Genomic DNA, 288,358 nt, shown 5'->3' on the forward strand with positions numbered 1-288,358 from the left:
AATGAGAAGGGCCAAGATGAGCAGAGAGCATGACAGGCGTGCAGGGCATGATACAACTCACAGTGAAAAGGGAAGCAAAGGAACAGCTTTGCTCGGAGGAAATTCACACATTGATTTCCAAATCCAGCAGTTTGCCAGTTAAACAAGCACAGGAAGAAAACTGACCATAAAAAGGCACATTTGGGAGCACCATGCAACTGTGCCTGTGGTTGCTAAATGTGCTTTGGAAATACACCTATGAAATACGATGAGTCAGTTAAAAGTTTATTCCAGAGGATTTGCATACTATGAAGAAACAGAAAACTGTGAATCCCTTAACCCCAGTTTTCTAAAGAAAAACATGAAAATACCAAGGGAAAACTATCTTTGCAAACATTTTTATTCACTTTCTGCTTTCAAATACTAGTTTTCAAATACCAAGATGCAGCCTCATAAAAAGTAATAGCCACAGAAATTGTTGCTGTTTTCATGTATCTGATGCAAAACAAGTAGTTTTGTGTAACACTTCAAATGTGAATTACTATCTTGTGTTTTGCACATAAGAGTACATAGAAGTACCCTTCAAATTTGCAAAATGGAAAACATCTATACTTTATCAGATGCATTGCCCAGCTTTATATATACAGGAACCTACAAGGTTGAAATTACTATAGCCTGAGACTGAAGGATCTTGTAGATGATTTATTATTGAAGTGAAAGTAACAATTAAAAAAAAAACCCAAAGAAAGCTCTACAAGGAACAGATCTTCTCTGCAAGAAGTCTCAAAATGCATTTCCTGCCTTAATGTTGACTTTCAGAGGCTACAAGTTTATACAACCATGTCTCACTAGTAATTGCCTTGCTGACCTTTGTCATGTGGGCTCAAATCCCATCGCACCTGACATTTTGTTTTGCTTAGAAGGGATCTGCAGCTCACTGAGGCTGCAGTCCCACTGGGACATGGCTCTCCCTTACAGTCCTTGCAAACAAGACAGCACATATGTCTGTTTTCCTGCTCTCTGGTTTCTGGCCACACAATAAAAAAAACACAAACCGTCATGGGAATGGAAAACTAAACTAACTAAAAAAAATCATAAAACCTCACTCTCTGAGTTCTATATACAACCTTTTAATCCATGACTCCAAATTAATTCTTGTTAATGTTTTGTAAAATGCTCTTTTAAACTCATTTACTGGAAGCTATGCACTCACTTATTAAAAGCTAGTAAAACTAGTTGTGTGAAGCCCCTGGCAAAATCAGTATTAAAAAAAAAAAAATCCCAGACTTGAACAAAAGAAGCAAAATACATTGTGACACTGACATCTCAAATTCATTACTACTCAGTGTCTGTTGAATAAAAAACTATTGGCTATAGAGGATGTGAAAAGCATAGGGTTTCAATAAAGAGGAGGTGTTGTATAATTCTTGAAATGAGAGCTGTGGTTGTATGAAGTCTTTAAAATCAGTTTTCTCTTTAGGTTAAGAGTTGCTGTATTTTTGGTAAGGCAGGACAGGATATGCTTGAATTTATACTTTAATAAATAAGAAGAAGTTCTACTGATATGAGTAGGATTAAACAGAGGGGAAACACAAAATAGACCTGCCATTACTGAGAAATACAAATAGCAAAAAGATCCTACATCTGTATGTGGAAATACATCAAATGGGATGGTACAGGAATAGCTCCCATGTCCAAAAGAATAAAAAATGTAGTTTAAGAAAATAATAATAACAATTAGAATGATATAAAGACTGAAGGAAGAGAGAGAAACAGAAGAATATACTTAAAGGCGTAATTCTTTATGCTGATCAGTCACATCCTGCATCCTATTTGAGGTGCAATAAAACAATAGCTGTTGTTGTATCCTGCTAAATTTGTTACAAGTTGTTCAAAGATGATGATAAAGCATGTCTGATAAACAACAGTGTGTGGGATTTCTTTGCTGGTGGTCCTGCACCCCCAACTCTTTCCTTAGAGGAGCTCAAGCATCCATGAGTAAAACTGCATCCCTGCTGGCTTGAGGAGCTGCTGCTAAGGTCTGATTCCTTGTTTATGGTTTTTCTGAACCATTGTAAAGCTCTGCTATTGTGGTTGTGATTTGTGTTGTTCCCAGAGTGATAAAAAGCAGTTTCAGAGTTTAAAGCCCTAGCTCCGTGCTGGGGTTAAACAAGCACTTAGCACTTGTTTGGTCTGTGAGATTATCATCAATGAAAACAGAAAATGAGCATAAGTTGAGTATGTTCTTAAGAGCTTTATGTAATCTGTATTTACATCTCTATTCATGTTGACTGAAGGCAATTTCTGATTATTTTTTATAAAACTGAGTATAATGGGAGTGTTTCATTGTGCTGCCTGGTGCAGAAAATATAACCAGAAAGACTCTAGTAGTGTCAAGTGTGGATCTGTCATATGTAGGAGATAAAAATTGTGAAATATGAGGATTTTTTGCCAACAACCCTTCCTCCACAATTTTCTCTTAGGAAATGAAAAAGGAATTATATGGGCATGATAGTTTAGGCATGACACTTTCTGAATTTTCAGTCAAAGCCTTTGGAATAGGGAAATATGTGGCACAAATGATGCTGTTGCCATTGGGCTCTGGGATTACACTCATGGCCCAGCAGTGATAGGAAGCTTTAAGTTCAATGAGGGTTACAAGAATCTACCACAGATTTTAAAACATCCCAAGCATTTGTATGAGCTTAGCTCTCATCAGGTTTCTGTCCTTCCAGTTTTCCAGTTTATTGAAACCTTGTGGGTTATTTCAGTTTGGGTCAGAAGAGAAGTGTCCTCCAGAAGTAATGTTACTCTGTGCCTTCATCTTGCAGGTGACATGTGTGAGGGTGACACACAAATCACACATGGTGTGTGTGGCTTCCCCATGGGAAGGATCTACCATGTTTCATTGCAGATTTAAACCCTACAACTGATAGACATCACAAAACCTCTTGCCATTTGATGCATCTTACATAAAAGGCTACTATGTACAGTCTGCCAGTCTGTGGCAGATGGCTTTCTGTACATAACACATAAACTTTGATGTCACTGAATTTCTGTAATTGCCATTTTATTTCTGCACAAATACACTGTCATCCATCCAATATTTTAAATGCACAAAGCACAATGTTCACCAAAGTAATGACTTTACACATATAAAGTGACCATCAGAAATACCTAGCAGCTGCACTCTGAGAGCACTGAGGGCATGTTTTGGAGGGCATGAGGGCAGAAGAACAGCAACCTCTTTTCTGAGGTTGCTGTTCTGCTGGTGGGTGGAGATGTTGCTAAGGGGACAAACAAGTGGCAGCAGCAAATGAACACCACAGAGGAGTTGGTGGAGCGAGGATGCCCCCGTGCAAATCCCGCTCTCCAGCCTGGCAGCACGGTACCTCAGCTCCCCACCGCTCCTACAGCAGCACAGACACACTTCTACGAGGAGCAGCAGGCAAATCCTTCAAGGGAAACACAACCACAAGCATTTTCCCAGCTATGGGTTAATTTTCAGCCCGAGACACAAAGCTAGTTCGGATTTCTGAATTTTCCCATCCTTGTTCACATCGCAGTGGTTGAGCAGGATCTGGCGGAACTTGTCCAGGTCCACCCCGCTAATGCTGGGCTGCATGCAAAGAGAAAAACAGTGCTGAGAGAGAAAATGGTTCTGGATTTCCCTAGCTTGTAAAGAAGCCCACCCTGCAGCAACTGGGAAATCCACCCAAGGAAGAGTGACCAAAAGGCTCCACATCAGCTCATATGTGGTGGGGAAGCAAACAAAAGATGGGGAATGGGTGCCCTGCAAAAGCAGAAGGGGCATGGCACTGTGAGTTGACTGTATAGAAATGCACCCTGACTTTTGTGCTCAGTCAAGACCATCAGTATCCGATCCATATAAAAGAAAACTTCAGAAAGTTGTGCAATGCAGATCCCTACTCTACCAGACCTGTGCCTTCACCTGGTTTCGTCTCTCAAATCTGCTGTGCAAGGACTAATGTGACATTTCTGTCAGCATACTCCTATTTTACAGACCAGTCAGCAATGTAAAAATACCTTCTGTGGATCAAGTTCATGTTGAAGACACATTTTACAAGCTACACAGTCTCTGTATGCTCCTAACACTGTACCGCCTGCTCTGCTTCCCACATTCTCAGGAGGGGATCAAATTCACATGCACAGCTTGTGGTGTCCAAGGGCAATGCTGATGAAGGCCCTTAGGCAAAGAACAACCTTCCCTCCTTTACACAGCACAAATCCAGCCTCCTACCTGTCCCCACACCCTTCCCTGCACACTACATGGCCGGAACACCCACATGCAGCCATCGGCACACAGCTGCCACTCTCTGCTCATTCCTGAATGGATGTGGCAGCACAGATATCCCTGTGCCAGATCACGTTGTGTGGAAATGCAGCAGCTCAGGCTTAGAGGAAGCAAAGAACAGATTCTGTTTTGGTCAAAAGCTCTGTCTTGGACTTCATCTGGAAACTCAAGATAATCCAATGAAGACAGACACTTCTCTCCATCAGAAGCTGAAGCAACACACCAGGTACAGTATTCTCAATTAGAGATACACCTCAAGTATTATTTTCAAGTGTAGGCCTGAGTACTAACGAACCATGAGGTCATTCTGGTGAGAACCACAACCACAGGGAAAAGAAAAGAAAGAAATTGTGATGACTCATCCATGACAACACATTTGTCATGCTGTAACATCTGCCTAATTCAAAGTACAAACTAGAATGGACCTTTTAAAAATAGAGGGAAGCTGCATGAATTTGTGAGGCAGAATTTCTGTGATATGGTGAAATGCTCTGCAGTATATATACTGAGGTGGTGACATTCCCTTCTGCTAAAGATCAAACTGAAATCTGACACTATGTTCTTACTAATCTCTCTGTGTATGTAGCATTCCAAAAGCACTGATCTTTAAGAAATACAGAATATTAGCAATCAGAGCCATGAAGATACCTTGACCAGTTCCATCATGTCTTTGACAAACCCATCCACTTCTGGGCCTTCAAGTGCTCCTGTTTTACTCTGAAAGAAGGAATAAACATCAAAACTCCACAGTGAGTCAAAACCACTACAATGTTTATTTACTGGTCAGTACCACCAAGCTCACCAAGCTTTATAGGATAAAGTTCACAGTATCATAAAACGGTTTGAATGGGAAGGGACATTAAAAATCATCCAGTTCCAACCATTCCACCATGGCCAGGAACACCTTCCACTAGTCCAGATTGCTCAAAGCCCCATCCAACCTGGCATTGAATACTTCTGGGGCTGGAAAATCCACAGTTTCTCTGGGCAAACCTGTTCCAGTGCTTCACTACCCTCACAGATGCAGGTCCTGAACTGCTAGAGACTGTGAGCACTAATGCCACCACCTCACAGTAAAGAATTTCTTCCTAATATCTAAGATCCCTTTGTTTTTCCCAAACCATCTCTTCCCACCAAATGGGAGCAATGTCTCCCACCACCATGAGGGAGTTGTGTGACTGTCAGAAGTGGCACTGAATTGTTGATGTTAAACAGCTATGTCTGTCCTGGGACAGACTCCCTAAATAACCATGGGTTCCGTATTGGAAGCGGGTTTATTTTTCAACTTGGTGGTGATGCAGGTCCTGAACTGCTAGAGACTGTGAGCACTAATGCCACCACCTCCTCTGCCTCCCTTGCATCTCCTGTAGGAAAACTGCTAATGCAGCAGCACTGGCCAGGGCGATGCAGAAAGCCAAAATGGGTCCTTGACACAAGACCTCTGAGCATTGCTCCCCTCTGTCCCTACTTCACCCCTCCCAGTCTGGCATCTGGGCTCATGGGCCATGGGCTTGGGAAGAGCTGCCACTCCTGAGTGACTCCAACAGCACCCAGCAGGAGGAAGAAGTCTCAGCCGCACATGCTAAATCTGTCATTTACAAACCACGAGGGAATGAACGGGCTCACGGAACTCACAACGTCATAGTGTGCAAAGATCTTCTCAAAATCTCTCCTCCTTTCTTCTGTGCTGCAAGCCTGCATACAGAGAGGACAAACAAATGAAAATTTAATGCAAAAATTTCAAGTTTGGGCCCAGGCCATCTTAGCTGAGAGAGACAGGCTCAATGTATCAATAATTAGTGTTACTTACATCCATTTTAAATTGTAGAAGGAAATTTTCCTGGAGCGCCAGAATCCTGAATGGAGAGATTTAAATTATGATCTTTTCACTTTATCACCTGCACACAAACTATTCTGAGCTCTCCTTGTTTGTAAAGCAAAGGGATGTTAGATTAAAGGCCTATAAAGGAGAAAATTGCCTGTGGGGTTATTTACAGAGAGCTGTTGTGGGAACACACTCCTTCCTCCCCTTCTGATGGGGCACAGAGGGTGCCCTTTGGATCACCACCGACATGCCTATTAGCACCAGTGCTTCTCCTGGAGCATTTCTGGTGGTCCTGCACAACAAAGGGTGTCAGCTTCCAAAGCAAGAGCTACCAGACAATCATCCCTCGTGACTGGATTGCTGTGCGGCATTAAAGAAAGAGTGATTTATGGCTTTCTCTTGGAGGGAGACTTGGTGGTTGTAAAACTAAAGGACAAAGTAATACTGGCCTGTGCACCAAGACTGGCAGAATTCCTCTCTTTTCATCTCCTAAAGCCTACCAAGCGCTGATAAACCCTTTTCTCTCTCCAACTGCTTTGCTAACGCTGAGGTTTTTAGAGCCCATGACACAGAGCATGCTGAGTTGTGTCTGCACATGGAGGGATTTGGAGAGTGAGAAATGTGCTCAGATTGGAGGAGAGCCTCAGATGGCCTGGCTCCTAATAGGGAACTGTATTTAAGAGAAAATTCTAACAGCACCCCCCTTTAGATATCTCCATCCTGCCTCTGATTCCTGCCATATATTTCATGGTCAAAGGGAACTGCTGTATGTGCTGCAGTTATTTGTGCTGGCATTTGTCGTGATACCAAGCAGAAACTAACAGTGGCAAACCAGCACCTCTCTCCCCTCATCCTTTAAACTGGTGTTTTAAGACTGTAGCTGCATATTTAAAGTCCTCTCCAATCAATGCACATAGTTTTACAGAGACAGGCATACACTCTATCAGTAGGCAATGAAAATCCTCCAAAAGCCTCTGAGGTATCAAGGACAGAAAAAAAACAGAGGCCCATGACTGAGTCCCCAGCTTCATTCAGAAGCATCTCACCTTGGCTCTCTAAATTCTTTCTTACTGCCACTGCCAAGCTCTTTTGTGGTGGTACTTTTATTAATCAAAATGCAGTAAAAATTCTTTGCAGCCCCTGCTGCACATACTGATGTAAAATAAATGCATGTCTGTGACCCTGTTGAAAGGATTTTCAGCCTTCTTTTGGAGAAACAGAGCCACTGGTTGCTCACACCTCCTGGGAAGTGTCTCAGAAGTAGCACTGATCATGCACATTGGTGTTGTACAGACAGATCCTGGCATTGGTCCTATCACTGGCTCTAGGTTCTCAGATTATTGCAATGGGGACCATGGGCTGGAGAGGTGGGATCAGAGCAGACTTAATTTGATAGGAGGTAGAATTCAACTGCATGTCCCTAGAGGGAGAACATCACCTTGCCTGGATCTACCACTGTGAGCTGAAACATCCCACCAACATTATTAAATCCTACCTTGCCAGGTCATTCAGGTCCAGCCGTCCATCTTTGTTTTTGTCAAAGATTTTCATCTATAAATCAAGAAGACAGAGATAAAACAGATGGGCCAGGAGGAGAACACACATGCAAAAAAAGCCAATATACATTTTGGTCTGCCCTGTGCGCTCCCCTCTGCCGGCTCAGGGTGCTTGCCCACACCCTGGGCACCGTGGCATCCTGTGCTAGCACCAAGTGCAAGGGTGGCACAAGGGAACAGCAAAACCCACCAGCTTTTTGGCAGCAACAACCCAAAGCAATCAAATACCAGCACTGCTCCCTTCCACCCTTACATGGGGATAAAGCAGGTCTGCAGCAAGCATCTTCAGAAACCAAATATTGACATTGCTTTGGCCCTTGAAAAAAAATGCCAAAAAGGGGGGAAACTTCCAAACACTTCCAGCTGGACTCCATCCTTACCTTTGACTCTTGCTGTGGCTACTGAGCAGCTGAGGTTAAAATGTCACCTTCTAATCAGCACTCAGGATTTTACACCAATAAAGCTGTGGGGCTTGCTTGGCTCAAGGCCTGCTGTTAGAACACACTAAGTCTAGGAAGAAGGTTCAGGCTGCCAACATCAAGAGGTTAATCTGTGTGAATTCAAAACTTACCTTTTTCTTTTCCTGAATAGCATCATTTTAATGAACCATCACCAAAAAATATTAATTTATTTGTTGTATTTGGTTCCGTATTTCTCTTCAAGGCACAAAAAAGGGTCTGTTACAAGGAAAGGGGTGGGGGGGATGTTTAATGAGTTGCAAACCTGAATAACTCATGGCTCAAAGTTCTAGAAAGTAGTGCTTATGCAGAGTAATCGGTTCACTACGGATCTTTTGTGTATTGCACAGCCGCTGGAGAAGGCCTGGACCAGTCCCTGTCTGACAAAGCTCAGAGGGACAGGAGTATACCCTATGACATAGCCTGAAGGTGTGGGAGCCAGCAGCATGTCCTGAGCACTTCCCAGCAGTGGAGCCAGGGCAGAGCCTAACACTTGTGTGAGAAAAGGCAGCATCTGGAGAGCTGCCATTTCTCAGGGAGACTTCGCCTGTTTTGTCAGTGCTGCCTCTTCCCTGCCCCTTGCTCAAGGGCAGCAAGCCCTTTATTGTACTACGTTTAGCTTGAGATTCTGCAACAGACTGTATACCATTAATTATTCTGAGTATTTTACACTACTGAGGTTTGGGTGGATTTTTTGAAGAGGCATTTGGTATGGGCTCACTTTTCCTCCCACTGAAAGACAGTATAAAAGTCCTATGAATGGTTGAAGGCCCATATTGAGATAATTGGAAAAATGACATCATGAGAGCTATGTGGGTGTTCAGTGGCACAAGGAAAGATATTTTCTCATTTAACTGGCCTCTGCCAAACATGTGCTCTGTGCAGAGCCACTAAATGACAGAGGAAAGACTTCTGAACTTTGCTTTGCCCCAGAGCTGGAGAAATGAATAAAGCTTCCAAGCCATCCTGAGGATTTCCCTCTGGTTGCATCAGTCCAAGTTGTCCCTTTCCAGCTGATCTAACTTCTTGCATGCTGCTTCCTGCCCTATTAGCTCTTCGAAAGCAATATGGCACTTTCCTCTGGTCTCTGCTGGAGCAGCAATGGGACAAGGCTGGAGGAAGGGATGGGAGCAAAAGTTGCCTTTGCTGGTGCCACCGAGGGGAGAAATGTCTTTGCAGTGACAGCCTCCCACTGCCATCAGAGAGATAAACCTGAGCCTTCAGTTCTTGGCTGATAAATGAGTTATTCTGCAGGTCATAGAAAATGATTAATGTTCTTTCTAGAAGTAAATAATCCCAAATAAGATTTCAAAAACCTCTCTACAAATAAAACATGAATACCTAACCTGGTTTTGTCTGTTGTTTGAGGAGAGAGAGAAGTATCCCTACTACTTCACTCGTGCACACTCTCCATCACAGGTGATTTTGCAACATGCAGCTTACATCGCTGCTCTAAAATATGCTGCCCAAAGGAAGCTTATGGAGACAACCCCTATTTAGATGGCCAGAGAAAGTACCAGCATGTGGGTGGTGGGAATACCAGAGTACTTGGGCTCTACAATAACTTCAGTCCTTTTGAAAATGTCACTCCAAATCCCTTGGTTTCGGCCACCAAGGAGTGTTAGTTACCCACATGGTCTGTAGGAACTCACCACAAAGCAGTACAGTATCCTTACCAAAACACACTAAAACTTACTGCCTTTAGCAGCCTTTGTACTTCACTTGGATTCTCCTACATGTTTCTGAGCTCCTGAAAGTGTATTTTATTTTCTCCCATTTCTGGTGCATCTCAGAATTACTCTTTTGAGACTAAAATTTGCTGCTTCAGCCTAGACTTCAAATTCAGATGTTTTTCCCTCTGTGATGCCTCAGAAAGGCAAACACAGAGCTTTTGGGAGAAGTTCAACTCCGTGATCACCATGCCCTGATCTCTATACAAGCACACTGATAAACACCATGGTGGCAGCTAATGGGACCAAGACAGACTGATGGTTTCTTGTCCAAGAGCCAGACTTGGGGCACAATTTTCATTTCACATAGGCTTGTCTGAGAAAAGTCTCAAGTTTCTTTTCCAGTGAAACATCTCCAGCCTCATGCCCTTTTCCAGGGAATAAATACATAAGCATCCCAGCACGGCTGTCCTTGCCTTGGGACTGCACGTGTCCCGCCTGCCCTGCGTCTGCTCTACTTTGTAGGTGCAGCATATTTTTTCATGGTTTCAGAAGTTACAAATAGCCAGAAGGCTGAAGGGTTCTGTGCATCCTTAATGAAACAGACTAGATTAGAGATGGTGGTTCAGATGTGAAAGGCTTTCTGCTTCATTATCAATTTTGTGAGTATATGGTTTTCAACCCTACCCATTTCTGAATCCTTTACAATATTCCTGCAGCAGTGCAGACCCCATTAAAACATATTTAATAGAGAGATAATAAACTTCTTAGTGGATTGCTTAGTGAAAGGAAACATCCTTCTCTTGCACCCTGTCTTTGAGCTTGATATTCAATTTTCAGCATTTCTACTTACAGCTAACCAACTCCCTTCCCTGACCTGCTTCACTCAGCTCTGCAAGAGATAACCTTTGTGCTTTCTATTTGTTTGATCTTTTTCTGCCACAGCTACCCTGAATACAATTTTCAAACATATGCAATATTTTGGTTGTCCATACCAGTCAACAGAAGGAAAATAAAAGTCTGGCTGGAAGAGCTAGGCCAAGCTAATTCTTGCCAATGACTAACACATGAAAGATGGAAAACACATAGGGAAGAAGGGCTAGTGTTCACTGAATTAGTTCAGGTACCACAGCTAATAAGATAGACCTAATCCTGTTATCTGGACAAGTGGAGTGCATGCATACCCACTACATGGCTGCATTACTCGGGGAACAGCCTGGGGAAATGTTTTTTAATTAAACTTTCAAGTTTCAAGCATGTGAGTGTTTGATCTGATCTGCTAATTGTGCGCATGAGTACACAAAGAATGACAGAGGGTACCAACGCCATGTGACAAAGCACACATCATGGGAGAAGAAGATAATTGAAATGGTTATGAGATTGTTTCTAATTTAAACTTTTGCCTTCACACACCATCTTGAGATGTTATATTTGATGGATTTTCAGTTTACACTCTCGAAAGGTATCTTTACGCTGCCAGGCTGATATGAAACATCTCAATGTGGTTAAGGACAAGGTCTGGCATGTTTAAATAGCACTCAGTTTTACTAAAAGCTTTGTTTCATCTAGCAGTACGCTTTATAAAATGACGCATTTCCTTTACTGTCAAGCTACCCCATATTTTAAAGTGTTTGCACAAATTAATTCACTGACATTTTAATGGTAGTGCACGAAGGGCACACCCTCTGTTTGTTTGAATGTACTCTGAGGCACTCTGAGGCAGACAGAGAATATGTAACAGCTTGGTTTGCAAATGAAAGTTGTTACCTCTCTGTTTTTTTAAAGTACAAAATCAAAACTGCCATCGGCTTTTAATTCAGTAAAGGAAATATCTCTGCTTTCCCAGTCCAGTGTTATAAAGGCCCCTGAAACACAATATGACAAACACACATTCATTGAAGAGCAATATAAGACTATAAATCTGAATTATTTTCCATGACAGAGATAAGGAAAGAAGTAAACAACCAAAATAAATAGATCTGTGATAAACAGATTCACTAAAACCTGCTTTTACATCTCTGGTTCTCTTTCTTCATGTGTAATAAAGTGGGACACTGAGAGAACCAGTTTTACTTGACCTCCTACTCCCACAAATGTATTTTAATATATATATTGTGGGCACATATGCCCAACAGCTGAAACAAAAGTTGGCCAGGGAGTACAGAGGTTACTGAGACTGTATAAAGACAGGCATCAGCCCAAATTGCAGGATTGCCTGTGTCCTCTTTCTTTAGGGAAGGACAGGGTCACAAAAGCATTTGCAGAGTGGCTGGAGGGCCCTGTGACCAGCAAGTTATCCTCAGGACAAAAGCTCAGTGCCCTGCTGTCCCAGGTTACAGTGTAAGATGTAACCCAAAGTATGTATTCTATTATCATCTTCACAAGCTGTTAGAGCAGGTGGGGCAGGGTTCGTTATCTCCTACTATGACTCATCCCTGATAATTCCCTCCATGGAGTTATCTCTGTTTAACGGGCCATCAAGAACCCACAGCGTGACTCATAAAATTACATCAACCCATTGTGAGATGCTCTGCCCAGGGGGAGGAACCAAGCATTCCCAACTGGACATAATCCGGTGTTTGGAACAGCACAAGCAGCCCTTACCTGCTGGATTCTTAGAGGACAAGAGCTGCCACTGGACCCTCAGGTGAAGACCAGACCCCTCTACAGGATCACCGCTTCAACAGAGCCACTTCATCTGGTCTGCTACCACCACCCTGACTAACAGGGTGTCAGGTTGTATCCTGACTCTGTCAGTGTTCTTGTACTATTGCATTTATTTTAATTTTCCTATTAAATTATAATTCTGACTTGCGAACTCCCACTGGTTTGTTTTCAAACTAGCACACCTGCCCAGCCAGATTGCCTGTGTCACATAGGCAAGTCCTTTAGCACAGGATTTCTAAGAGTGTTTTGATTCCCAAGAGACCTATGCATTATCTATTGGGGTTTTATAAATCCTGCAGGCTCCTGAGTTCTGTTGGTTTTGATCTTCAGAAATGAAGTTTGAGTTTAAATGGGATTTTCTGCTTCCCTTGGCTTATGCCACAGCAAGTGTGGTGCAAAACTGGAGGTGACAGCACCACTGACATTAAATTGAGAAGGGACAGAGGAGGCAGATTTGTGTTCATCAGCTGTGTGGGTCCTCTCAGCATCCTTAGAGAGTTGCTGGGGAGGGAGGCCAGCATGGACCACTACCAGGAGGAGAAAGGATGAGCAAAAACTGCTCTTTAGGAACCAGTCTTGTAGGTCACACTCCACTCTACTGTATTTCTAGAGCTTTGGGAAGTTTGCTCAGTGTGTTCACAAACATAACAAACTCAGTTTAGGCCTTTTTTCAATACAGTAAATGTGTCTATTATTACACCATTTCTTTGGTGGTCATAAGAGACTTTGTTAACAAAGATATGCTAGCTTGACTAGTAAGGTTAAGGGTCTAAATCACCTGAATTTTCTGTGCTCTGGCTTTTATTTACCTGCATAAGTACATTAGCATTAGCACTGAGCACAAATAGACTTTCACAGCCATGGAACTGACCACACTGAGACTCTGGCATCATCCTTGCAAAGGATCCCCTCAATGTGCAATAAAAGTAGTCCTCAATGCATACTTGTGGACATAGACCATTCTCAGGGAGAAGCCAACCTCTTTCCCTTTGCTTTGAAAAGGTGAGGAGCCCTCAGCTGCAGGCTTGTGTGCTCAGGGCACATAGCTCAGTGCCCAGGAGAATCTCTGCAAGTAAGCCCAGCAAAAACCTGGTGTCATTACAGCTGGGGAAAATACCTATTCTGACTTCTCTGGGGTTCATCCTCAGTCATCACCATCTACAAGCTTTCAAATGGTGTAGTTCATGACCAAGACTTGTTGAGTGATTAGTCACTGCACTTACATTATTGCCTCTCTAAAATATTAACCCATTGTGGGCAAAGATGGCATGCTGGCTGAGCAAGAACTATCCTTTACATTTTACTGAAATACAATAATGCAATAATACAATGATGATCAAAAGAGTTTTTTTATGCTCCATCTGACATTATCAACAGAAGACAATGCAAAAAGTGAATGTCAGTGTTGCATGTGTGACTGTTTCAGCAGAATATGTAACTTAAATTGCTGAAGTTTGACTCAGAAATGAGCTTGCCCTGCATGGTGCTTGTAGACATTGGGATTACAAACTAGAAGTAATATGCTGCTATCTGGGAAGCTGTGGATTATCAGAAACCATATCTTAAATCTAGTTCATATCCTGGCATTTACAATATTCTATTTAAGTACACAGCTGTGTGCATGCACAGGTAGGGAATCTGTCACTCATAAAAAAATGCTGTCAAATGCATATGTGAGATGGGTATTTCTGAGCTGAAATTTCACCAGGACCCAGAAACCTACTAAAAGCTTGACTTGAGGGGCTGCGGGGAGGTGGGGAGGGATTGGAAAAAGTTGTTCTACTGTCATCATCCACAGTGTTCTCATCATGAAGCATCAAGGGGGCTGGTCTTAATTTCTCCAACTTGTGTTAATTCAGGAAGGCAAAAAATTCTCACCATGCTATTTAAACCCTCCATCCATCTTCAGCTATGATCACTCTGTCTCCCAAAGCACACACTGCAGGCCCCCTGGGGCCTCTTCTCAGGAGGCTCAGAGCAATACCAGGCTTCACTTCAACCTCCAAGAGCTTGCTCCTTGCCAACAGCTCTTGATCGGGAACAGCTCTTCCCATGGGAAGGCAACAAACCTACAAGTTGTTTTCAAAGACTCAGAACTGAAAGTGGGAGCATGTAAATAATTATTAATACACACTTAATGACTATTAATGTATTAATGACAAACATGTACCTATGTACTATGTAGGCATGGAGGAAAAACCAAAAACAGTGCCTACAAAGGGGCTTCCTCAGCACAGCATTGTCACTTCAATTCCCCCATGAAGAGCCTTGAGAACTCAAATGTTCTTTTGTGATTTTCCCCAGTGGCTTTAGTGCTTTTTAAGATTTGATTTAGCAGACTCACAGAGCTTGTGCAATGCCGATGTGTTCACTACCTGTTTTCTTTACACGAGTTCATCACCTGTTCATCAAATCCCTGATCTCTATCAGTGTTCTCTGACGAAAGGATGTCAAGGTCACAAGGAAACAGAATAGTCTCTTAAGAAGCGGCTGCTAAGCAACCTGATAAAGTGATGTTCCTTTCCAGAGCTGACCAGTCTCTTCCAAAATAAATACTTTCTCCTTCTTCTGAACCTTTTTTTTCTTTTTTTTTTTAATGCAGTATAAGATCATTCATAGCAGCACAAGGGGCAAGAATTTAGCATGCCCTTATTGGTTGATATGATATCTGCTCACACTGCTCACAAACTGCAAATACCCAGCACAAAACCATAAACTGCTGCCTTTTATTTTTTTTCCTCAAGCCTGGGCTAGCTTCTTTAAAATGATAGTTTCTGCCTTTTCCCCTTTATCTCCAGAAGGCCCTAAGGTCCACTCAGGGTATCAGTAGCTGCTTAAGATGTGTGCAGCCAGCTGTGTATGTACAGAAAAAAGGGCAGAGATCTGTATATTCCTGTGGAGACAGATGGGTTTACAGCTCCTTGGGACACAGCTTATTTCAACTGAATAATAATTATATTGGCCCTTGAAAGCCCTGAGCTGGATAGATGGGCCACCCTGAGAGACCCTGTAGCTCTGTGCAGCAGAAACAGGTCCCGGTCCCAAGGACTTTGTGCTCTAAAAAGATAAAAGGGTGGGAGCAAAGCAATAGGGGAGAGAAATACAAGTATGTCCAACCTGCAGTAAAGGAATTGCTGCTGCTGGTTGCTAAAGATAAAACAGAAAGTCTGTTGTCAGGAAAAAAATGGATGGACCACTGACCCCTTTATTCTAAACAGTGGTGATGGTGGCAGAGTCCAGTGGCAGTGGGACTCTGCACTCCAGCAGCTCCTCACTCCATGTGGGAAGGAGAGAGAGAAAGCATAAGGCTGCCATTGCCCTGGGCCTTGACATCAAACCTGTGCTCCTTGAGTGACTTCTTCCTCTTCAATCCAGCCCTGCAAATGCAAGGCTGAATCTTTCTTCCCTCCTTGGAATTTTGCCTTCTTACTTCAGATAAGTTCATATGCAATCATTTGTGCAGTGTATCTGATGCTATAGGATACTGCCCATGTGGATAATTTGCTGTTACATACAGAATTCATATCCTCTATTTTATTCCAGGATATCACAGGATAAGATTATGCCTGTGGCAATTTCACACCCTGCCTTAGAGCTTTTGGGATCAGGTGTGTTTATAAACATCCTTGATCTTCAGCTTAGAGAAAAGAATAGCAAGGAAAAAATAATCATCTGCCATATCCTCATTTTCTAATAACCATTAACATCCCTGATTCTTTTGGCATTGCAGCTTGGCAAACCTTTGTCCTCAGGAGCCAGATTTGCATTTCAGATCATAGATTTCCCTAGATATACAAAGCATCCCTTTTCCCAGATCAAATCTTATCTTCTAACATAGAGATTAAACTGCCTCTCTGGAGATACAAAGCCATTCTACAAGAAATCATGGGAATAGAAACCAGACCTCCTGGCTCTCAGCCCTGGGCTGCATTGATACCTAGCTGCATTGGGGTAGTGGAATCACAGATATTTCTTGGGAAATTAAGGGGAAAGGAAAGGAGTTGGAGGAAATGAACCACTGTCTACAAGCTTCAGATCACCTATTCCCCAGCACCTGATCAGAGATTAAGCACCAGGGATGGAAACCTTAACAGAGAAGAATGAAAGATATTTGCTACCAGCAAATGCTACCAGAAAGATTTTTGTCCTAGCCATAACTTCTGGACTTTTATTGTTTTCAAGCTCTACCAGTTGGAAAATAATTTCTGCAGCTGGCATTCCTCTCTCTTCACCATCTTATAAATATGAAAAACAAAATATACACTCTTCTGAAACAGTACAGTTTCTTGCATTGGGTCACATTTCTAGGCACAGACACATCATGTATCCATAACATGGTATTGCAAAATATGTGGGCAGCTCCTTGCTTGCTTGCACACCAAGCTAGTTTTTAGGTACAAACACAGATTTTGTGCCAAGAAACAAGGCAGTCCCATCTGAAAACCGTTTAGAAAATTGCGGTGGTAGATGTGTGCTAGTGGAATCCAAATTATACCCTTGAGAATGACATCAGAAATGAGATTTTTTTTTCCTTATTTTCTTGTTTTTAGCTGTTTAGATAGAATAAGTTGCTCTGAAATCCAGGTGACTGATGCTAAACCCACATCAAATATTATGTTGTTGATTGCAATATAAAAGCTATATTGTCATAAGCCAGGCAGAGAACTGAAACTTTCAACCTCCCAGTCTTTCAGGGAAGCAGCAGGGAGTCAGTAAGGCTTTCTGGGTTTGCCGAGCAGAAAAGCCAGATACCTGCATGTCTTGGGAGCAAAAGGATTTGCTAGGAGGGAGAGATGGAGGAAGGAAGTGAATGAGCTGGAGATCTGGCTGAGGCTGAGCATATCCTGAAGAAGGATGCACCTCACCTGCATTTAAAGAGGTTTAGAGCTCAGCTTGCTTTGGTGTAAAGTTGAGCTTCTTTCTTATAGGAAACAGTTCAACTCTAAGCAAAAATATGCCTTCACAGCTGATGTCCAGTGCAAAGAACTGCTAGCAGCAGTGTGTGCTAAATCCCCCGAGGGATCTCTGACATACCTTTTGAGAGGGCTCTTATGGCCCTACAGACATTGACCCTAAAGGAGATTTTAGGCTGTACTCTGATCTACGCAACATTAATTCTATCTTTTCTTACCATAGTATCAGTATATTCTTCCAGCTTTACTTCAGCAACGATCTTGTTATGCTGCAAAAAGAGATCTCGCAGGAAATCCTGTAGCAAGAAAAGAGAGAAATTTTACTCTCTAGAGTAAATTCAAGAAATAACAGCAGGAAATTCAATTCGAATTCAGCAGGGTTACACAAATCTAGATTCACATTCCTGGTCAGTACTAGTGTCTTCAGTTTGACCAAGTTAAATTTTTTTAATCTGAAACATGTTTTTTCCATGGACTGCTTCCCCCTGCCTTGTCCCATGGCCCCAATTGTCTTGGTGGCACTCAGTGAGACCCACAAGCACTGCCTCACCTTGGGTTTGCACGTGTGCCTCTCCTAGCTAAACAGAGCCAAACCCATTGTGTTTTATTAATGGGATTTCTTCACAAACTCCAGTGAGTCCTAATAAACTCATTTAATAAGCAAAAGATAACATAAGTCCTGCAATACTTGCTAGTTGAGCTTAAATCAAAATATTTGCCATTCAGCAAAACCCTTAAGCATCCTCTTACATTTTTGCTGGGACATAGGCTGAAGCTACACACTGAGACATGGTGTGAAGCCCAGGGATGGACTTTCTGTGCTTGCTGGCTCAAAGTATTTGAGTTATGGTTTCTGAACAGGCTCTTGCCTCAATAGCCTGAGCTTTAATGAGAAATCAGTGTTCAGAAAATCTGCAGGTTCAGGAAGAGTTTCTGAAGAAATTCCATTAATAAAACACAATGGGTTTGGCTCTGTTTAGCTAGGAGAGGCACACGTGCAAACCCAAGGTGAGGCAGTGCTTGTGGGTCTCACTGAGTGCCACCAAGACAATTGGGGCCATGGGACAAGGCAGGGGGAAGCAGTCCATGGAGGGCAACAGCAAACCATCCTCCCTCCTGCAGGGCCCCTGAGACCATGCCAGAAGGCATGAGTCCTTAAACTCACTATGAGCAACCCAGAAATGCTGTTTGTCAACCACACAAAAAGGCAGCAAATTGGTAAAGGAAGGATGGAAGGGCTCCCATTGACATCAGTGAGCTGTAGGTCAAGCCCAGAGAGATTTGTTAGAATAACTTACTTTGAGTTCACCAGCTGAAATAAATCCACTGCTGTCAGCATCGTAACTGCGCCAGATCTGAACGGGGACAGATTGATGTGAGCACATAAATATTGCAGTTACTCATCTGCTCAGTGATAGATGGTAAAGATCCAAAGCAGAACTTCCATAATGAGCAAGTTGTTGCATTATCCAACATTTAATTAATTGTAGATGAAATAAAATAAACTTTTCACACAATAGCTCTTACTCACACTTGGATGCTGTACATGCTACATGCTGCTATCACATGTTTAATGCAGACACACTGTCTATAAAAGGAAGACAATACTAAGAAACTGCTTTGCATTTCTTACCTAATTTGTACATGCAGCTTCTTTTACTCCCCTGAGTCAAGGCCATACACAACTGGCCATTGATCTGCAGAAGCCCCCAGCTTGTATGTGAAATAAAAGTAACTGCATGCGGTCTTGGAAAAATTGAAATTCCATGTTGGGACACTTAGGGGCAGAGATCAGAGGAAGACTGGGCAAAGTTATACGGTCTTGTTGACCCAACTTATGGAGGTTTCCTCTCCATGCCCTGACAGTCTAATGTTTCAGGATAAAATGGTACTTAAAATGTGCCTGGTCTGCCCTCTTGGTTTATGCTGTAATGCAGCTGTGGAGCTGCAGGGGTGAATTGATGAGTGGGGAGGTTTTGTCTGTGGTGGCGTGACTGATAGGTGGCTGAGAGTGTTTATGAAATGTAATGAGCTCTCTGGGTACCCTTGGTCCAGCCCTAGGTACCAAACCTCTGTGTAAATAATGTAAAACCTTCTCTACTTGAACAGGTCGGAATGTGTTTTGCTTTCACAATACCCATCTATTTCCCAAGCTATGTTCTCCAGAGGGCAGAGGGATTGGTGTTGAAGAAGCTGGTGGTGTGCAAGGGGGAGGAGGCAATGTGCAGATACAGACCCGCATGAATTCCACGCTGTTGTCCAAGGGAGTTTCCCGTCGGAAAAGCAGTAGGAAGTTCTCGTCATCCGGCAAGATCATATTTGCAAGCTGGATAAAAAACATTTTAAAAAACCCCCACAACAAAAACCAGACACACACCATGAAAGTAAAGAACAGAAAAAACTTGGGTGGCTACTGACCCAGTATGTGAAATGTAAGTTTGGCTTGTCTCTCCCTTGGAAATAAATTCCGGACCAAAGGATCTGGCTAATGTAATACTCCATGAGTCACCTCCTCCACACCCAGGCTCTATCTTCCAGATCTCCCACGTCTGCTACAGGTCTTAATCATAGAATGGTTTGGGTTGGAAAGGACCTTTAAAAGTCATCCAGTCCAACCCCCTGCAATGGGCAGGCACACCTTCAACTAGATCAGGTTATTCAGAGCCCTGCCCAACCTGATCTTTGATGTTTCTAGGGATGAGGCATCAACCCTTCTGGGCAACCCCTTCCAGTCCTTCACCACCCTCATTAAAAAAAAGTCTTCCCTAACCTACTCTTAATCTACCCTCTTTCAGATTACCCCTTTTCCTATTCCTACAGACCCTATAAAAAGTCTGTTCTCGTTTTCCATCCTTCTATAAAAGAAATCCTGGGCTGGGGTTGGGCAGAGATACCTCCTGGATTTGCAAGCGTCCATCTGTGGTGACATCGTAGACAGTCATGAATTGCTCCTTCATCCTCTGAACTTCTTCTTCTGTGATGGTGCTCTACCATGGGGAAAACAACAAGTGCATGAAAATTGCTGAGGGCATGAGAAGACTCTCCTGGAGGAAATCTCTCCTCATGCACAGATAATCACCAGGATCATTACCCCCCCTTACAGTTGGGGGTAATGCCCATGGACACACCATTGTGGATGAATTTTTGGAAATAAGTCCTATGCATGTCTTTGTAGCTACTAAGCTTTCAGTTGGAAGACCAGTGTTTGGAAACCCCAAAATATTTCAGTGACACCTGCTTCTTTAGCCAACTGTTCCCATTATATCACCGGGGTTTGGTTTTGCTCAAGTGTGTGTTACAGCAGTTTCCATCCTGCTTGTTTTCAGCTTGTGCTTTTCAGGAAGATATCCTTATCCTTGAATGACATCTCTGCAGTTCATTAGATCAGCCTTGAAAGGTGTCAGTGGAGCTAGATTGTTGCTTACTATTGCCTGTCAGCTGATTTAAGATCTGGCACCAAGCCCTGTCAGTGTTCCTGGGTTAATAGCATAGAATTTCAAGCAATTGACATTCCCTTTGTATGTGCTCAACCCCGTAATCGATTTATACATAGTGAGGAGTTCTCTGGACTTGTCACGTTACGTGTTTTGACAGGCATCGCTGTGACAGGTGAAATACAATGCTTAGGTTCATCAGGCATGGTTTCTTTAGCAGCAGCCATGAGGGTACCCACTCTGACTGGACCACACAAAATATGATTTCCTTACCCTGTGAAAAGGCCTCTGGTCATATGAGCTTTGTAGCTGGGCTGGGAAGCTCACCTAGTTAATCTTTCCCAAGCAATTAAGTCCTACGTTACCCTCAGCACCCACACTGAGCAGGTCCTGGCTTCTTTCCCAGTTGTGTGGGAGGGGGCCCTCTCTGGGAGGGGAAGGAAGGAAGGAAGGGAGAAGGATAACCCACACTGGCTTGTGGCATACCTTTGTAGAAATTTTCACAAGACAATAAATTAACTTCTTCCCAACCCCTGAATAAAAGTCCTTCAAAGTTTTTGTCTTCTCTACAACCACATGGATTTAGGACTGCAGCTATTCCTTCCTGAGTCTTCTAACACAGCTTCTCATTTCCAGCTGCTGTTGAAGCTCCATTAGGTTGTACACTCCCTTCTTTATTACTATGACACAAGACCATGAGTGACTTTCCCAAATTTACTCAGTGCACTGCTCCATGCAGTGCAGCCCTTGGAGTGCATCCTTGCTGTGTAACACCAAGGGCTGGCAGCTCCTAGTTTGGGGATGAAACACCCAGCAGTGATCCCACAGGGATGCACCCAAGATGGCCAGCCCCAGGAGGAGGGGCTGAGCGGATCCCAGGGCATGGCTGCAGGATCTTGCTTTCCCATGGTGGCGTCCAGAAAGTCCTGTGGGCTCGGGTGTTGAGGGCACAGCACATCACTGACCACAGGCCTTGGTTTTCTTTCCCCTTGGCATTATAACTCATCCTCATGCTGTTTAAATTGCCTTCTGGCAGCACCTTGACTCTTTGAGACACCTCCTGGGATTTAGGCAAGCCTATCAGTTGCCAACTTCAATAGGCTTGCAAAGTACTCTGAAATGATCCTCCTCTGTGCCCAGTAGGAAGAGTTATTTCCAAAATGATAATCACAGCTGATATTTGAAAAGTGTGCTGTGCATTTCAAACTAGTCACTTGCTAAAACGCTTTCTGCTCAACTTGGTGTCAGCTATCAGCTACCACTTCATTGAGCTCTCTGTGGCAGGGACACTGTTATCTGCATAAAAATAGGACACCCTCCTTCTTTTTATAAACTGATTTAAACTATGGGATACGTCAAGTAAATGCCTGGAATACTTACAATATTTACACAGCTCCAAAATCTTTTAGTCCAAGGGATTTTTCAATTTGGACAATCTTTCTCTCTTCATAAATATTCTACTTATGAAACAAAACTGGTAATAGCTCCACCAAAAGCGAGCCTTTACTCACAAAGAAGAAAAGATACTGCACAAAACAGGCTTTCCGAAGATGCATGTTCAAGACAAAATTATTTGTATATTACAATTTTTTACACTAAAAATTATACACCTTGTGTATAATAACCACTAGGTTTCAAAGGGGGCTTTGAAAAAAAACCATAGTCCATCCCAGAACACTGAAAAAATAAATAGATCCAATAAGACATATTCCAAGCAGAAACTAAGGTTGGGAGACCTGGTTTTCAAGACTGACCTACTGGTGGTGCAAACAAATAGCTTGCTCTAATTGCCCTTCTATTCCACAGACATTTAAAAGGCTGGAAAAACCCCATAATCTATATGATCTGTTCCCCTTATCCAAGCAAGAACATGATCTGAAGACTCACTTCACCCCACCAGCAAAGATGCTGGTGCACAAAAAGTTGGGAGGGGACACAGCCAGGACAGCTGACCCCAGCTGGCCCAAAAGATACGCCACACCATGTAGAATGGTGCTCAGCATACAGAGCTGGGGGAAGAAGGAGGAAAGGAAGATATTTGGAGTGTGGTGTTTGTCCTCCCAAGTCAGCATGATGGAGCCCTGCTTTCCTGGAGATGGCTGAACACGTGCCTGCCCATGGGAAGTGGTGTATGAATTCTTTGTTTTGCCTTTGCTTGTGCCTGTGGGTTTTGCTTTACCTATTAAAATGTCTTTATCTCAACCCATGAGTTTTCTCACTTTACTCTTCTGATTCCCTCTCCCATTTCACTGGGGAGTGAGTGAGTGAGTGAGTGGCTGTGGAGGGTTGAGCTGTCTCTTGGGTTAAACCTGATGTAACAAATAGCAGCATACAAAAATGTGCCTCTTGACTCATAAGATGGGACAGGGGGAAACGGCTTTGCAGCAAGTAAACGTCTGCAGCTGAGCACTTCATTCTTTATCAGAGAATGCTGTCTTGATTGTGCTGCCTGTCTCAAGAAACAGATCTTTAACCAGTTTCAAAGGTTTGCAATGCTTTCCCTTTTGTGAGGGTTTAAGTGAGTGCTGTTGCATCCTTTCCAGTCACTGTCTGCACAGAGAAGCCTTTCTCATAATTCCTTGCTTTCCCTGGTGCATGCACCTCCCTGAGTTTGTGGATGCTGTGTGGTTTCCAAGGGCTGCTGCATGTTCTCACTGTACAGCCAGAAAAGAAATCTTTACTACTTACCATGAGGAGAAGGCCATGTCATTTTTATTCTCATAAAAGCACACAGTTTAAAATAACGCCATGACTTTGTTCACATATTTTTCAGGGCTAACAAGTAAATTTGAATGATGCTCTTCCACAGAGTTTTACAGAGAAAAGCTTCTGTGCTTCAAGTTGCCATAACAAATTAATTTTCTGCTTTCTCCTTTCCATGTCCAGTCTCCATCTTCCCTTTTGTGAAAACCCTTTAGAAGTATTTAGCATCACAAAGGTAATCTGTTTTTTAATAGGGTTTGTAATCACAGAAAGGGCACGATCACATATTTTTAAAATTTCTACAGCACTTAATTTCCTTGTCATGGCTGGTTATGATTGTTTGGAAACCTGGATGTAATCTGTTTTCTTTGTTAATCCATTCCTTTCTTATTGTTGCACTCTTTGCCTCATGCTGACTAATTAAGCATTTGCTCCTTAAGGGATTCATGTGCTTGGCAGAAGTTTGCCTTGATGAAAACAAACGATGAGTCACTTGGTTTGGGGGGCAAAAAGTGAATCTATGGAGCACTGCGGAGCCTTTCCTACTTAATGAAATTGGATCTCTCATTTAATTCCTGCTGGTCAAGACAATTCTGTAATAAATTGATTTATTTTTCCTTCTTGACATGATTTTAGAAGCAAGCCACTATATTGATTAGGGTATAAAAAAAGGTGAAACTACATTTAAGTGACTATTATACACTGTTTCTTGAAAAAAACTCAGAGAATTTTCTGAAAATGCTGGCTCGAGTACATATGTCTTCTAGTGTTTCAGCCAAATATGATAGAAAGGCCAAGGGTCCCACAGATATCGAGTTCCTACAAGATCTATGAAAATAAATTGTGTCTGCCAAGAAGAACAGTTGGAAAACAAAATCAACAACAATTATCATGTCAAAAGCCACACAGTACAGATATGAGGCCAGCAAGGACCACATGAGAGACATCAGTAATGTACACTTTGACTTTAGAACAAGAACCTTTCATTCTTGGGCCAAACATTTCTTCATTGTAAAAACTAATCTCATTAATGACTCTGTTACCCCCATGCAGTTGTAGTTTGGATTGCCTGCATAATTGTGGGACATCACCCTACAGCTCCGGGGCCAATTTCTCCTTTGGGCCAATCTTGCTCACTTCAGTGCTATCACTCGAGAATTCAGCCCTGTACTTTGGTTAGGATTTACTAACCAAACTCAGCACTCCTGCATGCTACAATAGATGAGCACTTATCCTGTCATCCCACATTGCGTTTTTGGTTCCTTTTTTAACCCTCATCAGCACAAACGTGGGAAAGCTTTTCTCACATAGTAGACACCAGCATCCAACAAAGGCTACTGCAGCCTTCCTTGTGCCACCATGGTTTTGTGGTTAGGCATTGGACAGGTTCTTTGTTCTGTCCTTTCTGCTAGGCTGAAAGATGTTTGATGTGCATTTGGGAGATGAAAACACATAGTGTATTTTTTACCATGGGAATGTTTAGTTTCCTTTAAGAAATACCTCGAGGCACTTCCATGCCTTAATGTGGAGGAACAGGGATAGGAACTCGCCAGGCTAATCAAGGCGGATGAAAGCCACACCTAAAGACATAACTCTATTTGGCAATAATCAGAATGAGAGAATGGTTTGGGTAGAAAGGAACCTTACAGATCATTCAGTTCCAACACCTTCCCCTACACCAGGTTGCTCAAATCCCCATCAAACATGGCTTTGAACACTTCCAGGGATGGGGCACCCACAGCTTCTTTGGGCACCCTGTTCCAGGGTCCCTCTCCACCCTGACAATAAAGAATACCTTCCTAATATTTAAATAGCCAGGATTTCCTGGGAGTTAGAATTCTGAAATATGCTAGATGTGGATGAAAGTTGATTGCTTTCTTCTAGGACTCTTCTTGCTGTTGACCTGCTGGTCACCAGTGACTTTACATCTCTTGGGGTGGTAAAGCACACGGGAAGTCTGCTTTGGATGGTTTTGAGGCTGGCTGATGTTTTGACCATTAAACTTTGTTCGACTAGCTGTTGCATTCCTGACTGTGCTAAATTATGCCCATTATTTAGATAGACAATACAGTGTATAAGGCAAGGAGGAAGTGCCAGAGTAACTGGAGGGTGCCTCTGTTCTTTGGAAGTAAAAAGCAAGGACAAATCCTTAATAGTTGCTCAGAGTGAGCTCCAGAGGATTAACTTCAGTCCCTTCCAGTCATAGCTATCCATGTGGTTTTCAGGCAGGAGGGATTATAACAATGCTAATACCTGTCTTGTCTGATCAAATTTATACTTCAACAATTTTTGTGGTCTCCTACACACTTACAGTTAGATGAAGGCAACCATGCTTTATCTGAAAGTTTTCTATCTAATTTGAGTATAATTTAAGCAGAGTGAAATACCTTCCTGAGAAAGCCGAATGGCAATGTGCATTTCTTTCTATATCTGCCCAGACATCATTGGTTTTATGGAAACTTTCAGTAATCCAACCCCAAAATTTATAGCCATTCATCTATAAAAATCTTATCTAATCCTTATGAGAATATACATAGAGCTTCCTTAAAATCACAGAAAAGAGAAAGCAAGGAAGATCCTTAATGATCTTGATGCAGAAAGAAAGATGTACAGGAATATAAGAGAGAAATGCAGGAGCTGCAGTTCCTGTTCTAATAAAATTCTTTGATGCTGAAAGAAACTGTCCTTTCCACTGAGATTTCACCTCAATATAATAAACTTTTAGAAAATGCAAGGGAAGAGGTGCCATAATGTAGAAGAAAGATGTTTATGAAAGAGCAGAAGAGAGCCCAGGCAGCTCATGGCAGCCATGCAGTAGCAGCCAGGAAGCTGGAGGCTCAAATGGTTAGAGAGAAGTCATAGGAGTGATAACAGAAGCAGGTGGATAATGCCAGCACCTTGCAATCATAATGCTGGTGTGAGGATGAATTACACACACCTGGAAACTGAAGGCATTTTCAATGGAATGGAATGGAATATTCCAGTTGGAAGGCACCTACAACAACCATCTAGTCCAACAGCTTTGGGGCTGGACAAAAGTTAAAGTGTGTTGTTAAGTTCATTGTCCAAATGCCTCCAGCAATCACCCATTGGAGGAGAAGGGACAGAAAGCAGCATCTGGGATTTAGTTGGTTTACTACAGGTCTACCTTTGTTGCAAAGTCTTCCCCCCACACTTGCTGATGGTTCAATAAAAGACAATGAATTGGCCTCCATCACTGGATGCTATTTCAAGTTTCTTTCCTCAGAGTTGTCAGGAAGAGCTGTGTCTCTCAGCTTCCTGACAGGCTCATTTTTGCATTCCTTTCCCAGCTGCTCCCATCCCCTGGCATTTAGTCTCAGCTGGGGATGTTGCAGTGTAGCTGGGAGGAAAAACAGAGCTGAAGGACCACAGTGGTCATTAAGAAAAATAACAGCTTAGGGAATGCAGGCTGAAAAAATATAATTATGAAGCCATTCTCTATTCAAGCAGAGACAACTTCCAGTGCTGATAACATTATTTATCACTTGTGTAGCACTTCAGACACAGTCACTAATTAATCCTTGTGACACATCTGTAAGTTATGCCAGTGTATTGCTGTCTCCCCCTTCTACTGTGCAAGGAAACAGAGACATTAAGAACCCAAAGGAGTAAAGGTCAGGATGAGTGGTACAGCAGAGAGATGCTCAGTCCCAGCTCATTGCTTCTATCACAGAGGACACTTTCCTTCTGGAGGATGGTAAAATCAATGCAGAGGGGACCCTTTACTCCTCCTGCTATAATCACAAGCCTGTACAATATAAATCATGTGAAAAAGATAAAAACAGCTCAGGATTGTTAGACAAACTCATTGTACAAAGGTAGTAGAGACCTTTGTTTAATCTGGTGCTAAAAGTGATCCCCATACCCAGAGGAGTTGGCAGAGGACTGCTCTCAGCCTCCCAGGACAAAGCTCCCCTTGGGTTTCTGCCACAAAGACAGACTGCTCTGCCTGCAGCCTGACATGTTATTATCCCTAATACTACCAGAGTGGAAATACTGCCAAAAATAGGCAAGAAGACTAGAAGGAAAAAACCAAAAGCACTTGACAGTCAGTCTGAGTACCCTGAAAGTTAGTGAGCACTGTCTTCCAGAATTAGCCTATTTCTTCTATTTAATAGGAGGAGAGAGAGTTGCTTCTTTCTCCATTCAATCTGTGTTAAGCTATTTCTTTTAATGGCAAAACTTAGATAGCAGAAGCAAAGGAGATGCAGATTGGATCGGGGTGCTGAATTAAGCTGGAGTCATCCAAGCAGGGACTTCTAACAAGCAATAAAACTCTTACTGATTTCTTAAAGCAGTAAGTTCATTACTAAAACACCCTCATTTTGTAAGTTCTGTGTCCTGGTAACTAAAACAGTGTAATGGAGTTCACACTGGTATCAGCAAGACCACAAAAACTGCTGTAACACACTGGGTTTGCAATCCAGGTGGTGTGATGCTGTCCCAGAGCATCATGTGAGGGGTACATAAGGGCAGCTATGGGCTAGAGCGGGGCTTGGAGTTTCTCCTGACTCACATGCTTAGGAAGCTGCCTGCAGCATGAGCTCCCTGGTGAAGCCTCGGTTTTATCACCATCAGCTCACTCCAGAGAGCCCCACTTGGAGGTCCCTTGCTTCAGCTACCCGCTGCAGCATTGACCTCTGCAGCCTGATTTTAAGTGTCTCCTTCAACATCTCATGTTTGCTGTCACTGAGTTTGTTTGAGCATGCTTTGTGTAGCTATTTCAATACCCCAAGACTAGCAGCTCCCAGTTTCATCTTTTGTTCCTCGGTAAATAATCATAAGCTTTCTGATTTCTCTTTAAATCAGCTTTTCTGTGTCCTTAAAGATTCTTATTGCTGAATCTTTTTTGATTTGTTTGAAGTCTTTTTACGTGCCTATCTGTTCATCTAACCATCCATGCTCTGAAAGACATTTCTGCAGAAACTGCCAATATTTCAATCCAAATTTACTTGCAAATTAAATAAAAATATGCTTGAAAAAATTACTCGTGTCTTCTATTTTTTTATTGTAGCCCTAAAGATCCAAGAATAGTAATTGGCTTGTAAGTACAGTTCTGATTTTACACTTGATACTCATGAATTTATGCCTTTTATCAGCAACCTTTTCTCTCTTTGTTAATTACTTTTTGCTTAAAGGAATTGCTTAATCTCTGATTTTTGGCACATCCTCTCCTTCCATTTGGAAGATGTTTCCTTCTTTTCCTATCTGGGCACACGCTGTGTAGAGAAAATATTAATATATTCTTTGTATATTATATTCTTTAAGTGCTGGCCTGAGGATTTCTCCTTCACTGATGGTGACATCATAAGCACTGTATGACTTGGAGCCAAGGAAACCAGCCCCTGTAAATTGTCATGCAACTTCTGGTTGTACTGAGATGCAGAGAGTGAGAGAGGGGAAGTGCTGCCAAAACCAGGAAAGGAAACCAGAGGAGAAACCCAGAAACGCTGGAGAGCCAGGTCTGGATCTTAGAAGCAACAGAATTGACTCTCGTTTGGCTTTTAGCCATTTGTGGCAACATAGACATAAGCCTTCTTCCTAAGCACCATTTAAAATTAATGACAGCATATTTGTTAAAAATTGACCTGGGAAACAAATCTATCATATTAACAAAACTAATGAGCACAGGCTTGGATAAATAAACCATGAACATTGCCCTCCTGCTCAGTCAGCCAGGCTGTGTGCCGGTGCTTTTTCACTTGTTTCTACTCAACAACAGTAAATGACTTTCTCTCCACGCTGCCAACCAGCCCCTTCAGCTGGTGCCAACTTCAATCTCACCCCGACAGCAGTTGTTGTGTTGGAAACAACTGATCAAACTGCTCAGGTGACAGCATTTGTTGTTGTACTTGCTTAAATGCCACCCTGTTGCCAAAAGAAAAGCTCTTTACCTCAGGATTGCTAAGACAGTCAGCAATCAGGGAACAACAAACACAAATTGTCTTTCAGCATAACTTTTTTGCCTGGACCTGATGCACAACTAACACAGCACAGTACTTACTTCTGGTCCCAGTTTCTCCAGGAGATGATGAAAAAAATCGTCAAGTTCCTTCCCTTCTATGTAACCATTGTCTAAATAAAAAGTAAATGTATTAATGATCAGGGGTAGTGCCCAAGTTCCAGGAACCATGTCATGGGCTGCATGTAGGTAGCCCAAGGCTTCACAGTCAGGATCTCAGCTGGGGCCCTGCCTGCCCACTCAGGGGAGCTCCATGTCCTACTCAATTTCATCTGTTCACTTCTCCGTGAGGGCTGGGCGCAGCTTCGGAGTTTTCCTTGCAGAAAACTTTTCAGAAACAAAAATAAATCCACAAACTGGGACCAAAAGAGAGAACAGCAGATGAAACAGGGAAGTGATGGAAAGGCAAAACTTTTGGGTGAAAAGGGGAATTTACAGCTGTGATATTCATAGTAAGGAGGAAGAGGGGGGCTCGAAAACACCTGCAGGACTTTGTGGGGGTGAAGCTTGGACACGTCGGCAAACACCCGGCAGCATCCCAGGCACCCATAGTGCACCCACCCGCAGCCAGTCCCGGACGGGCACCCAGCCCGGCGGACCCGCCTCCCCACTGCAAGGGCAGACCCCTGCACGGCACCCACCGGGACCGGCACCCACGCACCCCTCAGCCGGCTCCCCCCATGCCGTCCCCACTTGCCGTCGGCGTCGAAGCGCTGCCAGGCACCGAGGAAGGCGGCGGCGTCCAGGCGCCCCTCGGCGCCGCTCTCCATGGTGCTGCGGGCAGCCTCGCCCTCCCCCGGCGGCGCAGCCTCTGCCCGGCCCCGCTCCCGGCCCCGGCTTTCTGGGCGCCGGCCCCGCCCCGGGGCGGCCCCGCGGGGGTCGCGGGGGGAAGTCTCCCCCTTCCCGGGGCTCGTCCCACCGGCCTCCTGCCCGCCCGGAGCCCGCTCGGGCGTGCCTGGAGCGCGGTTGTGGCAGGACGGAGCTCAGCCGTCGAGGTGGGCTGGAGCAGCCCGACCCCGCAGCCCTTCCCGCTTCGGAAGAGCCGTGCGTCCCTTGCAGACGACCTTTAAAGTTTCAAACGTCCCCGAACGAAGGCAAAAGTGCTGGAGGGAAACGTGAGGCTTCAGAGAAGTGGTGGAGTTTAAGGGGGGGGGGGGGGGGGGGGGGGAAGGAATTTTCTAAATCTTGTGACTCTCCTCCTCAGTTTATGAAGGCAGAGCAGCAGCAGGCAGAGTTCTCTCACCTTCTCATTCCTCACAGCCCTCGGGAGGGCTTCCCTCACCAGAATGAAGAGCCGCAGGATGAAGATGGACAGAAACCTGCATCGTCTTCCTCCTGTAATATTAATCAAACAGAGAAACCGTAGAGTTCAAGGTCTCCGTGCTGATAGAACATCATATTCACGGGAGCAGTGCTTGGGATTAGATTTGATTTGAACGTCACCTGTGTATTCACCTGCAGTGATTTTGGGCACCTGGGGCCGGGCTGTGTGTCTCCATGTGTGCTCCCAGAATCATTATTGTCTCCTTTGAGACCCCCTACAGACAGTTTTTTCCAGGTTGCATTTGATTCAATATGTACATATTTCAATTTTATTCACTTACTATTTGCTTTAGAGAGGCTCTCAGAAGCAGCTAAAAAGGCTTAAAAAAATTATTTATTGTTTTCCTTGAGCAGGTTCCTATTTAATCTGAGGGGGAAAATACCCTGAAGAACTGACCTGTGTTTTACTCAGGAATTCTTTCAGGGAGATCACACAGCACTGTCCAGCTTTTCCAGTGTGCAAAGAAAAAGGAGATGCTGTAAAGCTGATGTGTTTAAACAGCAGCATGGGAGCACCTCAGTTCAGGGATTCCCTGGATAGAGCCTGGGCTCATATTTGGACCTCAGAAAAATTATCATCAAGATCTTAATGCAACAGCAAGGCCAAAAGTACCCCCTGACATTGCTCAGGTGTGGAACCTCAGCATGGGAGAGGAACTCATTAGGTAAGGACATGAAAATATCTAGATTTTTATGGGACACCTGCCCAAGTCCCTTGCAGGCAAGACCAGAGTCACTCCACAGATTTCTCTATCATCTGTCCTTGCCTCACCACCAAAAGTAATGCCTTGCCTTGGGGTGAGGGCTCCCCCATGGAACTCCTCCTGCACTCTCTTCTTCCCAGCATTTCCCACCATGGCTCCTTGGCAGTGGTGGCCTCCTGTGCCCCATGGGAGCTGCCTGACCTTCTGTGTGGGATGAGGTCATCTGGCACTGCTCCATGATATGAAGATCACTTTTTGGCCCTGTCTGTCTTCCCAGGACCCAGAACCCATCTGTCCCAGATCAGCAGCATCCTGATCCAGGTTTTTAGAAAAGAGATGTTCATCAGTTTCTATCATGGTTTGTAACCCAGCTCTGGAAACCACCACCATGGCTGATAACCAACAAGATCCCTTGGTAGTATGATCATGACACCTGGTTTCTTACTAAGAAACATTTTTAAGAAAACTAACTTAAGAGGAAACACTATCCATGTTTTGCAATATTTTGCAACAGGAAGCACCCGGCCATTTTGCAGCGATGGAGACAGTGAGATTTTATGGGATTGGATGCAAAGCTCAGGGCACTGAGAAGAGCTTCTCATAGCTGGTTCTCCCCATGCCCTCTCAGGAGAAAGAGCAGGCGAGAGGTGACACCTTATTTAAACTACCAGTATTTATTCAGCATCTCACACAACGCCAGTGAAACCAGGTGCCCAGGTTGGAGAGAAAAAAGGAGCTTAAAGGGCTCTCACAAGAGCTCATTGTTACCTGTGCATGAGGACGTGGATGATATGTGTCCATCCTTGTCATCCCATGTGGTTTCAGTGCTGGCAGAGAGAGGTTTTGATTTCACACAGCAGCAGAACATAGCTGCACAGGGGGGAAAAAGGAGCAGAGACAATAGATTCCTGTTTGTACCAGCTATGCCTTTGCTCCCCCCACAAAACCCTCTACTGAAATACCCTATGGATACAGAGGCCACCTCATCAAATGCACAGCTTAGCTGGTCTGCCCTGCCTCAAGTATTGCACAAAATGGATTTACGGTTCTTAGGGGTGGAATTGCAAAATTTAGCTCAAAGTGACTGGAACCAGGTAAATCCCAGCCTGCAGTGAGGATGTGGCCATCCTCACTGCTGTGTGCCTAAAATGTGTTCAGCTTCTCCAATTGCTTTAGGTGACTCAGTAAAGCCTGAGTGAGAAAAAAACCAAACTAAACAACAACCAGCTCAGAACAATTTTTATTCATCCAGTTGGACTTTCTGTGGAACACTGTAAATTTGAGGAGCATATTGAACTGTGGATCTGTTGACATCGGTATTAAAACAACACACTGAAGATAGCTGCTGTGTGTGCAGCTCATGTACCAAACTCAGCAACCACTCTGCCTTGGCTTATTTCCTTAGAGGAATAAATAAGAATTAAAGGTAGGCAGTATTTTAAAAAAGTAATAGACACTTTTGATTGAGGACTTTGGCTTCAGCTTTGCACTGTGCAGTAACACTCAAGGTCAAAGAGCTCAAATCTGTGTTTTGAAAAGCTTAAAAAGAAAAGCAAGTGTGTTCACCCTGACCACAGATGCACTTGGCTCTTAAATGAATGTGCTTCAGTAAGTGCCTTGAGGCTGGAAGCATTTGCACTACCATTACCTGGCCCTGCTGTGGGTCAAGGAAGCTGAGGACACCAGCAATGCTGTTTTATTTAACTGATATTGATAATCAATTAATAAATGGCAATTTTTGCCAAGTAAAGAGCAAAATAAGGAGCATGTGGCCAAACCCCAGGCTGGGCTAGCTTTGTAGAAAGGCTTAATCAGGCAATTGTACATGGGAAAGCATGGATAAAAGTGCAGATTGCTGATCTGGAAATGGAAATAAGGGGCAGCTGACAAATGCCTCATTCTTTGGGCCAGACTCAAAGTACTGATGTGAAATGAAACATTTGGGTTTCCATGGACAGACTAGAGAACAAAAAAACCAAACCCAACATTTGAATTTGTGGTATGACTTTGCTCCTCCCCTTTACAGAAGAAAATTACAAATACATGAAGACACAGATAAATGGAAATAATTTTCCTCATCAAATGGCTTCAGCTTCCCTCAGCTTTGCACTGACTGGAGACACTGAGGAAGACAACACTGGCACCATCAGCACTTCATCCAGGTGTTTCACAGGTGGTTTGGGTCCTGCATGGGTCCTGCAGAGAGCCCCAGCCTGGATCCTCATGTGCCCCATTTTCCCCAGACCCTGATGTGCACCAGGGCGGTGGGTGGCGGCTGTGCTGGCCGTGCTGCTGTGCACAGCTGGGGCTGCCGAGGGTGCAGATGATGCTCTTCTGCCCGGCACGAGGTCTGAGCATCCCAGCAAAGGAAAACGATGCAGAAGCAGTGAAAGGTAAACTGAAAGGAAATCAAAGTGGAAATAATACAGCCAGTGAAGCCCCCTACCATTCCTACCATTTCTTGGAAATCAAGTCAGAGATGAAGCTGTCTGTTGCAGAAAAGAAACAGACTCTTCTTTCCAACCCACCCTCAGATGGGTACAAGCTGCTTATTAGCAGCAGACCCCCACTTTCCAAAAAGGATGCCCTTCTCTTGCCCCTCCTTCCATCTTGCTCCCTCCCTCTGCCTGACAAATCCCGCATTCCTGTTCTGGGCTAGATCCTGGATCCGTCTTTCTGGCTTGGGTGGTGCAGAGTGTGTGGGTTCAGGGTGCAAAGAGGTGCAATGACAGTTCAGGTTGGGTACTGATGGATGTGGTGTGACACAAAGACTACCATCCCACAGATATTTCCATCCATAGATTCCCACCAAGGCCAAGTTTTTCCAGCCTTCCCAGCCAGCCCTCCAAGCTGTGAGGCTTCAGTCCTCTGTCATCTTCTTCATTTTGGACCAGCAATGGGATCCCTTGAGTGTTATAAGGAAGTAGCCAACCCCCTCCCACAAGGATTCCACTGAAATGAGGGATCAGGACTCAGGCCATCAGAAGGGATCTGAGATTTCCCAAAGGAAAGGCTGATATTTCCCCCAGCTGCATGCTGCTCAATGCTACCCAGGGACTGCAGTCTCAGTTACAGTTCATGACTTCCATTATTTCAGTCTTTGGCTAGAATTTAATGTTGTCCAAATAAAGCTCGGGCTGTGCAGCCTCCACAGCACTCTCCTCTACCCTCTGCTGGGTCTTACCCACCTAAGCAAATGGGAAGGGAAGGAGGCATTCCAGGAATGATGCTAAACAGAGATTACAGAGTTAACTCGACTCCTCCATTCAGTGAAACCAAATTGGATTTGCCAAGCTGGCAGCCCCTCTCCTGCCTTCCCTGCTGGTACCAATCTAATTAAATACTCTTTCTCCCACACAGGTTTTTTCTCCTCAGTTTAACTTACTGGAAAAGCAGAAAAAAACAGGCTCTGAAGGATTGGGTTTGGGGTCAGCTGGCAGAACTCATCACAAACTGCCAAAGCAGCATCAGCACAGAGGCATCAGAGCAAAGACCTCAACACATGGCTGGGAGGGACCATGGCACCATATCTGCTTTTCCATGCAGGCTTCCTGAACATGGGCACTTGGAATCTGCATCTAATAAAACCCTAGGAGAGCTGATGTAGAGTGGCTTTCTAACTGGGAAGAGACTCTATCTGCAGGAGCCTCTTCACTTTGCTGTGGGATACAGCATAAGAAATTAGGTCCTGTAACAACAGATCCCTTGTAATGGCACCTTCATCTTCTGTGCAGAGACTCACAGATTGTTTTCTCTCTGCTCAAAAACAGAGGGTCTCACTGTTCAGCTTCTTGATGAGCATCGTTGCTCTCACAGCGATTTCTCTTTGATACTTGGCATGAAGGGATTTTGCACTCCCAGGACAGTTGCAGTCCCTGCCCCTGCAGGATCTCCCTGATGCAGCAGGAGCAACCATGGGTGAGAGGGTTCAGGGAGGGGGAGAGCTGGCATCCTGGTCTAGGTTCCTGCCCAAGCAAGTGCCTCCTCCCAAGGACCACCTTGACCCTGGCTGCGTACTGATGGAGAACTGACAGCTCTGTCCCAGATTCAGAGGAAAAAAACATTTTATCAGGAGCTCAGCCATTGCCCTGCCTCAGTCTTTCTCTACCAGCTGGGATTTCTCCTCTCCTCATCACATGGGACCCTGGAACCTCCAGGGCACCTCACAATCCCAAGGGGCACTTGGATGCAACCCCCCACCAGGCTGCTTTCTATGAACTTGCCATCAGCTTTCACACTATTTGATTTGTTTCCCTGTCCTGCAGATCACCCTGAGGCCTCACTCCTGCATTTCTTCACCCATTCAGATGCCTGTTCCCAGGTCTCTGAACACATGAACTCTGTGCAGCTCTGGAAAACTGCCCTCCAGAACTGGAGAAATCTCAGTTTCAGGATGGGAAAAGAAGACTTCCACGGGCAATGATCAGAGGAACATTTTAAGCTGCCAGTCACTGGCAGTGCCTGCTGAAACAAGGTGCCATCATGGCCTGAGGAGCAAGGAGCACTGTCTGTTTGGTGAAGCTGTTTGCACTCAACTAAAAATTAATGCACCCCTCTCTGCCCTCAAGGGAAGACACCCCAGCTGCTGTGGGGCCCTGCCCTGCCTGTGGTCAGGAGGCTTTGGAAATGTTGGACACTAGTGGAGGATGGCTCAGGTGGCTCTAGAGGCACTTGCTATGGTGCTGGTGGGATGCTCCTGTTGAGAGGAGGCATGAGGAACTGCAGGAGGACAGGCACAGAGATGGATAGGAAAGCTGTGAAGGTGCCTGGCAGATCTTCCTATGATCCATTCTTTCCAGGATGGAGAGCTCCTACACCACAAGGAAAGAGAAGATTGGCACCATGTGTTTATGTTGTGATTTTCATCCTCTCAGTTTTCTTAGGATGGGAAAAGACCACTCTGCTTTCCAGGCCTGATCAGTAGGAGTAGGGCATTAAATGATAGTGTGTTACTTACTTTCACTGTTTGTTACAAGATCCTCTGGCTCCTGGCTCCCAGAGAAGCAAAGGACAGTGTTTGTACCTGAAACCTTCCCTAAGCTTCAGCACAAGCAGAGAATAATCTCCAGAGGTGGGATTCAGGCACAGCCCACCCAGTATTAGCATCCCTGGCCGTGGGGAAAGCATCACACCTCTCATGCCTTTCAAACAGGAGCAGAGCCTTCTGGTATTTTCCCAAAAATTATTCTCAGTACCTTTTTTTGTTTGCAATTGGAGAGAGAAATCATCTCCACATTAATCAATTAATAAGCAGTGGTGGTGAGAGCTCGTGCTGGTGGCAGCTCTCAGCTAAGTGTGTTGGGTTGTGCAGATTTGTGACTAATGGGCCACGTTAATTCCCAAATTGTCTCAGCCCGGATGGTTGGCTCTGGCAGAGAGGGAAGATTTAGGATGATTGCAGTTCCCATCTTAGGAAGCAGCTATTTACTGTTGTTACTGCACATCAGGGAATACTTTAAAAAGCTCAAAATCTATCATTCAGATTTTAACCTCCTTTAGCAGGGAGTGGAAAGTAGGTCCTGCAGCTGTGGTACAGAGCTGAGCTCACACTGGAGCCTGGCAGGCAGCCACAGCCCTTCTTCAGCACCTCTCAGAGGGGTATATCATGGGTGAAATTCCTTAATGGCAAAACCTGAAAACCAGATTTAAGAGCAGAAAAGAGCAGAGCAGCTCCCTCCAGGAGAGCTTTTTTGCCCCCTTTTCCTAAAGGTGGATCAGTTAGATGCAGCTCTGAACTGAGATGCTCATGGTCAGACCCCTCCTGTAGAGGGATTCCTTGTGGAATATAGGATACCCCAGGAGGGCTTGGGCATCCCAGGGCTGTTGCAGAAGTACCCCTGATGGGGCCCCAGGCTGAAGATAGGCTTGCAAGGCACCTGCTAGCCAGCAGCCTTGAACAGCCTTGGGAAAAGGTATACACTGGTCAGCTCCCCCGCTGCTTAGAGGCTTTCTCATGGGAAAGGGGCGTGAACTTTGGAAAAGGTATAACTTGGAGTAACTGAATAATAAAACTGGAGCATGATGCTCAAATCATATCGGTGTTCGTATCGTGACTCTGGCTGGATTCCCCTGCTCCTGGGACCCCCCCCTGCTACACCCTCCCAGGGCAGCATTTCTACCTGGGTGACCAGCGCTGCTGGTCCTTCCCTCTTGTTTGCTCATACAGTATGTACGTGTGCTTATGTGCATGGGGGGAAGCAGAGGGCCTTGCTGTCACCTCAGATGCTGCCACCCCTTCACTATCACCCCTAAATATGGTGAAGGCAACATGCAGCTGCTGTCTTGTCTGACACCAGTCATGGTCCAGGTACCAAAAGCCATAGTGTCAGGCATAACCCCAGCTGGAGCCTCTGAGCCCTTTCTGTGTGATCAGACGGCACAGCACAGCACTGTGGAGATGCCCTCAGCTGCAAGGGGAATGCCAGCAGCATGGCTGGGAGGCAGGCCATCTCTTCTCCCATGCCAAACTCTGCCAGCACAGCTGGAGGTGCTCAGGCAGCACCAGGGTGTGACAGGAAGGAACACAGGGTGTTGGTGGTACTCAAAGACACTGGATGCCCTGGGAGAACAAGTAGCAGCCCTTTCCTTCAGCAGTACCTCTACTGGGTCTCTGTTCAGTCTCCCAGGAACTCCAGGGATCCTTGCCACTGGCAGCCCACCAAAGCAGCTGAACATGGCTTCTGGGCTCTGTCCCTCACCCTCCCAGAGAAGCACATGGGCCAGGATAGGCAGGGATCACAGGAGGCCAACCACAGAGCAGCTCAGGCAGCAGGGGGAAACAAGAGAAATGAGGGTCCTGCCAGCTGCACACCTGCTTGGACGGCCTGCAGCTCATGGAAAAGCAGCACCCCTCCTGCTCTGCAAGGATCCCCCCAACCTCCCAACTTGGCTTGGCACCAGGGCACAGCAGCTGTTCCCTTCCTGAAACACACTGGCACCTACCCATGGCCTCTACGGGCCCAAGATACTGAAAATAAAAGTCATTATTCCTTAAATGCAGAAGACGTACAAGAAGGGTGCTCTGGATGCAACGTGAATTCTTTGCATTCGGGCTGATAGTGCTGGGTGTGCCAGGCAGAAAGAGAGTAAAGAAATGAAAACCATCACTCCTCCCCACACCCAAAGCCACGCACACACAAAGCCAAACCCCAGATCTTCAAGAGCTCTCACTAGCACTCCCTTAAAGTTGTTTCTCCACCACTCAGCCTGCCCACAACACACTGATGGCTGGAATAAAGACTGGAATGGCTTTCTGTAACTAATACGGAAAAACACTGATGTGCAATGAAATCCTTATACTCAGCAAACAAATGTTACAGCACTAAAGCTTTTCTTCTTAACAGCACAAACACATGCTTTGTCTACAGCTTTTGAGACATCCCTGTCTTTGGTTTTCCGATAGCAGGGTGATGGGCACACACTGCTGCCGTGGTTCCTCACAGCAGGACCAGAACAGTACCTCAGATGACTGATGAGGAGGACATCAAGCACAGGTAAAATTCTCAGCAACTAACTGCTCTGGAAGGTAGAGATTATATAAAATTTTTGTCTTAATTAATACCACAACCCTTGCTGTTAATTTTCTTAAATTCACAAAACCAATAATTAGAGCAACCCTTCTTGCATACTTACACTTCTCAGACAGTTGCCTTTTATAGGTCCTAGAGGAATAAAAATTGCAGTTTATTTATGAATAAATTAACTTTCATTTCTAATACAGGTATTTCAAGTTTTCCTTTGCAATTTGTCTTTTGTTCTTACTGATGCCAAATAAATCAAGAGTATCTATGTGAATAGGAAGACGCTGTCTCAATGATTTTAGATAAATGCATTATTTCCAGTCAGGGCAAACCCCAAGAAGAAACCCCCAGCCTTCAGGACCTCTTTCCCACCACCTTGTAGCTGACTTTTGAGATGTAAACCTCTACCAAGTGCTTCTAAGATGTTTTGTTTCGACTTAGCAGCCCTTTATAGGGCAACAGGAGAAGTGGATACAGCAGGCATGTGCACAGGGATCAGACAGAATGTTATCAGACGGGCATGTATCTGAGCACTTCTGTCCAGTCAAGAAGCCACAAAAGGGCCAGAAAAATTGCTCTTGGGAGAGAGTTACCAACCAATTTTAATCTGTCCTACTGGACCAAAACTGAGAATTTAGATAGCAGGTGTTTCTGGCTCACATGAAGGCTACTTTGGTGAAGATTCCAAGGGAGGAGAATAGTAAAGAGATCTTCCTTCAGCAGTTTTATGATGTGTATGTGTCCCGTTCAGCTGGAACAGGCATTTTACTAGAAGCAGAAAAATTATGCAGGTTTTGTCTTAACTGCACACTTTGCCTACCTGACCCAATGTCAGCATTCAAACAGCAGAGACCATCAGACCACAAACAGGGCTGTAAAAACAAAGACTAGTATTTCAGTTGTAAAATCATTTTTTTATTGTTACAAATATACATATGAATAAAATCCCTTCAACCTGTAATGTAAGTGGGTAGCTGTGAAATTTGCATCCCCTCCCTCAAAGCTGAAATATTTGTACAGATGTCGAACTATGTTTCTCATAGAATTACACATTGAAAGGAAGCTAATATGCAGACAGAACCGAGGAAGGCCTCCAGAAAACACCAATATTAATAAAATTTCAATTGCCCTCATTCCAATCAACTATATACATTAATATACGAATGTGGAAGCATACCATGGTTATACATAATCCAAATCCTTCTCTGTTGTGCTTTCTGACAGTACACAAATGTAAGCATTGGAGCTTTATGTACAGTGGGAGAACAGGAAGAAAGAAGCTCCCTATGGGAGAATGTAAAAACCATACCCAAGCATTTAATATATATAATCTATACAAATTATTTTATTAGTGTGCTCTTTTAATATAATTACAATGTGCAATTGCATACCGCAAGAATATATTTATATGTAAGTCACGTGCAGATCTGACACATTTACATTCAGCAGTACAACACATTACCTGCTGTACAGTGTATTAGTGTAAGACAGTGTCCAGTTAATTTGCTTTGCTTTCTAAATGCCCTAATGCAGGGCACTCTTTGTAGCTGCTTCAGAGAAGTTCAAGTAGAATACACGAAAGAATGGCTGGCTTTAGCCAAAGGCATGGAAAGGAATGTCTGCACTGTACAGACCAGAAATTAAGGACCGAATCAATGCCAGGTGTACTGTAAATCATGATTGGAAGATCAGGTTTTCTGCATGGAAATGTACCTGTGGTGAAAGAGCAGCTGACTAAAAGGGCTGTTGATTGCTGAAACCCGATTGTTATAAAAAGCTCTTGCGCTACAAAGCACTTGTACTGATTGCTAAACAAAAATAAAATCTTTATCTGCTTCTTCGCCAGAGTCACTGGACTTGCTTCCCTGATGGCCGTCTTTACTTAAGGACCTCTGCTTCAGTTCCTGGAACTCATGAGACTGCTGCCCAGGGCTTCTTTTTGCAGCTGCATAAAACAGAAATAGGTCTTACTAATGACTGCAGAAGAGAGAAGAAGACGACAAAAAAATAACAATAAAAAAGTCATTAATGCGCATGGGACCTACTCCTGACCTCACTGAATTAATTTGCACTAGTAGGAGTAGCATAGGTCCATTAATTCTTCAAGCCAGAAAAAGGTGAGAAGAGAGAGTGAGCAAGCTTTATTCCACTGTTGGTTGGCAAGCAGGCGAACTTGAAACATGACACTTAGTACTTCATTGTGGCATGGATAAACATTACGGTTAGAAATGGCCTGGAGATTTTCTTCTCATCACACCACTTCCAAACCAAAACAGCATGCTTTTTTCCAGCTGGGATGGATCTCAGGCAGTGCACTCCTGGCTGCTCAGGTGGATGTGCCTGCTGGGCACCCCCCAGACCAGTGATGCACATCTCAGGCAGGCCTGTCTCCCTAGCAGGACACATCTATGTTCTCCCTTTTGACTCAGCAGCTTTGATCACAACAGACACTCACCTCAGCATCCAAGTTACACAAACTGCTTCTCCCTGACCCTACACTGCCAGGTCCCAATGTCCTCTCTATCCCCTAACAGGAGGGACACCCATGGCTCTGAGCTCAACCATCTTTTCTTCCAGATGAGACCACGGGCTCTGCACCTTGCTATGGTCAGGAATGGGGAAAGCAGGAGGGCATACCCACTTCCCACAATCTAAATGCAAACATTTTGTTCACCCAGCACTCAGACATCTCCATAAAGCCAGGCCTTTCTCCAAACCTATAAGCTTCAAAATAAATTGGAAAAGAAGGTTGTAAACCTTGTTGAGATTCCTGATCTAATCAGTGGCCTACAACTGCTATGGCAACAAGATGGTTATACACATCAACCAGGGTGACCTTACCCAAGGACTGACAGCACTAGAAATCTCATACTTGCACTTAAAATGAAACTTTAAACACAGCGGCCCTTAAATGTGACCTTGTTGCAAGTCAACCTCATTCTACCCCCACAAAATTAAATGTTGCCATTACAAGACCTTTGCTCCACCATTTTGGGTAAGGATGGTCGGCTTTGGTTCACACTGATCCTTGTGCCTGACCACTTCTGTGAATCCCTCTCTAGACAAGACGCCAGGAGGTGCTGTGGCCATGCAGCACCACCTCTCCTTCCCCATGTACCACTCACCTGTAGCCTCACCACTGCAAGGGACAGCCTGCCCTGTCACCAGCACACAGCTGCAGCCAAGCAGCAGCCTGCCACTGACCATCTCTGTGGCCACTCCTAATTGTGGCAGGCTGTGTTAGAGACTGCCAGGAATGTGGGAAGTGCAGAGAGGGATCCCAAGGCAGCCAAATAGTTCTCCTGAGTCCAAAATACCTGTTTTCTCATTTGTGCTAGCCAAAATACATGAGGAAATGAGAGCCAGCAGCTACACACTCACTGCATTCTTATCCTGGCTTTGCAAGCTGGGAAACAGGAAGGGATTTTGAGAAAGGTTTTTAAAGCCATTTCATAGAATTGGAGAGGATGATGATGCTGGAATCCTGTAAAAAATATTCAGGCATTTCCACCTTCCAAAACACCACTGCTTTTCAAAGAAATAGGTGCCTGGAAATTTTTTGAGTCATCCTTGACACCAGTACCTGTCTTTGTCTGGCCTTCATTGGCTCTTCAAACAAAACCCAAAACACATCCTGCAGCAGCCATTTTAGTTTATGGCCTGATAAATATAGGCAAGTAGTTTGCCCCATAAATGACTGAAAGATGTATCAGGCATTTAAGTCCACATAGTGCAAGCAGGCTTCTGCCAGAAGAACTTACCCTTGCCTCAATGAAACCGTACACAGGTGACCTGCAGGATCCTGTCTATGGCAGGATCCCACCTTTCAAAACATACTTTATCAGAGAGGTATCTCAGAATGAACTAAAATATAATAATTTCATTATGATAGGGAGGGGAGATTCCCAGTTTGGATGGACTAAGTTTGATTCTACAATACGAAAAGGAAATCAGTTTATAAATTTTGGGCTGAGGAAGGGTTATGTGATGTCTTATAAATAGAAAAACTGTGGGTAAATGGAGTTGCATAAGATATTCAAACATACAATTAAAATACTTTAGAAAAAAGTAATTTTGAACAACTATTTAAACCAACCAGTTAAGAGATAAAGAGAAACATGTAAACATATACCATTTGAGAACAGGAGATTTATATTTTAAAAGCACATAAAGGAACCAAACATTTTTACAGCCTACTGAATGAGCTCACTGTAAGTCAAAGCTGCTCCTCAATGCAGCACCATGCTGGGCTTGGGTTCTTTAGGTGGTGATTTTGTTTGCTTTTGCAACTGAAAAGCAAAGTAACAATACATAATCCAATTTACCCAGTTCTCAAATGGTTTTGTGAGTGATGCACTGAAACTGGCACTAACAATATTCAAGCTGAAATGTATTTTGAAACACTGAAGTGCATGATCTTAGAAAGGATAGGTGTGCAAGCACAGCAAGCAGCAGCCAGACTACCTGCAGCGTGCCAGTGTTGCTGCACTGAGCAGTCACAGGTTGTAGTGAGTGCTCCTCTGCAGAGGGGCTGCTTGTGCTAGATGGGACTGGTCACTGAAGTTGCCACAAAGGAAAAATGCACACACGTCTTATCTGGAAATTTTTTCATGCCATGTAAATCCCATGGGGACAGAAAGATGATTAGAACCCCATGAGATTTTTACCTTTCTCATAATAACAAATGACAAACTCACACTCTTCTGTGGCTTCTTTGCTATTACCATTTATTAACAACTGTTGGTGCCAGTTATCAAGTACCATCTTGATGAAAAATGAAAACTTCTAACCAGAAGTTGGCTGTGCCATCCTCTGCCCAAGCACATTAGCTTCCTCTTCTGCACTGGTAGAATACTGCCCCGGAGTGGTTTTCACGCTGCCAGATGGTTTGGCACAGTCAAGTGCTGCCTCTCTTTTTTGACAATCTCCTGTTTGCTCTAGCAAGGAAAAGGATTCATTTATACTCCTAAGCTGTTCTGCAGGCCCATGTACATAAGGTAGTATGAAAAGTTTCACTTATCCAACCCATTTAATCAATTATTCAGAGGGCAGTAATCAGTATGCCAGTTGCTTGCTTAAATGTAGCACAGATATCTTGGGGTGTTGGTAACTGCAGCCTGATCTCACAGCTGCGCAGTGCAAAGAGGTGTATTTGCAGATTGTCCCATGAAGTACAGTTAAAGTCATCAACATAAAGCAACTTTATAATCAAATATCATCTAACATGTAGCTTTATTTCACAGGAGATATGATTTTTTTGCTAACTCAGACAGATTTGCAGTGATTTACCAGTTGCAGAAATGAATTGAACATGCTAGCCTGAAGTGAGGTAGAAAGCAAGGACAGAGGAATGGCTGAGCGAGGAAGTAGGACAGTAATGAATAAAAAAGAAAACATGAAAAGGAAAAAAAATAAAATGAACAGAATTTACTCTTTCCCAAATAATTTTATGCAAAGCACAGCAGCCCATTAAGAACCTGGCAAGTTAAACTATTGTCAATAAAATATGTAGAGTGCCATGTAGAACCAAACAGAAAATCCTGTGTTTGGCTAATTTGACTGGAGGTTTAAAGGGAGCAAGGAGTAAGAAAGCACAGTGCCTGACTCCTGTTGCTTTTGGCAACATGGATCATTCTGAATGATGGCAGTGGGCTTTGTAGGCAGCACAACTTCTCAGTCTTCACAACCCAGCCTTACATAGCTGCCTCGACTCGCTTGTCCCCCATTCTACTCTGTGAAAATCTGCTGTCAGAATGTGAAAGACACCGCTTTGTTTCACAGTTTAAGTGATGGGAACCACCTTACATGTCTTTCTTGAGGAGAGACCTCAAGGAAGGAAGACATCACCCCCAGACTTCAAATATCATCACTTGTGCCAGTTAACACCATGCTGAGCAACATTTCTGTAACTACTTCTCCACATATCCTGTGCTATCAGAGGATGCTTTAGCTCTTCTAAGAGCCAACTCAGGGCATGAAAATGCATCAGCAAAGGTAGAAATACAGTGCACACATGAAAATCAACAAAGAGAAGAGAGCAGCCTACTGTTGTGCATAAAAGATAAAAGGCACCAAGCCTTGCCCTGGCACACAGAGACTTATTGCCTGAGGAGGGGGAGGTGAACTCAGCCACATGCAGAGACCCCACAGAAAGGAAAACAGAGCAGTGGGCTGGCTGCAAGGAACCAAGTCATGGCTGCTTGCCTGAAAATGTGCTGAAACCACAGAGCTGCATTTCACATTATTGTGTGACCAGTATCAACCAGCATCTTAGTTCAGACCAAACGAACCATAAATATATACCTTAATTGTCCCTTAATTGTTCAGTTACAGTACTAATACCCAGGGATTAATTGTTCACTTGGTTTGGTCAAAGGAAGATGGGGGGAGGAGATGCTGAATAGGTGACCAGATACATTTTCCTCGTGCTTTTCACCTTTAAATGGCTAACGCTCTTCCCTTCCAAGTGAAAACAAATCAGGGGACAATGATGCATAAAATTTCACTAGAAGACACCAGTTATACAAACACTCCTACCTTCTTGAGAAAATGATCTGACTGAGGGGCTGCTCTGACCATCCTTTTCTTTATCAGAAGGAACTTTCTTCAGCACTGGAGGAAGCAGGGCAACTTTTGGGGAACTGGGGCCGGAGGGAGACTCTGGAGCATCCTCTGTGGAGTACCACAAACAAAAGGGTGAGAAGGAGAAATTGTATCTGCACTGAAGCTCACAGAAACAGTGCTGTTTATGATGGGCCAAACCTCAACACAATACACAAACAAGAAATAGCCAGAACCTGAGTCAGAAAAAGAAGGATTCAGGAATTTACATTATGACAAGAGAACAAGTTATATGGACCTCAGTCCAGGGGAAAGACTTTTAGCAGTCAAAGAGAATATCTCAATTGCAGCATTTTTCATGTGTGCTGTTATTGTAGTGCAAATAGAAAGCTGATGGGACCAAGGGATTTACCTGCAAGACATAGGTATGCAATTTGTAAAGAACAGCTGAAAAAAATTTGGATTTTTTTGGGAAATACTTGTTCTAGTTATATTTTTATTGTCCTGAAACATAATGAACTGATCACTTTAGATGTCCTGTTTCACAATTATAAGGCCTAAGAGTGAACCAGGGAAACAAATTACATAAGCCTTACAGAACTCTGTACTTCCACAAATGACTTCCCAGAGCAAAACACAAGGGCATCCATAAAGACTTGCTAAAAAGAAAAAAATACTTCTCTCTTCCGTATTGTAAGGAAATCTGGAACTGAAATTCAAATCCATAGTTTAAAACCATCTTGTTATCTTGATATCTTGTTTCTCTAAAAGGCTGGATATGGATAATGTAAGGCAAGTTGACTATAATCTTTACAGTCCTTACAGGAAGACCTTTTCAGTCTTACACTAGACAGCCCTCATTTGGATAGTAGGGAAGTAGGTTACTTAAACTGCTGCTAAGTTTGCTTCTCAAGGAGTTAACAGTGGCATATGTACACAACAGAGGAACTAGGAAGATACATTAAGCATTGACAGAAGAAAAAATGGAGCTCAGAGTATCACCTGTATTGCACAAAGAGTTAATTCAGTTGCATACTAGAAATTAATATAAATTTATCTCTGCTGAGGAGCCACCATGAAGAATCAATCATTTCACTTACAGCACAGGAAAGCAATGACCTTCCCAAATGCAATTTGGTACGAACAGATACAACAATTCTTCGACCTTCTCCATGCATTTGATACGCCTGTGAGGCCACTTGCTTGGGGAAGCTCAATATCAACACAAGGAGGAGCACAGTGACCAGCAAACACAGCTAGATATAGACTTTCAGTCTCTAACAATTTGGGGACATCTGAGCTGTGTTCCTTTGCACCCAGATTACTTAGCAAAAATTTGCTACCATTTGTGTGGCCATACTGTTGGAAACAACAGCAATGGCAAGAGCACAGAAAGGATGACTGCTTGGCTTTTTCATCATGTTGCCTGGGCATCCTTAGGCAGTGGGTTACTACAAGTACTAGGGCAGAAGTTAGACTGCAACAGAGCTGTGTTGCTTTTATTATTGGCCACAAAACTGGCTTATTATGGGTAAGTATTAATTACTCCCTTGTGTTAAACCCACAGTATGCTCTCTGGGCAGGAAATAGGAGCTGGCAGAAACACATGGCTCAGGTCCTTCTGATACCTCAGACTTTGACATAACACTGCCTGTTTTACAGATTAAGCACCACTAAATAACCCATGCTTTCCTGTTGCATTTATCTTCATGAGCACCTTACCCGACATCTCTCACTTTGATGACCATTTCTAAAATGGTCAACAAAATAAATGTAAATGCACCTAAAAACTTAAGGTGATTTTGTATGTGAACAACATTCTGCCCACGGGAGTGCAGAGACTAAGTAAGCTCAGGTTTCACATCAAGGGCAGGCAGAAGGCTGTAACATCCCTTTGACTCCTCATCCTTACCAGAAATTCCATCATTCTAAGGTCAACGGTGATTATGGGAAAGTCAAGAGGGCTGCAAGCTGTACTTTGGGAAGAGGGGGGTTGTGACACTGGCCTATTAAACAGCAGAAAGACAAATGCATGGGAGAGCTGCTGAAGCATTTCCCACTACTAGAAGCTTTAAGATGATATCTGGGTAGGAGGCAGTCCCGCAGGATTATAAAAGCACAGTTACAGTTCTTTTCAGTCAAAAGCAATAAGGAAAGAAACGAAGGCTAAACAAGGAAAAAGTAAGAGACAGTTGGTTTGTCCAAGTTATTAAGAATAACAGCACTCGCTTGAGGGGCTAAGAGCAGCCTGCCACAAAACACCAAGGACTTAAGAGCCAGGTGTTTGGAGAAAATACATTCATTTTTGTCAGTGCTACTAAAACTGAGCTTTGATGCTGAAGTGCTCACCTCTTCTGTGAAAGCAGGCTAACTTAAAACAGCTCTGCCACTGCCACTACTGCTTCTCACACTTTACTATTGAGGATCACAGATTAAAACATTCTATATTCAAATTAGGGCAAAAAGGGGTGGAAAAGAAAGATGTAAGTCAAGAGCAAGGCACTGAAGAACCTGTCCCTCTCCATTGAACTGCTGTTCCAGATGTGGCCGTGGGAGTCTCCTCCATAGCCCACACAAACAGCAACCAGAAGCACCCAGAGGTGGGGGTAACAACTGCCCAGAAGAGCTTCTCACCAGTACGAGAAGCAGAGCGTGGTTTCTGTGGCACTGTGGGTCGTCCTGCCAGGCTGGGCTTTGCTGACTGCAGCGGGGGTTTTGGACTAGTCGGTGTATTGGAAGAACTTCTTGCCTTTGCACCAGCTTCTGCCTTTGGTTCAGCTTTTGAGTTTTTTTCTGATGATGCTGAGTCGCCTTTATTCGATGAAAACCGACTCTCTGGAAGGGTCTGCTGTTGTTTAGGCACTGAAATAAAAAGACACATAAAATAAAGTCCGCTGCAACACAGAAGGCTCCATGCACAGGTATATTGGTGTGGAAAATACCACCACAAGCTAACACATGCACTGCTATGTGACTGTGTAAAAAGATCCCTAATGTCTTATTCAAAATCACTGCAAGCAAAGCATCTAAACCTGCTAATTTTGACACATGCTAAGCTTTGTGATTCAATTACCCAAGAGAGCAATTGCATGTCCCCCTTTTTAATGTATTTGGGATGATGGCTAGCTGGACCTTATTCCTCCATCATATTTCTAAGAGCAGATGGCACAGCCTACCTGCTGAGAAAACAGTGATGGATCAGTGGAAAAGGCAGCTCTTGACTGTTTTGTGTCCCTACAGACAAAAGGTTGGGTTTCCAAGATCAACAGAGAAATCCTGGCCCAGAAAATAAATCCCAAGTGTGTGACCAGCAGGCTAGATCTTTATATTTGTTGCTTTTAGCAAGCTCTAGAAGAGATTTTGAAACTTAGCCCAGATCAAAGTATTCATTATATAGTATTTTGATTTATCGAATAACACTGTATATGGATTACAGTTTCCACACATTAGTAATTTTACCAATGTGTTTTTTATCCCAAACAAAGACCAAGGTATTTAGAGATAAATTTACAGTGACTTCCAAGCAGTAAGTCTAGCTGTGCAAGCTGGTAGAAAGCCTGCTGGACTCCAGGTTGCTAACAAGCAAAAAGCCTGCCCTACTTTCCTACTCTGCAGCTTTCAGGAGGTTGAAGGCTTATATCTGGCAGTGTCAATGACAATCTTGGAACTTGTAAGTTAGCCTGGGACTTTCAGCAGTTAATCATCTTTAATCTCAGAACAAATTTCAGACTAATTGAAATGCAGACTGGTAGCCCTGGTACTTGGCAAAACCGAGTGTGTGCTCACAGATGCTGACTTGACCTACCTACCTGCTATTCCCATTCAGAAATCCGACTGAACACGGAAGTGCTGAGCACAGATATTCTAAAGGCAGTGGGAGGGAGGGGAGTGTTTATATAGCTTGTTGCAAGCCAATCTCCAGTATGTTTTTCCAGCCTATGTAGGTGTTTTCCAGCCCAGCTGGAGTTAAACTCTGGCAAACCAGACAGCTGTGTGGCACACAGAGATGAGTGTGAGTGCGTGACACGGAGAGTTTGTGTCTCCGTGCACAAAATACTTTCTTGCTGCAAGTGAAACAGCGGCACACCACCGCCTGCACCTGTGCGTGTGTGCACACAAAAAAAGCAGGCAACATCCACACACAAAGCAAGGAATAAAACCCCCAAAACTTATTCTCCTTCTACACCACTATCTGTAGTTCTCCTGTAACAATATTCAGCAATTTTCCATTAACTTTCTTTCTTGTCTTCCTAACCTCAGGCTTTCTAACATTATTAGAACACAGTAATTTAAAATAAATTAGCCCCAGCCAAAGACAAACTGTAGTTGCAACAATGAAAAGGAGCCTTGGGGAGCTCTCAAGCAAGAGTGGTAAAGAAACAATGCACAGCTGGAGGCCAAAAGGAAGGGGCAAGCACAGTGCAGTGAGGTGGGGGTGAAATGTGTCGTATACAGAGACAGAGACCGGAGAAAAGTTGAGGTCAGACACCCCCAGCTACTCCAATGCCCAAAGTGCAGACTATCCTTGCTCCTCAGACTTCAGTATGCTGTCATCAGGAGACACATACAGTCCATAAGGTCCTCCTCAAAAGACGAGCAGGCTTTAAAAGCACTGATTTATAGATTATGGCATGCTTTGAATATGCTTTTTAAAAAAGCTTTAGAAAGACATAAAACTTCAAAACTGATATTTGAAGTGCTCAGTCAAGATGGCCACATTTGGATTTTGATTTCAGCCTGTTTTTCTAGCCTTGCTTCTGTATGTTTTAGAAATCCTGTGTGCCAGGCTTGCAGGATACCACCACTGCTGAGAAATCAGACCTGGATTTCCTAGCTCAGACCACTCCTTTCATGTAGTAAACACAAACCACCAGAGCTGAATCTCTTCTGAAGCCATCACTGGCCAGTCCCAAAAGTATACAGGGAAACCAGTCTGTCAGCTTGTACTCAGGTGGCCGCAGTGTGGCACTGCCATGTCAGGGCCCAGGACTGCGGCTTGACAAGGACACGGAAAGACGAGGTGCAGAGGGAATTGGTGCTGTAAGGACTACAAGGCTGAACACCACTTTGTATACAATGGAGAGTTGCTTTGTGCACATGAGCAGTGTCCAGGGGCCTCCACAGCTTTGCAGACAGCCCTGGCTTCAATCAAACTGGGCAAATCCCGGGAAGAGCCAGCTGCCATTGACTGTGAGTCAGGACTGCTGACAGACTGACAGCACCACAGTCAGCTGAAAGTCAGGACTACTCAAGTTAGTGTGAGCAGACTTAAACCTTGAAAACTGGTCATATTTCCATCCTCAGATATATTGAGCACTTAGTCTTTTTTGTGCACAGACACTTCTGCTGGCTTTGCTGATCCCATTAAAAGCCAGCCTCCTTTCAAAGGCACCCCAGGCACCTGCACCAAGTACTTTCTCTTCTGTGCAACAAGAGTAAAAAGTGAGCCATAAACTCGGCCCTAGAGCTGACTTCATGAACAATGCCATCCATAGCACAAAAACTGAACTTGTTTCTAGTACTTTTCACATAGTGTAAGCTCCTATTTTGCTTAATCAATTGTAGACATTCAATCTGAAGAGGGAAGTGAGATTTTAGACATCAGGCATTTTGCATTTTCCAGAAAGTTTATACCAGGAAACTTATACTGTACCTGTACCACTTCCATCCAGTCGTTCTGAGCTCACTGTTGTGTCAAAAGACTCTCTGGGAGTTGTGTCATTCCCAAGTTTCTGGAAGAGTAAGAAAAGTTCTCATATTAGTAATATGTCTGCAATGAATACAACTCAGGGGTTCTGTAAAGAAAAACCCCCTAATTTGGGAGCCATGAGGCAGAGAAATCAGTGATAGCAAGAAATGGAGCATTCTCTCTCTTTGTTTCAGATCTTGGAGAGTTAAGTGGGAAGAAAACTACCCTGATTTGTAACTACCACTGCCACATGCCTATTAGAGCTGCAATGACACACTGCCTCCTATGTGATGGGTCTCCTAATGTACAGGAGTTGAAACTGTAGGTGCTAGCTGGAAGCAGCCTTTTCTCCAAAGATAGCTCTGCATCTAAAAACTTCTTGTTTGAAATAAAAACCTTTTTCTGAAGATCCAGATTTTGAGTATGACTGCTGAAGGGATCTTATGCTCTTCTACACAGAACAACAACTTCTTATTTTAGATAAAACTGCAACTACAGAAGTAGGAGTGCTCACATACTTACAGGATTCCTCTAGAAACCAACAGACCTTACTTACTGAAAAGTATTCAAAGCTACTCATCACAAGCACGCTGGATGTTCAGCACCTCAAAAGAAAGGGGACTTCTGGTTTATATGCTGATATTTTGCTTAAGTCTTCTATTGTCAAAAACAGGTTTCCTAACATCTTGGCCTCAAAAAAAAAAAAACCAACAGCAGAGACTTTTGTCATGTCATCGATAAGTGAGCTTGAAACCTGTGTATTCACCAGGAGAAGCTTAGATATGCAGCACTTGTAAAAAAACCAGCCTCCTTTTACTGCCTTACCTGCTAGCAAAGCTTAGGCAGAAGGACAAATGAGAGGATTCAAAAAAAGCACATAGAAGTAGGTGCAGGATATACTAAGAGAGAAAGCCTTATAAAGATAAGACTAGGGATAGAAGTGAGATTTTTTTGAAACTAAGGAAGTAGGGATAGACTTCTGCAGGCAAGCAGCTGCAACCTTGATCTTCATTTGCTATTTCAAGGCAGTTAGTATGGCCGATGACTTAAAGCAAATGATTTATTCTGATGACCACTGCATTTGGTTATATACCCACATGAAAGTCATGTTGACACGTTCAGGTCACTGTTACTACTGCTGCAACACCAACTCTGACTGTCCCATAGCATTCAGGAATCTCCACCACGTGCCACACAGTGTACAAACATGATCACTGCCCTTTGGGGGTTATGATCTGAAAGACTGCTAAGTATAGCATGTAGTTAAAAATGGGACAACAGGAAACATAGGAAGGGAGAAAATGGTTACAAGTAGCAGGAGTACATATCTATTACAGAAAAACTGATGCATTTAGAGTGAAAATAGTATTTCGAATACAAGCATAAAGAAATGATCCCTAAACACCCATGCTGGCCACGTGCCTTTCGCTGTGGTGGTAATACGATACAGGCATTTCAAGACAAGATGATTTTAGGGAGTGATGCAGAAGACGTTGTTGGCCTTACAGATTTCCTGATACCTCCACGTTGCTCATGTAATTTCTCAGCTCCTAAAACAAAGCCTCTCTTCAATACAACAAAGAGAATAGAGATGCTGAGTGTTTGCTATTCCTGTGTAAGACCTGGCAGGGTGTCTTGGGGTGACTTTATGATGTGTATCCCATATCACTGCCCTATGCCCAGAAATTAATTCTTGTGCCTTTCTATGCCTTTAAACTGAGCCTGAGAGGGGGAAGGAAAAACTGAGCAAAACTTTTTCAAAGCAGTTCGAAGCTTGTTCAAAGTCACATAGAGATAGTGACTTTTTTTTTTTTCCCCAGTCACCTTTTGGCCAGTTTTTCAGCTTCTTTTCTCTGGAGAGAGACTGAGAGTTGAACCTTTTTTTCTTTCCCTGGACTTTTGGATTTTCTCCCTTTTCTGCTGGACTGCTTCAATATCAGAGCACATCAGGAGGACTTTCCACCGGGCACAGAAGGCCTGGCCTTGGGCCAAGCTCCAGCTCTGAGGAGACCAAAGGGAGGACTCTAACACTTTCCCAGGTTTTTCCTCTACAGTGAAAGATTTTATTATTCAGCATTATTTTCCTTTTCCCATGTGTTTGTTAAATAAATGGTTCTTATCTCTATCACTTTCTTTCGAGGAAAATTTATTTTTCCTGAACCTGGTGGGGGAGGGGTGGTAGTGCCTTCTCTCAGAGGATATATTTCTAAATTTGACCAAACCAGAGCACAGGGTGATGCGGTCTCCCAGTCTCTCCTCTAAGAACAGGTGAACACCTGAAATGTCACACTGCATTAAGGAGGGTGCTATTAGAATAATCATTAAACTTCCTGTACTTTAAAACTATCCTGATACAATGAAGTGCTCTGGACAGATGCTCTCTAGAAATGCTGTGACTTGTAGGGCCAGAATATTTAGCTATGGTGTCCATATGGACAAAACAAAGTCACCTTCAAAGATAGCAGAAACCATTGGGCAGAAACTCAGTTTTTATTCCCATTTCTTGACTGCCACTGATATTTTGGCTAAATTCTCACCTTTTCACCTGCTAAAGTTACATGTTTCTCTATATGACTGTCTTGGCTATATATATTTTAAAGGGAATACCACTCTCCTTTTACTGGACTTTTCTTCTGTACCTCGGAAAAAAACGCCTTTTTTGCAACAATCTTTTCATGGAATGTAAATTCTCATGAACTTTCACTGAGAAACTAATTTTCTCATGTAAATACTGAAGATAGATGCATAACACTTAGCTACAGTAAATTACTTAGGAGAGCTGTACGACGGTACAAAACTAATTTCACTGTAATTCTCTCCTCCCTCTGTAGTTATGGGACTACTGGGGAAATGTGACCATGTACCGAGACATGTCCAAAAGCCAGTGCTGGCACCTATTAGTGCAGTACTTAAAAATGCAATTAGGATGTGTGCATGTTTGGCTACCTACTGTACACATATTACAAACAGCTTATGGCCCCCAGACAACACTAAACAATGGCTGCAAAAATTTACCCTGAAAAGTCGGATCAATGCAGGTAAATTCATCATGTAGATAAATAACACCCGGGCTGTATTTTTAATAGGAATTCATGCAAGGTTGGGAAACACTGCAGGGTTGGGTGTCATTGAGAAGGAATGAACAGGTTATGGATGACTGTTCCCTCATAGGCCTTGCTCCAGGTATTTAAGAATCCAGCGTGTAACACTAGATGGAGCTAAAAGATCGTTTTATGTGCGCCCTGAGGCAACACTGATCTGCAAGTACTTGACTCTACTATAAGTGCCAATTCCCACGTTGTATTCTAAGTAAAAGAAAACAAAAGCGCATTTACCATCTTTCCATCTACTCTGCACCTGCTCGTGACTTCTATCTGCAACATGACTGTGGTAGGGTATGAATGAAACAGTAAATTCCTTCTGGCTTTGTTTTCATGTAAAATAGCTCAGAATATAAGCAGCCATCTGTACCTTAAAGGAAAATAAAATCTTCTATCATACTGAAATTCTGATAAATTTGAAGATGTTACAGAACTTGGTATCATAATGATCCTAAACAATGTAGCAGTGGGATGCTGTCTTCTGCAGCTCAAGTGTCAGGATCCTGTATGATTTCCACACTCATGAGTATCATGAAAAAACCTAAATTATTTCATATTGTGATGGATGAAGCATGTGAAAAATGCTTTTGAAGAGCAGTTCAATTTTGTGTCCGCTGAGCAACATTAAGAATAGACAACTCAGTACTCTGCTGTGTAGGGATTCCTATTTCAGTTCAGTTTTCTTGTCACTCTTTAATATATAAAGACATAGTTTTGCATTCCACAAATATAAATTTGTACTAAAAATAAGATCAATAATATTATTTTCTAGTAATTTAAACCTGAAATAAGAGGACTCACCTTTCCAGCCAGTAAATAAGCTAAGTGTGATAAAAACCCCCTAAAACCTGGCAATAGGCAACAACTTTTCCTTTTGCTGAATGAAATTAAAGTTTTCAATTACTGTGATGAAAGCCGACCAGTTGAAGAGGACTTTTACTCTCCCCACTCAAAAAAAAATTACACATGCTAATAGTCTACCTTAGTCATGTTGTTCCAGATTTGACTCACTGTAGGTAACAAGTGTTAAGAACCCAAAGAGCACGAAGCACACACAATCATGCACTTGTAAAAATTCACATAATCTGGAATAGCTTGGTATTTTATAATTACAGGCAGGGCGTAATACTCTTATTTAAAATCATATGGCATTTTATTTGAAAACTTGCTGCTTTAAAGGTCAATGAGACTATTCATGGGCATTATCTAATACCAATGAGAAAGGTGGGAATTGGTCATTTCTTTAGAAAAATCGTTTTTGCACTGAGGATCCCTTTAATGATCCACAGAAGGCTGCATTCATTTGAATCTGCTTATGAGAAGAGTCTGGTGTCTGCAGGAATGGCTTACACATCATGGCAAGCACTGTAAGACTGTGAAGAAAGGGAAAAATGGACTTAGGCTGCCTTGCTTGGTCACAGCAAGACAACTTTGTACATGTTAAAGGAAGGAAAACAAAACAAAGTTTCATTGTAAGGTAACACCTTTTAAATTACAGGGGACAGTGGTGGGGAATGGAGAACCTCAGAGTGCCCTGCACATGGAAGAGGAAGAGAGCAGTGAAAAAAGGCTGATTCTTTGGTAGTTGTGAAATATGCCAATTGCAGCTGGCAGGAAACAGAGGATAATAAAGGGGAAGACCGATGGCAAATGGGCATCAGGCAAAATAGGCCGGCACAGAATGCTTTGGAGGAACACAAGGATATTCCACTCCGTACATTTGCAGAGTGAAGCAGAGCTCCTGCCCAGGATCAGCACTTCACAGAAGAGAAAAAGGGAACCTGGACAGACAATTGGAAATAATTTTTTTTTAACAGGTTATTTTCTTTCATTGTTAGTATTTGGAATATATAAATCAAAGGCATAAAAATAATTAGGTGTGGTACAAAAGGACAAAAAAATCAAAAATTGCAACAAGCAAAGTATATGCCAAATATCGTAAACAGTGAATGGTAGCCAGATTTGCTTCTCTGTATGGAATATATAATTTAATATACAGTAGAACTCTCCATCTGTCTACATCACTTTCTGAAAGAAAAGGGTACTGACAGCTACCACTGTAGTTAACCTTGCCACATACCTGAGGTACTGGTGTGCAAGGGGGCACACAGTGAGAAGCCTGTCCTAGTTTTACCTTTTCTGGAGCAATTCCAGCATGCACCGTGAACGAACCACACGCATCATATAGAGTGGAGATACTGGGCCGGGCTTATAAGTCAGCCCCAAATCATTCTGTGATATGTGCAAATAATTAGATGGTCTCTTCTGTGTTTGTGATGGTCTGACACCAAGTGCAAGGGCAGGCATCATCCCCTCCCCAAGGCTTAAGGGTGCAACTCCTGCTCCACATGTGCAGCCTGTGCCTTGGCCAGGCCGTTTGTGTTCAACCACCACAGCACAGAGCAATCCTGTCACAGGAACACCACGATCCCTGTTGGAAAGCAGGACTGATGTGTCAAGCCCCAGCCACCAATCCTTGCAGTCCCAACCCACCTCTCCTGAACACACATAGTTTTGCCCATTTTTTTTAACAACTCAAAAGAAATCACATTGCCTTCACCTTCTGAGCAGAGGCTGCTCTCTTCTCCTGCTTGGCTTTCATTTCTGCGAGAAGTCCACTGCCCATCACTTGCACACCATACCTCCGGCCTCCCTGGGGGCTGCCCTTGCTGTCACCCCTCTCAGCTTTTGCCACATCATCTGTCTGCACCTCTTCCAGTGAGTCTGGAGTCTTTAATTCCTCGGACCGCTCCGCACCACCGTTCTGCTCTGCAGACTTTGCCTCCTTCTTGCTTGCGTCTAAAGCTGGACTTTTTGCAGCAACCTTGGGCGAGGAGGGCTCCTCTGCCACCGACACAGTCTGGGGACGTTCTGATTTGGAGCCTCTCGATTTGATTAAGTTAAGGAAGCCACTCTTCCTCGAGTCCCTTTTCTTCTTCTCGTCACCTGCTTCACTGGGCTCACCGCTGTCTGAACTTTTAGTTGATGGTCTCCTAAAAAAGACACCAACATTTCAAACTTTTCTCCACGCCCCTCCTCCCTTTTTAAAATAGTACCAAACGACTTCTTGCAGACAAAGCCAGTCTTTTATATGACCCCTATGTTGACCTAGGCCCAATCATTACCTGGTGTCTCTATATTAAAAACTGGACGATTAGCATCGGTCATATCATCTTGAGGACTTCTGTGCTGCTTTGTGCAGTTGTTTATTTTGCACTGGGCATCCACCTGTTTCTAACACCAGACAGCTCTAACCAAGCTGACTATGCACATATATATTGGGTTTGCATGGCCAGGTTGTGGTAGCAGGGGGTCTACAGGAGTGGCTTCTGTGTGAGGAATCCTCCCGCTGAGCAGGAAGGAGCAGCAGAGAATGTGTGATGAACTGATCACAGCCACCATGCCCTGTCCCTCTGTGCCACTGGGGAGGAGAAGGTAGAGAAAATTGGGGGTGAAGTTGAGCCCTGAAAAGAGGGAGTGGTGGGGAGAAGTATTTTTAAGATTTGGTTTATTTCTCATTATCATACTCTGATTTGATCTGTAATATATTAAATTTTTTTTTCCCCAAGTTGAGTTTTGCCCATGACAGTAACTGGAAGACATCTCTCCCTGCCCTTATCTCAACTCACAAGCCTTTCATTATATTTTCTCTCCTCTGTCCAGCAGGAGGGGAGTGATAGAGCAGCTATGGTGGGCACAGGGTCAACGCACCACAACATACAATTTCACTCTGCTCCATTTCCAGAGTGCATTACCTGTGGTTTGTACCTGCCCATTAGTAAAAGGAGAAGAACTGATCTAGACACATGTTTAACACAGCTTTTGGGAGATCTTGTTCCTTAAGGGCCTTGCTTGAAATAGGAACTAGCTGGCACAGCCACTTTCTCTCAGTAAGGAATACAGAGGTCACTTTTATGGTGCAGATACTCATCCTCAAAAAAACCCAAAAAAAACCAAAACCAAAACAAACAAAAAAAAAACAAACCCAAAAGAATGAACAAGCAAAACCAATCCCTAAACAACCCACCTGCCACTAGGATTTTCTAGAGGCATCTTCTGAGCAGAGTACTCACACTTAAGGGCAAAGGTGAGCACATACACATTCTGCATAAAAGCATAAAAGCACCCAAACTGGATCTTTATTTGGGACTGGGTGTCCCAAATAAAAATCCTCAGCAAAGAGTACAGCCAGCGTGGGCAAACAAGGATGGTGCAAGTTCACAGGGACATCTGAAATGAGCAGCTAGCAGGCACCCAAGGGAAGCACAGGAGAATGTGAGCCCGTGAGCACCCTGAATTTAACCTGGCTAAGACATTTTTCAAGGCTACCATAATTTCATGCCTCCACATAGTATATCATACATAGCTTCACGTGTCACTACAGATATCTAAAACTCTCAGTGACTTTAAAATATTTGCTTTTCCTGACACAGCTATCTAGCAGTTAACACTTACTATTTTCTTCAATGGATGTCACATACAGCACAGAAAGGGTCATTCCAAGTTGCCTGGAAATCACCCTTCCTTTCTCATTTAGTTATGGAAATACCCTGTGTGCGCACGTGCACAAGCATGCAGGAATTCAAGAACATCTACATGCATGGCTCTGTAAGTATACAGCCAGCTACAAAGCAACTGTATAAGCTGTATAACCCTTGTATAAAGCTGAAGGAGACATATCTGGCAGGTTAATGTTTTGCTTAAACCTGGAATACTACAGATTGGTCAACCATGTCTTTAACATATTTCAAAACCAGCATAAATCTACTGTCATCTATGAAAACACTGTACCCGACAGCACTCCTCAGCAGAGAGGAACACCCATGTGTACAAGGAGCACTGGGGAGACTCTCAACCAATACAAAGCTCTGCTTCAGCTCTAACGAGCTTTGCTGAAGGGTAAAATGAAGTCAACGGAATTATAAAAGTACACACTAGTTATGAATCCCCCCCAACATGGTATAGTAAAGCAATTTATTTCCAAGTAGCCACTTTTAAGGGTAGGTAATCTAATTCACAATGTCTTGACTATTAAGGTATTTTCTGACTTTGACAACAGCAACTCTAGATACTGGGAAAAGGAGTCAAACACAGCTTGAAACTGCTGCTTGCCCAGCTATCAAGATGGATTTTTTTTTTTTTTAAATAACTCCTAAAAAACTTTTTAAACTTACTTTGAATCCATTTTTGTCACTTTCTTAGTGAAAAATTCATCCACACCTTCATCCACTCTCCCCATGAGGCCATTCTGATCTCCTTCTGGTGGTACTCCAGCAGACACCTGACAGAAGAAAAAACTCTCTCTGGTATATAATAATCTAAGCATGTTTGCTCCAGTGATAATAATTAAGAGTTAAGACATTATAAAAATTATGTGTGCCAACCACAACTCAGTGCAGACCACAGAATCACCACTGGAACTCCCCCTCTAGCCAGGCCAGCTGATTCATTATATCAAAAGCAAAGTAAACCAAAACACCAGTGACAAAATGGATGCTGCAATGCATGAGGCCAGGAATCAAATATCTTTGGCTTGAAAAAAATAGAGCACTAGGCCAGTTAGACAAGCAAAAGAAGCAGAAAAAATAAATCCTGATCAGGAGATGACCTGAAGAGAAAGTATTTTCAAAAGGCAGTTGTCTCACTACTTGGAGAAAAAGCTATGTTCTGAATTTTGGACTTAGAGATTTAGAAACAGAGCTCTGGCCGGCTAACAGAGCCTTTTATAATTCATTCAGTCTAGCACTTCCAAAAGCAGAGACTCTAAATACAGAATCAGGTGTTCCACTTTAGGAACCAAACCCAGACTTTTGCTCAATGTCTGAAAACAGCAAATCTGCTCCCCATCTTTGGTTTCAATGCCCTCATTTTGAATATGGGTGACCTCAGGCATATAAACCAGGCTGGCTTTGAAATACCTGCCAACCACAAAGGCCCTGTGAAGATTAGCTGGTGACTCTGCAGCCTCCTGAAGATGAAACAAGCAGTCTCCTGGGAGGATTTCTCATGTGGTCTAGCTCCTGTACATGGCTTTGATGTGGAAAAGCTCTATTACCAGTAAAGAGACTTCCTTCCATTTAAATGCCATATGGAAACCTTTTAGATGACTACAGAGGACTCCCCAAGACCCAACCCAGTTGTACTCTTGGTAGTACTAGGGACCAGGACACAATATAGCAGGGCTTGTAATTTGAAACAATTCCAATCAAGGAATCTCCTAGTTGCCACCATAACTCAAGAGTAATCCCAACTTCTCTTTTGATGTGGAATACAAACTCTTTTCTATGCTTCAATACTCTTAAAGGCTGCTGTTAATGTCAAACCCAGCCTCATTAAGTCAAGACAATGAACTTCATATGAACTAATGCTTTGACACAATCATGAAACTTTTTACTTTCCTGGCTGAACCCTGTTAGAAATCAAGTATTTATTTTTGTTATCAAAGATAATAGTTAATATTTTATTGATACCTGCTGTAGCAATCTAATACTGATGTGAAAGAAGCCCACCTGGTAATGACTGCTTTGTTGCCAGTCAAACTGGCAACAGATTTTCTATAAATAACAGTTCTATTCTAAATTAGCACAATGATTTATCAGATTTCCTACTACGCCACCTTTGGTAAGTTCTGTAGAGAACTTGTTTAGCTGGAATATCTGACACTAGGCAGGAGTGCACATGCCTTCATCTGGTTGGTCTCAGTCACAAACCCCTTATCACTCAACTGAAACACAAAATAAAAGCGAGTGTCGCACTTTAACAGAAATGAGAAACCACTTCATATTGATAGTGGAGTCCTCCAGATAGTAGGGATAAACATGTAAGTATCAAAAGTAAGAGCATCTCCTGAAGAGGAAATAATTCTGGGATCCAATGATCTACAGAAAATGAGATCTACCTCAAAAAAAAGAAAACAGCATCTGAAACAGCAGCAGGTTCCTAAAAATTAACTAAAGATGTACAGAAATGTTGAGGGTCTAATAAGGTCCTCAAGACACAGAATGTTCTTATAGCTGTTTATTGTAACACCTTTTATTACCAGCATTAACTGTAAGGCTGAGCTCTGGTTTATTTTTACCCTCCTGACTCTAAAAAAAGAAAAAAAAAAAAAAAAAGAAAAAAAGAAAAAAAAAGTGTTAAGGTTTCATTTGTTCTTTTTAATCTCTTTTTTAGCTTAAGTTTAAAAGCAAGCATGTTTCTTTGTTAAGGAAAAAACTGTCTTTGAAGCAGAAATAAATAAGATGAATCACTATCTCTTTCATGCATTAGAGATTAATCTCTTTTGCTATACTAAATCTTCACACATAAGAGGAGAACTCATGAGGTTAAGATCTCACAAAAATCTAAATGATAAACAACTGTTTTATTGTTTTGCTTCAAAGTTAAAGCTACTTGGGAGTGGGTGGTTTTGAATTTTTCTTTTTTTTCCTTCTTCTTTTCCCCCTCTCTGAATACTCATTTCAGTAGAAATTCTGACAAAACTATAAATTTTTCTTCTGCCTGCCCACTCAACCCAAGTTAAAAGTTTGTTTCTTTTTTTTCCTCCATCTTCTCCTTTCTTTTCTTACATTTTTCAGCTTATAAAGAACCAATCTGTTTTCCAGCAAAACCAGAGAAGTACAACTATGATCATCTGAGACTCCTTGAATTACTAAATACAAATAATGGGAGCAGCAAACAATCCAAAAGACCTGCTTTAAGCAGCAGAAAAGGTCAAGATTTTGCCTCTCACATTTCAAGTGCTTTTCCTAAGTACTGCTTTCTGTATTCTTGAAGTGGCAAAATCAGCAGCAAACTCTGCAAGCAATGTCATGGTCCACTCATGACTCTGACCTTCAAAATCTGGCTGTTTCATTTTCAGAAGCATCAAAACAAACATCTTAAGTCTTTCAAAAATTTGTTTGGACTCATTTTGGGGTCAGAACTAGTAAGGAACTAAATGGTTCATAAAAACAAGACAGGGACAAATGAGTTTAAGTAAAAAAAGCTCCTTTGAATTTCTGCAACTAAATAAACTCCCAATTTCCAAATAAATTCAATATGGATGAGCACATTCCCACAACACTGCACTATCACGGGAGGTAGGACTTCTCCTCCAGTAGGAGTAACCTTTTTGTTGCTGTTGAAGAAGACATTGTATGTCCTAGGTCCATGCCTGGTAGTGAAGCACTTGCCCCTCCCATACCCCCACTCCTTCCACCTCCCTATGCTGATGGCACAGGATGTGCTGAGTTTGGAAGCAACTGGGAAAACATGTGTGTTCTGCAGCAATGGAACTGGGAGAAATAAACACAGATGTGTTTTCAGTACATGGAGACAAATCCATTCTTCTGCTACCTCTAACCTTCCCTGTAAAGCACAAGGGAATGGAAAGTTGGCTTGAATATTCCCTTTGCTTCGATGTTTCTCCCTTTCCAAGTGGTACAAAAAGCATTCCACTGCCTGATATGATCTTTCCCCGTATTAGGGAAATTTTCAAGGATCCTCACAACTGAAAATCCTCAGGAAGCAGAAGAGGCCACAGGCATTTATTACGAGGCTGCCCAACTCAAGAGAAGCAACGTCTGCCCCTTGATAGGGCTACTTATCATATCAGCTGTGCTCTGTTGCTGTGAGATAACTCTGCAACTCCTCCAGATCTGTCCTTACATACCCCGAGGACACACCACCACAGAAATAAATCTTTACTGATGTGGTGTGCCAAGGAAATGGAACTGTGGGAACTCCACGCACGTATATTGAGTTCACACCAATGCCTTTCGTGAACAGACAGTGCTCTTCTGTTTTGCCTTTCTAAGGCAGGCTCCAGCATGAAAAGCAGATCTGTGACTATGCAGATTTGCTGGCCCAAACACCATCTTCAGTTTAGGAGCTGTGGGAATCTGGGTGTCAGAGAGTAGCTCCTCTGATTGCTGATAGAAATAAGAATTTATGCCAAGTTACCACATCTTAATGCAGGCAGAAAAAAGGATTAAGACTTAACAAATCCTTGCAACATAATTGAAAAGTCTCATGATATTTTCTGCATTTCCTGTGGAAGTTCCGAGTACCTCCAGAAACTGCTTCCATGAAAAAAACCCCACAAAATAAAAAGGATAGAACATATCATGGATTTAGGCTGTGTCAAACAAGACAAAAAGCTTGTAATAGGGATGGCACACTGAAAGACATGAATACCAGGAGAAAAATTAAGTAGTTGCTTATGGCTTTTACCCCTTCAATCATTGCCCTCATTACATTGCAAGACCTGACTCACAGCAAAAAGCAATCAACACACAACATTGCCAGCAATATTTTAATGTAGACTCACTGCTGCTTGACTGGGCTGCTGCTTTTTATTCCTTTTGGGCCTTAATTTTGTAAAGTGTTCCAGTTTCCTCCCTTCTTCTGATGGCAGCTCTGAAATAAATCCAGAAGTTCGTTTGTCTGGCCTGCTGGAAGGAAATGGTGGGTCTTCTATATGGATAGGTACTTCTTCCAGTGCTTTATCTAGATCAAATTCCATTTCTAAGAGAAATCAAAACTTTCTAATTAGATTTAACATGCAATTTAAAACAAAAGACAATGCCATTCCTCTTTTTGGTGGTAAATAATTATAAGCACATTCAGGGAACTTAGCCACAACATGTCTGTGAGCAGATAGCACTGTGAGCAACTATTTACTATCAAAGACATTAGCAAAGTCCCAAAACAAAGCAGCCAGTGTGGAGCAAAAATTCAATCCAGAGGGAAGGAGAATCACCTGTGCTTTTCAATCAAGAACCACCTAGAACCACCTCAGGCAAGCAAAGAAACAAAATGTATTTAAGAAATCCTCACTTACCAAAAGCTCTGGACACTGGCCGAAGCATTCTACTGTGGATGCTTTTCCTTTTTGATTTAGGAGTCATCTATCAACACAAAACAAAACAAAAAATTACTTTAGGGGACAAAAGAAATTAGAACAAATCAGTTTTTCAAGCCTATGAACCATTTCAAGATCTGATTTGATTTAACACCAGAAAGGAATGGGTTTTTTCCTCCCTCTCTCATACACTCAGAAGTTTTTCTAAATTGATAGTTTGTTCAACTGACTTTTAACAGAAGCAGGGAGGTAATTTATTTTTCCCACTAAAACTGCAGGCTGTACACAGGATGATTATTGAAATTGTCCAAACATTAACTCTTTGATCCTCAATTGTAAAAGAAAGTAGCTATTAAAATCTCATCTCTGCATTTGAGATCACAAGGGACCCATTTAAGACTTAATTACTTTGTGCAACCCTGCAAAGTTAATGACAATACCAGGAATAGCCTACCCCTTGCTCTGGCGTTTATTTTTGATACAAAATATACTTCCTCAGTTCATTTGTTAGTGGCACGTTACTGGGGATTTGTGCTTCTGGACACCACCACACAGCTCACCAACCTTCCCTAGGAAAATGAGCCTTGGAGAATACAGTCCTTCTTCAGAAAACAAAAACACCATGTCAGCGTTGGCAGTATCTATAGCAAACATATGACTTCCCTGGACTTCAGACACACTGAGAATAGCTGGAAAGTTCGGCATACATTCAACACAGCTACTGAATTATGAACAATTAGCCTTCTTATCTTCAAAATGCAAAAAAAAAGGAGCATGTTGCTTTAAGACCACAAATACCCAGACTTAAGACTCAGGTTTGCTCTTTTTGGAAAAAAGTTGTCTTTCTTTTCTTGCCTGAAGCCTTCTGAAAGTTCACATGGTGAGTAAGACAATTTTGCTACAGGAAATGGATGCATCACCAATTCCAAACCTCTTAACATAGCTCAGCATTGTCAGACTTTTTGTGTAAAAGCTGACCTGCAGGTTTTCTCAAGAGTTAATTTTAAATGGCTCAGCTTCTATAAAGATGCTATTCTTGAAGCCTAGTGACTGCATATCTAGTGGCTTCTGGAGTATCAGTCAGGAAGCTGTTATGGCTTGCAACTCATTAACAGAATAGTTAATCAAGTTTAGTAGTATCAATTTTATACCAGCCAGAAAAGACACAGTTGGCATTAACATTTCAGACAAATCATGAACTGTTTAAGGCAAACATCTGCTAGTTTTTATGTATGCAAAGTTCAGTGCACAGACCCACATGCACTGAATTCATATTCCCGAAGTAGTCACGAGGATCATTATGCCACTACTCACATGCTCAGGGTTATGACAGATTTTTGTAACAGGACAGCTATTACCCATGTTCTCAGGACCAGAAAAGGACTGGAAGACCACAGAGTGGGCAGTGATAGCACTGCCTGGGCAACAGAGCTCTGGTTTTATTGCCAGGTACATTGTTGGGAGAAAAAGATACCTTCAGCTGTTGCAGGTTTCCACTTCCACATTTGACAACCATCAGTAAATGACACAACAGTTTCACAACCAGCCAGAAAAATAGTTTGCCACCTGAGCAGATTTACTCTGACACTAATGAGCAGGCAAAGTGTTGCTGCATCAAAAGGTCAGACATTACTTTCAGAGTTACCAATAAACTAAATGCAATAGATTTGGGGTGAGTGGCTGGAGAGGTGCTGAATTTTTTCAGCCGAAACTGCAGCGGACTGTACAAGAGGTAGGCAGCTGGGCAGCCTCTGAACTGCACAGCTCAACAGCTGTCCATCCATCACCCAAACCTGAAACAACCAAAGCATTTGCACCTCATGTAAGAAAGAGTTGAAGCAGCTCAGCATTTGGGGAACAGCAATTAGATGTCACTATCAGTAGTCCTGGTTTTATTTCCAGACATAGCCCTTTTCTCTTGTTAAGGTACATTCACATGCATTTTGGTCCATTTCCCAATTTCTTTTGGTGGTGTGACTGGAAGTTACAGCTAGTATATACAGCAACTCATGCTAAAGAAGATCTGAAAGGAGGACAGAAAACACGGCTGATGGGAGACCTCTGGTCACTCAGCAGCTGCACAGCCATGGCCAGTGTTCGGAGTAGATGAACAAGCTGGGAGCTGTATCAGCCCAGGGCACCAATGCAAAAAAAGCACAGGGCAAGTTCTGAGGTTCCTGTGCAAGGATTGGAATGTTCCAAATACATCTCCAACAGCCAGGAACAGAATGATTTCATTTTCCTTCCCAGACAAGAAAATGCCCCCAGATGACCCTGCAGAGCTTGCGCTGACGACCATAAGCCAGTCTCTGCTACAACTTACTGTCAGCTTGGCATGATCCATCAGCAGCTTGGTTGCTGGGGATAAAGGCAGAAGGATAGAGATGCTTCCCATTTGCTTTAACAGCATGAATAGCAGCTCCACAAACACTTTTATTTGAAAACCTTCTGTTTTCTAGCCTGTTTAGGAAGTGCACAGATGAAAGGCTTCTTGCCAAGTGAACTTTCTAGATCACACGCAGAGCAAAATGGGTCAAAGCATTAATTTAAGTAGGCCAGTGTGCTCTTTTACAAAATATTAGGCTTAATCTCTGCTTAACATCTCAGCCACCACACAGTCTGCTACAGCAGCAGCGCACATGTCATTGCAAGAGGAGATATCTGAATGCCCCAGCCTGAGCTCCATTTCCTATACTTCATGGAAGCAGCTCAGCTTTGGCAGAAACACATCTTCCACCTTGCCACCACCTCTGGTCCCACAAGCACAAAGTGGCTTTCCAGCCTTACGCTTCCTTTGTGGCCTTTACAGAGGAATAGCTGTTAGTATCAACCTCCCCTCATTCACATCTTCCACAGACTTACCATTCTAGTATAACACCTCCTGAATTCTTCCTTGTTTTGCTTACTTTTCCATGAGCACATTGTAGGCTTCTTGGCAGAACAGATAGAAATAAACTGCATCTCTGGAATTGGAGAGGACCTCTTGGAAGTCTGCATGCATCTATGCCACTGAGATCTCAGGAGATGGCTCCATGAGTGCCCCCTCTGCAGTAGATGTGAGCCAGCAAATCTCTACCACACTTCCAAATAAGGGCTTACTTAGACACCGTCACGTGTCCTTGCCAACTTTATGCTCCCAGGACCTCTTCCCATGATCACTTTTACAGATTCCTCTCTTCTGACTGCCTTCCTCAGAAAACTATCTGAGCTCTCTGGAATTTTCTGAAATGGTATCACCAGCTGTGGAAGAACACTAGTACCTTGGGAATTAAAAACAACAACTGAAATAGTTCTGTTTTGAATGCTAGAAAAAAATGTACTTTCAGAAACACGATCTCAGGTACTCTCCTTGTTTATACAGGTAATTGAAATTACGCTCAGTGCTGAGGGATATACTTATTTCCATGTTTTTCTCCTCCTACTCCAAAGTAATTTATATTCAATCCTATTAGATACAGAGATGCTCCGTGAGCCTTCTGTTACTTCCCTTTCAAAAGATGTCAAACAAACTAATGAACAACTTGCTGCTCCCTCTTGAAAATCATCTCCCCAACCAGTCTCCCTTCAACATATGGATTTTCAGCTTTGAGAACATGCTAAGGACTATTCTTTCATTAAGATGTATGATGCATGAATATAAAACCAAATCAACAGATTTTCCTTCTGAGCAACAATATTTGTGCTTCTATCCCCAACATCAGCACTCTGCTTTGGTTTGGTCTTAAAACCAAGGGATCCTTTAAATCAGGTGCTACATTAGCTGAACCTTTTTGTAAATCCAATCTCATTCCTGAACCATTGCCTATTTCATTTGTAGGTGCAGATGGATGGCACTAGAGTCTCCCAGGAGACTCTCAAGGCAGTACAGAGGCAAATGAAGCACAAAAACATAAACAAGTAGGCCAGAAACAGCAGAGCTAAAAAAATACTTACACTTGTACAGCAGAGAGTCTCCATGCAGCAAAAAAGAAAGAAAAAAGAATATGAATGGGGAAGACAAAGCAATAGCAGTTCTCAGGAAAGGAGGCAAAACCAGGAATCACCAAAATAAAGAAAACTAAAGCCAAAATGCTTGGAAGTCTTAGCAGGAAAGGTGACATGCAAAAATGAGGTAAAAATCCTTTTTGGAAGTGCTATGCATTTTGTATTTCCAGAGGATAACCAGAGAGGTATGCATTCTCTCATTTGATCTATACTGGGACAAATTAAGGTCTCCTGACATTTGTTTCCAATATAAGGCACTCACCAATGGTGCCAATCTGCCACCTGCTGTCCCAATGTACTGTGTTTTTCCATTTTGCTGGCACCAGTAGCAAGAAAAAAAACGTAATTCTATTATTTCCTAGTCTGAAGGAAGATTCTGAATTAAAAATTGCCAGTTTGTTGTGGTGTGCAAGCAAGCAAGGAAAACAAAACAAAGCTTCTCTTGAGGGAATGAAAAAGGATGCAAGTCTGTTCTCCTGAGGTTTAATAAATAAACCTACACAAAAGCAACAGTATTTCTCCTTTCCATGAGGAGGTTTAGAGGCACAGACTTTCAAGCACTTTTGGCACAGGAGAAAGATGCTGTTTCATGACTAAAGCACAACCTTTTCTCTTCCCTTCAAAAATTATAAGAAAAAAAAGGAAGCAGCACAGCTGTCATAGGAAATGAAGCAATGCCATATCCCATCTCTTCTATGGCTCATGACCAATCATGCTCCTCCAGAATTTAGGGTTAGAAAAAACAATTATTAGCAGAGTGGTTTTGTTTTCAAGTTGAATGGGGACTGCTGCTATAACAACACTGCAGGTGTTAGCAGAGTGTGGCAGAAGTAGTCATGGTCTGGATTAAACATGCTGTCAAGAAAGTGCTGCATGTTCTTGCACACAGCTCCTCTCCTATATTTTCCTACTGTCCTCCTGGTTAGTTGCTTGTTTGTTGGGGTTCTGCCTCAAGGTTTTGGGTTTTTTTTGTCTTTATTTTCTTTTACCTTCAGAAACTTTGGCTTTATGCAAGAGTTCTTGGCTAGCAGTGATTCAGGCAAACCCCATCATTACTCTCATTTTTGTGTGCTAGCCATGCACACATACACTCAATCAATTTCCATGTCAGAATCTATGCTCTCTCTTCTCTTGCTCGTCTTCTACACTACCATTCACTACAGCTGCTCTGAAATTGCTGGAGAGACTGCAGAATCCATTGACAAACATCTTGAAAACTGAAACAATCTTAAAAAAGTGCTCCTGCACACTTGAAAAAAAAATCTGCAACACTGATTCTCTTTCAGACAGCATTCGTGGCAGTATTCCAGCATCTTCTGTGTATTTAATGCATAGGCAGGTAAGTTATTTATATTATATATGCAGCTGGAAATGTGATTAGGACCAAAGTGTGAAGTAACACACATAAATTGAAGCAATGCCAAGATTTGAGGGAGTTTACAGTCTATGGTCCTAATCCAACAAGGGCTTATGGAAACTCCTACCTTCCACACTTCAGTGGTCTCCCGACTACTGAGGCACTTAAAAGTTAAAAGGTGCTAAACAGCTTGTGGGTGGGGAGTAAGGAGGGAGAAAGAGGCGCACAGCAGGCAACAGGTTAGACAAGGGAGCACCATTAAGCAAAGCAAAGACCAAGGGACTTGCCTGAAGCCACCAAGGAATCTGGCTGCTCTGCATGGAACCGAATGCCAGTCTTCAGACCCCTGAAGCGCTACAGACCATGAGGCCTCTCAACCCTTCCCTTTGTTTCCTCTCAGCATAATTGCAAAATAAAGTGGTGTGCCTCCCAGTGTACCTGGGCCATTGCTGAAGATGAAACCCCAGCACACAACCAAAAATCCCAAGAAAAGTAAACCCAAACAAAATCAGAAATTGCATTAATTATAATGGAATTATAACAATGTGCCAGTGAGGTTTGAGACGTCAGAAAAAATATTTCAAAGGAATTTTACAGAACATATTTATCCAGTGCTATACCATTTCAGCTGTATGTATTCTGTGGGGTATGCCTTTTTAAGAGAGGCATAAGAAAACAAGGCATTTTATCACGAGTCCTCCTGTTTCTTTTGCCGTAAGAAATCCCAACCTGTAAAGCTGCCATGACACCAGTTCAGTCAATCAGCGTTTCCCACGCTTCTTCTAGTCTCCTAACTACCTTTGACAGAGTGTCACACATTAAAAAAAAATAAATCTTCAGGTATACTTTATAAAGCAGAGCAGCAAATTGATCGGTTCTGGATTTTGCACATGAAATCTTTGGACATGCGGGTACCTCACCACCTGTGTAGAAAACCTTAGAAACTAGACAGCTGCTATTGCTTACTTCAGCTACAGAAGATTTTATGATGTGATTTCCAGGGTGAAACCCTCCTCATGGCTTCAGAAAACCAGTGATGCACTTCCCACTAGCAGTGACAGTAACCTGAGCCACTGTCCTTAGAATCTCCCCCTCGAGTGCCATTGTCCTTGGAAAGTTAAATGCAATGCTAAAATCCATGACAGCTAATGGAGTATTTTCCAGTAGACAGGAGAGCAAAGGCCCTCACAGTCCTGAATGTAGGGACTATGCATTTTTACATCAACAGAGATCTAGTCCTTACCTTTATATTTCAGAGTTCTGTACTCTATATGGAAATATGATAGATAGAGAGAGAGAGAGTAAATAGTGTAAATAAATATGGCATACAAATAATCCATATGTGAGTTTCAGGAGCATGTTTGTTTATTTCCTTCCCTCCCTCAAGAGCTGAATTTCTAGAGAAGGAGCTGTGGTTCAGAATTAATTCAATTAGTCTCATCTAAACCACCCTGACCTTTAGAATTACTTTGTACAGAAACATTTTCTGAAAGAAAAGGAGTAGCACTGCAGTAAGATAAGCTCAGTAGATTTGCCCTTGAGCTTGTTATATTTTACTAGCCAAGAAACCTTTGCTTTTCTGCTTGCTGAGATGTGGCTCATGTACTCTGTGATATTTCATCAAGCACTTCAGTATTTTCTTTTAATTAATAATTCTGCACTTGCATCTTTCAAGTAATGTAAAATTCCTGCATATAAACATTCCTGCATATAAACAGTCAAAGCTTTCATTATGAAGAGTGAAAAAACAGACACGGGAATTAAACTGAGGGCTTCCTAAAACTATTAAACCCGATGTTTAATTCCATGTTCTGAATTAGTATCCTGCAAGGAATTCATGCCTGCAACTACCACCTCAAAAGAAAAAGCAATTCTCCATAGCATCAGTTCTGTTTTCTATTTGCTCATGAAGAGGTTAACATCTTCTACAGCACCTGGGCTTCAAGACGATCCAAGAGGATGGTTCCAACTACATTACTTTTGCTTTTATAGTTATTTTAGTTAAAAACTAAGTGCAGAATAGAGAGCTGCTGCAGGTCAGCTAGCACAAACTATCTTTAAGTCACCACAACCTGCTTGCCTGTTGCTGTTTATTACCTTCGGCTGGCAAATGCTGACTCAAAAATTACTTTGTTCATGACCTAATCTTCCATCCAGCAAGAATAAAAGGCCTTTAAACTCAGCAAACACAGAGGGGTGGACAGCTGTTCAAGATGTCCTTAGGCAATTCTTTAACAGCTATCACACGTATCAGGTGCCCTGGGCAAGAACATCACTAAAGCAACTCAGAGGCAATATACTCCTGAATGGGTGGTCAAGCCAGGACAAATGGGGCTTAGGGCAACTTGATCTAGCAAAGAGTGTCCCTGCCCACGGCAGGAACTTGGAATGAGGTGATCTTTAATCATCTCTTCCAACCCAAACCATTTGATACTTTTATGAATAAGAACTGTTGTACCTGCCTGCCCTACAGCTTCCCAGGACTGAGAACCAACACAACTTCTGCATCTCTCCTTCCTTCCAACAACCTGAAGTGAACAGCCACCAAAAGGATAAGCTGTCATCCAGACAAAAACAACCAGTCATCTTGTCATCGATGTCAGACCCTTTGTGGGCAGATGATGCATTGCTTGTGGTCCCATTTGATAGGGGAAATGCTACAGGGAGACTTACCACACTGAAGTCAGATACAGTTTACCCTGGAAGAGCAAGTGGACTCTATGCTCAGAATTTTGATGGGAAGTTTTACTCTTGAAAACCCAGGCACACTTGAGCTGTTGTTATTTTCTCATAGAAAATATTGCTTCAGACATCTCTCCAGCATGCACAAGAAATCTTTATACCCCTCGGACACTTCGAAATATACTTTATGAACTAAAGCATTAAAAAAACCCTCTCAAATGTCTGAATTATAAGTCCTGTCTATACTATATCAAGGTATCTTCCTACTGAAAACAGGAAATATCATGACAGGCAATGAGAAAATATTCTAAAATCCTGTATGAGAAACAGAAATACTTGGGTAGAGTATTTGAGTTTCTTCTCTAAAACAAACTGATAGAAAATGTCAATCATTATTTACCCAAGAGAGGATGGCAAAAATCAAAAGCTGATCTATGCAGTGATGAAACTAAAGTGTGACACATGATTTAAATAATGCTGCTTGGTCAGACAATCATGGGGCAGCACATGAGCCTAGGAGGGGCAGAAACACTTGAAAGGATTGGAAGATGCCTACCCTGCAAAGCAGGGCTGCTCACCCACAAGCATGGTATTAAGTGCTGATTGTATGTACACAAACTTCCCAGGAGTATCTAAATACCATGGCATTGGAAATGACTCATAGCTAAACCGTACAAGACAAAATGAGGTTCTGATCAGCTTTGATTGAAACTAGCCTGACTTTTCCATTGCTTTGTTTTTCTCTCTTGTTCTTTTCTTTTAGTTTTCTTTAATGCCTGCATACTTGAAGATCCTTTCACCTGTTTAAGTGCTTTTGGTTTTGGATTAGTATTCCAATCCTGCCACTACTAACCTCAAAAATTCACAGTAACTTGATCTAACATGAGATACAATCTCACTGCAGAGTTACATCCACCATTTTGTAATGAGGCTTTAGCTGACCTAAATAACATCCAAAGAAAATATGTTTACCTCTAAGTTCTCCTCTAGTCTAACAGAAAGATGTTTTGAGATAGATTTGTGAATAAGGCTGTGTGATACAGTTGTCAACAACAGCAGTGATGAGACTTGATAACTTGGAAGCTGTCTTCTAGCCTTTTGGCAGCATGTATGCTTGATTTTATTTATTTATTTATTTTGAAGTTCCTATTCTGGCAACCCAGCTCATCCTAACCTACTTTTCCTTGATGAAATACAGCCAAGTCTAATAGTACTGTGTTACTGCCTGCCCTAACACAGACTTTCTCTCTCCTCTTCCTGTGAGGAACTGTTCTTTATCCCTGCAATATGAAGTATCAGTTTTGCAGAGCAAAACATGGCACGCCTCATGCTCTTCTGGGTAAAGTGAGAACCATGAAGCACTCTTAGTGAGACAGACTCATGCATGTGCTATTTTAAGTAGGCTCTCCAGATTTCAGAGTAAACATGATTTCCCCAGACAACACAGATAAAGTACCTCATGCCAAGTTGTTCATCTGAGATGCCAGAAGAATCAAAAAGCAGCAGAAAGGACCATACAAAGTATACAGAAAACTCCTCAACCATTTGAGAAGGTCAATTTGCCAGATACTAACTGAATTGAGACACATCATGGCTGCAGAGAGATGTGTGCTACAGAAATAGCACTACCAGAGGTTATTCTCACGCTGCTTGCTGTTTTGCCTCTGCGAAAGGCTCCAGAGCAGAGATTTTGGCAAGAACTACTCCAAAGGAGCTCCTGCTGATCTACCATGGGAAATAACAAGAAAGTTCTTATAAGCAGAGGATGTGGGAAGATGATCCTGTATCTGTTTGTGCTGAACATCAACTGAGTCCCTGGCTCTGCTGGCAAAAGGGATCACATGAGTGTCCCCTGACCCAACCTGTGCAAAAGGGCTTTGCCCTCATAACCTGAAGCAGGTAAATGAGCTCTTGGGTGATCCCTTGGGTGATTCACCTGCTGGCTGAATGGGCAAGCAAATGCAGGTAGGGACAGTCACCTCTCCACCAAGTGGTGGTTAGGTGTCCATCACCAGGCTGTGACAGCCTGTGACCGGAGTGGTTGGCCAGGGGGTGGTGGCTGCTCCTTGGGGACTGGCTGGGCATCAGTCAGCAGGTGCTGAACAAATGCATCATGCATCACTTGTTTTGTATATTCTTTCATCATTATTACTATATCCCCCTTTCTTTTCTGCTCTATTAAATGTTTTTTTTCTCAAACCATGAGTTTTACTTTTTTTCTCATTCTGTCACACATCCCACTGCGGGGGAGTGAGAGTGGTGCTCAGCTGCCTGCCAGATTAAATCACAACAACTACACACCCTCCTCTCCACCCCCAACACAAATCTGGGTCTGCTAAGGCACCAATATTACGGGAAGACAAGTGCCTGGCACAGGTGACACCACCCAAACAGAATACCCAGCAGATGCATTCCACAATTCTTCCTATAACCTAAGCAGAAAGCAATCCCCAATTTTATAGTAACTTTTTTTTTCTTAAACAAGCATGCAGTGCTGTTATGCAGTTTATCAGATTCTTCATATTGTGCCAATAATGTACCCTAGATTATGAGAAACAGCTTTGAACTCTAAGAAATCTCAGCTGGTTTAAGAAAAACAAACTATGTATAAAGTATCCATCACCTCCTTCCATTTAGAGACCAAGAAAAGACATTGAAAGCCCGGTTTCTTTTAGAGTGTTTCAGCTGGGAACATGTATCCCCTCATAAGCCTGTACTCTGTAGTCTATACATGTAACAATAATAATTGAATAAACATGGATAAGGGCAGTGAGGATGCTGCAAAACTATATATAGAGGAACCCAGGAAAAGATAGGTAATAAATATTCACTATTAAAATTAATGTAGTCATAATGCTAATGAAGATAACGCCTAAATTGCAGATAAACAAGATATTCTGCAAAATGATCACACTGGCTCCCTTTGTATGGCGCTTTCTCAGCCACAGCACTGCATGTGTAGGGAAAGGCTTAAGGAGGACCCTGGCACTGTGCTTTGCTCCTCCTGGTGATATTTCCATAAACTGTCCTAGTTTGGGATGAGTCAGAAATATGACTGGACTCCCACTGAAGCAGATTTGCTCGCATGCCTCTGAGCCTTTTCAGAAGCCAAGAACACTCTCACATACCATAATGCCAGTTTCTAGCTTCCCACAGAGTGCTGTATTTACTGCACATCAAAGGCCCATTTCTGCTAATACATACAAGAGAGAAACTCAAGTGTCACAATCAATTTAATCCAGCATTCATCCAGGCTGCTGCCTTTGCCCTCATCCCTGTCTGCTTGTTTCTGCTACTCAGGATTTGTTTTGTGGACTCAGCCAGGGGACTAGTTGGTCTGTAAACTAACCTGGGAAAGAAATCCTCTGTTAAAAGCTTAATTGCCAGTTGAATCAATTCCCACACCCAGTTTGTTGTGAGGCTCTCTGAACACCAGCACAGGCATGACGGTGTGGGCAGGAAAGTGCGAACTGTGTATGGGGGAAAGTGGAAATGCTCATTCCAGCAAAAAAAAGATTTTTGCTGGATTAAGTCAGTCAGAGAGCTGGAGCTTTATTTATAGTGCAGGAGAACATATGGAGTCCGACAGGAAATGGGGTTTTATTGCAGTAGGTGTTCAGTCTTTCATCCAAAAAGCTGACTCTCTAGGCCTGAGACAATTCTGTTGCAGGTAAATAGAGAGCAGCAAGAATCACATGTGGTAGTAAATCAGGGCATACCAGAGAATCTCTGCTTTGGTTTTTCTTCCTACAGCATTAGTGCACATGTTCCTGAGTCTGTACCGTGATCTCCTCCTTCTGCCAGTAAAAGCGACTCAAGAGGTTTCTGTTGTTTTAATTCAAGCTTGCTGTTGATAGGAGGGAGGGCAGGGGTTGGGGGTGGGTCAGGGGAGAAAAGCACTCAGGTGGTGCTTTATGAGTTTGAGGTGGTTTTTTAGTTCGTTTGGGTTTTTTAATAATTTTATTTTTGGTGAGTGCCATTTCTTACTTTTCCCTGAAAACACTGAGGTCCATACACTCCTTGTCCTTCAGAACACACAAGGTCATAAGTCTTCACCTGAATACAGGATTCATCTGCTAAATCTCTGACAATGGCTAGCCAGGAAAAACATACACCACCAATCTACAAGTGTTCTGCTATTTCTGCAAATTTTCATCTCTACTCTACAGGTGAAATCTATTGTTCAATAAAGAACTTCAATATATTGCTCATGAGGTTTGTTTTTTTAAAATCTTCCTCCATTAAAATCACAGAACAATTTCTGTGATTCAAATTAGAAATAAATGAGAAATGGCTAAGACTCAATATTCATCACTTTCCTATCAGCCGCTAGCATTTTTTCAAACACAATTTACCATCCAAGTGTTTCAATCTTACACTGAAATGCTTTAAAGAAGAGTTATAGGCAAACTTCTGGATTACAACCTACAATTCCTTTACATGTTTCGAACAACTTCCTGCCATACCTCTTCATAATAGAAATAACCTCTGCTTTGCTCTAAAAACAATACTTATCCTGGCTGTATGCTCATTACTACCTATAGTAATAAAGTTATATTGCTGAAACAGATAATTTAAAAATGATGGGTACATGGATTTTTAGTAAAAGAGAAGCTATTTCTCTCAAAACATCTTTAAATAGTGGCTCAACTCTATTGAGCTCTATTTAGTATTCTAGAAGCCAAAATAACATTCAAACAGCTAAAAAAAAACTTTAGAAAATAACTGTTAAACACAAACTAACAAAGATGCTCCACTGTCTTTTAGTGGGGAATTGAGCATTATTTAGTCTCTCTTATTTAATGCACATGAAAGAATAAAGTACAACTAGAAGCATTATGCAAATTAAAATCAGTTAATATCTCCCTGCACGATTACACATACCAAGACACACGATATTCAGACTCAGTAAAAAAGGGTGCATTATTTAAAGTTAGTTTTAAAATGCATGCATGACTTGAATATGTGTCACATTCATCATATATGCAGAGAAAAATTTAGACAAACCATACTATTTTATGAAGTTAATTCATGATTGAGTCTAAGCTCTGAAAAGCAGGCCATGGTTTTTCCTTTCATCGGAGAAGAGCAAGTCATCTTCTGCATAGAGATTTTTCTTTCCATCTTACTTGCACGCAACTTTTATCTAATGACTTATTACCATCAATGCAGCTCTAATTAAATGTAGACAGCTAAGACAGCTGTAGATTAGGGAAGCATCAATTTACTGCAGTGCAGCTCAGGGAGATCAGAAACTCATGGATGCGTAATGTTCCAGCAATCACATCCTACGCTGGACCACTCAATTGCTCCCTATGTTCTTCACAACTCATTTAACAGATTGGCAAACTCTGGTATGACAAGTCTTTCACACTATGGGCTCTCAGGCCACTGTTAAAGGCTGGATGAGAAACTTACCCTAATCTGAAGCTAGTCAGTGTTAACTGCACAGTTTGGTATTTAGGAAATCCTAATTCATGCAACAGAAAATACTAGAAATAACATTTAAGAGTCTATTTTTCAGTGATGCATTTTGTGAGCCCATTTGTGATATTTCATTCTGCCTTGTCTGTGTTGTTTTTTCATATATAAATTTCTACTCTGTTAGGGAAATCCTCCATCCACAGCCACTCTGCACCCTGCTTCAGAATAGGTGGGCAGGCTCTGAAACAGTGCCTGTTTGTTCACTCTATCACCAGCAATAGAGGCTTCAGAAACCTACGCTGCCAGTCCAAGTGTTCCAAACTTTTCTGTATTTGGCTTTCAATCCATGTATAAAAACAAACAGCTCATAAACATTTTATGACCAACACATCCACCTCACTCACAGTCATTCATATAGCTTCAGTGATACACAATCTACCTGCAATCATAGTCAAATGTGAATCCAAATCCAGTTTTCCCCCACATTGTTCAAATACAGCTTCAAGGGAAGCTGGTAAATAACAACATGCTGCTGTATTGTTTACCCCAGCCAGAATACTGATCATAAATAGGCTTGCTGAAGAAAACAAGAACAAAGAATTGATGAAGATAATGGGGGTTTGCAAAACAAATCCTGTTTTGCAAATGGGAAACAGCTTCCCCCAAATGGTGGTCGAAGCTCAGTGCCTCTCCTTCATGACCAAAATCTTTTCTTCCCAAAACATCTTGACAGCCAGCTGGAGCAAGGCTGGGCTTAGAATAAGTGAGTATTCTCTGGCATCCCAGCAACACACTCAGCCTCATCCTACATTCCAAATTCTTTTGGCTATAGATTAGGCTCCCAAACAAGCTTAATACCAAGCTGCAATTCAAGGTGTCAGGTCTGAGGTTTGCAGAACACACAGCCAGATGCATCATCTAATCAAAAGGCTAAGATCTGCTTTGTCATCACACTTCATAATGCTTAGGGATTTCCAATGACCAAACAAGGCAGTGTCCTGGACCAATGCCACTTTGGAAGTAATATCTAAACAGCTATTTCTCATTTAAGATTAAAAAAATTCAAAAGAAATTAGGCTCCTAATTACAGTTCATAGAACCATATGCTTCTCTTTCTAGTTAAATCTCTCAGCAACATATCTGCACTGACCAGCTCACAAAGCGTTTACTGATGCCCCTTTCAGAGGTTCCTCATTTCCACATAAGTACCTGTGTGACACTTAAAAGCTGCCACAAATCAGGTGACTTTTATCAAGAGAATATCTGAAATCTGTAGAATTTGGAAAGTGCTGTCTTTGAAGTTACTAACTCCCCACATTCTAAAGGTGCTTTTAGTTGCAGGAAGCTCAGTGAGAACACTAGCTCAGTAATAATCCCGTAATTGCTCAGCCTTTTGGGGCTATGTCACTGTGTCAGTGTTAAGGTTCAACAAGGCCAACTGCTAAGTCCTGCGTATGGGTTGGGGCAATCCTAAGCACAAACACAGGCTGGGCAGAGACTGGATTGAGACCAGCCCTGGGGAGGACTTGAGGGTGTTTGTGGATGAGAAGATCAACAAGACCTGACAAAGTGCAGTCACAGCCCAGAAAGCCAACTGTATCCTGGACTGTATCAAAAGTAGCGTGGCCAGAGGGTGGGGATGGGGATTCTACCCCTCTGCTCCTATCTTTTGAGAACCCACCTGGAGTGCTGTGTCCAGCTCTGGGGCCCCCAATATAAGCATATGGACCTGCTGGAGTGAGTCCATGAAGGCCATGAAGATGACCAGAGGGCTGGAGCACCTCTCCTATGAAGACAGGCTGAGAGAGCTGGGGTTGTTCAGCCTGGAGAAGAGAAGGCTCCAGGGAGACCTTACAACAGTACCTAAAGGGGGCCTACAAAAAGGCAGGACTTTTTACAAGGGCATGTAGTGATAGAAAAAAGGAGAAATGGCTTCAACTGAAAGGTGGTGGATTTTGATAAGAATATTAGGAGGAAATTCTTTACTGTGAGTGTGATGAAGTACTGGAACAGGCTGCCCAGAGAAGTTGTGGATGCCCCATCCCTGGAAGTGTCCAAAGCCTGATTGGACGGTGCTCTGAGCAACCCAGTCTAATGGAAGACGTTCCTGCCCATAGAACCAACAGGATCTTTAATGTCCCTTCCAACGCAAACTATTCTATGAATTCATCTATTTATCTCCATATTTTTACAGCAGCAACCAACGTCATTTGCAGTCAGGATGCAAAAAACAGTTCCCAAATATGGATTACAGTTTTTAATAAATGGATCATTTAGCACTGACTAAGATTACTGTCTCATGTTTATTTGATGCTCATTCTCTTCAGAAATTAGATATTGAGGAGAATCTGGGTCACAAAGGTATTTGAATGTCTGTGCATAATGAAGGTGAAGAGAATGAAGACAGATATAAACACTTTTGGAGATAAGTACAGTTAGCATCTAATGCATTTTTAGAGAGTGTAAGCATCATCACATTTCCATTATTTTAATATGGCCAAAGTGAAAGATAACAGCAGAGTGATATGATGTTTTCATATAACCATGGTGATATGAGATAAAGACAGGAGCTATTTTTTACATTTCCAGTATTACTATCCTTAACAGGCTGCAAGAATAAATTTAAAGGCAGGGGGTGAGGTGTCAAAATGAGCCCTCAGCTTAGTTTTCTATATATGAAGCCAGCATGCAAAAATTAACTTACAGGTACAGTGTTCAGATGCCACATATTTTACTGGGATGTCTCTCCCATAGGAGCCAGGGCTCAAAATGATTACTGAATGTTGGCCATAGAAAGCTTTTGGAACGTGACAGTACCAGTGATGAACTAGATGAACACCACAAGCCTCACAGGGATTTGTGATGCTCAGACAAATATTGTATCAAATCAACTCTCAGTGAAACAGGAGATTTGGAAGGGAGAGAGAACCCAGTTTAAGCTGATATTTCCACAAAGGTGTGCTTTTGTTTTATAGATAAATGAGACCAACAGATATTTGCTGCAGAAAGGAGCAGCCCTGCTGCTCCCCCTGTGCTGTCTGACTCTGCAGTACGTTTACTCAGGGAGCTGAATCAACAAACCTTCTACAAAAAGCTGCAATCCGTTTTTCTGCCGTTTTAGCTTCTGGTGAAAGCGCATGGCCAAGGAATCAGGTTGGAAGGTAGAGGAGAAAGCTCATCCCCTGCAGGAGTGACCACCTATTAGACTGATTAATTTGTAGTAGAGAATTTCCTGAAGTTCCTGTCCACAGTAAAGTTCCCCAAGAGACTGAACTGGGAGGAGGGGAATTTGAGATTGAGAACAGTTAACAACCCATTTATTTGCAGTCTGGGTTCACATCTTGTAAGGATGATGATATAGCACAGAGCCATCTTTATAATAAAAGTCACATATAAAACAACTTCTGATCATGGTCAATAACATAACTTCCAGTCAGAAACATTTTTTGTCACGGGTGAAAGGAATCCATGTCAAGTAGAAGGAAGACAAAGGCAGAAAGCAGCATGTTGTCAAAGGAAAGCACAGTCCAATTTATCACCTCAACTGAACCTCTGTGAAACTGTGCCCAGTGGAAGAAGTGTTTACTGTGTTAGCTTGATTGCAGCAGCGTATGCAAGGGAAAGGTCCTTGAACAGGTATGAGGAAAGAAGTGAAGGGAAAAGCTTTTCCTCTACCGAACAGCAAGATGCAATTCAGACAAAATCTTCCAAGCTAATATTTATTTCTTCTAGAAGCTAATTCCTAACCTGAGTTTCCTGATACCATGAATTTGCTAAGTGATATTCTGGAAAGCATCTTTCCTCCAGTCACCTGTGTACTCAACCCCATGGGCTGTGGAATGTGTCTTACCATACAAGTGTCCAGATCCTCCAAACGTTCTATCTCTGTCAGCTCCTCAACTGTGATCATAGAGCGTTTAGCGGGTTTTTCTTCAGCTAACTCAATCTCCAGGGATTCTTGCTGTGGAAGTGGTTTGCCACGTCTGGTCAAATGGTCAGCCTGGAGACAAGGATGACAACACGAATGCACCAGTCAAACTTAAGACGACAAAGAGAACCCAACCAGAAGTTTACAGAATTTCGGTGATCAGAGATCCTGGAAGACCAAGTACAAAGGGAAAGCTCAGTTATGTTGGTTAGTCTTCACACTGGGTTTGTTTTATAAAGAATATAAAAGTGTGGAAAGGAAGCTTTTTCTTAAACTATTTTTTTCAAATTTATGAACACAAAGACAGGTACAGTATCAGCCAGTATAATTTTCATAATTATTCAATGGCCAAAATGTTATAATCTGCTATTCACAAAAACAGCACAGTTTTAAATACCTCAGTTCTGTTTCACTGAAGAAATAGATACGGAAAAGCTGTAACAACAGTTATTTGTTGTTAAAGTCTATTTTTAGACCTGCATGGCAAAAACTGTTTCTAGGACCACATAGAACATTACACAAACCACCCTGGATTGTATTTGGAACAGAGTGGGCTCATGATGTCATGAAAATGATGAAATATTTTCTAGTTCTTTTGATAACTGAAGAGAATATTAAATAAACATCTGCTAAAAGCAAATATTTGAAGATCAGCTGTCCCAAATCAGTTAGTCACAGAATCTTCAAAGGGGCAGCTAGGGAGAGCTGTAGTCCACTACTTAACATCAGCACAAGCCAGGATAACCAGTGGATTGCAGTTTTGTTGACCATCAAAAAAGGTAAAATTGACCTGAGTCAATTATAGCTCATTTAGTCTGCTGTCTACTCAGGAAAAGCAACTGGAGAGCTGCTATGGATTTATCTTCAAGCACACTAAAATAGCTGCAATAATAATTAACGCTAATCATCATCACATTAGGCAAACTGAGGTCTTGTCAAACAAGGTTTATTTTTCAAAGTTGCCTCAAACACTACTATGCCAATGCAACAAACACAGACATTTGTGGGTGTTGAATTAGTAGAACATGACACTCCAATTTAAGGAGCTGGCTGAGAACTGTATCAGAGCATTTAATCTTTGCTGTACTAAGGACTAGCTGCCAGCTCTCAGATTGCAGCTGTCAGCTGAAGATTAACAGTGTCAAATTAGACAGGAGTTCCTCTAGCAGCGTTTTTGAGATCAGTACTCCTCAAGGTTTTCATCAGTGCTGTACTATCTGAAAGAACCTGCAGCTAACAGAAACATGGCAGAGTTAAATGGTGAAAGGCACATATTAGTAATGTAGGCCAGAATGGATCACAAAGCGTATCAGCCCAAAACAAAATGTACACTTATACCTTAGAAACCAAGAGCACTGGCAATTATTCAATTTCACAATCCTGAAGAGCAACAAGTGTCCAGAAGCCTTTAGTGGATTGGAGGTCTAGCAAACCCCATCCTACAAATGAGCTACCACTGAAAGTCTGACAAAAGGATTTCTTATATTCTCGGCCATGTAAATACAAGGAATAAGGAATATCAGGAGAAAAACAATTTCAGTCCTGTGTACAGTGCTGGTTAAAACACAAATAGTCTGTCCAGTTCTGGAAACCATAATTTTAAAAGTGACTTCTTAAACAGCTGGAAAAATTGCAGAGGATTTTCAATGAAGTGACTCAAAGGCTGGAGAAAATGACATACTGTGCAGGAATCAGGGTATGTCCAGGTTGTGCAATACCACTGGACAGAAACAGCCCAGTCACTGCTTATTCCAGCTGAGCCTCCTCCAGGACAAACTGGAGCTCATTCATGTGGTCTCTCCCACAGCAGGCTGTTGCTGCTGCAGAGCTCCAGAGACCAGAGGTTGTACCTTTGCACAATGCCACTCTGTATTACAAAGATGCATGCTCAAATAACTCAGTCTTCTATTAAAAAAAAAAGGGGGGGGGGTTAGAAAGAGTGATTTGTTTTGTGTGTGTGAGGACCTTCACAGAGAGGAAATAAAGAGAAATAGATATGGTTCCCTTATCTAGGGGAGAAAAGCATCTGAAAAAAATAATGAACTGCAAGTTGAAGCCAGAGAAATTTCAATTAGAAATGAAGAGCAACTTTAATCACAACAACCACCCACTAAGTTCTTTAAAAAAAGAGTGGATTGTCCTTACAAAGCCCCATTGCATTAGAAGCAAAAAAGTTTTTCTGTGGATACACAGTTTATTTCTTCTACTCTTGATGAGGCAAGTACCTCTATAATAAATATCTGTGCCTCCCAACAGCTCAGGACCTTCAAGTAGCAGTGCTTCCTTTCCTACAATCCTACTCCTTTCTCTTCAAACTTGATACCTACACTTCTGAGGTAACCTCAGAATGTACTCATTGAGGAAACAAGGTCTCAGCAGTGCCTGAACAATTCTAAAGAATGAAATCTTACCTCTCATTTCATGAGCATCCAAGCCTTATACTCTCACCTTGATAAATACTAGCATTGTTCTTAACTAATGACTCAATGCTGCATCCTGATGGCATTTTTCTAGATCTGACAACAGCTCAAAAAACAATAGGACAAATATATAACACAGTCTCTTCCAAGGGTGCATCTTTCTTACAGCAAAGAGGCAAGAGCGCTGAAATAATTTCAAAAGATGTCAGGATGTCAACGAAAATAAGACCAATTTCAAAATAGAGCTGTCAAAGGAGAAACTGAACAAGTTATGAATATAAATGGCACTGTTGAGATCTGGCATATTAGATATCAACCAGGAGAAAACTCACCAGTTTGTGATGGCAATGGGAAAGTGCATCCAGGATTTCATCTACGACTCGGTCAGACAGGAAAGAAGCCACTGTCAGCTTTACTTCACTGTGTGAGGATTAAAAATGAGAGAACTTCTTAATTCATGCAGGAGATTTTCGTCTTTATTACACATTCAACGGTGTGACGATTATCCACAGTGCTGTCATTTTATTTGAAGTAAAACATTAGAGGGTGTCAGGATACATGACTGCAGGTTTCAGAAATAAACTCATGAATCACACAATAAACACAGGAGCCTCTGTACCATATTTAACCTGCTTCTAACAGTTTTCCATGACATGAAATGAAAACATCTGGGTAAGAGAGCTGAATAAAAATAAGAAGTGAAACTCGGAGTGGAACACTCCACCACTGAAGTCAGACAAACACTAATCTCAGACGAATGGGATTAGGACAGTGCTGCCTATTTAACACTACTCCACTGAACAAATACAATCCATTCGTTTCACCAATTCCTTTTTGTGCTGGTCTGCTGGTAAGGACAAGTGTACAGTGCTGGTTCTCCAGTCTATGCCATCACAACTTTGCTTCCTCTTTTGCTCTAGGTAACCACTTTCTGCCTCAAGAACTTCATGTCAGCCAGTTCCACTGCACAGACGTATGTGGAACACCACCACACCTGCACACTGAGCTTAGGTTTTCCTGGTAACTCCCTCTCAAGGAAATGTGTACCTTGAATGGCTCCCTTGGGGTCCCATCTTTGGTGACAGCACCAAATGCTCTGGCTGTGGAGGGCAGCTGATTTGGAGCTAACAGGCACGACTGTCTGAGCTGCAGCCCAAAGCTCCACCTCTGCTGCCTCAATGCCTTCAAGGCCAACTCTTTCAACTGACACTTGCCAGCAAGTGATATGATTTTGGTTTATGGTTTTTATGTGTGGACTAAGCTGCACTGGATTAACAAAGATATTTCTGTGTGGGGCTAGCACTACTGCTGCAGAGAGCCTGGAGAAAAAGGTAAGGAACTCCTTGGAAAGGCGATGCAATTCATGGGGAGGTAGAATGGTGGCCAAGCCACAGTGGGAAGAGAATGAGAGTGAAGGACTCTCCCTCAGCTACCGACATTAATTTCAAATAATATAAGGCAGGAAGGGTCACAGTGTGGCACCCTCACCTCACTGACAGTTCCAGCTTCTACAAGTATAAGAGGCAGTATTGTTGTCTTGGGGCCAAGATTTATTTGATAGGACTGAAATGGAGAAAACTTACTTCCTGAATCAGTTTAAACACTCCGAAGACATAGCTGAAGTCTTTAACACCTTTTCCTGCCTATTTTGCTGCACTCTGCAAAACTGCTTCTGAAGTCTTACTGTTTTCTTCTTCCTCAAAGATTAGCAACACAATGCAAAATGTCATGTTTTTCAAGCATCAGGCAGAAGGGAACTGAGAAGGTTTAAGTACAGGTCAACCACATTATACTGTGTAAATATATTCTCCAGTATACATTCAATATGAAAAAAAAAAAAAAAACAACCAGTAAAAGGTCAGGTAAAAGCCTCTTCTTTTAAAGGACAAACTAAGAGTTATTTAGGGTAATGGTTTCTGCTCCAGGTTTGTGGTTTGAATATCCAAGTTTCCATTTTTCAAGTATGTCTGTCTGCTGTGCACAACTCCCACACAAAATTTTAAAGTGATTGCTACAGCTACAGGACAAGACCAAATGTAACAACAGACAAAGCACTGCTACCAGTGAAAGCAAATAGTGCAATTTTCTTCTATTATATTAATTCACTGTTATGTGAGAAAGGTTTTTTTTAAAAAAGCATCAGTCACGAAAATGTTATTTGTGTACCATAAACCAAATCTTTCACTAAATAAGAGAGCATATGCATTAATGATCTAAGTTAACATCCCTAGAGATTCTAAATACATGAATCACCTGAACTAAGTTCCCCAGACCTGCAGGACAATTTCCTGCTCTTTGAATGCTGTAATATAGTTTCTTGTGAGGCACACAAGAATTCCAAAATTCTTCTACTACACAAACACACATACACGCAACCCAAAATCCAGATTCCAATTTTTTTAGATTAGTCTCCTAAAGTACCTAATTTTATTGAGAATATCAATTCCAGATTGCTCCAAGAGGACATTTTTCACAAAAGTGCGTGGGATGGAAATCTTCTCAGTGCTGGCCTCAATGAGGTCTTCACGGATGCGAGCCTTCTTCATTACATTTGGGCAAAGGTTTTCTGCTGCATCCACCATAGACTCAAGGAGCGTCTGCAGCACAGCAAGCAAAAAATATCATTAGATATTGGGATTTACTTTAGCTGGGAGGTGACAGCATTATTCTGGTGAACAGCACTACAACGCTTTTAGACTTGCAGTTTTTACAATTCTTCTTCCTTCTTTTCAATCCATTTTGCATCCAGCTGCAATATAAGACATTTTACAAAATATAGCTTTGAGAATCAACACACTTGCTCTGAAAACGACCAGCAACTGTACTTGTGTGCCTTTTCAAATATGAAACATTTACATCTCTGTGTGTTGAACTGTCAGAACAAATTAGCTTCCCTTGTGCACCCACCACTGCAGTGGATGCTCTGCTGCAGCTGCCTTCCCTCTAAACTGTGCCCTGAATCACCAATTTTCATCAGTGCTCCAGACCTGCCAATTTGTAAGAAGCATCAGTAAATGAGGAAGGGAGACTCCTGAGAACTCAGCATGCTGTACTCATGGCTGGAATATACCAGCTGAATATTAAGAAGTAGCTACAAGTGTGATCTGCAGTTGGCATGCAAACCTTTAATATATGGATCTTGTTTATATACATGTAAATCTACAGTGAACTTTAGGTGTAGCCAACAATTTTTATCCACACAGAATCACGGAATGGGTGAAAGGTTGGGAGGAACCACTGAAGGTCACCTAGTCCAACCTCCCTGCTCCAGCAGGTTTCCCTAGAGCACATGGCACAGGATTGCGTTCAGACGGCTTTCAAGTATCCCCAGTGAGGGAGACCCCACACCCTCTTTGGGCAGCCTGCTCCAGTGCATGGTCACCCACACAGGAAAAATCCAAAGGAGGGTGGGAAAAAAAAAGAACAGGGAGCCCAGTTTACTGAAATGGGCCAGCTTGTCTCCAATAAGACTGAGTGTTGATAACCAAAGAGAAAAAGGTACTTACAAATAAAAAAAAAAACCAAAAAACCAAAGTTTCATTGGAATGGTGTACTAGATAAGCCTAGATCTTACCCAGGCATTTGGAAATTGTACAACATAAGAACCTCACCTCTTGAAAACTCTACTGATTTCCTTTTTCTTCTCAATCCTACACCACAGGTAAGTGACCTCAGATTCAACTCCATTGTACCAGAGCTTTTTTCTCTTTGCACAGCCCTACCATAACTAGTAATTTTCTTATGCAGGCAATGAGCAAGAAAAAACACCATTGCTGCATAAAACTCAATGATTCAAAGCAGCATGTTTCAGTCTGTAGCTCTTACAGTTTGAAAAAAAACCAACAAAGCAACATGAAGCAGTCACAGCACACAAGAAGGTCCAATCTTCACAACATTTGATTTACAGTTATAAGGGACAGCTGCCATTACGGCTAATAATATGTCTTGTTTCTGGGTTCTCAAGATGCACTCTAAGAACTCCTCCCACACTCCCTCCTTCAATCCTCATGACTGAGGGCAGCATGACTAATGAAGAGACTTTCAAGCCTCTGCAGCCATATCCCCACGGGGCATGAAGAACTTAAATGTTAGAGAAAACTGAGCCAGGTAAACTACTAACGAGAGTTCCTGACACATCCATTTTTCCCCACAGTATTTATTCACTGGTGCAGTTGTGTATTTACCATGAAAAAATTCCTTAGCCCCTCAAGAGTTACTGATGAATCCCAATCATACAAGTGATAGACTTTGCTATGTTGAATTGCAGTCTAAGCATGGTCTTTCAAAATGGATCATGTGAAAAAATGCTGTTAAGGCATCACTGAGAAGTAGCAGGAAAAAGCAGACTTCTCCTGAAATTTCCAAAATAAATTTTTACTCAAAAAACTGAGAGAACGTGCAAATTTGAAATCAAATAGAGTTTGGATCTTATCTTTAATTGCGCTACTGAACATTATTTCTTTAATGATGGATTTTAACTGTTGATTTCACATGACTGCTATCTACAGAAGGTATCTAAGAAACCTTTCCTCACCTCCTAATTCCATCCCCAAACCTTTCACCAATGGAAAGCCACAACTACCAATATTGACTGTGAAAGGGCACAGATTTCAGTCACAGGGCTGCAAGTATCAGTCACCAGGTGAAAGAAGAGAACAAAGTACTACCCAGAGTTAAAGAATCTTAAAATTCAGGAGAAAGATAGTGATGAAAAGGACTGAAGTATGATCAGACTAAAAAATGGAACAGGTGATGGAACCAACAAACCCTTTGCACTAGGACAACATTTAGGAAGAATATTTTGAGCACTCCTCAAAATCGTGTTTGTGTAAGCTCCACTTATCTTGCTTATTTTCCCGTGGTGTTTTACTGACTGAATAAAGCATCTCCAGGTTCTGTGTGTCCACATTGACAGCAGCAGGAGAAGAAAATGGGAAGAGCCTTGCTATAATTTCTCCTCTGGTCAACTCAACTCACTCCAAGATACTGTTTTTCCTGACTCTAACTCCTGTCTTCACCCCTCTTTCTTTCTGTCAGTTAAACAAAACCCCAAAATCAAAAATCTCTTATTCACCTGAACAAAGTTCATTTGGTTTAACCAATTTCCAAACTTTTTAGAATCACACTCTGGTTGCTATAGAAACTAAAAATGAAACTCCACTTACAGCACACAGGATGTTTTTTCCCCAACAATTACAAAAAGAACTGTCCTTATGTGAGCTCCCTTATCTATCTTTAGAAATAATAAATTGCTTATCATGTTTTGAACTGACCTAAACAACTGGGGAAAAAAATAATTCTAATCCACGTTCAACACTTCCTCCTTCATGCATAGCACTTAAAGGAAAACATTTCCACCTTAAGAGAAAATTAATAAAAATGAGTCTTGGACTATACAAAGAGCATTTTGACTTTATAGTTTCTTGTAAGGCACTTAAACTTGAATGCCACAAAAATCAAAAGTAAATGTAAAAGTCAGAGTGGTTGAAGTGAAGTGTTTTTTGTTGTAAATGCATAAAAGTATAAATGGAAGACACATTAACTCAGGAACATTCCAAATGCTGATGAGGATTTTTTTCCCCCCTTCTATAAGACTCTCCAAGATGAACTCATTTAAGTGCATGAGCCCTGCACGAAGGGCTGACCTGACTATTCCTGTCCCAATAATAACCCAGAAGTTCCACCGGGAAGAATCTTACGGATAAATCACTTTCATGTTTGCAGAAATAGTCGCCTTATTTCATATAATGGGGAAAGGGAGAAACATACTAAAAATAGAGCACCATTTTCCTCCTCATTAACTTTTTAATTTCAAAGAAGTAATTAGTAATATGGCATTATTATTGTTCTTCATTATATTCCCACTGACTGAAGCATTTTCATGTTTCAATTGAAAGATCAAAGAATCTGAAGATGAAGGTTGTAAAGTGTTTAAATACAACAGAGCACAGGCAAGGCAGCTTAGTCATAAAAGGAAGTTGATCTGAGGCACCCCAGAGCCATATTTTTAAATTCAGCAGCTTCCATACAGATCCCAACTGTTGTTAAAATGTCTCCACCTTGTCTTCTTCCCAGACTGACACCTTTGCACGTGTTGTATGGATGACTCTCCTTTGCTTGTTATACAGGAAGAGCAAATACAACTGAAGGTTCAAGTTTTCTGAGCAGAAGCTGGCTGAGCAACAGGTGAGAACATTTACAGATCACTGACATCTATTTCAAGAGCTGAGGTTTAACAGGCAACTTGCAAGAAGATTTCCTATAAAGTTGCCTGTACCAGTTCTTTGGGCACTCTCAATACATACAAGTTATCCAAATCAAACAGTAAAGTGGAAATCCTGCATCAGGTTCAAAAGTGACCACTGAGAAAAAAAGTCTGCAATGAATTCTATAAAAAAGCAGCTTTCACTCCACTGGGACTCCTCAACTACTGAGCACTTTTCTCCAGGGCATGAGGCTTCTTAGGGTGCTTGAGAAATGCCTTTATAAAAGGTTGAAGGAGCAATTGATTAGTCTTCCCCTTCTAGCAGATGAAAAAAGATGATAATAAACAGTGTATGCTCCTTCTGCCCACTGAAAACACTAAAGCAACTTTTTCTTGTATTCCAACTGGGAAAAAAATCCAAATAATAAGGCCCAAAGTAGTAAGAAACTGATAATGGAAAGATAGCTAGCCTACATACAAATCTACTGAGAAGAAAAATGAAGTGTGGCACATTTGCATTTAGCAACAGAAAACCTCAGATTTAGTTATTTCTGCATGTGAGAGATGGTAACACATCTATCCACAGACCTTAAGTTGCTCATCCACTACCCTTGTGACTTCTCCAGCCATGGATTCAAGCGTCTCCTGGATTGGATTGGAGAGTGAACCATTTGCTCCTGCCCAAGCAGCTCCACCAAGGTGATACAGATTTGGTAACAGCTGTAAGACAGGAAGAGTATCTTCAGAATATAAGCTCATCACCACCTGTCTTCAAACCAGGACAAACAACAGAAAATGTCTTTGGCAAAATCAAAATCTTCATAAATTAGAATTATCTTATCACTTTAAATACTACCTATAGCTGGCCATCTGAAGAAAATACTCTTTTGTGACACATTATTATTTTCACTCCCCAAAAAGACAAAAGCTGCAAGCACACACAGAACTGCTCTCAGCATTACCAGTGTGCTGGGAAAGGCTTACTGTTTTGGAGTTCTTAGCATCCCGCATCAGCCGTTCTGCACATTTGACATCCTCCTGTACAGCATCCACACCACAGTTTCTTAGAGAGTTGAGATGATCTTGCACTTTTACACATATTCTGTCAATCATCTACTTGAGCAAAAGAAATATATAAGATAAAACATCAGAAAAAACACAACCTTAATCCAGTCCAGGTAGAAAATCAACAGCAGCATGAGATTTGCAGTGACAATACAACAACCTGGAAAAGCATGATAAGACCTTGGAAGTATGTCACTACTATTGAAGGAAAGAACTACATCTCGTAAAGACACCCCCAAACATTGCAAAAATAAATAAAACTTTACCATCAGGAAAAATAAATGCTGTGGAATATTTCCCCCACAGTTACCTCCAGGGTAACTGCAAAATAGGATAACTTGTTGATTATTAAACGTTACTCTGGTTTTTGGATTAAATTTAATGCTGAAAATGTTGTTGATATACCTAAGACTAAGGTCTAAAGGTCTCTGAATTGTTAAGAAGTTCAGACAGTAAAAGAAAGCTCTCTCACTATCCATTCAACAAACACTAACAGCGATTTCTCCAGTCTGAGCAAAATGCAACTGTGCAGGCTTCTGCAGTATTCTTTCAAAATGTAAATATTCCTAGTTGCAAGGGAATTAAAACTATCAAAGCAGAAGTTTCCATCAGACATTTCACAGTGGGATAAATTGAACTTAATCTGTACCCGCAAGACAATTCATTCAACACGCTGCAAATGCAGGGCAGGTGGTATATCTGTATCTTACGAGACAAACCACTAAGAATGCCTGTCACACAGTCAGCTTTGATTAAGATATATAAGGCAGGGAGACATAGAGTTAAAAGTCTTTATCAGCCCACTTAGCATACATTAGAACCAGCTATCTGACATTTTGAAGCAACATCTGAGTGCACACATCATCATATAAAGGCTGCAGTTCCCGCATCTGATATCATTAGCAATGAGAACTGAAATAATTTCACAGCATGCCCCTTTCTGGATCCACATGACTCCTTCTCTTCAAAGGGTTTTGGGTGGGTGTTTTTTTTAACAAGTACAGAAAGCTAATTATTAGACAGTAGAAATTTTCATTGGGACATCTGGACAGAAAAAAAACCACACTCTGGGAATAATAATGCAATTCTATAATACTAGAGAGTCTTCTCCAGCTCTCTTTTAAAACTGTTTTTAAAAGTTATCCTTATTGTACACAATTTAATATAGAAATCAGTAATTTTATTTCAAAATAACAATAAATTACATTTCCTGAAACTTGATGTGTATGTGGTGATGGAGAAAAGCACAACTAAAACCAACAAGCTATAAAAAAGACTAAACTTATTTCATACAGAGATTATTAACTTGGGGGGGGGGGGTTGAAGTGGCATTGGAACAGACAAATTACTAGAATGAAACAACTGCTCTTGCAGTTCTTAGTGCCAGTATACCTCCATATACCATTTTCTCCCTCAAGAGAGAGGTTAGACTACAATTTCAGGTTCCAGTAATGAAACACTGTCCCATTAAATTTTAATAACACAGGGAAAGCACAAGCAAACCAAACTGTTCCTGGTTTCAACAGTAGTTTACTTGGTAATAGCCTGAGTCTTTCTCCACACAGTACTGCTGTATAGAAGACCTCCATCTCGCAAATGCTTTCCTTCCAAATATATTGTCATTGATAATAATTATTTCTTGGGAAACACTATAACCCACGAGGCACACCTTTAAAGTACTCAGAATGAGACAGAACTTCCTCCCCAGGCAGACTGTAGGCACTGAGGAGTCCAGTAAGTAACAAATTCTCACCTGTTGAGTGGTGCTAGTGACAATGCCTTGCTGCAGCCGATATGCTTGCTCCTGTAGGTATTTCCTGGTCTCATGGTTACGAAGCAAGTAGTTTTCTATCTAAAAAAAAACAGAAAAAAAAGCCAGATTGGGAAACTGATTTGACTCTTCACGTTGTAATTTGCTTTCAATTTTGCTGCCGTCTCAGAATTGGGGACTGACAAGAAAAACTGCCTAATTATTTGGTTATCATCTGCAAACTTTATTTTGTGTGTCTCAGTGCTTAATAACCACATTGGCAAATACTAATTCACTCACAAACTAGTGAAACATGGTTAAATATTGTGCTTTTGCCAGTGTTTTCTGAAAGAATCTTCTATTTAGAATAATTTAGCAAATTATGCCGACAAACTATTAGATCATGGTTTGAGAAATATTTGAAGGGAATCTTAACTGTTAGGTGTTGTAGAGATCATGATGGCTCATTAATTTCTTTTAGATGTCTTGGCCTGCTGCAAAGACACAGATTTGAATAGCAGTATGTCTGAAGAGAAGATAATCTATCTATAAGTGTCTAAGTGATAATGCAGTCTTAGTTCACACCTTAGTTAAGGCTAAGGAGTACAGAAGTGCTCTTCAAAGACAACTGATTCCTACTTACAGCCCACCACAATTGTCACCAGCAGTAAGCACCCACCATCCTCCAGCTTCATGGCACAAAGAGTAACCCCCTAAACCTGCTCTATCAAACTTAGTGAAGCCAAAAAAACCTATTAGCAAACTGCTTATGGTTCATCAAAGATGGATCTGGTCTGAAAGAGACAGGGGAGAAAAGGATGGGTGGAGTGGCCAACACGTTGTGAGGCAGAGATCAGTGGGGATGGTCACGTCTAACACGGCACCAGCAAGAACTCCAATATCTGACCATACCCCAGAGTAAAACCCTGGGTTTATCCAGTTTGCCCACCCCAAGCAAAGTGTGCTGCAGAGACAGTGGAGGTCGGGACAGTGGCTGCTGTGTCCATCAGTCAGCCAGGGCAGCTGTCCCAGCACCAAGCACGACAGCTCAGTCCATGCAGGCAGGCTTCCATCCCAACCTGCTGGGTATCAGCTGTGTTCACAGCACCACTCCTGACACCGGTACCTTTTCTGGGAGGGAACTCCCTTGTGTTGTGCAAAGAAAGCCTGAACCACACATGTTAAAACAAACTCAGGGTCTAACAGTTTTAGCAACTTTGATATGAATAAAAGGAAACACTCTTTGTACATAGCACCTAATTAACACACACAATTTAAATCCCCATGGCCAGAAGCTTCACAGTATTTTTTTCAGAAATGCACCTATGAGCCTAGATATGAACCTAGCCAACTATATTAAATGAGATGTAAGAAATATGTCCATCCCCCATGAATTAGATTTTGACAAGCAGAATTTAGATCATTGCATCAAAGAAAAAAGTACTAACTACCAGCACTTCCCCCTGTGATACTCAAATTACTGAAAATAAGGATCATAGACATTTGCTTTTTAATCACAGTTATCTGTAAGAACTATTTATAAGGTTTTTACGGCCTTACTTTGGCTGAAGGAAAACTACTCATTAAAGAGATGTGAAATGTATGCTTCCTGATTGAGCAGGAGGCTCGTTTGGAGCTCGCAAGATTTACCATATTAAAACTCAGCTGGGAGTTTTATAACTCATGCAAGTAGAACAGCTACAGATACTGTCAACACCTTTTCATCCAAAAGAACATGCTGGTGCAGTTGCTTACTTAGGACAACACAGTGTGCGAATTTTATATGTACAATATAAAACACAGGCAGTAAATGTTTTCATCCTCCCTCAAATTAAAGAGCATCCTTTGTTTTGTACAGAGCTGACTGCACTTTTTATGCCGATATAAAAAACGCGCACCACTAATTCTAAACATTTGGTAATACCCACAAGCACGTATGTAACAGACATGCATTTTCTAACTCTCCCTTTCATAGTCAGGCACACAGCAGTACCAGGTCTAGCTTGCACTTTTTTAGTTATGACACTTTGACACTACACCATTGCATTCCATCAGCCTTCACTCCCAGCATTGTTTGGAACAAAAAGCTCTTGCAGCACTTGATCACCACGTGTATGTCTATGCAAACCAAACAATCCTTGAATCCAGCAGAGAATACTTATTCAGCCAAGCTTGAAGTCTCAGTCACTTAAAAGTACTTATTTTTGCTGATTTTATTTCTGTTAACTGGTGGCATATGCAATACCTTTTGCAGCGCCTCTTCTGTTTTCTCAGGGTTTGTTTTGAGTGCTTGGGAAGCATCATTCATTGGTATAGGCATGAATCTCAATGTATAATTCCTAAAGAAAAAAACATTGACAGTGAAAGTTAATCTAATTACTGTATCTCTTTATAATCACTGTATCTCTTTATGAAGAATAACCTAGAAGGGAGAAATAAAGTGCATCTAGCTTGTCTGTGGAAGGTAGTAAATGTATTTTTCACATTTTTAAGTGGAATAGTTGGAAGCATGCATGCTCTTTTTTGATGTTAATTCTTCTTTGGCACTAGACAGAGGGGCAGATTTTGAAAAGCAGTTACATGATCAGTGCCCAGTGGCTGCTGATTAAAGGCTTAGCTACCCTCTGTACCTCTGTGCACAAGGTTAGATTTTTTTCCTGTATCTAAACAGAACAGGGAACATCAGTGCCTGCTGGCAACTGTATCAGATCTAAGACTAAACGGAAATATTCAGTAATAGACAGATAGCAACTAAGAGACTGAGTTTTAGAAATTTACTATTTAATAACTTCTTGTGTTTACAACAATTTGAAGACACTTGCTGAATTTTTAATAAAAAGCTGACAAAACAAGCATAGCATCTCCACATCGCTTTATGCAAACAATTGTTCCCTGTTTTACTTATTTGCTTGAAAAAATATTTCTGCAGCTTTGTCCATCTGCTGTAATAAGAGATTAAAGACAGGAGTTTGGTCTTGAGTCAAAATTACATTTGAACTCTGAGAACATAAACTATCATGACACAGTTATACTTAAAATGCTACCTCTCTACAGTGGTATGTCCACACAACTTCAGACTTGAATAAATGGGGGAAAAAAAAAGAGCAGGAAGTTCTTAAAACCTGGAAAGGAAAGTATTCTTTCTATTTTCAATTAATCCTTTATTTCCTGCAAACATCTCTTTCTTCTCCCTCTGCAAACATCCCACTAACCATCTGTTCCTATTCCATCCAGAGCTACATAAATACATTTGGAACCCTCTATTTTTGAGCACTTCAAAGTTGGCAATTTCAATTGAGTCACCACCATTGATGACAGCAGACCACTCCTCACTAAATGCATTAACTCCAACAGCAGACACCTTAAAGAGTGTGAAACTCCAAGATTCTTTCACTTCTTCCCCCACCAGTTGCTTGGTCACATGCAACACCATTCTCTGAAGGGCAGCGGCCTCCTGAACTGCAAACACACTGATTCCTCATCGACACTACCCAACATTTTACTTCAAATGATAATGGAAGACTTTTATATTCCTTCCTCAATGCAAACATGGTGATGCATAGCTGCCAGTGGCAGGCAGTCAAGGTCCTTGTCCTTCCACAGTGTTCAACTGTCTACTGCATCACAGTCAGAAAATTAACTCTTCATTTTAGTCGTCTCATCCTTCAAAAGAACATTGCAAACATATACAGACCCTGTTACGTGTCCTCATGTAATACTAACCAGTGCATAAATGGCTGTCCACCACCATGGGGAGAATTTTTAAATGTCAGAGATACTGAGCTCAAAGACAGGTAATTACAGAGCTTGCCAACTGCCTGACAGGTGGGCTGTTTATTGAGTTAAAAAAAAAAAAGAAGGTAGATTTCTAAGGATCTCTGCAGCTGTTTGACATTTAATACACACCATTCATTGAAATCTGTAATTAACAGCTCTCATGCTAGCAGTTATATACTAAATTCAATTTAGTCAAAGGCTTAGTGTGCCCTCCCCCACACACGTGGACACACAGAGCGGGAGGAGGGCAAATGGAAAGTAAGGAGATTTCATGGACACGTAATCACAGAGGCAAAATTTTAGACCACTACCCTAAGGAAGGAAGGAGATCATCTGTACTTGGTTTGCTTTCAGACAAACAGTATTATTTTCATCTAAGAATTAACCAGCCCTTAGGGGGAAAAGATCAAGAATTTAAAACTCGCTTCTCAACTTTATCTTTACACTTTGTTTTCTCTGTTTCCTTGAAGTCTAAAATACTCCCCCATTTTTCTTTTTATTAACACTCCACTTGTCTCTTGTAAAGGAGTACATTTTGCTACAAACTCAATAATCCAGTAATTTTCTAACACCTCAATATTCTCAACAAACTACCTATATTTAAAGGATGTTAAATTTCACAGAAGTGCTCAAAGACCGGAAAGGATGTCCCAAAGGATGTCCCAAAAACCTCTCCTCCTACATGCAGCATGTGTGACCACAGTTCTGCCTTCCATCACATTATTTCCCGTGTAGTAACTTCTGATCCACACACTACCTATGCTCTCTGCTGTAGTGGAGATTTTACTGACTAGTTTTTTTAAAAACAGGAATAAGATCATCTGTTTTCCAGGTCAGGGTGTGTGAATTTCACGTCACTGCTAAGGGAAGAATTCACAGCCCTCTAACAAACCCCAGCATTTCTCATCAGATATTAGGACTTCAGCTATTTCTTCAGTCCATATAGAAAAAAATATCTTTCAGAAACGAACATGAGACAATGCTGTGCAGTCCTGTGACAGAGGGGGCTCTAGGCTGCAAATCACATACTTATCTTCATATTAAAATTACAGAGATACAAGACCCTGCTTAATGGCCAGCTGAATAGGATGCCCACTGTTCTCAAATGTTCTCCTATACTGACACCTGTAAGGGACTCTGCAGAAAATCTTTTCAGCACCTCATATCACCTGTCTGGGGCACCCCTGGGGCAAAATCTGCCAAGAGCCGTGCTCCTGGAACTCCCTTGCAGGAATAACATTTTCACACAATTGTAAACAGATGAAGAAAAGCTGGGAGAAGGGGAAAGAAAAAAATCTTCTGATTACCTCAGCCTGTTTTAAAGTCTGTTACAATCCCTCACTAATCCCCTCAGCCTCCTGCCCATACTACTAAAGTCTATCTTTCTTCTTTGCTTTGTGATTTGGTAGATGGCTACTTTTCTTAAGATTGAAATAACACATAGAACACATATCCTCAAGCATCTTCAGTATATTTCATTCCATTTGGAGCAATGGTTCTTTCCTACAGAATATTGATGCTTTCAGGTATTTTTAGGAAACATATGGTGAAGAATGTTCTCAAAATGTCTTCAAGATGGATTGTTTACAGCCTAATTGTTTTCAGCCAGTACTGACAGTCCCTCTCTTCATGTTTAAACCTTTGTTGCTTGTGGCTTAGTTTGTGATGTTATCAATGTTTTTGACAATTTAAAAATGTTTAAGGCAACGTAAAATGACCTCAGCTTCCAAGCTGAATAAATGAGAGGTCATCCCGAAAAAGCACAGTGTCACATAATTATCTGTAGCATTTCAGGGTGTTTTTTGTTTAGATTATTTGCCTTTGCCTCAGGATTTCCCCCCTCTTCTCTATTTACTCATCCGAACACTTTGGAACAGAGAAATAAAGCTGATGCTAACCAGAAAACAAGTGTATTTCTTTTTCTACCAGAATTCCCCATGCTATTGCTCTCTAATAGAGAAATGCCTGCAAATTGACAAATAAGCTTTGCAAATTATTATTCACTACTATCAATGGCATCACTGCAAGATGATTTGCTTAATTATACATCATTTACCTGATTTCCTGCATCAGTGCAACTGAATTCATTTCAAAACCAAGTATATAAACTACAAGAGTTCCATAACACAAGTAACTTTATAAGCTCTAGCCTCATGACCCCTTCAAGGGCTAAGATGCTCCCTTACAAGATATCTCCTCTAGAAACTAGCAACTGTAGGTTACATTCACCTTCTAAAGAGAGACTTCGCTCCTATCCGAGGGTTTTAATGATGTGAAACAACTTCAACTCCTGCTTAATTTAAATCTCTAATTCTTCTCTCTTAAGAACAGTAATAATAACATATAAAGAAATGTGATGGAGATGGAGAGAGATGAAAGCAATTTAACATCTATCACTGGTAATGGCTGCATCTGTGAGTAAACTCATGGAAGCAAAATGACCCAGACCACAGCAACTACAAAGAAAAACTGCAGTTCCTGAGATCATCACTATTAGTTTCAACTTGCCTGGGGAAAGAAAAAAAGTCAGACCATAAAGGCCCACTTCAGTAATTTTCTGTTATTATGTACAGCTTCATTCACTAGAATAGAACTAGTGAATGCAGAATTCAGTAGAATTCTCCATGCTATCAACACAAGAGAATGAAGAGAAGGGAAAATATTACCAAATTCAGAATTTTAACACTAAGAGCAGAACTCAAGGACCTTAATGCTGATAGCAGAGTATGGATGAAAGAGCCACAGAGCCTTTTCCCATCCTTTTGAAGGATGTGAAGTCATGAATTTTCCTTTAGATTAAACATCCTGATGTTTAAAATTGAGACTACTCAGCATCTTCAAGATCATATAGACTACAGTGAGAACTGCAGCTGCTCCTTCAGGATCTTTGGCCTCTTCATCAGACATTCATTTACGTGAGACTTACTTTTCCAGTGCCACAGCTATGTCCTGGAAGCCCTGCGCAGTGATGTTATTCTTGTCCCATATGACAGTTCTGAGAGATGGTGGGAAGAGGAAAGAAAAATGTAAGTTAAACAAGAACCACCAAATAAATCTATATTGAAACTTTGCATATTGAAATAACACACTGCTGAATATTCAAAATTGCAGAAGGCAGCACTTTAAAAACTTGCCTTCAGTTATACGCTAAATCCTTGAAATGACAGCAATTATGGACAAAGATACAAAATCCAGTTTCCCTTACTTTAAAGGGGACTTTACTGTATTTTCCATCATCAACATAAATACCTTACTTTTCTAAAACACAATTAATAGAAAGATTTGGACACAAATTCCTGCTTTTTTTGAGGTATAGCATCAAAACCAAAGTTCAAATGTTTGCTTTGCAAGCCCATACTGAAAAACCAGAAAATTTTAGTACTGATCAATCTCTGTTCCACGTAGTCTATTTAAAACATTCATGCTGATCAGAGGTCAAAATTTGCAGAGTATTACACATCCAACCCTGCTCTAGGCTCATCACACTGCTCCTATGATTCCACATGCAATGAAAGTAGCCGCCAGTAAAAGCCATTAGGTTAGGTGCATAAATTGTAGCTCTTTTGAATACACAATAATGGTAAGAGTGATCAAGCCTTCCCCCTCCTTCCCCAATTCAGACCACTCAAGCAGACTGCCTGGCAATTTGCAAACACATGTTCAAAGATCTCATTAGTAGTCAGAAGAGACAGGCAAGCAGATAAATCTTGCTTCTGCTAAAGCACCAGTTGTAGCTGCTCTTAAAAAAAAAAAAAAAAAAAGGCACAAAACCAAACAAAGATTTCTGGTGTTTAAAAGAGAAAAAAAAAGATACATGGCATGCTTTCACAAGTATTGACATCCTTCTGTTGTTGCAAAATTATCCCTTCGTTTTTTAGATGGAAAGATGAAGTAAGAAAGAGAGGAAGAGAGATTCTACACTCATTCTGCAAACATCAGGTATGCTTAGGGTCAAGTCTTGAATATTTTTGCCATTGGAAAGTGTGTTTATATTTCTACCTGGGTGTCATTTTATAACATTTTTGGCAGAGCCAGTTACCATTGCATTATTCAGTTTGCAATCACACCACAGACTGTGGTGACATTATGTCAACTGTGACATTCAGCATACTGTGAAACACTTCAGTCTGCCGTCCTGAAATGTATCGAGGCTTTATTTCTTCAGATATTGTGGTCATTTCAGGTTAATACATTCACTAAACCTAAGACATCCCTCCAGCGTTTTCTTGACATTTTTAATATTCAGTTTGGGCATAGCAACACAAAGGCCAAACAATCCCTGCTTCTGAACAAAATAGCCAGGACTGTTTGGGGGAATGTCTAATCCTTCAGGGAACAAATACTTGGACACCAAGCAAGAAGTGGTTTCTTTACACTGACAGTACACTGAGGAAGGTTCACCTGCACAGTCTGACGAGGAGGAGGGAGGATTATCTTTCTTGATGAGGGTGACATATTTAGAGGTCCCCATCCAGATTTATGCTGATTGAAGGTTTTACTGTTTGTGAAACACATGCTGGATAGAAAAAATGTGATACTCTCAAGCCATCAGTGCCAGACATGCTAAAAAGCAGTGAAGTTGTTGGGCAGATGAAGTTGCAGAGAAGATACGCCAAGGTCCATCAACACAGTAGGAGGGGAAGAAAGGAAGGATGGATGGTCCATGCTGCTATTCATTCTGAATTCCACATGCTCTTAGTTCAACAAACTGACACTCCAGAAGACAAAGAATAATTTACTTCAGTTTCCTACCCAAGTATCAGAATTTTCTCTGCTGGGATGGCCTCCAGTAAGAAAGAGAGAGCAGAACAGAAGAGAGTAGCTAAGCACTAGAATTGAGTCTCCGAAGATACTGTGGAATCTTGGTACTTTCAGGTCTTCAAAACCTGCCTGGACAAGTCCCTGAGCAACATCATACAGCTTTAAAGCTGGCCCAGCTTCGAGAATGACATTGGATTTAATCAGAGCTCTGTAACAGTGTAATTTTTTTCTGTCTTTTTAGAAAATGTAAAAGTCTTTTGGTTCCAACAAGGGGCCTTTCTGTTCAAGTTTAGAAAATTTTCCCCAGTTTCAGTTAAGGAAATGTTTTTGAAGGGACAACTTGCTTCTCTTGTTTTTCTGTTGTTATTTTCTTCTAAGAAAAAAAGGATGAGAATCCTTCCAAATAAAGACACTCTGAAGTGGCTGTACCTAGAAAGGTTCTGAAGAGAAACAGCTTGAGAATAAGTCAACAACTTCAGTATTGTTAAGCCATTCTACTGTTTACTGCAAGTACGTTTCCCTTACCTGAGTTTGGTGTTTATCTGTAGGGCTTTTGCCAGCATCTTTGCTCCCATATCTCCCATGGCATTTCCACTAATATCCACTTTTGTGAGAGAAGTATTGCTGCCCAAGGCATTAATAATGATGGTGACCTCGGTCTTCAGCTTGGAATCTGCGAGGGACAATGACTGTAGAGGCTGTGGATCATAGAAAAGGCACTGATAACAGAAACTGATAATGCACTCATTCCTCAAACATCAACTAAAAGAAGTTACAAGTTTCCCAGACTCTTGGGGACGGCGGTAAACATCAGAGAGTTCTTTCTGTGTTTGCTGCAGATCCTACAACACATGGTAAATTAGGAGTAACAACTAACAGCACAGGTGTCAAACACATACACACACACGCAGATTAAGTTGCAACACCCTGTGAAAAAATTATTTTTAAGTGGCAGTGCCTCCAACTTCCTGAGTCTTACTAAGTACAGAATACAGTGGGAACCTCAGAAGAGGCCAGATAACAACAACAAGCTTCACAAGACAACTTCAAGTGTCCAGTGGGTTTTGCTTACCCAGCATCCCCATTTTCAGTGAGAAATAAAAGTATCTACCACTCCCTTTCTCTCCCTCAAACTGAGAGATTTGCCTAAGGGCAAATTACAGTCCAAGGCTTTGTTAAAACATAAACAGTTTCCTTAAAGTGTTTTATTATTGTTACTTCAACTTTAGGAGTGATTTTGTGTATCTGTTCCTTCAACAAAGGGCATGGACTTTTGGAGGAAAGAGAAAACTGTAGCAGGTCTGAAATTCAAAGCAGTATTGAGTATCTATTACAATGAGTAAGTCAATAGATATTATTCACAATGGTGATTTGACATTTATAACTACAATATTTTTCAGTAACCTTATTCTTTTATGCAGCATATTAAGCTGAAACTACCTTATTTGGCTCCAGCAAGTCACACTCCAAGCCTTAAAAAACCTTTTCTAAAAATGCCCATATTTCCTCCATTCTCAATGTCCCCAACACTCAACAGCAGAAGCTCGAGAACTAGTCCATCTATCCCCATCCCTTGCAGAAATATTACAGCTCCTAAAATTGTCATTTGTCTTTGATAATGAATGAGGACTCCACAAAACACTTCCCTTGCTCAAGTGCGAGTCCATGCAGAGGAGTGTATCATCATTATACACCCACTCAGGCACACATTGGAGGATGAACTTTTGGAGCCTAAAATCTCCAAATTGCCAGCATAGGAAAATCAATATCTCATAATAATGAGCCACAGCACTCATGTTAGATTCTGAAGTTTAGATTAATGAAAATAAGCCAACCAAACCGTGCACACCTTTGAGGGTCCTTGGTGCTTGCATCATACCTGCCATACAATGGGATCCTACCCTCTGGACACCACTGGATTACAGTGACAACCAAAAAGCTTGCAACAATAAGAAATGCACTTACAAATGAGGAAAAGCATAAAAATTTGCAAGCACAGCAGGCTTATAATTAAAAAGTCTAACAATAACACAAGCCACATGCTGGCTTTATTTTAAATGGAAGTTATTAAATTACTATGTTAATGCCCTTAATCTATGTTTTCCCATTTTGTTGCACAATGTGAAGAGAACAGTGTAAAGAATTATTAAGAATTTAAAAGAAATATTAACATAAAGAATGTTAACATCACATTTAGAATGGCACTTCAGAGCTCTTGACAGAAGTCATAGAAGCCCTTTTGCTGACAGATTCATGGTAAAGCAGCACCACTCAGCACTCAGAGAAATCAGCAATAAAGTTGTGAATGTGACATTGCTTGTTTCTCATGTGTCACTTAAGAAATGGGCATTGGAGTAACTGAGCTGCAGGTGATCCCTCCCACATAATTTTTCTAAATCTCAAATATCCTCCCAGGAAACTTCTTGCATTCCAACACCCTAACAAAACAGTATATGACTGAAAATACTTCTATACTGTGTTCTGTAATGATTGACAGCTATGCACCATCTAAATATTCATTAAATTATCTGATCATTACATCAAAACCCCCAATCAAATAACAACAAACAAAGAAAAAGAAACACCAAACCCAAATCCTCCATATTGGGGGATGGGCAATATTCTACCAACACTTAATTCTTTCAACTTAATAGCTTTAGCTAGGTATTGAGAAAACAGAAGTCAAAGGAGCACTTTCAGTGTCCCTGCTACAGAAAACAGGTACTTTGCCAATACACAGAAGATGCCTTAACACATCCTTTTTAAGGAAGAGGAATTCTCAAAGTACAAATACAGAATTAGAAATTATATTATTTTATTCATTGATTCTGTCATACTTCTGCTGGAAAAAAAGCAAGAATTAAATCAAGCTAAATTTGTTTTTCCTAAGAACAAAAATGCTGTAAAAATCCTCAAAAAGCCAATTCTGCACCAAACACTGAACTAACAACAAAAGATATTCATCATTCTAGAAATTCACTGCACCTGTGCAGGAGTGATTACCACTCTGAGTAATGATAATGTGTACCAGCAGCATAACATCATTTTTTGCAACAAGAAAAGTAATGGCACAGTAAGAATACATTATAAAAGTCTGCACAGTATAGCACCTACTTGAATAGAAAAGACATGAAAACAACCCAAAAAATGCATCTAAATATTACATTCTAGTTTATATAAAACACCTGGGAAATTCTGCTATGTAGATTACTACTACTGCTTTTAAATTGTGCAGAATTACTTTTGCGCATCACTCAATTTTAACAGTCACAGAACCAAGCCACTGATTGTTTAAGTCATTTTACTCATGACTCACATTAACACAGCAACAGAGCTATTTAAAGTGTGCATAAATACATGAAGAAGCATTTAGAAATGGATGTTTTAGATTAAAGCCTCTTGCTTCAGCTTCCCATGCAGACAATGCGTGGTCCCTAAACTGCGCAGCGTGCTCTGGGCAACGTCACACCCTGGTCTCTCCAACTGCATCTTAACTTTTAGTGTCCTGTAGCAGCAAATGCATACTATTGGTAGAAGGAGGACCACCCCATTTAAGATTCAAAACCAAACTGAAATAGCTAGAAACTTAAAATAATTTTCTAAGCCTCAAGGTACAGTATGAACAACCCCAGGCAGCTTTCTGCAAGACATTCTTCCCACAGTGCTATAATGTCTATCCTCAACTCTTTAGCTGCTAGGAGATGGCTCACGCTGGTTTTAGCATTTGATGAGATAGAAAGAAACAAGATTCCTTCACTGAAGAGGATTAACAAGAGAAAAGAACATGGAGAAAGAGGAGGCAGGGTAACCCCAAAAGGATCACATGCTATATCCCAAATGTTAATGTGTGACAAGAAGGACAGACAGTTACTTTAAGTACCTAAATAAAACAAATTTTTGGTGAATTATTTCATTGTAACACTGTTTGAAAACAGGATGAGAATATGTTGTGTAGGTTAGGTCAGGAAAACATGGTGGCTAAGAATTACAGGTGTACATCTGACAGCTGAATAGTGTAAAAGGCAGAAAGTGGAACAACAACTGATGTCACCCACAGGCTGAAAAGAAAAGGAATGCAAGAAGTGGAAGCCAATGATGCAAAGGAGGGAAAGCTGCAAGAATGATACACACAAAATTTAGCAGCTATTTTTTCCTATGACCCGGAGTCTTCAAAAACAGAAGCCAGGAAAGATAAACAGAAGGTTGTAACACTTTAAATAGGGATAATAAGGTGAAAGTTGAAAATTTTGTCCTTAAGAACAGCTAGTATGATAAGGATAGTCATAAAATAGGGGAAAAAATACAACAGCATGTTTGAGAAGATCATTTGGGTACTGAAAGGACACAGAGTGCATTGAAGAGGTGTTTTAGGATGTGGTCTGATGGGAAGAAATATTCACCTGAAATAGAACAAAGGAATAAATGAAATAGAAAACATAATAAATTACATTTGCTTGTGATTCAGTTCTTTAGGACAGCTGTGAAAGGATGAGCATGAGAAACAGGGCAGGACAGAGACAAATGTCCACAGAGAAGAAGCGGGTGCTGTGCGATTCAATGATACCCCTCAGTACAGTATCAAAAGGAAAAGGAGAGAAGGGGGAGGCAGTCCTGCAGCATTCCCTTTAGAGATAGAGTAGAAGGAGGCAGTCACACAAAACAAAAAGGCTAGTTTGGTACAAAAAGTAATACAGAATTGACCAATACATTGCTTGGCACAGCCCTATATGGAACTTGTGCAAACAAGGACTTTTATTAAGGTGCTTTCATTACAGGTGTTACCTCAATTAGAATCAGCTTTGGTATCTGTATGCAGAACTTCACCACATCACACCGACATCCCATGTTTTAAAGCATAAAATGTGGAGGAAGGCACAGGATCAAGAAACACCAGTACCACTAATCCCGTTTTAGAGGACAGACAGAGCATAGAGGACTAGTTTAATAAGTCACTTCAAATACAATTAAGAACTAAGAAAAGGCGAACATGGAATATGAGTCTAATGACCTTGCAAGGAAAGAGGCATTGGAAATCCTGGTTAAAACTGCCAGGACACAGACACAGATGGGAGGAGAAAATAGCCAAGCAGTTAACATGGAGAGCATGAACTTGGAGGTGAGACACTAAAGACAACAGGAAATAGCAGGTGATCAGACAACTTGAGTCTACAGTCGGCTGTCTCTGGAGAATGAGGAAAGCTTGCTTGGTACTTGCACAGGAAATTAAGGAGTAAGAAAGGACTAAGAGTAGATAAATAAAGATGGAAAAGCATGAGAGTAACAGAGCATCTTAAGATCCCCTTCTAACCAAAACTAGGATGCCAAGAACAGGCAAGAACACAAATCCAAAGACAAAAGTCTTTCAGACTCACAAAAGAGTGTAGAATTCAAGAAAGTGGGTGAGCATCCCAGCGAAGCACCCTGAAAAGGTTTTATGAAATTGCCCCCATGACTAACATACTAAGAGAAGTAAAAAACAGCACAGTGAATGGTTTATTTGTATCTTTTGAAGAAAGAAGGAGTTCTGAGAGATCACTGCAGTGACCTTGCATTTTGTCAAGAAAAGTTAATGCCTAAGAACAGCTATCAGGAAATAGTGCATTCTAGAAATTACAAAAAAAACATTGTTATTGAGAACACTAACATTGTAATCTCTTATCAGGACACAAAAGTTCTGAAAATTTATGCCTACAGGGCTGTATAATTTAGACCTAAAGTAACTAGGTTATACACATCCAACCATTTATAATGAATATTTTTCAACAACCACAGATCCTAAGACCATCCTCAGAAAATGTTCACCTATATGCTACAAGTTAATCCAAATTACAATTTGAAAAAAAAACCAAACCCAAAATGTTGGATGTGTCTGTGCAGGATTGGGATCAAATCTTATGCAGTTAATTAACACAGTGAAAAAATGATCAGAAATAGACTGCGAAGGTACAAATACACATGATGATAGTAGGCAGAAAGATACTCACTGAATCCTCGTCTTGAATCATCTGAACTAAATTATCAAGTACTGGAGTGAGATTTCTGAGGGAAGAAAAGTCAGGAAGATGATGAAATCAGCACCTTCTCCTAATCCATTCTCTTGTTATTTAAAAGAAAGAAAATCCTTACTTGGACTTCATGTTGTTAAAGTTTTTGCCTAATGCCAAGTGTCTTATCGATCGGTTTTTACTAAGCCAGACTACAAGGGTTGAGAGGTCAGATTCTAGGCCTGTAAAGAATCAGATTAGATTAGGAATTAAAACACATTTTCACAAAAGACCGAGACTAGGTCCAATTATTAACACTATATTCATTCAAATAATTATATCAGTGTACTAATTTCCAAAATATGTAGAAAAGTTTCCATTCTTCTACCTTTCAATCTTTTTCTCATTAGTGCCTCTGCTTTTCTATGAGAATGAATACTTTCTCTAAAGTAAACCCTTTAAATCTCCGTGCTAATCAGCTATAAAAGGCACCTCTCAGAAACACAGAAATCAGTCCCTTATCCACAGTCCAATCACCCAAGTGTAGTTCATCGCACTGTCAGGCAGAGTTTGAAGTTCCTCTGAGAATTCTGAAACAATGCTAATCAGTATTTAGTCTTAGTAGAGCTGTGTACCAACAACATTTCAAAGCCTTCAAAAGCCTGTAAAAAAGGCTAACATAACAGACGATGAATAAAATTACCTGAAAAACAAGCCAAATTTTATTCTACTCCTGAGTAAAAAAATGCAAACCAAACCTTGCTTTAGTATTCCCAAGCTAGTGATGTATTTGAGGAGTCCACTAGCTAGATTACAATGATTTAGAATTTAGATTTACAGGATAATTTAGATTTCAAATATCTATCCTTATTTATAAAAATAAATCTTTTTGCATAACTGGGCTGGGTCAATAGCTCTCAAAGCTTTCCACTTATCAATCCATCCCACCTTTCTCAGGCATTCCACTGTACTGGGAATCTGTTTCTGAAATACTCCTGCACTTGGCTGATAGAGGGGCAAACACAGCAGGTGAATTCTTCCAGTTCATACACCTACACTTTGAATCTGCAAGATGAGAACCCAGCTCATATTCCCAGGAATATCTGTGCTAGGAAGCACAGAGACTCCAAAGCAGAAATAGTCAAAGACTTTTCCAAAGACTCAAGCAGGCCTTTTCTGACCTGAAGCTGTTCGCTCTTTGCTCCAAATTTTCCCCCTCAGCTTCATTCTGTACCAGACCTTTCACTTTGTTCTTTGACTACACTTCCAATTCTCATTCAGCTTCTCATCCACTCGTACTTATACCCCATTTCCTCTGGATCTAATATGAGCTTGGTGCCATTATTTTATCCTGCTGTGTTACACTGATTTGAAACAACAAACTTTTGAGGGAGGGTACAGTTAAGTCTTTCAATGTTTCTTAGTAAGAGGTCTTGGTCTGAGACATTTCCATAACCAACATGGCCAATAATCATAAAGCAAGAGCAACCATCCTTGAGCTGAAAAAAAAGCATTTCTTGACTTGCACGACCCTCCATTCCTGATCTGTGTACTTACCATTGTCTGAAATATCTAGGCTGGTGATATTGTGTATTTCTGCTATGCATCCTTCCAAGACTTGTGCACCTCCAGATCTTAACTAGAGACAAAATATCATCCATTTTTGCAAACTAGTTATGGTTTCAAGATCACACAGAAGACAGTGGTAGGAGCTTTGTGAATACAGAAGGCACTAGCAGCAGCAAAAACAACAGCAACAGAAGAAGTTATAGACATCAAAATGACAGCCTATGCACACATTCCTACTGTTCTCATCCTTACCCTTGGTATTTGCACATAAATGAGAAAAGGGACTCTCTTTCCTTTCTCTTGAAAGTACCCCTCAGCCGTTAAATCAGGAAAATACTTAAAGGGTTAAACACAGCAAGTCCTTTAGCACTTGTGCTGGGCAGTGCCTGCAGGATTTGGGTGTGCATTCTCTACATGAACAGCCCAGGACATTTCTAGTGTCTGGTGATTAAAAAAAAAAAAACAACTTAGACCAGTCTATCAGCTTGCAACACTGTCACCCTTGAACTCCACTGCAGCCAGGCCTTACAGTGAGCATCTTCTTCCAGCTCTCAGCACAATGCTAAGGTGCCCATTTCAAAGATAAGTGGGGGGGATAAAAAAAAAAAATCAATTAAATTATGCCTCCCTGTCTCTGAAAAGAAAAATTCAAATAATCCAATTGTAAAACGGCCATAAAACACCATAAACAAGAGAAAGCAGTAGTATAGTTATTCTTAATTTAAGAAACAGCAGTAAAAGAAAAAAATTGCAACAATAACAAAAATGCCCGGCTGCAAAGTATCAATTATGATATTATTAATCTGAAATATTACATAACTATAAAAGAAGTGTTAGGATTTAATGAAAAAACAATGAAATGGTCTAGGGGAAAACATCAACATTAAGAATTAAAGTTACAAAAACTTACACACTTATTTGCTAATGCTACTGAATGAATGCAACTTTTTCTTTTTTCCAAAGGAGCAAAGCATTTTCTTATTTCTTGCAGCTATGCACATTTATATAAGGTGCATTTCACTTTATAAACATGCCCCAGGACAAGACTTTAGCTAAAGAGGGAAAAAATTCTATGGAAATTTTAATTTTCCATTTTCCATTTGCCCGTTATTTGCTTCAAAAAGAATGGCAAGCTTTTTCAAACCCTTTCAAAGCTTTCTCACCTCCTGTGCATAAAAACTGTGTAGTATTTTACTTCGTTGACTTACTTGGGTAAATATCCCAAATCAACCTGCTGATATTTCTGTGGACCATCAACCTTTATCAATGCTATAATTAAAGAACCAGAAATGCCTTCTAGAAGCATTTGTCAAAAAATACTTGATTTGGCACTTTTTTGAAAGTTTGAGGAATGTGATGATTAACAAACAACTGAATAACTTGACCTGAGTATTTGAAGAATGGTGGTCAAAGATAACATCTAAGTCATAAATCACATCTGGACTGTAAGAAGTACAGAACATAAGGCATCTTTCCTCCCTTTCCATAAATTAGTGCCTGACTATCCTTCACCTCATCCTCTCAATAAGTAGTCATATTACAGGCTGTACTCGGGCCAGAAGTGCTGCAAATTTAACTCAACTTTGTTTTTGTAAGAGCATTTATAGCGTTTGCTGTGTGAAAGCCAAAATCCTTCAGTTTTGCTTTATGCTGCTCTCTCAGTGTGGCCCAGCACAAGACAACCATTTTACACAGAGTGTCACATCTACTATGACAGGATCTATGGAAGTGGCAGATCATATGTGGAATTGGATTGGCTGTTGGTAGGGTAAAGTTCTATCCACCAAAATTATACTCACAATAGAATCCAAGTGCTTATGCTATATATACTTTGAGGCCTGAAGTAGACAACTTTTCAGGAGTAGCTTTCAATCTTGTACCAGACAACTCTACATTCAAAATTTTAAATATATAAACACTTCATGAGCACAAATGGCGATATCTATTTAATCTGAGAGTGATGACAAAAACTTCACTTTTAGGATCACAATTTGCTGCAACTGTGTTAAAATATTATGCATATATATATATATATATACACATATATGTATATAAAAGCAGAGTTTAATTGAAGTGCTGCTTATCAATGTGGACTGTGATACTGACAAAAAGACCCTCTGCAACACCTCCTATATGACATACTTCTGCGACTACAAAGAAAAGCCCTTTTTCAGAAAATGAGGAATAACCCTGCTACAATTTAAAATGCCAAGTGTGTTGAAAGCTATGAGGTACCAATATGGGAAGGGCAAACAAAGCTGCTTACTGATTTAACAATTAAGGTAAAGCATGGAGGGTACTTACACAGTGACCAAGCTAAGGAAAGCAGAAGGGAAAAGAGTGAAATACATCAGTGCTGAGCAGGTAGAAATAAAAATGTAATTTTCATAGTAAAAATAATTAAAAAACCAACCAAACAAGCAATAGAAGATGATTAAGCTTGGAGGCAATATACCAGAAAATTATGGGAGCAAATGAAAAATGGTGGGAAAGGGAAGGAACATAGATTTATCCTTCCATACTTGAGTACAGCTTGCCTGATGTAGGAAAGAAGAGGGCAAAGCTGAAGCATCAGCTTTCTAGCCCCCTAACAGTGTGTGCTTGCAGGAACTGGGAGTAGTGGTCACTGGCTCCAAGCTTCCCACCACTCTCTTTCTGGGTACAGATTACCCTGCCCAGATCCCAGAGGGTCAGGGAGAGGTGGAGCAGGATCCTGAGGTGCTCTCCCAGCTGCTGGCACATCATCTTCCCTGCAGGTGGAAGCATAACTTCTTTCCAAAGCACATGAGAATGGATAAAGCTCAGTGATATGAAAAAAAATGTTAAGGGAAGGATCTAAGGAAGTGCTGTCAGTTTGGAGGGACAGGCTACAGGAATGCAACGCTGAGTTGGGCAGGATTCTTTCCTTTCCGTCACAAGAGTAAGCCATGACCACATGTGCTTTGGTGTCCAAAAAACCTAATCACCCCTTGAAGGGCTCTGTCACATCCCATCTTGGGTGTTATTTCATGAAAGGATAATGTTTTCTGTCCTGTCAGCACCTGTTGATTTACATGCTAATTTATACTCTCATTACTTATATTTGTGTTTTATTGATTTATTCATTTAAGGCTATGATCATAGGACTTCATTTTTATTACGTTAATTACTCCCCCCTTTTCCTTCCTTCCTCTGAAAGATAAATTATCATCCATCTGATCCCTCTACTCAAAAGTCAGAGGCGTGTGTACTTGACTTGAAAGCTTTTCTATTTTGAATTCACATGTAGTGCTCTTTAAAGTAATAATATTTTCCAAAAAGTCTAAAATACCAAAACAAACTATGAAATGCATTCACAATGATTTGGTTTTTTCTTCATAAGGAAATCTGTGCACATTTCAGAAGCAAGTGACCAGGAACCTAAGGCAAGGATTACTGCACTTCAACATGGTTATCAATATTGCAGGTTTTCTTTTCTGCCTGAAGGGAAACCACTGTATTTGTAGGCACTTTTAGAACACTTAATACTCAGATGGCCTTGGAAATATCTAACAAATGAGAAGCTTTCTTTGCAGCTTAAAAAACAGGGAAGTCAGAGAAGGCCTGAGCCTAAAATGGTCCATGTTGGTTTTGGCAAGAATCCACCACACAGTTCTCTCCTTTGCCTCAAGTGGCTCCCCAGGGTTGTGTTTGATCTTTTCCCGTATGCTATAACCACACAGGAATCACCCTGCAAGAGTATGGGCAGTCCTGAGAAACAGAGTGCACAGCAAAGCACAGAGAAGCAAGAGGAGGCAAGATAAGGCAAATAAGTTGCCATTAATGTTATTCTTGAGGTCACTTTCACAGTGCTTCTTATGTTAATAACTCTTACCAAAGTTCCGTATTGGCCTGAATTGATTAATTGATTAGGAAAGTGGAATTTTTCCTAAGGTTAAAAAGCAAATCTGCAGAAGAGGAAGCATGTCATGGGTTCTGATGGAAGACAATCGAACCACAGACATGCCTTCAGGGCCTGCAGCTTCCTTTGAGCCATTCAAATCTGGGCACCTTCGAAAATCCTGCTGCTACTCGCAGCACTGGAGAGCAGAAGCTGCCAAGCATCCAACAGGCTGGCTCAGTGTGTAGCACAGCTGCACTGCAAGGAGGGCTTTGCCAATCAGGTGCTTTGAACCTCTGTGCTCATTATTTAGGATGCTGTAACGCACATCCTAACTTTTACCATAACTGCTCCTCCGAGTTCTACCTTTCCCACAACTTTTGACTACAGAGCAAGAGTATCTTGCCCAGTGGATTTGACAGGAACACTAAAGCCACGTCGTTGCATATTTTGAACACATCCTGGTAAATATTCCTTACCTCACAGCTACTGAGGTCTAAAGACACCTCCTTCAGATTGTGATTGCAAGCCAGGCCTAATAAAAGCGCTCTGAAAAAGATCAATTTTAGAACAGTTTTAAAAAAAAAAAAAAGGGGCAACTTTACATCATCATCTGAGTGATCACAGGTTAATACACCTATAACGCAAAGAATCATTTCAAAATGACACCAGCTGAGCAGTTATTTCTTAAATGACAATGGCAGCACAAGCCTGCCACACTCAGAACACTCCAGGAGCTTCAAAAACTGCAGGGATGCAAGGCTAATGAAGAAATTCTGAAGCTAATGCACCATCACCATTTAATAACATGCATCAGAGATGAATTTTCTTCAACATTTGCTTTCAAAGAGCATCAAATGATTATAAATGGGGTGTTCTGTCATACAACCATACAAACGCTCTGATTTTCCAAAAATCCAGGAAAAAATTAGGTTTTTAAAATATGCAAGATGCCATGCAGCCAGCCATTTCAGCCAGGCACAGTGCCTGTAACACTCAAAGGCTGGAGCATGTTCCAGTATCACGCAATTCCCCACTTCCACAACCCAATACGTATTTACAGATTTCAAAATGGTATTCCTATACAATGGTATCCTTTGTCTTTAGGCAGAATGGCAGACACATGCAGTAACGACTAATCATGGTTTTTATAAATCCACTATAAAGTCTTACAGAACTTTGTTTCCACATCTAAAAGTTAGTGTTAATATCACACTTGTGTTAATACTGTAAAATCAGAAAGCACAACAGCATATATAATAGAGAAGGAACAAACAAAATCTGTGTATACCTTCTAGTATCTCCAGAATAGACTCAGCTTTGAATTAATAATTCAACAGAGAAACAGAAGGACTTCCTTCTCCAACTTCATTTCAGCCAAAAGCAGCTAACCAAGGGACTGAGGCATGGAGATAAAAAACTATCCCTTCTGATGAGCCATTTGTCTACACACTTGCTATGCAAGTAGTGTGTCAAAGCTACATTTGAAACATGTGTGCCCTGGGCAAGTTTTTAATTTAAATCTATTTGTATCTTCTGTCCTGCAGGTATAATCAGACCTTCCCTATTAACAAAGGCAAATGTCTTGTCCCTATTTACTTAGGCTATTAATATACAGACTTGGGGGGAGAAAAAAAAGTGAAAGTTCTGCAACAGTTCTCACAAATTTTTAGATGATCTTGTCTATCTTTCTTACCCAGACATGTTTTTATTCAGTCAGTCTGGCTGATGGTAACTTTTCAAAGAGCTTCCTAAACATTTCGAGGAAATAAAAAAATACAATGCAAGCATAAAAAAATGCAGATTAAAAAAAGAGACACAGTGCCACTCTAGTTGTACACTTTTTGCAGGAAGAAAAAAAAAGGTTAGTTTTTTCCCTAACTTCTTCCTTATAAATTCATCTAAGAAAATCCCCTTATTTCTCAATTCTTTGTCATGAAAAAAATCACCAGCATTCCAAGGGACTGAAGCCAGACATATTATACTTACACTTGGCTACTATGTTTAAATCACACACATGGCTACACATGGAGAGGTCCTGTCAACTGTGCATGATGCAGAAAGCAAGAACTGGCCTTGTAATTAGCATTTGCATGAGAAGCATATCAGTAACTAGTCTTGTTATAGCACTGACAGACCAAAATGCAATTTTTGGCAATGTCTGTAAAATTCAACAAAAATGCCAACTTACACTTCAACAAGGACAAGAGTACAAACTGCCTCACTCAGTAAAAAAACAGGGTGGAAAAAAAGAGTGAGCTGCAATGGAACATTAACATTAACCTATGTACAAGGTATACCCTTCCCCCACCCACTACGTGGCATCTGCATAGGACAGTTTTATCAGCAAACCTACTCCCTCAAAGGCTTGACTTACACTGTACAGGCAAGTTCATGTCCTTCACACACTGCACTGATTAACCAGTATCTTTAAACTCACCGAGTTAGCACATGCAATTAAACATACCACGAGTGTTGAGCTAAAGGAAGCTGATAAAGAAATCAAATAACAATTAATCAGGGGAATTTGGAATTCAGGGTGTCAGGTATCTGCACGTTATCTTTTCTTTTCTCTAGGCAGGCTTGATCTTGAATCACACATCCAGCTTGGTGACCTCTGGTTCATGGACACAAACCAGGAACTTCTCTCCTTTGCCACAGGACAGCTCCAAGTCCCACATTATCAAAAGCTTTTTGACATATGCTGATGAAAGATGTCAGAAAAGTACTACTACAATACATCACAGTTTTTTTACTTTTCCTTCCTGGAGTCATCTCTCATGGTGCTCTTGCAGTCTTGGCAATGACAAATAAGTCTGCCTGAAAAAAAGTGTTTCTATCTTCTTGTTTTTAACAAACCCTGTGATCTTGATGGTTCTGGAGAAATTTTGTAATTTCTTGCAGTTAAGATCAAAAGGCTAAGCAGCTGTCCCACAATGCACATCCTCAGTCCTTTTAACACCAGATTAACTTCTGCAGGACATTTTTGAAGTGAATTAGTCAAGTCATAATACAGGGTTTGAGAGGTAAAGCAAGGTGTCCTGCAGATCAAAGTCCTCTGTAGTGTTGTGAGACACACTCAGCTCAAACTGAAGGAAAAATTTAGGTCAGAAAAAAAGCACGTCACAGAAATTACCCAAAAGTACTAACAGCATCTGACCTACCTCCTAGGCAGAGGTGAACGCTGTCAACAGAACAAAAGCAGCCCAGGCCAAAGTACCAGTGGCATGGACACTCTGAGACCATTCACATTCAGTTGACTCTGGAGCTTTCTGTGCTAGTGAAAGAACTTTCTGCTCTCAGCTCATCCTACACTCCCCATCACTGCCTCTACTTCCACCAACACCAGTCTGGTGAGTAACTCCCTCTAACCCAATTCAGTCAAAATGAGCCAGAGTATCTTAAACATTACTAGAAGCAGTCTTTTGTTAATGCAGATTTTGGCTGAAAAGGACTAGGAAGATACCATTTGCTGTCTAGCTGGCAGTCAAGGGGTCCCAAGTTTTGGGGATAAATTAATACAATAACATCTTCTAAGAGCACAGGCAATTGTAGAGCACTCACCTGCCAAAATTCCTCATACCATAGGAGATACTCAACATGACAAGAAGAGTACCATAATGAACCTTAATGTTTGGTGCTTCTCACCTTTCCTAATCTCTGGGGATGTATTCAATGTCTCACAGCATTCTCTTTTTCCTGTCGCACCAATACTGTCTTCTGTAGTAGTCACATCCATCCTTGTTTTTCTTCCCTGCTGCCCTCCACCATAGAATCAATAGCTCTAAATTAATCAGAATCAACTGTGTTTCTCAAAAATCACCTTCTGTTTGAAAACACATCTGTACCACACCTTCCTAATACTGGCAAAGTCTGAGCAAGCAAGACAACAACCAAGAGCATCACACAGAACAAAGTGAAAGATCAGACCTAAAATGGCTCCTGCAGTTGAACATGGATTTCAATCCAGTGCATCTGACTTAACCATCAGGCTCTTGGTGGTGCCAAGCAACAAGACAAAGAGGCAATAGGAAGAAACTGATGCTCAGGAAGTTCCACCAGAACATGAGGAGTATCTTCTTTTCTGTGCTGGTGACGGAGCACTGGAACAGAGAGGGTGTGGAGTCTCCCCCACTGGAAATATTCAAGAACTATCTGGATGCAATCCTGTGCAATGTGCGGCAGGCTGACCCTACTTGAGCAGGGAGGTTGGACCAAATGGCCCACTGTGGCCCCTCCCAACCTGACCCATTCTGTGATTCTGTGATATTGCACTGTTCTCTTCAATACTGAACTGCATTGATAAAAAATACTCCAAAACAACATACACTACTCTTTCTGCTTTTGCACTTGTCACTCTTCCCTCCCTTAGCTTCCTCCAGAGTGTATCAAAAGCTTTCCATCCCATACTCACTAACTACTCTTTATATCCCACATCTCCTGTTCATTAGATACTTCCCATTTCACTTCACTGTTCTTCTTCAGGAGGCAGGCTCCCAGCCACACAAGGATACATCCATGCACACACACACATCTATATCCATATGAGGATTCTGAAATAGTTAGTGAACGTGTCTAGGTGTCTACTATGGATAAGGTTATGTATGTGTTAATGCATATTAGCCAGGAAGATTACACTTTGGAAAGAGCCCTTTCTTTAGTTAAGCCACAATAAACACAAGTATTCTGCCAGAATCACAAAATGACCTATCTAGATTAGACCTATCTATCTAGGCTATCTTGACTTTAAAACACACTTTTAAATTTCATGTCTGAAAATACCAACACAGTTCAAATTCACACACATCACAAGAAGGGTGACAGTGCTTCACAGTTTCCCTCAGCCTGCAGAACCTGTTAGTCACAGGACGGGTGACATACAACAAAAAGACTCACTCCACTTAGCATTCCTAGAAAGGGCTGCTGTTGTCTCTTCCCCCAAAAAGAAGAACACAGCTCTGTGCAATAGGTTTCTCCTCCCAAACACTGCAACAGGTTCCATTTCATTACAGCCACTGCAATAACGCAGTCCCAAAGGAATGGTGCTCACACAAGCCTGTAATCCCATTCCACTGTGGAACAGTTTTGTTTGTAAGCCACAAAGAAAGAAATATATCCCAAAAAAATGCTAACAGAAGCTATACAATTGTGACATTCCCAGAGGAAAAAAATAGGATTAATAGTCTCAACTGTGAGATGGAAAGAACATTTTATGAATGTGTGACCATCAGAAAACCCACTCTTTTAATATCAATAATGTACAATGGGGGAAAAAAAGAAGAAAGCAAAATTCTTTCCCCTTCCTTTTAATATGAGGCACTCATATAACAACAATGCAAACTAGGTTTTAGGCACAGGAGAAAATGAAATTAAATTCTTACTTTAGAGGCTCAGGAGGGAGTTTAGTTCCTGAAAGGTTAATCTGCATCAAAGCAAGTGAGCTGCTGAAAAACTGTTTGAAGGAGGGAGGGACTTCTTTTCCTTTTCTGTAAGTAAAAAATCATTAAGAAGTAGCATTTAGACACTCCTCATTCCAATAAATAGTGAACGCAAGCCATCAGAAATGTAGTGATCTTTTAGATGTTTAATTGCTCTACCTGTGGCAGTTCTGTAATCAGTGGCTCTCAATTAGCTCAGAATTATAATGCCATCAAAATGTTGGTTCAACAAACAATCCTCAGCACTGCACTGCTGCACAGAAGCCATTACTATCTACCTTCTGTTTGGTGAACTACAAAGAATGATCATTTAGGTCTGGTTAATAGTGAACATACTTACATCTCCCAAGCAGAAGATCAAAGAGGACATGAACAAAACCCTGAAACTGCTTTAATACCACTAGAAATAATTATTCAATGCTAGAGTACCTTATCACCAATTAGGTATCATCTCTGATAAGGACCCAAGTCTTCAATTTGAAAAAAATGAAAGCTAGTATTTCCTACAATGAAAATACTCTAAAAAGTAAATGTTCAATCTCAGATTTTCAAAGGGAGTTCCTCCCAGAAGATAAAACAGGGAAAAAACCCATTTGTAACCATCATCAAATCATGAAAAATACAAACTTTAAAAATCATATTTAAAGAGGAGTCAAGTCAGTCAGACTTCAAAGCCTGATGCTATGCCTTTTAGAGACAAAAGATATATATAGACTTTCTGCGGCATCAGTATGACAAAAACACATATTAGACAAGGTAGCTTACTTTACAGACCTCTACCAAAGGGCAGAAAGGGAAAGAAAATATTTTGCTTAAAATAAATAGTACCTATTTCATAGAGCACTAAGACTTCCAAGGCTTTATAAAAAAGTCTTAGATTTATTCTTAAAAAGAAAGGTGCTACATTAGAGCAAGAAATTACAAACCAAAATATTGCAGGAGTTGAGAGTAATGACATTTAAATTGTACCTGTGAGAAAACAGAGTCCTAGAGAGGCTAAGGACAGCAAGATGCTGAAGACATCCACGAAGGAGGGCTCCACACACCTGGTTCAATTAAAATAAGGGCAATTCATTTTACTTTATATTAACCCAAAAAAGGACATAGGGATAGAAGGTGGGGAATGTTTCCTTGGTATTGAAATATCCACAAAAAGGTCTTTACCATATCTAGCGCACACTCCGTGTTGGATAAATCCAGGTGAACAAGGGCATTTGGCTGGGCCAAAAAATTGTACAGGCTCTGTAATTATTGGACAGAAAGAATTACAGAGGTTAATTTTTACATTATGACAGCAGTTACTGGATCACTACCTGTCATTCCATTTTTGGGTTTTACTATGAAATCATCTGAAACTTTGCCTAATCAATACAACCTGTTTTACTTTTCCAGGCTATCATTTTTTTTAAAGAATAGTGGGATAATGGTGCTCAGACTACACTTACCCAACATTTCTCTTAAAGCACAGGCCTTGAGTTATTGCATTTAACTTTTGCAGCAAATGATAATTAATTTAGCTGGAAATGCTTTGCAATGTCACTCAGATTGCTGTTACATTTCAGAAAGGGTAATTGGTTTGTAAGTTAAAGCCAGACCCTTTAAGCATGAGGGAAGCAACTAATTTGCACCTGAAATCCATGGTTAGTTCTTAATATCAGCTGCCCATTACAGGTTTAAGGGAGAATATAGAACGGGTAACAAGATTTTAACATTGATGGCTTCAGTACTGTATAGAGTATGCCATGTAAATGTTAGTGTATGTAAAACTTCTTGCTATACACTGTTTCATTTTGGGCTCTTTTTAGTCTCAGAGAACAACACAGAAAGATAAAAGTGTGACCTAATTTACAGAAAAGTGGAAAGCTCGACTCCACATGAAATCCAGCCAAACAGTGCATGCTTAACATTTCTAAAATAATCCATCTTCCTAAAAATTAGGTCATTTAACCCCTATACCTACAAGAGAGGTCCCCACTTAAAAAATTTCCTAGGGTTTATTTTAATGGCTAAATATCAGGATTTCCTTGCTCCTGTTAGCAATCCACGGATTAAGAGACCTCACTATTAATAATCTTTATCTTTGAACCATCTCTCTGAAAAGCTAAGAAAAGCCCCACTTTCTGCATTTATCTCTTAAAATATTGTGGGTAGACCTTAGGTTTCTTTAAGCACTGCCTACAAAAGTTGTACATTTTATTTTCCTTTTTTTTTTTTTACATAACTTGCTATGTTATTCTCTCAGAGTAATTCACTGTGTGTCTTTACTTACATTTAACTATTTATTTGCTACCTTTAAAACCCTGTTGTCCCACTGACCCTTTCACCTCATATCTGAAAAGGCTAGTTCTTTGAATATGCTGATGAATCTGCAAGTAAGATATGTGAAACCGTCATGAACTCAGATCTGATTGCACTTTAAATGATGAAATTGGTTGACTGTAATTTTGCATCTTCTACATGTTCAATACTTAGAATTCAAAACCTGACAGTTACATGCACACAACTTTTGATGGGAGAGAGAAATACAGATGTAACAGTCAAAAAGTGAATATATAAAAATTGAGTAGTAAGTGGATTCTGTTACAGAGAAAATAGAGCTGCACCTCCATGGCAATTGACCAACTGAACAAAGGAGACGAAAAAATAACTACATTCTTCAAAGAATCAGGAGTTTCAACAGCATGTGTCAAGGAGGTGCACAGATTTATTTATACAAACAAAAACACTGAAAAACAGAAATTAATTCTTTCCAAGTCAAAAGAAATAATTTGCTTCCAACCTTCCAATGAAAAATTTGTAATACTCTTATCACTACAAAGATGATGAGGGTTTTTTAATGGTGTTTTCATCACTTTCAAACAGAACTCAAGAGAATGAAAAAGTGGTTTTTTCCATTGAGAAAAAGTGGTACCCTTGCACTCTTCTCATTTATCAGTAGAAGCCAAAGACTAAAGGCATGAACTAAAGTCATGTGGATTTTTTTAGTTGCGTGGGGAAGTTCTCTGACTATATACTGAAGAATAGAGATAAAATTGTTATTTTCTCTCCCTACTAAAACTGTACAGAAATAAAGGCCAAACAGGATCTGAACAAAAAAGGTTTTTGTCTTTCTCTCAACCATTAATTAAAACACCCATTCATTATGCCCCCAGTGAAAGGAAAGTGCTTACTGAGAGATCATCTCCGCGGAGCGCGTTCCCTGAGAGGTCAAGATAGACGAGCGTGTTTGCGATCAGCGAGTTGGCACTCAGTGACTGGGAAAGGCTGTTCACCCCTGCCAAGCAAGAGATCACAACTCAGCTGAGCCAACTCTACACAAAACTGGCCCAGGGCCTGCAAGGGCACAATTTCAGTGAACACAGACACACACAAATGTTTAATGACTTCCTATTGCCATCACTGTACTGCAGCAGAGGGATACGGATCACCAGGCAGATATGAGACCCTTCTCTGACACAGCATGCCCAGTTCTGCCTGGACCAACTTCCCTGATGGAGCCACAGAGTGTTATACTTCCCAGATCTAGCATGTATCTAGATCCATTTTCAAAGGGACTTTAAAAACGCAGTTTACTCCATAGTGTTAAGCCAGTGTCTTCTAACAAACAATAATGTTTAGATAAAAGTATCTGTGCAAGTAGATGAAAGCATATGTAGAAGACCAAGTACATTAACAATTATAATTGCTGAAACTTCAAAAGCGACTGATGAGACCCAGAAATTAAAAATATTTCAATTAATGTATTTGCCTGTAATCTCATAAAAATAGTTAATTAAAGTACCAAGAGATGCATAAAGACTCTCAGTTGCTTATCAGAACAAACATATTTTTCGCATTAAAATTAAAAAGCTCACATCGGGAACAAACCAGTCAGGGCCTTCTTCCACTGAAATTTTTCAGCTTTTCAAAATCCAAATTAGGACATGGCTATTTCTGATTCTTTCAAATCTAACTTTCATCTGAGGGCTCTGCAGCTTATCATTAGCTTCTCAGTTTATTGTAGATAGTTATTGCTGCCTTTCAAGCATTATATGCATGTGTTCCTTATATGCACAAGCATCACTGTGTCCTTTAGTTGATGCAGCAGTTTCTTTTTAAGTCCCTGGCAAAACCTATAAAGAAGGCAAGTGATCTACTACACAACATTCAACAATTTCTCAAAGCTGGTCAGTGAAATTGGACAGGCATTCAATTGATGAAACATGTCCAGTCTTCACTTAAAAACTATTATAAAACTGATTTGCCAGTGAGGATGTAGAAGAAACAGTTAGAAAGCTACTGGAGACAAAAATATCTACGTCAGTGTTTTAATTTTCTGAGCCTTCAAATATTAAGGAAGTCTCCCATGGTAGTAGTATGGTGTGCCAGTTTGGCCAAATTTAGAAATACATCCTCTGAGAGAAGGCAGGTCACAAACCACCCCTCCCCCACCAGGTCTGGGAAAAAATAAATTTTCCTTGAAGGAAAGTGAAGAGAAAAAACTATTTATTTAACAAACACACAGGAAAAAGCTAATAATGCTAAATAATGAAATCTCTCACTGTGGAAAGAAACCTGGGAAAGTGTTAAGAGTCCTCCCTTTGGTCTCCTCAGAGCTGGGGCTTGGCCCAGGGCCAGGCCCTCTGTGCCCGGTGGAAAGTCCTCCTGATGTGCTCTGATATTGAAGCAGTCCAGCAGAAAAGGGAGAAAATCCGAAATTCCAGGGAAGGAAAAAAAGGTTTAACTCTCAGTCTCTGTCCAGATAAAAAGAAGCTGAAAAGCTGGCTGAAAGCTGACTGGAAAACCACAAGCTGGGTGCTTCCTCACTCCCCTGCTGCAGCTGGAAAAAAGTCACTATCTCTGGGTGACCTTGAACAAGCTGCAAACTGCTTTGAAAAAGTATTGCTCAAGTTTTCCTCCCCCCTCTCAGGCTCGGTTTAAAGGCATAGAAAGGCACAAAGTTAATTTCTGGGCATAGAGCAGCGATATAGGATACACATCATAAAGTCACCCCAAGACATATGGCTCCTGGTTTCAGCAGGCTTTTGAAACTGGAAAGTATCAAAGCACAGCAACACCTTTGTCAAGTCTCAAATCTTTTATGCTCAGTGTCATTTTTCCTTTAGCTTGAGATTGTGTCGTTGAATCTACACCCTATTGCTAAAGGTAAACTGCAAACTAATACTTTCTGAAACTTCAGAAGATCTAAAAGCTCTATTTAAACACTTAACCTTATAGCTCTGGATTCACTTTAGTGACCCTTCTCAACAACATTTACAAGCAACAAGAAGAAGGAGGAACAAATGCACTTTTGTCCTGGTTGCTCAATGGTACTTAGTTGGCAGCTGGGGTTCCAGCCAGGTTAAACTATCAGCAATTCAGTGTGTACAACCAAGAACCAATTCCGGGAATGCAGAAGCAGTGTCTGAGTTTGAGGGAGAAGAGCTGTCAAACAATTCATAATGTTGCTGCTTGTTTCACGCTTAAAAAGGGCCAACTGCTGAAAATCAGCCACATCAGTGACGGCAAACAATGTGAATGAGGGATTTTTTAAATTAGCCTCTGGCCTGGGCTCAGAAAAGCAAGCTTTATCTTTGAATAAGTATACTAGAATTTTCCATTTAACCAGAATCTTCAAATCAATAAATTTATGTTTGAACTTCACCCTACCTCATGCTATACTCTAACAGTAATCTCACTTTCATTTGCAGACAATCTTTTATGCTCTTTTACTACTCTCAGGAGGCTCAGACTGTTAACAGCTCTCAGGAACTTTGAGATACAATATTTGAAGAAAGATCAGCTGGGAAGTTGCCACCTGAACTTCACTCATCAATCTTAGAAACTTATCTCAAATAGAAAGCACTTTTAAAATAAGGTCAAAACCTGCAAGGGATTGTTCTGAATTTCTGAAAAGCTTAAATTAAAAAAAAAATATTAAAAAAAAAAAAAAAAAGGAAAAGAAAAAGCCTGGAGGAAAAAATCCACTCACTTTAGAGTCTACTGAATCCAAGATCCAAGGACTCTTTTAGACTTTCCCCACAGAAAGTATTACAAGTTCAAAAATTGCCTCCCAAGTTAAAACCAAATCATTACTGTCTTCTTAAGTTAGAGGAAAAACTGACAGCTTTGCAGCAACCTGGGTTGCTTCAGGTCCCGAGGGTATAAGAATTCCCATTTTAACACATGGCATACACTATTCTTAGGGAATACTGAGGAGCTGCCATGGGACAACAATCATGGTAACATGTTACTCTGAAGGTCCTCAGTATTAGACATACTGGAAAATATTTCAGCTTTTGCATAAAGATCATCTTTAAAAAGTATGTTAAAAACCTTCAGATTCTTTTAATAACCTCAGAATTCATTTTCACTGACAAGAATTGTGTGGGTGAACTTCATCAAGCTGGCATTTATTCTTTATGAAGATGGAAATGTAGCTACAGTGTTCTCTTGACTCAAACTTCACAATCACTTGCTGAAATAATTCAGGTCACATGAAGAAAAGTACAGAATGAATGAACATACCAGCACTGCATAAACATCTGTTAAATTCACAAGTATCTCATTTCAAGAGTACATGTTACATTAGTCAAGATTCTTAATCAACTGATTGTCACCAAAAATTGAGTTAGCAGTAGAAAACAACAACCCCAGAGTTTAATAAAGTATTTTTAGTGAAAATCATGATTTAATAAATTCACCTTAGGATTTACTGTTTACTTAAGCATAATAAGAGCCATATGGACTCACAACAAAACAGCAAAAAGTCCTTTACTCCACCCATATTTCCCCAGGTCAATCCTTGAATCTAAGGAGAACACAGAATCTGCACTTCACAGAGCAATAATTAAGAGGATAAAAGGGCATGGTTTCTATCTGTTATCAGCTAATGTCCTTCATACTGTTAACTCATTCATCTATTCCAGGTCATCAACATCTACAAAAAAGCAGCAATAATGTCAGTGTGGTTTTTCTATTTTTAACACTCATCTATACAGGAGACCCTTGGTTTGTGCAGTCTGTTTAAGAGGTCACTGCTTCTATTATTTGTAAAACAGAAATGCAAAAAATCCTGAAAGATTCTGACTTGTGTTTCACTGCTGTTATCGCTTTTAAAATATACAAACATTTCAATTACAAGATCAAATCAGAAATTTGTAAATTATAAAACAAAGAAGTCTTTAGTCAGAGCAAGTCCCTCACCAGCCATTGTCACAATGCTTGGTTTCATAAAATAACTGTGTGCAAAACATTTGGAAATTTCCCTACGCGTTTTTGCTTCGACATTTTTTTGAAGGACATATGGATCATATCTTTTATGTCAATCCTAATTTCAGTCTTCCTTTATAATACAGGTTCAAACTTAACCCTTACAGAAGCAAGTTAGAGTTTATCAAAGTGATGAAGGGTACCCAGAACCGAGTCCATGGTTCAGCAACCCAGGGCTGCAAAAAAGCAGTTGCACTGTTGAGAAAATACATGTAAATAATTTACAAAACTGATTCGTTTATAATCTGGTAACAAAAAGTGGTTTTGGTATGTAAGTCTGAAAGCTTTAGAAGAGGAAAAGGGGCATATTTATAAACATACCTTTAGGTGACAAGGAGGTTTTAGATAAATTTAAATGCTTCAGTCCCTTTGGAAGTTTGGCGAACTGGATGCTCAAAGATGACACACCTGTTGGGGGAGCAAAGACAAAATGGATGTTTTCAGGCTAATTGTGTGACTTCAGGTTTTCCCAGCAAATCTCACCAGGGGCGAACTGCACCAGTGACACTAGAGGAGGAACTGCACACACCCTGCAGGTAGGCTCTGTCATTTTATGATTCTAAACCTTTGAAATTACTGATGTAATCAAGATCCCTGCCTTGATAACCACTGAACAAATAGGGAATCTTGTTGTTAACCATCAGTAATCCTCCATAATTAAGAACTATATAGTACATAAATACTTTTGAGAAGGAGTCAATGTGAAGCTATTACAACACATCAAACAGTCAGTACTTGGGAAATCTGGAAGCTTTATGTTTCAGGAAAAAAAACTAAATTAAAAAATCTAGTCACAAACTAAAACCTAACAATGGTGCTTCACACAAAGCTTCAAACTATTTTTATTTTCTTTTAAAAGGAACAGCTATGAAGGGAAGAAAGGCACCCACATTAGCCAACATCACCCTCTTTTTCTGAGGCAAACCCTAAGAGCCTGAAACCTCTACCAAGTCATAATGGCCACTTAATTCCCTTACAGTAGCCTGCAGGCTACCAGCAAAGACACAGGCTTGGAAATGCCACAACTGCTGGTAATCCTAAAAGTAAATCCTATTAAGATGCTGACACAGACTGGACTACCTCAGCACAAATTCAACAATAGAAGAAAACCATAAAAAGGCACTTTTCATTAAAGCCTTTACTCGGTGTGTCGAAGTTCCCCACTCCAAAAATTTAACACTCCATTTTAAGCAAAAGATTGAAATTTGATTAAGAGGGCATGTCCTAAACAACAATGGAACTAAATAATGAAATATTTATTAGAGAAATAAATCAACATAGAAACTCCAGGCTTAACCTGAGGTGTGAAATAGTCCTCTAGAGCAACTCACTTGGAGAGAAAAGGGCACAGAGAAAGAGGGTAAAACCTTTTGCTTGATTGAAAACACAGTAAATTAAAAAGCTGATACCCTTCTCCGCATACACAGACATGAAACAGTGTGTGAAACTGTAGGTCACATACCTATGTTTAGTCTGTTTTTATTCTGTTATACTTATCACTGATATTGAAAGAGCCGGCTACCTTGCAGATACTGTGGTAGGGGATTTTTTTAATGCTCTCTGTAAAAGCACATTGCATGCAACATCTATGCAGATCAAAACAATACACAGTTTTTTATTTATATTGCTAAAATATTGGACCCATGAGGCCTTGGAATTGTTTACTGTTAAGCACAATGATAACCAGATATCTTCACCAATTTTCAGAGAGAATGAATCAAATCATCCTAATAGGATTTTCCTCCATAGCTCTGTAAGTACAATCAGTATCACTAAGGACACCACAAATGTAATTTTTGCTGTTAAGCATTTTGACTAAGACATGCAGCATAGAGTTTTACCTCTCCACCTTTGTATTTAGCTAACAATCTGCAGACCAGTTATCGTTCCTGCCAAGCTGAACAATTTTAACATCTTACTAGCACTGGGGTTAAGTTATAGCTAGACTAAGACACAGGAATCAGGGGCAGAAAAGGAAAAGTGCTTCTGGTTACTCAGGCCCTTGAACACCCTTTAAGTCACTCATTTTTGCTAACAGCATCACAGAGATGAGAATTCTAATGGCAGAAGTGGAGTTAGTGGCATCCAGGCACACAGTTTGGAATTTGAGTACTACTAGGCTTCAGTATGTTTGTTTTGCATTATTTTTAACAAAATATGAGATTAAATTCTGATCCTATTAGAGCCAAAAGCAAAACTTGCATCACTTCAGCATGGTTAGGTTTTCAAAGACAAGACTGATAATAAACTTTCCAGGTGTTAGTCTCACAAATGTTGACAGTACCATAAAGGACAGCCAATCTCAAATTAAGAGCCTGGCCTCAGTAAAAAAATCAGTGCATATAAACACTGCACTCTATTTGAACTGAAGAGAGGTCTTATGCTTTAGCTAAACTAAACCCACTTCCCATGCTGTTGGAATACAGACAGTTGCATTAATATGTAATAATATAATGCTTTCACTTACTGGTACTCAACAATATATAATAGCTTAGTGTACAAACAAGGTACAATTTGTTCTTCTCCAGAAAACACAACTCTGGGATTTCCCTTATAACTGCAAAATAATCTAGTTCCAGTTCCTGCAGGTGATTTTTCAAAAGGCATTTTTCCAAATCCATATGTCTATATGAATCTCCACTTTTACTTGTGAAATCCTTCCTCCCTCTCCAGTTTACCAAACCTACCTTGCACCCCAGGAATACCAGATCACAGGACACTTAAAATTTTCTTGAACTGAAAAGTTGCAATATCTGCACATTTCAATTAGAGTTAATTTCTCTTTAAGTACTCTATAACCTAATTCTCTAATGAAAAGGTCAAATCTTAATTGCATAATTGACAGGAGAGGCTGAGATAATGAAAAAACCCTACTAACTTCTTCAAGCTGTACTTTCTGCATTTCATTTTTATTTTATATGTGGATACTGCAGAATGGTTTGAATCTATAGGTTTGTTGCAAAGAAAGCACCTCCATGGATATGTTTAAAAAACAAAAAAAAGATCCCCTGCACTGTAGAGTACCCAATGTTTGGTTAACTGTTTTGCTTCCAAGATAAATATGAGTTCCTTTGAAAAAAACCTTTTCAAATAACACAATCTAAATACACTTCTTCAGAAGCAGAATCAACAGTGTAGCAGCCTTTTTTCCAGCTTACAACAGAAATTTCTGTAAAATGCGGTAGGCCTATGGCACATTGTAATAATAACGTTCTTCAGCAAAGCATTGGCTTTCATGTGATATGAATTCTTAACAAGGACAAGCAATAATCAGCAGGCAAGAGGTAATCAAAAGAGTTAAAGCAATTCATGTGAACAATTTCAAATAAAAAACTACTCAGAACAGATTAAAAACAAAAACATTATCATACTTGGTTCTAGTCAAAAGAAAAGCGATACAGAAGTAGCAAGGGGAAAAAAAAAACCTTCGCAGGTACTTTTCACTGAACCAGCAAGAAAGAAGAGACACCTACAAAATTCTGTGTTAACAACGTTCTGAGTCAATCAGAATTAACAGCTTTTCTATTTTGAATCATGACAGCAAAGAGAATAGAAAATTTCCCCCAAACAAACCAAATAAAACACGAAAAGGTACACAGTGTAAAATTCTTATTTTTCTTCTGGCCCAACAGGAGCACAAGATAGTCTGATCCCAGAACACTGTGTGACTGGAATGCATTAAGTGAAGCAAATGGAAATCTCATATGGGCAGTGCTGAAGGGTCAACTCCAGACTGAAAGAATGTAACCTTATTTTAAAAATAAATGCCTCTTGGGTGAAAAAAAGAGTAGACAAGGGAGAGGAATGACTTGATATGTACTGAAATCATGCCTAGTGGTGCCTAGTCTGAGAACAGCTGAGCTGTTCAGCTTGATTTTCCAGCTTGTGGAGTTATCAGCACTTTGCTCCAGAAGAATGCCAGTTATGCCAGTCTTATTGAACATCACCAAGACCTCACAACAGGACAGGTTAGCACAGAGCTGAGAAAAAGGAATAATTTTCATACTGAAAATCAATATGGCATTACAGCTGAAATAAAAAACACAGAACCATAAGAAAAATATAATCCGAGAAACAAAGTTGCCTTGTGCTTCATACTTCAACCGACTACACTGCCTTTAAAAATGCACACCACTTTTTTTTTTACTCTCTAGTCCTAAACAATCACTGTGTTCTATCTTCCTTTAAAATCCAGGGTTGGTTTAAGACATTTAAGTATTTCTCACCACACCAATGGATATGCATAAGTCAAAAAGAATGGTAATTCTCAGTCATTTGTGAACAACAGAAATTTACAGTAGCATTATGCACAAAACAATAACCTATTATTCAGGCAAAGCTGAACAGAGCAGCAATAATCTTCCTAATACATTTATAGAAAGAGAAAAATGTAAATGTTACAGTACCTCTATCTTCAAGCGGATTGCTAGCAAGGTTGATCGTATGGAGTCCTGAGTTGGGATTATGGGCTAGGGCACTGGCTAGTTTCTGTGCAAAATCTCTGCAAAAAAAAGAGAGGGAGAAGGAATCCTGTTATCTCCTCTGTCAACAGCACATGCAAAGGCCTAAAAGCATCAAGGGATTACTAGCCACAAGTGGCCTATGCTACTGCAGAGCACCAACTGATTCCTCATGGCTCTAAACAATGCTTATCTGGCTAATTTGCTATCTTTCTTCATTATTTATTCATTCTGTGACCTAAGAGACTGAAGAGCATTCAAAGCCCAAAATGCTTTTGACAGAGATCTGAAGGTATAAAATAGGAGTTACACAGAATAACTGAAAACTTGCATGCCACAGGAGTGGGAGAAACACACCAACTTGCATACCACCACCTTCTTCACTCACAAGCCACCCTGCTCACTTGCAGCAGCTCTCTGCCAATAGTCACTCAAACACGTGGGCTTTCCAGCATATCCAGAAGTATTTCTAACCTTATAAAACAGCAGCAATAGCTCTCTCAAAGAACAGCAGCATGCTGATGAACTGGTCTTTTGCTTCTTTTTACAGTGAGAAGCATCAAAGCACATAGCTGGCTGATCACAGTCCCAGCAATGGATCCAAGAGAGATGGCCGAGTATCAGTTTTGTAATGCTGACAACAGCCAGGCCAGGTAGCAGAGATAACTTTGAAGTAACCTCCACCAACTGGGGGAGGTAGATGTAGCAGCATGACCTCTGTTCCAAGGCCACTTGAGAGGCAAGGGACCCCTGTCCTTTCTGCAAGTGCTCTGCTGCAGCTGGGCTGCCAGCACCCACGGCACTAAGTTCAAAGCGAGCTTGGGTTTTCCTGCACACCACACTGCCAGGCTCTGCTGGAGACACATTCCTTGCATTAAGTCAGAAGGCTGGTGTCTTATCAGCTCTAAGACAAATCCTCAAACCTGTTCTCACACCAACTGGAAAGTTACCATGTAATAAGGGACTAGACCTACTGTGGGCTTTTGATAAAGTGAGGCTATAACTTCAGTGTTCTTGTTTCGCCTAAGTTAGACACCAAGATAGAAAGCAAAAACATGTCTTGAACTTCCTTCTTTCTCTCTCTGCCTTAAAGTACATTATCTCTCCTCCTGTAGGCCAGTGGTGAAGAGCTACCAAAATGCCAATTAACACTGCCCTCTTTCCTTGGAGCAGATCCTGCCAGCCATCAAACTCTGTGCTGAGAACCACAGAGGAGAATCACATCCTCTTCTAGTATTTGGAAAAGAGAGGACACTGAACAGCAATAGCTTCAATAGCTTTTGGTTATCTGCAGTTGCAAAGTTTACTGGAGTACAGAGATGCTCCAGGGAAGTTTAGTTTCCCTTTGAAACCCTATGTCCTTTAACAGACTTCTGGGGCTAGAACTGGTTCCAGCTCTGCAGATGCAGGATGAAGGGCTGCCTTTAGGAGAAAAATATTCTCTTCCTAAAATACAAGCAGCATGTGAATACAAACACTCAACAGAAAGAACTTCTGGACTTGAAACTTTGCCGCCTGACAGGCCTCAGGGTCTCCTGCTTTGCTACCAGCTGCTGCTGCAGAAGACTACAGATCTCCTGTAGGTCCTCAGTTACATTTGCCAACACTGAAAATCTTCCAGCATTTCAAATGGTGCTAGATGCCTGCCCTTAAGCAACTGAATCAAGCTCCTTATGTCCAGCCAAGAAAAATGAGGTTTTGAGTTAAAAAGCAACAAACCCTTTCTTCTTGAGGAGTTTCCTCCTCTTCCTTTATTCCTAACAGATTCTTGTAACTACAGCACTTCGCCTATACCTCCAGGCTTGTTTACAAACTCTGCTCCAGCTTTCACCAGCAATATAGGCAGGATTACTAAACTTTCAGGAGAACTAGAGTGTGTGTGAGCTACTTAGCAAAGGCACAGCAAATCAACTGCCACCAGAAAGCAGTGGATTATCTACATTAGGCTCAAAGGGCTCCAAGGCTCATTTTGGAAAAGATAATACAACAAACAACACACACTCCCTGTGCAGTCTCTGCCATAAATAGAGGCACCTTGGCAATGCTAATGGAGGAACATCTCTTTCCCTCCTTTGTTCACTACTTGCTTCAAGTCATAAAATTCATTATATCCTTTGGCTGCACACTTACAAACAGAGCACGCAGTGTAAGCCTGTAACTTTCTATAAAGCATCAAACTTGTTCTGTATGCAGTACACAGCCACGTTTGGCTGAAATGAGCATATTCAGCCTTGGAGGTAAAGCCCCAAAAAGATTCAATTTCAGTATACATATGACAGACTAAGGGTATTTCATCAAGGGTAAGAATACCACAAATCTGGAAATCTCAGACAAAACAATTCCTTGAGATCTGTCTAGACAACATCTCTGTAACTGAAAAAAAGAGGATGTGTGGGAGGAAGCAACACTGTTAGGTCTAAGGACATTAAGACTGTGTCAAAAAGGGGAAGATAAGACTCAACATCACTGCCAAAGGCCCTCTGGATACCAGCAACAGGCATTTCTCTTGTTCCCCATGTTGCAGCTGGCCACTCCCTTTGGAACGGGGCTGCACAGGATGGGGTGAAAGGAGGCAGGGACATTCCGTCTGTCAGCTTTCAGAGAGCACATAAGTGCAACAAATAATCACTTGCACCAGCTCCTGCAAACAGGCCTTTGCAGACTGGAAAGTCTGTCTTGCAGTTCCATGGCAATCACGGAGTTGGAAGGGACTCCCAAGGATCAAGTCCAACTCCTGGCCCTGCACAGGACACCCCAACAACCCCACCATGTGCCTGAAATTGTTGTCCAAATGGTCCTTGAGCTCTGGCAGGGTTAGGGCCATGACTAGTGCCCTGGGGAGCCTGTTTCAGTGCCCAACCACCCTCTGAGGAAGAACCTTTTCCTAAAAACTGAGTCCTTGCAGTTTAGCATCTCCCAACACTGCAGGCCGAGGGCAGCTCCCACCATATACAGCCTGTGCCTGTCAGGCCAAGCTGCAAAGCCTGACAGACACCAAAGCCCAGCCTAACCAACAGGCCCATTCAGAAATTAATATTTTGGTTATCACATATTGTCCCATTCCTCTAAAGTACCTCAGGGGTTAACCCTCTTTTCAAGGTCATTTTTTGGGTCAGACTGAATTACTCTCCTCTCCCTGAAATCTGGACATCACCTATGTTAACTAAAACACTTATCAAAACATTAGCAATTGCTGTATGCATCGAAGCCTTCCAGTGTAATCTAAACTGCATCCTTTATGTGTACTTAAAGGAACAGCAATGGGGATAAAATTTCCAAGAGCATCTAAACTGGCACAAATCTTATCAGACAGAGGCTTTCACTTGACATCCTGTTTTTCCCAACAGGAAGTTCACACTTCCCTAGTTCTGGGTCCTTATTACTGCTACTGCACAATAGTTTGCTGTTTCATCATTTGGGAAGATGACAAGTGTTTATGAGGCTGTGGCCCAAACCAAATCACAGAAATGAGTGGTTGGAGATAGAAAAGAATAGAATCATCTTAAACTGACTCTGCTGCAGGAAGAAATATGCTCTTGCAGCTGCTCGGGTTATTTCTTACAGCTTTACTCTTGGTAGCTCTTTCTTAACCCTGCTTTGGCATTCTATCACAGCTCATTAAAAATGACTGGTCTGTAAGCCATGGGAAGGAAGACACCCAGCAACAACAGGATCTCCTAGCAAACAGATATGAAAAATGGCAAAGCTGACAAATGCATCCTTGGCAAAAACAGACAGTGTTGATCAGAACAGATACACACCAAGGCACAATGCCAAACACTCTGCACATAGATGGAGACATGAAAACTAAAGTCACAGGTTGATTATCTGTCAAGTCCTGTTAAAATTGAAAGCAGTTAATCCAACTGTGATAAGTTGAGGTAGGCACTGTGCAAAGGTAATCAAGATATCCTTTAATATTAATGATTATAACTAGATTTTGTGGCACATATTGCAAGAAAAATGAGACTAAAACCAGGGGCTTGTGTTTGAATGATAGCTATTTAAAGCAGAGCACTAGTGAAAGAGAAAGTTTGTGTGCTATTCCAAACTCAACCTCAAAATTTCTCATGTCATGGAGGCAATTTTCTTTAAAAGCCATTTCAACGCAAAGACCACTTTAAAAAGGAGAAAAAGACTCAAACAATGGAAGAGGAGACAATGTAAGGCACACCAAATATTTCCCCTGTGCTTGTTTCCCTTTATTTGTAATTTTGCATAGTGTTCTGCTTCTTTCACCTTTCCACTGCTTCTTTAATTAAACAAAAAATTCATTAGCACTAGAGTTTATCTTGTCTGCATTGTCTTGGACACTACCCTAACACTAAAACAAGCACTACAAGTACAAACTAGCTCAGTTGGAAGTAACTTCAACTTTGCTTCTATTTCCTGTGTTACCCAGTAACTACAACTTACTGCATTTAAAACATATGCAAGGATTTAAATGTATAGCTTATTTCTGTGTATCTTCCTTTTAAGTCTATGGCAAGCCATTAAACTTACTTATCTACTTTCTTCAAAAAAGTGGTTAATGTAGAAGTCCTGTTATATTTGAGCAGACAGCAATCCACATTAAGATAACACCAGCTCATTTGGAAATGAAACAACAACAATGTGTTAAGCGAGATGGAATAATATGCTTTTTTCAACAAAAACTAAACTACTGTTTTTTAAATGATAAAAAGATGTTGCTAATACTTCTGTTGGAGCCATATTTGGAGAGGAACAGTGGGAGCTATTTTAAAGTTTATGCTCTTTTTCAATCATTTTGCTCCACTTAACCCAACTCTCCAGCCAGAATCTTAAAAACCACCATTTTAAAGGGATTTCTTGGACATAAGGACATTGTGGAAAACCTGATAAAAAGCTTGTGACTACAGGCTCCTCAGAACTAGACAGACATTGAGCACATCTTTTTTAATGCTTATTCTGGCCAACATACATCACACATCCCTTTCAGTGGGACTAAGCAGCATCTAAAGCGACATTTCAAAGGAATTACTTACGTTCTAAGCCCGGCATTCTCTAATACCAGTTCTTCCAATCGATTGGACCTACTCACCACCCGCAGTATCTGCTCACAGAGATCAGTGGACTGCCACAGAAAAGACAGAACAGTGTTAAAGAACACAAACATGGAACAGACAGTTATTGAGTTAAGCTGTACATCATAACGGGATCCAGGCCACCACCATCTTCTTGTTATACATAAATAGGAAGTAAAAATACCAGAAACACCCAGGAGAGTCAACAGAAGACTTCTGGAAAAGACTCAGAGAAGCAGGAGGCAGACTAAAGGCAAATAATTAATGAACCAGGCCACCTAACCAAAGGGGGCAGAATTTTTATAATGACGGTAAAAACAACCTAAATCATGTGGTTCAGAAAAAACTCTCACTTAATTTTTAAAGAAATCTTATTCCTATGCATGCTAATCCTTCAGGAAAAAGTGGTAACTAGTGCAAAGGAGAATAAAGCCTGACCAGGAATGACAATTAAACACAAAGAAAGATGTTAGAAGGAAAACAAAACAAAAAAACATCCCAAAAAAACCTCAGGAGCAAAAGTACCCTAGCTACACATCCTCCAAAGACTCCCAAGGACTAGTGTTTAAGGGCCAGTATATTTGGGTATGAATTCTTCCAGCCTATGCTGAAGCAAATCCCATCTCATGATCCTACTGCTGTTGAATTCTAGAATTTGCATGGATATTTGCAAGTGCCATGAACAAAACATGACAACAAAAGATTTTGTTTGCTCTGCTCATTCAAATAGAGAGATAAAACCTTAATCATTCAAAAGCCGTGCAATGAACTCTGTACCTCATCACCTTTTATTATAAACTTCTATTTTGCTTCTGGATTTGACTTGTCTTTTTCCCCCCGCAGCTGGCACTAACCAGTGTTCATGTGATATCCAAAGTCATTATCATGAAGTGCTGAACCTATTCTGTTACCTGACTTTAAAAACAACAATGTGACATTCATATCTGGGACATCTTTGTCTCTAATGACCGTCTGACATTTTCTAGTTTGTGTATTTTTCAGGGTTTGGGTTTTTTTACTTTTAAACTAATTGAATGTCCAAAAAAAACCCCTAAACAAAACAAACGTGCTCTACTACGCTTGTAAAATCTCATTAATCCTTTACACAGTAAGGGCTGACAAATTTTGGTGAAGACTGTCAAGTCAGCCATCTTCCCAATTCTTTCTCTACCATCCATACTTTAATAATTCAGAATATTATCACAATCTTTCTACAGTACTGTGACTGCAAGTGGAAAGCTTCATGCCTGTACTATAAAACCACTATGGGTACTGTCTATCAAACACAATGTCAGAGTGGGACTCGTGAAACACAATGCACTTGATGGCCTCCGGATATGTCTGACCTCATACTGACCCTCGGCAGTGTTCTTAGGGCATGGATTTACTGTCCAACAATCTACGTTTTCCTCATTTTTGACTTAAAATGGAGTGTGTGGAAGGTAAGGGGTTGGGTTTTTTTAACTAAATGATGCATTTTCCAGACTGACAAAGTTTATTTGTTTTCCACAGAAAAGTTGCTAAGAAAAAGACCCAAAACTTTCACATAAATATATCTCAGACAGATAATAGGGCCAGGTCTTGTTCTAAGCAAACTACACCAGCCAGTCTTCTAACTAAGCAAACTATCTCATTTCATTGAAGCAGAAACTGATTAATTGCATTGTACCTTTTAACAATGTTGATTTTAACAGCAAACTACAACAGCACTAAAAATACCACCAGTTTCATTCCATGCATAACTTTGAGAGCGATGTCCCAGCAGGAAAGAAATTTTTTGCCTACTCTTTTGCCAAGAATCACATAAGTTTCAATTGAATTTTCACGGAAAATGATAGCTTAGGAATGTAATGAGAGCTTTACAGATCAATAAAATTGCATCAATTTAAACAAGACGAAACTTAATTTTTAAAGGCCAAAGCTTCTGAAGGCAAGCATGAAAGCACTTTCTCAAGCAAACCACTTACTCTATCTGTGACTATAAACTTTCAAGTTTAGAAGAAATAGTGTATTTTGATATATTTAAAATGCCACCGAACCACTGCTTTTCTTGGCCCTTTCTTCCATAGTCCAGCTTCTTTAGATATGCCCTCTTTTTGCTTTTAGGAAGGAAAACTGATACGGAAAAATACCAGTGCCACACATCAGGGCTTCAGAAAACTGGGTGAGAAAATCACCAAGTTGCAATGAAAATTACACAGAAAAAACTGCTTTATATGCAAGAAAAAACTGCCAGAATCTTGGCATTTTTTTTCACCTCCATAAAGCAACGATGATTTCTGGCTGCTTTAGTTTCCTATTAGTCACCTACCATTGTTTGAGGGAGTCACCAATGCCTAATGAAGTAGTTTTATTGGCTACTATTATCACGCAACAAAGTTTTCAAACTATATTAGTTGAAATTTTAACAAGACCTGACTCTCAGCAGTGTTTTTATGGTGCGAATTGACTATCCAACAGTTTGTATTTTCCTGATAAGATTAAAGGAAAAAAAAGTTGTCAAGAGATTGCCCAGTTGTACTTGCCTAAAATATTTCACTTTAAAACACAGCACAGCCTGGTAGAAGCAGATAGATTGTTTCAATTTATTACTTACTAATTTCAGATCCTTGGAGGACAGCTTTGTAAACCACTGATTATACTCCAGAGCAGCAACTATAGGTATTAAGTCTCTAGAAAAAGAAAAACACTTTTACACACATTTCATGTAACTGTCATTTGAAACAATCTCCTAAGTGTTCTTCCATATCTCATTCCCCATAGTTTTGCAAAGCTAATTGCCTACCATGCCCATTATAGAAAGCTCTCCATTCTCAAAAAACACAAGCAGCAGCTGCATGTCTTCCTCTTATTTTAATAGAAAATTTTTGACTGGCCAACTAGCATCCATTCTAGCATGAATTTTAATATCAGGAATTTGTCTGGGCTGCCATTCCTACTTTTAACATAGCTTTTTCTTCAGCCTGTGACATGTTTAAGCTTCTTAATCACCTCTAATTATAATTTAGCATGACGCTAAAAAGCTTTTTGGCAGTCTGATGATTTAATAGAATTCCATGACTGAATGCTTCTAGAGAACACCTCCTTGTCTCATCTCTATAGTTAAATTCCCCCAGGAAACAGGAGACCTGCAAAAGGATAATGCGACATTCAGCACAAACCCTCCTTAACTGTAAAAGGGATTTCACGAATGAAATTCTGAATCATTCCAGTTTTCTTCATTCCAAGCCTCTTAACGTGATCTGCTCTCCCTCTGCTAAGTTTCTCCGATAGCAGATGTTGATAAATGTCACGCCCAGACGCTGCCCCCCAGCAGAATCATTCATCAAGCACCATCACACCACCTAGCAGTGCAGCACTTGGATCATTTTGCTGCTGCATATTAAACACTGATACACACCTACACAGAGGCTTAACAGCTACCTAGAAAGCCCTTGTCCTTATAAAGAAATAAAGAGCTGTAATGTACACTAACTTATCAAGACAGCAAAACAGCGCCATTCAAGCCTCAGTTTTTCTAGGGAGAAATTTAAAAGTATTGGCTTTTATAAGCCAGTCCCCCCTCTGCCTCGCAGCTCTTCATCCAGGACATATGCAGGTAGGCACAGGTCTGCAGCTGACATGCAGCACCCTTCTCCCATCTTCTTTTAATTCTTCCTCTCCTCCAGTTTTCCTCTGCAAACATGCAGGCACTTCAGGGTGGTTGTTAAACACACAGGGAAGCCAGGAGACAAGGCGACATCATGTGGACAAGCATTCTGTAGGCTATATTGGGAACTGCAGTTGCTAGATTTGGAAGTACAAGCATCACTAAGGTAACAGATCGAAGGTGCAGCATTTTGCAGCAAAAGACTGTAGCCCACCAACTGAGAAGCTCATGCAAATGGAGCATTTTCACACTCCTGCAGAGGAACCAGTGTGGGGTGCCCTTCAAGGATTTAAGCCATCTTTCCATCTTGTTCACAGCACACATCACGTTGTGTGGTGAATTCATTTCCACAGGCACAGCAGAGACTCAGCAGCTTCGTGGAGTGTATAGATTTATTTCTGCCCAACACCTTGTTTTTGTTCCTACACACACACACACTTCATCTCCGTGTAAAGCAATAACCAACGGGTGAAATGTTAGGTGAGAAAAAGTAACAACCCAGAGGTACTTCCCCCTTAGGCTGGGCAGGCAGGAATCATTCTATGGAGCATGAAATGTCCACACACAGAGAGGTTTGCTCCTCCTCTGTGGTTCCCTAGCGAGATCAGTAAGGTGGTAATGAATTAGCAGCTTTGACGCCTCTGTTGACAGTACCTTTGCCTTGGAAGTGGAATGAATATAAGAGCAATTTTTCAGGTGAAATTTTGGCTTATTCATGCAGCAGTAACAAGGCAGCACAGCTGGGCAAACACTGGACAGGCTGACACTGGAGGAGCAGAGCTGCTCATGCTGTGGAGCACCACCCCCAAAAGAGGCACAAGGCACCACGAGCAGTTGTACTTCAGCCGCCAGCAGCAGCCCAGCTCCTTCAAAGGAACAGAGGGACAATGATCGGGCATCACCAACTGCAAGTGTTCACACCACCAGGGAGCTGGTAAGCCAGCCTGGAGGGCTGGCAAGAGCTCAGGAACTTCTGGGCAGGAGAGTGGATGCAGAGAGAACTTGCCTGACGCTGTGCCTTTCCCTCGCTTCCTTCTCTGGCTTGGGAGGGAAATGCCTGAAGGACAAGGGGTGCTCAGTCTCAGTGGCAGAGCTATGACGCTTTCAAGAAATATTTAAAGATGAGAACTTGCAAATCAGCTGTGCTGATTTGTTTCAAAATGTTCCTGGTCCAGCTGCAGCAATGTTTCTTCAATAGTTTAGCCTTCTGCAGTATCCAAGGCCTGTTTGTTGAAACCCCAGAGAAGCATAGATCCTGCCTGGGACCTTCATGAACACCAACTGCTAATCCCCCTTCACACCCCCCTTTCCCCCTACTCCCAACATGCCTGCAGACAATGGAACCCTGCCTGTTCTGCAGCAGCTTTACTTACTGTCTAAAAACTTTGCTTTATCAGATTCCACCATCTGATTTTAAGGAAAACCTTTTTTTATTTTTTCATTTTTGTTCCAATTTTTGAAGGTGCTTCTGACCAACGAGAGTCTCCTTCAGGAATTTACCTCTACTCCTTCTCTTGCTTTAAGCTTGTTTAACCTCAATATTCTTTTTATCGAGTTTTTCTTTTCAAAATTTCATATTGCTTTGTTCACTTTATTCAATTACCGTCTAGATGTGGTACTAACAATAACCTGAACTCTTTTGCAATATGGAATGAAAGAAAGCTAAGAACCAGTTCCAAAAGCAGGGCCTTCTCACAACTTTCCCTCATTGAGTTACCCTGAGATGCTTATATGAATTAAAATTACCATCCAGAATAAGGCAATATTTATAAAGGATAAATCTGTGCCATCTTAAAATGAAAACAGATTCTGTTCTTCTGGAATGCAGACAATCTCTCCAAGCCTCAACAGCATTCAAGCTTATCTAATGCCTTCACATTTTTTCAACATCTCTGTCCTTCAGTGTATTTAAGATGGCAAGAAATCTCAACAGTACAAAGAAAAAATTCTAAACAATCACACTTTTCTTGAAATTTTTTTGAATATCCAAATAAGCTAAAACACATGCTACACAGATGAAAATCATGCTACCATATCAAATAAGCCTTTTTCACTTCTTTTCATTTTTGAGTCTTTTTTTTGTTGTTAAACAATTATATGGTTCACAACACAACATAACTTCTGATAAAACCTCTGAAGTCATGTTCCCATGCAACAAGCCATGCTGTGATGCTCTGGGAACTTGAATTCATCTATAATTCATGCCATCTTATACTGACCTTTAACAGAAATTTTTTACTTTGAAAAAACACAGATTGTTTATTTTTGCAATGCATAGCCCCTGTATTTAGAGAACTGATGTACCTGTCCTATCTTGCTTCAGAGCTAGTACACAACCTAAACTATATAGGTTCAGCAATCCCAAAAATTAAGTGGATGATACAAACAACAGTTTCTCAAAATCCAAAGTACAATGGCATACTGTGAATTTACAGCAGTCCCATTGTCTTAAATATATTGGAAAACACTTACATACGTTCTTGAATTGACTGGGATTTCAATTCCTAATTTGTATTTTTAGTGAATAACAAGGATTTGGCTTTCTTAATATTTTAATTTTCTTGAAATTTCAATCCAAAATGTTTCTCAGTTCAGTCCTCAACACATAGAAGCTCTCATCACAAGATGGATTCCACAGCATGTAAATGGCTCCAAAACAGATTTGAATCTTTGGACTCAGGCAATCATGAAACACTTAATAAAGACTTTTCTTACCCACACAAATATATTTCTTCAGCAACATCAATTTTGTTAGGCATATTTTAATGAAAAGCTTTTCTAAAATAACAAACCCATTATTTCATTTCCTGGAAGCCAAACTCATTTGCACCAGCTGAGATATTCTAAATACTTGAAACACTTCTATCTACTCTTTCCTAATAAACTGTTCAAACATTTAATTTCTTGAGGCTGGGTATCTGTAGGTCACTTTCTCAAGAATACCCCACAGTCTTCTCATCTCTTCATGTTGCAACAGATGTTTAAACCATCGTTAAGTTCTTGCCACAAATTTGCTTGCGCTTAATAACATTCCTCCCCTTTTCTTCTTTCAGCAAGGAAAGAGTCTTTGGCTACATCTGTCATGCACCAGTTGCAGCCCCGTAGTCTTGAGTTACCTCTGAATTAGTCAGCACAGATACTGCTAGGTAACTTGCCAAGGGATTGATTCACTGCAGACTGTGAAAACGTGTCACAGAAACTGAAGTATTTGAATGGGGTATTCTGTGAGTTCACATACCAGATAGCTTAAAGCTGCAAAAAATGCTACCCAAAATACTCTTATTTACCTACCTCCAGCTTCAGCCTTCCTCTTACGATGTTCTAACAACATTGTACCTCTGACAGATTCTTAATTCTTGCACTGGGCTCTCCCAAAAAAACCAAGGGTTTCTCTATCTTATTTACACTTTCTTAAATTTGCAATTTCCTTTATATAATGATGAATTTTAGTTAAGCTTCTCTCCCATTTTCTCCTACTTGTAATACCTCCAGATTCAACTTTCTCAGAATCCAATTTTCTCAGCCAGCTAAATTCAGTAGACTAAATACAACACTTAGCTAAGTTTCAGCATTTCACAGCAAAATTACCCTCAATTAGTTCCTTTCTGGAAGTGCTTATTTTTGATAGCATCTATTATAGGTGAGAAGACAACTAGCAGTTGAACAACTTAAACCTTCTACTGACTTGCTGACAAAAATTAATTTCCTTTACTGGGTACGCCATGAGAAAAAAGATTCTGCAGGAGGAAAGACTTCATAATTTCCTTTTTTGTTTTGCCCACCAGATGTAGCTGCATGTTTTATCTGCTGAATTTGAGCTGTTATATCCACCATCACAGGAAAAGTATCTATCTGCTAACTTTTTGGGTTGCTTCCAATAAGAAAATATATTTATCTTCTCAGGCTCCTGAATGAAATGTGGTTTCCATGGGGCTTTTGTGGAAAAACAGCAGCTTCATGCTGAAAACTAAAAATGCTACAGATGGTCATTTCACAGGTCTACACATTCCAGAAACAGCTATGGGGCCATCCCACTTCATCAATATTAGCATGACTACTGCACATGGTTTACCTGTGGTCGAGGTGGCTGAAGTCTTGCAAATTCAGCTCTCTGGTATCTTGTGTCAGATAAATTGTATCAACATCCTGTTAAAAATACATAACCAAATACACCTTTACAGAACTGTAGTGGGATGTTTTTGTCAAGCACTATGGATTTGCATGTTCTTTCATCATTAGTACAGGTAGCTTAAAAGAGCTTCAGAACAAGACATGCACTTACCCACTGTACTTCTTCTCTGTAGGGAAATCCAAGCCAGTCACAAACACAGGCATACATCTGTGAAAAGCCTCCTACAAAAAACCCAACAAGCTATTTAACATAACAGTCAAACAAGCAAACAAACATACATCTAAAAGGACATCTTAAAGATCCAGTTTTCCAGAACTCACTCTCTTTTTCTCTCAGAAGACTGTCCATTTTGCTTATGAAGGAAACTGAGACTATCCTATCTTTGCCTGGTAAGTTGCAAGAAAGCTTAATATAGTGCCTTCACCTACCAATCAGAAGTCTGCTTCATACTAACTACACCTTAAAACTAATTACACCTTTACAAGCTTCTGCCAGAAATAGAATTAAACTTCCTGACACTGCAATTCCAGTCCTTTTATATTTGGGCATTTAAATTCATTCTCACCACAAGGTCCAAGTTCTGCCACTGTCTGACTGTCCCACAGGGCCTGGAGATTAGCCAGTCTTTCTGAAGGCTCCATAGTTACTTTTTTCATAATCCTCCTAGATGGAAAAGAGGGGAAAAACATCATTCATGGCTTTGAAAGTATTTTTAAACATGTAAACCTTTTTTATTTTAAGAGCATTTTTAAATGAGTGTATAGGAAGAATTACCATTTTTAATACAACTCACTTTCCTACCTAAAAGGCACACACATCATTATGCAGCCCAGCAGGAGTAGCATTTATTCTTTCTTTCTCTCTCTTTTTCTTTTGATTAACCCTGTGACTACTGGAGCAGCTAAACCCTTTTGTATTACAAGATCACTCAAGTTAAGGAGACTTGTGCCTCTCATCTGACACCAGGATGCCCAAAACAGGGAAGAGACATGGTATTAATAGTTACCATGAAACCACTGTCATATATACACTGTTTTTATGCAGAAATAGCACCACGGTGCAAAGAGCTGAGCAGCTGCATGTGGCCTCTAGGCTGCACTCTTGATATCCAGCTCCAATCTTTGTAATTTGGTAGCATTTTCCTTCCCTAGACAGACAAGAAACACGATGCCTTTCTGCCTTTTAAGAAATAAAATGATCTGTTTTTATGAATAGCAAGACTGCCTCATAAACTACAGAATTCCATTGGGGGGGGGGTGCTGGGAGTTAGGGAGGTGGAGCAGAAGAGAATCAATAAGCTATAATAACTAAAGAAACTCCTTCCCCCCTTCTTGCCTGTTCTGGTCCTATATCATCTGCACAACTCCAATGCTTTCATTTTAGAAAACTGTCATCTGAGAGGAGAGCAAGAAATTTGATTTCTTTCCTGGAAGCAAGCACTCCATGCATCTACCCAAAATGCTCCAGCAATCTTCTCAAGAAAGCCCACAGAAAACATCTTCAGAGCTCAAGGCCTTCAGAAACAACCAGAGAAACACACCCAGTCTTGCAGGCCCCTTTACTCTTTTTGTATGCATTTCTCACACCATTACTGAGGTTTTATAGCAACCCTGCTCACAAACCCTGCTCAGTTGTATTCATGCTCTTTGAAGGGAGAGCTCAATCTCCACTAAGGCAGTTAATAACACTTCCAGAGAGGAAAATCAGAAGTGGAAAAAAAAATGAAGACAAGAAAAAGAAACTGCCATCCAGAGTTTATGAACTGGATTTCCTACTCCGCCTACAGGAAAGGTGAATAATAAAGACATGCACTCAAAATAAACCATGTAAGTTTAGCCTAACCATTCACATCGAGTGTCTGTTACTAAAGTTCACTTATAGAAAATCAACATGTCTGGGAAAATGCTTTTCCACAGCCCATTTTTTCTAATAATGCTGAAAACCAGGAGCTGAGGAGAATACAGTAGAGCTGCATGACTTGGTGGAGAGCAATGAAGATGAGGCAATGACAGAGAAGATAGAAAAGAAAATGAAGAAGAACTACTGAGAACTGCTGCAAGATTATAGAATCCAGAGGCACGGTAAAAGAGAAAACCAAAGGCACAAATAATGCACTGAAAAGAAAAGCCAGAAAAGGAAACAGGTAGTTCAAGGAGTCAGTTAAACCATAGGAAATATATGACAAGACTGCCCAGGGCTCAGTTTTGAAGAACAAGGCTCACAATCATGTACATTGTTTCACAAACACTGAAAGTAAATGGAACTTTTCCCTCCTCTCCCAACTCAGATTTTACTTCTGGTGGGAAAAAAAAAAAAACAAACAAAGGAGTAAGTTACAACAAAAAATGACAGAACCTAAGCTATACCTGAAACTGGAGAGGCAACAAGGTAAAATGAAAATTTAAGATTTCAAATACTTGCACCCACCTTCAAACCAAAGGTTTTTATGACCCTACAAGATCAACATAAAAGTCTACCTATGCTCTACACTCTCCTGGTTCTGCCATACACCTGGACAAGAACTTAGTGCTCTTGTCATCCTCAAGGTGATTCTCATATCCTCAGCGCATTTCTGAGATCAGGGAGGGGAAACCAGCAGACAAGAAGTGGTGGCTGGTCACCACTTCCACACAATCTGTTCCCACTAGAGGTGCCCTAAAGCAGACTTACACTGGTGAGAGTCCAGGGAATATCTTCCTGAGGCAGGTCCCGATGTGTGCCAGCACCTCGTTCACATCCTCTGAGGATGCCATCTTCATGGAGATGCTGCATTTCTCAGTTTCCATAACCAACTAGAAATAAAAATGCAAGAGGCTGAGAACTGGGTATCATATATGTTTTATCCCTTTAAAAAGGAAGGCATTTTGAATGCCAGCTGAATGCTTCCCGTGCTTGTAGGAATCTGTTATTCTTTAAGACATGACACAGCACTGCTCCAGGTAAGGTTTCTGAAAGTTGTTCCTGAATGTACAAGACCCCCATACTCAAACTTTGCTTTTTCTAACAGTGCCCTGCTTCCCACGGGAATACAATTTTCAAAGGATCTTGACCTCAGCTGACACTTCGAAAACCAAGAACTTTTCACAGCATTGTCCTCTTTTGAAACACGTCCCAGAACACCAGGAGAGGCAGGCTCAGACTGACAGGAAACTATTGAATGAGCAGGGTGCCTGTTTCCTCCAGCAAAAAGTAAAAGTCTTTAATGGCTGCAATCCTCTGGAAAAGCTCTAGTGCTTTGTTTTGTGCTGTTTAAGAAAATGCTGTGGTGCTGTGTTGTCTCAGTGCAGATGAAGCAGTAACTCAGCCAGCATAACTGCCCTGCTGTCTGGGGGATACGTGCTTGAGTGAGGGGGATAAACAAAGCCTTTTGCAACCCACCTCCCTTAGGTATAGATTGAATGTTCAGAATCAAATCAGATTATGGTAAGAGTGACACATCAGCTCTGCTGCTGCTTTCGGCTGCATCACAGGAAGCAGTGTAATGTTTCTGTTTACTCCAGGGTGGATAGTTAGCACAGCCCAAGTCATAATCTCTTTCAGATGAGAAGCTGTGCACGGACAGTGAGAAGGTAACAATAGGAATAACTAAGTGTAGACAGATAGTAGGAGAGGGGACTCTGTGCAGTATGATACAGAGGGTTGCTTCTTATTGAAGCTAGTTCCCAGGGCTCTCTTGGTTCCCAATTCATGCCTAGGGTCATCACCAGGATAATCCTAGAAGAGGCTGTATTACCCCTAAAGCACACTGAGACAATTCACACCTTTTCAACTCCTGAGCCTGTTGCCACCACTCCCTGATGACGAATGAGTGGGAAACTTACCACTGTTTTTCATCATCACCAATATTTGCACAACGTTTCCTTATATTACTCTATTTGTTCGCTTATCTTACCGTGGGAAGCCCTTCATGGCTTTCTGCAAGTTACCCAGCACAAAACTACACCCTTCTGATATCACAGCTATAATTATGCTGTTAGCAGGAAAACTGCAACAATATCATTTGCTCCACAAGCAATAATCCAAGATTCTGCCTGTCTTCAGGTATAAGCCTCACACAATTAAAACACAAATGAGTGTAAACATGAAAAACCTTAAAAAATACTTTAGGAAAGGTGTATGCTCATTGAGGCTGCTGAAAATCTCTTGTAAACTCTGCTACAACAGTGACTGTCTATGCCTCCAGGAGTAATTAGCAATAGTTACCTGGCATTTTAGTACCTTAAATAAAAAAAGCCACAAAAACTTAGAATTTAGTAAATGTCTCCCCATTAAAACACCTGGACCTTTTTTTCCCCTCCTTTAAGGAAAGCTTCAAAAGACTGGTTAAGAAGATGACATGTTAATACAATGAGAGCTTTTCAGAGTTCAAAGTATCTCAGGCACTCCTACCCTTAAAAAGCTCTTTAAAAGCCAAACACACATGAAACACATGAAGACTTTGATACAATTGAACTGTCAAATCTTGTCAACATGCTCATTTTATGAATTAAAAATGCTCTAAAGGCATTCTTCTTTTCAGCACCTTCTCTTTGACATTTACTTTTTTGGGCACATAACTTGCTGTCAAATATATTTTGTGTTGCACACAGTAAAGGCATGAAGAAGAGTTGAAAGCAAAGCATTTCTGCCTGCAATGTAAGCAGTAGCTTTTGGCTTCCCCATAAAGGAAGAAGCCACAGAAGCCACTGCAGCTTGTGTGGTGATGATTGCATACCAGTCACCATTTACCAGCTCTGAGAAAAAGATCCACTTATGATACAAATGGAAATTTGTACCATACTGAATTAGGAAAAAAACAATCTGTTTCTTATCGTTATTCCACCTGAACAGTTTCCTAAAACTGACTCTCTAAATTCTTGTTGTTATTATTAAGACTTTAGACCAGCATGAATGTGAGAATACAAATGCACAGTGTGCTCAGTGGAAGGGGACACCTGCATGTTAGAGCATTACCTCCTTGACCAGAACAGATTTACCCATGAGTAAACAAGTATCTTTTATCTAGAATACACTCACCTGGCCAGGTTTATTGGAAGTTACTCCTTGGATTTCCAAGTAGCTGAAAGTTAGTTCTAACTGTAGTTAGAAAAGAAAACACCACATTAGTGCAAACATCATCTTATTTTAAAGAGCACTTACACTTCTCAATGAGGTTAAGAAAACCTTGAGCAGGCTACTGATATTTGACATCAGTTTCTGTAATTGACACTAAGTACTTGTTAATATCTGGGTGCATTTTTCATTAAAAGAATACTTACATTTGCTTGTTACAGGTTTAAATGGTTACTAGAGGTTATAGGAATACCACACTGGACATTTTACTGCAAGCTATAAGCACATAAGCTTATAATCAATTTTATGAAAAAATTTTACTATAAAAAGCATCATTAATAAATACCCTACTGATGTGTACTCTTGTGACTGATTAATCATTTATTACAATCCTTACAGCTCCACATTATTCTTTCATTAGTTACATTGATCATAGATGTGAAAAATTTTACTGCACAGAACCTAAAGGGACATGTGCACACAATTTTATACATATATGTCTCTCTGTCTATATATATAGATATGAATAAAAATACCATATATAGATAGATACAGATATGAACATAAACGCCCAAGGAGTGTTTTGGCTTGTCTAAAAGTATGAGAGGAAGTGATACATAAGCTTTGTCTGAGTGGTTTATTTGGATGACAGTCAGACTAGGCAGGGAAGAACATACAGAATCCAAACGGAAGCTCAGAAGGCAGTGGGGAATTCTTCTCCAAGGACAAATCTAGGGTTACAGGGAGTGTGCTAAGATCCGAATTCACAATTATGTAGACTAACGTCTTGACAGTCGAGATATACAGAAAGAAACAAACCTCTTGGACTGAGTCATAACTACAGGGCAAGACATTAGCTTGGTCATTTCCTTTTAGTTCTCACTGAAACCATTGTAACTGAGCAGTCTGTCTGAATTGCACGAAGTTTCCTGTCCTTTATCTTATCCTAGGTTCACAGTCAGGGTGCTCCCAGGCTAACTGGCAAGCACCATATCATTCTACTCCTGTATTTGTGAAAAAAGTCAACCCTGAATGACTACTGGGGTGCTCAGAACCCAGACACAGCTATCGAGACTCCGTCCCTGTAAAGGCTGCAGCAGCACCTCAGGAAGTCAGGAAGAGCGGTACCAGCTTCCAATTATCAAAAAGCTTTCCAGAAAACTTTTGTTAGTACTTTCTCTTTGTTCATTGCTGCCTATTTCTAAATCCTTATCCCTTCAGCTGCCCTGATGATTTAGCAGCATCAGAAGATGCCCCTCCAATTTCTGAGCAAAATTTACCTTCCGCCAAAAACCTCTCTTGGTGAACGAACTTTACTCTGAAGATTTTGAGGCTTCATGTGCTTCATTTCACACATTCTGATGCAGGGGCAGCTGCCACAGCAAACAGGCAGTTTCAAGGGTGCCTACACATCTGGTTATGAAGCGAGTGAGCACAGGGAACTGAGGCAGGAGAGACAGAACCAGGGCAAGCATCTTCGCAGAGCTCGTACCAACACCTTGCATTTTCACAAGTGTAAAGCATTCACTTCTCTTCAGTGCTTTACTTCTAAGCTAGGGCCGGCAATCTTTTGCGATGACATGGCCCTGTGCAGTTGACTTAAGGCAGAAAGGAAAAAAAAGGAAAAAAATAAACCCACCCAAAAAATCTATAGCAGCTATTGTTGGCTACTGGATTAAGCAAGACTACACATACAGAAGGCAAAAGCTCTTTTTTCCCCCGTACTAATTAAATATTTGTTTACCTAAATCACAATGAAATTTTAAGGGGAGAGTTTCTGTGATTGAAATCCTTCATATTTTGAAAATTATTTACCTATCTAATTGAAGGTTCTTTCTTTGCTAAAGTATGTGCAAACATATATCTATGTACACACAATCAAAAAATATCCAAAAAGTTCACACAGATCCGGACTCAAGAATTTAGTCTGCAAATCCTCTTGCTTAGAATTAACAAATATCAGGAAACATGGCACTATCTCTACAACTCATCTTTGGTTCATTTTTCTAGATAAAAGTATGAACTTACAGTCCTTGCTTTGCAGGAAAAATGTAACACATTCTAAACATCATCTACCTCAAACTAAGAAATAATTTTTACAAGGTTTTAAAAGGCATAATCTCATTTATTACCCAAAATTATACGTTTCTAAAATCCTCTTAAAAAGCTATGCATGCCTCTCATTTAGGAACCTTTCAGTTACTCAGACAGCTAATTTCCTAGTTTTCAATTTTTTCAACCAAAACTTAATGGAAGTTGAAATACATTCACAAATCTGAATTACATTCGTACCAATATTTTATACACTTATTTGTGGGCTTGATGACACATCCAACATTTACAAGTGTTGCAATTACATTTTATACAGATATGTAGCAAGAATTAGCAGGCTTGAAGTACTGTCCTTCCTTCCCAATCAGTCCATCTCGAATAGTAGGAATGAACTGATTGGATCAGAGTGTGAAGTTACGAGGTGGCCATTGTGATATCTTTGCTCTAAGGACAGTAGTGTGAGTTGGTATTGTAGTTAACCAACATTAATTCTTTTTAACTTTGATCCTTGTTTAGTAGATATAGTCAACAGCATTGTTTAAGGAAAAGTGAAGCTTGGAACTGAATGTAGCAGTAACAGTTACTCACAACTGGCCATCTCTAGGCATACTCAATTTTATTAGAGGTCCCCAGAGAAATAAAGCTGGATGTTCTCAGCTGTCTTTCTAGGAGTTACTGTCTGCCAATTACATGGAAGTTCTCAGGCTCAGAAAGCTTCTGAGCAGCTATTGAAAATATTACAGGCATTACAAAACTTACAAAGTTTCACTAACCCTTCTAGAAAGGCATTTTCAACCATCCTAATAATTGTTCAGACATAAAAAGTTTAATTTTTACATAAATCATAAGCATAGCTTCTCATCATCTTCCTTCTATTTACTTCTACTAGCAAAGAATACATATTTTAGATTTTAATGAAAACAAAACCAAGTTTTTCAACTATAAAAATTTATTTAATGAGTTATGGGAATTGTCTGAAACAGTCAACTAAACAGAGTTATCACTTAGTACTCCAAACCCCAGCCTAAGTTATCACTTAGTACTCCAAACCTTCAAGAGCTTTTTGATGACTTACAATGGCCTTGCTAATGTTTAACAAGATCACTATCACCACCTGTCTATCATATTGCCATTGCACTGATGTCTGAGCTGTTCATCAACTGGATCTATGTTTCCAAGCAAGCAGCCACCAAACCCTGTCTTAAAAAGCCCTGGCTGAAAACTGCAGTGATCCAAACACCAACAGACAACAACCACAGACATCTGTGCTGCAGGGACAGAGTGATCAACTGAGGAAAGTAAATATTAGCAGAAATTCAAGCTGCAGTTCATCCTACCTGTCAGTCAGCATCTTCCAATTATAGGTAAGGATGGTCACACTTACCAGTGGCCATAACTGGAAATTTGGTATCAGTAGTTCCATTTATTGATTCTGTTTTTTCTATAAAGTATGTATATATATATATACACACACACACATATATATACATATATATATATACACACACACATATATATATATATACACACACACTTAGACACACACGTGTAAAATACAACAAAATAGGATATGTGCCAGATTCCCATTCACAGATTCCAACCTGGACGAGAGATCTTCTTTCACATCAGTCATTTTTATTCATGTGGAAATCATCTTTCTCTTCTACAAGTCATTACAAATTGTCACAGGCACAGAAAAAATAATTCACTGGCATTGGCAAGACAAGTTGCCAAAATGCTTTTCAAAATGAACAGCAAAAATCATTAGAAAACAGCAGAATTTAATAAAACTGAACACAGCTTCTGCCTCCAAATCAAATATAATCCTATTTGACACTGCAAACACTAGAGGGAATAATGCCATCAGCTTCTTTGCACATAAACTGTCCTTCTATAAAATTCATTAGGCTCATCTCACAGTTCTTCAAGTTGGAGTTTACAATGTAACTCTTCAGCAACCTGCATTTTTAGAAGTTAAAATGCTTCTGAAAAGGTGTGTGTGTATAAATACATATATATATATGTATGTACTCACAAATGCATTTAAGGCATATCCTAGTAGAAGCTCCATTCTAAGTCAACACCATGCAACACACCATTCCTCAATTATCTGTTTTTTTTAACAGATGTACAAGTATAACCAGAATATACTAGTTTTTTGCTACTTAGTTTCTGTAACTTTCATTTGTTACCCCAGAGAATTTATAGAAACACAGTGGTTTTTACCTTGGTGGGAATCCGAGATGTTAAAAGAAATGCCCGACATGATGCCAACACCTATTGAAAAAATAAAGAAGAACAGAATTTGTAAAAAACATTTAATATTATAAAAGATTCTTTTCCAGGAAAATCCTGAAACCAGAGGAAAAAAGCCTCTAGCAGAGTGAGTGTGGATTCCCTCTGCTGTCATACACTGAAGAAAGCAAAACTGGGATCCGATCCAGTAGAACACAGTGAAGAGACTGCTGCAATCTGATCAGCTATAAGCTACTTAGCACACCACTGAACTGAAGAAATGTATTTAATTAATCTCTCCAGAAAATATAACAGAAATCTTAGTCACATTTTAAAAAGAAGCGAGGATGAGAAGTCCTACCAGGAATATAGGATGTACTTAAATGTAAGAAAAATATATGAGATTATCATGATATTATTAGCAATATATGACACTGTGGGCAAACGGGGGAGTTTTGGACACATTTGGGGGCATTCTAGGGTAAGAATGAAAAGATTTCTTATTGATAGCACCTGCATTTCTTCTCCAGCAAAGGCAATGGAAAAATGCAGTTAGACTAGAGAGACCAGTGGCTCTGGGGAGAAAGCACAACAAAACTAATATTTTGGAAGCTACTGCCAATCAAAATGTAATGATTCTATATCGTATCCCTCCAGTCTCCAGTAGCACATCCTACTCACAGATTTTATGCTTTGCAAAAGGAATGACTCATCTTGGCAAAACTACAGTACTGTTTGTTGATTTACCTATAGAATTATCTGCTGTTGGCTACATCATTTTCCAGATTGAAAAAAAAAAAAAAAAAAAAAAGAAAGACACAATTCAAACACCTGCCAGAGCTTTTCACACAGGTAGGACCTCCTAAACTCAGCCCTGCTCAGTAAGTATCCAGGATCAAGTGATCGGGTTGACACAAAACATGTTCCTCACTTGGAGAGGAAGAAGCAGGCTGAGAAGGCGACCCAGCATCCAGCTCTGGACACTGTTCAAACACTTCAGGGATTGGATTTCAGCTTCAGCTGAATAACATCTTGCTAAATCCTAAGAGCACAAGTGCTGTAGCAGTGCTGAATATTAGCAGATTGTTTCAGGGTTGATGTGATTAGACCCAGTTCTCTGGTTACCACTGGTGTAGAGCCAAACTGCTGCAGAATAACCCGTGCCTCCTGTAAGGCTCAACCCTTCACTGAAGCCCCCTTATGACAGGCTGGCCCTGTTACACAAGCCTGCTTCATCTCCTTGCTCACACGTAAGGGAGAGACAGCCTCTTGTGCTCTCCTCCCAGCTACACCTATCCCAAGTATCTCTTCCACAATCCAGCACGAAGAGAAAGGGGAAGGACCTACCCAAGGGGTTTTTCCACTGCTCAATCACAGTTTCTCCAGCCTAACAGCAGCTTTCTCTCACAGTAATAAAACCCTGACCTTTTCTCTCCCTCACTCGTCTCCTCAGGGCAGCCACACACAGTAGGTACACACCACTCTCCCGGGAGCCTCTGGGGAAGATCACATCCCTGTGCTCACAAAATAGCTCTGCTATCAGTAAGAGTGCCACTCTTACTGGTGAACCCATCCACAAGCTGCCCACATCTGAAGAGGGGTAGGTGATCAGGCATCCTCTCTGCACTGGCACCACCAAAAAAATCTCTCCAGTGTCACAGGCAGAGCAGTTCTGGTCACTACACCTCAGATGCACAAGTGAGACAGTCAGGGGAAAGAAAACCTTTTGAAGAACTGCTTGCCATACTTGCCTTCTAGGTAGTGGCCAACAGCATTAGAGACATCAGTGCTCTGTGTATGCCACCACAGTGCAACAGCTCATTACAGGAAAATCACGTCACAGTCTTGCTATAAAATATTTGCTTGCAAATATGGGTTCAAGCTACTTTATGAGCCTAGAAAGGGTCGTTTTAACATGACTACAGTACACATGAGGAGTCCAAACAACAAAGTTAAATGTAAACCAGGTAACCAGAAGGCCCTGACAAAATCATGTCAGAAAAGAATGTTCCAACAGAGCACATGGCAGTGTATATTCTAGTGGCAGATGTACCAATGGTCCCAAAGTGATCTTTCTAAAACCAACAAAGCTGAAAACCCCACTTACCCTAAGGTGCATTTACATACAAAGGAGAGCCTTGCTGTAAAATGATACTCCCCACTCAGCAGGTAAAGAGCTACTCTTAAGCAATAAGATGGTACCAAAAAAAAAAAAAAAAAGCCTGAAGCTTCTAATCCAGTAACACAAATTTCTACAGTTTTTGTAGTTGAGACTCTCACAAACAAGTAAGAGTTTGATTTTTACAAAAAAATCAGTTGAAGACAAGGTCAATTATTACTGCAAAATTAATGTCCCATCTTGACTACAGCAGGACTACTTTTTTTTTTTTTTTTTTTTTTACAATGGCAGAATTGGCTAAGATGAGGCTTGGCATTTATCACAACTTCAGCTGTTAAAATCTGAGTTCACATCGTGACCCTTGAAAGGATCAGCTTCAGTTTACTGTTTTCTGATTTTCTTCTCTAATAGTTCTGAAATTTTACAGCAACATCTGCGTTTTAATGCCACCATTTTTGCTCACGTTTAGCAACAGGGTAGCCCGTACCCCAGTTCAACCCAAGACTTGCTGGATGAGCTGTGAAACATGAATGGTTTGTTTTCAACGACTTCCTTCTCCTCAATAAGGCTGCAGTGCATAAACAAATAATGGCTCTTAAAGATACCGGCTCATCCATGTCTCTGACAATAGGATTCTGCATGGTTGTTAGTACTTGCAAGGGCAATAGAACATGTATTGCAGTCTGCTCAAAAAAACACACCACTCTAGTCCTTCCCTTGAGAAACGTGATGCTGGTGCCAAGGGCAGAGGCACTGGAGGTGTTTCCACACTGACAGTTCAAGCCCCCTTTTAAGAAACAAGTAATTTTTGTGCAGGAAGACCCAGGTCTCTGCGCATTCCTCTGACAAGAATAACGAGTATGCATGTGATTGCACAATTGTCTAGGGCTTTCAGAAGCATCCAGGAGTGCTGTTTTTCATGAATAGGCAGATTTTACATTTCCTGGGGTTTTTAATTTCTTCATACAAAGAAACTAAAAGCAGAAGCAGCCACCCTTGCTCTCAAGCAATCATCAGGAATCTTACCAAGAAGGTTCTGCCACTGTTATATTCATTTTGCACCTGGGGAACCTTGAGCACAGAAGAGTCATGGTCAAAGTCACTTAGAAGTCCAGAGACTCAGAGCAGCAGACACAGGGATAACCTGGAACAAAGAGCTCCCTGGCTCACAGCCCATCAGGAATGTTGACTGAGCACGGCTAATCTACCTTATCATCTGATAACAAAATGATCTCACTTGTTTAGCTTAATGCATCACAACCCCACTCCTCCATAACCATTCTGTTTGGTCACCAGTAGTACTCAATCATTAATAAAGTTAAAAGATCCCATCAAAAGATAAACACATGCAGGGTAAAGAAAGAGGCTGAGGATTTGATTCATGCTTTAACACACCTGTAAAACCAAAAGGTTTGCAAGTGACTGATGTGAAGGCAGCAAGGACATCCAGGCAAATTTTATACAGGGTACACAACCTGCCTGTTGCTCCATGGAAAGGACAATAAAAGAGAATTATATGTAGTTAACAGCAGCTTTGGTCTGTCTTCCTACTCTGCCTTTTTTAAAGCATAAAATAGGATTATGATTTGAATTTTAAATGACTCCTACTCACACACACATACCCGAGTTGATGATTTCTTAATGTTTTTATCATCCCAAATTCTGTAACGCTCCCTACACTGCTCAGAATGTACATGAAACAAGTTAAAATTCAGAAACATTCACCAAAAACATACCCTGGATATTATTTCTCCAGAGATTCACGGCCTACAAGGTCATCTTCTATTTACCAGAACACATAATATGTTTCAGTAAGTAACATAGATTCTCTGTGAGCATATCAATATAACAAACATACAGATGCATTTTGTCATTTACTGTCAAATCCTAGCTTTATTACCCATTTTAGTACTGTAGGTTAAATCACAGGGCTGCACTGGGTTAACCCAGCCACCTGACCTGGCAGCCACTCTTGGGAAGATCAGTAGAGAAACACAGCTCTGTGCTAATTGCATCTATTTTGCCAGACAAACCACAGCAACTGAAGCTACCTTACCTATACTTGAAGCAGTTTCAAATTCATAAGGAAATGAAAAACACTACTGAAAACACTACTACCTTTTTTAAAATGCCTGGGAATAAAGAGTTCTGGAAAACACAGTGAGCATACTTGTCTTCATGACTAGATATGAAACACAATGAAACCACCTCAGCACTTCATGGGCCCTGGGAAGTTGCATGATGCTCCCACCACTCACTACCACAGATGTTTTGAAACTTCCTTCTGCTGAAATCTCAAAAAAGAGATGATTAACCAAATATTTTTCTCTTGCTGGAAACTGATTGACATAGATACTAAAAAGAAAACCAAAACCAACCAGCTTTGTACTTTTTTTGATCAACCGTTGCAATCTGACTTCTTAAAATGCACTCTACTCTCCATACCTTTCCTTCTGCCACAGTTACTTTTGCCACCAGCATCTGCCATTTTGTCAGCCTCAAAATTCACTCAGTCTCTTCCATTATCATTTACTTGAGGAAAGAAGCATTTAAAACAAGTTTTCTTATTTCTTATCACATTCTTGTGATAGCCATCATCTTGAGAATGCCTTGAATCCAGAAGACAGTCACTTTTCTGTATATACCTTAGTTATGCCATCCCCATTTTTATCATTACTCATTACTATTATTATCCAAAACATCATCATTTTTAAGTTTCCACCTTTATTAGTTGCTTTATGATTTCTCTCATTAGCTTTCCATTGCTACTGCTGACTCAGTATCTAATGTACACACAATAATGTGAGGTAAAGCAGCAGCACTAATACAGTTTTTGTTTTGTTAAAACACGGATGAATCAATACATGTTAGAGCATCCAGCCTCCCTCAGTCCCTATAGGATTGACCATTCATTTCCCGGGTTGCATGCCTGATGTTGTAAATGCTTCATCCTGAAGCAGCTGAGTTCGATTAGATAAAAGCCCCCCTTCAGAACCATGTTAGAGATATTAGAGCTGGGTTTGAGTGAGGCAGCTCCTGCTAAAAGGACTGAGCCTCCCTAACACAAAGAGGCTAGCTGACATCCTGGAGGGCTTTTTGGAGGGCTGATTAGCTCAGGCATAACAGGAACATGTATGCTGCATCATCTGAAATGGTGGCATCACTTGACATATGGTGGGTTTCTCCACAGAGCGCTGACACCGGCAAAAAATGCCAGCTCAGCCCCAATCTGAGGGCTTGCAGCACCACCACCTTCACCCACACAGCCCTCTTCGTTGAATTTGACTCTGATAATTCAGTCTCAACTACTTTTGAAGCGTCATCTATGATAAAACCATTGACAGACCTCATTCACTCCTATTCCTAATGTCCACTTATTTATACACCAATACTAAAGCAGCCTTTTGCAGCTGGAGAAGATCTGTTAGGAAGGGGTTAGTGCATTTCAGTTCACACACAAAAAACTGAGTTTCTCCCTCCCTGAGCTGACCCTTAGTCAGGTTGAACACATTCCCAGGCTCACCTAAGTCGCTGGTGCCTGTGTGGCCAGTCAAAGACCAAAACACAGTAAGGGGAGCTGCTGCTTGCATCAGTACAATTCTCTCCTGCCCAAGACGGGTAAGCTCTGCAGCACCTCAGCCATCCCCATGAAGGGCTGCTCTGCTGCATGCTTCTCTGTTACCATTCCTCAACTCAACCACTGCCTCCTCGACAAGGCCCCCTTACTGGCGCCATGGACAGAGAGTGAGCCTGCCTGCCACAGGAATGCTGTGCAGATCACAGCATTTCACTGGCCCTTATTGCTACCACACTACCTTGAAAATTCAAGCCTGCTCTGTTATGGCTCCCAATTTCTGTATTTTCTGGATGGCAGAGGCTGGTATAGGGAACAGTTTTTAGTTGAATTTTTTTTTTTTTTTTTAATGTGTGCTCAGATATCAGAAGAGATGCCAATAAATCTGCTGTGTTTAGAGAAGAAAAGCACCTTTCACATTACTGTAGGGAACAAGGCAGGGGACACCACAAGATGGCACAACGGAGTGCTTCACACACATTTCCCTCTCACACCAAGTCAGCGGACCCATTAACAGAAATGCTTATTTAGTGCCTGGAAAGCTGTTCAAATCTGCAGAGCAATTTCTACTTCAGAGGCAGCAATGAACAATTCCTGCCTAGAAGACAGGTAAGAATAAAGTATCCTTGTTTTAGAATTAATAACAACTAAGGCATAGACACACAAAGATTTGCCTAAAACATAAAGGCAAAATGAAGTGAGAAAGCTTGAAAGAGAAGCTTGGAGTAAAAGGGTCCTAATTCTGATATTTGAGAAGAAACAACATAGTTTGGAGGCTTATCAGCAAATTAAGACAAAATTTCCAGACATAGCTAAATTTGTTCCAACAGCTCTAGCAACACTACCACTTCCACCTACAGGCAGTGTCCTAGCCCTGTGAACTGTTTATAAAATACACATGAATCAAATTGTGCTTCTTTAACACCTGTGAAGCACAAAGAAACATGAACACTTGCTATAACCCTACAATGAGCAAACAACTCAGCTATTTTAGTAAAGGTGGGATTTCAGAAGAAACTGAGACATGCTCACATTTGGCCAGACATCACCTACAGCAGCAACAGGAGCCATGGACACCCCAGCTGCCAAGCCCTGTCACTGAAGTAGCTTGGGATGTGGTCACCAGTGGTGCAGACTGGGACTGGCCTGATTTACAGACTTTACATTCAGAAGCTTTGTATCTTGTGCTATTAGCCACAGAGCTGCTTGTGGAGGGGCAGCCACCTACTGCCTGTGCGTACAGGGCTCCCTTGTTCTAGGAACCATGGAAGAGTTTCATGGTGTTGTGAGAGATGTCCAGCACAGAGCACTAAAGCTGATGCAATCCCCTGCAGACTGCAAAGCTTCCTTGTCATCCTGCTCACCACCACACAATTCCCAACAACAAAAATACATAATGCTGTAAAACACTAAATACCAGAAGACCCACCTACTGTGTTATTTAAGCCTGCTCTGAGCCATAAAAATAGGAATCAATCAGCAGCTGCATTTCAACAATTCAAAGTCCTCTCCATGGCACTGGACACATCCAGGGCTGATCCCAGCCGAGGCAGAGGAGGGGAGCAGGCTCAACCACATACCTTCACTTGTAACTCATTAGTGAGCAGCAACACCCCAAGGGGGATTTCTTTCTCTGTACCTACATAACACAAAAATAGGTCACTAGCACATCAGTGTTAATACACCTTTATTTTACTTTTTCCCCTTACTTTTGCTCTTATCTGTATACAGCCATTACACAGATTCAGTGTTGCAATTCAGGTTACAATGTGCCTCAGCAGGATACCTTCCCTAGGTACTTGCCCTTTACAATGTTCCAGACCCCCAATACTTGGTTAAAAAGCGGGTTGAAAACATTCTGTTGACTTGTAATTCAAAACACCCTGGGCTGCAGCATTTTCAGTGCAACAATTTTTTACACTCTTGTACTACTACTCTCCATCATAAAAAGACTGTACAGGCACCTTTAGAAAAAACCCTCCCATTACCTGTCCATGGTGTTAATAAAAAGGAACCTCCACACACCTTCCCTCTTCCTACAGAGCTTCTTACTGTGTTTACACACAGCAGTTAAAACTGGAAGCATTTTGGTGTGCTGCATATGACACTGTTTCTATGCAGAAGCAGCTGGAAATAGATTTTGCTATTACAGTGCTTTTATTCTTATCTTCTTTAATTTCATCACTTAGAAATGCCAGATTAAACATTTTGCAGTGATCCTTGGTGATGGGATTGCTCATAAAAACCCACAAGCCAAGGCAGTTCTTTCCCAAAGAAACCACTCCTGTGAGTACAAGACAAAAGCGTCTTCCCCATTAGGTCCTGAGGGGATGCAAGATCCACTCCTCTACACTACTGCAGGAGCCTCACTGCTGTCCTCAGGTACACTCTTGATTTCCTTTTCTTCCTCTTGCTTCCCCACAGTACCCCTTTTCCATCTCTATCATCTGTAAAATAGAAGTCCCCGCTGGAACTAACACGACTGTGACAGTCACTTCATCCCTAATCACCTGAGCTACACTGCAAGACTTAGTCTTTATATGCTTTGATATCTTAAGACCATCAGTCTTTCAAGAGAGGGATGGTGCTTGAGTGTTGAAACCAGCTACCTAGCCATTTAAAATCCTTAAAAGGCACTACTATACTCACAGCTCCCAGACTCAGATATTTTGTTACACCGTTTTACATTTTATAAGATTATCTCTTTTACAGCTATTTTATTTCCAATATAACACATTTCAACTCTGCTAAAGAAATCTTTTCTTTCAGAGTTTAAAACACTTTCCAGAAATGGCAAAAAGGAAGCAAACTACTCCCCTGTACAAGAAAGCAGGGCTGAAAGGGACCTCCCTTTGCCCACTGCTATCCCCGCATGAAACAGGCAGGGAAAGTGAGGCCTCTTCCAGTATGGAGCTTTCCCATAGTTCCCATACTTTATTATTTAAGTGGTGGGAGCTGAAGATGGCTGGGGCATCCCCTCATGGCTTACCCAGGGCCGACCACCCACCCACCGACTCAGCTGACGAGTAGCTACCATCTTCTGGGGAAAACTCACAATAGCTTCTCTGTCATGCACTTTACTCTTACAGCCAGGGCAGCTAAATAATTGAGGTGTGAACAGTATTCCCACTTCCTTGTCATGCAGGTGCATGATGCTGGATACCTTTCTTTCTTAGGAAATTCTGCACGAGACAAAGTCCCTCCCCTGCTCCCACTCTGTATCTAACAGGCAGGAAATCCAGCAACCAGGCCAGCTTTAGGCAGTGACACAGCTGACTGTATCTGGCTTCCCCTTAGATGGAAATTCAGGAATTGCCACATTCCAGAAAAGCAATTTTGCCTCCAACATGCTGCAAAAAAATACTTAGCAGTCTCCCCTACTCCCAAAATGCACACTGTCTTGTCTACCTAAGAAGTACAAGCTGCATGCGCTGGGCAAAAACCACTATTGATGGAGGGCTATTACTCTTTGTGCTGATTTTTTAAAGTCTTATGATGTCAACCATCTAATGCTGTTAATTATTAAAGATGAATATGCTCCTATTCAATAAAAAAGCCATTTTCATAATTTCTGGTTTTGTGAAGATTCTTGAGTGTCTCACGCTAATATTGCCTATGTGATACTTGTGCAGCTTCTTATACAGTACATTAACCTGGAAAAAAGCATGTCATAACAAAACATCCCCATTTATCTGAGAACCACATCAATTTCTAACAGCCAAATGGAAAACAAACAAACAAAAAAAGTCAGAAACCATGCTCAAAAAAATAAAATTACAACTCGCTGAATGCAAAACCCAGTAAATTATTCTGCTCTTCAAACTTAGGAGTTAAGTATAACAACTGCTGCAACTTGGTACCCAACACTCAGTATCAAGGTACTCCTTGATATACAAAAGATTTCAGTGGTTTTTAACCCACCTATGCCTCTGAAAATTTGGAAAAAAATCAGCTTGCTTCCCCAGAAAGCCTTCACAAGATTCTGATGCAAAAGTCTTCTAAGTCGAACTCTTTCTCAGAAGAGTTTTGTGTGTGAATTTTGGTTTTATAAGCACCAATCCATGAGCTTGATGCTATGTAACCATTGCTAATTTCAGAACACAAGAGTCTTAGGGAGAGGAAGAGAGCTTTTAAAAGGTTACTTCACTACTTTACTACTCCTAAGTTGTGAACTTACAACTCACTCTGCTTGTCAGAGCAATCTACAGAAGTGTAAAGTGAACTAGATCTTCCTGGGCTTTATAATTTATCTAGAGTAATAATTTACAAGCTCTTCAATTTGTGGACTATCTTAATTTTCTCTATGGACGTATAGCACAGTCTGCCAGAGAGGAAAGTAAACCTGAGAACGGCCTTTACTCTTTCTATATGGTAGGTTTATAGGCAACTCTCTCCTCATCCTCCAGGCAGCCAAGCTGTTTCTTCCTCTCAGACAAGCCTTTCCTGAATCTGCTCTGGAACAGCTTAAGCTCTCCTGTTGACCAAGCCAATCTGCTCTCCAGAGCTCTTTGCTAGGCTACACAAGCCCAGGGAGCTCACAAAGCAGCATGAAGAGCAGCAGCACTGGCCAGGCTGGGCAGCTTCTGGGACCTGGTGGCACAAACCCCAACCTCAGGAGCTGACAGACCCTGCTTTCTGCAGGCCATGCTCCAATCTCAAGTGATCACTCTTGTTACACACCCTAAAAATTGTCCTGGGTAGACAGAACACAGATTCAAAAACTGTAATTGAGACATCAATATTTTGTTTTTAAAGTAATTTCTAACAGCAAAAAAACTGGTGTAGGGCCACAAACAAGAAGGGAAGGTGAACCACCTGGTTCCGCAGCAGTTTGCACTGTGGTGAGACCACTCCCCCCACAGCCTAAGCCACAGGTGCGACCAGCACTGAACCCCCAGAAGGGTCTGGCACAACCAAAGGCAGCCTCTTCTGCAGCTGAATGTGTGACTATAATAAACCAAGGTCAGCTTAGCAGCAATACGACCCAGCTACCAGCAGCATCAGGGGCACAGGAACACGGTGCTTCAGTTGAGCCAACTGCCTGATAACCTCCCCATCCCACAGGCAGGTCCTTCAGGCTAGACCCAACTCTGCATTATTGCAAGTCACCCCGGTTTTAAGGAAATTTAAAGCTCCCTTGAATAAGACAAGTCAGTATGTAACCTAACTGCAGCACAAATGCAGTTTATGGCATGCCTTTTCTAGGCTTCCATCTTTCCAAGCACCATTCTGCTCTTGCCATCAACACAGCCCAGCTGATGATCAAAACAGAGAAAAATTAACACAGATAGAGCTCTAAGAAGACAGAATGCCTTCTAAGCATGGGACCCCTGAGAACATTATCTCTACCTACTCAATAGCATGGCTGAAAACCAATTTGCTCACCTACCCCCAGAGATGCACTGGGAAGCTTTCAGCTGAAATTCAACATATCACACACAAATTTTTTCATGCTGTATCTTGTCACTGCTCTACCTTTATGACTCCTGATGCAGAGTGTTTACGTACACATTTGTGGCTTTTTTAAAAAATCTTCTTAACCTAGACAGTACCTAAGTAAAACAAAGCCTCAAAAGCCTTTAGTAGTCTACTACAAAGAAACCTTAACCCCAACACATTATCATCAGGGCTTCAAAGCCACTGTGAGACAAAACTCATGCTACAACCACCTTGAACCACCTCAAAGAAGCTATTGCCATTTTTTTTCCCCTTCTTTTTGTAAAAAGTTGTGGTTCCTTTGATTCTTTATGCTGGTGAATGGGGTTTGGTTTGTTTTAACTGTAAAACCAAAACCAAACATTAGTAATTTCATTTCCAGTTGTTACTGCCGCCTTTTCTTGTCACCCACTAACTTCAGATGGGATTTTAATACTTAGTTCAGGTAGTGCAAGACCTCCTAAGTGAAGTATTAGTCAGTGTCCTGCATACAGAGAAAAGGGGTATGGAGTTTCTAGCACTGTTTAATTCCATATCATGCACATCATCATTGCTGGAGGTGTGGTTTTGGCAGGAAGACACCGGCAGCAGAAAGTGTAAGCATGTGGTTTTTGCCTGGCTCTGGGGAAGAGGGTGAGGGACCACACTGCCCTGCACCAGGACTGTGCTGCCACTTCCATGTCGGAGAGCTGCCCTATACTGGGACTGTGCCGGCACCAGTGCACCGGAGAGCCACAGCGTGGCCCAGTCTTTGCTGGAAACCTCGCCAAGTGCTACTTGGTTAACTGTCACTGGAGTTACACATCAACCACTTCAATAAACTCACGTGGATTCAGCCAGTTTTGCTGGTATTCTCACAGAAGTCAGAAAGCAAAATGTCATTCAATCGTCCTGCCTAAATAGCTGATTAATGTGTCATCACTGTTTTTCTACCCACTTCTTGTTTATCATCTCTTCTCAAGGTCTTTCATTGCTTGAAGTTCTAAATGTCTGCTTTTCCTTTTGTTGAGCTTTGATACTTGTATCAACACAGGGGGTTTGTACAACTAAAATTAGAAGTTTTAAAGAAATCACTGTAATGTTTTTGAATTACATGGCTAAGTTCCCAAACACACCATAAATAAATGGTCACTGTCTTGTTAGCAGGTTTGCACAAAATTTTACCCAACGGGCTATCAGATATATCGAAGATTTGAACTCTGCCCACACACAAACACTTGTATTATTGGATAATTAACCTCATTATTCAGATAACACCATTAATGATGAGTAAAGCACAGCAATGAAAACTCAAAACCTCCCACCACAACTGCAACATTAAACCCCCCAGCTTTATCTTCCATTTCTTCTGTGTCAGGGTCCTGTGATCACTCAATTTGTCTACATTATCATTTTTTATTTTCTTGCAGACTAGATACAGATGTCTTCTCTTCCCTTTCTTAAATCCTAGCATTTCTAAAACAAGTGCACCAAGAAATGAAGACAAGCAAAAGAAAGCATCCACATCAACATGTCTATGATGGAAGGACTTTTCAAATTCAGTTGAATTGCAGAGCTCACAGCAGTTCTGAAAAGGCCACTACCTCCCCCTTGTTCATAAATTAGATGGGAACTTAAAAGATCTTCTGTCTTCAAGTACAGGTATCTCCTAAAGTAGTGGTCAAGGGAGGTGGAAACAATGTGACACTTACTTAATATCTACTCCAGGCTGAGTAAAGAAGCTCCAGGAGACACTGCTTTGCTCAAGCTAAAAAAGCAAGAGAGCTCACTACCCAACGTGTTTAAAAGAAGAAACAAAATCTGGCTTTTTGCCTCAAACAATTACTTCATCATGATCATAAAGCACATTTTCAATGAGGCCACTCCCACCCTAGAAGCTGTTAACATACACAGACATGTAGTTAAGGCCCTAATCTATAAATGCAGATGACAGAAGCAAGTAGATATAACCCTTTCAAGAAGAGATGCCAAATACCAGGGTTTTAAAATAATATATCTATGCCCACTCTTTGCATGATAAAGACCACAGTGCTTCATCCAACAGTATCATCAGCATGGAGCCTGTAACCTCAGCTCCTCTCAATCTGATGCCTCAGAGCAGTTTCAGAAGCTAAGCATCTGTTGTGGTTGCTAATAAAAAGTCTGAAGAATTTTGCTTTCAAATATGCAAAAGTGGGTGGGGGAGAGGGGGCTGTTTCACTTTCCTGCAGCCACATGAAAATACATAACATCTTTCAAAGTACATCATTGACTCACTCGTGGTACAAATCAATCAATTCTATGAAGTTTCTGAAGCCTGGTAAATTAGCTAGAAAAAACACAAGCTTCTCTGGCTCCTCAGGGCTCACAATATGTGATCTGACCCTGGTCGTAACAATCATGTCACTATAAACAAATGATGAAGGGATCACAGCTGCCTGGAAACCCTGGTACTCAATAATGCTCCTTCCAAGGAGGTCAAATCCTATAGACTACAGGCTTCAAGGAGCCCTGCACAGAGCCAGCGCAGCAACAGCTGCAAAAGTGGGAGGTCACTAAATGCAGATGTGATGTAAGACATAACCACACAGGGCCAAGCCTCAGCTCTCATAATCAGGTATCATTCCTAGGGAGGGGAACACAAAATGGATGCTTCCCTGCAATCAAACCAGAAAGAGGGCTGAATACAAAGTAAAAACACTACAGAAGTGACAAATGTAAAGGTAATCCAATTTTGAGGACGAACACAGTAATTCTTCCTCTTTACTCAATTTCTAGTCTTTACCATGCTTTTGCTTCCAGCAGGCTGAATAATCAGTCCAAAGACTTCAACACTGCACAAAAATCTTCATTGTTAAGGACAGTGATTTTTATTTATAGTGTCTGAAGTTGCTACTTGTCAGCAACATGCCAGCATTCTGGGGAAGAACTTGTAAGAGGAAAAATTAGGCTGAAGCTGAGCAACCTCTTCAACTGTGTTTCTGTAAGATTTGTTCTACATAGAAACGAGAGAGATTACACTTGGACTCAGCAAGGTGAGTGCATCTGGAAAGCCTGGGCTGCTCTCCTGGTAGCAGCCCTGCTCATGCTCACTCAACATGCTTGAGACATGCTACACTTCCTGACACACAGCTCGTGCAAGACATGTTGGATTCTGGCTACTGAGTTCACGTAAAATTAAAAGAGTGGCTGTGATCCTCAGATATCCAGCATCCATGGTTTGACCTGGATCACCACAGGCTTGGAAATCCAGGAGAAATGCACCATTCAATATTCTATCAAGTTTTGGTTTCCCCCCACCCCAAGTGCAGTCAGATAACGTGACCAGAGAAACTCAAATGCATGGGGGTTGCCAAGATCAAGGACAGAGGTTCACAAAAGGGTTAATCTGTGCCAAGTCAAGCCCTCCTGATTTAAAAGCTGTGAACACCTGACACTAACTAGCGACTGAGCTCTCTCCCAAAGGCGAGTTTACCCTGGGCTAAATTTGTCGCCTTCATATGCCTATGTTGCAATTCCAGTGCACTCAGTTCTTACGTTTTCAAACGCACAGCCTGCCCTTTTGTCTGCAGCTGCTTCAGTGCTATTTGCACCATGTTTCTGCCTGGAGGTTTGTCCCTCTGCTCCTGTGCCCATAGCTTGAGAAGCTCATAACTGGCAGATCTGGGACACTAAATAATCCTTAGTGAAAGCCAGGAAGCTTCTGAAACCAACAAACAAGACAAAAAAACATCTCAGTCGGGGATGTGTGTATGTGGAATGAATGAAAAACAGTGGCAACATAAAACTGCGTGAAAATATTTCTTTCCAGGTCACTTTTACAAGGGAACGTGTTTTGATTCTCTAAATTCACTCTGTTGATGTTATAAACCCACCCCTTTTCATTAGCAAATGCATAGAGGGCTGCAGAACCACACTTTAAATGGATGGTGCTGTGTTCTATTCCAGATTATTAGTTTGAAATACCATCCCTTGCAGTGCATTTACTCTTGTGTATGTACAGCTAGTACTGCCTTTATAATGGGGCAGTGATTCAAGTATTTTCTGGTTCATTCTAACAAACTAACACAGAGAGACTACAAATACAAAGGTAACCAACAGTTTTAGAGAAGCAAAAAAAAAAAACCGTACTGATTTCTGTTTAATTTGCTGATTCCTGGAGAAGAGAGAAACATTTTAAACCTACAAACAAATGAGGCCATCTGAAAAGTATGAAGGAAAGGATAAGACTTAAAAGCTAATGTATTTAAAAGACCCAAACTAACTAAAAATTATAATCAATGCTATCTCCACAACCCATAAAACTGGTACCTTTCTGGTACAGCTTCAGAAATCAATTTTGTTATCAAAATACAGTCAAAAAATCTATATAACATGCACACAAAAGGAAGTCTAGAGTTCAACAATCATCTCTGTCTTACCCTAGTTATTAATTAAAGCAGATGGCAGCAGGGTGGGGGAGTTGGTAATAGCTATACACAATTTGGGACACTAAAGAGGGAGACATCGAGCTTTATAACAGCCACAAAAATACACGGTGCCTTTTTTTCTAACCACATATTCACACAGAAATATTTGAGGATGATCCAGCATTAGAAGCAGAATCTACCTCCTCTTTCTTCCTCTTTTATGCATATAAACATCACTCTTCCAAGATCCGACTACATCCACTAAACCATTGATAAGCAGCAGGAAATCTAAATCATTCAATCCAAGATGAAAAATCTCCTGATTAAAAAAAAAAGGGAACTAAATTAATACCCTGGAATAATACATAAAACTACTTGCAAAGCAAGGAGCACTGCATCCGACTTGGCACTCCACGTTCTAGGTCACACTGGCACAAAGCAGGCAAGAAAGTGAGGGAAATCAATTAGAAGTGAAAAGCTTCCACACACGTGCCAAAAAGCAGTCTCAGGATGCAGTTGTGCACCACATCTAATCCCATGTAACTCGGCTAACCCAGAGAGGCTGAGCCCACTCTCCCCCAATTCCATCACGCTGCAGGGCACTTGCAAAGCCACACAGCTGCTCAGGTGGCTCAGCCAGGCTGAGGGGCTCCCACCATGTGCACACACACCAAATCTGTTCTCCAGCACCTGATGTAGGTGTCTATTGCCATCTCTATGCCACCAACCCAACAGGAGAGCCATAACACATGCCAAAGGGGCAGGTGGCAAACAGAAATGGAAACTTCCCAGAATGGGCACAGCTGGCTCAGCCAGAGCTTGCTAGCCATCTTGTATTGGAAGGAGGGCCTTCCTCAAGAGATGGACAAGTTCCATGATTTTAGTTACCACTCTTTTGCTTTTCCTCAACAGTACAAACCCCCAAAGAGAGAAGAGTGGAGGGGAGAGGAAGAGAAAAGAAAACCTAACCTATCTTCTCTTTAGAAAGGACCAGCCATAAGATGGGTATCATTATTGCAGGAAAGAGCAGAAGAGAAAGGGCAATGTAATTAAGCACCTAGTGATGCACCACAGCTGGATGACTGAGTCATCCTGTGATCCAGGTATACAGACCCAGCCCTGGCAGCCCCTTGCTCGGGTAACCACCACCTGGCAGTTCACCCCCAGCATCCTACCAGACACAGACAACTCATTAGGAGATGCATCTGCTGATAAATCTGGCAAAGCTGCTCCCAGTTGAAAGGGCAGCACAGGCATGGCGGATGCCCCTGAAGGAAAAACAAACGCTGGAGGCCAGTAGGGCAGATCACTGGGGCACTTAAGTAGCAAGGTAACAAGCCCACACAAGGGTTTATGTATTTGTTTAACCCCTATACTAGAACAATCGGCGCCATTTGGGCTGATTATCCTTAAATAAATAAAAAGTCACTGCTTCCTACAATGGATGAAAAACAAAAATCCTACATGAACTTGTACTCAACTTTTCAGAAGGACCAGAACAAAATCCAGCTCTCCTGACACGGTGCTAGCTTTCTTTAATAGCTGTAACCTCTCACCTTTATTATTTTATAATCAGGGACCTGTTCAAAGTATCCACAGCATGAGCTCCGAATTTCAGTTTAAGAGTTAACTTGCACAAAGAAGCCAATACTTGTTCTGTCAGTCCTTCCTCACTCTGGGGAAAAAGGAAGCAACTCAGACATGTTGCATAACTGCTCATCGGCACCGTCAAAGAGCTCGAACAGTAATTGGAAAACTAATATCACTGCTTCAAATAGGTGCAAAAATACACAGTGCAAAGCCCATTAAGAGGATAGATGAGGAGACAGACATTCAACTCCTCTCACTGTCAGGGCTTCATCAGAATAATTTAATGCAGGATCCAAAGAAAATGTCCTCCCACGTGTATTGATGCTAATTCACAGAATTAAAAAGCAAATCTAAGAACGTTGAAGCAAAGAAATGAGTTGACTGTAAAATCAGCTTCCAGCCTGGGCAAATTAACTTGGTAGCATGCTTCATTCATGTGCCCTAACATACACAAAGTATGTCATTTTGGTCAAGTGGTCTGTAATTCTGGCACTCCTGCTATCCACAGATACACAGGTGGTTTCCAAACAGCTCTCTCTGCTTCCATTTAGCTATTGCATCAGCCAAGACAAGAACATTTGTACTTAAGAGAGTTTTCTAAAAGGTTCATGCTGCTTTTTTAAAAAAATAAACCATAATCAGAAAACAAATGTACACTTGAATATGCTCACACAAAGTCTGTTTTGCTTGCAAATTAAAAAGCAGAGGTCACCTTTGTGGTCAACTTCACAGCACCATGGAAGAAGACATTGTGTCTACTTGGAGTAAAAGAAGAAAAAGCCTCTATCTAATACAAAGAAAAGTATAGATCAGCTATTCAGCTGGTTAAATAGAAAGGGAAAAACATGAATACATAAGACCTGAGAGTTCTCTTACTTTTAAAGTCACCAGCAGTTAAATAGAGGAAACCAAAATAAACATGTTTTTCAGATTGGGTGTTGTTTCCATCTGTCCCCCTCCCCATACATGCATACAGGTATACAGTGGAGGGAGAAAATACACAAGAAGGATACACAGATTTCTTTTCACAGGACTTCTTTGGTACTAAAGGAGCAAAAGACTTTGTCAAGAATTTCTTACAATTTTCTTCACGTTACTGTGAGAAGCAATCCATTTATCATGTACACTTAGCAACCCCGTGCAGATTACTAAAATAAAATTGTAGTAAATGTTTTTTCAGTGAAAGATAACGTGCTTGGCTGCACAAAATCTTAAACTGTATGTAATAGAGTATGTTAGGTTAGTCACAGCATTTAACAACGCTGTAACCATATTCATGTTTGCTTTCCAATGAGAATAACATGACAACATACAGCATCTGTCCCAGAACTGTACATAGCAATGACATTTCATTTTATAAAAGAATCTTCTCTTTTAAGGTACTAAATAAACAAAAAACACCTGAAAAAATAATTGAGTCTCATCTTCATAAAAATGCTCTAATAAATTACAACCTAAAATTAGACATTTCAAATGACAACATTTGCCAGGGTCTCCTTTTTATACATTCACAGAGCACCACAATTTCAATAAAAATAGCAAAGGTGGACACAGAGTCATTGTTTGGAGCCTGCACGTTTGGGTTGCACTCCAGCCCTTGCCAGGGCACCTCTCTGAGATCCCAAGCTTATCAGTGGGTCCTTGCCTGCTCCTGCTCAGACCTGGTCCCAGCCTGGGGTGCCTGCAGCTCCCTGGCCCTCTCCCAGGATTCCATACCCCGAGTCTTCTCCCTCCCGAAAGGTTATGGCCATGCTAAATGAGTAGTTAAGCAGCCTTCTCCAACCAATAACCAATCTTATCAGTAGAAAAACAAAATAGAGGAGTACAGGTTTGAAACAACAAATGCATATGCCAAACCCCGCTTACCTAAGTGACTCTCAAACTCCTGTGATGGAGACCTGGGAGAAACTCTACCTACTTCACACACTCTCGACAGCTTTTCCAAAACAAGAGCCCAGACTCTGTGAGAAAGGATTTTTTTTTAACTGTTCATAACCCTTTGGCTCACTGATCCACGCAACTGCCAGACAAAACATGTTTTGTAACTTGGCTGGAGCTCTGAGCAGACTTTTAACAGCTAAAAGCTCAGGAATTGTCTATTAACCACCCTTGAGAGGCCTCCAGAAAGTATTTTATTTCAGGCTATTGTTTTGCTACCAGCTTTTCCAACAGCCTGTTGTTACCACAGCACATTCACAGGGTAACACCTCAATAGGTAACTGAATGGCACAATACAAGGTAAGCAAACCCCCCGCTGAACGAATAGGGCATTTTCTTACTTAATTACAGAGCAGTTGTCCATCAACACATGCACTTAAAGACCCAACTCCAGAGTCTGCAATCATCAGAGAGCAGCCTTGTGTAAATGCACCAGAAATACACAAATACCCTAGCCGCTGTTGCCCTGAGCCTTAGAGAAATAATATGAATGGCAATATACCTGATGAAGAGCAAAGATGGAAAACTGCACAGTTTTCACGGTTGGTTAATAAGATAAGCCACAGCCCAAGGCCACAGCCTCTACCAAGTAGAGCAAGACTGCATTTCCAGCTTATTTTAACTACCTGGATTTTTTCCTGAGAGAGATAAACCACATACTTGCTGTGTTATCTAGGGTGCTAAGCATACGTGAAACAAACACGGCAGATAATTCTATCACTATTCATTCCTGTAAAGGAGTTAGACATTCAGTAGTGAGCATCCACACAGGTAAACGAAATAGTTAAGGAAGAAATTCAGGAATTAATTCTACTCTGCTCTCTAGGCAGCTGTCAGACTGCAATGATGAGCAATTTATCTTCCATCTACAACACTATCGGCAGACAAGCAGAGTCACTGGGGAAGCCAGCTGCAGTCCACACCCTTCACAATACAAAATCCATGCCTCTGAGAAAGGAGACACCAGGGAAGTTAGTTGTTTGCCCAGCTGCCCCATGAACTGTGAAATACTTGCACTTCTGTGCTTTTCCTTGTCTGGTACCTGCTGCCTGAGCAAAGAAGAGGTGCCCCTGAGAGGGCAGTTTCAAAAACATGCCAACCATCTGCTACACTCTTCCACCCCTGACTTGGAATCAGCTGTGCAAATCCCCTCACCTTTGCATCTCGATGGTACCACAGCCTGAGAAATCCCACACGTGGCAGCTCAGGAAGCTGAAATGCCCCACTTACCTCTAGTCTTGAGGGTGCCACAGAGAGGCAGTCACATGTGCGCAGCCAGAATACTTATCCCAGAGCATAAAATTCCCTCCCACACAGGAAGAAACAACTTCAGACCTGCAGGCAGGCCGCTTGAATCAACGGCTGCTGCTGCCAACTATGTGCAGGCACAAGTGTTTCACCTGGAAGAGCAGGTGAGGAGTAGATTTCTCTCCCAGATCCACAGCTACTGTAGGAAGGAAGTGCTGAAACCCCCTTCCTTCCTAACAGGGGTTTTGCAAAACACCTGTAATTTCGTGAGCTTGCAGCGATGGTAAGGTGCTTTTATTTTACCTTAAATGCAGTGAGAAGTCAGAAACCACATGGACACAACTTGAGGGCACAGATGCTGAACTGATGGAGAGGCTGGACACGAGAGAGACCCCACATGAGAGTAGAACACAGCATTGGAGACCTGGGTGAGCAGTGAGGTGGAAGCAACAGTGGCCTGCACATTTTGCAAGTCCTGGTAGGTGCGTGAGGAACAGAAGAGCATGCTGAACCAGGCCAGGCCTTACCAGCTCATTGCACAATTCCATGACTTACCTACAGTGAGATGAAAACCATCAACAGTCTTGTCTGTCTGTAACCGGTATCAAACTGGAAACTCACAGTTCTGTGTCAGCAGTGACTCCAGAGGAGGTCAAACACACCAGCAAAATAAACCTTATGAACCACTTAGTCATCTTTCATGAGTTTCACAACATCAAACCAGAGTCCATCCCCACAGATAGCTAAGGGTGCATGAGCTCCATTTGTTGTCCACAAAATCAATGTTACCCAATTTACCTTTAGAAGCACTACTGACTACTGCTTAGAAGCACTACTGCTTTTCAGCCATGACTCACTGCCCAAAACATAAAAGAAATTGCTTTGCATCCTTAGGAACAACAAAACACTTCTAGCTGGGAGCCACAAGTCATGCATTTGAAGTTTTGTCTGACTTGAGGTATCTACTAAAACTGAAAATTTCAGGAATGGGCTTGTTTCAAAGTTGTTTGCCTTGGGTCATGTAAGTATTAACTTCCCAATTTTCATCAGCAACAATTAAATTTGCTAAGTAAAGATATTAACTAATATGCCTCTACAAACTATCAAATGTTATCATCAGAATAGTTCATCTCTGCTTTTTGCCACTGTGCATTACAAAACACAAAACTTACTTCAAAACCTTGAGAACATTCAGGAAAACTCATCTCTTAACAGGGTGGCAATAAAATCTCCTTTCTACAAAGACAAGTACTACAGGCAGCACCATCTCTCCTTTCTGGATGTGCTTCTGATGTTCTTACATCAAATACAAATTTCAACACTTTCATACATTCATTTTTGCTGAACTGTCATGATTTCTCTCTCAGTTCAATGGGGAAACTTTCAAACAGCAATTGAGATTTGCAATACCAAACGTGATCAGGGGTATCACTAAAAAAAAAACCCAAACAAACCAAAAAGTTAAATAACAAAGCAGTTATTTTCTACTTGACATGTTTTCTGCTCTTGATTAGACTCTATCCAATATTAGAGGTACTGCTGTCCATTCTTATTGCCCCTAAGCAAAAAAAAAAAAGTCATGCTTTTTTTAATAAACATATTACACTGAAAACTCATTAAAGTCATTAATGATTGTAGGTGTTTCCACTTAAAATTCTGTGTGGATTCCTACAGTCATTTCTCTCTCCACAAACCTAACTTACCATAAAGACAGAACCATTAACAAACAGGTGTTGATTGATAAGAACTAGCCTGTGATTTTACACAGACCTTTCTTCTTCTGAGTCCAAAAGGGCTCTTGCCCACTCTGGGAAACCCCTTTTTACAATGGAAATGTCACATTGGTGCAGCATGAGACCTTGCTGACTTCTAAGTTTATAGATACCATTACTGATAGCAGTATTTCCCTTCCTTGCCATGCTCCAGAGGAGTGGCTTCAGTTACCAACACAGCTTACAGGTGGAAGAGCTGAGCTCCCTTCGCTATGGCACTAAGCAGCAAGCAGGACAACAAGAAAGCCAACAGAAGGACTGCAGAGAAATAGGTGCACCACACACATGCTGGAAGATGGAAAAAGGGAAGAGCACAAATTAACCCAAGTAACGTTGAAAAAAGAGCCGCCAACCAAAGCAAATGCAAACACTAATTGAAGTTTGCTCTGTAACCCATGGAAAGTGGTTGTGGATTATATGACAAAAATATCTTTCAGATAGTGACCTGTTTTATGTGCTCAGACTCTACTCACAAAGCAGTTTTAGCTGTGTGTAGCCAAGTAGCAGCATCTCCCATTTCTAGATTTATATACACACGCTTTCCAATTCTTATTTTCAGTCACTGAGTGAACCCCACTGGCCTTCCTCCAAGCAAACCTGTAGCCACCACGAACCTGACTTATTGAGAAATTCTTTTTTTAAATTGTGAACACATTTAATTTAAGAAGAAAAACATTTAGTCCCATCAGTGTTGAAAAAACCTGCACATCTGGAAAGGCAACAGCTGCAGGTACGAAGCTGAACAAAACCAGCCTGCAATGCTCTTAGAAACAACTCCCTATCTCATGCTAAACAAGCAGGGCAGACGTAACTGACACTGTGAAAACAAACCCTTATTTTTGTGAATGATCCACCTGCAATAGCTTAACCAGATTCAGTAACTGTTAAGCCAGAAATCTGGTCAGCTTTCTGCAATTCCTTTCCCAGAGACAATTACTTGAGAACATACACACATGTGCGCTTGTGCACACACATTTACTCTCAAATGCTGTCCCCCCATAGCAGAGCACAGGGCCTCCTTAATTGTATCCTCCACACAAACCACACTCGATTCTCTCTCTCTGGCTCCCATCAATGACTGCACTTAATTAGCTCTGTTTACCAAGATGCAAGTTCAAGCATGTATCAGGCCAGGCTACATGAGCTTCCTAAACTGCTGGGAGAGGCGAGGAGTCACTGTACAAACGTCCCATCTAACAACCTGTTCTGTCTCAGAGCACATGGAGAACAAAGCAACTCACTTCAAGTATACTCCAAATGCAGATATCCAAAATGTACTGCTTTTTGGCATTTTGACTGGGATTAAAATGTACTTTTATGTCTTCTGGACATACAAATATGAATACAGTGCTTTGAATTATAGCAAACAGGATCAAAAAGATACACTGTAAGACGCCCTTTGTGCTGTCTTGTAAGTATGAAACAGCAAAATCTAAGAAGCTTCATACTTTCATAACCAGGTGAAAACGAGCACTGAGCTCATATTGCAGAACAAACATGAAGTTAGCTCTTGTACAAAGCCTCACCTTTCACTATTTGTGCTTTATTCTCATCTTCCTAGCCTTGGAGTTTGTCATAAAAAAAGCACCACTATGAATCTTTTCACTTACTCAAAGCAATGAAGCCTCTGATGGCTGCACATGCCCTAGCTCAGCTCTTGCTTTCCAGAAAATAAGGTACACTCAAGAAGGCAAACAAAACCTTCCCAGAGGCTTTCATGTGAGCCATGTCTTTTTCCACAGAACACCACCTCTCTCAGCAGGAAGGGCTGCCCAGGCAGCTGAGTGCTTCTTGCTGTAGTACGCACACAGCACCTGACAAGGAGCTGCTGATGCTGTAGGAAAGCATCAGAAACTGATCTCTCCTCACACTCACCTGCAACCCAGCAGATTTACCTGGATGCTGCTGCCTGCTGTCAGCAGCACCATCGTGATTTTTTTTAACAAAGAGAACTTGACACCTGGCTCCACAAGACACTAGTATGGATAAAGCCATCACAAAAAGTCAGACCTACTGTCAATATGCTACAGCTGTTAGCCAGTTCATAATGAACAGGGCAGTGTGGTGCTGAACATCTTAGCCATTCGCACTCTGAAGATGTAGCTTGGGCACACCATCACAAAAAGCAGCACCGACTATCAATGTTAACAACCCTAAATATTTTGGAGGGAAAACAGCACTATTTTGCAGGGGATCTTAGCCATCTTTGGTGTGGAATGCTGTCCAGGTGTGCCAGTGCTCAGCAGGAGGCAAAATCCAGTAGCATTCACTTAACCTGAGTTCTGCCAGAACAGCTGAAGCAGTTATTCCCTCCCACAGATCACACTTGCAGAGGAGTTACGCTGGCAGGTTGGGAAGCGAGCAGCTGAGGGAGAAAGAGAGAGAGAAGGCTGAGCAATAGAACTTGCTGGCTGGGGCTTGTAGCTGGAATTGCAAGCTGGACTATGGCAGGGGTGCTGAAGCACAGTGCTTCTCCTCTGAAGCACTTCACACTGCACACACAGGGATGCAAGCTTCTGTCTCCACAGAAAAATTCCTACAGCAGGAACATACTGTGAACAGATATGGCATTTCATTCTGTAACACATGTGCAGAAATGTTTTTAATGAAGGTCTCCATCATCCTAAAAAAGAAAGTGGAAATACCAACATCTGAGAGCAAAGTGAGGTAGGAGAACAATCCAATATAAACAAGTATAATGAAAAAAAAATTAATTCTACAGCTAGGCTATAAATCTTAAAGAAAGGAAGTACAAATCAAATTTTGCTTTTATACTTACACGCTAAAAACACTTGGATAACTACAGTTCAGATAAGGAAGTTTCCAAAATAAATTTAAGGCAGACAATGTGTGACATGCAAGGCCCAGAAGATCATGGCCTCTCCTCTACGTCCTCTTTTTGCACTAGCCCTATTTAACATCATCTCTGTACTATGCACAGCTAGCAAAGAAACCCACAAACCCTCATCTCTGAGAATATTTCTATGTAAACAAAAAATTTTTGCATCAAGTTCTTTAGGGTACCAGGCCCACAGAAGTAAAACACCCAGAATCAGTCATAGTTTTTTAAAATGCATATTTTAAGGTTGACTAGATCAGACCACGCCACTGACAACTATGTCGGCAGTGCACACTTCAAACGACAGAGAAAAATTGTCTCCGCTTTCACAAGGTGCACAGATTTGCCACTTGCGATACTCACTGGGGTAAAGGACAAGAGGGTTTCTGGTGCCCAGGAACTGTCCTTTTAACTCAACATGCTTGGTCACAATTCAGCTTCTTCAGGTGCCTTGAGTCTGAAAAGCTGGAAAGACCCCAGATACACATCCTCCCTTCTAACGTCTCTAAATTTAGCACCTCAGTGAAGTTGCTATTCCCTCCTTCCCCCTTTCCCACGATAAAGGCAGCACCAAAAAGGAACACACAAAAACCAACCAATCTGGCCCATGAAACATGAGCTACATTCACAAGACAAAAATAGAAAGCTTTCATCTTTCATTATCAGACACTCTACCGCACAGCACAGGAAGCTAAAGCTTGAGGCAACAGTAGGTTTCAAATACTCCTCAAAATATGAGCGAGGCTTTCCTTTTCTGCTTTGTGAAAGGCTAAAAGAAGTTGGCTTGGCAATGACAAAAAACATTAGAGTCCAACAAGCCTCTCCAACAGCAATCCAAGCAGGCAGTTGTTTAAGCAATAGCATCGTCCCCCACTTCATAAGTTCTCCTGTTCAGGACAACCTTTGCCTCCTCACTTCTTCTGATTCTAAAACTCTACATTCTAAAATCTTGAAATAAATTTAGATCTTTAAAAGTTTAAGATTTTAAAATTTTTTTTCATAAAGTTTTTAAGATTTAGTCCTAGCCCCCAGAGGAATTCAGGAGAAAAAAGGAACAGAAAACCACAATTTCTACGGAGTTGACGCTTCACGAACTCCAAACACTGTACTTGCTTACAGCCCTCCAGCTTCCCTTTGTTAACAGCAGCCTGAACTTAAGGGGGGTTGTATCTGATCCCTAGGGTTTGGGAAGGGCAGATGGAAGGCAAGGAAGGACCTGAGGAAAGGAGAAACACTGTACCACTCCTCTGCCAGGGTGTGTCAGGTTCTTCCAAAAGTCCCCTCAGCCTCCATCTTTGCAGTCTCAACAACAGATTATGTAGCCATCTGCTGAGCTTCAGTTTTTTAAAATGTTTTTATTTTAAGAGAACTTGTCACCACGCAAAGTCACAACTCTTCCTCAAATACACTTTTTTGTGGTGGCTTGATCTTTTTATCTTATCTGTTCTTATCCACTCTGTAATTCCCCAGGGAAACCAGAAACAAACTGGTTTCACTCACCTCACTAGCTGGGAAAATGCTGTTAATGAACCTGAATGGACTTTAACACATGGTGAACTAGAAACTATACAAGTAATTTAAATTTGTCCGAGTGAGTCAGTCTGGCTCTCTCCATCATTCACATCTAACCCATTCCTAGCCTTACTACACACATTCAGAGAACAGCTTTTGGGGTTTATCATCTGTTGAGAAATACCACATTTCATTACCCAGACATGTGGCTTTGCCTCTTTTGTCCTTGCAAAATCCTGAGACAGAGCAGATAAATTGCTGCCTGTTTTGGTTTTTTTATTGAAAGAGTTCAGCACAGCAGCAGCAGCAGCATAACTTCCCTTCTGGGCAAAAGGACAAGGTGCCTGGCGGTGCTGCCTGTTGGATGGTACATCACTGAATGACGGAGTGAGCACTGGGAAGAGGAATTATTGCCGCTCCTGCTTAGCATGAATGAGTACACAGAGCCATGTAGAGGAGGAGCAGGACAAATGTTCCATTAGGATGAAAAAGGAAATGAAGACACAGTTTTATGTTTTCCCTGGCATTGCTACGCTTACTTTTAAACACTGAAATGAACATTTCACTTAGGCATCCCACAACGCTTGTGCAGAGCATCCAACATCAAGATGCCCTACAGCCAACTTTCAATAGTCTCAACATGGAATTAACTTTCTTATTTTACAGCCTGGGAAATTCAAGATGCCTGTAAGGCAAAGAACATGAAAACAGCAGCAAAACTCAAAGAGCTTAATCCACTCAAAACTAGAAAAACCTCAATAATCGTCATCTGTGGATTCTTAAAGAACTGACAAATGAAATTGCAGGACTAGGTGCAAGGGCTTTAATAAACCTATTAAGTATAGGGTATATGATCTGAAAATATTCAAGAAACACAGTAACTGGATTTGAAAAAATACAAGGCAGAGGAAGTGGCAAGCAAAGCCAAGTCATCCAGGCAAATTCTGCTCACAAAAATCACCTCAGTAGAAACACAGGGCATTGGAACGCATAGTAAAGGCAGTCATCATTAAAGAAAGTCTAAAGGAAAGCAGAATAAGACACAACATCAGTTTGCCAACACCAATAAGAGAAATCACATCAGACCAACATGACTATTTCTCAATGTTGTAGCTATTTTCGAGATGAGGCAAATATTAGCTTCAGGTGAAAGAAACATTAGCTTTAACACAGGTGAGTACCCTAAAACATGCACCAGGTGCTGCTGAGGATGCTGGAGGTGGAAACAAACCATTTTAATGTGGGTAGGAAACTTGTTATGAGAGACAAAATGAGGGTTATATAGAGGCCAGACTATTACACGAGTTGATATTTCACCTAAGACACTGATACAAAAATCATCAGCATTAAGTCTAAAGGCCTCACCAGTAGATGGTTGAGGAGAGAGACAACTCCTTGTGTGACAGGGCACCAGAAAGGGCTCAGTGTACTGGCATTCTGAGGGGACTCAGAATGTTCCTCTTACTGATTCAGTAAATCTTGAAAAAGACAAGAACTACTTAAATTTTCAATTATTTTAACTGAGACTAGAACCAAGCATGCTTAAACTACCGACAACACGTGTCAGAAATTGGAATGCTCCTTACCACCAGGAAAGAAAGACATTGGATGAGTACAGTAGAGGCAAGAACCTTAGAGACAGAGTTTGGTTAACATATGAGCACTATATTAGGATGTGATATGCCTGTAACAGCAGGAACTGGACTCAATGAACCAGTCATCTCTTGCAAGAGTTTTTTTCATTGATCAATATTTTAATAGATTTTGATGCAGATGCCTCTTTCCTCTTCCACGAGAGCTTATTCAAACAGGTGGTCACATAGTAAAACTTGTCAGAAGACTTTAAGACTGCACTAACTTTTCTGTGAAATATGCCTACAGGGAAACAATACCAGAAGAGCTGCTTTTTTTGGGGAGGGGAAGGGGAGTTGCTTTGTTTGTTTGTTTTAAATTATGTTATGCTTCCTTGCTCTGATCAAGTCTTGAAGGCATCAAGAATCTTTGCAGCAACAAGTTCTGGGACTGGGTTCAGGGCAGCAACATCCAGCACACCTTCCCCTCAAAATGGCAGAGGATAAAGGGGATGTAGCATTAACACAGCTGAAATGCAACAATGACCTCACTAAGGAAAAGAGAAGTCTAATAAGAATTAGAAAAAGTGAATTTTAACAATGGCACTGTAAGGTCTGGATTTTCATGTAAGACCTACACATCTAAATTCTACTTCAATACCCAAATTTCTTACTCCCCACAGACTAGCCTTTCCTATTACTATTTGTGTGTCTTTGGTGGAAGTCTGGTGGAATTTTTATTAAATCCTTGTGCAGTCCTACTAGACACCTGGGACTCCGAAGGTCTGTTGGTGTATCCAGACCCAGCTCTATGCACATAGGTCCAGCACTGCATTCAGTTCTCACAGACTACCTCCTGGAGCTACAGAATTCATGTCAGATACAAATATAAAGAAAAATTCTATATCCCAATTCAGTTATTCAAGAACATTCCCACTAATGCATCTCATTAGGAAGCTGGAGAATGGTAGATGTAATGATAGGAAAAAGATTTAACATGAGTCTTGAAAAAACGGCTAGCAAAAACCACCCACCCACAAGCACGGATCCAGAACAGCATGGTATGTAAGGTGGACAGAAATAGCTGCCAAGTATCATATGAGCAGTAATAGAATATAATCAACAACAACAAAACCCCAGAAGGGTTGTTCAATTTATAAAAAAAAGAATTGAAATATCCTTAAAATGAGTCAGTAAAACTGATCTGACTTATTCCAGTAAACTGCAATAACAGGAACAATAACATTCCCAAACTGGAAGTTATTGTTTACTTTATATAAACACTAAGCCCAGAAATCTACATTGAAATAACATGCACTTTAAAGTGAATAGTTTTTATTTATTTATCCATGACCAGTATATAAAACAAAAACCCACTACACTTCTACATTTCCCTGCTGCAGAAACAAACTGCTGCCAGAAAAGTGTAATATAATGAAATGAATACCTACACATTCATAATATTCACATCCCCTAAAAATAGTCAAACGGCAAGATGGTAAAGAAGCGGAAAATCCAGCTCACATAGTAAGTGCAAGCAGATTTCTATTTCTTATCAGTCCATCTCTTATTAGTTCTGCTAAAGAAAGATTACCCTGGAGTTTCAAACAGCACACAACTGCCAGATATAAAAGCTTAAGCATACATAGAAACTCTAAAAATTTAGCCATAAAGATACATACTGCACTTCCTTACAGCCTGCTGCAACAATTGTAATCTAGAATTTAAACCATTTTTGGCTGCATCTGAGATCTCACAGAGGAATCTGTCCTTTCCATAGTCTATGACTTGCAGCACACCCCAAAAACCAAGAGGACAAAGGAAACTTCCTTGCCATTCCCTGAATTTATTGTACACATACACCATTCTGTCAAGAGCCTTATAGTTTTTGGCATTCCTTTATTTACTCCCATGTTCCTCATCTACTGAATGATTAGGGAACAAGCTGCAAAAGGGCTGTATTGTCTAACAGATCAGAGCCTGATGGAGACGTAGGAAACCTCAATTTGTTCAGGGCATTGCCAGTAAATCCACACAAGTCCCTATCCCTCAGAGCATCCTGATAACCCTTCCTTACTCTGTCTATTCTACAGCTTTGGGAAGGGACAGTGCCTTGGGCAATGTGTAGCTGTGTCTAGATGGCATGAACTGCAGCATACAGAAAAACATTAACTAGCTGATAAAGGCGCCCAGCTACACTACTGTGAAGCTACTGCTCACTGCTATCACCTCCTCCTTTCTGTACTCTACAGTTTAGGCTTGCCCAAGAATCCCTAGCCATTGCATTTAACACTGTGGACAACTACTTTTGGATTTCTAGACCCCATTATAAATAACAGAAGAACAGCTCACGCTGAAAACTTGAGGTTTTTTCAAACCAGGACAGAACACAGCTTAGTCAAATGTCCTGCTGTTACCTACCCAGGAAATGCTCAGGCAGTGTACATGTGCTTTTCCGATTCCACCCAGCGATTCCAACAGCTGCTTCAGTTTATGGCTCTTGTTCACCTGCTTTGAGGAACCAACAGCAGGTCCTACTCGAGATCAAAGGACAACACAGCACAAACCCATGGGGCAGCCTCCATAAACCAGGCATTTCCCACAGACAAGGCTCCTTCAATGTGTCAGCATTAACACATGCTAGAGATCACTCACAATGGGAGGAACTGCTTTTATTGGTATGAAAGAAAATTTAACAGGCAGTTTGGACATGTTTAGAAATTTCTTGGAAATTTCTTTACCTTAATTCACCTTCATATTTTTTAAAGGCACTCCAAACGTATATTTGTCTTGAAGTCCTTATTCAGGGGATATACGACTCATAGAAAAACATGAGTATACTGCGCATATGGAATCTGATTAAAAAGCAGAAACATTTCTTTTACAACCATATTACTTAATATCCCATGGTTTTGGCTGATATGTTGTTCAGCTGAAATACTGAAACAGTTTGGAGAAATGCTGATTCTGATGAAGACTCAAAGCACCTCCCATATTCATAAAGGAGCCATTTCACAAATGGCATCATATTCCTTAACATGTTTATCCTGAAGAGCATTCAAGTCCTAATTAGGAACAGAGCCACACTCTGCCAAAACTGAGAAAAAGTATATTTAGATATCATCTATCCCCAGTGCTCTTGCAAGAAGACACGTAGCATATGGCAGATGAGAAAATCAGAAAAGGGGAGGGGGCAGAAGAGAGAAAGAGACTGACTGTTAAAAATACTTCACATGAATACTTTAGTGAAAAACAGAAAGATAAAATTGGGGGAAACCCACAAACACCAACAAAACGCTTTGTCATGAGCTCAGCATTTCATAGAAACATGTAGAGACATGTAGGCATTTTAAACTAAAATGACATCGACATTTCTGTGTCAATTGCTTTGCCCTCTATCTTTGTATTCACAAGAGTAGACATGTCTTAGTTCTATTTAGTACCTTAAACGATTAATTATTTTTCAAAAATTTAACACCATTACTGAAATTCGACATTTCAACACACACACACCCCAATGGTATTTCAGAATTCTCATTCTGTGAATATTTCCCAAAAGAAAATATGGTTTGTTAGGGATTTTTTTCTTTTAAATTTCAGATAAGAAAACATTAATTTCCTGTTGCAATGCTAGAAATTTCAAAAACACAAAATATAAATAAACTGCAGTATTACCACAAGCCAAGGACTCCTACTGCAAGCTAGTGACCTTTTAGAGGTAACTGAGAATTTCCATGAGCTCACTTCAGGCAAAATTGTGAAGGGATGTTAACCTACCTTTTACCATTTTACTGCCAAGTCTCATAGTATCTAGTGGTTTTCATAAATCCCACATCCTGATGTTAGTATCAGAGTTATATAAGAGCCCATTTTATTCTCCAAAACCACCTGAACACAGACTTCAGTCTTGCAAGAAAATCTTGGATATACTACCAAAGTTCACTCTAAAAGCTATAAAACTGGAACACAAAACCAAACCACTGTTTTGAGAACAACCACAAGCATCACAAACTTTTCATCTCCTAACCCAGAAAAAGGTCAAGTGGAAAAACAGAATTCAGGAGGTCCTGCTGCACAGGTTTGAAATCTTCTCTTTGGTGGGACAAAGAAGGCTCCTAGCACAGTTTCCTGTACTCTGTGGAGGGACATGCCCAAAAAAGCAGGTGAAATGCATTGGTTTTGTAATGTGCTGTCCTGTCACTTGACTGTAACAGCCCTTGGCAGGCTGTTCTAGAGCATGGCCCCGTACAGAAACACTCAAGCAATGCTGAGCCACCCAAGCAGCACACAAAAGCATTTAGTGCAGGTCATGGAAGTTGCCTCCTGGGCTGCCACAGACCCCATGCCAGGTCAGCTTCCAGGTCATGCGAAGTCAGCTTCCCAAAGAGTAAGTTGATCCACACAGAATTCTTACCGCCTGTGATTCATGCTGGAAACTACTTGGCCAAGTCTTGGGTTATCTCATTGCATCACCCCTCAGCCTTGGTGTATGCAAAGCAGGGGGAAGGTGGATGAGGGGTCCAACAGTGGAGAAGCAGCAAGGAGGCTCCCTGACATGAGAGCAAGCGCAGCTGCAGCAAGTATGGCTGTCAAGAGCCTTCACCCCTCTTTGGGACACTGGCTAGGATTAATGCCTGGTCTCGATGCCATGACGATTTTTGCCTTTTCTTTTGTACCTCTTTTATATACCTTTTTATAACTTTTGTGTTCTTAGTGGGTTTTTGCCTACATTCTTAGACTTATTTGTCAAGCTTGGAGACTAAACATCTTAGAAGCTTCGTAGTTAGGGATCAGTGTGCCCCAGACACCAAGGCCTTCTCCAGAACACATTTTGTAAACTAAGATAGAACCATCCAGGGGAAGGTTCCTCGGGGCAGGGGGCTCACTGAAGCCTCTCATTGGGGAATCTTTGATAGATATGCTAATTAGTAACATCTATAATGATATACCTGATCTATTGTGGGTGTGCACTGCAGTGTGCATTGGGGTACATTCAACCTGGCTGTGGTGCACCCAAGGATCCTTAAAACAAATACCAAGGTGAAATCCCTTTTTCCCTTCTAACCATGTTTTGATTCTTGATTTTAAGACCAGGAAAAGGCATCAGTCTGACTCAAGTTGCACAGCCCCACCTATGAATGTGGACTGTTCACAAGATCTCTGTGGGGCTACAAACCAAAACCATTAGCCTTTGGCATCTGGTATCTGTGGCAGATGGAAGTTGTTAAAATGAATGTGGCAGTGGCCTCCAAGACATTTCTCCATGTAAACTGTAAACCACGTGCAGCTACCAACAATACAGAACTGAAGCCAAGCATACACTCTGTGACACACAGGTCAGGCTGTAAAGGTGAGGGGCCTGCGGTGCAACTGCAGAGAGCAGCAGCGAGGGCCGGGCCAGGCACACAGGCAATCCCCTCATCAAGTGCAGCAACAGGATGGGCAAGGAGCCACCACCATGTCCTGACAGCAGATGACCCTTGAGGTGCTTCTGCCTCCCACTCTGTCCCAGTGGGGCAGACAGGATTTTATTTGCATACTTCTATTTGACTGAAGTCATCTTAGATTTTCAGAGAGCTGGTTTTAAGCACATCTCAGTAAACAAGCCTGCAGTGGCCCAGGTCGCAGGGTAGCAGCCAGGTCTGCTCTCAGAATAATGCCACCATTCTTGGTTGCTTCCATCCCTAAAATGATGGGGCAGATGACCTCAGGTAATGGACATCCTGGCCACACACCCCTATGCATCCCAAGAAGCCACTGCCAGATGAGGAGCCACTACCCACAAGGAAACACCAGCTGAGCACACACCTGGCCACACGGGGCCATCTTCATCAACAGACATCATTCATCTACAGAGAAATCACTTCCATGAGGGAAAAAACCCAAAGACTCAGGTGTCGACAGGTGAACAATGAACAGCAAGAATTTGCTCCCACTTTTTTGGCCTTCCCTTGCCTGTTTGACAGGTCTTTCAGATATGTGCAATGGCCACTTGGAACCTGCCAGCCTGGGTGCCCACTCTCCCCTTGTTGTTTATCTACATCTCACTACGGCAATTCATTCAGCAAGCTGTTACACTAAGCATAAAAACAAGCAAATTATACAGTAGATAAAATGCCAAGCTCATCTTGCACTGCCAGCTCCATTTGGGGAAAAAAAAAAGTGATGAAGTCTGCATGCATATAATCACAATAATTAGACATTTGTAACCAGCTGAACATCAGCATGCATGCTGAAATTAAAATTGCCCAGTTTGAAAAACTAAGAGGGCAGGATCTGTGCAGTCCTATCTTGAAGAAGAGGGAGGAAGTTTTTTTTTTTTTGGCTAATTCAGCTCCTTCTCAAAGAAAACCCTACAGCATTTACCATTTATCACTCACTAGAGAAGGGCTGTTGAGTTTGTTGAACACTAGCATGCTCATCATAAATAATTTTTTAAGTTGAGGAATTTAAAACTTGGCTGGGGGTGGCCAGACTTACATTTGAACAATTTAGTAGTGCTGTGCAGTTTGGGTTTGGGTTTGGGTTTTTTAACAATTGATTCTCTTGCTAGCATTAAAAATACCTCATTCCTTAGCCCACTGTCAGTGTCAGTCTTTTTTAAATGCATACTGTGCAGCTACTCTCTGAGAAATCCACTTCACAAAGTCTTTGTGACTATAAATGAAAACCCTATTGATTCATTCGTGTTTGTTTTAAGAGTTCTCAGAATTAGTAGGTCAACAAATGTATAAATTCAGCATAGAATCAATCTTCAATATTGGTACTTGTCACATAAGATAATCCCTTTAAAACCAGCCTGCTCATCCTGAACACACTATTGCTAACTTCAAACATTGAAGTAACTCCCAATCAAAGGATTCAATAAAGTTCAAAACTGTCAACCAACACTTTTCAAAATTTCCATCTTTTATTGTATTTTCTAACTGTATATCTCTCTTAATCTTCCCTTTTACCCACTAAAGCAATGAGTTAATTTTAAGAATATTGCTTATTTACTGCAAAGACAAAATAGTAGACAAAAATTTGTTCTGTTTGGGACAAGGCAGTCACTAATTTTCTGAGGACAGGTCAGCCAAGTTTTTCTGCAGTGGGAACTAGAAGTAAAGCTAAGAGTATTATCTACTGATGTTTTTTAATACCAAAAATATTCCTTTTTCACTTTTTGTTTTTGTATATTATGTTTTTCCATCTCACATTATCAAAATGTCTTGAATCTACATCTTTTTAAACGCACACACTACAGATGCCATTTATTTTACATAACCTATAGTGAGTCCACTTCTCCATTCACTGAGAGTTTGCAAGGCATGTCTTTGAAATAATTCATTTCCTTTTGAATTCTGTAATAGTGGATCAGCAAAATGCACAGAATCACTAGAAGACATTATGGGGATATAATTTTATTTGGGAACTGTATATTTCACATTGTCATACTTCACTGGGTGAATTAAGTCTTCATGAAGCAGACTGAAAAAATGCAGGGATTCTGTTGCATGGTAGTACCAGGTTTAAAAGTAGTAAGATATGATTGGAATTACTGTAGTTGTCCTTGCTCTACTGTAATCAACTCAAGTACATAATTGGTAACAAGAAACAAAAATCTACCATGAGAATAAGAGAATCACAACATTTAGAGAATGCAATTAGTGCCTTGTTTGATGGAACAAAATGAAAATGATAACTCATTATTACCCATTACAGGTATTAATCATTTTATCCTCTGATGACTTTTCTCCATACTCCTATAAAGTTCAGCATTGGTAAGACAGAGATAGAACAAAAAGCTCTTCACCTGTTATTAGATCATTTTGAGATATGTTTGGGGTGTGACAATGTGGCCTCCTCCAAATATTTACCATTTAAAATTCTTTTTAAAAAGGGGGGATTTTCCTAAGGTCTTTAAAAGAAACTTCTCCCACAGACAACATTTTATTCTCAAGAAGTTCTTGATACAGCTCTTCTTTCAGATACTGTTTTGTAATCTTCTAGAAAAGTAATTTACTTCATATTTTATTACACTGTTTCAATGAGAAATTGCAAACGAGAAATTTGTAAGACCAGATTCTCCTCTTACTGTGTTGAGAGAGTACTTTCACATACAGAGATGATCAGTCAATCTGAAATACTCAAAATACAATTGCAAACAATAATTATTAAGAATTGTTTAATAAATCCTGGAGGTCTTCGATTTGCTAAAAAGTACAGAAAAGAATTCCCTGGCTAACAAACTGGAGTACCTTGCCTATTTGTTAACAGGCAGGCCTGTAGCTCTTCTTGTTAGGATTCACATATCGCTTCTAAAGGCTTGCCTACCAAAAAAGACATACTCAGGAGATACATCTGTGCAAGAGATCCTGACCAGCTCCTGAGAGCAAAGGCAACTGGTTTGGAAAGTGAAGAGGGCAATAAAACAGCACTTAACGGTCTTCATCCTTGGCCAGCTAAGAAATGGGTGAATATGGATGTGTACCTCAGCAGCAGCTGCTTTACTGAAGGATGCAAGATCCAATGCCTCATAGCAGGTGTCACGGTCAGGATAAAGCCATTAGGAGTAACAGTTACCTTTCCCACCCTGCAGCACTTCCCTGGCAGGCTGTTACTCCTGCTGCACACACCTCCGTAACACAGTAGCCCCCTCACCAAGGTTTCTGACAACTTCCCTTCCTCATACAGCTTGTTTCCACAATGAGATACTAACATGTCAGGAAAAAAACAGTGCAAAGCCAATAGCTACACACATGCAGCAAACAAAAACTAGTGCAGCTGCTAGTGAAGCAGCTGTGTGACACACAGGCATTTAGGGTGCAACACAGCTCCCTCAGACCTATTGCTCAGACATCCAGCAAACAGGATAAGGACAGACATCACAGATGCTCTAAGTTTGTCAACAGCTTCAGTGGCCCTGTGAAACTACTCCAGACAAGAATGTTCAAAAGAAACTACAAAATATCCATCAGCATACCCCAGGCTGGGACAGTTCTCTGTTTCCAGAGAGTTTCTTTTCTAGGCTTGTCAAAGGGCACCTCGAGCTGTCTGACCCCTGCCAGAGTATAAAGCTAACAGGCAAAGTCCTCTTGAGTTTGTCTCTTTAGAAGTCACCTGGGGAAACCCTGGGATACCCACCTTTTTCTGGGTATATGTTATGTCTCAGGAACAGTTTTGCTGAGACAAAGCAGTTTTGTGCCAATTCACAGCTTTGAAAACCACCAAAATCCTCTGAAACAGTCAGAAAAAAAACCCTCTTATTTATATACTGTTTTTTACCACCATCAATAGCCTAGAACAGAGGGGAACACACTTAAACAAAATTTAGGCAACAATTGATGCTTCCTAGCATCAAGCAATCCATGGAGGAACCCCTCTGCCAGATCACCTGACACACCTTTATTGTCTGTGCAAAAGTAACTAAACAGACAAGTCCAAACGTTTCTATCACTTCAGAGAACAAATGGTTTCTCTCCAGCCTTCTTCCTTGCCCTGGAAAAAGTTTGCTCAATGACAGACTATCAATTATTAACTAAGACTTAAGACTGATAGTGTTCAGATAATAACTGCATAGGAAGAAAAAAATTACTCCAAGCAAACATTACTTGTAAAGACATCAAGAATAAACCTGAAACAATTCATACAGCACAACTAAGTCTCTAGCCATAAAGATTTTTTTTTAATTAAAAAAAAAATCAAGAACAAAACCCCTGTAAATTCTTTAACTCTTGCCTGAGAAGCCCCTTGAACATATAACCGTACACTAAAGCATAGGTACTGCATGAATAGCTGGATTTCAGCATGTGCTAACCTACTTTGCTGAAATAGCACCCAGATAACTTATAAAAATTTTATACTGTATTATATAAACAACTAACATAAAAGTTATGTACTTCACTAGACACCCAGGCTATGTTTAGACCTAAAAGAGATACCTGCATCTGTTTAAGAAACATTAGGATACATTGAACTTGCTAGGGAATTTACAAAGTCTGCAAGCTATTTGTACCCCATGTGGTCACATACTTTTAGTGAGAGACTTTAGGGGAAGAAACAAGGAGGGACATGTAGCACAATGTAAACTTGTTCAAGAACTTCCTCTTGTATCAGCATAGAACACAGTCAAAAACAACCTTCAAAGAAATGGAAGAGGTCAACTAAAGGCCATTTTACCATTGGCAGCAATAGTAGGCAGCAGGCCTGAAAGCCAAAGAAATGTCTCACAAGTCCTGTCCAATTTTCTATTCAGACAGTTCACCTAGTTTTCAAGCTCCCATAAATCATTTCTCAACACTACCGCTTGCTCAAAAAACCCCAGAAATTAAAAGTTAACCTAGGCCATGTGGGAAAGTGTACCATCAGTCAGTGAAAACACACTTTGATCCAGTGCCACCATTCCCAAGAAAAGCCTGCAACACTTGGCAGAAATGCAATGTTAGACTTAGGCTTTGAATGCCGAGCCTGAAAAAGAAAGAATCTTGCCTCAAAAAGGCACTTAAAGAGCAGAAAAACAAGTTTAAGAATTACTGATTTCATTTAAAAATTCTATTTAAATAAACTACTATTTCAATAAACTCCCAATGTACTTAGTAGCATATTTCCTAAATATTTTTAGCCTACTAGCATGGTTACTTCATGAGCTCTAACAGCTTGCCACTGAGTGTACAAAACTGTAATATGGGTAGGCAAGCAGGGTGATTTCCACCCAGTCCTGTACAGCCAGGGAGATTATGTAGTTCTTGCTACTCACCACCTGCTTTAAAAAGAAGTATCCTTCTTGATTATCCTCTTTTCCACTGCATTCCCAAGGGCTTCCTCCTGGTTTAACTCCTCCCTGTAAGACCTCTCTAATAAAGGTCTAATCCAGAAGACTACGGCCTCTCCACAAAATATGTCCACACGAAGTTAGGCAGTTCACCCCAGGTCAGATGAGTGGCAGGAAAGAAGATACACTATCCAAACTTGAACAAATAAAGGTCAATCATCATTTCTTCTTTGGGATTCAACACAAAGCCTTTCCGGAGGTACAGCCATCCTCAGCAAATGCAGCTGTCATTTAGATGTACTTAAAAGGGCTGATTTTACTCAGAGGGATTCAAATACAAGTCATTTGCTCCTATTACTACAGTGGGCAATTTGCTAGGAACTAGAAGTATGGGAGACATTTACAATAAAATCAACTTGACTGAAATTCTACTTGATATTCTTCTTTTAGCACTCTGGCTGCATGGTTGTGCAAATTAAAGATTCAAACAAAATGGCACATAAAAGAAAAACTTATTTTAAGAGTCTAGAATGGCTGATGCCTTAGGTTTTAACTTTTATATTTTTTAAATCCTGTATTGCTTAGTGAGCAACTGAAGTTTTGCGTGGCCTGTTAGCTACTGTTCTCTCAAGCTGGTTAGACATAACAAGCCTCTCTAAGTTTGGTCTTCAAGGATACCAGGACCCAAAATATGTAAACTAAAGCCTAGAGAAGTGGGGGGCAAACTTGGGGTAATTACATCATTAACTGAAGTTATAATTGGAGAATTAACCCTGATATGCAAATGAACCAAACTTATAAAAGTGTGAAGAACCCGTGATCCAGTGTCCATCATGGGCATAGCCTTTTGACTGCCCAGGGTGTACCTTTGAAGGCCCTTCAAATAAATACCTCCTTTTATTCTCTTATTTTGTCTAGTCTCTGTTTTTAGGTAGCCACCTCAAGGCATCAGGCTATACAGGAACATGTAAGAAACATACACTTTCCAAAATCATCCGTAACAATTGTACGTGGGAGCTCTTCACAGCAGCTCCCTACTTCACTTAGCTTTGTACTATATATTCTGTATAGACACATGCAGCAGGATTTTGGTATTTGTTATCCTACATCTGTACCCATTTCTCTCTTCAAAACAACATGAACACACCGGTCCAGAGTAGAAGAATGCCCATGCCCATTACAACACCGAGGAACCACAGAAATGAGAAGCCTGCTGTCCCAACAACTGATCCTTCCCCTGCCACACCCTTTCACCTCTCCCTGCCACCCCAAAGCCTGCCTGGCTGAAAGGGTCCTCAGCTCTACTTGTTTCACTCTGTTCTTGCAGCTTCCAAATAGCAGATGCTGCATGCTACTGTAAAGAGTATGAAAAAAAAACAGTAACAGGAAGCAGGATAGAAAAAACCCCAACTTTTTCTCAGTATTGAAGTTTTTTGAACTGAATTCAGTTTTTTGAACTGAATTAAAATATGTAAATCAGATCTTCACTAAAACAGCCACCAAAAACTTCTATCTAAAATAAATACTGTTACAAAAAGGGAAAAGTGCTGTGAGGAACAAATTAATTCAGAAAATAATCATAATTATACAATACTTACCAGTAACAGTGCTTTTATTGCCACACATTCAGTAACCTAAATTTACAAGAAATTAAAAGTTTCATTTCTTGTACAGCCAACATATAACGTTCTTCCTCCACAGAAATCACAAAACTATTAATTCATTACTTCAACTAAGTCCATGAGCACAGCAGCAGAATATCTAATTAATTCAAAAATCAGGCATTTCCCTGCTGACACATCAGCTTTAGGTGGAAGGTGAGGCTGCTGGGAGGGAAGCACAAGCCTGGGATCTGCTGCAGATTGACACCTACAAGATGTGTGGGTCTAAGAACTTTGGATAGAAACCTTTACTGCAGATTAAACATGTTCAGGGTAGCTACATTTTAAAGACTACACTTCAAAAGAAGAAAGAGTAAGGGGAAACATCCACAATTGTTGTGGATTCATTTTGGTTTTTTTTTAATTACAGATGGTAATTAATTTAACTTAAATTAACATGATTTAATTACTAAGTATTATAATCATAGAATCATTTACATTGGAAAAGACCTTTAAGATCATCCAGTCCAACTGTTAGCCCAGCACTGCCCAGTCCACCTCTAAACCACCCAAGTGTCATAGCCACACCTCTCTTAAATAGCTCCAGGGATGGTGACTCTGACACTGCCCCAGGCAGCCTGTTCCAATACCCAACCAGTTTTTCAGTGAAAAATTTTTTCCCAATATTCAATTCAAAGCTCCCCTGACACAACTTGAGGTCATTTTCTCTTGTCCTATCACTTGTTACTTGGGAAAAGAGACTGACTCCCATCTTGCCACAACCTCCTTTCAGAAAGTTCTAGAGAGTGATGAGGTCCCTGCTAAGCCTTGTCTTCTCCAGGATAAACACCCCCAGCTCCCTCAGCTGCTCCTCATCAGACTTGTGCTCCTTCCACAGCTCCACTGCCCTTCTCTGGACATGGTCCAGCACCTCAATGTCCTTCTTGTGTCCAGTTTTGGGCCCCTCACCACAGCATTTATGGTGTGGCCTCACCAAGTACAGGGGCTTGATCACTGCCCCCATCCTGCAAACTGTGATAGAGACTGTTAGCCAAGGAAGGCTGGATGATACTGTAATCAACCCACTGAGTTTAAGAGGAGCCTTGTTCTTTGATGTACAAGAAAAGTGACTTATCCATTTACAAAATATCCTTTCCTCACAGTGAAATCAAAATGGCCCAATAATTTTTATGAGGAAATTCCGTTATAAATGGAATAGAAATTAATACAAAGGTTTATATCTTCATCTCAAATGACAGGAGAAAAACCACCGGCATAGTTAATTACAAAAGGGAAAAAATACGTCAGGGTAACCACAGATTTGGAATGAATGCTATTTCAGAGGCAAGGAATAGGAATTATCTAACACAGATGGACATCAACCACTGCACGAGCCTGACACTTCCAAGAAAACTTGTCTGTCAAGAAAAGCCTTGGAAAAGCTCTGGAAACTTAAGCAACAAAGTCATTTATTTTCTCAGCAAATGGCACATATTATCAGAAAGAACAAAAAAACTCAAAAAACCCAAACCAAACACCCCCAACCACAAACCTTCAACCAAAAAAGCCACCAGTATTTAATTCAGCATTACTTGTTGACCCCCTAATACATTATATTTATAGAACAATTTTTAAAGTCAATGATTAGTTGATGAAAATTGGAATAATATTGAAAGGAATAAGACGAACGTGTCCTTACAAACAGACCATGAAAATCTGCTTGTAGATAAGGCCAGAAACTTGTAGATAGGGAAGTAACTGAAGAAACTATCAGTTCTAGAAAATGTTACTAATTGACACGGACTGCTGCTCAGCCAAGGCCGTGTTAAATTCCTGAACTTAAAGAAAAAGAACAGAGACTTAACAGAATTATGAATAGTTTTTTTTCTTTCTTTTATACAATAAAAGTGGGGTGCATATTAGAGGGGGGGCATGGAGCAGACGATTCAGGAAACCTGTGTCTTCCAAGTACCTCAGGCAATGGGGAAAGGAAGAGGGTGATGCAGCTGAGAACTTAGGATAAAAGGGGGACTTTTTATCCCCAGTAATTTGAGAGATCCCAGGGGAATGCCCCATGGCCTCTCCCTTTATTTGAATAAAGTTACTGGACTCCTCTGTCTCCTTTCTGGACATAAACCTCTAGCGTTGTAAATTTTTCTGCACAATATCATCTTTATTTATCTTACAAATCACTTGATCACATTCTTCTCTCCTATTTTTTTGCTGCTGACTGCCTATTTGAATTTTGTCAGATTAATGTGAATCCTAATTTGAATTCTAAGAAATTCTTTAATTGTGGTTTATAGAAACTCTTTACTCCAGTAAAACTTTAAATTTTTATGCTACACCAACACTTAAAAGTCACTAATCTCATTGTGTCTTCTGTATGGCATAAATTCATTGAAACTTTAAGAAAAGGTTTCTATTATCAAAAAAATATTCATGTGATATTTAAAAGACTTAAAGTAATGGCTAATAATGTAGCAATAACTATGAAAAAGACAGTAGAGCACATAACTCAAAGTACAAGATTATGTATTTTTTAAATTATGAGTTACATTGATGTCTCTCTCATATAGCTCAGAAATACTTCACTGAATTTAATTTTGGCTTTTTAAGGAATGCTGAGTGTCACTGGATTTATTATGTATCAACTAGGAGAGGCTGGTTCTCAAAACTAACAACTTGATGTGAGATTTGTGAATAAACTGTTAAAGACAAGAAAAAGTAGATGATGAATGGCAGTACTCTAAGTAGAAAACCTCATGATGAGGAACATTCACAGCAAACCACCCAAAGCTCATTTCTCTGCTATTCACAGCCCTCAGCTTGGACCAGCAAATATTAGAGGCACCAGAGAATTTGCTGGAGAAATAATGAGCAATAAGGGTTTGGGGTTTATTACATTGCACATCTTTACAAGGTTTATTTTACACTTTCAGAAAACACTAGTGGAGGAGTTACTTAAGTGAATTTCAGCTCATTATGGCATGCTTATCTTGGGTTTGTTCAGAGAGGTATTCAAAGACTTCGCTGAAGCTGGTAAAATACCTGATGGCCACCTCAGAGGCCAGGCTTTCCCCACTGAACTGAGAAAGGGTGTTTGTTGGGATGAGGCACAAGAGCTGAGCTAAACAGAGCTGAGAACACATTAAGACCAGCTCAAAGGAAATTTCCAACTCCCAGGCAGCAGGGAAGGGGCAAAGCACAAAGCAGCAGCAAATCCAGCAGGCCTGCAGGGGCTGCCTGCAAGGCACAGTCCTTGCTGCCCAGTCTGCTCGGATCCCGAGGGGCAGCAAGAGCCGCTGCCTGCCCCTGCTCCTCAGCCAGTCCCAGCACACTTCTGTGCTTGAGGGGCTTTCACAGGCAGGCCACCGGTGCCACCCTACACAGAAGATAGAGCTCAAACAGTAAACTTGGTAGAAACTCCTGAGCCAATTTCTCCATGTCTGCTGGAGCACAGGCCTCAATTTTTCTCTCTTTCATCCTTCATAGCCCAGGCTCCTGGAGCTGGATTCCTAGGCTGTGCTCATTTCTTCCAGCCAATCTTTAGACTCTCAGTGAATAAAGAGGAAGCAAGATTGAGGCATCAGGCCTGCTAGTGTATGAATGGAACTGGGAGGACTTCCCCAACCTATGTTTTAGCTTGTGTTAAGTATGTGCAGCTTTTATGACTTAATTCTTCCTTGCTTTTGGATTGCTCCCTCTCACATCCTTGTCTTCTGTAGCAATACTTCACTGTCTTTTGCCTTGACTGAGGCATTACTGCTGCAGAAGCAACTTTGTTATTCTAAGAAGAATGTCCTGTTTTGTCATATAAGTTAAAGATTGATCAAGGAATAAAAACCATTTACGTTGTAACTCACCACAGCACAAATTCTTTTATAAAGTTGTAACATTACTACTGCCTCATTTCAATAGCAAGCTTTGTTTAACCTTGCTGTATGTTTCCTTTTGCTCAGAAACACCCTAACTGTAGTGCTGCATATAATTTTGCACCCTGCCAATGCAAAAAAAAAAACCAAACCCACGAACAAAAAAACCCAACAAAACAAATTATAACTATGTCATTAGTGTAAGCGTTTTGTTCCATTGCTTTATTCCAGCTTCAAAACAGGAGATTAAAATTTTGGTGAGCAATACTACCAGTCACATAATCCTCTAAAGCCCTGGATCCCTTGCTGCTGCTCCTGCTCCTATGGTATACTGAGCCTTCTGTCCTCTGGATCAAACCTTCAGACTCTACTGAACGGGCATCCAAAGAATGTGCTTGCCTAAATCCACAAGATGTTATGTTCTCAAAAAGGAGGGAAGAGGTAACAGAATTCTAGACCCTCCAGAGAGCAGCAGCAGCACCCTCTGAGAGCTGAAGCACTTTGAGCAGGAGGTGCTTTGTAGAATTCTCACATAAGCCCTATTCCTGGAGAGGATTTGGCTGCCTTAACCTTGAAGTAACTTGCATACACTTTCAACTTTTGGCTATGCATTCATGGCTTTTTTTTTTTAATAAATGCCTCTGTGTCTTAAGGAAAGTATTTATGCATGTAATGTTTTCCTCTGGGGGAAATAACTCTAGGTTAGATAAACAGTTAATGGGATGTTGTGGTTACAAGTACAGTACCAGTCATGTCAGAAAAGATGATGTAACTGTTTAGTTATGCTTTCCAGACACTAAAGTACAGTATACCAGCATCTAAAAAACAACTTGAAAGCATCAGTCTACAACATTGCTCTATACCTATCACTTGTTGAATGGAGGTGGGAAGGGGGTGGGGAAAAAAAAAAATCACTGTCTTTTCCCCAAATATCTTGGAACCATTTAAAGCAAGTTTGTAAGAGTCATTTCTCTTCTGTGCAGATTTAAAATCCTCCAATGCTGTAGCTTTTCAAACTATCTCACAGACTTATGACCAATTTTCTAAGCTCTCCACCACAATCAGTCACATAGCACATGGACAGGATGCTAAGCACCTTGATTTTGTGTTCTGCAAAACCACAAGGCTTTGTACCTTTACCAAGTGCTTTACAAACTGATTAACTACTTAGTGGACCAAATCCTAGAAGACACTGAGTTGCAGGCTTTATTTTACATATAGAACATACACAAACACATACACACCATTCCCAGCTCAATGTATTATTTATTAGTCCAGTCTGTCACATGTGCATACATTTGGGACCCAAACATGAAAAATTGTGCTTTTCCATGGACACACAGTCTTCTCTGGAAACAGAGCACTTTTCACAGCAGCTCATCACCGGAGCCAAGGATGGGAAGTGAGCACTGCTGCTCCAGCAATAACTACCAACCAACCTGTGAAGCCTGGATGGCCATGAAGAGCCCCAGAGGGAGAGCAGATACCCCTTGTGTTAGGAGTGGGCACCCACACTATTCTGCTCAAACAAGTCATGTTTTCTGCATTCATCTTTACCTCTCTCCCTGCAGGGCTGAACAAGCCAGCCCTGCCTTAGGACACAACTAACCTCCCATTCTTTCAAAGAGCTCTGACAATTAAAGCCCCCTGCAAATAATTCATGCCATAGATAGTTATTGCCCATAAGCAATCAGCTCTTCCTATTGCTTTGGAGTCCATAGCATTTCTACTGAAATACTCTAAGCAGAATTGTAATTGTTATTCCAATCCAGCCTCTCAGCTGAATAAATGCCATGATGTTAATAGTGAGAAAGTGCTGTCCTCCTTGGGAAGCCTTTCCCTCAAGAGTTCATGCAAGGTTAAAGGTGAGTTTTGGCTGAGCCTGGAGTGCTGCAGAGCACATGGCTAGGAGGAGGCAGGGGACTTGCAGGAAGGTGGCTGCAGCCCAACCCAGGCACTAGGAGCAGTCGGGGAGCAGCAACCCAAACCCTGGCAGCAGAGACAGACTGAGCCACCTTCTGAATACGGACATCTCCTCATTAACACGCAGCTAGCAGAGCTCCCAGAGGAAATGCTGGCTGTTGACACCTTAGACAGAGGCTTGCCACTCATCAGATCCATGGAAATAGGAGAGTCCTCAGTCAGCCTGTCTCAGACCCTGGCTGCTACTGCACACACTTACTTTTCTCCAGTAACTAACAGGACTCCTCTCTTCCTGCAGCAACAGCCAGCACTCTCAAGCAGTTATGGTACTGGTTTCTGTGCCTGCAATACTTGCAGTAAATAGTATCCTGACAGCTGAAAACAGAGGGAAAATATCTTTAAAAAGAAAAAAATTGGGTAAAACCCTATTTTATGAAATCAAATAAGGAGTTCCAGATACCAGGGACTATGACATCAGTTCAAAATATGGGACTGCCTCAGACATCCTCCTTTGTAACTGCACACAAGTCACTTATGTCTGTGCCACAAGTCTCACCTCTGGCACAGACACTCACATTTCCTCATCTCACAATGATTTATGCAGTCCCAAGGCACAACTGATGTTTTCCAGTCCCATCTTCTACTGTCAGCCAGGCCCTGACGCCTGAATTCTCCCCTGCCAGCAAATTCCTGAGCAAGTCATTCAACCTTTGTGTCTTTGTTTACCTCCCAACAATACACTGCACTGACTGATTTGATAAGAAAGTAGCAGCAGCCATATCACTCACTGTGTGGGTGAGATTCCTCTGCAAAATGGAGCAGAGAAATCACCTATCATGAAAAGGTAAAAAAGGGGTAAGTCACACTACTTTGGATAATGCCATTTTATTACAACTTAGAGCTGAAACTACAACATTCATAAAGACATTACTTTCATTTTACAAATTTATTGTCCAATGGCTGAAGCATCTCGGAACCAGAGCAAAGCTATTACTTTCAGTCCTGCTGTTTTAATGTTATATAAAAAATGTCCTATTACTGACAAAATGAAGTACGAATGAACTGCTCAGTGTGAGTAACATTTTAAATGTGCAGCCACAAATCATTATAAAGCAAATACAAGTTTATTTGCATTTGCTAAGTTTTACATGCATTCCAACAGAAACATTTAACAGTGAGGCATCTGCAAAGATACAAAGTGAAAAGCTGTATAAATACACTTTTTTTTCCTTAAAAATCCCCAGTACCTACTCTTAAACAGGAGCTGCAAATAAATAAGTAGTAATTTTTACTACAAAGCTAACTAAGAATGGAGAAATCCTTCCTTGAAATAGGCTTTTTCTAAGAGCACTACCAACATCCATGCTCCAAAGTGATGGAAAAGAGGGAGTTAACTGCCAAACAAAGAGTATATTCACTTGGCTTAACAAGTGAAAGGTAGAAAATCACTAGCCAAGCCAGCAGTATGAAGGTAAAGCATAAACAGAGACTTGCTTTTAGCTCAGTTACCTGACAGTGAGTACATTATTATTATTCACCTTACTGACACGTTTTGCCCCGTCATTGGGGAAAAATTCCTCATTTTAACAAACGTGTTTTGATTCCTCATTGTTGTGAAATTATTACTTGTTTCTTTGTTTTGAAGTTACAATCAGAGAATTCACATTCCTCTAGGAAAATGACACTAGCTAAGAAAGCAACAGGTCAGTTTTAAACAATAGCAGATTTTAAAAAAAAAAAAAAAAAAAAGGAAAGTTCAGGCTCCTTAGTGATCTGAACGTCCTGTTCTTGCTGCCTGGTGTTAATCACCGGCCCACGTCACTTCCTTGTCATCCACCCGCTGCTGTGACGTGGGCACTGTTTCTGCATCCCGCTGCCAGGAGAGGTGGGACAAACCAGGAGCAGATAAGATTTGGGGGATTATTTCATCCTACTCTTACATGTAACCATGCAGTACCCAATGCCAGCTGGTCTCTGGGATCCAGAGTCACAGTATTAACACAGCCCACACTGACTTTTGAACAAACATCTTCATCCAATTGAGCCAATGTAGTGCAAAAACACCGCACACACCCCCCATAAACACAAGGCAGTAACTCTACAAAATGCAATCTTGTAAGAGAAATGTCACACGAAACACCCCCATTTCGTGGGATGGCTGTCATGTGCAAGCCTCTGGTATTCAGCATCAGCGTCGGCCTTCAAATCCAGTGAAAACCAATGCAATTCCTCAATAGTATACCTTGGCCTTATGATCACGAGGATACAAAATTGCTTTTGTACAATGACAATTTTTCTGCAAACCTGTGGTAAACAAAGCCTTAAAATCTTTATCACTTCACTGCAGTACCCTGAGAAAAATGCTATTAAAAGAAAGAGATACAGAACTCAAGTTCTGCCAGGAAGGTGGCTGGTTACACAGTTACTCATATAAATTAGAAAAGGCAAAGCCTTAGGAAACAGTTGCAACTGCATCGTATTCCTTTCAGAGAGCATCATCCCACCTTTATCCAAGTCAGACAAATGTACATTTCAATGGTAAAAAAATATTTAAACAAGCACTGTGCTGCTTTTCCCTCTGTGCTGATAAAACAGCTGTGGGCATAGACCACACAATGCATTCTCCCGGAAAACTTTGGTTTGCCTGTTCCTATACATGGCACACCTGGTTGCCTTCCTAGTACCCTCCTGTCCCTCTCTGGAACCCAAAGAGACGATTTCTGAGTGTCTGTCAACACACAAATCTTTTGGGTAACTGCAATCATCCTTCCTATTTTCAACCGTGCCTAAAAGGAAATAACCCACAGCTATCTCCCAGACTTCACAGAGAACCTCCTCCATCTTCTAAAAGCATTTTATTGTTGTTCCCTTTTATTATGTTTTCTGCATCTTTATTAAGTTTTCTACTCTAGAAGCATGCACTGTTTCAAGACCAACCTATAACTAAATCTGGAAAGAAAAATACCTAGAAACATCATGCTTCAACAAACTGCAAACCCAGTTCCAGAGAGCCTTTATCAGATGTAAACAACAGCTACCACACCTAAAGAAAAACAAACATTTCAGCTGCATGTTTCCCCACCGTGTCCACTGAGGCAACTCAGTATGATGCTTGGGCAAAGGCTGGGCAAAGGAGAGGAAGCCTGCAGCACACTCCATGAGTCACACAGTCCAGCTGCAAACTTCAGATTTCGGGATACACACCATTTTATCATGATACTTCTTGATGGGTCATCATTAAGTCAGCTTCTTGCCTACACAAAGCAGAGAGCATCACCAGTTTTCTACAGCCAGGGAGAATCTGCTTCTGCTGATTTCATCAGCCATGAAATAGTAACTAATCTTTCATGTGATACAGTTTGAGGCTGAAGATGCATGACATGCTTAGCTGTAAGGATAAAAATACATAATTAAATGCAATCACAAGTCCCAAGGAAAAAAGAAAAGTGCCTTTTTGGATGCTTCAACAGCTTCATCTTATTTCCTAGAAAACACCATACTATGAATACTAAACAAGGTCCTATCTAGCTATTAATTTTTTTCATTATATATCCACTGAGCCAGTCAATGCAATTTATATTTTTTTATCACTAAGAAATAAAAAAAGAAGAAGTAGAAAGGAGGGGGGAAAAACCCAATATTTATTATACTGTGAAGAAATGTCGTATGGTCTACAATATTTGGAAGCTACTACTTCAATTCTTGATACAGTAAACCTGAAAAGGGGACATTGGCCTAGTCCTGTTCTCTTCAGTTCTGAAATCCCCATACTTCTGCAACTGCTGGTTAGTGAACATCCTTCCCCCACCCCTGTGGTGGCATTCCTGCCTGATGTGGTCATCCAGCAATATACTGACAAGTCACCATTGTCAACTGAAAGCTCAGCCAGTGCCAAAATCAAGCACGTATATCCCCTCACAACATTTTCTATAGGGGACATATACTGTAGCACAAATTTAGAACGATACCTTCTGGAAGCAACATGGAATGATATGCAAAAGACGATTTCTAGGAGGACTTGATGGGCAGGTTAACACAGATCCACTGAGCAGTTTCAGAGATGGAGAACTGCACTTGCCAATACAACACATTTAAATCACACTGATAGGCTTTTATTCTAACAATTATAAATGGAGTCTTCATTGGCCATGCAGACATTATACTGCCGTGTCTGCATTCGTGCCAAAACTGGAGCAATAAAACTAATGAACTGTCAAGGCAAAACTTTTCAAGAGAAGTTTAAAGTCCTTGCACTCAGCACTGTAAGATCTTTTTTTTTCCCCTTCTCTCTTAGTGTATACTGAAATTCTGAACTTTTGTAGTGCTCCCTTTTTTTATTCCCTCCCAACCAACCTCACCCCTTCTAAATCATATTCCTTAGGAGCATGGCAGCAGAGGATATTCATATTGCTTAGGTGTAGACAAGTAACTAATTACTTGAATTCAGAGCTAAATAACAATCAACAGAAAGATACAGCAGTCCCCACAAAGAGATTCAAAGGAAGAGCTTAATCTGGATTCTCTCAATCACTGCCTGGAGAAGCCCCTTGTATCTACACACTGATAACAGAAGGCGCCTCACTGACCAAAACTGAGCAGCTTCATTTACCCATCTCCTGCTCAAGCCTTCTATCACAAACACATTCGTTTTCTTACCTGGTTTTTAATTATCCCAGTCATATGAACGTTTTCAGAAATACGGACAAGTTTTCTAAAATATCTCAGAAGTCAAAGAAACAATAAACAAATAACTGGCAATAAGAAGCGTTGGTTTGCAAGATTTGATTCCACTGTGTTTGCAACAAAATCACCACTACAAACAACCTTTCATGCTACTTCCATACAATGCTCCACAGTAAAAATAATTCAGAAAATTCTGTTTCCCTACAGAATCTTTCATTTTGTTGATCCTCACAAAGAACACAAATTAATGGAATTTCTTCTCTAATTTTCCAGCAGTTACCAGTTATCAAGCAGGTTTTCACAGGTGTTCTTTGAAGGTATGTTTATAAATGCAGCCATGAAACAAGCGGGATTTTCAAAAGGTCTAGACGGGTTAGCTGCAGAATGCCCTTTAACAGAAACCCTTACATTCAAAAAAAATTAAAGCAGCAAGAAACATGTGGAATTGCTATCAAAGTTCTCTCCACACATGTTGCCACACCTAGTTAATATCGCTGCTTAATTAGTAGCCCTTTGTTTTCTACAGGAAACACTTTAACAGAAAAAGTGATCCTCTCCGCTTGCTCCACTAGGGTACATAGTAAATTTAATGTGTTTATCTCTCAAAAATAGTAATAAATTAGAAAAAGCAGGGCTTAGCCAACTCAGAGAGGTGAAGCGACAAACAAGAAAACACTTTAAGGTCTTCCTGTGGGGTGAATATTGAAAAATTAATGGAATATAGGACATTAAACCATTTGTCCATCATTCAGTCCTAAATGCATCTTTTTGAGGACACAGATGGACTCTCTTCCTGACAGTTTTCTTCCTTTTAGATATTCCACATTTAAAACAAAATGGGAAAGATGTACTGTATTTCTAACTCAGGTTTAAAAACAGCACATTTGTATACAGCTTTAAAAGATGAAATTTTCCATCACAGAAAACAGGATGTGGCCAGTAATGTTAGTGGAATTACACAGCACCGGACACTAGAACAGATATGATGCCTGCCCCCACTGCATACATGCTCTCGTATTTGGTTGGTTTGGGTTTTTTTCAGTATTGAAATTATTGATAATAATTGAGTATCATTAGTATTGTGTGACAGCCTCAATCCTTGTTCTCACTTCCACTCCCATGCCAATAAAGAGAATTGATCAGGCCACGTTAGGCCTAGCTGTAACGGAGCCGCTGGACACTCTGTGTTTCTGGTGGAATTTTTAGCAGCCCCCCATTGTTGTCCCAGTTTGCTATGATGAGCAACACTTGTTTCCCCCACGCCTACCAGGTTGGCCTCTTGCCCCCAGATTAATCTGCAGTCCTGATGTGCAACAGCACAATGCAGGCTTAGCTTAGCTCCCTGCAGTTCTGCTTTTGTGCTGCAACTCACCTGGCAGCTCTTCCCCCAGGGAGCTGGCAGCATCCTGGTGCTCTGCAGTTCCAGCATGTCCCTTTGGAGAGCATCTCTGCAGAGCAGGGCCAGAAGACAGGAGCCACACAGCAGAAGTCAAGGACAGGAAGAGCAAGTTTCCTGTTTTCATTTCTATCTTCCACATCATCCACAGAATCAAAGCAGTTAAAATAAAAGCCACAGTCTCTTGTCCTGCCATAACCAAAAAGAGGCAGGTATACCTGCAGTCACACTGAAGGGACATACCTCAGGAACCATTCCTATGCAATTAATTATCTCAGGTATGGTTGCATTTGGAGGATGAAAAAAGTTTGCCATTATTTCAGTTTGGAACTGGCTATCATTCCTACTAAACTGCATCAAGAACAACTTGCAGCTTGCACCTCTTCAAAATGATTAAAAACAGACAAGAAATACTGAGAAAGACAACAAATGCTTTTTTCTCACAGTTAAAATGTCATCTAAAGATCAAATCACCCTGGGAGGCGTCAAGAGAAGGAATGTACAGGCTATTACAAATCTACTCTCGGAACGTCGCTCTCCAAAACAGGGGAAGGCAAACAAGCAACAGCTTCTCCATTGGACTGCAGTCCTGTTAGGGCAGAGACCATAAAAAAGTAGCCAAGAATCCTGCAAGCAAATCACTGCATGCTTTTTTCTGCAAGGGTTTAGAGGGCTCAGGGGTTTCTGAAGGATTGAGGGGTTTTCAAGATCTGGTGATTCCAACCCAATCCTCTCGAAAGTGGGGTGAGGTACTGGGACATCATTTGTTGAGATGTCATATTGAAACATAAATAAAATTGCTGAGAAAGAAAATGACATCTGCCACTTGGGTGTAAAGGAAAAGCAAACAAAAAGTCTTAGCAGCCTATTAATACAGTGTTAATTTTTTTCCTGCAAATGGGACATATCTACAAGAAAACTTTGGCAAAGCTACTTATTAGTACTTCCATAGGAGCAGACACCTATTTGAGACAATCAATAGCTACACAAATGGCCTCTGTATGCAGCACCCTGGTAGTTCAGCCACAGAAAGAAACACCTTTCTTGCTTGCTGAGATGCCTCTTGCACTCTGCAAGCAGACCCCTGGACCAACACTCTGTCTCCATTTCTTCACCACCACCCCATCAGCTTAAATGACCTTGGCAACATGTGCATTCATAACAGCCTGGCCCACTTGGCTCAGCAGAGACAATCAGTCACCCAGACACACTGATCATCTGAAACAACCACGGCTGCCCTGTTCACCAGAAGACCGTGACATTGTGGTTGTTAGTGTCATGCCTACCAGCCACCTTAGGCAGTAGCAAAGCTCAAGGAACACTTTTTGGTGTTGATGACATCAACCAGAAAAGTTCATACAAGAAAAAAAATGCTTTGGATTCCAGACATTTTGAGTTTTTCTGAGAGTAGTTTTGGCCATTTCAATAGCTAGTCATTAAACTTGTCTCTTTTTTATGTCACAAGCCAAACATATCACCACAAGCAGTTCACATTTCCTTATTATCTCCACTCAAGCAGCACCTACAAACCATTTTAGAAGTGAGAGCCGACTGTCCTGCTTGAATACAGACATTGCCCCACCCCAAAAAAACTTCCAACATTTAAGACCAGACATCACAGTGCAGTAAACAACAGCAGGAAAGAAGGGAGAGAAGACAGAAGAATATCCTCATGTTTACAGAGAACAACTGCATCAAGAGATTAGAAAAATAATTAAGAGTTCTTCGTGGAAGGGTGAAAGACTAGGAGCTCCATGAAATAAGGCATTCAGTGGCTATATCATATTTACCATGGATTATTACCCTTCCCAGGATATTGTGTTTAAGCAAACATTCTGTGAATAAAAAATAGGATCCCATGGCTAATATAATAAAGTAGACTCACAGCTGGACTTTCAAAACTGCCAAGATGATTTTAAATCAGAGCAGTGCAAGTCACCGGTTCAGAGGCTGCATTTTGAGAGGCCTGTTACCAGCACTGTAACAAGAAATCCCTGTGTGAGGAGAGGAAGACAATCTTACGTTATTTCCTGAACTGTCTTCACTGCTCCTGTGAGACGTTCCCTTCTTGCTACCTAGTTCAGTTGGGTTTTGGTGATGGATTAGACAACACTTTATTCTGTACATCTTTGATTTAACATCATTTGCCTCAGGTCTTTTAAATGACTTGGTTTAATTTAAAGTAATTTTGATCTTTGGCTCTTTGGAAGAACTGTTCTCACAAACAAAGGGAAAATTTCTGGTATCATGGTTAGAGCAAAGGCAGTGGGACACAGCTGATGAGAGGCATTAATCTCAAAGGGAAAAGCACACCTCCTTCCTCCAGCACTTGGTGGGATTCCAGCCACGCCTGGACCACAGAAGAGGCACCCATGCTGGCCACAGGAAGGGGACTGCTAAAGCAGTTGTTGCGTTTCCCAAATTTACTGTGGCAGGACAGTATCAAAGGTCTCCATTCAGGATGGTCAAGAAGAGCCTTGCAACTCAAGAGACCTGTAACTTAAGTAACCTGCTCTTGACCAAATCCACAGTCATTCAGGGTTGCTCTACAACATCTCTGAACATTTCTCTCAACAGCTTCTTTTCCTGAGAGAGGAACAGCAGCACTGGACACTTCAAAGATCACAAGGAGGTAGAAAAAGTGTCTAGCAGATGCCACAAAACATCTGCTAAATGCATTGCCACAGCCCACAGCAGGCAACCCCCATAAACCATTATAGGCTTCAGAAGACAACCAGAAGCTACAATTACAGCATGCCACAGCAGCACAGATGGAGAGATCAACAGCATGACCAAGTACCACACACTTGTGGAAACCCATCACAGTTAAGAATGCCCTGCATGCCAGCGGGCTACACTGTTCAGGAAAAAAGATGGTTATTACCTGAGGCAGCACCAAGCCACTCTTCCATTCCACAAACATGAAAGCAAAGTGCAAAGAAGCAGGGTGAAAAATAATTCTGTGTAACATGAGCTATCTAAAAGACTTAGGCATTTAACCTAAGCTGAAGCCTAGGTGACCCCCCCTTTGGTCATTCTCTAGTCACAGAGGGGGGTTCACCCCACCTGTTCCAGAGTTGTTCTTCAATTACTTAACTAGCTAAAATAATAAACCCTTTGCTTTTAGCCAGCTAAATGTGCAGCAGATTCTGTCTTGCCCAGGAGACTAGGGATGAACTGAGCTGTGGTCTCTTATTTAAGATGGAGATGTAAGGTAAAAACACCATATGAAGAACCTGGGCCCAGAGCTCGCTGCTCAGTTGGTACCACATCTCAGCAGCTTGGCAGCACACGTGACAAGCTGACCACCACACAACAGCAGGTGGGTTACCCAGGACTCGTCACAGTTTAAGAGCAGGCACACAGGCAAACACCAGCTGTGACAAATATGTCAGATATTTGAACTCCAGCAATTCAGGCAATTGTTTGTGTAACCCCAGCTAACATTTTTAACCTCTTCAGCTATGCTTGCTTCGATATACCAGATACTTCTGAAAGGTAAATTATTTTTAAAGCATCACATCCAGGAGACAGCTGTTCAAGACCTCTATACAAAAGGAAGAAGAAAAACACAGGTCCATCTTTAAAACCACACTTATAATTGGAATTTTAGCCAATACCAAGCTGTCACTGCAACTGCTGATGTGATTGACTGCTGATGCAATTACCCAGGCAACAGCCCTCCTTCCCTTTCCATCCCAAATAAAATTTACATCAGACCAAACTACTCCTGCTTAAAGCTAATGTAAGCAGTCCAGATATCTGAGTTCAGCATAAAGGTAAACCTCAGCACAGCTACTCTTATGGCTAACCACTGATGTCTATGAATTGAAACAACTCCACAGCTGTGGATTAACGTATCTGTATCCACAGCTAGATTAATGTATCTGTATCCTTTCAAACACTCTTTGGAAGTACACACTTCTCGAGTTGCTAGTGTCGACATTTTAACCACAATAATCCTAACCACTACCACTGCACATGTTCTGCAGAATTTTGTCATACTGCAATTATTCTTTGGAGAGGGAGAAGAAAAAAAGAAAAACAAACCCAAATGAGTTCCTGGCCCCTTCAGGTTACTTCTCCGTTTGCTGGGGCCTGATCCTCACAAACACAGCAGGACTTCCCCAGCATGGACTCACATTTCTATTCTCTTCAGCAGGCAAGGCAGACACACAGATCTTGTTGAGACAGGGGTCTACAGAGTGACGCTGGGCAATTGTTTTCCTTGGCTCTGCATCCTCTGACCTCCTAGTTAAAAAACCTTCAATTCCCTATAACCTCATTTTTAATTGCAAATTGCACAATGGTTTATTTGTGCATTCTTCATATACACAGAAAAGCCTCTGCCAAAACAAGTACTCCTAAAAAAAGCAGCTGGGTTAACTGAGGCAGACTGCAAGATCTTTGAGAAATGAGGCTCATTAAGTACTTAACACTAGTGCAGTGTAAGCCCTTCATTCAAACCTCAGAGCACAGATTTCCATTACTGACTGAAATAAAAGATCCAAGAGACAGGGAAGGGGAGGGAGGAAATGCATTTGAGCGTTTCCATCTGCTTTTTCCTTCTCGGCACCGTGAAGCCCGCTAGCTATAGCTCACAAGCTATTGCACCACACTTTGATTTGATACCTGGCTTCTGTCGGCACTAACAGGTATAACTGCCCTGCAGCAGCCCGAGTCTGCTCCGCTTACTCACTGGCTGTCACTCCGCTCATGGCAGCAGCTCGCTCAGGAAAACACAGTAGACCACGGTAATGGGCAGTTGATCTCTACCTGGAAAGCTTTTTCCCCATCTCTTCTCCAGTGAAACATGAAAACCCACCACAAAGAGCTTGGTGTCTCGCCTCTGGCTAGCGTAATAAATGATAAAGGAAATTCCAGGATAGAGGGAAGGTTCAAAGTTATTGCTATGGGTTTATTCCTTCAAAACATCCATAGGTTGTTGCTGCTCTCTCTGTTAAGGGTGGGGCATTACAAAGAAATCAGCTGTGGTGGTTATTTTTTTTAAACATGGGTAAGAGAAAAGCTGCAAAAGCCAAGCATGTCAAAAATATTAGGTTGCTCCTTAGCAATCATACGACTCTCCACATTTCCACAGAATGCTTTATCAAAGGAAAGATGCTTCAACAAAGGGAACATAAACCTGAGTGTAATGCCTTGCTTGAAGGGACAGAGCACTCAGAAAGTGAGAAGCAGAAAGGGAATAGTTCTTCAGAGAAGGAAACGTAACAATTGTGGTATCAAGTTTTCAGGGGATCAGTGGACTTCTCTACAAAGGAAAACAAACCGAGTGAAACATTTCCTTCACTGAAAAAATAAAACTATCACAGAGCCCAGGGAATTTGGATTAACTCACTTAGCAGTAAAATTCTGACAGTATATGACTTCTCAAAGTTACTAGAAAACTTTTCAAATACATTTTAAACACTACTGACCTTCTAAATGGAAACTAGTTAACTTCTAGAGAAAGGATTATACCACATATGCCTCTGTATAAGGGAAGAGTTTCCAGAGTCAAACTTTGATCCTGTATTACATCATTACAACCTTTTCTTACAAGATCAAGAAGAATCAAGACCAGATAGTTTATTCAGTGTACACACACAGACAACTGAGAAGTGCAAAGAAATTAATCACTTGAAGACCAGTCGGCATGGTCTTTCATTGTTGTCATTTGACATGGTCATTCAACATTCTCACTCCACAGCAAAAGCCATCCTGGCCATGTAAATACTGTCTTTTCTTTCTACTGAACTACAGAGATAGGTCTCCATCCTAGACCTCTTGTGTTGCAGGAATCAATCCCAAAATCAAACTGGGCTGAAAAAGTTTGAAAGCCTCCAGTTTCTCCGGCAATTTGTATTGGTCATATCCACTATTTAACTACTAAAGACAACAGCTCTTCTTTAAAAGCTGCAGCATTGCTTTCAAGCTAGTTTCTTAGCAAAGATATCTATTTTTCAGCCTTATCAATCAAAACTAGCTAAATACTCAGGGATGGTTCCCAAATCCTAGCACACCTTCCTGAAGTCTGCCTCAAATCTGTGCACAACTCCATCAAATCAGATACTGATATCACCAGTCAAAACCTTCAAGATTTTTAGTCGCAAGGATCCAACCCAGCCCCTACCAGACCCATATTTTCCTAAGCAGCATCGTTTCACATTGACAAGAACGGCTGCACTTGTGCATTTTCAAGGTCATTTGTAAAATTAGCAACCTCTAATATTGTAAATATTTTCTCATGACCTTGCATACTGTGTATTTATTAAATCTGTTACATACTTGTTCTGCCTCACAATATGTTTTTTCCCTACTTACAATAAATCTGCCTGCATAGGGCTTCCTTCAGAAAAGAGCTTTACATCTGAGTTACAGGTGATATTATCTAGAGTCAGAGACTCTGAGACAATTCCCTTCTGGTAGGTTTTCCCTTTGATAATATATTGCAACATACTTAATTTGCTATAATGTGCAAGCAAAATATATATATCTCATAAGAAATAAGCATTTTGAAAGCAGAAGGGTAGCCCATATAGTGTAAGAGAGAAATTTTTAACTACAGATCATTATTTATTTGTTTGAGTCAGTGGCTGTGTCTGCCCCAAAGTTCCCAGAATACCACAGCTTATTAGTGTTCGAGGACACTAACTTGCCCTGCAGAGAAAACACTTGTCTAGGAGAGTTTGTCACATGGAATTCACTGGGAAAGCACAAACTGGAAAGCACCAAAACTACACCACAATAACTTAGATAATCAGAAAACAGAGAATATGTTGGAAGAAAACTAATTTTTTTAAAGATATTTGGTTTGTTAAGCCCAATTCAAACAGCATTTTTGCATGATGTGTGTTTTCCCAGCTGCAAAGGGGAGTCTTTCCAGAAGGGCCTGCCTTCTTATGAAAACAGACAGCTGCTGAAAGCTGACATTTATGGGTCCAGGATTCAAGACCTTATTCTCCTGTCATTAAACCATTCTCCTCACTCCATGCAAATAATCACCTTTTTAATTTGGTGGGGGAAAATAAACAACATTGATTTGATTTGTCTTGGTCTGGGGGTGTGGGGGGAGGACCTCAGGTAGATGCTCAGCATGAATAGGTGAAAGATGATTTATGTGATGGCTGTAATAGGTGACAGCTCCACTTGATTATTGAATGCTGCTGCCTGGAGGTTTTTATACATCTGCACCTCAGTATTTAATGCCATTAAATAGTCATACTTAACATTCACTCAGTTATCAATATACTGCTTCGAGCTGCTGTTCAGATTTTTATTACCAGTAAATCTAAAGAAACGAGTGTGACAGCAGACACAACTGTCAATACGACCAGAGGTAACAGATTTTCCTTCTGGCTTTCTGTCACTAGAAGCTGCCAGATCCCAACTTTCTAACTCTTCACCAACAAACACAACAGCTAAAATGCACTGCGATTCAGAGTTAATGCCATCCTTGTGTACTCTGATAAAATGTTATCCTGTCAGATACCAGAAGTGCCAAAAAGAAAAAAAAAATGGGGGGGGGGGGATTATTTTCAAGTTTATATTTGTTTATAATCATTCTCAAAAAAGGCAGAAAGAGCAAAAGCAGTGGATACCTCAGTAAAGCACTGTTTTTAGAGGGCAAGGCTAAGCCAACGACCACACACTGTTCTCAGCAAGCACCGGCAGCTGTAGGTTAGTGTTCTCACACAAGCACTCACTCCTTCCAAAAATGTTTGAGAAACATAGTTCATTGAAAAAGTACCCACAGAAGTGATAGTGGGGCTTTGACCCATGATTATTCACAGAAGACAAACATTAATATTCACAACAGCAATGTTTCCAGCATCTGCAAGTTTGGGTGTGGAAAAAATGTTCAAACAAATACCCAGTAAGGCAGACTCAAGCCTCTGAATAGCGAGTGCTGTAAGAGCTCTGCACATCTGCCTGAGATTTTCAAGGAATGGTGTTAAGTCCACCTAAAAACAAACACCATGGCATTTTTATAAACACATGACCAGACGGAGGAGGTAAGGATACAAATTTATCCAATTACTCATTCACTGCAGTTGACACACTTGCTTCCAATTAGTGCTCCCAAAACTTCCATGCTCTTCATGGCTCTAAAACAAAAGGAAAGTTTGACCCTATGCCTTGGAAACGTAAGTGTTTCAGCAGATCCAGTGTTACTAAAAAGAATTTCTTTCATCTGATAATCACACCTTTGGCACTGAACCAGCATTCCTTAGCAGAAAAGGGTAGTGATAAATCTGGAGCTAAACCAAACCAGTTCTGACTCCAGGTCTATCGAGGGTCAGGACCATCAGTGGCACGCTTATCCTGGAATCCGGCATATCTCCTCTGAGGAGATGCTACAACCTAGAAGGAACTGTCCTGCCATTTCAGCACTGAGTGGAAGACCAAGAGCCTATGAGTCAGGAGGAACTGGTTTCTGGTAGCCAGCATTTTGAGGAGCATTGCACACCACCTGCCATGCTCATGGCTACCCGACAGGTATTTCAGCAGCTGTAAAGCTTGGAGCAGATGTACAGCTGCCCCTTGGCCAGGTAAGAGTGAAGCTGAGGAACTGCTACAATGATCACAGCTGAGACTAGATTAAAACCCACAAGTCTGAGGCGTGGGAAGGTTCAATTTCTTGGACTTCTTTACTAATAATGATCATAAAAAACACTCAGCATTTAGACTGAGTTCCCCAAAGCCACTTGAGCTCCATCGCTTTATTCTCAGCTTCTCTTCCCCCAGTGAGATAAACACTAATTGACCTGTGCGCTGAGAAAAAAATCTTGTGCCTTTCCTTACAGGTCTTCTGCTGCACAGAGGAGGACAAGGTTCACAGCTGTGGTCTGTCAAGTACAGAGAGCAAGAAGAAGGCTCACTCAGCAGTCTGAGTAATTCCTCTGGCCTTGATCTCACTGTCCCTGGCCTTGCTTTCAAATATTCTTCAGGCAGTCTCCCATCTGCTTCTTTGTTCTTTTCTGGGGGAAGAGTCAGCTCTTCCACTGCTAGTTATCTCAGATAGCAAAACTGCTGTCCCAGGTCACTGCTGGTATTACACCCTACTGCACGAGAAATCCTGAGGCTACCTCTCTTGACCCAAGAGTCACACAGAAAAGGAATCTCACAGTCCCAAACTGATTATTTTCAAAGCAAACAAATAAATACACACAGGTGAAAACTGAGCTAAAAATCTGCCTTGGCTGATTTTCTGAGAAGAATCAGGACCAAAAGGCCTTTATTTGGAAAGATACCTTCTTACCAAACCAAGATCAAGAGGTTAACTCTGTTGTTCTCCCTTTGGAGGAAAACCTGGTGTCCTGGATTAGTATCATGTATATCTATAGCTCTCAAATATCAGAATGCTCATCTAAGAAAGGATAAATAAAATACAATGTAAAAAAAAACAAGTCAGAAAATGCTTAATAAGAACTGAAAAATAAAACAGTGCTGACACAAGATACAGCTTACGAAGGAAACCCAAAGTCCTGATTTGTCTGTTGTTCTCAAATAATCATAAAACTTAAGCCAAAAAACTTCAACACTGCACATCTACACTCAGTTAATTTAAAAACAAAACTTCAGAATCTAGAACTCCCGTGGCCCATGTTAGAAAAGCACACCTTTCTGTTCTATGCTCTGTGTTCTTAATGGGGTCTGCATACCAGCTACATCAATACAGAAGACTGTAACAACACACAAGCTACACAGTATGAACATTAATTTTCATGTAGATCCAATATACTATCAGACCTCTAGAAACACTTTTCCAGCACACGAGATACTCTTGTTTCTGTTTCCAGTAGGAATCTAGAAAAATCTAGCATTTATTTTTTCAAGACTACATGGCTTAAAGAACAGGACAGGGAGTATCTACCAGCGTGTAAAGGAGCCTGGTCTGAAGAGCACTTCAGCAGAAAGTAAGAATGCATATATTTGCATTAAAAAAAAACCTGATAACCCTTCTAGACTCTCAGCAGAGGTTCTTGGGTTCAGCCACAGTGAAAGGGATTTTATAGCACTTGTCAAGCAGAAAGCAAGCGTTTAATAATGAATAAACAAAGAAGATAAAGCTACAAGAACTCAGCAGCACAGAGAGTGTACCAGGCTATGGTATTTCACAGCAAGTGTCAACAGAGGACTGTGCTCAGGCTGAAACAAATGGGCCTTGCAGAATCTGCAGATGCACTCCCTGTCTGGGGAAAAACACATTTAGCAACCGAACACCATCTTCATGCAAGAGGCAGCATGCTGGGCTCGCAAGATTTGATTTTATTGCCTCTTGTTTCAATTACTCTACTAACCTTAAAATAAGAGTATAACATTACAATCTTTGAAATTTATATAATCTGTGTGTGATATATTAGGCAATATATAACAAAGTGGCTCTTTACATCACAGACCGATCTAATACAACTTGTGCAACATTATAGGCATTGGTATACATTCCTGGGAGGGGTGGTTACTATGCACACATAAAAGCTCAACACTTACTTTACACATGAACTCTACCTACAGGAATGGAAAAACATCAATATTTCCATTACAGATGCTTGAAAGCAACCTTATCACTCAGTGGCATAGTGATAACTGCAAACCACTATGAATCTTAACCTCCATGTAATGCTAAAATCAGCTCAGGACAGATTTTCCATTACAGGGGAATGAAAAAAAAAATTAGAAAAGGAATATTTTTCTTACAGTAGCATCCGCTAAATATTACAGCCAGAGGCTACTGTAACCCAGATACTAAATTTCCTCATGTCAATGCATCCAAAATGCCCCAAGCATTAACCTAATGCCTTGTCCAACTGGCCTGGCTCCATCACACACCAACAGATCCACTAATCCTCAGGCTGTGCAAGAAACACTGGACAGGGCAATCCAATCCACTCTTCACCTTGCAAGTGTGTGGGGTCCAAAAGCCACCCAAGAGTGCTCTTAAACTAGAGATTACAGCAAAGAAACCAAAATCAGATTTTGGTCACATCTTAAGTGGATACAGTTCAACATAAGTGAACAGATGGATTATTCAGAAAGCCAAAAATATAACAGATTGGTGTTTAATGGATTTTCACCACCGAAGTTTAAATGATGTGGCAAGACGAATTCCACCTGACCATGTATTTTTTGTTTTCTGTCTTAGACAATGCCATCAGATTATCCAAAGGTCAATTATGAAAACTTCTCTGCTCCCCAAGGGAGGGTCATCCAATATCCATGAATGTAAAAGTCAATTACCCAACTTATTCAGTGTCCTTCAAGATACTAAGTGGCAAGAACTACACTGTACCAAACAACTCAGCTTTGCAAAAATGCAAGTGGACCCTATATGCTTAAGGATTTTTTTCAGCCTACTTCATTATATCAGGTATTAAGCCAGAGAACCCAAAGGCTAATGTACAGCTTGAAACAGTTTTGGGGGAGAGAGGAGCAACGTCTGCACTGTAGCAAGTCTCTCATGTATTTTAAAACACTTGTGCGATCCTCTGCCCATTTGCTGTATTTCCCACAAGGGTATTCCTACAGAAATAAAACCTATTTAAAAGTTGTGAAACCACAACAACTTTTCTTTCGAAGGTAACTACAATGGCATAAGTAAACAAATAAAGGTATGAAAATAACATCTTTGCCCAAAGGTTCTCAAATTACTTTACCAGTAACTAATGCGCAGTGAGATTGGTGCAGTATTTTTGCTGGGTCCAGGGAAAGTACACTTGAAGAGAACACAAAAGTACAAGAACAACTAAGGAAGCTTGTTTAATTCCTGCCAGGCTTCTGACAGAGTCTCGTGTCCCTGCCAGCTCTTCCTCTTTATGTTCCAGGAAAAGCTGCTATTACCACTTCAAAAACAGTGACGCAGGAAGGTAGAGAAAGTTATTCCTCTTCTTTTTGGTAGTTCTGTCATACTATACATTCCCTTTAGCACAAGCTGAGGTTTTTCAGAAGCACTACCAATAAAGAAAAAAAAAAAAGCAAGTGAAGATGACATGGGAAAACATTTCTGAGGCTGGCCCCTCATAGAACCTGTATGGTAAAAAGGCTGGTGAGAGCAAGTAATCTCTCTGTTAGACTCCTTTACTCCCAAGTCTTCAGTGCTCTGAAAGCAGTGAAACCAGTGAATCCCTTCCTCCCATCATGCTCTGGAGCCGAGCAGGGCCATGCAGATTCCTGCATTTGGCAAGTGAGAGGTCTAGCATTACAGAAGGAATTGTGCAAGCAGAGACACCTCCTCCCCCAGTACAGTCCAGCCTCTTCCAGCTCCCTTCCAGCTTCCCTGCACGAAGTTACACAAGGAAGAGCCACATTGTGGATTTCAAACACAGAGGCTACTGCACAGCAAAGCTTTCTTTGCAGCACATCTCAAAATACACACATGATGGCATTCCTCCTCCCAGGCACCACCCTGCCTTTGCTGTGAGGCAGAGAGCACAAGCACCAGGCAGCTCTGGCTCCCAGGCAGGCAGCACCTGGGAAGGCAGAGGAAAGTTGGTTCCTAGTGCTCCGTGTCAAGCACAATTCACTGACCCCTTCCACACAAGGTTAGTGCTGCTCCATGCTGAATGAAGAGGCACCATGGACATCAGCTGAATCACAGCCCAGAGAGCAGTGGGAGACTGGGGCAGTTTAAGAGGTGAAAGGGGAGGCCCAGAAGCTGACTTGCCAATGTTTCCTTCAAATATGCATATGTCCTTAATGCCAGTCTTGATATCAAAGAATTGTCTGCAATTATCTTTATGGTGAGAGGAAACAGACACTCCAAACAGAAACGCAACATAAGGAATATTCTAAAATAAACAATGGAAGATAAAAATAGAAAAATAAGAGAAAAGATGGAAAAAATAAAATGGAAGAATAATGTACTTGGGACGGACGTAAGCCCTCAGGCTGAACAAAGACCTACTAAAATTGCATTAAGGCTACATTGTGATAAACTAATACCATATAAAAACCTGCAGAATTTTAATTTCACACAATTTCATGCACATATAAACAACAGCAGATCCATCTAATAATGTTACAGGAAATACTTTAAAAGGGTAGCATTACACTATAAAAAGCACATGAAACTAGTATTTTCAGGTTTTCTATTTTTGGCTAAATGTTTTCAAAATATTTAACACTGAAAAATATATTTCCAAGGCTTCCAATAAGGATTTACTCAGTTTCAGAAATCTTTGTCAGCTGGAAAAGGTTATAGTTTAACAATGAGAGGGCAAAAAAGGCAATCTATTTTCAGTGTCACCATTAAACCTGCAACCATCTAAGATTTTTCTAATTTGAATATGCAACTTGTAAGAGTCGAGCCCTGCCCATCTTAGCTTTTTAGCCGTACTTAGTATAGGCAAAAAACAAGCAACAGTTTAGACGGGGGGGGGAATAAAGTCCTTCTTGCTGTATTAGGTGACTCCTGAAGGTTTTTCTTGGCATTTGGCTAAAGACTGAACACAACATTCTTCTCCAGATAAGCAGCTTTTCCAAACTTCAGCTGACATGCCTGCACAGGATCCCAAAGGAATTAGCATTCAACTTCTCCTGCAGTTTGCCAACACGGTGTAGCTAAGCAAGTAAATGGTAGAAAACTGGCTTTGAAATCACATGTGAAGGAAATAGTACAGATTACATAAAATACAGTTAAATTCCATCAGCAGAGCCAAATCTCATAGAGGGTGTCTTCCCAAAGTAAAGATAAAACTATAAAACTTGGGTAACAAAGCATTGTATTCACAGATGAAATCCTTTTAAAGCTATTTTACAGTCTTTTACACTGCTCTGGCACTATCCACATCAGCTAATTTCATTTAAATTGCCATGTTATACTACAGTTCCTTTCTTGTTTTCTTTTAACTTTCTCCCTTTTCTCAGCCCAATCAGTCCTGTACCTAGAGATGTGGGGAGAGCAATGCAAGCAAGTTGTGTCCATCGTACTACCTTGTCTGCCTTAGGACAAGCATAATTTGCACAGCACTTTGTTGCATTGGGGCTTGTTGGTGAGTTTTTGCTTGTTTTCTTTTGCTTTTGGTTTTTTTGTTGTGTTGCTTTTTTTTTTTTTTTTTAACCAAAGGGAGCTGCTTTGGGAAAGGTGGAAAGAACCTAAAGCCAAATTACACAAATAGTACCATAATGTCCAGCATGAACCAAACTGCCACCATGACGCAAATAACATAGACCTGGCATAGATTTTGATTGAACTGTAGAAGAAGGAAGCAGAGAACTTGGCTAGCAAGACAAGATAAAAATGTACACAGAGTAAGTTTATGGCAGCCTACAATATTTTTTAGCATAGCAGCATCATGTTCGGTCCATCATCCCTGTACTTGCAGGGATACTGAGGAATTTGGGGATATTTATATTATGTCTGTAAGGAAAGGAAACAGAAGTGGGGGAATATGGATTGTTAGAAAAATGGGCATACTAGAGTGAGAAGAGGTAGACTAAAAAGAAAACCCCTATCCTGACAGCAATCTGCATGCAGGAAAGCTTCCAGAGACTTTTTCAAGCAGAAGACTTGGAAGGACAGTAAAAAGGAAGATACAAGGTAAGAAAGGGAACATAAAGATACCCATAGTGTATGCAACAGCTGTACACAGAATACACCAATATGCTTTACCAAAAATGCAGGGATTTCAGCACCTTCTTAATATGAGAAAAGAGAAAGGCCAAAGCCTGTGCTTTTCCGCCACTTGCCAAGTGCAGATGTAAAGACTAGCACAAGTCAAGATAACTTCTTGTTTTATTTAAAATTCATTTTTCATGCTGTGATAATAATAATAAATAATTTACTTTTGGGATATGCATAAACTTACCAAGTGGCAGAAATTATTACTCATCAAAGCACCAATACCAAACAAAGCTAATATTTTTTCAAGTATTTGAAAAATATATAATTTGCTACATTATAAATACCAAAAGAAGAGATTGCCATCTAAAGCCAGCTGCACTAAAAATCCAAACATCTGTTTTGACCTACCTTCACTGCTCCCTGCCTATGGCTCCTCAGCTCTGCATTGGAGTAGAGGCTCACATACATGGCTATAAAAGGTATCATGCTTAAGCATCAGCCACTAGTGTTTGTTAAGACATGAGCCTCTGAAAGGCTTCCCCTTTATCAATAGTTCTGTGTGAATAGTTTCAGTCTTGCCAATGGCCTTCAAGGCAGAGAGGGAGAAGCCTTTTCATTCAAAGGCTGACCCTGAAAAAACACAGCACTGCCCTGTCTCCCAATTCAGACTGGGGTCAACAGCCATTCACTTCCTTTAACCAAATCTGAGTAGATACTGCTCTGCAGCACCTATCTCGCCCTCTTGTTTTGCTCCCTGGCCCCAAGAACGAGGTACCTATAACTTGGCTCAAATCCTCAAAATTTCATGGAGCTCTACAAAAGCAGCAGTTTGACAGTCTTAGCTACAAGGGAAGGGTTGCTGTTCAGAGGACCGAAGACGTGTTCAAAGAAAGTGATGTGTACTTTAAGTGCCTACTCCATAAAGACATGCCTCTGGCAAGCATCTTTGAGGCACAAAGTGGAAATTGCTTGCTCCAAATGACCTCAGCTTCCTAAGCCCTGGCTAAGAGCGTGCTTCCAGACATCCCAAACAGACTGCTGTCTGCCTCACGGGCAGCATGCTGCTAACCACTGCTTCAGCTGTGGAAAGGGGAAAAAATTAGTTATCAACCGATCTAAAAGGCATAGAAACAAGCACCAATTGAAAACACAATGCAAGATGAAAATCTTAAGGGGAATATAGACCCAGCATCTACTCTTCTAATTTTCCATCTCCACGTGCACACCTTGAGGCCCATCCTGCTGTCACACAGGCCTTCTACTCTATGCAGGGATACAAACGCCACTTGTCAGCCAAGGGGATAAGCAGCACAACATCCACACCCATGAGCCCAGACCAAAATTCTTGTATTCATTTTTTTTATAAAGATCACTTTGCAAAGAAGATCCAGAAACATAACCTGTTCAAATAAGAGCTGCTCCTCACTTGCCGACAGTTTCCACCCTGTGAGCACCTTTTCAGTAGCCTCACAGGACACACAAACCCTTTTAATTTGTATCCACACCAGCAACGTGACTCCTTTTCTGAGCTTTGTAGCAACCAGTTTTGTTTTGCTAGCCTTAAATTTCACATGCCACGGCTATTTGGATCTTATTCTGCAACCCTGACTCCCTGAGCCAGAGTCTCTCTTCCCTCATCCAGCAGGCCAATTAATTTCGTTAGGTCTGTTTCAGGAGTGTAGGGTTATAAGAATCTGGCTCTTATAATTACATTTTGCATCCTAACAGTTTGTTATCTGAAGTAATCAAATTAGGGAAGCTATCACTAAGACAAAGATATCACTCGTGAGTTGACACAGAGTAGATGTTTGAGAAACAGGGAGAGATGAGACAGGACAAAGGGCAGAAATCAGCCTGGGGACTCAGGTAGCTGTACAGAGCACCATTAGCAGCAGCTAAATTTAAAGGATAATTTTGCATCCTGGGCCTTTAATTACTTTACACAGAGTTAAATTACCATCACCATGAGAAAAAAAAAAAGAAGCAGAATTGTAGGTGAGCTAAAGTAAGTATTCTAACAATCAAACGAATCAATGACATTCACCAATTTTCCACCACAACAGTGGTTGAAGAGAGGGACTCTGAGCAACAAGAAGCATTTTTCACACTACACTGTACTAACTCTTCACTTAGCAGCGCTTGCAGCCTTTTTTGAGTTTACTCTGTCCTCCTCCACACTACTTAAAAAGTAGACCACATTCCCTGCATGAGAAGTCTTTTCTTAAAGTAAGTCAGGCAGATAAAACAAGCTGTAAGAGGAAAAAAAGAAAAAAAGAAACCCCACACAAATATGGACACTGCTCTTGCATTTATATATGTCTCCCAAATAACAAATTCTGTTCTCCTCCAAGTCTTCTCATTCTTGGGGAAAAAAAGCCATCAGTGGCAAAGAGTGACAGAGACAAGAAGTTGACCCTAATGCTCATTTTCTATTTCCAGCTTTAGGGAAATTATATGAAATAATCAGTCTTCTGCCTCTTTTATGCACAGATCTCAATGAAAATCCTTGCTTAGGAAGGCTCCATTTCATAAGTAATGGTGGCAAGGAGTCAGGCCCTCTGAAAGCAAAAGCGCATTAGCAAACCACTTTGGTACATTATATATTCAGCAAGAGAAGTGGAAAGAGTGTGGCAGTTTAAAAAGGAAATGCTTTCTAATTGGGTTACAAGAAATTGACAGGAGGAAAGATTCCATGATCAATTCAGAGCCACAGCAGATTCCTCCCTTAATACTGTCCCTGCCGAGCTCCGTGGGATCCCGCGTGCCCCCACAGAAGCACGGGTGGGTTCAGTGTTACAGTCGGTAGCAAAGAGTCGAGAGGGGCACTTGTGTGTGTTCTGCCAGGAGCATTTATGGCTGCTACACTGTCAAAGGGTGCAGAGGCAAATACAAGCATGATCCGGAAACTCACAGTTTTATCCGGAGGCAGGGAAAAAGCGGGACTAGGGAACGGGACCAATGGGGAAGCTCTGGGGGGTGACAAGGGGTAGAGGCCAACAGCCAACTGGGGAATCCAAACTGGGATAGATTAACATAACAGAACAAGCACCCTGGGAGAAGCCTTTCTGGCTGCCCTAACCTGGAGGTACTTGTGGTACTGGGGACTTGTCTCACTGAAAACTCTCTCTCCCTTGTAATGTATGTTCACTGGCCACCACACTCCCTCCCACCACTTTTTTTACCCTGGTAACTGTTAGAGCTGGTTTTCTGTACACAGAAAACCAGAACCTGCTAAGAGTGAGATTGTGTTCACGTTTCCTCCTTCCAGAACACAGATAAGGATGTATGTACTTGCAGGTGAGTGTGAAAATGCAAACTACACGAGCCAGGACAACAGCAGACGCTTTCAGGGCGCTGAAAGAGGAGTCCCTTTTTCTTACCTTTCCCTGCCTGTACCAGCTGCCCAAAACTAAAGAAAGGGAGAGCAAGCCAGCTGCATTTCTGTCCTCCCAAAACATGGAAAAAACACACTATAGGTGCAAGAAATCATCTTGAATTTCTACACTTGCATGCACTATCACAGCAATTCATTGAACCATTGAATCATTGAACCATAGAATGGTTTGGGTTGGAAGAGACCTTAAAGATCATCTAGATCCAACCCCTGCAATAAGCAGAGACACCTTACACTAGACCAGGTTGCTCAAAACCCCATCCAACCTGGCCTTGAACACTTCTAGGGATGGGGCATTCACAACTTCTCAGGGCAACCTGTTCCAGTGCCTCACCACCCTCATAGTAAAAAATTTCTTCCTTACATCTAGTCTAAACTGACCCTCTTTTAGTTTAAAATCATTCCCCCTTTTCCTGTCACAACAGGTGCTGTTAAAAAATTTTACCTCATTTTTCTTATAAGCCCACTTTAAGTACTGGAAGGCTGCAATAGGGTCTCCCTGGAGCCTTCTCTTCTCCAGGCTCAACAACCCCAACTATCTCAGCCTGTCTTCACAGGAGAGGTGCTCCAGCCCTCTGGTCATCTTCATGGCCTCACCTGGACTCACTCCAGCAGGTCCATGTCCTTATCCTGGGGGCCCCAGAGCTGGACACAGCACTCCAGGTGGGTTCTCACAAGTACGGAGTGGAGGGGCAGAATCCCTGGGGAGACTCATTGCAACAGGTAAGTGGTCCATGTCCTTCTTATGTTGGGGGTCCCAGAGCTGGACACAGTACTCCAGAATGCTAGGTTTGTAAATCTTCCCACCAGTTAAAAGTAACCTCATGGATCAGCGTTTAACATAAACATAAATTTCAGTGAAACTTGCACATGAGTACTTTTTTAAAATGTTTCCTATTGTGGAAACAAATGCAACTGCATGACTGAATTAATAAATTCTATTTCCTGCAGTACTCTTTTTATTTCAGTTTTTTTGTAGCAATCTTACAGGCCACAGTTCAGTTGCTTTCTAAGAGGCACCTTGTAAATATATTAAAATACGTTTTCACATCTAAGTATTTTTTGATTACTCTACCTCACTTCATTTAGATTTCCTGACATGAGGGATGCATCAACACCTACCTCCTTTCATCTTCATAAAGACACACTTAAGATATATGTCATAACAGTCAATGTTCTGGGCAGGGAAGAGGAAACACCATTATTTTTAAAGAATGTCCCTATTTAACATCATTATCACACACCAGCTGTCATGATATAACGTGTGAGATTGCACACATTTTATGTAAAGCCAACCTTAGACAACCCTGTGCTCTTAGTGGTTTAAAAGAAGTGCATATTTTTTAAGGCACGACGTGAAATTCATCTCTATTCAAACAGAATATTGTGGATGGATCGAGACAAAAGATGAGCAATGGAAAACAAGCACCAGAGCTTTTAATCCCAAAATAGTTTTGGCAGTGCAAAATACTACTGCCTCCAGCCGGAGACTGCCACCCTGATAGCTGAACAGGCACAGGAGCTCATACAGGCTCTGTTGCTTCAGTAGTCAACCACATTGTTCAAGCAGTATTCAGAAACCACATGGAGAGCACACAAAATGGCCATAATTGCTCCTTTAAAAGTAAACACAGATAGATTTTTTTTTTTAAATAGAACTCCAGTCTTTATAAGAGACTCTTTAGAAGCAGAACATGAAATCTCAGACCATGTGCGCAGGACAAATATAAACTTCTTTGACAGGAGCCAATTCAATTTTTTGTTTTAAAAGCCCATGGAAACATATGTCCCAGAGAAAGTGACAAGGACATGAATTGCTCCCAGTGAATCTATGTTGTGCATACAGTACATTTTAAGGAGAGCCACCTGCCAAAGCAACTGTCTCAATTTCAGAAGTAGCAGTGTGATATTTTAACAAAGAGAATGTAAATGACCGAGGGCAGAAGTGTAACAGAGAGTCCTCAATGGGATTTCCTAATAAAGTGCTTTTGGTCACTACATCACATCACACTATTCTGTAGCCTGAAGGTCAGGAAAAAAACAAAACAAAAAAATCACAACAAACACAGCAATAAAGCAAAGAAATGCAACCAAACACATAAAGAGCATGGTCACTTGCAATATTTTCTTATATGTTATGTCTAAAATAATATTAGTTCGGAAAAGAAAACTAATCTCAAAGGCAAATAGAGCAGGAATATTCTCTTTTCCTAATAGTAAAGAAAAAAAAGTAAGATGAATCCTGAATTCTGGGCTGTCCTGAAACCACTGCTGAAAACATTTTAACTTCTCAATGCTTGCTGCTAATTGCAATAAATCTGAGAGGAAGAAAAGGCAGCAGGAAATAATCAGCAAAATTATGTACAAATATCTTGGGTATTTTGAGGGGGAAAAGTAGCACCACAAACACCAAAGCTACGAAGCCCAGTCCCTACCAGCGTTTGTCTGTAGGTGATAATCTGATAAACACTGAGGCCTCTGGATTTAACAAAACAAAACAAAAACCAAGCAAGCAAACAAACAAAAAAAGCCAACACAACAACAAAAAACCACCAAACCGAAGTACACAGACCGGGCATTCTGCCTGATCCCTTATGGTGGCAAAAGGTGGAGGCCTTAGAGGAGGGAGTAGGTGTAAAGTTTCTCTTCTTTTTCTGGCTGTCTCCCCCCACACCCAGCCAACTCTGTTATCATCACAACTGGGACGTCTCCATACCCATCAGCTTAAACTGAAACTGGAGAGAAGGTCAGAAGCTGTCAGTGTGAGGAAAAACACCGCAGGCACTCAGCATGATGCCTTAAACCTTGTTCTCATAAGAAACCAGGTTTAAACAAAACAATCACACAAATCCAAAGCTATCCTCCACTGATTAGGAAAGAGCGATAACTCAGTAAGACTACTGTTGTGAGAATCACAGTGAAGCCGAACACAGCTGAGTCCCCTCCTGCAGGAGTACTCTGCCTCTGGCTGAGGGCCACCTGGAGCCAGCTGGGGCAGCCTCTTCAAGGGCTCTGCCGGAGCTCGGCTGCCTGCACCCAACACAGTGCATGTATGTGACCCCAAAAGTAGGAACAAGTCTTGACCAGGACTCCCCAACATTGCTTCAGAGCTCTGGCACTCAACGCTGGCCTGAGCAACACCACAGCTACAGCTGTGCTTGGTCCCTTTCGCAGCTGAGGCCACCCCACAGACCCAGCTGCCTGGCCTGGCCTTGGGTCACTGCAGTGCTGGTGACCACCAGAGCTCAGCTACCCCCAGCTGCCGAGTGGGACTGGCCCACAGTGGGACTGTGCCCCACTGCGGAGTCCCACGATGTCTGTTCCCCTTGCCCTGTAGGGCAGCTCGTCACCTTTCAAGGTCTCCTCTACGCCTGCATGTTTCCCCACTTTCTCCAGTGCCAGAGTACCCAGATAGGACTGGGGTTTAGGCCTAATCACCTGAGGACTGATTTTCTGCCTGTTCAAGCTGGTTATTGCCTTTTCAGGGTTGGATACCAGTGTGCTGCCCGCAGACCTGAGATTTGGTGCCAGCAGACCAGGGGCAGCTCAGCAGCTCATGATATTTACTGTTTTGCATCATTATGACTAACTGAAAAACTAAATAACTGCAGATTGAGATTGAGACAGCAAACTCCTTGTGCAGACTGAAATAATCTGGTTTATATCAAAATTCCTAGACATAATTTCCAAACACTGGCACCCAAAGCTGGGGTCCTAAAGCATCTTAAGGCAAGCATGGTCTTTATCCGCCAACTTCACCAGTTTAATACTGGGACCCTACTGCAAGCAACACCAGGGGTTTTGCATTGTTTTTCTTTAGTCTCAGATTCTAATTTCCATCTTAATTATCAGAGGAATTTCCTATAGCAGAGTGATTTAAGTAGATGGTTACATCCATATTCTAGTACTCTGTACCTTGAATACACTGTGAACAACAGGGCCAGAGGTCAAGTGTTTTTATAGTTACCTGCCAAGTGCAGTCATTTTAAAATAATCTCCCTTTCTCAAAGTGGTACTGATTTTGCTGGATTTCCCTAGGAAGGAAGGATGAGAGATCATTTAATTAAAGCACAGATTTGGGTGTCAGGGCTCAGTGCCAGCCTCTGTGATCAACCTCCTCTAAAGCCATGAGCACGTTTCACAACAGCTCTGGGGTTAGCTAGATGAGAGCAACTGGTATTTTCTCCCTATTAAGTGCTGGACCCAAAGCATTGCACCTAATGTAAACACCCAACTACTAATAAAATTCAACCCAAAATCTCAAAACAATCCATTGCCACACGTGCACTCCAGAGACAGCACTCAGAGGATTAACGTTTCAAAACTAAGCTCTCAGGAGTTGAGGAGCGCTGGCATGAAGGTTGCCCATGCAATCACATTTGAGCCCTCTGGTGCATTCACTTAAGGATAGAGTCTTTAATTACTGAGCTGCTTTTGCTGCCAACACTTCATTCAGCATTCTGTTTGACAGGCTCACCCAAGGCACAGCAACTCAGTTTTACCTGCTCCAGTCAGAACGCGGCCGCATGCATTATTTACTGAATACTCTTAAGTTCCAGCTCAGAGTACAAAAGTTCTTAGTTTTGCTGGCAGATTTCTTGTAGCATTTAGTATTAAGCACTCACATACTTCTGAAGCAAGGTTATTTATTTTCAGCATCACTCTACTGATGAGAGAAGGGTGTACGTCCTCTACACTTTGCAGGTAAGAAGTGAGACTGTGCCAACACACTAAGGCCAGAAAGTCTCCATTAATCTGAGGTACCGAACTCAAGGTGTTTCTGGTGTAATTTCTTCCAGAGCATTCTGCATTTCAGAGAATTTTGCGTCTGCAAAGTGAACCATAGTCTCTATCGGCCTTTGCTACAGCGGACAACATTCAGCACCTCTGCAAAAAAAAAAAAAAAAAAACAAGAAAACCAAAAAAACCCCACCCCAAAATGACAAAAAACTCAAAAAAAAAACCCCTAAACCAAACAACCGCACATAAAGATTTACACATGCAGTCAGAGAAACATTGTAAAACACTGTAAAAAAGCTTCACATGAGGCAGTTTTCTTCTAAGGCAAAGGCAAACACAAAATCCAACTCCAGGAATCAATAATCAATTTCTCTAAGAATAAAAAGGTTTTTTCTCCCTCCAATATAACTCCCCTGCATTTCTGCATCATCGAACAAATGGTTCTATCAGACAACATCCAGCAAATCATTCCCCTGAAACACTTTGTGCACTGAAGACAACATGAATGCACACAAGAAGTGCTCACTAACTCATGAACCTCTGAAAGGTTCTCTCCCTTTCAGTACCTCTTCAGTCATGGAAAGTGAAAGTCCCCCACCTGAGACCTTAGGAGATTAAAGAGAGAAAAAACACCCAAATCATCATGTATAGGCATTTTACTGCCAAGTCGTACATCCCTCAGAAACCTCACTGATGATTCAAAGCTTGATATTCTCTTGGTCCCATCAGTTCAGAACAGGATTTCAGTACTTCCACAACATATTTCACTATTGATAATAGTTATGATTCTGTGTAAGTCAAAAAGTCAATCAAGTGTAACCACTTCAGTGCAACCTGTCAGCCTTCCCTATAAACATGGTTTTCAAATAAATAGAGACAATCAATCAACATTCACATATTCAATCTATTTCCAGTACAGAAGCTGTAAATCAAGGAACTAGATATAACACAAGCAGATATTAAGCAGAAAATATTTCAAATTCCTTAAGTAGCAGCTCTCGCAGAAAAGTGAGCCATTATCTACTGTGTTACTGCCCAGGGATAGCAATGCATACTTTAAGAAGATAATTCAGAAGTGATTAAGAAGTTGTGGTTTTGAAAGACAAAATAGCACATCTGCATGGGGAATGTACCTGATATCTGTAACAACAGCTTTGGCAACAAAACTTTCAAATTGTGCTACAGCACAAACACAAGACACCAAATCTCAATATCTTGCAAAATATTATGGCAGCATTGTACTTATTTGTGTTTGTTAGTCTAGGAGTTCTCCTAATAGAGAGAGATCAAAAGAGCAAGGAAATACAGTTCCATGTCTTTTTGCATATTCAAGATAGCATGCAAGCGTAGCAGCTCATTACCACAGTTTTCTTCCTATCAAGAGAGGCCAGCAAAACAATTCTTGAGAAAACAGGAAAGCATTCTTAAGTGAGATTAATTTGATGCTTTCCTCCACTACAGTTGTAAGAATGACAATTTAGAATCCCACACATTAAGCATTTCTCTTAAAATGAAGATATATGACTTAACAGAGAACACAAAAAAATACAAATAGTCACTTGAGTTCAAAAAGCCCAACAGTTTTACTGTTGCTTTTCACCGCATAACAGCTTCAGATTCTCAAAATTAATTCTACACACTTCATTTTGCATTTCTTGGCCACTTAAAATTCTTATGGATGCAAACAGGAAACCTAACCAGCAAAGGCAGCAAAATATTTTAGAACAGGTTCTGGTAATAGCTTGCTTTATCATCAGTCCACAACACAATACCCTAAACTCTCCAAAATAACTCAGTGATAAACGAGTGTGTGTAACATGCAGAGCTGCACACCAACTTCCTATGTAGGCTATCAAGAAAGTAAGAAAAAGTAAGAAAATAAATTACATGGGTATCTTATGGCACACACAAAGTTTAAAGAATACTTCCAGAGGAGAATTTATGCCTTCTGAAAAGATACTGGCTTTTCCTTCACATATGTAATCAGAGCCATTCTACTGTACTTACCAATATTCTGTTATCCACTTTATCTCCCTTGGTTTCCAGCTTTACTTTCTTCTTGACGGAAATTTTGATTTTCCTCCCAATAACATCCCTGACACTTTCTGAAACAAAAGAAAATATCTTAATTAAATACCTTCAGTGTCAACACGAGAAAGAAACAGATGCCACTGTCGAGTTTTCAGAAAGACTCAGAGCTATGTTGTTCAACTGCTTGCACTCATGGAAGTCTTGTGCACATGAGCCAGTACTAAACACAACCTAACACAAGTACAACTTTCTAGTATGCCATCTACACAATAATTTGTGTCTACTATGATAGGATTATTGATGTCATATGCCAGGATTCTAAACACAATTTGATAATTTTTTCCAGTATAACTTACATATCAAAAGCATTCCCAAGACGTGCCACAGCACTGCTTAGCTCTACTCTGGGAAAATGCAACTAATTTCTCACTGCTATTATTTGTACCTGAAAAGCTTGCTAAAGCAAATCAGCTCCTTGCATTGCACACGTTTTAGCCTTTTGTTAATATCAGGGAGGCTAAATGGGTCAGGTAATGGAAGAGCAACTGTTCACACATTTTTGCACTCTGTGCATTTAAGTAACGAAGCAAACCAAGCAGACTTCCAGATAGTAACACCTGGCAGCTATGCAGAGGATGCTATGGACACAACACTGTTGTCACAATCCCAGCGACAATGTAGCCACCTCATGGTGCCAACACCAAAGTTACACTAGTTGCCATAATGTTTTAATATGTACATGCATACACATGTATACACGGTCTCTGCCAAGCATGACACGAACCAGCTTTTCCCCTGAGCATTTGCACCCTGGCCTGAAGGGAATATACACACAGGGAACTGTGTCTAGAAAGCTTATACAACTACTGACACTGATGTAATTGAGAGATAAACAGAGGAGTTCATCTAGAAGAGCCAATTTGGCACCTTCCCTAAGTTTTACTCCCCAGCCCCCAATGAAAGGGAATGAAAAAGAAATCTTTTAAACACATTAACCTATTTCCAGCCCTACAACTGGCATCTGTAAAAGGCAAGTCTCCACCCTCTCCGGACACATACACTTTGCCCTAGGGCACGCTTACGTTTAAAGGCAAAAATTAAAGATAATAGGCTATTCCTAAGGCTTTTAATTATAGTGCTCTGTATAGCGCTTTTCTGCACAATTTTCATCCAGTAGTCAGAAGACGTTAGCACAAACAACACACCGTTTATTAAGCCTGGATGTTTAAGCCAGGCCACAGCGTTCTGCCTGAAGGGCGGAAGGGTGTGCAAGTCAGAAACATGGCTGGCCGTAGACACTCTTCGCCAGAAAGAGCTCTTTCTGCAGAATCGGCATGTTTTCCCCAGGAATTTTAATTTTCCTATCAGGAAACAAAAGCTCCTCGGTAGCAGCGGCTTGCGCAGCGCGAAGCCCGTCCCGAGCCGCGGCAGCCCCGTGGCAGGCAGCCAGCGCGGCCGGCTCCCGCAGCAACCGCTTGGTCAGGAGCCAGGCTGCAAGATCACGGAGCAGCCAGGTGAGCGGAGCCCGGGGAAAAGTCCAGCCCGATGTGAACTCTTCTCCCAAGGCTTCCTCTCCCATGGGCAATGCCCAATTCTGGTCTTTCTGTCCCTGCCTGGGAACCCAGAAGCAAGCTGACCACAGAGTCTTTTTCATCAAATCCTGTCTCCTTGCAGAAGGCATTGCTGCTGTCTTTGCTACTTTACCTCCACTTGCAGCCTCTGCCTTTCGGTTTCTCCTCTCCCACGAACAGCTCCAACTGCCTACATCTAGCAAGGGACTTCCTCCTGAGGCACCTGCATGGAGAGATCCTCTTCCCTTTGCTGTCCCACAGGTTCCACACAGCAGAAGTGGGAACGACTGCATGCCCTCAGCTCCAGCACTCTTACTCCGACAAGCCATAGGGAGAGAAGGGGCCCAGGACCCCAGATTGCACAAAGCATCATCAGGATGTCAGCTCCTCACAAAGCTCTATCTGCCTGAAAGGGCTAAAAACGCTACTTCAAAGAGCTAAGATACAGATTTCATAGATAACTCTCCATGTGACTGAAGACACTTGCCTCCACACTGGGTGGCAAGTGGACTCACAAAGTAAATTTTCAGACAGAGATGGAAACATAACATTAAGGTCCACATTTTAAAGTGTTCATCCATTTCTAGTGCTGGAGGCTTCAGACATCCACACCTCGGAGGAGTGGATCCAGGTAAGCCAACAGTAAGAGAGGGTTTCTTTGAAGACTATGACCTACAAGACCTGACAAAGGTCACACGGGAAGTGAGTAACAGAACAAAACCTGCAGCTCAAACACTCCTACCCCCAGTTTAATCTCCACACTCCAATCACTCTGCATTAAAGCACATCCTTTCATCCTGCTCTCAAAACATCGTTATTACAAAAAGCCTATTTAAAGGTTAAATTTTAACATGCAGACACCAAAATAGTGCTAGAAATTAAACCAATCTACCTGAACAAATCCCCACACCCCAGGATAGCCCTTGACAAATCAAGCTGAGTGGGTGCAGGGCATCAGGGTGGGGGGGGGGGGGGAGGGGGGTAATTCTTAAGATTGTTCAAAGCCACCAGAGGAGGGAATGTGTGAAGATGCCCACCTTATTCTTCCCTGTAATATGCCACCACACCTCACCCATGACACCAGAGTGCAGACCCACGGTGAGTAAGAAATACTGTGTATTAGCACCTCAAACATGCCTGGCCACTTTAAAACATAAAAACTCAATGGTTTTGACCATAGCTACTCCTAGAACACTTCCCAGCTCATCACTTCTTAGCAGTAAGCTATAGACTACAGTCTCTCTGTAAACCACATGGTTTGGAGACCCAAAGGACTGCAAAACAGAGCTATTTTGACCTACAGAAAAAAAAAATCTGCAGCAGCTACAAATGTCCACCCAGATTTTACCAATATTTTAAAAATGCTAAAACCAGTTGCTGACTGATGAAACTGAAGGAAACGCAACAATGTAAATTACCTAGGTAAGGTCTGAAGGATTGTATTCAACGCAACATGTACCTTGTCGCCTGACAAATTTCTCTTTCCATCTGTCATTACGACAACACTAAATTATTCTAATGCTGGTAAGATCTTTATATAGCTCTTCAACAGGCAAAACCAAAGGAAATTCGGCCTGAGCAAGGTAGCTGAGGGCCTGGAGCATCAGACCTGTTATCCCCAAATGACATTGCTTACACACACGCCACGTTAACGATCCATTTATCGGAAGCTCCCCAAAAGCGGTGACAGCATTTTCAGAGTCCTCGCCATCACCTGTGACTTCCTGAGCGTATACCATGCAGGACGGGGGCTCGTGTGCATGGGGCCATAAAACTTTAATTACAAATACCCTCACTCCCTCCGACGTACAGAGGAAAACGAAGTCTTAAACTGCGCAAAACCCGGGGGGATAAATAAAAAAGCACCGAGCGGAGCCGCAGCCCGTGCCGCCAGGCTGAGGCGCTCCGAGGACGTGCCCCGGGCGGGCGGCGGTGCGGGAGGCGCGGGGGGCTGGGGCAGCTTCACCGCGCGTCTGCCCGCGCTCGCAGCCTGCCGGCACCGTCGGACAGACCCCTCCGGAGAGAGGACACACATTGTGCTCCACCGCGGCTCCCGAGGGCTCAGTCCCTGCCCGCGGCCGCCTCCCCGCTGCCCGCCGCAGCCCCGCAGCCCCCGCCCGCCCATTCCCCGCACGCAGCAGCGCGGCCTCGCTGCCCCCCGCCAGCTCCTCCGAGTCCCTCCAGCCCCGCGCGGAGCCCCCGGGCTCCCCCGGCCAGCCCCCGCGGCGCTTGCCCGGCTCCACAGACCCACCCCCGGATTCCCCCCACCCCCGCCTCCGGCAGCGCTGCATCCCGCGGCCGCGCACGGCGGCCTCCAAACTTGCCCCCGCAGCACCTTCCCCCGGGACCCCGCATCCCCCATCCCCGCCGCCATGCCTCGTCCCTTACCGATCAACTCTTTGGGGACGTCGGAGCTCTCCTCGGCCATGGCGGCGGCGCTGCCCGGCGCCCGACGGTGCCCGGCGGCGGGGCTGCTTCAGCGGCGCGCCGTCCCTGCGCCGGGCGAGGCGGGCATGCACCCAGCGGGCGGGGGAGGAGGAGGAGGAGGGCCGGCCGTGAGCCTCGCTGCGGAGCGCGGGGTGTGCGTGCGGCTGCGAGCGCGGGCGGAGGGAAGGGGCTTCTCCCGCCCCCGCGGAGCCCGCTCCTCCCGCGCTACATGCCGCCCCCGGCTGCCGGCGCGGCCAGGAGGGGCATTTCCAGGGAGGGATGGATGGCCCGCAGGCGGCCGTCAGGCGCGGCGCTCCGGGCTCACGGCGGTCCCCGCACCGGCTCCCCTCTTCCCGCCTGCGCGCCGCCCGGCTCCCCCGCCCGGCACCGGCGGGAGGCGGCGGCTGCCCCCGCCCCGGAGGGCTGGCTCCCGCACCCCGGCCCGGCCCCCGAACCGCGCGGGAGCCGCCGGGAGCCGCCCGCGCCCACCGAGCACCCGGCTACAGAGCTGGTGGCGGCCGCGGCCGGGAGCATCGCCCTTAGGAAGCCATCGCGGCGAGGGAGGAGGAGGAGGGCAGCGGGCTCAGAGATTTAGCGCGGTGACGCCGGCCCCTCCTTCGCCCGCTCCCGCCGATCGGCGCTGCGGCGGGGGCCATCTGCCGGCAGCCGCGGGCAACGCGGCTACACCGGCTTGGCCCGGCCCCCGCCGCCGAGGTACCACCTCAGGCGGCAGCAGCACCGGCCCTTCCCGACAGACCGTGCCTTCCGCCGCTGCACCCTCAGGCTTTACCCCGCGGGAATTCTCCTCTGGGTTCGTTAAAATGGGTGTATAGTACGAAGGGGGTGGTTGTCATCGTCAGGTCAGTCCTCGCCGCCGGGGAAAGGGATTGCCCAGTTCCTTCCCAGAAAAGCTGGATCACTTCGAGACCTGGAAGAGGCTAACCTTTTATCCAGAACTCATCTGCCTCTCCCTTGCTCCGTCACCTTATCTCCATGGGGACGGCGGCTGCCTCGGCACCTGTTGTGAGATAACGCCATGGCTAGAGACGGCTTAGCAAACTCCTTGTGCAGGGAGCCTCGCTGTTGCTGAGCCTGTGCTACACTGAAGGGAGCCAAACATGCCTCCTTTCTCAGGACCAAATTAAAATCCACAAGTTGCAGCATTTTGCTTGTTGCACTTTGCCATTGAGGATTTTTGTCATGTGGTAACAGCCACATCATAGAAACACAGCACGCGAGCTGCCTAATTACACCCATAAGTACAAGCACAGAACGATGCTTATTGGATGAGAGCAAAGGAAGAGGCTCGGCAGCCCTGGAAATTCTTCGGCTTGCCTCTGGTAGTGATGCCTGGTTTCAGTGAAAGGATCATTTTCACTGCAGCAGGACTGTGATTGGTCACCCTCCATCCTAAAAGGGTGGATTACTGCATAAACCTCATGTTTCAAGCACTCTACTGGTGGATCTGGGAGATCAAAGTCATTTATGTCTAATTAAGAAGTCTGAAATGCATTAAGTGAGAGCAACAATGTGAATCCAGTAAGTTATTTTGCTAGTACAGTACCACACTGCTGCACCCCTGTGTGTCACAGACTACTGCATACCGTGGTCTTCAGAAGAAACATGACCACTTTGAAATTGGTGTCACTTATCAAATAAATGTATCATGTTTTCTCTTGGCACCAACCAGCTCTCTGAATTATGTCAGAGATAATTCTGCCAACACAGATAACATTACTACTGAGATGGATACAATTAGCACTCTTTACAGTTTGCTGTTTACATGTAAAGAATAAACACATCCTTTAAAGAAAATAAACAAGAAGTGAATATATTAGTAAAAGAATAAGGTAAGCTGTGTGCTTTTAATATACAGCAGTGTCAATCAATCCTATCTGGATATGAATCTCTCAATAAAATGCACTGTATTGCTTTCTCCTCTCTTTTCCTTACTGCATCTTTTTATGAGGGATGCAGAATACCTGCTGACCTCTTCCTTTCCTTTCTGCCAATTTTTCCTCGTGGCTCAGCAGAAAACTGCATTTCTTGCTCACTTGGTACACATAGGCTTACTTCCACCAATGAACATGGGCCTGGATTGTTCGCTTTGGCAGGAAACAAAAAAAAAAAGAGAGAATTTCATATCTTTTCTAATACCCAGGAGGGAAAAGTTAGACAATCAAGTCTGCATAGGAAAGGCCATGTAATTTCATACCTTGGTATTGAGCCTAAATCTCTGTCTTCAGCTAAGACTTCTGGAAAGATAACTTTTATTCCATCACTATTTGCCTGCTCTACAAAAAATATATCTTTTGGATCTATGATCTCTTAAGCATGACAGTTTCTCATGCTACTACACCACTGGCTTGCTTCTGACACAGTATTTGAAGCATGGACCTTGCCTCTTTGGCTGCTGCCAGACATCCACAGGAGTTTCAGCATGCATCAGCTGCAAAAATGATGAGCTGCTTCCATGCCTGCCTGCCTGTAGCATTCTGCTGGTGTACTGCTAGCACCTGCTCCACCCCAGTTTCCTACCATGAGCTGACAAATACGGTGAGCCCAGGTTGTGTAAAGTAAAAAAGAAAAGAAGAATGAATGATGGCAGGGCTTTTTTTTTTTGTTTTGGTTTGTGTTTTTTAATTAACAGCACTACAGGCTAATGAAGTAGCAGTGCCAAGGCTGCTATATAATTCCTGCTTTGGTGCTTAGGAGATTGGACCTGGTTCAAGGTAGGGAAGGTACAAACTAAACTCAGGTGGGTTAGTGCTTCCACGACTAGGTTCAATCAGCAAAATGCTAGTTTCCCATTCCTTGTTCCCTAGACAGGAGGTAGAACATGATTGCCCAGGCAGGCTGCTGCTCCTGCTCTCCAGCTACAGTAATGCCTAGGTGCTGGCACTATCTCAGTGTCAGTCTGGCCTGTGAAAACAAGGGCGTTTCTGATTCCAAGGGTCCACCTCCCAGTGCAGAGAGGACTGGGCCACCATCCCAGAGGTCCCAAACAATCAACGCCCAGAGTCTCCAGAGACTCTTCTCCGCAGTTTACAGGCAAAGTCTCACCATGGAGAGTTTGCTGGCTTTGTAAGAAGGTGTGATTTTCATCCTTTCCTGTTGACCCTTACTCTCCACCAGTCAGTTCAGCAGAGATGCAGTTGTCACTGGCGTCTTTCCCAGTGGCAAGGATGCTTGAAGAAGTTCAGCCCCCTACAGCAAGTCATCCATATCCACTTGTGGCTGTTTACCACTTTCCATGGTGTGCCAGTGTGAGAAATTGTTTTACTGTCTTGTAACCTGAACTAGTGAAAGGGAGCAGAAAGGGGATTTTTGTCATTTCAGTAACTGAATTTTAATTGTGTTTTATCCTTCCTTGCCCACCAGTAGAGGCACATCAGCACAGCTGAGGAGAACAGATGTGCCCAATTTAAACTGCAACAACAGAAGCAGATGCAGACGGGTTTCCTGTCTGGTCTCAGTGGCATTCCCCTAACTCTCAGGTGCACTTCATGCCCTGGCTGCTCCCAAGCAGTCCTGGCTATGTTTGCAGGGCCTCATAACCTCACTTTAGTGGCACTGATGCAAATGACCACAATGTTGGTGCCCTAGTTAGGATCACACTCCAGTAGAATCATATCATCAAGGTAGGAAGAGACCTTTAGGATCATCAAGGCCACCTGTCAGCCCAGCACTACCACTGAAACCTGTAAACCACTAAACCACCCAGCACCAGATCCAGACGCTTCTTAAACACCTCCAGGGACGGTGACTCCACCATGTCCCTGGCCAGCCTATTCTGAAGTCTGACCACCTTAACAATGAAATATTTTTTTCCAGTAACTAATCTGAATCTCCCCTGTCTCAGCTTAAGACCATTTCCTTTAGTCCTCTCACTGTAGGCATGGTAGAAGAGACTGGCTCCCACCTCAGCACCAGCTCCTTTAAGGTAGTTGTAGCAGTGCAGTAGCAGTGCAACATTGCATATCACAGGCGCAGCAGGTACACGGAGAATAGAAAGAGGCTACCTTGTCTTCTGCCAGAGCAGAAGATCTTTGGAGTAATTTTTAAAGTCTTTCAAAGGATAATTGATCTGCCTGCCAAAGGAGTGGGATCTGAGGGGTTTTGTTGAAGATACCTTTTTTCTGAAGGCTGCTCAGGTTGTTGTAGTTCCTGGCATGACAGAAATGCTGATGAGGGTAGTGGGCTGGATTGTGTGTGGGTTAGATGGCTGCAGGGGATGTTGCAGCTGGTGATCCAGAGCTTGTATTTAACTGACAGTAACAGCGCAGGGAGGAACTAGGAGCTTCAGAAGACATTGATCAGCAAGACATTAACACAGAAAGGGGAAATGTCCTCAAAACTGCAGCCTTTATGCATCAGGTTAACCATTAATTGCATGAAGTAACTTTTGACTGATTTTTGACTCCACCTCTTGCAGGTCTATATTATCATGGCACCTCACAACCTGTCCTGACATACAGTATAACATATTCCTTTTTCCCAGCCTGTCTGCTGCCCTTGTCCTCCTTCTCAGCCTAAATCCTGTCATCTCCTGCAGATAAGGCAGGTGTCAATATGAGTTGTTGCCAAGCCATGTACACTGTCACAAGGCAGGGTATTTATAGTCTCAAGTGTTGCATGTCCTCCCTGCCAACTTCTCTGGCCCTTGTATAATGGCTTTAGCACTGAAGAATCTCAGTTTTTTTCTGAGAGCAGTAGAATGAGGTCATCAACATCAGGAAATGATCAATTCAATGATTCTGCTGAAGCTAGTGGAAAGATTTCGGGTGCCAACAGCAGGTGTCAGACTGACATTCAAGTTACACCCTGGAGTCATCCTGCTGCATCATGGTGGGAGAAACCAGGTGATCCAATCTGATCTGCAAAGCTGCCTTGCAGCCTGGAGTAAAAGCTTGGAACATCCCGTAAAAGACAGAATGTCTCATAAAAAAACAGTTGTAGATATAAATGACCCAGGTTTGCCAGTTGCATTTCTAACAAATTCAAAGGTTAGAATGCCTGTGCAATCCCATAGATTCTGTTTCCTGCCCTGGTTGAAGGCAGACAGAACAGGGCCATACTGTCTCATGTACCACAGTACCAGCCAGCCAGGGGTTTCCAAGAGCAGTGTCATTTAAGGGAGTGTTTCATTTTAATCACTGAAATTATTATGGGCATTTTTAAGGCCAAAAGGCAGCTAATCTGCCACTCTATATGAAGCACAATTAAGACACATGCTTCCAATTATTTCTGAGCCCAGTTGCTCATGAAATCTACCCATCCATGCCAGCCTCATTTCCACTCAGCCTAAAAATAATTTATAGCACTTCCAATTTTGGGATCTCTCCAGCTGTTTGTTTGTTATAATTTTTACCCAATATATATCTTTCTGTTCATTGTCATGTGTGGTGATAACATTAAATGTGGTATTTAGGTCTCTCACATCGATCACATATGTTTGGAAACCTGTAGATATTCCAGGACTTGGGGATCCTTTAACATGAACCTTGAATGAACATGAATGAGCAGAAAACAAATAGCTGGCCAATTGCACAATGATAAACATGTCTTACATTGCTGGGTGATTGGATGCCTTCTTTGCATTTCACCAGTTGAGACAAAATTGATAGGGAGAAATGCATGTCCTACATCAGACCTAGTTTGGTAAAGGAAATGACACACTTTGTAAGTAGTCTCCCGTTGTCATCTGTGACTGAGTCTTTTCAAACCCTTTACTCCCTATGCTCCTATGATTATTTCAGTACCTTGCACTCAAAAAAATGCATTTTGTTTTGATTTTAAATAGGGTGAATATAAATGCAGCAGCAAAGATGTATGTTTTGATAAGGCATATTTTGATGGTAGTGTTAAGAAGAGAATTACAAAGGGCAATTGATGCCTCATGAAAATATTAAAATGAAAAAAATCTATTCAGAATAGCTCTGGTTACTCCACTGTGTTTGGAGGGGGGAAGGGATAAAACCAGGCTCACCAAAGGTAAGCCTGGGAGCAGCACGCCAATGTTCTAGGGACAAAGCACTAGCGAGGTCCTTGTCTGCTGTCTCAGTGGAGATAGAGGATGGAGATCCATGCAAGGGTGTGAGGATTGATGTGCTAGAAATCACAAAATTGCCTGAGAATGGTCAGGTAGAAAATAGAGCTTCTCCCTCCATAAAGGTGGCAGGACCAATATCCCAACTGAGGTACATCTACACCAATGCATGCAGCACAGGCAGTAAACTGGAGGAAGTGGAAGCCACAGTGCAGCCGGGAAACTATGACAAATTTCCACCACAGAAACATGGTGGGATGACTTGAACAACTGGAGTGCTGCAAGGGATGGCTACAAACTCTTCAGAGGGAATAGGCAAGGAAGGAGAGGTGGTGGGGTAGCCCTGTATGTTAGTGAGTGTTTTGATTGTCTGAACTTAGTGATGGTGATGATATGGTTAAGTGTTTATGGGTGAGAATCAGGGGGAAGATCAACAAGGCAGATATCCTGGTGGGAGTCTGTTATAGACCATACAACCAGGATGAAAAAGCAGATTAAATACTCTGTAAGCAGCTGGGAGAAGTCTCACAATCACTGGCCCTTCTACTCGTGGCAGACTTCAACTTACCAGATGTCTGCTGGAAATACAGCAAAGAGAAAATAGTCTAGGAGGGTCCTGGGGTATGTGGAAGACACAGCTGGCAAGGGAACTAGGGAACACACCCACTGGACAGGTTGTTTTTAAGCAGAGAAGGAACTGGTTGGTGATGTGATAGCTGAAGCCTGTCTTGGGCAGAGGGGAGGTTTAGATTGAATATTAGGTAAAATTCCTTTACTGAGAGGGTTGCCAAGCATTGGAACAGACTGCCCAGGGAAGTGGTGGAGTCACTGTCCCTGGAGATATCTAAAAGATATGTATTTGTGGCACTTGGGGACATGATTTAGTGGTGGACTGGGCAATGCTGGGTTAAAAGTTGGACTTGATGATCTTAGAGATCTTTTCCAACCTAAATGATTCTAGGATTCTATGATTATTTTATCATCTATTCCTCTTGCTTCAAACATTTTTAGCAGGCATATTTGTGTAAAATCAGGATCATTGTTGCTTAAGAGCTCATTTGCTTCTGCTACTTAGCTCTCCCTCATGAAAGCATAATCCTCTGCATATCCCATCACACTTAGACACTTAGAATTTGTATAACTTAAGATGCTGAACTAGGGGCAAAAGCAGATGATTCCTAAGCACAGTTTATACTGTCATCCTGTTTGTCTATGTTCTTGTACAAGGCATTACTAACAACATGTGAAAAACACTTAGCAAGATACTGAATGGAAACACAACATTTTAAAGCATTTAAAACAGGTATGTGAGCATTGCAGCTACTCAGGTCACCTGTCACTAAGGCAAGCTCCACCATTTTTAGGGTATGTGAAATCTCTCATCTACTGGAGACTTTGATCATGTCAGATGTGTCAGCAAGCCTCTTTTTCTTACCATTGACTCCAACTTAATGGATCAACATTCCCCGATCAGTTTCCAGCCCTGTGGTATTAACTAGTCCCTGTAATGGAGGTGGGGAAACTCCACAGACATTATTTGTACTGGTTGAGGCTACTGAAGGAGAAGACAGATTTTCTTCGTAGCAGTGAAGCAGATGAAATGAACCTGTATAAAAATAAATCTGAAGTAGTTCTGACCTAAATTTCAAACTGAGCATGATTCTCTCTCCTTTTTAGTAGTTTGAGCATCTCTCTCAGCCTTTACTATTCTTACTTCTTCCCCTGCAGAAACTACTAACAGCCTTTCCATCAATACCAATACCTTCCATTCAGCCTAGCAACCTCTGCTACAAGAAATATGTTCTTTAAATCTCAAAAAGCTTTCTCAGAAGTAGCACGTTCTGCAGAGGTCACTGACCATATGGTGTGTCAAGAAGAGCCTTTAAGAGAGCATGCTAAGACTAAATGGTGAGACACATAACCCTCCAGCTCACACTACGATAGCCTGAGAGACAACGGAAAAAAGTGAGAAGTGTGGAGGAAAAGTTATCTTGGACTATACTGCTTTGGGGCCAGAAGAAGTTGAATATATAGTGACTAAAGAGAACACTGGCAGCAATGTGAATTTTAAGTGCAAAACAAGCTTTCTGGCTACACTGAGCTATCAACCTTCTGAATTTCAGTGTTTTTTATGAAAAGTTTGGGATGTGGCTAGAACATGCAGGAGTCCCCTTTCACGCACAAGACCTGAACTCTGATGTGTGCTGTAGCAATAATATTTGCTATGGTACTTCTATTCCCTTTGCACAAGCTTCTTCCCGTGGAGGAGCTTGCACAGTACAGGCTGAGAAACTCCACACACTTATGTTGGTAAGGCATTTACAGAACTCTTGAAGAATGGTGCTTGAAACTAAAATTGTGTTGGTCTTTTTCACAGACCAGAGTATTGCTCAGCTTGGTACAGTACTATTTGCGGGGACTAATTTTTTTTCTTTGCACTCAACTTTGCACCCACCTTGCAAAATCCACAGTTATCTCTAGCTTCATGAGAACTCCATGTGAGGATGAGATCTTTCTAGAGATATCCTTGCCATTTCCAGAGTCCTCAGAGTTGCCCTAGCTGTTTTGTAAAATAAAGTAAGGAACAACAGTCATCTCTGGACAGCTTATGAAAGTTTTACAAATAAAATATAGAGGAATCAGCAAGGAGGGAAAGCAATGTGAGCAAGCTGCAAGAATGTCCTAGCTGCATGTTCCTAATATAAAACAGCATCAGATGTGGTATTGCAATGTAATAGGAATTTACTGGCAAAATGAGATTGCCATTTCTGGGTCTGGCCATAACAGGATATTAACATAAAAGTTGACTAACACAGTAAAGTTGAGGTCACATCAGGTTTTCTGGATGGATATACTTCAGCAATGACTTGGAGAAAATTATTTTTAAAGTGTTATTTTTCACATTCAAATCATCACTCTTCAGACCTGAAAAAAAATCCTGTGCAATAGGATTATCACCAACACACACAACCTCCTTTCATCAGTGTACACGCATATGTTCCTCTGAGTAGGTTTGCTTCCACATATGGCCATTTCAGTCTTAGTGAAAAATGGTATCTTTTGGCTATTAATTCCAAGCCCTATTTTTAATTCCTATAAGGGCTGGTATATGGGGACAAATGCCACCACTGATCCAAATGTTGTGAGAGGTTTTGGTTTGCTAAATGGGCAGGAAACAGTTTTTGCCATTCATTATGGGCCTCAGGGTACTGCAAGGAAGTCTACCAACAACTGAGGGTATCACTTCACATCCCAGTTAGGTGTTCTGCCTACCAGCAAAAAGAAAAAGAGGTAAAATTTACATCAGTAGCTTTAAAAAAATGCTACTGGCCACACCACATGTGTGAAAAGAAAGGCTGTTGGAGTGAGTCCAGAGGAGGACCATGAAGATGATTAGAGTGCTAGGGCGTCTCTCCTATGAAGACAGGGGCTGTTCAGCCTGGAGAGGAGAAGGCTCCAGGGAGACCCTGTTGTGGCCTTTCAGTACCTAAAGAGAGCTTACAGGAAAGCTGGAGAGGGAGGGACCTTTCATAAAGGCATGTAGTGGGCATGTAATAGGATAAGGGGCAATAGTTTCAAACAGACAGAGGGTATGTTTAGATCAAATATTAGGAAGAAATTCTTTACTATGAGGGTGGTGAGGCACTGAAACAGGTTGCCCACAGAGGTTGTGGATGCCCCATCCCTGGAAGTGTCCAAGGCCAGATTGGATGGGGCTCTGAGCAACCTGGTCTAGTGGATGGCATCTCTGCCCATTGCAGGGGGTTGAACTAGATGATCTTTAATGCCTCACAACCCAAACCATTCTATGATTCTGTGTTGCTGGGTGATAAGAATGATGAGCATGTAGGGGCTTGTGTCTGTGCTAAGGAGCTCCCTTAGCCTTCAAGGGTCTGTGGAGCACCTTAGTCACTATGCAGTGATGGAGAGTTGTTTGCCAGCTGGCACTTGGCAAGCTCAAATCCAGGAGCAGTTTTTAATGCAATGTTTGTTTTCCAGGGCTGAGAGGGGTTCCTGGCATGGTTTATTTCTGGAGTATACACTAAGCCTAAGCATGCTCAGTCTCTTCTCCCTTGCATGGTGAAGGGCACTCAGAGAACTTCTCCAGTACAGTGAAATCACTGGACATTTTGCTGCAGAGGCAGTGAACTGAAGCCAGCAGCACCAAAGGAACACTTTGAGAACAGTAGAAGGAAAAACACTTGTAAAATTCCTGAGATAAACCACAAATATGAAGGGGTTGTGGAAGGAAAGCCTGCCTTGAAGTTCCATGGAATGCCATCAGCAAAAACAACCTGAAACATTTCTGCTCACCCTATGACCACATTTTCTTTCCGGGTGTACTGGTTTTGGCTGGGGCAGAGTTAATCTTCTTAGCAGCAGCCTATATGGTGCTGTGTTGTGGGGTTTTGATGAAAATCGTGTTGATAATAACACAGGTATGTGTTAGCTACTGCTGAGCAGTGCTTACACAGCATCAAAGCTGCTTTTCCTTCTCCCGTTGATGCACCAGTGAGTGGGCTGGGGGTGGGCAGGAGGTTTGGAGGGGACAGACATGGGGCTGGGGGTGGGCAGCAGGTTTAGAGGGGACAGACACGGGGCAGAGCTGACCTCTGTGACAAAAGGGACATCCCATACCATACAATATAATGATCAGCAATAAAAGCTGGGAGGAGTTTTCCAGGGCTGCTGTTGTTTGGGGACTGGCCAGGCACTAGTTGGCTCAAGGACAGCAATTGCTATTTCTTACATCAGTTGTCTTTCTTGGGTGTTTTTTTGTGTTGTTGCTTTCTGTGTGTGTGTGTGTTCGTGGCGTTTTTGGTTTGTCTGTTAGTTTCCTTCCCTTTTTACTTATTAAACTGTGTTTATCTCAACCCATACATTTTCTCACTTTGCCCTCCTATTCTCTCCCCCAGCCCATGGCAGGAGTGAGCAAGAAGTTCTGTGGGGCTGAGCTGCCCACCAGGGCTAACACACAACACCGGGCTGTTACAACTCTCTGCAGGGCTGTACTGAAATCCAGCTGAGAAGATCCACATTAAAAACAAGTCAGTATATACTGAGATCACACTCATAAAGAGAAGATGCTCCAGAAAAACTACAGATTATCTTTTAACTTGCTGTGAATGCTTTAGACCACTCTGCCATTTCTCTAATCTCAAATCACCATTGTAAAGACCACACAGTAACTAAATGCATTTGGTATTAGGAAAGAATTACCCACATAGTTCTTCAGAATGTAATCAGTGATGTGCAAAGCACAAGTTTATGAATAACTACTTGCAGTTTCTAATCTCCAACTCACATTTTGACCTCAATTACAAATGTCTTCCAGTCAGGGGAGCAGAAACAAGACCACATTTTATTTAAGGCAGGACATAAAGATGGCAAATAGAAAACTGTATAACTGGCTGTAACATTCACAGTTTGTAAACTATGCTTTTCTGTCAGCAGTGTAGGTCAAATGGTATTATTTCTGTTTCCCCTCTGGATGATTTACATAACAAACTAGTACAACAAGAACAACTTATTTCACAATCAGCCTGAAGTTTGCTTTTAGCATAGGAGCACCAGTTCTCATCAAGTTCAAGTGCTCAAATGATCTCTGAAAACAATTAATGGTTACCTCCCCAGTGGAATCATCAATTTCATTAGAGATTTTTGGAAGCATTTTCCCCAGTCACCAACTTTGGCTGTCATTTTCTGTAACACCATTTCTCAAAGCAAAAATATATCAGATTATTATGATTATGTGCAGTAAAATAAAGCAGTGTCAGGGATGAGTTCTTTAATTTTTTTCATCTTCATTTCAACAGAAAGGATCCATTTAGCAGCCTTCAGTCTGCCCCTAAGTGGTTAATGTAGTGTTCAGAACAGGTTTTTATTACCCTTTCTTCCTTCCCTGCCTCACTGCACACACGCTCATCTTTTTTTTTCCCCTGCAACTTGATGCTTTTGGTTCCTTTCACTGTGTATTATCTGCTGCTGGCAGTAATCTCAGCTCTTCAACTGACAGCAAAATTATGAGGTGCTCAGCACAGGATGACAATTTTCCTTCCCTCATTCTAATTCATTTGTGCCGCCATCAAGGAATCAGCGTCATCTTTTCAACATGTTAACAGCTCTCTGCTGATAGAAAGCATTAGCTCCCCATTCTTCAGCAAGAGGTCAAAAATTATTTTTGTTTTGTAACAACCCATTAAATTTTGTGCTTTGGAAAATTCCATTGCTCTCTGATTTCAAGCAGCTAGGCTGTTGTCTCGGTTGGCACAGAGGGAAGAGAGGGTTTTCTGTGAGATATCAAGTGACACAGGCAGCTAAAAGTCTTTCCTAGAGAGGACTGTATTCTACCACCAGCCTGGTTGATTAATTGCTTGCTTTTCTTTTTTTTTTTTTTGGCCTACTCTTAAGAAAAGTCTCTTCATTTTGGCATTCACACAGAGGGTCCTGGCATTCTTTTTCTACCTTTAAAATAGTTTTTAACTAAATGTTGCCGTAGGCTTTCTGAAAGTTAAAAGAATTTTGGTTTATATATTACCAGACAAGATATCATCTATTTCTGTATACATGGCATGGCTTTATTCAGTCTTCTATACAGATGAACTTACCTGGGTAGACAAGTGAGTTCCCTTATTCCCAGGTAGCTTCATAACAGGAAACCTTGGTCACTGTTACACACACTCATTTGCATTCAGTGTAACAGAAGCTGAAATTCTTTGTCAGACAACTTGCATTAAACTGTTTGGTGAGCACGGTTGTGTTTCTGATGGGTGTACAGACAGATTACCAATAGGACCTTAAATAAGCCTGGCAGCAGACAGAGCGGTCTGTAGAGACTGAGGGGCTGTGCTGACCCTGCCAACATCCCCAGGCACTGGAGCAGAGCCCAGCTGACCAGCTCAGTTCAAGGACACATGAAGCTGACAGTGACACTCCTTGTGCTGCAAGCAGACATATGGTCCCGGGTTTTCCTACCTCTCTTTTAATTGCAGCACATTTAAATATGAAGGGTAAAACTTGGAATAAGTCAAAACCAAAATAAGGAGAATGAGAGATGGAAACAACCTGGTTAAAAATATCCCATACAGTGAGCATGTAGTAAAATATGCATACTGCAATATTTTCAGATAGGGCTGGGAGGAAGCAGAGGTGGAAAACTGTGGGTTTGGGTGAAAATAGAAGTTGAAGAGCTAATTCAGCATTCACCTCAGCACTGTCAGAGCCTTGGCAGAGAAATCATCAGGACTCTGAGATCTGCAGCAGTGATAGCAGGACACACAAAGGACAGGGTTCGAGGAAGAGAAACCCGTTCACTGGGGCAGAGGTGGACGAGAGAAAAAATCCCATCAATATTTTGAAACTGTTGGGGAGATCCAGCTTTCTTCTACTCCTTCTGCCAGCCACAATGGCTTCATGCATCTTCAGGGAGTTTTGAGGGGCTCCTGACAAGGGGTATAGGCACTTCCACTCCTTGCTGAGCTTGAACAGTCTGACACAAATCAGGCTGACTGCTCTTTTCCAAGGGCAGTGTTGAAGGCACATTTCCCAGGAAACTAGGAGCTCTGTGAACCTTTAGTTTATTACTGTTACCCAGGGAGTAACTGTGTATCTATTTCCAGTTTTACATCAGACAGCATCTGAAATTAATGTTCTTTATATAAACAACAAAATGCATGTTGTCATCATCTCAGGGTGAACACTCATACAGTTAGACCTTTGGCAGACCTTATTTATGTTCTACCTGCACCTAAGAGTGATCTTCAGTTTTTGTTCCATGCTGCCCTGTATGGTTGGATTTATGTATTTAGCTGTGATTCAAGAAAAAGAGGGAAAAAACCTCCACAAACACAAAGACTCCACTCCTCCTCACTCTTCCCAGCTGCACACACCCGATCGACTCATTTCCTTTCCCAGCAAAGGAATTAAGCCCCCGCGATGGTGTTATTTCCAAAACAAGGATGTTCAGCCATAAAACTTTTGCTTTTGTGTTGGGGAAAATGTGCCAGATGTCCTTGCAGCACAAGGGACTGGCCTGGACACGAGCACACAGTGTACACCAGTTAGTCTGGGGAGATGCAATATCTGCCAATGTATTTAGTGCAACACATGCCAGCACATTGAGTGCAGAACGTGCCAAAGCTGAGACAGCAGGAGATGCTCACGCCAGGGGATGGAAGCTGCCCAGTGAAGTTTTTCCAGTTCCCTGTAGTACTTACAAAAAGTAATCTCTCCTGAAGCAACTTCCTGCTTCACCAGACTTGCGATCCTCCTTTCCTTTTTTCCCAAGGGCATTAAATTATCATTTGCTTCTCATTCTCTTGGAAGACCCACCTAGTTTATGCTAATTCCCTTGTGAAGTGCAGCTTCTCCCTGGAGACCTTTCACAGAGCTTGCAATGTTTTCTGTGTAACGATGATTTCCCCATGAAATAGGCTTGATTTGAAAGAGAAAGTGTTTCCTTGAGCTGCCAACTCAGTCAAGTCTCCAGCAGCTGAGCTGGCTTTCTTCCACCTTAAGCTGGAATGACGCTAGTAATCAAGGATCGTGCTGATAAGCTCCAGGCTCCGGCGGCGCCTGTGTGACCGTGTGGCCATCAGCTGCCGCTCCAAGTGACAGCTTGGTCTATCTGGTGGCTCTAATGCCGTCACATGGGGAAACCCACTGCAGTGAAGCCAGCAGAGCTGATGGCCGCCAGTGCTGCGGAGGGGTGCTAAGGAGGCATGCAAAGCACTACCTAGGGCCTGGAGATACCTACTCAAGTGAGAACACACCAACTTTAATCAATTTTCAGAGTGTGAATGCACTAAGAGACTATTTTGCTGCGGACTGGACAGAAGGAATTTTTCACCCCTTTACAGCTTTTTCCAAATGTATAAGAAATCCCTAAAGGAAGACCAAAATGCCTCCCTCCTCCCTAATATGACACCATGGAACATAAATTCATGCATATTCAGACACAATCTTGCTCACAGGGGAAATGAAACCATATAGCAACACTGAAAGAAACAGTTTAGAACGCCACTAAGTTACACATGCCCTGTCATTTGTATTTTCCCTCTCTGGCAAATCAGTGCTATTCTCTCCTGCTAGCACTCAGTGTCGGGACTTGAATGCCGAACTGCCACTCGGAGCACACAGAGTTCACCCAGGGAACCCAGAGGGAATTCAATGTCCATTAGCTATGGTAAAAGGGAAAAATGTCTTTGCTATGTTTCAGCTGGACTGTTAGTGCTCTGCTAGGATTTCTGAGGACAGAACTGCTGTTTATAAAGCATCAGTTGGCAAGACGGTGTTTCATTACTGAAGCACTGTTAAAAAATCTAGCTATTTAACAGACATGTAAATGCTGAGCTTTTTGAAAGCCTGACTTTTCCTTTTTTGTCACTGTCTTTTTCTTCTGTCACTTGTTATTCTGAAGTGTTAAGTGTTTCTGGATGTGTCTCTAAAGCTTTCTTGTTCTTTGCTGATCTCTTTCACATCTTCATTAAATAGAAACATGTTGAGGAGAGTGCAACTTTTTAATATATCTCATCAAAACTGAAATACTGCAGGAAAACAACAACGGAATAGAGTTTTGATTTAATCCATTAGCTATGCAGGAGAGCTATGTACCTAATACTACAAAGCATGTGTGTGACCTCCTTACAAGGTGAAAGGAGAAGATTTTGCTGCTGAGTTTTATGCTTGTCCTTTGCATTTACTGGCTTTTCATTCTCTTTTTCCCTATCTGCTCTTGCTCCTGAAGGAGCCATAAACTTTGTTTCCGCACTGCTTGAGAACAATATACCAGCCACTAGTTTTTCTTGTGAGCAACGAATGACACCTTGTGGCCATAAAGTGCTAAAATAAAAATAATCCTATTCCATTTTGGATCATCTGTCCATTCCCTAGGGCAAAGTTTTCTTTAACCATCCTTTCTTTGAGGACCCAAGTATCAGCATAAACATGGGTTTGTGTTTTTCATTTATGTATTTATATTGTTAAGAACAATTGCACTTCCTGTCTCCCAGGGAGAGAAAATAGCTTTGGAGGATTTGCTGACCTAGCAGCCAGACAGTTTTTTTTTACTCCAGCCAAACTATCCTTCAAGGAGAAGGTAGCTCAAGGATCATCTCACTGGGAGACTTCACTCCTAGTTCTTTGCCGGAATTTGAGGAACAATTTTTCTCCATAAAACCGTTTGCAAGAACTGGGCAAGCCAGAGTAGGATGATCTCCCAGTGGACTTTTCTGAGACTACTAGCCCTGGTTCCCCAGCCCCTTGTCAGACCTCTCCAGGACAGACCTTGGCCTAGGAAGCAGAAGAAATGTGTAAGCATGCCATCATAATCTGGGGACAGGATGAGTTTTGCCTTCAGGATGTTGTTTCTGCATAAAACTTGACAAATAACCTTTGAGATTCTCTTTAAAACTCTGTTTTCTTAATTGTCATACTAGCAAAAAACGGGACTCAAAACTAGCTCAAGGAAATGGAAGTGTAATGGGCTTGAAACACCCCTCACTCCAACCTGGCATTTCTTCCTATGTGTGGTTTTATTTTCATTGTTTAAATCGCACCAACTCCTAGGAACTCAGTGTGCTGGGCTTGGTACTAACAAAATATTCAAAGGTAGTTAGACATCACCTCATGTCCTCTGTGTCTACATAGTGGACAAGAAGAATCAGGTAGGCATACTGGGTTAAAGCTGATGATGTGCGCTGGGAAGATAAGACAAGAGTGAAAGAGGGAAAAACCAGACATCTCTGCTCATCCACTGAGTTTAGGTGATGTCAGATGAGAATGATTTGTACTTCAGCATGGAAAAGGTGAATTTTGAGCAGAGATGCCAGAGCGGGTATGTCTAACTTCTTCAGGTATTGGCTGAAAGCTTTGCCCAAGGGGAAAAAGAGAGTGAGGAAGACAATGCAAATCATCTTCCTGCTCTTGAAATGTTCACTGGGCTGCTCCAGAGGCTGGCAATGAAAGTGTTACCTGATTCAAGCTGTTTTGCCTGTGCAGAGTGCACAACTTCTCCCAAAGTACAAGAGTCATCTCTTGAAGATGCCCAGGGAAAAAAACCACTGACTTTTTCATGGGTGACCATTATAATGATGTAAATGGCCATTTGTCCACAGTGACAATGTCAGACTCTTAAACCCATGCAACAAATGAAGCCAGAGTAACCCAGATTTTCCAGCTCTGTTGCTTTTTGGGCTTTAACATCACTTTTCAATGAACCTTTATGAATTTAAGAGCTGAAAGACTCCTCCAAAGCTCTTTCTTAAGCACAGGGCAATGCTTGTTCTGAACTTCCCAGTTTGGAAGAATTTGCTTTGCATGAATATTTTGCTTGTGCAGGAGCCCTTCTGGACATCACATATTGTTCCAAGATACACAAACCATGTTTCAGGTTGGTAGCAGTAATATCTCTCTTTGTAGGCCTCATGTGCATCACCTTCTATGTCATTCTCTTTGTTTTCTTCTATGTTAAGCGATGACAGCTCCTTCTCCGCTCACTTATCACATCAACCAAGTCAGTTCTCATGACTGTGCCACCTGTGCTCCAGAGCCAGTGAACATTTTGGAGCCCCTGACAAAGGCTGATGCCAGCACTTAGCTATTCAGCTGCAATGGTGTTTCCACCTGAACTGGGTGTTTCCAACACTGTGTGAATGTTTTCACATACACTGAGTCCCAGGTCAGTGTGAAGTTGTGTGGATTGCACACACAAATGTATGTCTGCCCAGAGGGTGCCAGATGGATTGATTCTGTGTGGTTGTTTTCCTAAAGGAGGACAAAGGATGAAACACCTCTTGATGGCCAGCCCAGGGGAATTGTACGGATGTGGGGGTTGAATTGGGTGTACAATTTTGGTTATGGCCAAACCCGAAGGGAGAGGAGCCTTAGCATTTCAAAAAATGACCCTAGGACAAAACCCAGGAATTTTTAGTTTTCAGGACTGAAAAGGCCTGTCTTTATTTAATGCAGGTAGAAGACCTTAGGTACTTGGCACTGCTTTCTTAGCTGAATCCTTGGAAACCTTTCAAAGCACAGTTGGAGAGGGCCCTGAGAAATGCTGTTTGACCCCAATCTGAACATGGAGTTAGACTAAATGCCTTCCAGAAGCCCCTTCCAATCTCAATTTTTCTATCATTCTCTGAGCAAGCTGTGTGACACATCAAACTGAGTTTCAGACCAGAAAGCTTTCAATAAAGCTGTGATCAGGGTCTTCATTTTGAAGAGAAGCTCAGGCCTAACTCATAGTTTATTTACATCATGATGCAAGTGCTATCATGCTGCTGGAGACACAGGATGCCTCTTTTTGCAATTTTATTACAAATATTTGGAACATAACTTTCAAGTTTCAGGTTTTGCAGCCTGGAAGTTTCAGAATTTCAGAAGGAAAAGAATGTGCCTATGGGATTGAGGCAAACTACTTTTAAAACATGATTTTTTGGACTCAGTGATTTGTTTTTATTTTCTGGATGACCACTGATGGGCCTTCACAGCAGTACACTGAGTTCAAGTCTTTGATCTCTGCAATAAGCCTAAAAGATTATTTTTATACAGTCATTTGTTTCAGAGAGGAGTGAGGTGGGGCAGAAACAATGCCCAGAAATGTTTAATCAGGCATACTTTTCTAAGGGAGTCAGTTAGTAAAAGCATCTGAGTCACGAGACAGTGGAAGGAAAAGTTTCTGTCAAACTATAGAGAAATTTGAACCCATTTTTATCCCACCTGGTCTCTTGTGCAACCTCAGTTTGAGAATACAATAGGTTAGAATACAGGTTTAGACTCTTCTTTGGCTTTGAGTCATGCCATTAGGGTCTCCATCAGATTTATAAAGTCAGAAATCATGCAGGCAAATGTCTGCACAAGGACTCCATATAATATTAGGTGCAAGAGGTGGTGATTCTTTGTTTATGTCCATTCTAAGAGGTGAGCAGCACCTTCTCACAGGATTATTAAAAGACACAATTTATCTGAAGGGGTAGCGGGAGGTAAACAATAACTCATCTTTAAAAATCTTTCTAAGCACTACCTCTTTCTCTGGGTTAAGGTGACCAAGTATGTTATAATTATAGGAGATAATTAACCACTCCTTATTCTGTGGAATATTATTTAAAATTCTTGAAGCATAGTAATAACCACTATTACATAAATACGAAATCTGAATCCAAGGAAATAAATTTACTTATAGAAAGTCAATTGTGAAGACTGAAATGGAAACAGGGTGTGAGCTTCCCTCATAGTCCCTGATATGGGACTATATACCATGGTGCTTGCAAAAGCATAACCCTGCAAAACAAAGACATAAATTTCTGACCTGTGAAGTTCCTGGAGTGCTGTGTTTGGTACTGGAGTCATAATTGCCAAAAGATAACTTTAAAGACAAAAATGCAGAATGATAGAAACATAGGGCTGGACAAAACAGCGACGTTTTAGCAATCAGCACATATTTTAAAAGAGTAAGAAGAGGAAGAAATAGTTACAAGAATAGAGAGTACAGCTAAACCCAGGAAATTTGAGATGAAATTAACAGACGAGTTGATTAACAAGGCTATCAGAAATGACACTTTAAAAGAGTAAGTAAGGGAGCAAGCTTCAAAGGAAAAGACTGAAAGCAGCTCAATAAATTTGGGAATGGATATCACTTAAAATCATACTTATTCTTGGTTGAGAGGCCTTTAGAGTGAGACCTACTTATCTAATAAAAGCATTCTAATAAAGTGTTCCAAAGGTTCCTAACAGACACAAATTTGCTGTGTGCTTTCTGGTGTTCTGCTTGGGTGAACCTTTCCAGGAGGAAGACTACAGAAAAGTCATACTGGAAACATCCACGTGAACTCCACTCTCACAGCAACTCCTATTTTAGGCATCCTCCTTTGCAGAAACACAGTCCTACAGACCCTGAGTTTATCCATCTGAAAGAGTTTAGCAGCTGGTTTAGCTCTCACACCTGTGAAAGGCTGGATAGCCTGAAAGCCTGGCTTAATGAACTGGTTCCACTGCCCTGGGTAACTGTCTGCAAGTGGAAAAAAAGGAAAAGATTAGGGAAACAACAGAATTTTGCCTTAAGTACAATATATATTTATTGACCCATAAGTGGTGCAGCTGTATTTTCAATGTTTGATGAGAAAAAGCTAAGATAAATATTTCAAGAGGTATGACTGTCATGTCTCCTGCTGTTATTCTGGGCCAGCAACCTAGTTTAAAAGCTTTATTTTTTTCAGAGGTGAGCTTCCTGCAGTGTTTCTGACTCAAATCTATGTACACACATGGGAAGCATTAGATGATCTCTAAATCCTAAATGTTTAATGCTTTCTGGCAGGTCCTGTAGAATAGTTGAGCGCAGAGCAAGAAATCTCCCACAGCTACCTAAAAAGACTTCTCAATGTACAGTGGTGTGCCAAGTTTATTGGCAAAAAAAATCCAAATGCTTGCCAATCTTTGAAATTGTTTCTAAAAATATTTAGTATATATATGATCATCCAGTTGAGATTTCTGGAATGATTAATCTAATTAATTTTAGCAGGAATTGCCGGCAGGCCAACAAGTAAAACGCAAGAAGAAAGCATTAATTAAGATCACATACTGAACTTTAAATAATTAGAAAGAAAATACTGTGTCCCCAAGTACAAAATTTATCCACGGTCTCTTTGTCATCCCTTTTAAAGAGTATATGAAATTTACATCATGCTTTTAGCATAGGGTGAATAAGCCTGTCATATCTTCCCACTTAATAAAGAGTTGCAAGAGGCAGCCCATTTAGCAACAAAGAAAACTGAAAGCTTATTTTTCACATATTTTTTAAAATACACATTGAGGTCGTGGCCCCACTGAAATGTGCAGCTGGAGGAGAGCACAAGTGGGAGGTAAAAAGTGCAGCTGGAAGCAATTTCTTCAGCATCACGCCTTGGCCTGGTCAAAGCTGCTTTCGCCCCAGAGCAAAGTGGTCATTCAGAATCATATGTAGAAAAGAGTGTCCTTCTGACCACACTTTTCCTTGTGAGAAACTCTAGAACAACAACCACCTGCTCTGACGGGGCACCTACTGCAGCCTGCACAGTCCTCTGATGGTACTATTGTGGAGAAATTACTTACTGATGCCACAGTCATATAAGATTCCCAATCCCAGCCTTGTCCTATCAATGTGCTACTCTTTACAGGTTTCAGTCAGCTCTTGATGAGGGCTGGAATCTCTCTTTTTAAGCTGAAGCCTGCAGAAGGTTGAGTGCCACAGCCAGAGTGAGGAAGACAGTGGCTATCACAAACATTTGCAGAGCAATACTAATACTGAGCCTACTACAATTGTTTAAGCCCCTGTTTCACCACTAGATGAGCAACTCACAGTGTTGGGCCCAGTGTTGGGTATTATCTATCCAAGATAAATGAAATGGGCAGCTTTACAGCTGAATATACATAGGAACAGGATATGTGTTTTCCAGTTTTAAGCATTTCAGAAATGTTCTGGAGGGGGGACACACATTCATTTAGCCATTGCCTTGACTTTAAATAAAAAAAATTTGGAAGTATTATCTTAATTCTGCACGGTAGTTCCAAATTACAGGGGTTTGGAGAGCCAAAAGAAAGGTGTTTCTCTATTAACACAGAGGATGAGTGAGGACTGAAGGCTGCATTTCAGTACCACTCCCTGATATGGGAATGAGAGGTCAACCCCTTGCCATACCTCAGCCGTGTCCCAGAAAGCACCTATGGACAGAGAGCAAACTTTCTGGGTAGCTTCTGATTTTGAACATCTGGGCAATCATAACGATTTCAGCGGGGTATTACATAATTCAAGAGAGAAAGCACTGTTGGACCAGACATGCTGGATAACACAGACCATCCCATCCCATCCCATCCCATCCCATCCCATCCCATCCCATCCCATCCCATCCCATTCTCCTTGCTCTGAGCCAGATAGTGCAGGATAGGATGGTTCAGCTCTAAATTAGAGCATTGCTATCTAGGCATGAAGACTGTATGTATTCACTAGCTCTTAACTGCTTGGGCAAAATCCAACATCAAATACTTGCATTAAAAAATAAACTGGAAAACGTTCCGTTTCCTCATTGAAAGCCAGGAGGAACTGGTCAGTAGGTGGCACAAGAAGAGCACTGCATTGCACTGCAGTGGAGGATCTGAGCGGCCAGGGTTGTATCCTCAGCCAGCAATCCTGCCTTCCCCCCACCCTGCAGTATTTATAAACCCTGTTAGCCAGTGATTTAACTAACTGAATCATTGAACTGAAGCACACGGAGTGAGGGGCTTAAGTGGAACTTTCTCTGAAATGCTCGTTATTCCATCCCAGACTGCACTGTGTACTCTTGACATCCACTAACATCACTACATCGACTGCTTTTAAATATTAAACAAGATTAAATACCAGTGTACAACAAAATAGAAATTTAGCATGCCAAAGTACAATGCTCTGACATTCAGCAGGGCTGTGGCTTGCTAACTTGAAAAGTTCTTGCTTATATTGCAGTCAGAGCACTTTAAAGCCTTTTAGAGTGTTGGGGGAACATAGCCCCACAACAGATCCCTTCTGCTGGAGAAAAGGTTTTATGAACTGTGTTTACCAGCAGCATGTTAAGGGAGAAAATAGTAGAGCCACATGTCAGGGCTTGAGGCACTGGTTTGTGGTCATCATGATCTGCAGGAGGTCTCTGTCTTTCCAGAGGAATAGCAGCAGCTGCTAGACAATCACATTGCACTGGGAGGTCAACGGTGAGCATCAGATTGAGCAGCTATATTTAACCTTAGGAACTCTGTGATGACTGAAAGATGTTGCCTTTGTTGGCTGATGCCTTCATTAGCTGTTGTCAAGGTTTCTTGTGTAGGTTGGAGTTCCAGCAGCACCATGTCCGGGTGCGAACCGGCTCAGCAGCTCCTATTCCTTCTGTGCAACTGCATGTCTCTTCCTCTCCACCAAGGTTTTAAAGGAAAATGCAGAAAGACACATGTACTGAGTGCCCTGCCTTGTGACTCTGACATGTCATCATTCATTTACAGGAGTAAAATTGAAGGGGGGGTGGTGTCAAAAACGATGTGCATAATCAAGCTTTTCTGAATGTCTCCTTTGCACGCCGGTGCCAGAGGGATGCACGCAAATCACACAGAATGTTATGAAAAAAATAATACTGAATTGGAACCAACCAAGTGTAAAAATTATGACTTCTGCCAACTCTAAGGTAAAAATACGTCTACAAATAGCTAGTTCTAAGCTTAGGTGTGTTTGTGTTTAAAAAAGAAAAAAAGGGAGGAGGACAAACATAAAATACTGAAGAAAACAAGCTATCATCAGCACAAATATACTTGTCATTGTAATGTATTTTCCTTAAACAAGCAAAATTGAATCCTACCTAGCCCATCTCTTATATTATTCTATTTGTCTGCATGGTTCTAAAAAGACAATTATAAGCACTATTAAAGCATAAAATACACCAAAGCCATCATACCTTTCTCATTTCAGATCTAATTTCTGTTTCCAGCCCACACATACCTGCTGTTATATCTCATTTATTGCTGTAAATTATGTGCATCAGCATCAGTGCAAGTAACTGATGACACTGAGATCACAGCTGTGCTGAATTCTAATCAAGAAGTGATTTTTCACCACCTAAAGTCCCCTCCACTCCTATTTCCTTCTTCCTCAAATAAAAGAGGACAGGAAGCCTAATTCTGAGATATAACTTATTAAAGACCGGAAATATGCTGGGATTGTCAAAGCAGCTGAGGCTGGACATGGTGAGCCAGGAATCCCTTTCACCCTGGTAGAGCCATGGTTTCAGCAGACCTAAGCATCATAGGATGAGTCCTTCTAGATAGAAAGAAAAATAGGTGATGGTGCCCATTGAAATACCAGAAGCAAATCAATGGGGAACATAACCTGCTCCCTGTCACGCCAGCAGTGTTGCCCACCACAGTATGTGACCAATTCACTCTGACCAGTCTCTAAACCCACACTGACACAAGACTCAATGTGGATTCTTCGTATTTTTCAAAGTGTTTCTGCACCATCCATTACTTTCATTTCTGATCAGCTCCAAATGAATAATCTGACATGACTGTTGCTTGGCAAAATGTAATGAGTGTCTGTGGAATTTCATTTCTTGATTTGACAGTGTTTTGTGGGTTTGCTTTTAAATCTCTAGGCTGCTTGGGGTTGTCATGCAGAATCCAGTGTGAATTCCCACTGTGGATGAGCTACGCCTGGGCTTTAATGCAACCTTCAGGGGCAAATAACACCGAGTTTTTTCATATTCCCAATGGGGATTCAAAATGCTACATTTATTCCAGATCCGGATTAATCAAAAGAGCTTTAAAATGAAGCTCAAATGCATCTGCCGGGTTTTACCTATCATTACAATGAGAGCACAAGATTTACCTGCCTATGTCAGGAGCAAAAAATCAACGATGGCCCTTTGGATGACCCTACTGTGAGATTCAAATGGCAAGGAAACCTGAAACCTGGCCATCAACCACTCTCCAGTTACACTGGTGCATGTGGCAGGGCTTGCTGTCCTCAAGTCCAGCCTTCAGTGGTCTCAGCTTCATATGGCAAGGGAAAAACTTCAGGAATCCTGCTGGGTAGGATACAGCCTATACATTTGCAACACAGCCTGTGTACCCCAGACATGTACCCCATGTACCCCATGTCTTAGATTTGCTCTTGCCTGGTAACAGGTGTGCAGTACGGGGCAGGGGGGGGTAACCTCTTTCTTGTGACATAGCGAACATTTAAATTAAACCCCACAAATATATTTGTTGAGGCAAAGCTTAAAGGTATGAAAGCAGGGCCTAAATTGCCAAATGTATGCACAGACTGGGGAATGAGATGCTGGAAAGCAGTGCTGCAAAAGGGACCTGGGGGTCCTGGCTGATGGCAAGTTGAACATGAGTCAGCAGTGCCCTGGCAGCCAGGAGGGCCAAGCCTGTCCTGGGGGGCATCAGGCACAGCATCACCAGCCTGGCAAGGGAGGGGATTGTCCTGCTCTGCTCTGCACTGGGGCTGCCTCACCTTAAGGGCTGGGGGCAGTTTTGGGTGCCGCAATATAAAAAAGACATTAAACTATTAGAGAGCATCCAAATGAGGGCAATGGAGATGGTGAAGGGCCTTGAGGGGAAGCTGGAAGAGGAGTGGCTGAGGTCACTTAGTTCAGCCTAGGGAAGAGGAGACTGAGGACAGACCTCATTGTTGTGTACAGCTTCCTCATGAGGGGAAGAGGAGGGGCAAGCACTGATCTCTTCTCTGTGGTGACCAGTGACAGGACCTGAGGGAATGGCCTGAAGTTGTGTCAGGGGAGGTTTAGGCTGGATATCAGGAAAAGGTTTTTCACCCAGAAGGTGGCTGGGCACTGGAACAGACTCCCCAGGGCAGTGGTCACAGCACCAGCCTGACAGAGTTCAAGGAGTGCTTAGGCAATACTCTCAGGCACATGGTGTGACTCTTGGGGATGGCTCTGTGCAGGGCTGGAAGCTGGACTTGAAAACCCCTATGTAGGGCCTGGAGTTGGACTCGATGATCCTTGTGGATCCCTTCCAACCCAGATTATTCTGTGAAATACTGTGGTTGTGTGAACTCATTGAAGAAGGGGCCTTTTAGATATGTTATAAGAACTGCCTCGGGCAGCAGTGATGGGGTTGTGAGGGGCACTCTGAGAATTACTGTATATAACAAAAGTGAAATTAGAATGTGAGAAATGCTGACCACCCCTACCAGTGCAGCACTGACATGGAAATGCTAAAGCTGTACTGCCCTCAAATGCTTCTGTTTCCTCACAAGGCAGCAGCAGGACTGAGGTTTCAAATGCAGGCCATGGTTTTGTGACCAGAGTGCACATGGGTTTCTGCTGGGCTCCCAAATATCTTCAGATCTCCCCTCATTCCAAGGTCCCAAGCACCTGCAGACTTACACGTGTAAACTTCAGCTCATTCCGTAGGGGCTGGGAAAGGCCCCGTTCCTGCCATGGGCACCTTCCCCCGCCCCAGGAGGGATGCTCGCTCCTCGCCTCCCCCTGAGCTCGCTCTCCCCAGGGACGGATGCCGTGGCTCCTCCACGTCGCAGGATCTCACGTAGACACCAGGCGCGGAGAATCGGGATGAAATTACCTTCATGCATAAAACATGGCATGGCGACAAAGGGACGGCAGGGCCTCGGTGGCCGCCCGCCGCATCCTGCCGGCGGCCCGGAGTTGGCCGGGGGCTGCCGCAGGTTTGCCCGGCGGGGAGCGGGCCGTGCCAGGTGGCCCCGGGACGGGCGGCCCCTCGAGCCATGGACCTGTCGCCGTGCCTGCACTGGGTGCGGACGCGGCTGTGGCGCTGCAGGGTCAGGCGGAGGCAGTTCTGCAGTAAGTGTCGCGTCTCGTCTCCCCGCGCACCTTCCCCCTTTCCCTCCCCCTTGGCTGTGCCCTCGGTGCCTGGCACCCATCCCACCACCATGGAGAGAGACCCTGCGGCGGGCTGAGCCCACCTGCCCTGCCCAGGTCCGCGGCTCTGAGCTTGGCTGCTGAGGGCCATGGCTCCGTGTCCCCATCAGCCCCGAGGTGGGGCAGCCCCGGCTGAGCGGAGCCCTGCGGCTGGGAACCGTCTTCGGGACGGGATGGTTTGAAAGGGCCTCTTCCTAACAGGGATGAGCACTTTTTCACTTTTCTAAGAGAGTTTTAAGCCGGGATGGTTTGTGGTGATGCCTTGAGAGCGCATCAGTGGGGTGAAAGGGGAATTCAGTGGGGTGAAAGGGGAATAAGGAAAAATGCACAATAATACGCACTCCTCTTTTTTGACCAGCTGCAGGAATCAAAAAAAGTTTGATTGAAAGGAACATAACCAGATAGGTGGTTTGTGAAGTATCACAGTGCAGACAACACTCTGAACCTGCCACTTCTTTGTCTGGTTAGAAACCATGCGCATCACTGATGTATCTATGTGTGTGTCCATATATACAAACACATATATGTATATAAATGTGTATATAGCCTTACTGCAAGTTGCTGGGGTATATTATTCGCCATTTCACCATGGTTTTACTGGAGGTAGTTTGCTTGCCTTCCCTGACAGACCATATATATGGAGATTCCAGCCACTTCTAGCTGATTTATTTGGGCTCCCTTTCAGCTGGCACCTTGGAAAGAAATGCTGCCAGCAGTTCTGCAGAGACCCAGAAAGGGTAATGTATCTGTGACAACTGAAGAAACAGAGGGGATTTCTTTGGTTCAGTCAGCTGTAATGTCTAATCACTCCTGAGGAGATGCAATGCAATGGCTTGGGAGGATGGGCTGGGCTGGCCAGCCAAATGAAGCATAATCTCTCCCATCAAGGTGATATATTGTAAAAGGGATCTTGGAATGAGAATGCCATTAGGAATACACTGCAAAAGGATTAATATGATAAAATGAGCATGCTTTCTGTCAACTCTGCATCAAGCTCATGTCATTTCAGTATCCTAGTTTAGCCATGGAGATAACAAGGTCTGATTGAATTTTCTAACTCATAGCATGGCAGTATAGACAGGAAGCTCTCACAGCTACCTTTTTGAATACTGTTTTGCTGTGAATTCAACTCCAGTGTGCCTTTCAGATGCAAAATATTACTGGTAGGTGTCAGAGAGACTGATTTTCCTAGTTGTCAGTTGACTGTACGCCCTGTTCACTGGTTTTGAATGCTTGTACCTTTGTGAGTATTTTGGTCAATTTTCTGGCTGTTAATGAAGCAGGAAAATAGAAACAGTCTTGTTTCCTGTCTGCTTAGGATTACATTCACCTTTTCCATATGAAGTTCCCTACTCTTCAAAAATATGTAATTGGCAGATAGTTTGCAAATGTGTATGGAAACTTCCTGCCACAATATTCGCTTTGAGCATTAATTATCTTGTGAATACATATGTTCCTACTTGTGCTGTCCAATGAGTTAATAAGGACTACTGCCAAGTGCATCACGTAGCTGGAGCTCTAAGAATGAGAAATTCGAGAACAGCAGATGCTCTGAATAATTGAAGGAGGTTTCTTTGGTTGACAATGGTGCTATCTTTGCACATCTCTCAGAGCCCCTCTTTTTAGCTGGCCTCTGCCTTAGGGAAACATTGCAGCACTGAACCAAAAGAAAGGGATAAAGATTTTTTATTTTTATTTGTTAATGAGTCTGAAAAATGCTAATCACTCAGACGAGTGTTTGTTGGCTTTGTTACTAGAAATAACTTCTGGCATCTTTAATTAGGTTGCTTTAGCCTGCATCAGTGAAGAAGCACAGCTTTCTGTGATCGGTGATGAGGCCAGTCCTGAGGAAGGACTGCTCATTGCAAATTCCTTGTGTACAGATTCAGTTTGTCCTCTTTAGCTGCCTTCTGCTGAGGCACTGCAGCAAAACTGCTGCTGTTACAGGAGACATGCTAATCTTCTCTTTAAAAATGTGCAGTTTAGAATTAAAAAAAAAATCTAGTGAGGAAGCTACTGCTGGCTGGTTTTCGAAGTCTCTATGAGCATAGGCTGTCATTGTACCTCCTTGTTAAGGCAGCCATTCAAAGAAACAGCCGGGGGACTCTGCAGTCCTTCTGTGCCTGCCCTTGTGGCCTCATTTTACAGCCGAGTCCCTGAAGGAAGCTCCCTGCAGGCACGTGTGCTCAATGGCAAAAACACTGCTTTGAACAAAGGCACGTTTTCAAAGAGAGAGCAATAGTTTCCTCATTTTCCTCACTGCCCGGCTGGATGTGGCTGTCCCTCTGACCAAGGGGAAGCCACTGCAGCTGGCACCAGAGAAGCCCTTTGAGAGGCTTCTGACATTCACAAAATGAATCCTCCGTTTTCACCTCGCAGCAAGGGCTGGTTCCAACAGAGAGACATTGGACAGAGAGTGTAAGTTCATGATACTGCTGTAGAAAAATGACACTTGAAATACTGAAATCTGCTTTTCCTCTGGACACTCCTGTGTCCATCCAGACGGAAAAACATTGTGAAGCTTTCCTGGAGTGGTCATCCACAGCATCTCAGTCTCACTGGGCTCTCTGAGGTCTCATACAGGTTGGCCTGCTTTTCCTTTCATTTCCACTGTCCCAGCCACACATATGGTTCATGAACCTCGTAGGAACTTGGGGTCTCCAAGACTGCTGCCTGGCTGCTAGGTTTGATTGAAGCTGGCCAGTGGGTTAAAAAGTGTTAATGATCACTGTGCATAATGTTTCCTTAGGAAAACAGGCTAATAGGTCCTGCTCATGCCAAGGCTGGAAGCTGAGCTTGGATCATGCTAGTAATAAGTGTGTGGAGCAAGTCTTAAAACTGTGTTGTGCAGAGTCTGAAAAGCAGCTGTTTGCTGCTACTCCCCAAAATGTACTTGGCTTCTGGCCACCAGTGCATGTTAAAGCCCTGGGGATCTGTGGGGAGGAGGTTTCTCTGGGTTTTCCTGAACCTTAGCAGATGGGGTTTGCACAGAAAACGTTAAGTGTTCACACTGAGAGAAAGGATTGTATGTGCCTGACACAGACAGCAAACAGGGAAATTCTGCTGGCTGTGTGGCCAAGGGCTGTTTTGGATGGCCTTTGCTGGCTTGCCATGCCAGCCCAATACTCAGAGGCTGCAATGTCTCTGGTCGTGAGAGGTCTCTGCAATTCTGCAGGGTTGGGCTCATCTGTACCTCTTCACATATTGCTGAAAGCATTTCGTAAAAGGCAAGAGCTTTTTGGGAAGCCACAGCAGAAATATTCCGTGACTTGTTTAGAGCCATAACCCCAGCTGGGGCTGTGGGGCAAGACACCAGGGGTCACCCCATGAGCACTGGCCACCCACGGCACTGTGATGGGTCTGGGTCTGGGTCTGGGTCTGGTTCTGGGTCCAGGTCCATGTCTGGGTCCAGTCCTTGCAAGCACTGACTGTCATCAGCATAAACTCATCCTGGAGTGCTGCCAGGTATCTGGGATCCAGCCATAGTGTTTACTGTGGAGGGGTGGGCCTAAAAGGCTGAATCCTCTGGTGCTAATGTACTTTCACAACCTGTAACGTTTAGGGCAAGGAATCGATGGCAAGCTTTAATCAAATCTCATTAAGTATTCATCGTTAGGCACATTTTCTCCTCACCAGCAAAGCCCACTAAAGTAATGTTGTGAAGAGTCCTTTATTATTTCTGATCCAAACTGGCTGTGTAATTTTGAAAGCAAAAGGTCTGCTTTGTATTTCAATTTGTTTCCAACTGAAAAAAACCCAATTGCTCAAAAAATCTGGGAAAAGAAAGAAACCAGGAGCAAAAATGTCATGTGTAAAAGAAAAATGTCAAAGCATAATTTGTACATGAACAGCATAGCCTCACAATATGAAAATTTACCTTATTTTGTTGTATGTGCAATTGGTTTATAGAAAAAAACCCCAACATACGAGTCACTGGTATTCGGGAAAGCAGGCAAGAATATTGTTTATATTCATAAATGGAAATAATTTATAAGCTAATAGATGAGTCTGGATTTAAACTACACTTAAATGGCAAAAAAAAAAAAAAGGTGTGCTGTTTATCCTACTCGTTCTTGGTAATAATGTAATTTTAAATTATGCTTTTGTTTTGGAAAGAGAGAAGATTGTTTTCCTGCAAAGGAGTAGACTTCATGCAATGCTGGATACAAGAGCTGTACTTTTCTTCTTACCTCAGGGAAATGTTCTTTGGAAACATAATGTTATGTACCTGAAGGCATGTGCCCCTTGAAGTGCTGTAATACTTGTGTGGGCAGAAAACCTTTCCTCAGGGGGGTCCTTTCAGGACCAGAGTGGAGATTGATGGATTTCAAAACCATCCAAGGCACAGTTCTTTGTCTCCTCAGACCTTTGACGTGTGGAAAGAAGAATATGCAAGTATGAGTAATATTCACCCATGGCTGTGAAAAACCTCTTCCCACAGAGCTTTTGTTAATTCTGTGCCCATGCAATGCTTAGACTCAATCCTTCAGTGACTGGAAAATCATAATGGGATTCAAGGTACCTTTTGAATAATGATTAAAGTACTGTGAATTTCACATCAGTAAGACTTTCAAAACAACCTCAAGAACATTTGCATGGTTTGTTTTGTTTTTCTTAGTATGGCCCCTCAACCATTCATTTTTTGGTGCATTTCAGAAAAGTTGGAACTTTTTTGTCATTATTCATTACAGCTAGGGAACCTGAGTGCTTAGTGGTGAGTCTGCAGCAGTCTCCTGTCAGGGCAGCTGGTGACGAAAATGTAGTAGATAACTTTATATGACATGCAATAATTCACAGGTAACAATAGTAAGAATTCCAAGGAAATAGGTGATGACTGCAATTACCTGAGGAAAACAGACAAAACCTTTGGTAACTTAAACCAGTAGCAGTAGTTATTTTGTTTGTTGTGTTTTACCTCTTCCTTTTGAAGAGGTCCTTCCTTATACTCTGCCTTATTATTATACTCTTTACATATAAAGCCTCCTTCATGTCATCCTTCTGGGTACAACCAAACCTTAGCACTTCTCAGCTGAATTATCAGCAAATCTGGTAACTCTCATGCAGAATGGTAGAGGTCTCATACTCAGCATCAGTTAAAAGGTATTGTGCTGATGCAATAGCTCTTATTGGGACGGCACTACTGCTCTTCACTCTCATACAACACGAGCTTACAAGTGTCCTGGGAAGCCTTGTCAGGGATGCCTTGACCTTAGGAGGCAACTGCTGAATGAAAGGAAGGTGTTCAGTCACCAGCCTTCTCCCAGCACTTGTGGGACTTAGGATGGATTTCACCTGGGTATAAAACTACGCTTGCCAAACACTAGGGGCACTGCAAGGAAATAACCTCCCCAAGAGCCAAATGTTTCCCTTTTCCTTGCATTAAAACTGTTACATTCATAAAGTGAGGACTTCACCGCTCTGCTGAACATTCTTAAAAACCCACAAGCTCTACATTTCCAGAGCATGCCTTGCCCTAAATAGCTTTGGTAAAATAAAATAAAATCCATACATAAATCCAAAGGAATTAAATGCCTGAGTGGGCCTAGGGCCAATGTCATTTAAATCCCTCCTAGACTGTACTTAGAGGTGGAGTGTGAGCCTTGCACTACATGGGGGAGATGGGAACTGCCCGACAGCATCTTCTTCCAAGAAGAGGGCACAGCACAACCTCCAGGTCTGAGCATAATGCCCTCAGCTCCTGCTCTGAAGACAAAGGGAATGGAGCAATCTGGATATTTTACACGGCCATTTCACTGCCTGCTCTTCTCCTCCCTGAGAATTGTATGGGTCTAATCCAGTCTCAAAACTTTTACATGGATAAAATTAGTCAAGATAAATCCCTCTTGCAGTGATCTTCTAAAGAGGGTTTCAACACTTTTTTTACGAAATAGGTAAGGATTTAGCAGTCACTGAAAATAATAATGATCTGTTCCAAAGCTGGTCATTTAAACAGAGAGGTTAGTGTCCACAGCACAGGCACCAGTGACCCTGTGCCAAAAATAATGGCTACTTTTGTTAAGCCTTTTAGCTCTGTTAATCCTTTTGATCAGAGTAAGGAGCGATGTATTGGAAAACTAAGCTGGAAACCAAACAGCAAATGATGAGAAGGAACAGTCTATGCCTGTGCAGAGTGGAGGACATCAGGGCAGAAGAAATGCACAGAACACCTAAGAGCCTTAAAAGCATTAGTACAGTCACCAGGCGTGGAGTGGTCACTACATTGAGCAGCTGGATTGAGAAGTCCAGATAAAAGCATGTAACTTATATTTTAAAATATGAAAAAGAACAAATTTAGCCCTTAACACACGAAAACTTAAACCCAAGCAGGATAAATATGTCACTGGTGTAGATGCTGTGGCATGGCATTTATGATGAAATGGTTTTTAACACCTTGGGGATTATGATCCTGTGCCATAGGTAGAAGTTGCATTTCTCAACACTTCCGAGTGCGGGTGGCAGCTTTCCAAGAAGGACACTAGATCCTGAAGTCCTCTTTGCAAGTCACCTTCAAAAACCAGTGTGGGCTGCAGTCGCCCACAGCTGAACTCTTGTACCTCGGCAAGAACTGGGTGCTCCTCTTGAGGAGAATCTGAGTTACAGAAGTATTTGTAAAGCATTGTGTTAAATAATGGAAAGCAGTTCCTTTCTAAGTGATGGACAGCTGTAAGGAATATCAATATGTGTCACACAAATTCTGGGAGGAATACAGACCTCCAGTGATGTACTACTATCATGCTATTAAAATTGAAAAATACTTTTCACTTTAATTAGAGTCGTCAAATTTTTTGAAGTGAGATTTTCACTTCTAATTTTCATATCTGTTGTTCTCCAACATACCCAAATAAAATGGGCTTTCATGTTTGTGGACAAGCAAAGCTCTCCACTTCCAAAAATGTTACACCGCTTGCTCTGATGCTGAAATCAAATTGCTGGAGTAAATTCTCTGCATGTGAACTAGCATATTCTAAAACAATACAGAAATGAAGCTCAAATATCCAGTTTTGTTTTTAACACACCGATTTTAGAACACCAGGAGAAAGCTTTAAAAAAGGTGAACATATTCCAATTATCAAGGAAAAAGTCTGCAGTGAAATAACAGCAATAATCTTGTCACCAAATTTGCAAAACTGCTTAGTAGGAGTATCTATTATGTACTTTTGCATAAGATGAACAGTCATGTAATGCTTTCACACAACCATGCTTCAGTGAAACTAGGCCCTTTCATTTAATACAAAATGTGAGATAAAATTTGAATCCTTATATTAAAACAGCTTCTGTTGCATTCACCAAACCTCAACAGAGTAGCAGATAGACCCACAGTTAGGGAGGAGAGCTACACAGGGCAGAAGTGTCTCCCTTTCCCACTGATCATCCACAGAGTGCAAGAAGATTGGCCTCTCCCAGCAGCAGAAAACACAGACAGGGACCTCAGAGTCTGGCCAGGTCAGAGGAATCATCTTATGGAAAATATGGAAGATAAAGTAACTCCCACAACCAGCTTTACCCTACTTACCCTTTCTATTTAAAACCTGTATTGAAGGGAGTTCAGTATCTGAGAGGGTTTAGTTTTGGGAAAGGGATGGGCTGATGCATAATTGAATCATTTCTCGTTTGGAGCGGCAGTACAAAGCCAGGCTTTTGCACTGAGTTCCTAAAATCTAACCCAAAAATGTCAAATCACCTTGAAGCAGAAAAAAATAAACTGCTAAGAAGAATGTAGACAGAGCAATTCAGTTTGCCTATAATGGCTTATATTTCCTTTGCTTTTCTTGTGCAAGAGCGCTGGATAAATCCAGTGTAATTTAAAACTTAACTAATTAATATTTACCTACACATGCATATGGGGGTATTTTAATATACTTAGATGCTCTTTAGAAACACTGTAGCATTGCATCAAGTTTTTCAGCTGGAATTGAGAAACTACCACATTTTGTTATAGAATTGTAGAATATTCTGAGTTGGAAGGGACCCATAAGTATCAAGTCCAACTCCTGGCCCTGATAGGACAGCCCTAAGAGTCACACCATGTGCCTGACAGCATTGGCCAAATACTTCTTTAACTCTGTCAGGCTGGTGCTGTGACCACTTCCCTTAGGAGCCTGTTCCAGTGTCCAACCACCCTGTGGTTCAGTCACAGAATGGTTTGGGTTGGAAGGGACCTAGTTTCAACCCCACTGCCATCTTCTTGGTGCTGAGTGTTAGCTGATGATATCTCTGTAATGAAAACTGTCATTCTATTAGTCCTTTTTACACACATGAGGTAAGCCCACAGCTCTTGAGTGAAATATTTATTGCCCATTAACACTGTGCTTGTGGTAGTAAGCTTGACTAAGCCATTTCCCATTGCCCTTTGTGCAATCTCATGAGCTGGTGTGACTGCTAACAGGGACTGACTTGGGAGCTTGACTCAGGCACACCATTTCATGGTGCTTCCTATGCACTTGTACTGGGAAAAAAGTTTAAATTATTGCAGCACCAAGAAGATGGTTACCTCCTGGATATTGAGAAGTGTACTGCCATGGCCCCCAACAGGAGGGACCTAAAGGAGGATCACAGAAAAATCCCATTTCTGTGCAATATGCAGGTGGGATGCAGAGCTAATCAGCCCAGCCCAGCCAGCCTGGGCTCTCTCTGACATGTGGCTGGAAAGCTGTGAGCTGTCAGGGGATAAAGGATAAGGAGAAAAACATCACAGCATTTTGCCAGGTAGTGGACCCCCCTGCACAGTGACCAACAGCCACAGAGAAAGGCAGCAAATGTGCAGGGAGGAATTTCCACAGGAGATGCTTGGTTCACAGTCTGGTGACTGTAAGCTTGACATGCTGTACTTCCCTCCTAGCTGATGGGCCAGCCAGTGGAAGGGAAGGATGGACTTCTGTAGGAGGTGCCATGCCTCACTCCAAACTGAAATGCTTTCTGCTTAGGTCATTTGCTTGGAAACGTTTTCAGGTGCTTACAAAGTTATACTCTCCCCTTCTTCACTATGCATTTCTGTGGGGCGGGGAAGAGAGGACAGGGAATGTCAGTACTGACACTTCCTCAGCAGCTCATAGCTTGGGCAGATGTTGCTTGGTTACACTCTGTGAACAATTTTCACAGTTTGCATTACAATCACATGGCGAGAGATTTTGAATACATATATAAATCAGAGCTGAGATTGCAGGAAACAAGTTGGTAGATTTTGAAACAAACAAATGCATATAAAACTGAATCCCTGCCAGCCTGACTAAGCCCCAGCCACGACATCTGAAAAAACACTTGTAACTTGTTTAGTGACGTTTTCCATGGTTGCAGGTCCTGATGGCACAGGTCGGGTCTGACAATGCAGCTGAGCTGCTCAAAGCCAGCCACCACTGCAAGCTGTGAAGAGAAATCACATTAACAGGTTTAGACCCTCCAGAACCTCAAAAACCCCAGATCCCTTTGCAAATATCAGCAGAAGGTACCTAAATACCTTTGATGAGCATGAGTTTCCATGCTTTCCCTTGCTAATCTAGGCAGGCCCCACCAAGCATATGATGTGTATTTTACATCAAATTGGGTTGTCAGGAAGGACAGAGATTGCTTTTTCTCTCAAACCGGGCTCTGGGATGTGTCCTGCTTGCCCTGCTGAGCCCTCGACCGCTCAGCTGTCTGTGCAGACATCCGTGTGTGAAATCCACGTCACCCGCACAGCCCTGGCTCAGGACAGGGGCCCAGGGAAGCCAAGGAGCTTCCAAAAAGCCACAAGTTCATCAAGAAGAGGTTTACTTCAGGGCAGGAGATAGGAGTGATCCTTCTCCCATGGAGAAAGGGTCTCCTTTACAGCCACTGCCTGCCTCCTCTGTCATCAGCACATCAATATTTTACATGAGTACTCTGGAAGCACAATGAAATGGGTATTTCTAAAAACCATAGTTATTTCTAAAACCACAAACTATGTTCAAACATTATCCAGCCAAAGGAAGGGCAGGAATAACACTTCCCTTTGCAGCAGGTCTGCATGGCTTCTGAAGGTGGGCTGGAGATGGAGTGGGAGTTTGCCTGAGTCAAGTCTGAAGGATCAAATGCTTAGAAATAGACCCTCTTATTTTGGTATTTCATAATTGTATGTCTTCTGTGCAGCTATCACCTGTCCCCAAACTCCAGATGAGTGGCAGAAATATCAGCCCACATTATTTACATTTTTTACATTGATTGGCAAAATAAGGGCAGCTTCAGTTTAAGTAAGCATTGGTAAGGTACCTGGCCTTGGTTTGGTTTGCAAACCCTGCAATAAATCCTGATTATACAGGAAACTAACTTGATGACCTCAATTTTTTGATGACCTCAAAGAAATGTGCTGCAGTGTTTTTTTCTACTCTTTCTAATAGTCATTATCACCAGGTTTGTTACAACTCATCCTTAGCTAAGAAGAACACAGTCACATATTATTTGTGAGTCAGATCAGTCATTTGAGATCAGTCATTACTACTGACATTAAAGTTCTCACTATTTTAAAGATACATTTTTTAAAAAAGCTTTGGTCCTTGTGGCATCTTAAACCTGTTGCAGTCAATTTGATATACTAAAATGATGGGAATCTGGGTGCTATTGTTATATTGCCATTTGTACTTAAATTTTTTCTGTTCAAGTACCCATCAACAGAGGCTGTAAAAAGGTCAGGAGGAGGTCTGGTAGACTAAAATCAATAATTTCCATGGTGCTACCCTGCTGAATTAATCAATTAGAAGTGTTTTCAAGGATCTTTTGGGCTACTTCCAACACTTGTGTGTTGCTAGACTATATATTCAGAGCCATGCTGCATGAATTAGCTTTTGTGGAGGGTACGCCTTTCTTGACTTCTTAAAAAAAAGACTGTTTAGTTGGTTGCAGGAAATAAGTCTTGTTCAGTGAGTGCTTCCCTGGGTAAACCGTCAAAGATGTGTCTGTGTGAAGGCACTAGGCACAGAAAATTCATACCAACAGAATTATAGATTATGTGTAATACATATAATATAAAAATAAGATAGTGTATATATTTTTCAACATACAAAGAAGATTTTAAAAACTATGGGAAGTGAGGAACGTGAGATCACTTGAAGATGATTATTTGGCTCAGTGTGTTTCAACTCTAGGACAAGGGACAGTTACGACCTCTCCCTCCATCTTTATATGACATATGTCCTTCACCATACAACAAAAGCTACACAGTTCTTCTCTCTCGTACACATGTTAAATTAAGCCCTGCAAAAATTATTAGTAGAGCATTATCTGTTCTGGGACTATGGCTGAAGATCATAATCTTGTTTATCTGGCATAGAGAAATATGGGCATTACCTCTGAACTATGACACAATTATTTTGGTATTGCCTTAATTAGCAACCATAACTGCTAATTAAAATGAAAACAAGGTGCTTTGTGTCTCAGGTATTTTCATTAAATATAATTTCCTTTAGAAGAAATGAACAGTGGCAAAACCAGATTTCAAGGCTCTTCTAAGCCTAAGTTTTTTCCAGGATGGGCTCGATGTGCATGTGGCAGTAACGTGAGCAATGTGGCTGTGCTGTGTGTGCACCGAGGGCTGGCAGGGTGCTCTGGTGGGCACACCCATGGGAGGGGGGACCTGGGGGAGTTGGCCTTCTGCACAGCCCTGGAGAACCCCCCTTCTGAAATTGCACTCTACTCTGATTTTTCATTTCTTTTGCAGGTTTTGCTCTTGCTGTCACTGAAAAGCAGAAGCTCAAAACCCTCTTGCTGTGGTGGCAGATGGGATTTGGGGGGCATTTATTCCTTCAAGGCAAAAATGTGTGTCCAACTTATGATTTCATTTCTGTGGAGACATTACAGTGTGGCTGGAGCAGAGATGCTGAGTTGTTTATGCCAGACCTCTCTAATCAAGCTCTCCATAGAAAGTGCCAAAAATGAAGCCATTTTTTTTGTCTCAGTTACTTCATGAGAATTGTTCAGTCACATAGAAACAGTATGTCTGAAGAGAAATATGCAGGTTGGTATTGCAAGTATCCAATTGGAAGCAGGATAAGGCTCGATAAATGCAAATCAATTGCATGCATGATAAACCTGTATGTGCTGCTAAATCCACTTGAATTACTAGCACAATATGGAGCAAGTCTGGTGGTCACGGCTCTTTGGTGGCACATTTTTGCTACAGCAATCAATCAGGGGATTGAGTGGTCCCTGCTCCCTGCCCTGTGAGATAAACATGCCACCTTTTCCTTCCAGTGCCTGTGAGTCCAACCAGAGACCATGACTGGTTTTTTTCCCCACTGGCGGACTTGCAATTGGTTCATCAAAGATGCAGCACAAAATCCTAAAGTCTCCCAAAGGCATGTTTCCCCCTTTGAGGGGGAAGAGGATAAGGTACTCTGGGGGCTGTGACTTTCAGTGTGATATATCTGGTGCTCAGCTACCCGCAGATTATGTAGAATTAGGTACAATTTGTCAGGCATTTGTGTCCTTGAACGTGAAAGAACCCAAAACCAACAAACCACCGTGTGAAGCTGAGGGAGAGTGGTGTAATTCTCCCATCCTTGGTTTACATGAGGCCATAAAGGGACAAAGGACTAAAACATCCTGCTCTGTCTGCCGAAGGTTAAACTTGCTGTGACCTCCTTAGTAACAATCACAGTCGACCCCTTGGACGGAGCCTGTGTTTCAAGCCCACTGACAGGAGTTCCAGCTCTTCTCTCAGATGAAGATAAACCTTGTTAGTTCTGTCTGCAGTCATTGGCAGTTATTGCCAAGGTTTCTGCACTCTGATAGTTGTATGTCCTGTGCAGCTACATGAAACAAGAAATCAGAAGGTAACAATCCTTCTCAAAACTTACATAGACTCTTCTTTCAGCCGTAGATCTCAAGAGGGATCACCAAAACTTGGCTCCTACAGAGACCACTGTCATTACAGGCTTACCCCCTGCTGGGCTTGAATCTCATGCCCACCTCCTCACAGACGATGTGACCTCCCACCCACTAATTCCGAGGGACAAGTTCGTCTCTCTGAGGCTCTTCCCAAGCCACTACATAGGGTCTAGAGAAACACATTAGGGGAAGAAAAGAGGACAAGCCATCAGCAGCCTTACAAAAATGAGCCTCCGAGCTTCTGTGCCTGGGTGAACCAATTCCAGCTCCCTTTCCTGACTCTGCAAAGAAAAAAATCCTGCCATGTTTCCAATGTCTTCTATTTGCTTGCTGTAAGAAAGGCCACTGATGATCATCACAGTGGGGTTTGCTCATAATGTTTGTACAACATTACTCTAATATGCATCATAATGTGACTGTTTTTGTCCCTAAGCATTACACAGCTTAATTTAGATGGGAAAATTAGCACAATTATCAATCGAAGCCAAAAAAGCCACGCTGGGATGCTGCAGTTCATCAAATTAAAGTGCAAGATAGGCTATATGAATATATTTGAGTTCAGATAATGTGCCAGCCTATAAGCAAGGCATTTGTCATCTTGTGTGAGACGTTTTTCTGAGAGTTGTGGTTTTTATAAGAGAGCAGCTCCCCAACAGAGCAGAAACATGGCGACTGCTGGTAGCTGCAGTGTGGATGCTCTGTGCTGGCACTGTACATGTGCAGGCAGCCAGGCAGCTACCCACTGCCCAGGGACTGCTCATGTCCTAGAAACATCCATTTCAAGAAGGCAGAAAAGGGTAAGAAGTATGAGGGAAGCAAAGCAGAGCAGTGAACAACACTGGGTACCAGGAAAGGGCTGCTGATTTCCTGTTAGCACTGGCCTGGTCCTACACAGGAAAGAGCTTTACATGAAGGTGGAAAGTAAACACACTAGGATATGCAACTGGAGTTTGTCATGCTAGTGCTCCTCCACATTTGTTCAGTTTGTACCTCCTTGTTACTGTAGTCAAGGTTTGGCATGAACTGGAGGAAGCTGACTTGGGTCTCATTACCTTCAGTTCCTGATTTCATGCTCATTAGCCACAATAGTTTAATTCAAGTTCTGTCTTTTTCTGTCAGTTATTTCACCATCGATGTTCCTTTGTTAAATACACAGAGAAGCTATAAATAGAGATGTCGATAGAAATGAATTTGTTAGCTTGTTTGAGCGAGCCTAAGTACCCGTGACACTCATCAACACCCAGCTACATTTCCCTTTGCAGGACAAGGCTTCTGGCACCATCCAGCATTGTTTGTAAGCACCTACAGCTATCGTCCAGAAGCACTCAAAGTATTTTGGTCACATTGCTAATTAAAGCCCAGAGCTACAAGAGGATTTAGGTGGGACCAGCATTCCTGACAATTGTAAATGTTGAATAATGAAGTAGCACAGCTGCTTTGTGCATGTGCCATACGCACATGCTGGTGCGTGTCTTAGAAGTCCAACAACCCACCCAGAAGACTCAGCTGCTTGGGGAAATTGTTCTGTAGCTTAGGGTTTCCTGATTGAGCTCCATCAATGGGCTCTTTTGGGAGTAGATGAGTGCTAGTGTCAACGGCAGGGTGGACAGGACCACCATAAGGCCCACATAAATGGCTTTCTCCTGTGAAGGAGCCTCCTCCTACTGCCTGGGGACACCAGGCTGCTGCACTGAAAATGATCTCATGTCTCAGAGGCACTGAGATATTTGGCAGCCTCTCTGCAAGTCGGTAGTGAAACTCCGTGGGGGTGTGCTTGCAGGTGAAAATATTGATGCTTATAACCCTTGAGGAGCTTTGGCTAGTCCAAGTCTCACTGCTGCTGGTGGACTGAGGAGGGCAGGTTCCACCACAGTTGCACTGTAGGTAAACAGGCTTTGTTCTTTTTTGTTTGGGTTTGGTGTTAGATTTTTTTGCCTTTCCATTATGCACAAGCACAGAGGAAAACATCAGCAAGCAGATGAAATTCCAATTTCACAACACTTTTTGAGATCTTTGTAATAGGTTTCCACTGCACTTCACTACTTTTTTTTGATGTGCCTAAACTTATGTTTGTAACAACTCCTGCGATTCTGAAAATATTCCTTCCCCATTGTTCCCTCTGCCACTTCATTAGCATTGCAACAATAGTCATGAGGCATTCAGGAGTGGTAAAATTAACTTTGGAGCCTCTTTTACTTTGGAGGACGATATAAAGACTGTGTAATTGGTAACTTGTGTTTTATCCTAGTGACCTACTACAAGGAGATTAGTTATGGCTAAAAGACAGTATTGAGGTGTCAAAAATAAGACCAAATGTTCGGTTTGGATTGGAAGGCTTCCCGCCAGCTATCTGTGAGTGGCTTTAGTTGCTAACTGCTGACGCTCAGTATTTAGCAATAGGAATACTTAGAGAGGAGAACCCGGAAAAGCCATGAATCCCCAGGGTTGCTGAAATCTGTGGGAGGACCGGATGCCAGATACCAAGTACTAACTTTGTCATTATGTCTAATTGTATAAACTGTATAATGGAGGGGTCAGGAATATAACCCAGCTCTTCTTAATTTCAGCCTCTTCCAAGCCTGTTCTCTCACTGTGAGGTAGTTGCTCTGTCTGAAATAAGACTCCTGACAGAAGAGAAGAACATATTGTCACTCCCACAATAAAACTGCTCAGATCTAACAATGGTGCTGGTTAGTAAGTTCAAACTATCAAATTAATAGTTGCAGTGAGACAAGACTGAAGGGGACCTTCTCTTTTCAGCCTAGAGATACAACTGAAAATGTGAAACACATGTTTTTGGGCACAGAAGCTCTTCTTCGGGCAGCAAGCAGCAGGCTAAAACCAAGTAGTATACTGGGAGTTAAGTATTACTGGAGAGTCTATCCTAACAATACTAATCCTTCAGATATCTCAAGAGAAGAGCATGGCTTGTAACCGTGAAGTAATGGGAAACGGTAGACAGAAAAAGGGTGTTGAAATCATTAGCCCCCATCATACAGACAAGAAATAGGTAACTATCACATTAAGGGATTAACTGGGATAAGATGTAGGGGAATTATTGTGTGCTATGAAATAAATGTCTCAATTGCATTTATTATTTTTTAATTATAGTAGAATTATGACTTCTATTTCCCAGTCTAGTATTTGGAAATATTTTGTGGGCCTACATTAGGATTTTTTTTATGTTTAAGAAATGTCATGACATGCATCAAGAAAGGCCCTGCAGGATGAAAACAGAACCCAGATGCAGAGAGTGCTGATATTGCAGTGTTGGAAAGAATAGCACACCAGCTTCCTGCTGTGCCCTGGGCAGACACATGGCCTTTGGGACATTTTTCTATTTTAGGTGATGTGGTGGGCACTCATGAGAGAGGAACTGATAGTGCTATTTTAACACCCCGGTTTCAAGAAAAAGTCAGCCCACAAAGCCAGAACAGGTCCTGCTACAGCTGCATCTTCAGCCTCAGTCTCAAATGTCCTCAGCCCCAAAACTATGACAAGTGATCATTATAACTGAGTTCTCCTCTCTGCATGTCATTGTGTGAGAGCCTGGAGCCCATGAAAAGTGTGTACTGAGTTAATGAGATTGACCAGAAGTGAAGAACATCGAGAATGCACATGAAAGGGGAGGAAAGCCTCTTAGACTAGCCAGATCCCAAAGAAACTGTCACTGGCTGCAGGAGACTTGAAGATGAGTTTTTCTACTTGGCTACAACTGGGTTTCTATAAACACGGATTTCTGTTTGATGGGTTCAAAGAGGAAAATGGTGGTAAGGGAAGGAATACCTGCAAATGCCTTCTCCAAGCATTGACTTCTACCCCTATCTTTAAGCAGTGGGATGATTTCCTTTTTCCCCACCTTTTTTTTTTCTTTAAAGAGGGTGTTGCCAAGGGGTGTGCTATGACAGCAGCATCCTGCAGTATGTTATTTGCTTCCTTCCTAATCAAAATATTATGGAGTTGTTATTGCATATCCCTGCTGTAATTTTGGAAATGTAATCCCCAGCATTTGGGGGATCACACTCCTCCCTGCCATGTAAACTTCCTAAGTGGATTCTCTGCCAAGTTTCCAAGTGTTCCAATTTCAAGTTATTTTGATTTTATCTCTGTTGTGTTTCTGTAGTGCCTTTTACCGTTAAAGATTCTTTATCACAGTCAGAAATTACATACAATTACACTCAGGATCTGCGAACACAGGCCGTGGAGTCCAGAGCTCTCTCATTTAATGAAGACTGAGCAAAAAAGTTACCTGGGCTGCTCCTGAAATCCAGTTTGAGGAGAGGCACAGATTTTGTAGCTCTGCTTTGAGCTGCTGGAATCTGGCTCCCCTAACTTTAATATACCCCCATTACACATAAAAAACTTTATCTGGTTTGGAGTATAAATCTTAATAAAGAATCCTAGAATTTTCTTGTCTAAAAGCTGCAAAGATCTGTCAAGAGAGCCAAGCTGACAGGGATATAAAAAAGAAGGAGTTTTGAGATGTGACTAGTATCCCTAAATGATGCAATAGCACAAATAGGTAATAAATGTTCTTTCCTGATTCCTGAAAGCTCTCTGTAGAGCTGGGGTGTCCTGTGGGAGTTCCCCCAGCAGCTGCTTTTCACCGCTTGTTGAAATGCCTGCCGTGCATAGCACGGGTGCTGATGGTTTGAGATGCCTTCACACAGACTTGCCTTCAGTCCTCAACTGTGCTTCTAAAGATGACTCCCCTCGGTGCCTGCCAGCCACATGGCCTGGTAACACCAGCAGCAGCTCCAGCACAGCTGCGCTGCCTTTGCTCCTGGCACACGGATTAATTCAAAGATGGAGAACATCATGTAACAGCCCGAATCTTTATGCTGATCCTGGGGCTCTTCTTCCTTCATGGGGAAGAACTTTTTGTACTTTAGGATGATTACATATTTGATGATTATTTTTTTTTAAAACACCTTTTCTTAGCGGCTTGCTGTTCTGCCCTCTTTCTTGGACACCCAGGCTCTCAGAGCAGAACATTGCATGGCAATGGAAGACACATTCATCCTGGTGAGACTCAGGCACTGTAATCCAGAGATTCATTTGCACTCACACACTCACAGTCTTGTTTCCAAGAGTGTGAGTTAAATGCAGGGACTGGCATACAAGATAGAAAGCATACCTTTTAGTGTGACTCCTTGGAAATATCCGTGGCACATCTTGGATCAATGAAACACTTCACACACCAAAATAATGCGTTATGCACAAAGCGTACTTGCATAGATACGCTGAGGTAGATGGGGGCAGAGACTAACTGAGAAACCAATGGAAAACTGGCTTCAGGAGTAGAGCTTTGGCAACTCTGACCATCCCATGGAGCTGGCAGGACTGTGAGGTGCTAAGGTGGCAGACAAAAGCAGAGGGTAAACCCAGAGTGCCTAATTTACCTACCATGGGAGCTACTGAGCTTGCTGCTCCAGAGTGCTGATGACACTTAGCCATGGAAAAGTGAGCACTGCATAATCCACCAGGCACTGAATGAGAGGCTAAAGAAAGTATTCAAACACAGCTGGACATCAGTAGCTCTGCCACACCACATGCTAGTGAGGAATAACCATTCCCATCACCTACAGAAACTGAGCTTCACACCCTTGTAAAGTAAGCCAGCAGCAGTGGGGTCCTAATAGTTGTTCTGAATCCTACCTCTTATTGCCATGGAGAAATGGCTTTCAAAAAGCTTTAAGAAACCTTTTACATCAGCCAAAATCTTGATAATGCACAGAAAAGCCCTGTGTCAAAAACTCCACGTGATACTAGTGAGGCAAGTAAAACATCATTTATGAGAGTTTTTCTCCCCTGGGAGCTGCTAGGGTTGCTGGAACATACTTTGCAATCTTGGATGAGCATTCCCTGGTTTATACCCCGTCCTCCCTGGGATTTCAAATCACATGCAAACCAGCACTCTCCTGCTGGGACAGTCATGCAAATAAACAACTCACTGTTATTTTATGACTCCATTTGATTTTCTCAGTGAGACATTTCTAAGCAGCAAATAGCAAAAGCAATAGCACATAGCAGCATCTCTCTGCACTTACTTGGAGAGCTCTAGCACTTGCAGCTGGGCACTGCATATCCTTGACTGTGGGCTGGCTTACGTATGAACCTCCCTGTCTTCCATTTTCTTTCTTTATTACTAGTTTTAGTAAGCCTTTACTTATGTAAAGTATTTCCTTTTCTTATGAAAACTGCCAGCATCAGCTGATTCGTGATGTTATTCAGCTGAATTAACCTGTTCATTCCCCACCACAAAGAGCATACATTCTGCCCCTCTATGTCACATACAAAAAGAGTTTTCCCACCAAGACTGACTCAAAACTGCTTCATGTGAACATGGTTGCTCTCTGCTGTGCCCTGTACCTCCCAGCAGCTTGTGTGCTTGTTACATCTCATGTACAGCATGATATCAGATGTTTGCTATCATGAGTGGCCAGCTACAAGCAGAGCTGAACCAGTGCCAAGCACAGGGGCTGCAGCAACACTTAAGAATCCCAAACTTCCCCTCCTGGCAGCAACAAGTATCAGGTGTGGTTCATTTGGGGTTTTTTTGTGCAGACCCAGCTGTGAGGTCAGGATAGGACAACGTGGGAGGAGCCCCCAGCAGGGCACAGAGGGGCATTGGGGACAGGGAGAGGTGCTTTGGTGGGGTGCCAGGCAGCACTGGGCTGGGGGACTGGGAGCAGCTGTGCCTTGATTTCATCAAGGGGGCTGCTCACACGTGGCAATCATCCTGCTGCCTACCTGGTTGGGGTCCCAGAGCCAGCCAGCCTGCAGTGAACCCGTCCGACCAACGCATCTCATCCAGCCCTTGGCACAAGCCCAGCAGTTTCTGCACTAGAGTCCATTCCTATTGTAAAGCTGAGGGTGTGATATGAAACCACAGCATTCATTTAACTTCAGAAAGGGGATGTTTTACTCAAAACCATAACTCTTTTGGACAAGTACACATTTTTGTTTCCTGAATCAATCTTTGCTCTTTTGTTGTCCCTTTGACAAGTGACTGGCAAAAAAATTCAGGGGGAAGGCTGTTTTTGCGTTATTTCAAGTGAGGGCTTCTTACATATCTTGCTCAAGAAAAATAAGGAAAAAATCCCTAATCAATATATTTCCTTTAAAATGTACATAAATTCAACCTATTTGTGAAAGGTAAACACTGCATCAATGTTTAGTCTTCCACTGCAGCAGGTCAGAGCTGGCTTAGATTTTAGGCAACATTTTTAAAGGGTGGAGACCACAGAGCACTGGGACAGGCTGCTGAGAAAGGCTGAGATCCCCATAACCCGAGGTCTTAGGGAACAATTTAGCCAACGTCTGTGTAACGTGGTCTCAACTTGGGGCAGAAGAAGTAACTTCTGCAGATCTGGAGTAACATCTGTAGGCTGGACAATTGGATGGAGAGAAACATTCTAATCAGGTTCAACAGGGGGAAGTGCAGGGTCCTGCACCTGGGGAGGAATAACCCCAAGTACCAGCACAGGCTGGGGGCTGACCTGCTGGAGCTCTGCAGAGAAGAACCTGGGAATCCTGGTGAGTGACAAGTTGACCATGAGCTGGCAATATGTCCTTGTGGCCAGGAGGGCCAGTGGTATCCTAGGATACATTGGGAAGAGTGTGGCCAGCAGGTTGAGAGAGGTGATCATTGCTATCTACTCAGCCCTAGTGAGGCCACATCTGGAGTGCTATGTCCAGTTCTGGGCTCCTCAGTACAAGAAAGACAAGGAGCTACTGGAGAGGGTCCAGGGGAGGCCACAAAGGTGATTTGGGTCTGGAGCATTTCTCTTAAGAGACTGCAGGAGCTGGGCCTGTTCAGTCTGGAGGAAAAAAGACTGAAGAGGGGATCTCATTAATGTATATAAGTATCTCAAAGGCAGGTGCCAAGAGCATGGGGCCAGACTCTTTTCCATGCTGCCCAATGACAGGACGAGGAGCAATGGCCATAAACTAAATCACAAGAAGGTTCCACCTCAATGTGAGGAAGAATGTCTTTACATTGAGGGTGGCAGAGCACTGGAACAGACTGCCCAAGGAGGTTGTGGAGACATATGAAGGCATTCCAAACCCACTTTGGCATGTTCCTGTGTCACCTGCTCTAGGTGACACTGCCTTGGCAAAGGGGTTGGAGTAGATGATCACCTTCCAAGCCTAACAAATCTGTGACTTTGTGATTCTGTCTCTTCCAACCCCATTTGAATTTTCTAGGCTTCTAAGTTTTTCCTTTGTACCTCTGTCCTTAACTAATGTCCCCATTCAATGTAGGGTAGCAGCCAGCAACAGCTCCCAGCATGGTGCCAGGGTGGGAGATGGATGCTATGCAGGATACAGGAGGAGGCAGGAGGGGAGCTTCCAGATGCTCACCTCCTGCCTGGGCCACAGGAATGGTGATGGAGGCAGAAACACCGTCCCCTGCTGAAGAGATGTGGCTGCTCCGTGCCACACATCACAGGCCAGGATCCCATCCCCATCATCACTGAATGATGTCTTTACCACCTGGCTGTGCTGCTTCTGCAATCAGGCTGTCGTTGTGCTAAAAGAAAAAAACCAAAAAGACCAAAGTGTTCTCCTCTTAAGTTGCTCTATGAATGTGATGTTCAGCTTTTAGTGCACTTCATTTTCCTGGATTGCCAAAAATCTGCTGATGAGGAAAGTTGCTGAGGGTTTATTTTATGATGAGAGGGCACACACTGTGGAACACACCCTGGGATTTGCATAAGGCAACTGAGCACAAGCTGTAGTAATTTGTATTTATTTTATTGTGTTGTCTTTAAACATTTTTCCTGGTCTTTAAAGATTGGCTTACTGTCAGGAGGAGTAAAGTGTTTTCCATGTGGCAGAGAACTTGTCAGGCAGTGACCTCCTGGCAATTGCACCACTATGCTCAGCTTCTGCCCTGAGAGGACATTTTACCAAGTATCTTCAGAAGATACTATCTTCCATTCACTGCTGTGGATTTGTCTGATGACAAACCTTTTTGGGTAAACCTGTTCCTGGTCTGTGCCTGAGTTTTCTCAACTCTCAAATATTCACAAAAGAGTTACGTGGCTGCTGAGAGTTTGCCGGTGAAATGGGCCCTACCAGCTACACACATGACCAGAGTTTTCAGATCAAGAGGAAATTATGACTGATGGTCATTTCTACCTCTACTGGTAAGTTGCTTAACTTCACTGAGATGGTACAAAATGTCTTGTCAGAAAGCTATTTCGGATCTTTTCTGAGAGAGATTTTCACCTTCAGGTGAACTACAACTTCATTTAGGATTTCAGCATCTCTTTCTGTCAGGAGGTGTCTCTGTCACACCTCCTACACAGCTGCTGAGGCTTACCTGGGCCGGGGGCTTAATTTAGCTGATGCTACACAACCAGCCCTTCGAACTCCTTCCTTCTTTTATCCCTTTTCTCTTCGTCCTCTCCTGCAGCAGAAAAATCCGGCAAAGATGTATCTAGATTTGGCTGCAGTACCTGTAGGTCTTTCTCCCACTGCTTCTGCAACTCTATAGTCCCATGACTTATCTACAAGTTATAAATTGTTTTCCTGAAAACCATGTTTCCAGCCCATAAGCAGATTAAGAGATTGCATAGCCAGTAGGAGCTGGTGTTTGGCTAACAGTGATTTCATTAGATTTGTACTTGCTTTCCAGCATAGCATATTTGTGCTAGTTAAACTTGACCTTTTTAAAAGAAAAATTACATCTTCTATTCTTAGGTAAGTTTATTAACTGTATACCAAAATGTTGTACAGCTCTGTATTCCCACCATGGGCCTTTTGGGGGGTTTTTTGTTGATTTTTTTTTGTTTGCATATTTTCAAAGTGTAGCGATTGAAAATTTGTCTTCAGACTTTTCTGACACCTAAGCAAAAAACCCTCCCACTATTTGTTAGCAGGAGAAGGAACTTCCATTGGCAAAGTTGTGCTCAGAAAGCTATACCAATATACTTTTATTTCTCATACAGCTTGAAATTTCACTCCTTTTAATAGGGTAATTCCCAGACATCAATTCCCAATTACTCTGGGGTGATTAAAGATACACATATCCCAACTGCTTCTGCTGTCCTTCCCTTCCCTTCCCACCATATTAAAAGCCATAAGAGGAAAAGTTGTTTCTCCACCCACCTGCAGTCTGTTGGCACCCATGAGACTGTTTTGTACCCAGTGGTTGTGGATACTGCAGTCGAGGGTGTGATGCTGTAGCTTTCCACAAGCTACCCTGGAAGCAGCTGAGATGGATGGAGCCACCATCCTTCCACGACCCTTGGCAGCCTCACCTGCTTCTCACTGCTGTAGGTTGTGAGGCTTCACACAGTGGCTGTTTCAGCTGTCACTGCTGCTGCACTGCCCTGAGGAATGTCACTGGGACCTTGTTGAAAGCCTCTGGCTGAGGGATTTGCTTGCTGTCTGCAGTCTGCACAGTGTCCGCAAGTGCCAGGACGGGCTTGGGGCAAGAGCTGAGTGTGGGAGACCAGGACTTCTTCCTCACCCTCAGGAAAAGCCAGGAGGCTAGCCCAAAACCAAAATGCTGACAGCTGTGTGCATGGTGCATTACTCTTGGTGGGACTGGTGTTTGCTTGAGTCTCAGTTTCGATCTACAGTGTTTTGTGTCTGATGGTTCCTTGGCCTGTCCACGGCTTGGGAGCAGAGGAGACACCCTAACTCCAGCAGCCAGCATGGATTTTTGGTGCACCAGGCCATTAAAAGCAGCTATTTCTGTGCAGCTTGGGATGTGGATCTTGGAGGCTTCCTAGCCTCCAGGGACAACTGAATAAAGGACATTATACTCTCAGATCTTCTTGTACCAGTTCTTTCCTCAGCACTAAGATACTCAGCAAAATAGCTGCGCAAGTAATACCTCGAGAAACAAAGTGCCACAGTGCATTAAACAGAACATAGTGAACATGATCAGAAGTGAAACCATGCAAGCAAAGCAGAGGAAAGCTCTAGGCAAAAACAACTACCACTGAGTCCTCGGCCCTGGGAGTGTGTTTTTGCCCAGGGCAGCTGACAGCAGGGCTGTGGGACCCAAGCAGAGGTGAGAGGAGCAAAGGGAGAGCCCAGGCCTGAGCACAGAAGGGCTGAGCAAGCAGTGGAGGCACACAGGGCATTTTCTAGCCATGCCCCCAGAAGTACATTCACACAGTCTGTCCCCTGGGACACTGGTGCACAATCCCTGCAGTGCCTCCCAGGGCCACTGCGACTGACTGCTGAATTGCCATGAGTGCACTGGCCATCTGGAAAAGGAGTGCCTCCTGCCTAAGAGTGTTGCCATCTCTTGGCTATTTGGGTCATGTCCATCTGATTGCTCCTCCCATCTCCTTTGTTTTGAGATACTGTGCAGGTCCTGGCAGTGCTCTGACCAGCACCATCTTTTTTTTTTTCTTTATTCCATACCCAGGCAAAAGTCTTGGTACTGCCTGCAGGTACCAATATCCTCCTTGTCGAAGAACACCAGTCCTATTCTTACGTGTCTGTCACCCTGCAGTTCCTGAATGCCAGCCACATGCTCCCCTTCAGAAAGGGCTGGCTGTTCTTTTAAGTGGGAGGGGTTTGTGGGTTTTTGGTTTGGGGTCTTTTGTTGGAAGGGTAGGGTGGAGCTGCAGGACTACATAGAAACCAAAAAGATGTGTCTTCATTTATACCCTTTTAAACCTGCATGAAACTTCTGACCATCCCACCTGGTTGTTAAGGCCTGTGCTTCTGGCACAGACAGAAACAAAACCCTGAGTGACAACATGCCTGAACCAGGAAATTTTGAACACTATATTGCCTGTACCCAAATGTAGTATCTTCTAACTTTTCATTTGAATTTGAGCAGCAGATAGTAGACAGGAAAACAAAACCAGCTCTTAAGGTAAGACTCAGATTAAATCTTTCATTTTACACTCTCTGCAGATTTTATCTCCTAAATATTTGATGCTATCCTTTAAATGCCTACTTCCTGGCTCTTCGTTTTGCAAGTGATGAGAACATATCTAGTCTAGCAACTCTGTATCTTCTGAATAGATCACACTGTATGTGCTTGTGCTGGCAGTCATTGCTTCCTTGATGGAGGAAATGAAAGGAATCGAGTTTTTCACCATCTTGGTGATAAGAGAAATTCAATACCTTCATTGCCTATGCAAGCAGAGAGTCTCTTTTTAATCACATAGTACTAAAACCAAATGAGTTTACCTCCAGATCTCCTGCCATGGATTCATAACACATCCCACATTCATCACATAGAATAATGAATAAATAATGTAGGAAAAATGCTCCTAGCTATGAGTGGCACCCTTATTACAGGAACACACAGCATTTCAGACTCGAGAAATCTAAGGAAACTCACTGAAATGAGTTCTAAAATAGATGCCAAGAAAATTCACAGAAGGCTGGCATGAAATAGATGTGGCTTCTTCCCACCAGAACCATCAGCAGGTTAAGAGCAACTGGAGAAAAGCTGTTGTAACTATCCCAGAAACAACAGGAGTGAGGTCCAGCCAGTGCTGCAGGAGCACCTCGCACCCCGTGCTGCTGGGGCATTTGCTGGGCAAAGGGGACGAGCTCACTTCAGTCCTTGCTGTGAGGCACCAGCCCAGCTGCTGGCCCACAGTCACACAGCAGTTAGGCCTTTATTACTGCATTTTAATTGCAGCATGCTGTAGAAAGAAAAAGTGAACCTCTCCATCCCTAATTTCCACACCTGCTGGATAAACCGGTGAGGGAATGCCAACCTCACATGAAAGCTCCCTGGCTTTAGCCTCAACAGTGGCACCAGGAGCCAATGCAGCTGGCTTTTATTGGTATTTTTAGGTTGTGATCTGGGGTCTACGTGGCTGTTTCAGCTTTCTCGTGCCACTCTCAGCCCCTTAGGTGACAAGTGGGTCTGTCCCTGGAACACACGTCTGGCAGTTGGTCTGGTGGGGCAGAGCTGAGGAAGGGGGGTGCAAGGAGGGGCTCCTTGCCCAAGGAAGAGTTGCTGTGTGCATTGCACCCTGATGCTGGGCTAGACTGCTGTGGCAGGACTTGCCAGGGATGACAGACAAAGTAACAGAGGGGAAGCTCTAAGAAACCCAGTTGCAAAATTAATGCACTGTGTAGAGGCAGCCATTTTTCTGAGGTTGGGTTTTGAGCAGTGAAACAAATAAATAAATAAATAAATGAGGAGTGAAATTTAGTATAAGTAGTTTGTGAGGATTCATTCAGTGAGAATCCTATGTATCTTTGCATGCAGAAAAGTTCTCACAGTAACCAGCTTTGCAGCACTACCCTTGCTCATGAAGGTTTTGTGTATTTTCAGAAAATCTCATATGTCTTTTGTTGGTCCTCTTAAATGAGCTGTGGCATGTAGGCATCCTCCTGACACAAGCAGAGCTGCTTCACTACCCTCTGCCCCTCAAAGAGCTGGTGAAAAGAGTTATTTGTCCCTAGCTAGAGTTATTGGAGTCAGTTGTCCCAAGAGAGTGAATCCTTCACGAACTTCCATTTGTATTTGGGTAATTCATCAAAGGAATTATTTAGCATTCCCAATGCCTGCAAAGTAGCAGCAATACCATGTAACAACCATTTGTGCCTTAATACACTTTAAATACTCAATTCCCTGACTACCAGCTGACTGTATAGGAAAAGGGAGCAACACCACATATGAGCAGAGCGCACACTGTTGGTGGCAACAAGCGGGATGATCCTCTGGGATCTGCATCTCTGGCTGAAAGGATGAAGGACCTGAAAGACCATTCCTAGTTGCAAAATAAGAGTAAAGGACTGAAAAGGGATCTGCTGCTTGGTGTATTGTGTACTTTCTGCATAGAAAACTGCATTTTTGCCAAATAGAGTCAGGGTGTCAGTGCACGGGGATTGGGTCACGTTGTCTGAGCCTTCTGCACAGCAGTCTTTGGACTGAATCACCTCAGCTTTTCACTTACAGAGAATCCAAAAGGCTTTTTATGTCATTCCAGTCGAAATAAAACCTTCTCCTTGCTGAAAATTAATTATTGAGTGTTCTGCTGCTTTATAATATATTTATGTACTCTTGGGAACCTCTCTCTGTTAGAGAACAGAAAGCAACATCTTAAATGCTCAAGCAAGAGAACTGCCCAGCTCTGCTTTGTGATGCCTTTCCTGCAGGTAGATCATGAGGTAATGTGCTATCCACAGGAAGTGGGCAGTGCCCACACTGGGTATGCCTGGATCTCCTGAGCACTGGCTATGAAATGGAAGATAAAGAGAACCCTGATGTTCAGGATGGGCTGCTACTCCTATGCAAATTGCTTTGCTAAATGGACTTCCCTCAAATTCAGATTAAATGAGCATTGTGCACACCTGCAAGGCACTGTATTCTATTTTCTGCTGAGGTTTCCAGCTGGGCTCATGCCCATGGCAAGTGCACTTTCCAGGGACGTGGCAGGCACCATGACTGGTAGCTGCCATAGCCCCCTTATTCTTGTTTCCCATCCCCAAAGGGACAAATGTGTGCAGTGGAGTGTTTTGGTGACCTTTTTGCTTCTGGTTTGTGCGAGTTTTTAATGAATGTAATTTTACTGTCATGTATATGTTAGGAAAGGCCAGCTAACGAAGAGCAGTCTGGGCTGGGGAATGGATCACAGAAGCTCACCAGCTCTTGTAGTAGTCCTCTCCACCAGCACGAGCCAGCCACTGAGGAACATGTGTCCCTGTCTCAGGTGTCTTTGCTCCGCTCGTGGGGCTGTGGAGCAAGTAACTGAGGGCCGAGAGCTGACCCACAGTCAGGTCTGAGAGATGGAGGCTGTCCTGTGCAGCACAGCTTTGCTCTGCCTTCCCTGTTCCCAGAAAAGAGGACTCGAGCAAGCAAGGATTTCTCACCCCTACTTGCTCAAGCTCATTAGGGCCAGGCAGAGTCACTTGGCTGTGACTGAAGGTGGGAGATGAGGGAACAAGAGAGCATGGGCTGAAAGCTCAGTGTATTGCTGCTCTGGTAGCTCACTCTCACCCTTAAAATCCACAAATTCATAGGGCTGGGTCAGTCCTTCTGTTGCTGTTACACTGTTAGCATATTTTGTGATCCTCCTACGCTGAGTTTGTTTCTTCTTATGCTTAACCTTGACCGCTAAGGAAAAAAAATCATCCAGCAACTTCAAATTCAGCAATTCATTCCACAAATGCGTTTTCTAAAACACAATCTACTCTAAAGTCTTAATTGCAGGCTTACTGCCTGCCTCAAAAGTTTGCTTGAAAATGGAAACAGCCACATTCAGGCATACTTACAGAGCTGGGCCTGCAAACACAGCCGTGGGGGATTGCTCAGCTAAAGGCTAAAGCAAGTGGGGACCAGAGGGGATTTCATTAAAACCTTCAAGAGAAGACCTTTTGCTTTGCTTTAATCAGTCACAAATCCCCAGGTGCGGCACAGGGACAAGTGGGCACTCTGGGAAGAGGTGTTTGGGTGAGTTGGCATTAGACAGCGTCCCAGCCTTGTGGTGCAAGGAGAGAAGAAAAAGAATCAGGCTGCCACTCTGACAAAGCACTCAGAGGGAAAATCTCAGTAAACATGAAGAAATAAAGATTAAAACTCTATGGATGTTTCATGTATGAGAAGGCTCATACACGTATGAGGAGTTCCCTTCAGGTGTTTCTTTCCCACATCCAGTTGCCTGCTGCCCTCAGCAATATCCTCCCTGCAACTTGTCTGCTCCATTCATCAGCTGCAGGCTGGAACAGCATGCTTTTTGGGTGAAAATAACATTGCTCAGATCCTAAGAGGGGAAAAAACCATCATTATTTACTTTTAGGAAGGAAAACACAGCAAAACCAAAGGGCTTGGATTCATTCAACTCTT

General features: G+C 41.8%; 2 protein-coding genes across 7 annotated transcripts; both read right to left on the reverse strand.

Moving 5' to 3' along the window:
- Positions 1-483: 483 nt before the first annotated feature.
- SCGN (secretagogin, EF-hand calcium binding protein) lies at positions 484-30,319 on the reverse strand. Its single transcript, XM_039568870.1, has 11 exons — positions 30,201-30,319; positions 29,546-29,616; positions 20,278-20,370; positions 19,620-19,709; positions 18,682-18,738; positions 17,602-17,679; positions 7,615-7,670; positions 6,105-6,150; positions 5,930-5,989; positions 4,943-5,011; positions 484-3,598 (listed from the first exon to the last, which is right to left on the reverse strand). The coding sequence occupies exons 1-11, from the start codon at positions 30,271-30,273 to the stop codon at positions 3,470-3,472; spliced, it is 822 nt and encodes a 273-aa protein (XP_039424804.1). The 5' UTR covers positions 30,274-30,319; the 3' UTR covers positions 484-3,469.
- Positions 30,320-39,943: 9,624 nt separating this feature from the next.
- CARMIL1 (capping protein regulator and myosin 1 linker 1) lies at positions 39,944-233,647 on the reverse strand. 6 transcript variants are annotated; one of them, XM_039572531.1, is made up of 40 exons: positions 233,230-233,647; positions 229,247-229,344; positions 152,316-152,366; positions 148,002-148,061; positions 145,656-145,777; positions 143,551-143,648; positions 143,136-143,206; positions 142,926-142,999; positions 137,801-137,876; positions 135,166-135,254; positions 130,106-130,200; positions 126,021-126,107; positions 121,619-121,722; positions 119,613-119,690; positions 119,418-119,494; positions 118,392-118,496; positions 113,490-113,559; positions 111,456-111,467; positions 109,140-109,221; positions 107,725-107,824; positions 107,583-107,637; positions 102,124-102,296; positions 99,764-99,832; positions 95,306-95,399; positions 93,064-93,162; positions 91,230-91,358; positions 90,834-90,965; positions 86,462-86,637; positions 84,373-84,460; positions 81,543-81,692; positions 68,179-68,196; positions 64,225-64,291; positions 63,712-63,908; positions 59,576-59,682; positions 56,962-57,394; positions 51,265-51,343; positions 48,246-48,473; positions 45,588-45,722; positions 43,841-43,987; positions 39,944-40,995 (listed from the first exon to the last, which is right to left on the reverse strand). In XM_039572531.1, exons 1-40 carry the CDS (start codon positions 233,267-233,269, stop codon positions 40,859-40,861), a joined length of 4,302 nt encoding a protein of 1,433 aa, XP_039428465.1. In that variant the 5' UTR covers positions 233,270-233,647; the 3' UTR covers positions 39,944-40,858. The 6 variants fall into 6 exon arrangements, with proteins under 6 accessions (XP_039428465.1, XP_039428472.1, XP_039428480.1 ...); XM_039572538.1 differs by lacking the exon at positions 111,456-111,467 and having other exon boundaries at positions 233,230-233,646; XM_039572546.1 differs by lacking the exon at positions 68,179-68,196 and having other exon boundaries at positions 233,230-233,646.
- Positions 233,648-288,358: the final 54,711 nt, after the last annotated feature.

Source organism: Corvus cornix, chromosome 2 (assembly GCF_000738735.6).
Source record: "Corvus cornix cornix isolate S_Up_H32 chromosome 2, ASM73873v5, whole genome shotgun sequence".
NCBI lineage: Eukaryota > Metazoa > Chordata > Aves > Passeriformes > Corvidae > Corvus > Corvus cornix.

Excerpts from the sequence above, each read along its gene's own strand:
- SCGN (XM_039568870.1), bottom strand. The coding sequence starts at position 30,273 with ATGGAGAGCGGCGCCGAGGGGCGCCTGGACGCCGCCGCCTTCCTCGGT. Across the intron at positions 17,680-18,681 it reads TTTCAGCTGGTGAACTCAAA|GATTTCCTGCGAGATCTCTT; the intron begins GTAAGTTATTCT and ends TTCTTGCTACAG. Across the intron at positions 6,151-7,614 it reads GACCTGAATGACCTGGCAAG|GATTCTGGCGCTCCAGGAAA; the intron begins GTAGGATTTAAT and ends CTCTCCATTCAG.
- CARMIL1 (XM_039572531.1), bottom strand. The coding sequence starts at position 233,269 with ATGGCCGAGGAGAGCTCCGACGTCCCCAAAGAGTTGATCG. Across the intron at positions 126,108-130,105 it reads CAATCCGCTTGAAGATAGAG|GTGTGTCATCTTTGAGCATC; the intron begins GTACTGTAACAT and ends CTCCCCCAACAG. Across the intron at positions 86,638-90,833 it reads TAGTGGATGAGCAACTTAAG|ACGCTCCTTGAGTCTATGGT; the intron begins GTCTGTGGATAG and ends GCTGTGCTGCAG.